This window comes from Capra hircus, chromosome 8 (genome assembly GCF_001704415.2).
Source record: "Capra hircus breed San Clemente chromosome 8, ASM170441v1, whole genome shotgun sequence".
Taxonomy (NCBI): Eukaryota; Metazoa; Chordata; class Mammalia; order Artiodactyla; family Bovidae; genus Capra; species Capra hircus.
This window is the reverse complement of record NC_030815.1, coordinates 10,357,849-10,646,206: the sequence shown is the minus strand read 5'-3', so window position 1 is coordinate 10,646,206 and position 288,358 is coordinate 10,357,849. Positions and strand designations below refer to the sequence as shown.

Below are 288,358 nucleotides of genomic sequence, written 5' to 3'. Positions count from 1 at the left end.
CCACCAAATGCCTACACCAGTGCCTGACGAACAGCGAGGGCTGCATAGACGAGCATTGTTGTTGCGGGGAGAAGTCAATTCTGACTCCGTCTTGGAACTGTCTGACTTGCTTTCCATTGCTTTTCTTGTTATAATCATACATAATGGCCTCCCTCGGAGAATCCTGCCCCTCTGCCTGACTGTTAAAGTGCCTTTGTTCAGAACCCTATCCACCTGTGGATGGCAGGAAGGAAGAAATTAGCACATCCTCCTGGCCTAGGCTTGCTGTTCTAGGAGCTTGTTGGCAAGATTGATGGCCTTTCTACTTCGTTTCCTCACTGAGCCTCCTCGGTCTCGGATCCATGAAAGAAACTGGCATCCAAACCCCGGTAGGAAGATTGTTTTGAAACATTAGCCTGCCGTCTTCTCGGACAGCAGCCTTACCTCTGTCACGGATGCCATCATGCAGCTGCAGAGTGAGCCTGGACTTGGTAACCGTGTGAAGATCTGCGGTTGAAAGTGTGTTCTAGGCACAGGAGACAGTAGATTCACAGACCCCAGAATGGGGACAAAGTGGACGCGCTGGAGGGGCAGCGAGGCCTGTGTGGCTGAGCCCAGAGAATGCAGGAGGAACAACTTGGGTGAGTCTGGGCACAGCAGTTAAACCCAGGCCGCTGCTCTTCTCATATCATCCTCTTTCTCCAGGGAGCTTAAAGGCCCCATGTCATATATTTAGGGTTTTTTTTTCCCATATATCTTCACTATAATTTACTTTTTTTTTACTGGATGTATAGTTGATTTACAGTGTTGAGCTAGTTTCAGTGTGCAGCACAGTGATCTAGTTTTATATATATATATATATATATATCTCTTAGGGAGGTGAAATAGGAAAAAGGAGTCCAAAATGGTGGTGGCTAAAGACAAAGAAGAGAAAAGCCCGCGAAAATAGAACAAAAGAAGGTCCGAGGACCAGAGTGAGGACCTCAGGTAAAACAAACAACACTCCTGGCTGGCCCAATTTACACAGGACAGGCCCAGGGAGAGAGAAACACATAAAAAGAGGCGCCAAAGCTAGCTCGCTCGCTCGCACGCGTTCTCTCTCTCCCTCTCTCCCTCTCTCCGCTCTCTCTCTCTCTCTCTCTCTCTCTCTCTCTCTCTCTCTCTCTCTCTCTCTCTCTCTCTCTCTCGTGCACTGGGGTGCTCTTCTCTTCGCGTCTTTGGATCAAAATTCCTCAAAAATGGATTTTCCTATCTTCTAAATAAAATAGAGCTGTAACATGGTTCTTTTGAGACCTGAGAGCTATAACACAGTCTATCCAAGACCCGAGAGCTGTGACACGCCGAGCGGGCTTTAATGTCCGTCACTCCAAACCTTTGTTGTGACGAGACAAAGAACCGAGGAACATACACTCACGTGCCATATCTGAAGGAGGAAACAGAACAGGCTCTATCTTGAAAGCAGGACTCCATCTTGGGCGGACTGTGGAGTTTGAGCTATGCGCCCAGTAACTATGGAAACAACGTACCTACTGGAAAACCAGCCCCCCTCCCTCCAGTGAAGAACCCCAGGGCTCTCCCTCACTTAAAAGAATACCCTAATTATCTGTGTCACTGAATAGAATCATATGTTCCATTATGCTTATTGGGGTATGAGCACAGGCCTATTGATAACTGTCCACTGTTAACTACCTAGGCTTAAGGCATATGAATCACGGGTTAACTTTGATTGTCAGGGAATTTGGGGAGGTGGGTTTGTACACATACACTTAACGGTATATAAGGTTTCCACAAAAACTGGCTGGGGTCCTTGCCTAAGAGGAGAGTCTGCCTTGGGCCTGCCAGAGTAATAAATTGCGCTCCACTATCTTCATTGTCCTTCTGAGTGAGTTTGTTTTCTGGAACATGTGGCTACAGCATATCAATATATATGTGTGTGTGTGCGTATATTCTTTTTCAGACTCTTTTCCACTGTAGGTTATTACAAGACATTGAATCTAGTTCCCTATGCTGTACAGTAGGTCCTTGTTGGCTACCTATTTTATATATAGTAGTGTGTATCTGTTAATCCCAAGCACCTAGTTTATTTTTTAGATTAAATTAATTGTGCCACAGTACCCTGGAGGAGGGCATGGCATCCCACTCCAGTATTCTTCCCTGGAGAATCCCCATGGACAGAGGAGCCTGGCAAGCTACAGTCCATGGGTCGCAAAGAGTCAGACACGGCTGAGTGGCTTGGCACAGCACACACATAACACGGGGCTTCCCTGGTGGCTCAGATGGTAAAGAATTTGCCTGCAATGCAAGAGATCTGGGTTCAGTCGCTGGGTCAGGAAGATCCCCTGGAGAAAGGAATGGCAACCCACTCCAGTATTCTTTCCTGGAGAATTCCATGGACAGAGGAGCCTGGCAGGCCCCAGTCCATGGGGTCACAAAGAGTTGGACATGACTGAGTGACTAAAACTTTCACACATAATATAAAATACACCATCTTGACTTTTTAATTATTAGTATACATAGTAGTTAGGTAAATCCACAGTATTGTGTGACCCATCTACAGGACTGTTTTATTTTGCAAAACTGAAACTCCCGTCAAAAATAACCCTTTACTCCCTTCCCCAGTCCCTGGGAGCCAGCATCTATTTATACTTTCTGTCTCCATGAATGTGACAATCTAGATATCTTATTATTTCATTTGTGGCTTGCTCTACAAAAAATATATGCTTTATAATTTTTACCTTTAGTCTTCATTTCTTTTTAACCTGGTTCGGGTGAAATATAAAAACTTTTAACCTGGTTCAGGTGAAATATAAATACAAAAAAAAAAAAAAAGCTTGTCCATGGTTCACAAACCAGTGTTTATTTTTCTCTGTCACTGTAGTCTTTGTAGGAATGTCCTGACAAAAAGTACATAATCTCTCAAAACCCAGAATTTACATTTACCCTTTTAAAAAGAAACATTGTTTAATTATACAGTGAATTGAATCAATTTAGGCCTTGTTCAGCAGAGTTTTTTTAAAAGGTAGTTATTATACACACAGGAAATGATGTAGGAATTTGGCTTGTGTGGTTTTCTACAAGTTTGTTTGATCAATAGCATAAATGCTTTCTGGCTTGTCATCTTACTGTTTATCTCAAAGTACCCATCTGATCTTAACTGAAATGCAGCAACCACCTCCAGCCACAGGCCTCACTGCCCCTGCCCATAGGAGCTAAATGTTGGGGAAGGAAGGATATACCCGAGGAAGGGGGCTTCTGATCAGCCCGGGCCTCTGGGAGAGTCTGTGTGTGATCAGCTTCACGTCACTCCTCTATTGTTGTTCAGTTGCTCAGTCATGTCCGACTCTTTGTGACCCCACGAACTGCAGCACGCCAGCATTCCCTGTCCTTCACTCTCTCCCAGAGTTTGCTCAAACTCATGTCTGTCTAGCTGGTGATGCCATCCAACCATCTTATCCTCTATTGTCCCCTTCTCCTGCCTTCAGTCTTTCCCAGAATCAGGGTCTTTTCCAGTGAGTTGGCTCATTGCATCAAAGAGGAGGCCAAAGTATTGGACCTTCAGCATCAGTCCTTCCAATGAATATTCAGGGTTGATTTCCTTTAGGATTGACTGGTTTGATCTCCTTCCTGTCCAAGGGACTCTCAAGAGTCTTCTCCAGCACCACAGTTTGAAACATCAGTTCTTCAGTGCTCAACCTTCTTTTTCGTCTACCTCTCACATCTGTACATGACTACTGGAAAAACCATAGCTTTGACTAGACAGACCTTTGTCGGCAAAGGGATCTCTCTGCTTTTTAATGTGCTAAGTTTGATGTAACTTTCCTTCCAAGGAACAAGCACCTTTAAATTTCATGGCGGCAGTCACCATTCGCAGGGATTTTTGGCACTCAAGGAGATAAGACCTGTCACTGTTCCCACTTTTCCCCTGTTTGCCATGCAGTGATAGGACCAGATGCCATGATCTTAGGTTTTTAAATGCTGAGTTTTAAACCAGCTTTTTCACTCTCCTCTGTCACTCTCATCAAGAAGCTCTTTAATTCCTCTTCACTTTCTGCCATTAGACTGGTATCATGTAGTGATTTTTATTTCTTCCTGCACAATCTTCTCTATCCACCCCCCCAAAATAAGTATGTATACTTTGTTAATCAGAAAAATCCAATAATCATCTTTAAAAGATGATTCCAATACTGCACTTGGACAAAGTTGCAGATTCATATGATCGAGTCTAGACTTTAATCGGAGAATTCCTATGTGAGTGTCCTTTGGCAAAGCACTAAGCTGTTGGTCCCAGTATGCTCACCTGACATAAAGATAATAACCCCTTTTCACAGGGCAGTTGTGAGGGCCAGATGGGATGGGACAGTGGCTGTGAGCCCACTAGTTTCATGAGATTTTCCTTGGAATCCCCTGAAATAGGGTCCTCTGGTCAAACCAGAAGTGTCCTCTTATTGCAGGACTTATCAGAGCCTTTAAGGTGGTGTTGCGCATGGTGCCTTCCCAAGTGGGTGGGGGGTGAAGTATTAAGGTTTCTCCCTTTTTAAGTGCACACAGAGAACAAAGCTAGTGCTCCACAGCTGACGCTGAAGGAAATTCTGAGCTAAGGTAGTGAAAAGAGTTTGTTTTCAATTTAAATAAAAACAAACGTCAGATAACTGTAAGGCTTATTCCTCTGAGTGTCAAAGAATAGAAGCTGGGTCATGCTACTGGGGTGTGGGGAGGAGACGGTCAGTCCTGTCTGTCCCCTTCCTGGGGTGGGGGGAGACCCTGTCCCATCTGCTCCACCTGCCATTGCGACACCAGCCTGCGGCAGAGCCCGATAAATATTTGAGAGCTGGACGCCTAAAGCATGGGTTTCACCTCCTTGTGTTTCACTCCACACGATAGTGGAGTGCAGTTTATCACACCAGCGGGCCCAAGGCAGAGTCTCCTCTTAGCCAAGGACCCCAAACAGTTTTTGTGAAAACCTTATATACCCTAAGTGTACATGCACAAACCCACCTCCCCAAATTCCCTGACAATCAAAGTTAACCCGTGATTCATATGCCTTAAGTCTAGGTAGATAACAGTGGACAATTATCAATAGGCCTGTGGTCATACCCCAATAAGCATAATAGAATGTATGATTCTATTCAGTGACACAGATAATTAGGGTATTCTTTTCAGGCAATGGACGAGCTCTGGAGCTGTTCATTGGGTGGGGGGGGGGGGGGCGGGGGACGGTGGCGGGGGGTAGGGCTGGTTTTCCAGTTGGTATGTCGTTTCCATAGATAATGGGCATATAGCTCAAATTCCACAGTCCGGCCCAAGATGGAGTCCTGCTTTCAAGATAGAGCCTGTTCTGTTTCCTCCTTCACTTGATCAAGGCCAATGACTGCCACTCTCTCCATTCTGTTTTCTTCACCTTGATCCCCACTGAGGCCAGTCCCTTCTAACCCCTCCCCACCCACACCCATCTCCCTCAGCCTGTGCCCCAGACTTCCCAGCGCAGCAGGACCAGCCCAAGCCCTGCCCCTCACCGGAAGCACCCTCCGCCTTCCTCTTCTCTCATTGGCTCTTGTGCTCGGGGTTGCCCCACCCCCTCAGGTCCCTGAACAAAGTACTGTAGGGTTTTTTGAGCTCATGGAGGTCAGAGTTCATGTGTTATACTCTTGTGTGTCACTGCTCCAGCATCTAAGCCAGCATCAGCCTCAGGGCAGGTGGTAGGTCAGCACTTACTAACTGATGACCTGACAGTCAGCTTAAAGTTGCCAAAAAAAAAAAGGACCCCGAGGCAGGACACTCGACATTGCCTCCAACTCCCAAGCGCTGTGGGTGTGGACAAATCTCCCAGCCTCTGCAAATCTTACAGTTTCCTCATCTGTCAGGCTGGGTTATTACTCCCTGGCCTTCCTGTCTGCAAGGGTTACTACAAGGGAGAAGAATGTTGAAAACTCAAAGCAGTTCGCAAGTGTTAGCCATTGTTGTCATTTTTCAGGGTTGATAGCTCCTGACAGATGGAGTATCCATCATGATGTGGTTCTCTCTCTGGTGTCCAGCTGCTGACAGCTGGCGCAGAGTCCCGAGACAGTGGGAGCAAGGGCCTCCGCCTCATGGAGCTCCCTGCTCAGCATCCAGCATGGAATCCTCCCAACCATCTGCTTCGTCCCCTTGTGTTCAGCTCATGTTCATTCATTTCCCAGAAGGTGTGGGGATGATGGATTACAGGAGACAGCTCAAGTTTTCTGACACTGGTCCAGGGTTTTAGGCACTGAAGGCCATGGGTGCCTCTCCCCATCATGTGCTTAGGCCGGAGACCCAAGAGTAGGGCTTGCCCGGACCTCCTTGTCACTAGCCCAGGGGACCCAGCATGGGTCACAAAGTGAGGGACTTGAAGAGGATCTGTCTTGGAGCTGAGATGATGTAAATTTTGTTTGGGAATTGAGTGATGAAGTAATTTTAATGTGAGCAATTTGTAATGGGGAGCCAAACATGTTCATTCAAGTGAATCATAAGGAAATTCTCAAAAGAGGGTGAAAATTGGGGCCAAAACTCAGAAGAAGAGACTTAGTGGGATAAATGTAAAACAGATAGCAGTGCTGGGGAAACTCATCTGTTTACACACAGGATATGGGGTAGCAAGCCTCTCAGGAACACATAAGGAAAACACATAAGCTTTTAAATGACTTTGAGGTTGATGTAAGCCAGCAGGGGTCGAAAGAAACAGATATTCAGCTATTTCAAAACTTAGGTTGCATCCACAGAAGTCTGGTGAGCTGAAAAAGGGAGGTGCCAGCACCTGCATTCTACATCAGTGAGCTCCCACCTGGTGAAGCATGCTCAGTTCTAAGGTGCCTCTTACTGAAAGAGTAGGTTGCAGCTTAGAGGGTGCCCACAGGGGTGACTAGGATGGAGGAGGGTCTAGAAACCAACAGGAAAGAGAAGTCTTAAGCCCAGAGCAGAAATCACTCAAGGGGATGTGTTTTCTGCTGGCAGATACATGAAGAGCTGTCATGGGGAGCAATGTTTGTTTTGTTTTAAATAATCCAGGGGGGGGAGCAGATTTCTATTCAATATACAGAAGCTCTGGGTTTCCCAGGTGGCAGTAGTGATAAAGAACCCCCCTGCCAATGGAGGAGACGAAAGAGACACAGATTCAATCCCTGGATCAGGAGGATCCACTGGAGAAGGAAATGGCAGCCCACTCCAGTATTCTTGCCGGAAGAATCCCAGGGACAGAGGAGCCTGTCCATAGGGTCACAAAAAGTCAGACACAACCGAGTGACTTAACACGCATGCACCACAGTGCTGCATAAGTTTAGGTTTTATAGATGCTCTTATTCGTAACAGCTGTTTGGATCTCGGTATTCTGGCTTGTGATGGAAACTTCACATTGTTTAATCAGAGCCTGGGTAACCTGTGCTTAATGGAAGTACCACACAGGGGGTATCCTACACCAGGCAACCTCCGACATCTCTCCCAAGTCGATGAGCACCTTTACATGAAAAAGTTCTCTGCCTTGTTAACAAGTAACTTACACTGATTTTTCTGCCTAGATTGCTTTGGCTGGGGGAAGGAAAGAACATTCCATGCATGCTTTTCATATTAAGAACTAAGAACAGGAAACATTATCTTCAATAAATATAATAAGTAATAATAATAAAGATATTTTGGCTGCATATTATGCCAGAAAGAGAAAAGGAGAAAAAAGGGGGGAAAGTTGAAGAGAAATTGAGAAAGAATGAGGGAGCTAAAAGAGAGGAAAATGAGTCACATAAATGGAAAAAAGGAAGGGGAGGGAGAGAAAAGGGCGAGGAAGGGAAAGAGTGAGGGAATCAGAACATCAAGTGACAGAATATATTTCTTTTTTGTCCCCTTTCCTGAAGCACTGGATACATATCATAGCTCATGCAAAATGGAGGTTTTCTTTAATTTAGATTTTACACTTATCAAAGGTATGCATGCATTTTATTTTTTATGCAAGCATTTTGTATAGTTTTTTTAAATAATCAAATAGTTCTGTAGCTTTATTATAAACTCAACAGATCCCTAAATGCTCAAACCCAAATCCTAATTCCCACAGGCACCCATTTCAACTTTTACAGTTGTTTGTTATACTTCTTTCCACTTCTTTTCTGAATAACACAGTTATACTACTATTTCTTGATTTTTGTTTGTTTTATGCATTATCCATTCCCACTATGGAGAGAAGAATTAGCTTTCTTTACCTCCCACATCAAATAATATTTCTTCCCCTGCTCTCCTAGTAGTGCCATCTCATGCTTTTTTAAAATGTCATTTTCAGTTTAATTTGACTACGTACATCAGTTCTGTTTACAGCCAAGTCATGCAATATATATTATTTCTTAATTTTCTTCTACAACATTTGATTTTTCCCAGAGTGAATAATTATCTTATTTTTCTGATTCTGTAGTTTTCTATTGATCTATCATGAATTCTTCTCTAATCTCCAGCCTCCCCCACATCATTTGCATTCATCTCTTCTAGAGAGAGTCAAATACACAAGATATTCTACCAATTCGTATTCCTGTAGATATCCCCCCAAACTTTTTGACTGGCTCCATGTGGACCAGTTGCTCTCTACGCTTGCTGCTGCTGTTTAGCCACTAAGTCATGTCTGACTCCATGGACTCTAGCCCGCCAGGCTCCTCTGTCCATTGGATTTCCCAGGGAAGAGTACTGGAGTGGGTTTCCACCTCTTTCCCCAGGGGATCCTCCAGACCCAGGGATCAAGCCTGCGTCTCCTGCATTGGCAGGTGGATTCTTTACCGCTGAGCCACCCGGGAAGCATCTCTACACCTAGTTCATGGATATTATCCAGAGATTTTCCTTCACTGTAATCCTGGAGCTTCTCCTTGAGTCGTTCTTAGGTTGGAACTTCTTCTTTCTTACTATCCGGCCTTTCTCTTCCTTGTTCGGTGGCACACATTTATGGCAGAATACCTCTATGGAGACTTTGCACTGCTGAAAATATCTTTACTTTTACCTTCACCCTTGACTAACAGTTTGGGCCTAAAATTCCCATTTTATATCCAAGTTGAGATATTTTCTCCTCCAAATGTTTAAGACATTCTACCATCGTTAGCTTCCAATATTATGACATTCAAAGCCACTCTTATCCCTGATCCTTACCTATGACCTTCTTTCTTTCCTCTTTAGAAATGTTTGAAACTTTCTCTGTCCCCAGTACTTTGAAATTTTACAAATATGAATGTTGATGTGGGCCAGTTTGTACTCATTGTTCCAGGCACAAAATGAGACCTTTCAGTCTGAAATCTCAGGTTCTACATTCTTCAGAAAGTTTCTTGAATTATTCCCTTCACAATTTCCTTCCCTCCCAGCCCCCCCGCCCCCCCCCCCCCCCCCGCCACCTTTCCTCCTTCAAAACTCTTCTCATTCAGTTGTTGCACTTTCTGGACAAGTTTTCTAATTTTCCTAGCTTTTAATTCCCAGGTTCCATCTTCTCATTTTTTTTTTTGCCCTACTTTTGGGGATATTTCCTTGAATTTATCTTGCAAATATCCTTTTTAACTTAAAAAAATTTCTGCTAGCAAATTTTTTATTTTTCCAGGATTTTCTTACTCTGTGATACATTTTTATCATAGAACTTTCCTTTCTTATCTATGCAATATCTTTACATGTCTCCTTAAAGATATTAATGATGGCTTCGAAGAAATATTTTCTTCTCCTTATAACTGTCTCTGTTGCCTCTGAGCTGCTTATATTCTGTCTGTTTTGTTCTTATTCTCTTATGTGAGAGATTGTTCTGTTCTCTAAAGTCTTGATTGTCTCATTTTTAGGAGTGGAAGACTGAAAAAGTTATTTGAAAGAATGGGTCAACTCAGGATTTCACTGGAGGGTGATCTGGATGGACTATTTTACAAGTGAACCCCCAATATTTGTCTTTAAGATTTTTTTTCATATTGTTTGATCATCTTCAGCCTTCTCCTTTGAGAGTCTAAGACTGGCGGTCAATTTTCTGGGAACTGAAGGGAAAAGAGGGCTGGCAACCGGGCACCAGCATCCTGCTGTGCACTTGATGTGTTTTCAGTGTGCTATCAGTATGATATATCCAGGCTTGACATTTCTCAGTCTAGAAACTTCCCAGTGACCAGCCTACAGTTCTCTACTGGGGAGAGGAGGAAACAATTACTCCGGAGTGTGGAGTCAGTGAAGCTCTATGGGCATTGAAATGCGTGTTGTTGTTGTTGTTCAGTAGCTCAGTCATGTCCAACTCTTTGTGACCCGTAGACTACAGCATGCCAGGCTTCCCTGTCCTTCACTATCTCCCAGAGTTTGCTCAAACTTATGTGCATTGAGTCGGTGATGCCATCCAACCATCTTATCCTCTATTGTCCCCTTCTCCTCCTGCCCTCAATCTTTCCCATCATCAGGGTCTTTTCCAGTGATGTGATGATATTAGGAAGGGGGGCCTTTGAGAGGGGACTTGGTGGTAAGAGTGGGGCCCATGTTCTTTTTATTAATTACTGAAGTATAGTTGATTTACACAGTTGTATTCATACTGCTGCTGCTGCTGCTAAGTCGCGTGAGTCGTGTCCGACTCTGTGCAACCCCAGAGATGGCAGCCCACCAGGCTCCCCCGTCCCTGGGATTCTCCAGGCCAGAACACTGGAGTGGGTTGCCATTTCCTTCTCCAATGCATGAAAGTGAAAAGTGAAAGGGAAGTCGCTCAGTTGTGTCCGACCCTCAGTGAACCCATTGACTGCAGCCTTCCAGGCTCCTCCATCCATGGGATTTTCCAGGCAAGAGTACTGGAGTGGGGTGCATTGCCTTCTCCGTGTATTTGTCCTAATTTCTGCTATACAGCAATGTGACTCAGTTATATATATTGTTTTTCATATTCTTTTCCATTATGGCTTATCACAGGATATTGAATATAATTCCCTGCGCTATACAATAGGACTTTGTAGTTTATCCATCCTATACATAACAGTTTGCGTCTGCTAATCCCAAACTCCCAGTCCATCCCTTTCCCTCCCCATTGGAACCACAAGTCTGTTCTCTGTATCTGTGAGATACAGATATTTGTATGATATTCATTTGTATGATATTTTAGATTCCACATATAAGTGATATCATATGGTATTATTTGTCTTTCTCTTCCTGACTTTTGTTGTTGTTATTCAGTTGCTAAGTTGTGTCTGACTCTTTGTGACCCCATGAACTGCAGCACGCCAGGCTTCCTTGTTATTCACTATCTCCCTATGTTTTCTCAAACTCATGTTCATTGAGTCAGTGATCCAGCCATTCATTGAGTTAGTCGTCCAGCCATCTCATCCTTGTCACCCCCTTCTCCTCTTGCCCTCATTCTTTCCCAGTATCTTACTTTACTTAGTACGATAGTTTCTGCGTTCATCTGTGTTGCTGCAAATAGCGTTACTTCATACACTCATGGTGTATATGTACCACGTATTTATCCATTCATCCTCTGATGGACATTTCAGTAGCTTCCATGTCTTGGCTATTGTGAATAGTGCTGCCGTGAACATAGGGGTGCTTGTATCTTTTTGAATTATAGTTTTGTCCAGGTATATGCCCAGGAATGGGATTGCTGGATCATATGGCAACTCTGTTTTCAGTTTTTTTAAGGATGCTTCATTACTGTTTTCCATGTGACTGCACCCATTTACATTTGAGGGTGGAGCCCTTGTGGATAGGATTAGTGTCCTCACAAAAGAGGCCTCAGAGAGCTCCCTTTTCCCTTCTGCCATGTGAGGGCACGGGGAGAAGGCCCCAGCTGTGAACCAGGAAGTGGGTTCTCACCAGACCCTGAGTCTGCCAGTGCCTTGATTTGGACTCTCCAGAGCTATGAGAAGTAAGCTTCTGTCGTTTATAAGCCGCCCAGCCTGTGGCATTATTATAGCGGTCCAAGTGGACGAGGACGCCAAGCACAAGCTTCTGTCCCCACTGACGTCCCATGACTCTTTGGACCTCTCTTTAGGTTTGGTTTATAGAGGTCACCCCCGCATCTTCACATGATTACAAGCTCCCTTGAGGAGGGATCGACTCTTAGGCACTGGAGCCCTTCAGACTTAGTAGGTAGGCAGCATTTGTTGATGCAGTCCAAGCTCGTGTTAGAAAAGAATTTCCAGACAAAAAGCATTTCAGAAGGGAGTGACTTTATCAAGAACAAAGAACAGAGATAATGTGGGCACTCCAACCTCCCAACAGACCAGGGAGATTCGACAGTTTTCACGGGTTAGTAGCCAAATGTGTAGCCTCAAGATGAAGAAAAATCCTGCTGGAAGGTTGGCATTAGGTGATTGGTTGGGGTGCTATAGGCTGATTACCAAGACGGGGAATTTTTGCCTAATTTGGGCTCAAGAACCTGGCTAGTGATGACACAGGGGCTCTTACTGGCAATGGTTGCAAAGAGGCTAAGTCAGCCTTGGAGGTGACCTTTGTTCTGGGCTCTGCCTGTGGCCCTGGGGCAGGACTCAGCGGTACTGTGCATTAGTGGAGAAGAGCTAGTGAAGAGCATGTGTTCGGAGCATGGAGGCAGCCAGTCTCAGATCTTGTCCTCCCTGGGTTCTGGGAAGACTGGTCCATTGTCGTGGGCTGAACTGTGTCCCCTTCAATTTCGTGTGTTGAAACTCTAACCTCCCCATACCACTATCTCAGAATGTGACTGTGTCTTTAAAGAGATAGTTGGGTTAAAATGAGGCTGATGGGCAGTCTCTAGTCCAGTCTGACCAGTGTCCATGTAAAAGAGGAAACTCAGCAATATTATATTGGCCTCTGCTACACATCAATATTGTAGAGCAATTGTTTTCCAATAATTGTATTTTGTTCTATAAACGTATATTAAAAAAAAAATCCTATGAACAACCACCTCAACACAGCCAGTGTAGAATATTAGCTTCTGAAGGTGAATGCTCAGATTATGCCAGATACAGGGAGAGCAACTGAATAGAGGGATGGGAATGGAGTCATTTCCCTTTTAATTTAAGGGAGTCCACATTCGTCATTTTAATGAAGAGGATTTCACCCAAAGTTTATTAAAAGTTCAAGTGACTGCGCTCTTCATGGCTTCTGTGGCTGCCATTTACATTTCATTTTTGAAGAAATCAATTAATTTTACAAAACTAAAAAAAAAAAAAAAGAGGAAACTCAAACACATGGGAAGATGCTAGGAGAGCGTACACAAAGGAAAAATGGTGTGAGGCTGCAGTGACAAGGCAGTCTTCTATGGAACATAGAGAGGTCTCCAAGCAACCTTGCTGACACCTTGAACTTCTAGCCTCCGGAAGTGAAGAGAGTAAATTGCTGTTGTTGCAGCCACAATGTCTGTGGTATTTTGTCACAGCAGCCCCAGCATACTAAGACGCCCATGAGTATGTAAAGTGAACCAGGTTCTAATTTACCAAGCAGACACTATTTTCATTTCTACATAGAAATTGGAGCAATTTCTAGGCTCAAATTGGCAAAATCTTCTCTTTGTTATAAACCAGTAATAGAAGAAAACAGAAGATTATGGAGAAAATGTAAATATTAATGTGGCTGAGGTCTTTATTAGCATCTTTTATAGCAAGGAGTGTATATGTTCCCTTTTCCAGGCATAATGAGATTTCTGTAAAAGCTGGAGAAAAACCACGGGGTAGGGTCTGATTTGATCTGTTGCTTATTAGTCCACCACCATGATTTCTAAAACTCTATACCCCAAGAGAACAATACTTTAAATACTTTTAAAAGGTAGTTATAGATTGCATTCAATCTTTCTCTCTGTCTTTTTCTTTTTTGGCTGGACCACACAGCATGTAGGATCTTAGTTCCTCAATCAGGGGTTGAACCTGTGCCCCTTGCATTGGAGTTTTACCCATTGGACTCCCAGGGAAGTCTCACAATCTCTTTTAATTCCAGTTTTACTGTGACTTACTATAATTGACATATAGCTCTGTATACATTTAATGTATGCATAATGATTTGACTTATATCCATCATGAAATGATTATCCCAATGTTGAGTGAACATCCATCATCTCATATCAACATAAAATTAAAGAACTAGAAAAAAAGGGTTTTCCTTGTGATGAGAACTCTTGGGATTTCCTCTTTCATATATAACAGACAGCAGTGTTAATGATGTTTATCATGTTGTTGATTACCTCCCTAGTATTAAGTTTCTTGTAACTGAAAGTTTGTACCTTTTGACTGCCTTCACCAATTCTCCCTCTACTTCCCACCTCTGGTGACCACAAACCTTATCTCTTTTTCTATGACTTTGTTTTTGAAATATAATTGATCTGCAACATTATGTTCCTTCCTGTTGTACAAAATATTTGATATTTCTGTGCACTTCAAAATGATCATCAAGATAAATCTAGCTGTAGAAGTCTGAAGATGAAGTATGTTTCCTGGCCTTTTCTCCCTTCTCCCTCCGGGACCCTTCTAATACACATGCTGGTACGATTGGCATTGTCTCAGAAGTGTCTTAAACTGTCCTCATTTCCTTTTTAAAAATTAACTTACTTTGGGGTGCGCTGGGTCTGTGTTGCTGCACATGGGCTTTCTCTAGTTGTGGAGAGTGGGGGCTCCTTGTAGCGTTTCACAGGCTCTAGAGCGCAGGAGCTCAGTAGTTGTGGCACGTGGGTTTAGCTGCTCTTGAGGGCACGTGGGATCTTCCTGTATCAGGGATCAAACCCGTGTTCCCGCATTGGCAGACGGATTCTTAACCACTGGGCCACCAGGGAACTTCATCATTACTTTTGATTCTTTTTCCTTTCTTCCGTTCAGCTTCAGTGATTTCCACTACTCTGACTTACAGTGTGTTGATCTACTCTTCTGTATCACCTAATCCACTGTTGATTGCATCTAGTGTATTTTTTTTAATTTCAGTTGTTGGATTCTTCATCTCTGTTTAGTTCTTCTTTGTTTTCTAATTCTTTGTTAAAAACTTCTAACTGGTAACTCCGTTCATCCATGCTTCTCTTAAGTTCTCTGGGCACCTTTATGCTGCTCATTCAAAAAGCATAAATAAATACCATTATCAAAATAATGAAAATTGAACAGTCTCAGTGAGATGCAAAGAAACACATGCATAAATATAATCCTTAATTGTCATCAATTACTGCTGCCTACTGTTAGCTCCATCCAATCTGGGCTTGAGTAGGAATGTTTCAATCATGCTGAACTGTTTCACCAGTAGTTCCAGAGTTTCAACAGTTCTAACACATTTTTAAAAATTTCTACAACAGGTTTTGATTTCAGAGAGGGAAAGAGCCAATCAACAGTACTCCGCTTTCTTTCTACCTCTGTGTACAGCTTTTTCTCATTTCCTAACTCAAAGCAAAATCTGCCTTTTTCTCCATGCAATGCCAAAAGACAAAGGCCACAGTCACGTGACTTGTCTCCTTTCCAGAAGCAAGAACCCACATGTTTCTGCCAGGAGCAAAAATCAATGAAAAGCCCTGTATAAAGACTAGGCAGCAAGACTTTAAAATAGAGAATTGAAGTGATTTTTATTACAGAGGGTGTCTGGAACACAGCCTCACCCAGATTTCGTGGCTCATTATCAATTTTCTCTTCATCCCTAAATCAGATTAAACCATGTGGCTGGGAGTAGGGAAGATATACTGAGTCGTGACGTGGTATTTAGATAGAAGGAAATAAACCAGCACACGTTCATATTTTTCTGGGTAGTTCAATTGGAATGGAGAGAAATGCAAAAGAAACAGAGGAACTGAAGGTCAGCTAGTAATACAAACTGTGCACGTTAAGATGTTTTCAAGAAAAAGAGAGGTCACTTCTCAGTTCTCTGCTTGACATGGAAATCCTGATGCTGTTGTATTTTAATAATAACAACTCTTCTGGGGATTTCCCTGGTGGTCCAGTTGGTAAGAATCGGCCTTCCAGTTCAGGGGTTGCAGGTTTGATCCCTGGTTGGGAAGCTAAGATCCCACATGCCTCATGGCCAGAAAACAAGGGCAATGTTGTAACAAATTCAATAAAGACTTTAAATGGTCCACGTAAAAAAAAATATTTTAAAAAGCACTTCACTTACCCCGTATTGTCAGATAATGAAGTGCTCCACAGATTACACATTCCATTATGTTATTTAGCACTGAAACATTTTTGTTTTTAAATTTTTTAAACAAAATTTGAAGTGTAGTTGATTTACAATGTGGTGTTAGTTTCAGGTATATAGTAAGGTGATTCAGTTATATATACATACTTTTTCAATTCTCTTTCATTACAGGTTATTGTTATTGTTTAGTCGCTAAGTCATGTCTGACTCTCTTGCCACCCCATGAACTGTAAGACCACCAGACTTCTCTGTCCATGGGATTTCCCAGGCAAGAATACTAGAGTAGGTTGCCATTTCCTCCTCCAGGGGATCTTCCCAACCCAGGAATCAAGCTGCATCTCTTTTATGGCAGATGGATTCTTTACCGTCTAAGCCACCTGGGAAGCCCCAAGGTATGAAAGGTATTATATATAGTTCCGTGTGCTGTAAAGTTGGTCCTTGTAGGAAGATTTTTAATTTTTACAATTTTGGTGCTGTGCATTCTCAAATGATCATTTCCCTGCTTTTTAAGCAGAGCTTCTTGGCATAATTTAACATTTTAGGTGAGTCAGAGTCCCCATTTCTTATTATTATGATGTAACTGTGGCAGGATCCACATGGCATCTCCTAAGGAAGAGAGCTGGGGATGAGAAAGAAGTGCCATGAACTCAGCCCTGCCAGGTTTAGCAGAGCCCATTTCAGTTCAAGCAGTGGCTTTAGTGACATCAGCCCAGAACAGGGTGGATTAGAGGCAACTTAGCACACTTTGGCCAAGAAACAGAGGCCAAGAGAAGCTCTCCTCATGAGACAAGATAGTATTGGTTACTACAAGAATAATACTAATAGTCGCTTTTGGACTTCCCTGGTGGCCCAGGGATGAAGAATCCGCCTGCCAGTGCAGGGAACATGGGTCTGATCCCTGGTCCTGGAAGATCCCACATGCCACCGGGCAGCTATGCCTGTGTGCCACAACTACTGAAGCCCGTGCACCTAGACCCCGGGCTCCACAACAGGAGAAGCCACCACAGTGAGAAGCCCGCACAGCTCAGCAAAGAGCAGCCCCCACTCACTGCAACCAGAGAAAGCCTGTGCGTAGCAGCAAAGACAGTGCAGCCCCCGAACTAAATCACTTTTCAAGAGTAATAGTTGCTTTGGAGAAGTGCGCTTGCTCACAGATGAGACCATAGTTCCTGCTGGTGCAGATGCTAGAGTAAAGTCTTTAGGAGCCATTCCTCCCTACTTTTGAACTGACACACTTGAGCAGAGGAGCGTCTCCATTACCCTCTGGCCAAACCTGAGCTCTGAAACTTTCACTGGAAGGTAGACAAAGGGTGGCATACCCCAAGGAGGGTGTGTGGGGCCTAAGGGAGCTGCTGAAGGAAGAATGTGAGAGGCGAGCCCACGGGAGGTCAGGAGACGGGGGGCCGCTGGCAGTCTCAGTCTGGCAGGGTCCTCTGTGCACGCTTAGCTGCTTGGTCTTGTCTGATGCTTTGTGACCCCATGGACTGTAGCCTGCCAGGCTCCTCTGTCCATGGGATTTCCAGGCAAGAATACTGGAGTGGGTTGCGAATTCCTTCTCCAGGGAATCTTCCCAACCTAGAGACTGAACCCACGTCTCCTGCATTGCAGGCAGATTCTTTACCCTCTGAGCTATTAGCGAAGCTTGGCAGGGTCCTCTGCTTCGTGGCAGAAGTCATGCCTGCTGTCCTTCTGCTGCTGTGCTCTGAGACCCACCCAGCCCTGCAGGAGGTCAGCCAGTCTGGAGAGTCCAGGAACTTGACCAACAAAGCTATTGCCTCCTGATGCCACAGGCTGAAATGGAGCTGAGTGCCCCCTGCCTTCTTCCCCATTCTGCTCCACGTTGTGAAAGAATCTTGGCAATGCCTCCTTGTCACCAGCAGCCATGGGCAGGCAGTATTCCAGGTCTAAGAGGGTTATTCTGAATCCTCCTCAACCTCCATGCTCGCCCCGCCAAGACTAGCGAGGACCGCCCTGCGGGACAGAAAGTGAGGGACCCGCTTCGACACCCAGGTTAGACTTGTGTTTGTGTTTAGTGTCTAGACTCCTCCCTCATCATTCGAGGTCAGCAGTGAGTTCCAACTCTGTTCATTAAAAAGGATGAGTCACCTAGCAATCCCACTGCTGGGCATACACACTGAGGAAACCAGAATTGAAAGAGACATGTGTACCCCAATGTTCATTGCAGCACTGTTTAAAATAGCCAGGACATGGAAACAACCTAGATGTCCATCAGCAGATGAATGGATAAGAACACTATGGTACATACACACAATGGAGTATTACTCAGCCATTAAAAAGAATACATTTGAATCAGTTCTAATGAGGTGGATGAAACTGGAGCCTATTATACAGAGTGAAGTAAGCCAGGAAGAAAAACACCAATACAGAATACACTAACACATACATATGGAGTTTAGAAAGATGGTAATGATGACCCTGTATGTGAGACAGCAAAAGAGACACAGATGTATAGAACGGACTTTTGGACTCTGAGGGAGAGGGAGAGGGTGGGGTGATATGGGAGAATGGCATTGAAACATGCATACTATCATGTAAGAAACGAATCGCCAGTCTAGGTTCAATACAGGATACAGGATGCTTGGGGCTGGTGCACGGGAATGACCCAGAGAGATGATATGGGGAGGGTGGTGGGAGGGGGGTTCAGGATTGGGAACCCATGTACACCCACGGCGGATTCATGTCAATGTATGGCAAAACCAATACAGTATTGTAAAGTAAAATAATAAATTAAAAAAAATAAAAATAAAAAGGATGAGGCAATTAAGTGGTTGTTTTAGCCAAGGGTATCCAATTCTAATCACGAAGAAACATCAGACAAGCCAACATTTTATAAACCATCTGGCCTGTATTCCTCGAAAATGTCTGAGATTAAAGGAAGCAAGTGAAATTCTTGATCCTGGGTTGGATGCTGGATGAAAAAGTATTGCTTTGCCGAGACCATAACTGGGCAGTTGAGAAAATTTGGACGTAGACTGTGGATAAGGCAATGATACTATACTAATGTTGAATTTCCTGAATTTGATCATTACACTGGGGTTAATGTAAGAGAACATACTTGCTTTTATGGAATACACTAAAATATTATAGGGTGGAGGGGCGTAGACATATACAGCTCCTTTGGAATAGTTGAGAAGGGTGTGCACAAGCATACACACATACCCACTGAAGAATGATAAAGCAAGCGTGGTAAAATGTTGGCATATTGATACAGGGTTGATGGGAGTTCTTCGTACTGTTGCAACTTTTCAGAGTTTGAAGTTCTTTCAAAGTAAAAAGGAAAATGAGAAAGAGAAAGTGACAGCCACGCCAAAACAAAAGATTATGAAAGGACAATTCAAGTGGGAGAAACTTCAATAAACACAAAAAAGGGTTTCAGTGTCAGTAACAACCCATACAGTACAAGATGGGAATATTAAAAATCTGATCCTGTGAACTTGCTGAACAAAACAATAGTATCCATTTTTTATTTTTTTAAAATGTTATTAAAAAAATGGTAACACAGTGAATCTCATTCCTGCTAGTAAGCAGACAGGTTTTCTGGAACAGTTGAGACTTTAAAGTGCTCTTTTACTCAGATCCTATAATGGAATTCTTAAAAAATTTATCCTGAAGATAAAAATCAGAGAGGAATTTTGGAATTGGGATGCCTCGATTCTATAACTTATCAGTTACACAGTAGAAAACGCATATATTTTTTATTTGAGGTTGCTTAAATTTTGGGTATCTAGATATAACTGGATACCTAGACATAATATGGATGTGAGAGTTGAACTATAAAGAAAGCTGAGCGCCGAAGAATTGATGCTTTTGAACTTTGGTGTTGGAGAAGATTCTTGAGAGTCCCTTGGACTGCAAGGAGATCCAACCAGTCCATCCTAAAGGAGATCAGTTCTGAATATTCAATTGGAAGGACTGATGCTGCTGAAGCTGAAGCTGTAATATTTTGGCTATGTGATGTGAAGAACTGACTCATAGGAAAAGACCCTGATGCTGGGAAAGACTGAGGGCAGGAGAAGAAGGCGACGACAGAGGATGAGATGGTTGGATGGCATCACCGACTCAACGGACATGAGTCTGAGCAAGCTCTGGGGGTTGGTGATGGACAAGGAAGCCTGCCATGCTGCAGTCCATGGGGTCGCAAAGAGTCAGATGCAACTAAGCAACTGAACTGAGACATAATTCAGAATTCTTACTAGTTTTTCTTTCTTATAATTACTGTTCTAAGTATCATGGTTAAAATTTGCTCCATAAATAAGCTGGAATACTTTCCTTTCATTCTGATTTTTAGAATACTGTGTATACACAGGAATTCTAAATTTTAAAATTGCATTTGAAATCACCTATAAGGTTGTCTCGGAGAAGGCAATGGCACCCCACTCCAGTACTCTTGCCTGGAAAATCGCATGGACGGAGGAGCCTGGTAGGCTGCAGTCCATGGGGTCGAGAAGAGTCAGACAAAACTGAGCGACTTCACTTTCACGTTTCACTTTAATGCAATGGAGAAGGAAATGGCAACCCACTCCAGTGTTCTTGCTGGAGAATCCAAGGGACGGGGGAATCTGGTGGGCTGCCGTCTATGGGGTCGCACAGAGCTGTACACGACTGAAGCAACTTAGCAGCAGCAGCATAAGGTTGTCTATCTCTTTAAAAAATCAGAGAGGCAGAGATATCTGTATAAGAATATTCTCTACAATATTATTTACAGTGAAGAAAAACAGCACCATCTAAATGTCCAGCAATAGAATAATGGTAAGATAAATGGTAGTATGGGCTTCCCAGGTAAAGAATCTGCCTGCCAATGCAGGAGACACAGGATGCATGCATTTAATCCCTGTGTTGGCAAGATCTCCTGGAGAAGGAAATGGAAACCCACTCCAGCACTCTTGCCTGGGAAATCCCATGGATAGAGGAGCCTGGTGGGCTACAGTCCACGGGGGTCACAAAGAGTTGGACACGACTTAGTGACTATGCAAAAATAAAATACATCTATACATCAGAACACTGTGCAGCACTTAAAGCTGTGTTTGAAGACTATTCTTTTCCCTGCCCACCTTCCAGTCTCCTGAGCAACATACCTTTTCCCCTTGTCTCCTCCAGAATCAAGGGCTACCCTGAACCCCAGCTGTGATGTTTCTGATGGTAGCATTCTGCTTAATTTTAGCCAGTGTCCCATTTCCTGAGCAGATAGGTCAGCTGTGACTTAGAACTTGTGGTGGAGTCCATGGGTCAGACCAAGGACCAAACTAAAGAGTCTTTTTAAAAAATTATTATTGAAGTATAGTTGATTCGCAGTGTTGTGATAGTTTCTGTAGTATAGCAAACTGAATCAGATATATATATGTGCATATATATATACACACACATATGTATATTGATACACATACATGTATACATAAACATATATATATGCACACGCACATATGTTATACTCTTTTCCATATTCTTTTCCATTATGGCTTGCTACAGGATGTTGAACATAGTTCCCTGTGCCATACAGTAGGGCCTTATTGTTTATCTATTTTGCATATAGTATTTTGTATCTGCTACTCTCAAACTCCTAATCTCTCCCTCTTTATGCCATTTCCTCTTTGGTAACTGTAAGTTTGTTTTTGATGAAGTTTGTTTTTGATGTCTGTGGGTCTCCTTCTGTTTTGTAAACAAGTGCATTTGTGTCGTATTTTAGATTCCACATATAAGTTTTTCACTCTTCAGGTATTTTTCTTCGGTGAGGCACAAGTTTCTCATCCCTAAAACTTTAGAACTTCCTGAGGGTTTCATTGGCAATAGAATAAAAATGAAATGATGTGTTCTGTACTCGTCTTATGCCCAAAGTAACCATGTATGGATTTTCTATTGCCTATGAAGTTCCCAAAGTGGGGAGATGTTCTTTATTAGGTTTTAACTGACACAAGTAAATCTGATTGTCTCTAGGCTGGTATTCCATCCCCTTGGGGCTAAGCCCCAAGAATTAAATCTTATGTTTTGGGGGGGCCAGCTTTGCTGGGGGACAGTCTCAGAAGGAAGTCTTGCATGCCCCTCCGCAGCACCGCATTCTCAGCAACCTCTCTCAGGCTTCTGTGCAGCTTCTCCATCTCCTTGTATTCACTTTTGACATCTACAGAAGAGCATCAGGAGTTAGTGTCCTTTTCAGAAATGTCCCCAGGAAACAGATCCCCTGAGAATCCTCTTCTGACTTGGGTCAACTGTCCCAGAATAGGAGCTCAGGAATGGAGCTTAGAGATTAGATGGTCCAATCAATGTGTTTTATAAACAACTTGATCAAACTAGGCATTGTTGCTCTTACCTTAAGGCTTATCTGATCATAGTGGGCACCTTCAAAATAAACACAAACCTGCCCATAGGTGAAGTCTGAGAAATCCCTGGGTCTTCACCAAGGCTTCACAAGTGCTCAGCGGAAGGAGATACAAAGCACACCCCATGCCAGACCTCCCCCAGTCTTTTCCAGGCATCTCTCTCCTACTGCACTCCCTCTCCTCCCAGCTGTCCACATTCTAAATTCTAGTGAATTTGCTCTGTTTTGGCATCTTGGGTTTTTAGCCTATGGTCTACAATCAGATGATATCCTTGTAATGGTGAATTTTATGTCTTCACCTGTCTGAGCTATGATACCCAGATAGTTGGTCAAACACTATTCTGGATGTTTTTGTGAGTGTATTTTTGGATGAGATTTACATTTAAATCAGTGGACTCTGAGGAAAGCAGATTGCCCTCTGCAATGTAGATGGGCCTCATCTAATCAGCTGAAGGTCTGACTAGAACAAAAGGCTGCTCTTTCCCTGAGCAAGAGGGAATTCTCCAGAAGACTGCTTTTAGACTTCATCTGTAACAATGGCTCTTCCTGGTTCTCTGGGAGACTGCTCTTGGACTTGAACTGCAAGTCTTTCCTGAGTCTCCAGCCTGCTGGCCTGCCTTATCACATGGACTCATGAACCTTTCACAGTTGCATGAGCCAGTTCCTTAAAATGAATCTCCTTATGTATGTCTGTATGTGGGAGACACACACATCCTGTTGTACTGTTTGTCTGGAGAACCCTGACACACACAGTCCCTGTGAAGGGACAGTTCAGGCTGACCTTGGGGTTGGCTCTGGCGTTGATCCGAAAGCCTCTCCAATCCCCTTTGCACCAATATGCCCCATAGCATAACTGAGACTCCCCGACCCTGAGCTGACCAGTGATGGGAGCCAAGCCTGTGACCAAGAAGGGAATCAGAATCCTGAGACCGTTTGTCTTGCTCCCGAGTACACAAAGGTTGTATGTATTTACCTGCAAGCTCCTTGTAGAGCCCATCCCCTGGGGACAAAGCCAGGGTCAGCATGGTAGCGATGCTGCCCTTCACCTTCTCCGTGATTCCATTCTACGTGACAAAGGACAGTCATTCTGTTAGGATGGTGCAGTCTAAAGGGGAAGGGATCTTATGAAAGGGACCCCACCCCAGTCCCCAACCAGAGAGTGTAGGGACCAGGGTTGCCGAAACCAAAGTCAAGTCCAAGGGTGGACCCTTTGAGGATACCCTGGGAGACTCAAGTCATCAGGACAACATTTCTGGGGGGTCCCACCTGCCTTCATAGCTCCTTTCCTGGGTGACTGTACTCTGATGCTGAAGGACCGAATCAGGAGTAGTGAGGATGCAGGGAGGCGGGGTGGGGGTGCGGGGGAAGAGAACAGATACCACACAAGCAGAGAAAGAGGCAAAGCACTGATCATCATCCTCTTGTCCCACCGTTAGTTTAGTCACTGCCTAAATGTTTGTCGACCTCCTGCTTTTCATAACACACCATTAATATATAGATAACTTTCCAACTGCCTGAGATATGTCTCCTTGCTATTCTCAGTCCTTTTATCAGCTATAACCATTTCCTTCTTCCAACCATCTGTTGCCACCCTTTGAAAAACACTCAACTCTCCACTATGCTGACAGAGCCTCGTTCTGAACCTTCACCTCCTGCCTCCAGGACATGATCTTTTCACCAATGCATTGGACTAAAGTTCTAGTCTCAGCTGCATCTGTGAACCTTGTGCTGGTAACTTCGGCCCTTAGCCTTAGCTGCATTGTCTGTGAGATCGGAGAATGGGAACCCTCTGTGGTCTTGCCCAGTGGCACCTTCTTGCATGTCTGTCATTTAAGATACATTTGTACATGATCAACATGCTAATCATTTTTCAATTGCAGTTGTTTTCTTGGGCACCTTAAGGGCCAGTTTTTATGTACTCAGTGGGGATTGGCAGCTGTAGAATTGGGCAAATTTTCTGCAGGTATTTATAGGCAGTGGTAATATGTGAGATGATGGAAACTAAACTGCTACTGGTAAATGAGATACCTCTTAGCCCGATCCAAGAGAAATAACATGCTTCGTGTCGTGGAGAAAGGGATTTTCCAAAACTGTAGTGATGGGAGGAGAGGAGATTGTGCACAAGAGGTTGGAGATGTTTCAGGAAGTAGGTTGGTCCAGAGGTGGATGGAAATAGCAAGGAGCTGGGTCCTTGGGAGGTTGGGAGAGGTCAGCTAAGCCTGGCCTGAGGCTGATGAATTTGGAAATACTATTGGCCAGGGAGGGGCTAGCAGTAGCTTGGACTAAAGCAAAGAATTTACATTACTTGCAGAGGAGGCTGACAAACTATGAGACCCAGGACTGGGACTGGATGGGTCCAAGTGTACTTGACAGAACACTTAGTTTCGAGGAAACTGTCAGGAACTTTCTTCTGAGATGGAGAGAATCTCACCAAAATATATGCCAGGTACTGTAATGAACAGATCTGTAATAGTTGGTTGGCATTTATCTATAGGTATTTTATGTAGACAAGACATTGTCCCTCATTAAAAAAAGATCTGGGGACTTCCCTGGTGGTCCAGTGGCTAAGACTCCATGCTCCCAATGCAAGGGGCCTGGGTTCGATACCTGGTCAGGGAGCTAAATCTTGCAACTAAGACTGAGTGCAGTCAAATATTTTTTTAAGTGTGTCTTGAGATAATACTATTGCTAGAGCTAGGTTACCTGGTCCCAAATTCCCACTCTTGTAACTTGCTAGCTCTGTGACCTGTTGATACACCTCTGTCTGCCTCAGTTTTCTCATCTGTAAAGTGGGAACAATCATAGCACCTTATCTCACAGACTTGCTGGGGATTCAATAAGCTCACATTTGCAAAGTGCTTAGGGTCCCCTCTAGATATCACAGTGATCTTAGTGATGATTCAGGAAAGAGAAAGGGTGCAGGAGAGAGCTGGAGGCCCTGAGTTTCTGAAGTCACAGACTGAGGCAAGCGCGAGCCAGCACGTGATGGCGGTAGAGGCGGAAGCCAGGTGGAGGCTGGCCCCTTGCCCGGCATCATGGGCGTCAGTCGAGCCCACTTTGCAGAAGGCATCCGGCTCTATCTGGGCTCAAACAACTACCACTTCCTCCATCTCTGCCCCTCCTTCCTGTGCTCCCCAAGGAGCCCTCTGGGACCGGAACGCAAACCGCGTAAGTTGAGTACCTTCAGCTGCTGAAACTGGTGCTGCATTCTTTCTTGAGCCCGTTCGAACATGCCCTCGGCCACCTGCCGGTCCACCCCTCTTCTGAGGACCTCTTTCATTCTTTCACATGCTTTCTTGCCCGTGATCTGTGCGGCCTCTGGCAAAAATGATAGCCACAGTAACACCTCAACAAGGACTTGCTTAGATATCCTTAGCATCAGAAAGAAAGGCAAGCAAACCAACTATACACACATACACATATGCATATACATGTAGACACACATACAGACACACCTGGGGCTTCCCAGGTGGCACAGTGGTTAAAAAATCTGCCTGCAATGCAGGAGAGTCAAGAGACATGGGTTCAGTCCCTGGGTGAGGAAGGTCCCCAGGAGTAGGAAACAGCAACCCACTCCAGTCTTTGGCATCCCACTCCAGCACTCTTGCCTGGAAAATCCCATGGACAGAGGAGCCTGGTGGGCTGCAGTCCATGGAGTCGCAAAGAGTCGGACATGACTGAGCGACTTCACTTTCACTGTTCACTTTCTTGCATTGGAGAAGGAAATGGCAACCCACTCCAGTGTTCTTGCCTGGAGAATCCCAGGGACGGGGGAGCCTGGTGGGCTGCTGTCTATGGGGTCGCAGAGTCGTACACAACTGAAGCAACTTAGCAGCAGCAACAGCAATACAAAAAAATCAATATTTGATCATTTTCATGTAGAAAACCTAATGAGTGAATTAAGCAGAAGTTTACAAAATTCCAAACTCCACCATCCAACCCAGAAAAAAATCAATGGGACCAACAAACCAAGAAAAAGCTGGCAAGTGAGTTTACAGGTACTTAAGAACGAGAATTCAGTAAATGGCTTTTATAGTTTAAATAGCTGCGATGCAATGCAGAGAGAAGCAAAATGTCCAGATGAAGGGTGGATGGAAAGAATTGGAAACAGATAAAAGCGGTTCGTGACTGACCTCTCCCCACCCGTTTGCAATTGTTGGGTTTTAATTTGTAGACCAAGAGTGTTATGGGGGCTTAGGACATAGAAGGACACATGCTTTAAGGGGGAGGACAGCAGACACAGATGCTAAAGAAGCTGACAGACCCCAACACTGCCCTTGGGGCCCCCACCTTCATAACAGGGCTTCAGGTCGTTCTGAACAGAGGTGGTGAGAGACTCATAAATCTTCCTCTTCTTTCTGAGGATGTGTCCCTCCAGGCCTCCCAGGATGGCACTTATCTGAGAATCCACATCAACAAAAGGCCATTTGTGACAGTCCCTTGACAAGCAAGGCAGGGGTTTCCGTGGGCTGTACCATTTCCTTTGCCCGGGTTACTGTTGGCTGTTCCATCTCCTCCACTACCAGGCTGTGAGCTCCTCCCTCACAGGCAGGAACCTTGTCTTGTCTTTTTTTTTTTTTTTTTTTGGCCATGCTTTGTAGCATATGAACTCTTAGTTCCCCAACCAGGGATGGAACCCAGGCCACCTGCATTGAACCACCAGGGAAGTTCCAAAACTTTGTCTTAAGCATCTTTACATCCCAAAATGCTTCCTGAAGTGGCTGGTGCCTCAGACAACTCAATAACTATTTGCAGAGTTGAACTCAGGTGCACGCATGGTTATGGGATGGGGCATCTTTGGGAAGGGTAAGGGGGCACAGGTGATTCTCATGTAATCTGGGCTGGGCCTGTGCGTAGTCGTGTCTTCCAAAATTGTTACACTGAAATCTTAAACTCCAATGTGATGGCTCAGATGGTAAAGAATCTGCCTGCAATGGAAGAGACCTGGGTTCAATCCCTGGGTCGGAAAGATCCCCTGGAGAAGGAAATGGCAACCCACTCCAGTATTCTTGCCTGGGGAATCCCATGGACAGAGGAGCCTAGCAGTCTAGAGTCCATGGGTTGCAAAGAGTCAGACACAACTGAGTGACTAAGCACAAATCCAGTGTGATGGCATTAGGAGGTAGGGCCTTTGGGAGGCGATTAGGACTCAAGGTGGAGCCCTCTCAGTTGGGATGATGCCCTTAATAGAAGAGACCCTAGAGGGCTTCTGTGCCCTTCTGCCATGTAAGCACACAGCAAAAAGACAGCCACCCCTAAACCAGGAAGTGGGCCCAAGCAGACACCAGATCTGCGTGCACCTTGATCCTACACTTCCAGCCTCCAGAATACTGAGAAATGTCTGTTGTTTGTAAGCCTCCCAGTATTTTGTTATAGCAGTCCAAACAGACTAAGGCAGCCCCAGACTAAGAAAATGAGTCCCACATAAGAGTCTTGAGGACTTAAAACTAAAAAGTAATCTGCCAAAAAATGACACTTCTTTAAACTTCACTGCCATGGATGGTATTTCATGATATTGGCAAAAATGAAGTCAGTGAGACTGTTAAAAGTGGATTCAAATGTTTATATAGCTAAAACTCTTTGAAGATACTTCCTGGGAACTGAGTCTGTCTGACAATCTCAGCACTAATTATCGGCTGCTGCTCAGGGGAACAAAGCTTGCTGCCTCCAGGATCACTTCTCTCTCCTCCATCCTGCTATGTTCTGGATCTCAGCATCTGTTATTAGGCCTACTCAGAGCCTAGACACTCCAAGGGAACAAGTAGGGAAAGACAGGCAACCTCCAAAATCCTGCTGGGAAGAAAACTACTACCCAACCTCATCGGCCTCTTCGCTTTATAAGGATCTTACCTCCTGGATCAGGAAACTCTTTTTATAGCTGTCATATTTCCAGCCATTTCTTATCCCAATTTCAGTCATCTTCTCCTGCAGAGAGAGCTTAAAAGCATCTATGTGGGGGATCAGAGCTGAACCATCAGTGGACTTCCCAGACCTACTGAGGAAAGCAAAGTGAAATGTTAAGAGCAGCAGCTATTGTGGGATTGAAACAAAGAATTAACCAGCTGGTGTTCTTTTGCTCATTTTTAAGAGAAGGGGGATGAGAACTAATAATTATAAAATTTCTGTAATATTCCAAGCACTGTGCTGTGCTAGGCCCTTGATATAAAAACCTATGAAGTCAGTGCAATGACACCCATTTTATGGATGAGAAAATTGAAGTTTGGAAATGGTTACTAAAATGTGTTCAAAGTCACATGGCTAATGAGTAGCAGGGTTAGGCCTTAGACACTGATCTGTTTGACCTCAAACCTCATAGTCTTTCTGCTACTCAAATGTTCCCACTTGAAAGGGTGGGATGAACTACACCTTAAAAGACGGGCAAGGTTTGTCGTTGTTGTCTAGTCACTTAGTCATGTTTGCCTCTTAGTTGCACCATGGACTGAAGCCTGCCAGGCTCCTCTGTCCATGGAATCCTCCAGGCGAAAAGAGTGGAGTGGGTTGCCATTTCCTCCACGGGATCTTCCCGACCCAAGGATTGAGCCCAATGTCTCCGGCATTGCAGGCCATCCTGCAGATTCTTTACCACTGAGCCATCAGGGAAGGCTGTGCACGGTTTAGGGATGTGAAAAGAAGGGGGCAGCATTCTCCCCGGGGACGACATAGTGAACTAAGTTTCAGGACATCCCAGGGGGTATGAGGTGAGCAGAGGAGCGGGCAGAGGCTTGAAGTCCTAGATGCATCAAGTGACCGTGGGAAAGCTGTGTGATTCCTCCCAGGGGCAGCGTGTTCACTTGCAAAAAGACCAGAGCCACTTCCGAGGGTTCTTGGGAGGATATGATAACATGATGCATGCGGAGTGCTTAGCATGGTTCCTGGCACGTCTCAGTAACTCTCTGCTGCCCTCAGATTGCGAAAAGCCGGGGGGACAGGGAGGGGTGGGAAAGGCCAATTGGAGGCAGGCGGAATGTCTTGAAGTCTATTCCAAGGAATTTGGAGTTTACCCTACAGACATGCAGACAGGGGGAGTGGGCATAGGTGGAATGGCATGATGAAAACGAATTTAAAGGAAGGTTGGGGGGCAGGGAACACTGAGCGATGAATGGTTCAAATAGGTGGTGGGCCAGGCGAAATGCCAGGGGTGAAGGATGGAGCCTGAAGACACATGAGGAATAGAAGACTGTTTCTGTGGAAGGAGGTCCCTCCTTGGAGGCCAAGGAAGAAAGGAAGGAGTGGGCTCTGTGAAGGCTTAGGCCTCAAACCCCACGCCATGTGTCAAAGAACAAGCAGAGTCATCCTGAGCCATTTTTCCTTTTTGTGCTCAGGGAAATTTACGAAGGCTGTGTGTTTCCTTAAGTCCACACTTTCCAACCAAAATACCCTATCCTGGGCCCAGGTCCATAAGAAAATGGATCCCCTGCTGCCTGTAGGAGATATTTGAAAAATAACAGGAATTATAACGTTAGTCTCAAAGTAGCATCTCCAGCTGCACTCCAGGTCACCACGGGAAAATTTTAAGTAAACCCAACCAAGAAGGCTTTTGTGTTTTGCCAAAGACTGAGTTTTCCTCCTCAAGTTGCAAGCTACTCTGGACCCTTCCAGATCCCAAGAACAAATTCTTGAAGATGAGACTCTGGTCCAGGCATTCTTAGGATGTTTGTTCACAGAGGAGCCAAATGGATTCCTTTACCTAAAAATGCGCCCAAAAACGGGATCAATCTGTTCGTAGATGGGCTGTGTGACGGCTTCATTCAGATCAATCCTCGCAAGAGTCCTGGAGGCATAGATGCCGTTTTTCAGGCAAACAGCTTTCAGAGTCTGGTGAAAGCCCTGGTTTCCTCTGCTCCTCTGGATAAACAATAAGATAACAGAGTTAGTAGGGACCTAGAATCCATGGAATCAGACCTACACTGCCTCGTGTGTGTGTGTGTGCGTGCATGCATGCATGTGTGTGCTCAGGCAGACATGTCCAACTCTTTGTGACCCCACGGACTGTAGCCCACCAGGCTCCTCTGTCCAGGGGATTCTCTAGACACAAATACTGGAGTGGGTAGCCGTTTTGTCCTCCAGGGGATCTTCACAACAGAGGGATCAAACGCACATTCCTGCATCTCCTGCATTGCGGCTGGATTCTTTACTACTGAGGCACCTGGGAAGCTCATTCAATTAGTCTAAGTTTTAGTAAAACGAAACCATCAGTAATACTTGTGTACTAGTTTAGGATCTATTTGGGATGTTTTAGTCTAGATCCCGAACACTATTAGCAAGAGTTACCGAGAAGAGTAGAGACATGATCTTCCAATTAAGCCATTCGGTATTAAGCTACACAAGAGGATGGCAGTGACACCTCTGGTCAGCAGGAGCTTCCACTCTGAGCTCCCAAAGCATCCTCTACTGTCTCTGCTCACATACAGCAGCTTCGCATTTGTCTCTCTACTCATCAGGCTGCTGCAGTGGATCATCAGTTGGTTGAGACTAAGCCCAGTGTCTCATCCATCATGACATCCTCACTGTCTGGTCCTGGCATATGTTGTGCTTAATAAACATGTGTTAAGTGAGCAGTTCTTAAATACAAATGTGCTCTGACTCCACTGCAAGCATGTTTCAGATTTTCCAAGCACAGCCCACAGTTTTATATTTCTTATTAAATATTTGGTAAAATGTGATTTGATGTGTATATCTTTGTCATATTTTTCCCCAGAAATATAAATTCACAAAGGAGAAGAAAATAATTATTATGAAGCCAGAGCTTTTAGAGTCAACAGATTTTAGCCGCATGGTGATTGATTCTCAGTAGAAGAATAAGAGAATATAACATACATTCGCACTGACCAGAATTTCAGTAGAGGGCCTTGTGATCGTCATTGTAGTTGTTTAGTTGCTCAGTCGTGTCTGACTCTTTGCAACCCCGTGCACTGTAGCCCTCTAGGCTCCTCTGTCCATGGGGATTTCCCAGGCAAGAATACTGGAGTGGGTTGCCATTTCCTCCTCCAGGGGATCTTCCCAACCCAGGGATTGAACCCGGGTCTCCTGCATTGCAGGCAGATTCTTTAGCATCTGAGCCGCCAGGGAAGCACTTGTGATCATTAATCAGTGATCTATGTTTTAGGGGAATATGTTTTAAGTTAATGGCTGTGTAGCATGGTACAACTGGCAGCATACTATACCTACCCACATCTATCATATCTGTCTAGCTATCTGTATTTTAATATTCTGCCATTTCACTTAATATTATAACGTGAGTGTTTCCTGAATTCATTGCAAATACTTCCAAAAAATATTTTAACAACTGCATAATATCATATGGATGCATCATAATTCACTGTACCATTGTCTTATCACTAGACCTTTAGGTTATTTTACTATATCATATAATGTTATGATGTTAGTATATACATGTTTGCCCAAATGTCTGAGCACAAAGGTAAGTTGCTTATCCAATAGGAACTCCCCAGGTGTGTCTGTAGTCACAGAGAAAGAAGCCACTGAAGGGCTAAGGAGAGAGGGGATAGTTCCTAGGATAGAGCCCCAGTGACGCCCTGAAGATGCCTGATGCTGCTCCTTCCTCCCCAGGTACGTCATCTCAGAGGACTGGTCCCCACCTCCTGCCTTCACTTGCTCAGCACCCACTTACCCATTCACTTTTTTGATCTGGGATCTTCTCCCATCCTATGAAAACAGTTCTCCCTAGGGTCACTTAGTCACCTATTGCTATGAAACCAATTACGCCAAACTTCATGGCTTAAACAACAACACACATTTCTTATCTCCCATCCCTTGTTGTTCAGTTGCTAAGTCGTGTCTGATTCTGCAACTCCATGGACTGCAGCACACCAGGCTCCACTATCCTCCACTTTCTCCCAGAGTTCAGTCAAATTCATGTCTGTTGAGTCGGTGATGCTATCTAACCATCTCATCCCCTTTGCCATCCCTTAGAAATGCCGCATAACTAATTAAAAGATAAAACAACAATCTGTATGCCAAGTGAGAGATTACAGGATGCTTTCTTATTGTGTATCTAATTGATACTTACATCAATGCTGTGAAATAGACTAGACAAGTAATTATCATCCCCATATTATAGAAGAAAAATCCAACAGGCTTAATGGGTGTTTGGTGGGGCTGGCGTTCAAAGCAAGACCCTCAGATCCTAAATTCCAACTCTTTCTCCCTAACCATGTACCTCTCCCTGAGTCCTTGCAATGCACAGTTGAACAGTTGCTCAATATGCTTTCCTGTGTACAATTTTCACTCTCTCCCAATCTCTTCTAGCTCTTTATTTCTCTGGAAAGCAATGGGATAGTAGAAAAGTAGGCAAGGGATCAGACCGACCTCACCAGATATCATGGTTTTTCCCTTTGGAGGGTCACTCACCACCAGGCACGCCCCAAGGATGCGTCGGTAGGAACTCCTGGCATTCCAGATCCCTTCTTGCAGGGGCTGCGCTATGTGGGCAAAACACTGGTCAATGGCCTTCTCCAGCAACTGTATCTTCTCTTCCACAAATCTCCGCAGGCCACTCATGTGCAAATGTTCATTCTAGGGACAAGGACCAGCAGGAGCATGAGGCTATGCCCTCCCTATAGGCATCGGCTTTTGCAGGTCTGCTTCCTCTAAGCCTGTCCAGATTTTTGCTGCTGCTGCTTGAGCTAATCACCCACAGTGGACTTCACCCTATCACCCAGTAAAGCATCCTCCAGTCCCCAGATCTCCTTAAGCTTTGTGGGATTGGCATGCGTGTGTCTCTAAGTTGTGTCCGACTCTTTGCAACCCCATGGACTGCCTCCTGCCAGGCTGTTCTGTCCATAGGATTTCCAAGGCAAGAATACTGGAGTGAGTTGCCATTTCCTTTTCTAGGAGCTCTTCCTAACCCAATGGTCAAACCTGAATCTCCTACACTGGCAGCAGATTCTTCACCATCTGAGCCACCGGGGAAGCCGCTGGTGGGATTGGAGAATAGAACAGATATATGCCTTCTGCAGCTTATTTTAGTGGTATAATCCATTAGGCTATTGGAAAGAGTAAATATTTTTTAAAAATCCAGCCGTTATTAAAAGAGATTTTTTTCCAGTGACATCTGATTTGACAAATATTTAATAAACTTGGTGCAGTTTGGGAGGATAGGATTTCTCAAATTTGTGTGAGAAAAATGTGCATAGAACTCACTGGGCAAGTTGATTCAAACTCGAGCACCTGGGATTCTATGCTTCTAGCAAGTTCCAGGCTAACAGTGACCTTCTGGAATAAATAACAGAGCTATAGGACCACCAAAATAAAGACTTGGTTCCTGCTTCAAAGGCGAACAGCCTAATCAGGGAAGAAATGTCAATTCAGATATACAAGGGAGTGACTACCAGAGGCTGTCTTGACCTCTAGGTTCCAAACTGGGAACTCTGTAGTGCCTGCCCCTGTATGAGAACCCTGGAGACCACGCAGTGTCCACCTGCAGTGGAAAGAAGCCACACTCCTTCGCTCAGCACTTAAGGCCCTTCTTGGCCAGAACTCAGCCAATTTCTCCAGCATTGCCAGCTCGCTGTTTGCCCAAAAGGTCCTCCAGTGTAGCTGCCCATGAACTTGCTGCCATTCCCTAAATGTGCCATCCTTCTGGCTGTGCACAGGCTCTGCCCATGTTCTCGTCCTCCCAGAAAAAGTTCAAAAGGCACTTCTCGTGTCATGCTGTCCCTGACTCCCCCAGCAGAGCTGGGCTGAGCGGAGTTTGGGTGCCCTTTCCTGGGCTCCCATTGCATCTGGTACCCCCCTGCTATGCTGTGTCTCCCTCGGGCCACGTGTCTCCCTTCTCTGGGCCAGGACCTTGCTGAAGAGACAGACTGTTATTCGTGCTTGTTTATTCCAGGCATGGCACGGAGAGTGCAGTCCATAAACGTTTGTGGAGTGAGTATGTGGCATGGAAAAATGGCTGGATAACGTAGGATTTTAAATTCTATTCCAAACTGGATGACAGAAATAGCTCTTGCATTAAGGTGTGACCTTCCATAGATGACTTATCATCCCTGAATCCTCAAGGGCATTGTCTGTGAAGTAAGTTGAATAGAGCTGAATGATCCTGAAAATAGCCTCAAACTCCTACATTCTGAGTCTCAGAATAGATGAGTTCCAGAAGTTTATGGAAACTATCCCATTTCAAGCATGCCCTGGGAAGTTTCAGAGTTTTCACTAGTTAGAGTTCTATACTGTAGCTCACCAGGCTCCTCTGTCCATGGAATTCTCCATGCAAGAATACTGGAGTGGGTTGCGATTCCCTTCTCCAGGTGATCTTCCTGACCTAGGGATCGAACTCCGGTCTCCTGTGTTACAGACAGATTCTTTACCACCTGACCCACCAGGGAAGCCCCGGAATTCTATAAGCAGGACTTTTTTCTCAGAGTGCTCGCTAGGTTCTTTGAAATGTGTGGTGTCACTGGTGAGCAAAATGAAAGAAGAGAGAAGTCATGAAAAGGAACGGCACAGGCAAGAGTCTCACAATGGCTCACTCTCAACGAATCCTTATTGAAGAAGGAAAAGAATGATAAGAAGCAGAAGGGCTGGGAATGAAGAAAGGGGAAAAGGCTGGCATCTACTATGAATAAATGCAGGACTCATTCAGCACTGAGATCGTCATAATCAACTTCCCATTAATTCTTAAAAATAAACGTGAGATCCTTGTTCATTTAAAACCACTAACTGGACTTCTCTGGGGAGTCTGGTGGTTGAGAATTGACCTGCCAATGCAGGGGACATGGGATTAATCCCTGGTCTGAGAAGATTCCACAGGCCCCAGAGCAACTAAGCCCGTGCGCCTCTACGGTAGCCTGTGCTCTGGGGCCTGGGAACCCCAAGAGAAGCCACGCAATGGAAAGCCTTCACACCCCAACTAAGAGCGTACCCCTCGCTTGCCACACCTAGACAAACGCTAGTGCACAGCTATGAAGACCCAGCACGACCAAAGATGAAATTAATTAATTTCTAAAATATAAAATAAAATCATTATCCTCTAATTTTTGAGTTTGAGTTGCAATCTTAAAAAAAATGGTCCATCACATACAATTTTAGGGTTTTTCCCCCCAAGAATACAAAGGAACTGACAAAACTCTTGCCTTCCAACTTTCGATCAAAGAAGCAAGGCTGAGACCGATATGTGAGGCCAAAGAATTTTGAGGAAGGCTGCTGGCAACCCCCTCTAAAAGGCTAGGGTAGAATTCCAGCCAGCCCCCTCCTCTGTGTCTTCTGTCGCCTAGAGTCTGGATACAAGGAGAGAACTGAGGCTGTACTTCCATATCACACTCCAGCTTGGACTGCAAAAGGCTTTGTCCCGGTGTTTATCAAACAAACCAACCACACACAGCACCGCATCTGATTCATTTTCCATCAGCACTTCCAAAAGCAATCTTTGGCTGGGCAGCAAGGCAACTTTCACCCCGAAGAATTTTTTCGGGAAGTTGGAATGTCAAAACCTTCACTAGTATTTCAGAGGACAAAAGTCAAAATAGGAAATCTGAAATTCCATAAAGGTGTTTTTTTTTTTCTTGTTTTCACAGAACTAGAACAAACACCGAGTAAGAAATATGAGGGAAAAGATGGTAAATCTTGCTCTATTTGGCACTTTTTATGTAGAATTTCTAAAATGAAAAAGACCCTAACACTGGGGAAGATGGAGGGCAGGAGGAGAGGGGGACGACAGAGGATGAGATGGTTGGATGGCATCACCCACTCAATGGACATGGGTTTGAGCAAGCTCCAGGAGACAGTGAAGGACAGGGAAGCCTGGCGTGGAGTCTCAAAGAGTCGGACACGACTCAGTGACTAAACGACAACAGCAAAGACGTTTGACCAACACCGCATGGACTATTAAAAGTTGACATTGCGGGTCTTCCCAGGGGCTCCCTGGACTGAGCTCCCAAAGCAGGGGGCCCAGGTTTGATCCCTGGCTAGAGAACTAGATTCCACATGCCATAACGAAGACCCGGTGCAGCCAAATAAACATTGTTTAAGAGTCAACATTGCCCCCTTTTCACACTGAAGTCACATCCAGACCAGCTGCCTCAGCTAGTCTCTCCACTGGACCCTCCAGGTTGACTGTCCCATGATATCGGGACCAACCAGATCGTACATTTCTCTACCCCTTCCCTTTTCTACGTAATAACAGGTCAGACAGCTTGGCTGAGCAAATATGATAGATGACAGCAAGTATGGAAATAAAGAAACGCCAACCAAATGAGAACATCCAAAGGCTGTTAATTCAGAGCTTGCTATAGTAAGGGAGTCAGTGGGCAGCGTCTGCATCTGGCAGGTACTCAAAGGCAGGCCAGGGGCTTCCCTAGGGGCTTGACAGTGAAGAATCTGCCTGCAGTGTGGGCACATTCAATCCCTGGGTCGAGAAGGTCCCCTGGAGAAGGGAATGGCTACCCACTCCATTCCAGTATTTTTGCCTGGAGAATCCCATAGACAGAGGAGCCTGGCAGGCTAGTCCATGGGGTCGCAAAGACTCAGACACGACTGAGCGCACAAAGGCAGGCAGAGGGGTGGGAAGGCTTTCAGCACCGTGAACAGAGACCCCTGGCATGGGGCAGCTGTGAGTGGGGACCTAGAAGCAGGGATCCTATGTGATTCATGAGGATGAGTGAAAAGATGGCGAATCTTGCTCTATTTGGCACTTTTTATGTAGAATTTCTAAAATAATGAATACATTCATCTTCCCTTGATTGGTCCTTGTTGGAAGCAGGGATAAAGATTAGGGAAGCCCGTGAGCTAACAGGGTTGTCTGTGATGAGAGTTTAATGGCTAGCCAGTTATAGCAAAAATGTGAGTGTCAACAGAACGGTGAGGTCTGCTGGGAGAGGGTCATTTGCAGAGTTAAAGGCAGCGCCATCATTGCTAAAGGGTTTACTCTGGACGGGAGCTATAACTTCCCAGCCATACCTCTAGTCGTCTGAATTAGATGGATTGTTTTTGTGTGTTTCAGGTTGTTAAAAATTATTTTTCTGCTCATGTTTTAAAATACCTAAGCATCATGGTAATCTCTTTGCAATAAAATATGGATGAAGGGTAAAAAATTTAAAAAAGGTTAGGGAAGCCCTTGAGCCTGGTGGGCTACAGTCCATGGGGTCGCAAAGAGCTGGATAGGACTGAGTGACTTAGCACAGCACACAGGGAAGCCCTTAGCCCTTAACCAAGGTCTGGCCATTTGGGGCTGATTGTTACAGAAGGTATTGCTTTGCTTCTTCGATTGTTATGAGATAGCAGTCTAACTTCCTACATGTCTGAGATAGAGCAGGCTGACTTCGTGAGCTGTTTATTGTAGATCAGGGGTTGGCTTCCTAGGCTGGTGGTTGTAGACTGTGGGCCAAAATTCGGTTTTTACATATGCCTGTCTGTCTGTATATTCAATCCCTCACAAGGAAGCAATGCTTTTGGTGATTTTCTGGCTGCAATTTTTCTTCCAAGCTTATAATTTAGCAGCATATCCTTTTTACATGCTTGTGAGCTAAGTCGCTTAGTCGTGTCCGACTCTTTGTAACCCCATGGACTGTAGCCCACCAGGCTCCTTTGCCCATGGGATTCTCCAGGCAAGAATGCTGGAGTGGGTTGCCATTTCTTTCTGTAGGAGATCTTCCCGACTCAGGGATCAAACCTACATTGGCAGGCTGGTTCTTTACCATTGAGCCACCAGGAAAGCTCAGCTTATTCCAGCAGAAGACACATCTCTCTTACCATTAAACACACTCTACCTGATTCAAGTCTCAGGAGAGTCTAAAGTGACTATTTTTAACTTTCCCTCTCAGCCTATCTGTCACAGGTAAAAAAAATTAAAAAAAAAAAAAAGATCAAACATTCTTTTCCTTCCTTACTCAAAGGTTACAATGTTAACCCTCAGATTATCTTTATTTTCTTTAGACTCTCTGAGTTTAGGGTGTTCCTCTGGTCAGAAAAGAAAAGTCATTCCAAGTTAATTCTCTAACTTGGTAAGAGGGAGGGTTCTGCCCAGGCTGGGAGGCAAAGGACACACAGCCCAGGGGTCTCCCCGGCATACCTGCACGTGGTCCGTGCAGCTGAAACTGTCTGTGAGGAGCAACAGGCCAAAAGCTTCAGTGACGTACTTGGTCACCATCCTCCTCTTCTTATCCAGGAGCCTTCTCCTGATATATTCTCTCAGCTTGGGGATTTCTGGAATTCACAGGCAACACAAACAGTTTGAAAGGGCCAGAGTTCATAGGAAACAGCATTCCTGAAAATGAACAGATCAAGATGGCAGTCTGAATCAACTTCAGCTGAGGTCCTCTGTGGGTGGGATGCTCATGAAACCAATCTTCCTGTCTTCCCCAGTCTAGGATCAGTGACTACAGATGGGAGGTCAGCAGTGAAGCATCAGGAACCACAACAATGCAGAAACACACACATTTGCTCATAGGTGTGGAAATTGGCAAGCTAGAAGTGCGGCACAGAAAGTTCTAGGGTGGGAAACTCAGAGTGCCAAGCTTATTCGTGAGAATTTTAGTGAGTGAGATAAAAATACATGTATTTATATAAGTTACCAGTTTCCTCCTCGGTGAGGAGCGCCTGCTGCCAGTACTCCTGGGCGCTGACCGTGTACACCAGCTCAGAGGCTTCCAGAACCCTGGAGTCAGCTGGCAGTTTTCTCTGAAGTGAGAGAGGCACACAGGGAACAGAATCACTCAGCCACCACAAAGGCAGCCATGCACCCGCTTCACCAGAGCCTTCAGCAAACTTGAGCTCATCCACTTTCAGTTCTGCCCGAGCCCCATAAGCAATGAGCAACATTCTCAAGGTCAGATGTTCCCATCTGTCCCCCTCGCCAGGTCAGAGGTCGTGAGGACATTGTTGCAGAGATTCTCTGCGGAGTTAAAAAATAGCAATTCTATTTTTGTGTATGGAAGTGTATACAGAAAATAGTTCAGAAGTGTATTTAACCTTTAAGAAAACAAGAGTTACCATGGGATCCAGCAATCCTGGATCCTGGGCATGTATCTGGAGAAACCTCTAAGATACATGCACCCAGTGTTCATAGAAGTGCTAGGAACAGACGAAGAAGATGTGCTCTATGTGTGTATATATATATATATGTGTGTGTGTGTGTGTGTGTGTGTATATTTATATACACACACACAGCAGAATATTACTCAGCCATTCATCTGCTGATGGCCACTTAGACTGTTTCCGTGTCTTGGCAACTGTAAATAATGATGCCAACATTGGGGTGCGTGTATCTTTTTGAATTAGTTGTAACCCCATTTTTTAAAAAACCTAGCTTTGTCACTTAAATCATTTTGCAGTGATAACACCGTCTACTTCTTTTACTTGTATGAGCATTTTGATATATACCCCTTGTGCCCTAACCTTTATTTTTAATATTATTCTCTACTCTTGGGCTTCCCTGGCGGCTCAGCTGATAAAGAATCCGCCTGCAATGCGGGAAGCCTGGGTTAGATCCCTGGGTTGGGAAGATCCCCTGGAGAAGGGAACGGCTACCCACTCCAGTATTTTGGCCTGGAGAATTCCATGGATCCATGGACTGTATAGTTCATGGGGTACAAAGAGTCAGACATGACTGAGCGATTTTCACTCACTCATTCACTAAAAGAAACCCAAGTTTCTTTTATAGTAATAGGTCCATGTTTTGGGACAGAGGAAAAAAAAAAATTGGTCTGAATATAAACTTGCTGCCAGGGAGCAAAGATAGTCTTATAACGTCTTGTTGTTTTTAGTTGCTAAGTAGCATCCGACTCTTTGAGACCCATGGACTGCAGGATGCCAGGCTTCCTTGTCCTTCACTATCTCCCGGAGCTGGCTCACACTCATGTCCATTCAGTCAGTGATGCCATTCAACCATCTCATCCTCTGTCGCCCCCTTCTCTGCCCAGCAAGAGATCTTTCCCGGCATCAGTGTCTTTTCAAATGAGTTGGCTCTTCGCATCAGGTGGCTAAAGTATTGAAGCTTCAGCTTCAGCATCAGTCCTTCCAATGAATATTCAGGACTGATTTCCTTTCAGATTGACTGATTTGATCTCCTTGCTGTCCAAGGAATTCTCGAGTCTTCTCCAACACCACAGTTCAGAAGCATCAATTCTTCAGCACTCAGCTTTCTCTATAGTCCAACTCTTGCATCCATACATGACTACTTTAAAAACCATAGGCTTGACTAGATGGACATTTGTCAGCAAAGTAATGTCTCTGCTTTTTTAATATGCTATCTAGGCTTGTCATAACTTTTATTCCAAGGAGCAAGCATCTTTTAATTTCATGGCTGCAGTCACCATCTTCAGTGATTGGGGAGCCCAAGAAAATAAAGTCTGTCACTGTTTCCACTGTTTCCCCATCTACTTGCCATGAAGTGATGAAACTGCAAGCCATGATCTTAGTTTTTTGAACCCTGGGTTTTAAGCCAGTTTTCATTCACTGTTCTTTTACCTTCATCAAAAGGTTCTTTAGTTCCTCCTCGCTTTCTGCCATTAGGGCGGTGTCATCTGCATATCTGAGGTTATTGATATGAGGATATTGATTTTTAATGTCTGATGCTGAAAGGATTCAGCTTAAATTAAGAGCCAATATGTGAACTTGAACATCAAACAGAACACAATAATTCTGTGAAAAGCAACGAGTTCATATGATATTTAAACTTAGTAAAACAATAAGGTATTGTGAAATAATATCTGTCTCTCTGTCTATCAGCTTCTGCCCTGAGTTCCTGACACAGGGCTCCTGAGACCCTTATACAAAGAGGTGTTGGAAGAATCTTTCATTCTAAAATTTAGTCTTTGACCCCAGTTCCCAGCACAGAACTCCCGAATCCCTTGGGATTTCTAAGCACACCGCCTTTCTCCAGAGAGGAGAGAAGAGCTGGAAATGTAGTTCATAATTGATCGTGTCTACATGAGGAAGCTCCATAAATTCCCAATAACATAGGGTTCAGAGAACTTCCAGGTTGGTGAAGACATCCACATACTTGGAGAGCAATGCACTCCAATTTCATGGGACTGAAGCTCTGGCCCTGGGGAGCCTCCCAGACCTTGCCCTACGTGTATCTTGATCTGGCTGTTCATTTATACCAAATTCTTTATTATGTAGTAAACTGGTAAATGTGAGTAATTGATCCACTGAGTTCTGTGAGCTGTTCTTGCAAATAACTGAATCCAAGGGAGAGGAAGTCATAAGAACCAGTTTGTAATGAAGTCAGCAGTCGTGCGTAACCGGGGGACCTACTTCTTGCAATCCGTATCTGAAGTGGGGGCAGTCTTGTGGGACTAAACCCTTAACCTGTGGGGTCTGATGCTATCTCCAGGTTGTTGTTGTTGGGATTTCCCAGACAAGAATACTGGACTGGGTTGCCCTTTCCTCTTCCAGGGGATTTTCCTGACCCAGGGGTCAAACCCACGTCTCCTGCATCGGCAGGCGGATTCTATACCACTGAGCCACCTGGGAAGCCCTCTCTCCAAGTAGACAGTGTCAAACTGAGTTAAACTGTAAGGCACCGCGCTGAGATCAGGGAGAATTGTTCAGTGTGGGGAAAACGCCACACATCTGTGGTCAGAAGTGTGAGCATGGTAATTGTGTGCAAGTGAAAAGAGGAACACACAGGAACAGTGGTGCCGGTTTTCTTTACAGGTTTGCTAAAGCAAAGGCAAAATGCAGTGTAATAATCAGCTCAAAAGCCATGCCTGAACATCAAAACCCAGCTCTCTCTCGCCTGCCACGTACAGTCAGCCATCCTGAGCTTTCAGTTTTCCCTGAACTTCTCAACACCACCTACCCTAACTGCCAGCGTGACTGAGGATCCTTCCTCTGAGTTCCTCTGGCTGACTCAGGTTCCCATTGCTCCTTTTTTTATTTTTGTAACACCACCTAGATTACAGAAAAAGCCTCCGCAGCTCATCTGTCTACCTCCAGTCTTCACCACCCCCTCTTCCCACTATCCGTTCTCCATACTGGGCGTCCCAGGAGGCAGTAGCGGTAAAGAACCCGCCTGCCAATGCAGGAAACGTCAGAGGCGTGGGTTCAATCCCTAGGTTGGGAAGATCTGGAGAAGGGGATGGCTACCCACTCCAGTATTCTTGGCTGAAGTATCCCATAGACAGAGGAGCCTGGCAGGCTATGGCCCATAGGGTCGCAAAGAGTCAGACACGACTGAGCGACTTAGCACACACATGTTCTCCATACTACTGAGAAAATTGCCTTTCTAAAATATCCCCAAGTTGAGATCAATGAGAGTAGTCCCAGGAGTCTGTCAGTTTCCATAAATATTTTTTTCTTAATTTTCATTTTGTAATTAAAAAAATAAGCATACACATTTCTATGTGTATATAATCAAATATAATCAAATTCTGCCTCATTTTTTCCATGGCTAAATTAAAATATGCTCCAAATGAAGGCCTGCAGGACAAGTAAAGGTTTCACAACAATTCAGACTGAAAAAAAGGTGGCTGGAGAATGAAGGTGTTATGTAGCCATCAGAGGGGTAGGAGCGCAGACTTTAAAGAACTTGTGCCCTTAAGAGTCAGAACCATAGGCATCTGCAAGCTGACATTTTTGCACAGACCCCATCTCATACACACCAGTTTGCCACATTTATTAGCAGTAAATAAAATCATGAATTGTAAATTGAGGTATTGGGTTGGCCAAAAAGTTTGTTCAGGTTTTTCCATAAGATGGCACGCAATTATTCAATTATATAATTATTCAATTATAATAGGCCAATTATTCAAACTTGAAAAATAGAGCTCAGACCTTATATCCCAACACAGCATATGCCCTTTGTTTAGCTATTCAAACCTATTTGCCTGTAGTTCACCCAGCATAGCAGATTTTTTTCAGTTACGTTCTTCCTTCTGTCTCGAATGCCCTTTCTCCTATTACTTCTCCTCACCCAAGACTACTGATTCTTTAAAATTCTGCTCAAGAGGCTGAGGAGTTTTCCCTGAACTTCTCACACCACCTACCCCAACTGCCAGCATGACTGAGGATCCTTCCTCTGAGTTCCCACCGCCCCTCTGCGTCCCTCTAGCCACGCACACTTCAACCTGCATGATAATCCCTGATTTTATCTGCTCACGGCTCTCAGTAAACCATACACTCAGTAGACATTATTACTTCCCAGCTTTACAGATGAGAAAATGGAGGCTCAGACAGGTACAGTAATTTGCCTAAGGTTACAAAGTAATCAATAGGAAACATTGTCTACTTTAAAGCTTTTGCCCAAACAGGCACTTGTGTCTAAAAGTCTGAGGCGCTGAAAAGCAGAAAAATGCATAGCAGAATCTGTTCACTCACCTTGAGTTTATCCTTGAGAATTTTATTCCTCTGTAGCTTTATCATTTCATTTCTTTCTAAAACAGCTTCTCGCTGACTTTGAATAGCTTGCTGGATTATAAGAAGAAATGACAGCATGGCCAAGAATGCAGGGTTATCAAGAGTGATAAAGGGGTAAGGGGGAAACATTCAAATAAAGGGAACATTTAGGGGCCTGCTCTTCATTTAACCCAGACAGGTGTGCAGGTGTTCCAGTCATATAACACTAGTCACAAAAAGTGAGGTCGCTCAGTCGTGTCCGACTCTTTGCGACCCCTTGGACTGTAGCCTACTAGGCTCCTCAGTCCGTGGGATTTTCAAGCAAGAATGCTGGAGTGGGTTGCCATTTCCTTCCCCAAGTCATAAAAAGTATTGTTTAAAAATAACTAATTCAAACTTTGGTCTGTCAATTATATCTCAATTGAGCTTAAAAAAAAAAATAAAACAACTAGTCCATACTTACGTTTCCCACTTTTCTTTCCCTGAAATGAAAAATGGAAGAATTACTTATCTCATGATGTGTCTCGGCAGTCTTGACTTGCCCTGAAAGCACGCCTTTGTTCTCTCCCTAAGCTCTTTCTTCAGCCTAAAGGCTCTGGCCCACCTCCAGGGTCCATTTGATGGTAGTATCTTAATTTCTTGTTATTTCGTTGTCGGTGGGATTTTCTGTGTCCCCACCCCTATCCCAGTCAAGGTGCAGACCTCTGTTGATGGACATTTTAGAGAGAATCATACAGAGTGTGAAGCAAGTCAGAAAGAGAAAAACAAATAGAAAAAATGGTACTGATGAACCTATTTGCAAAGCGGAAATAGATACAGACAGAGAGAACAAATGTCTGGACTTTAAGCAGGGAATGGGGAAGTGGGATGAACAGGGAGACTGCGATTCACATATATATACCTACATATAAAATACATAGCTCGTGAGAACCTACTATCTAACACAGGAAACTCTACTCAGTACTGTGGTGGCCTAAATAAACAGAATCTAACAATTCAAAGCTGCACCACCCAGACAGTGTTATAGGAAGTGTCTCCTAGCTGTGGGGCACCTACGCTTCCCCCATCCGTGGCGGCAGGCAGGTCCATCACACTGTGAAACACCAGGAGCTGCTGTTTGCCTCTCAGACCCATGAGTGGCGTCCCTGGAGCTATGCAGAATTCAGCCTCTTGGGCGTTAAGCAGCTGCTCTGGAAGATTCTCAGGACAACCCACCCGATGGCCCAGAAGTCACCCAGGCATCTCTTTCATCACCAATGGTCACTTGCCTGTATCCACAATGCCCATGAGTCAAAGCTCTGTCGTTACGCCTGGGACCCACAGAGGGAAGCCCGCGTCCCTGCACGCCCAGAGCGGTACCTCAGGTATTCCGGCAGGTGGAGCTTGTCGGCCTTGGTGACCACCAGGGCCAGGTCCCTGCAGAACCCTCTCTGGCAGGCTTTCATGCTCTCGTTCAGAAGGTCCTCGTGGGCTCTCCCTCCAGAAATCCTTTCAATGTCACTGATCACCCAGATCACGGAGCACTTGTCGATGGTCTGTGAAACACGACCACAGCGTGCTAAAGAGCATACATGGTGCCTCGGTTGTAGCATGTTAGCCGCTCAGTTGCCCAACTCTTTGTGACCCCATGGACTGGAGCCTGCCAGGCTTCTCTGTCCACGGGAGTCTCCAGAAAAGAATACTGGACGTGTTTCCTTCATGTGTCGTGTCCGTCCTCTGGGCTCTGCCCCAGCTCTCTGTCCAGCCCCATCTCTCACCAACCCCCGCCAGTACACTCTCTATGCAGCAGCCACGTGAGCTTCTTGCACATCCATGGGTGTAAGCTGCGCATCTATCTTGGGGTCTTTGCTCTTGCCACAACCTCTACTTGACCCCCGTTTGCCCTCTGAGATCACCAAGGGCCACCTGAGGCTAGGTTGGTCACCCCATCTCTGCATCCCATAGCACCTGTACTTACCTGCCCTGGTGCTTCTCAGGCAGAGCTACTGTACAGCTACTATACTGTACAAGGTTGGCACTCTGCACCCCTCACCCACTCCCCACCCAGACTGCAAGGTGCCAGATGGGAAGAGGCCACATCATTCAGCTTGGAATCCGTAGCACCTCAAACACAGTACCTTGCCCATACTAGAAGCCTCATAGATGTTTGTGGCATCAGTCATTGATAGAATTCAAGAAATCAGACCTTCAGTCCCAGATCCCTCACTAGCTTGATTTGCTAAGCTGTCCTCTAGGGAGAAGTCTTGTTTTTCTGGAACTAGTCCTGGTCATGCGTTTATCCCAAAGCTGTCACTGCAGAGCATTATTTTGATGTCTGGCTTGCCCTGCATATGCAGAGCATGACCACAAGGTGGCAGCAGGGAGCCAGAAACCCATATGATTGAATTGAACATGAAATTGTAACTTAATGATTTGATAGCATACGTATTGCTTTATCAGATATACAACAAGCAATTGTGACATTTCTCGGACTGCATTGTTTTACCCATCTCCTCTCTCCATATAAATGGAAAACTGGTCCAACTCCAGGATTGAATTTGTTTTATGGTTCCTCAGAATAACACTTTGCACATATAGGTGTGACAAGTTTGTGAGTTGCTCACTAAATCATTATTTGCTCTGTGCCACTGGTTCTTAACTAGTGGACCTTTGACAATGCCGGGAGACATTTCTAACTATTCAGACTGGAGGGGACGCTAGTGCGCAGAGGCCACAGATGCTGTAAGCATCCCATAATGCCTAGGTTGGGCCCCTAGAGCAAGGAATTTCTCTGCCCTCTCCACCCCCAAGTCAGAAGAGCTGGGGCTAAGAAACCATGGTGTAGAGCAGAGGGGTTCAAACTTATTTTTAGTAGTGGATCTCAAATGAAATCTTAGGAAGAACTCCAATGGTCCAACTTGATTTTTTTTAAGTAGAACAGCTTTAGTTGAATTTGAAGTGGAGGGTTTGGAGCCCCCATCTTCTCTGCACCCCCCATCCTCTGCCCATGAACCTCTTGGCTTCATGGATCATTGTTTTGAAAGCAATCATCTCAAGAGTCAAACAGATTTCATTGTTTTATAGAAAAGGTACATAGTAGACCCCACGAGGCAGAGGACTGACTTAAGGGCACACAAATCTGGGTCCTGAAGCTCCTCCCCTACATGGATGGACTCAAATTCAGGCAGGAAAATAAAACCCATCTCTCCCTCCCACTTCCCAAGTTATAACCAATTCAGGGAAGCTTCCAACAATTCTATCGCTTGTGGAAGATGAAGCCTGCCAGCTCCTCCTCCAGGGCGGGGTCTCGTCACTTGCATCCCCCTGGCCCTGGTGAATTGCTGTTATTATTGTTGTTTAGTTGCTCAGTCATGTCCAATTCTCTGCAACCCTATGGACTGCATAACTCTCCAGGCTCCTCTGTCCATGGGATTTCCCAGGCAAGAATACTGAAGTGGGTTGCCATTTCCTTCTCCAGGGGATCTTCCCAACCCAGGGATCTAACCCAGGTCTCCTGCATGGCAGGCAGATTCTTTACTCTCTGAGCCAGCAGGGAAGCCAAACAAAAGAGGACCTCGATCATAAAAGTTGCAGTGGTTGAATTTCAGGCCCTGCCAGAAAAGGCCAATCTATAAGACGAGAGCCTCTGGAACTGGGAGGGGGTGGGATGGCCCCCACTCACCTCCCTCCTTGCAGTGAGAATGGGCCTCTGAGAGGTCAGGTGACACTTAGGTGGCAGCACAGGGGAATTTGAGTTAATGGTTTTAGTTTAGGGAGGGCACTGCTGGCAGCTGGGGGGGTAGGGGAGGGGGTTGAATTCTGTCCTCCCTGGATGGAGGGGAGTCTAGTAACTTTTCCTGAGAGGATATCACAAAACCACAAGAATGTGGGGGAGCTGTTGCCAAGCAGAGCAAGCTGGGAACCATCGCTTCGCTTCAGCCCAACCTCCTCAGAGCCCGGGTTCTGAGCCAGGTCTGCTGGCTCCTCTGTTCTGAGTGGCCTTTGATAAGCTTCCCAGTGTGTCTGAACTGGCAGCGGCCACGGCTCCATCCTGTGCCAGAGGCCGGCCACCCCCCGAGGCTGTCACTCCCCACGCTCGCCTGGAACTCGAGGAGGTGGCGGATTCCACCCCGAGACCTGAAACCCTGCAGGAACAAAGGCTCTCCTGGCCAGGCCTGAGCAGGCCACCAAGGATGAAGGACACTGGGAGACTGCCTCCACCTTAAAGAACTATTAGGGAAGCTTCCCAGGTGGCTCAGTGCTGAAGAATCCGCCTGCCAGTTCAGGAGACATGGGTTCCATCCCGGATCCAGGAAGATCCCACACACCACGGCGCAGCTAAGCCCGTGCACCACCGCTACTGAAGCCTGCCCCCTCTAGGGTCCACAGCTAATGAGGCTGGGTGTTGCAGCTACTGAAGCCCGTGCATGAAGCCCTACTGAAGCCTGGGCAGCTACCGAAAGCCCGAGCTCTCCAACAAGAGAAGCCAGTGCAGTGAGAGGCCGACACGCTGCAACTATCGACTAGCCCCTGCTCACCACTGCTAGAGAAAGCCTGTACCCAACAGCAAAGACCCAGCGCAGCCAAACATAAATAAATTTAAAAAAAAAAGAGAATTGTTAGGGGGCTTTCTGGAGGTTGAGAGACAGAGCCTCAGCTGAGAAGGCAGGATTCTGCTCTCCGGTTTAAATTCTGCCACTCGGTAGCTGTGTGGTTTTGGGCAAAGGACTTCCCGTCTCTGAGCCTTCCTTTCCTTAGCTGTAAAGTCAGGGCACAGGCTGCTTATCTGTAAGCTGCCATCCCGATCTTTATGGAAAACCACAGCTGTAAAGCTCCCCTGGCCCACAGTCATTCATTTAGCACAAATCTGGGGAATTTAAAGTCTACATACACCAGGGAAGCAGCAGTCCAGCAGAGAGATTTTTGGCAGCCTCTGCGCTGCTAATGACTCATGGACCTCTGATGACCCTCCCAGCCCCTTCCAGCTCTGTCCTGTGCCCCGTGCTCCCGCCCCCCACAATCCTGCAGCCTGAGCTTCTGCCTTTCTTTCTCTGTCACTCACCCCCTTGGAGCTTCCCCAGGAGGCATGGTATTAAAGCCCACCCCACCTTGCCCAAGGGCTTCCCAGGTGGCTCAGTGGTAAAGAATCTGTCTGCCGATGCAGGAGGTGTGCGTTCAATGCCTGGGTTGGGAAGATCCCCTGGAGGAGGAAATGGCAACCGGCTCCAGTATTCTTGCCTGGGAAATCCCATAAGAGAGGAGCCTGGTGGGCTACAGTCCACAGGTCACAAAGAGTCCAACATGACTTAGCAACTTACCAACAACTCCTTACAGCCAAAGCCAGGAGCAGCCTTGTGGTTCCTTGGTGCGTGGCTATTGGCTTCTCTGCTTTGGACCCAAATGTTGCCCTCCCTGTCTCACTCTGACCTTGTCTCCCCTGCTCACTCTCGGGCCCCTCTGTTGCTGGCCCTTCTCATGTACCACAGTTTAGCTCCAGCTCCCAGGCCCATCTCGTGATTCCTCCCTCCCCGGTGTCCCTTGCCACCCATATCCTACCATTGCCCTGAGACTTAGAACGTGGGAGAATTTAACTCTCTCGAGCTCATAAAATCCATTAAGCGGAAAGTGGAACACCCTTTGCTGCTTTACAGAGAACTTGGGGATGGAGAGAGAGGGAGTGAAGCCCTGTGGAAGAGAATCACCTTTTTCCACATCTCGTCCCTCTTGCTATTGAAGTCGCCTGTGCCTGGAATGTCCACCAGCACAACCCCTTCTGGAATCAGCTCTGATTTGGGAAGGGTCACTTCCACCAGTTTGATCAAGGGCCAGATGTGTATCTCAGCAGATCCACCATCCCAGTCTCTCCTCTGGGTCCGGATGTAGGGGTCCAGCTTGACAGACAGCTCCCCTGCCTAAGGAAGAAGGACAAGGTCAGGTACACGAGACGGTCTCCAGCACCTCTGCCCTAGATGGGCTTATGACTCGGGTTCAGCAGAGGTCCACTGCGTCATGTGAGACGCGGTACTGGGTGACAGGCCCCAGGAGGCCTGAGGTCCTACCTGGAAGGGTCTAGGCTCAGAACTACAAAGAACACTGGGAGATCAGGAAATTCAAGCTCCTATGGGCTTCCCTGCTGGCTCAGATGGCAAAGAATCCGCCTGCAATGCAGAAAATCCAGGTTCTGTCCCTGGGTTGGGAAGATCTCCTGGAGAAGGAAATGACAACCCACTCCAATATTCTTGCCTGGAGAATCGCATGGACAGAGGGGCCTGGCGAGCTACAGTCCATGGGGTCGCAAAAAGTGGGGCACAACTGAGCAACTACCACTGACAGATGGAGAAAATACAGGCAGTGAGAGCAGGGCTTGAGGAAAGTCACAGCTTCACTGGGGGATGTTTTACCGTCTAAATTCCATTCCAGTTCTGAAATCAGTGGAAATCATCTGCACTAGTCTAAATCTGTGTGTGAGAGAGAGAGGATCTTTGAACTAATGTGAACATTTCTACGACCAGAAAGCCCTGACTGTGGAAAATCGATCGTGAGATGGTGACCATACTTTCTAAGTTGAAAACTGGTCTGAAGTTGATCTTCAAACGGTTTTAAAAATTTATCTTCAGAACTTGGAAGATAAATTTTTAAAACCGTTTGATGAACTGGAGTCTATTCTACAGAGTGAAGTGAGCCAGAAAGAAAAACACCAATACAGTATACTAACACATATATATGGAATTTAGAAAGATGGTAATGATGACCCTGTATGCGAGACAGCAAAAGAGACACAGATGTATAGAACAGACTTTTAGACTCTGTGGGAGAGGGAGAGGGTGGGATGATTTGGGAGAATGGCATTGAAACACGTATACTATCAGGTAAGAAATGAATCGCTAGGTTCTATACAGGATACAGGAGGCTTGGGGCTGGTGCACGGGGATGATCCAGAGAGATGATATGGGGTGGGAGGTGGGAGAGGGGTAAGGATTGGGAACTCATGTACATCCGTGGCTGATTCATGTCAATGTATGGCAAAACCAATACATTATTGTAAAGCAAAATAAAGTAAAAATTAAAAAAATTTATCTTCCAAGTTCAAAAGAATATATGGACAGACCGGCATTTCCATGCTATTTTAACGATGGTGAGTGAGATGAAGAATCATTCTCAGCCTGCTCTTTTTCCCTAAACACATTCATGCCGGCAACTCTGTGCAGCAGCGAATCTCTACTGGGATAATTCAGAGGACAGAAGGTTTGCGATGTAGTGCAGTCACCGTTAATAAGTATCTACAGAATGGCCCTGAAAGAAAGACAAATTCTTAAGAGAGTTGAGATCAAGTCAGAGAATGTGTTGCTATCTGGGTAGGAAATAAGAGATATCATCAAGGGACTTCCCTGGTCGTCCAGTGGTTAAGACTTTGTCTTCCAATACAGGGGGCATGGATTCAATTTCTGGTCAGGGAGCTATGATCCCACATGCCTCACAGTCAAAAAAACAAAAAACAGAAAATATATTGTAACATATGCAATAAAGACTTTAAAAATGGCCCACGTCCACAAAAATTTGTTTAAAAGATTGCGGTTCTAATCAAATAATGCAAAATTGTGAATGAAGAGATGATAAAAGTTCTTTAAGATATTTTGATTAAAAAAACAAGCTATGATAAGGGCAACAGAAAAGAAAAAGCAAGGGGCTTAAAAAAGTGTGGGCTTTCTGCAAGAAGAGGGCTCCCGTCAATAAACGGGGCTTCCCAGGGGGCGACAGTGGTAAAGAACCTGCCTATCAATGCAAGGGACGTAAGAGACGTGGGTCCACTCCCTGGGCTGGGAAGATCCCCTGGAGGAGGGCATGGCAACCCACTCCAGTATTCTTGCCTGGAGAATCCCAGGGATGGGGGAGCCTGGCGGGCTACAGTCCATGTCGTCGCAGAGTCAGACATGACTGAAGCAACTTAGCCTGCTGCTGCTGCTGCTGCTGCTAAGTCGCTTCAGTCGTGTCCGACTCTGTGCGACCCCATAGACAGCATCTCACCAGACTCCCCCGTCCCTGGGATTCTCCAGGCAAGAGCACTGGAGTGGGGTGCCATTGCCTTCTCCAAACTTAGCCTGCACATACCACTTAATAAACTAGTGGAGACAAACCATCCTAGGAAGTAAACTCCGATTCCCTCTCCCCTGAATAGAATCCATGCCCCAAAGTCTGAATTTGTGCCCTCACTCCTGGAGATGCTGATTCCATTCATCTTGTTTCAAATGGGTGAATTCGTCATGCTGGGAAGGAATATTTCTAAGTGCAGAATAGTGAGGAAATGAATATTACCTTGACACCTTGGTGTAGGTCGTATGTGTTCAGATAAAGTAACCAGTTTTGCCGTCATTGTGTTTCTTTGGACCTGCTCTGTCTGTATTTTGGATATTGGGAAGATAATTAAAGTTTGGGGGGGGGGCGTTGTCCTTTTTTAATTTTATTGAAGTATAGTTGGTTTACAATGCTGTGTTTGGTTTCTACTAGTGACTCAGTCATACATATATGTACTGTTTACCATGTTCTTTCCCACTGTGGCTCCTCACAGGATATTGACTATAGTGCCCTGTGCTACACAGGAGGACATGGTTGCTTACCCATTAATTAGTTTTAATTATGGGCATCTCTGGTGGCTCAGAAGGTAAAGAATGGCCTGCAATGCAGGAGACCTGGGTTTGATCCCTCCCTGGATTGGGAAGATCCCCTGGAGAAGGGAATGGCAACCCACTCCAGTATTCTTGCCTGGAGAATCCCATGGGCAGAGGAGCCTGGCAGGCTGTTGTCCATGGGGCCGCAAAGAGTTGGACATGATTGAGTGACTCTTCATTTAAACATAAGAAAGGGGCTACTAACCTTTGTTTGATTTTCTAGATATATAAAAGTTAAGTGCCTTGAAAGGTTGAAGTCATTTGACATCTAAGTATGTCTGGTCAAGTAGTTCAAATTTTTTGAGAGAAACAAATATGCTAAATTTGAACTCTAAGGCTAAGGAATGTTGATTAATTGTGTAAGTAGTATTAACTTTTAAAGGAGGCTTTTCTATATTAAACTTAGGAGATAATTGGACATTAAGTTTTAGAACTGGTGTAAGTAATTGTTCTTACTTTATATAGAAAGCACCAGATTTACAAATAGAATAACAATATTTTAAAGGTGAATTTTAAGATGCAAGAAAAACTAGGTGTTTTTAGTATGCAACGTAAGCAAATTGCATATTAGTTCCACATGTATTTTGGTTTAATTTAAAATTGAATTTTAAGTTTTTTTAAAACATGTTGATCATAAAAGTGAGGAGAGCCTGGTTCTACTAGTTGCTTATCTAATATCCACCCTGCCCTTCAGCCATGCTAGTGGCATCCTGACTGTTTGTATATTTGGCAAGGCAGTGGGTTGAGACTGGTCTCAGCCAACCACAAGTCGGCTTCTTGTTTCCCAAGACTCCCTTTCAGCTCAGAAAACCCACATGGCTCAGTACTGACCAAGAAAATCTACATGGAAATTTGCTGGGTGTGTTTCTAGGAAAGATTTTACTTCCCAATAAAAGAGGAGATGTGGTTGGTACTCCCTGTTTAGCCATCTGTCCCTTCCATGAAGCTAGCTGCGAAGGTCAGCCCTTCAGTAGCCATTGTGTGGCAATGAGGCAACTGGATGTAGACGGTCAGGGGACCAGAGGTCTGTTGATCTTGACGTCGTTGAGCCGCTGAACCAACCCACAAACCCAACTGGCCCCAGACTTCTTATGTGAGAAAATGGATAAATCCCAATTTGTTTAAGCTGTTATAAACTTGGGTGTTTTTTTTTTTAATTATTTGCTGCAAAGCACATCCTTAATTAATCCTCAAGTAACTATAAACAATCTTTCCTGTGCACAAAAGCTCCCCCCTCAGACACGAAAAATTGGCTGCAAATTAAAAATCCTGGCTACTTCTGATTTTGGTACCAACTTATTTCCAATGAAACATTGCGCCTTGGGACCTCCCTGCTAGTCCAGTGGCTAAGACCCTGCACTCCCAGTGCAGGGGGCCTGAGTTTAATCCCTGTTCAGGGAGCTAGATCCCACATGCAGCAACTAAAGATCCCACCTGCAGCGCTGAAGATCAAAGATCTTGTGTGCTGCAACTAAAACCCAGTGCAGCCAAATAAAAGAGTAAATAAAAATATTTTTTAAAAGCGGAGGTGGGGGGTGTCCTTGGTGGCTCAGTGATAAAGAGTCACCTGCCAGTGCAGGAGCTCTGGCTTCAGTCCCCGATCCGGGAAGATATGCCGCACGCCTCAGGACTAAGCCTGAGTGCCACAACTGTTGAGTCTGTGCTCCTGCAGCAGGAGAGGCTGCCACAGTGAGAAGCCTGAGCACCACGCCTGGAGAGTGGCCCCCGCCTGCCACAGCTGGAGAAAAGCCCGCACAGCAGCGAAGACCAGCACCGCCAAAACTAAGGAAACAAATAAAAATGAAAAGAGAGGGAGAGAGAGAACCTGTGCCTTGCACAAATCCCCTAAATGGATTCAGTTGTTACCCTTGAGGCTCATGATAACATCAAGAGAAACATTTTGAAGCTACCTCTTCTGCCTTGAGGGAGATGACTCTGGAGGTGGGAATCTTTCCTCTGGGCTTGGCCCTTAGTAACTCCTCATAGCTCTTTTCTTCCGCTCCATTTCCATAAAACATCTGCAGCTTCCAAACAGCTTCCTCCGCCGCGTCGCCCCTGTCCCATGCATCCTCCTCTTCGCCCAGCCCCTCCGTCCTGTGCAGGAGTGTGGTCAGGTTCTTCAGCTCCTCCTTCCACTCCTGCCAAGACAGAGTGGGGCCAAGCCCACCCCCCCACCATGACACAGATTCAGCAGACATTGACAAAGTCCACTGAGCCTGTTGGGGGGCAGGGGGACTCCAGGAAATCTAAGATCATCTAATCCAGGCAGGTATCATCCAACCCAACCCGCTTATTTGGTCAGTGAGGAAACAGGAACCCAAAGAGGAAAACGTCTTGCCCAAAGTCCCATAACCACCTGAGGCAGCACCCAAGCTAGAGCCCCCATCCCGTTCTTCTGGGCTTTCTCATTGTGTATGGCCTACGTTCTTTTCGTTTAACAAAGATGTGAGCTGTGTTGACAAGGAATATAATGTGAATCTGTAAGAGAGAAAGAAGGAAAGGAAGAAAAGGAAGAGGGAAGACAGAGCAGGAAGGGAGAAGAAAGGGTGGAGAGAGAGGAAAAGAGGGAGAATGGGAAGGAAGGAAGGCGGGGAGGGAGAGGGGGTGAAGGAAGGACGGGGCGGAGGAAGGAGGGAGAAAGGAGGAAGAGAGAGAGATAACAGGGAGGGAGAGGAGAAGGAAGGAGGGAGGCAGGCAGCTCTCACCTGGTCAGAGAGAAGGTGGATTTTGGCCTCATACTGCTCACAGCAGCCCGAGCTCACTTGAACGATACAGGACGTGCATATACTTTCTCTCGATACAGGTAGGAACATGGCTTGCCGAATGATGGCATTGATCAGGGAGCTCTTCCCGGCCCCAGTGCTTCCGAATAATCCAATGTAGATGGGGTCCAATGATGGTTTTTCAATCAAGGCAAGAAGCCTGTTTCTAGATCAGTTTTAAAACGCTCATTGTCAAGGTCATCAAAGCAAGGTTGGGAGACCATAGAGCAAACAATCCTGGTCAAGTCACCCCATCTTTCTGAGCCCTCTCTGCAGTCTCTTTGGTCAAAGGAGAATATTCAGCCCTGTTTACTATACAGAGTTGTCCGGAGGACCAAATGAGATAATGCAAAAAGGGATTTCCCTAAGTGGGTGGTTAAGAATCCACCTTCCAATGCGGGGGGTGTGGGCTGGATCCCTGGTCTGGTCGGGGAACCCAGTCCCCACGTGCTCAGAGGCAACGGAGCCCGCGTGGCGCAACTAGAGAAACATATGTGCTGCAACTAGAGAAGCCTCGTGCCACGACCAGGGGCCCTTGTGCTGCAACCAAGACTCAGCACAGAAAAAAAAACCTTTTATTCAAAAAAAGAACATGCAAAAATATTTGGCAATGATAATTCTTCCAGGTAGCACAATAGTAAAAATCCGCCTGCCAATGGGAGAGAGGCAAGAGACATGGGTTCAATCCCTGGGTCGGGAAGATCCCCTTGAGTTGAAAATGGCAACCCACTCCAGGATTCTTGCCTGGGATATCCCATGGAGAGAGGAGCCTGGCGGGCTACAGCCCAGGTGCCACAACAAAGAGGAGGACACGATTGAGCACACAAGAAGAAGAAATGATAATTCTACACAAACTCTACGATGTCTGTATAGATGTGACCTTGTTTATCTTCCATGAAAATTACACAGTCTTGATCTTAGACATGAACTTTATACAGTGGTGGGAAGTATTATTAGGAGCAACCCTGAGGGTCTTACTGGGCAGGAGATGTAGCCTTAACCCCACTTAAATCTTTCAAGGCAGCTGGACAGGACCTTTGACAGCACAGGCTCAGAGTCCCACAGCCTGGGCTAGATTCCACCCCTTTAACTCATCAGCAGTGTGACTTTGGTCGATGTCTTGGACTCTTTGAGCCTCAATTTTGGGAGAATGAGTGATAATCATAGCTTCTACTTTGTTAGGAGTTTTGGGACAGTTAAATGGAATCTGATGTATGAATGTAAAGCACTTTCACTTTCCGTTTCCAAAATCTTTAGCAGATTACCTAGCAATGGGGACAGCGCAGTGTGGCAACTACCAGTGTTAACAGAAATGGCCCATAGCAACAGAACTTTCTGGCTTTCTTTGCTTAGTTCCTAACCAGGAATTCTCTTTCATTATTGCAGAAAAGCATCTACCACCACCTAAGGAAAGACATCCAAGGAAGATCTGACGGTAGCTGATGCCAGACTCACATGAGGTACTTGACGCTGTTGGGGATGCTGTCATCCAGGAACACAGACTGAATAAGTTTCTGGTAAGTGTTGCTCAAAACTCTTCTGGTCCGAGACTCCAGTTTCTCATCTGGAATCAATACAGATGTATTAGCAGGGATGTATTAATACCTGGCAGGCTTCCCTGGTCACTCAGACAATAAAGAATCCACCTGCAATGCGGGAGACCTGGGTTCGATCCCTGGGTCAGGAAGATCCCCTGGAGGAGAGGGCATGGCAACCCACTCTTCTTGCCTGGAGAATCCCCATGGACAGAGGAGCCTGGTGCGCTGCAGTCCATGGGGTCGCAAAGAGTCGGACGCGACTAAGTGATCAAGTATATTAATACCTGGCAGAGATCAAGCAGTTGGCCCGCACAGGGCGAATCTGCTTAATACGGCAGAAAAGGTGGGGGTGGGGGATGAAATGAAAAGCCAGTTAAACGAAAGAGCAAGTTATCTGATGGGAGAGGTCACAGATCGTGGGAGAGAGCAATCAGTGATGACGAGAGCCCCCCAAGGAGCCAGGCAGCTCTGAAGCACAAGGTAACACAAGTCACCGTCCACTTCACCATGGGCTACAGCCCCTCTTCAGTCTTCTCTCCTGTGGTCATAAATAGAAGAAAACTGCAAGGACATCCTATCAGGCTCCTCCATCCATGGGATTTTCCAGGCAAGAGTGTTGGAGTGCCATTTCCTTCTCCAGGGGATCTTCCCGAGCCAGGAATCGAACCCGGGTCTCCCACATTGCAGGCAGACGCTTTACCATCTTAGCCACCAGGGAAGCCCAGGACATCCTATAAATAACCACAAAGGCACCAAACCAATCATTTTCACAGTGTTAATCAGGAAGAGATTATTTTTGTAACAAGCCTTCTATCCAGATCTTAAGAGATAAACTGTCAGATCACAGTATTTCTGAAGAGACTAGGAGACCTCCTTTTTTTAAATAAAATATTTATTTATTTGGCTCTAGCTGCAGCATGCAAACTCTTGGTTGCAGTATGTGGGATCTAGTTCCCCGACCAAGGCTCAAACCTGGGCCCTCTGCACTGGGAGCTCAGAATCTTAACCATTGGACCACCAGGGAAGTCCTGAGGCCTCCTTTCATGGGATCAAGATCATTCAAAGATGTTCCACCCTGCTTCTGCTTCTCCAAGTACCCTTCTCTCCTTTTGAGGATGTTAGCACACCTGGGAAAGAACAGAGCTGCATTAAACGCGCGATAGAGCATTTTCAGGACACTTACATTCCTTGAGGGCGCTTTGTTCCACAGAGGGAAATGCTCGAAACCTCTGGTCTCGATCGGATCGTCTTCTTTTTCTCATTGGTTCTTTAAATATATCACCATCCACTAGAGATAAACAGAAGTTACATAAGATTACATATAAAATTATAGGTCTTGAGGGCATGGTGTACCGTAGACCAAAAACACAGTCCACTTATATGCAGATTTTCGACTGTGAAGGGGGTCGTCACTCTCATCCCTGTGTTGTTCAGGGGTCACTATTTTTGCCTGACTTCTACCGATAAACAAATCCCAAGAGGCTAGAAGGATCCCTGCCAGCCCTGGTTGTTTGTGAGCTCATTTCAGAAGCAGCCCTGTTGGGTCATTCCAGTCTGATTCCCAATTCCCAGAATCCCGGGACTTTGCATCTAGTTCCAAAATGCAGCCCAACCTATCTCCCCAGAAGATAAGTCAAGATGACATGAAAAGTTCCCGTTTGTGAATCCTGGCAAGCCAAGATGGCTGGATATTCTTCACCAAGTGCCGAAAATGTAGAGGGAAGCCTGAGATGGCTCAGTGTGGGGTGGAGAAAGGCCTTAGGGAGATCTTTGCAACCCGGGAAATTGATCAGGAGCAGAAGGAGAGAACAGAATGGGCCATGTGACCAAAGCAAATTCCTTCTTCTCCCTGAGCCTCAATTTCTTCTTCTGTTCAATCAGTCAGTTGACAAAAATAGAAAGAATACAAGAGCAGTGGAGGGTGCCCTCCAAGCGGATGTCCCTCAGAGATTAAATTGGGGGATGAGGCTTTTTCCTCCTTCCTCCCTCAAAGATGTTAGTAGCTGCTTCCATACATAGGCAAGGAAAAAATTGGCCAAGAAGCAAATCTTTGTAGTCCTGCAGAGGTTGAATTACTTCAGTGGTTTCTGTTGGTTACAAAGTGAAGGACTGGGAGGCTCCTTAATCCTCAGGAAAGGGTTTAACTGAAAACCAAAACAGTGTGTTTAGATGGTTTGTTTTTTTTTTAATTGTGCTGGGTCTTGGTTACATGTTTATTCTTTAAGCTATAATAATTAAATATGAAATATAAGGAAATACTGAGCACCCTTGCAACATAGTTAAATATACATTAAAATCATATGTAGTATTTGAACTTTTTTAAAAAAAAGAATTCATTTGGCTGCATTGGGTCCTTGTTGTGGTGTGTGGGATCTTTCATTGTGGTGCTCAGGCTCAGTAGTTGCGGCACGTAGTCTTAATTGCCCCACGGCATGTTGGAACTTGGTTCCCCAAGCAGGAGTCAGATCCACATCCCGTGCCTTGGAAGGTGGATTCTTAATCACTGGCCCACCAGAGAAGTCCCTGGATGGGTTTTAGAAAACATCCCCCTGGCAGGATTCACCTGGTGAAAAAGGGACAGTAGTGGGGGGTCTTTGGGGTCAAGACTGTTGGAAATGGCCTAAGCCAGCACTCCTGGGGGTGGTATAAACCTTAGGCAAATGGCCGTGAGGTGACCTGGAAAAACAGTTGACCCCAGGAGTCATAACTCTCTAAGCTCATATAAGGGCATGAGGCCCCCACACTGAGCGTGACACTGGGAGGTCATCTTCCCTCAAGAACCACAGAAAGCGCGCCTCGCTCAGGGACCCAGGATGGTGACCTGAGCAGGAGGCCCAGCCTCCCGCACCGGGCTCCAGGCCCGAGTCTCCCAGACAGCTCAGGCAGCCTCAGTCTGGCATCTTCCTGCACAAATTCCACAGCGTTCTGGAGCCAGCTCACACCCCAGAGTACTGCAGCGCAGGGTGAGCTGTCTGCCAAGGCCTGAATCTTGGCCCCCTCCTGCTCACGCAGTGACAGGGAGTTGAAAGAGCTTGTCCGTAGACCCTTCTATCTCAGACATTCTAACCTTACAAGTATGCTCCACGCAAAGACTTTATCCTGGCTCAGTTTAAGGACTGCCTTAGAACTAAACACCAAGTGGTTGCTGGCTCGGTGGCTAGAGCTAGAGAGAAAGGGGCAGAGAAGAAGAAAAATATATGCCACTAGCTAGGGAGTTTGGGCTGGACAGGTACACACTGCTGAATTTAAAGTGGATAACAAGGATCTACTGGATAGCTCAAGGAGCTCTGCTCAATGCTCTGTGATGGCCTCAAAGGGAAGGAAATCCTAAAAGAGGGGATATATGTACACGTATGGCTGATTCTCTGCTATACAGTAGAAACTAACTCATATCGTAAAGCAGTACACTCCAATAAAATTTTTTATAATGGATAACTAATAGGAACCTACTGTATAGCACAGGGAAGTCTGATCAATACTCTGTACCAACCTAAATGGGAAAAAATTTTGGAAAAGGACATGTGTGTAGGCACAACTGAATCTCCTTGTTGTACACCTGAAACGATCACAACGTTTTTAATCAACTATACTCCATATAAAATTAAAAGCTTTTTTAAAATGGAAGCAGTTAAAGTTTTCTGAAGTCCCCAAAGTATTTGATTATAATAAGCAAATATCAATATCTAACTTCAGTAATTTAGCTTAAGTAAGGAAATCCACTGTGGGTTAAACTTTTGAACTTTGATATTGATAACAAGGAGGTGACAGAATCATGGGATTTATGAGCTGGAAAGCAATGTACAATATGTATGGCTTCAGATGGAGAGAAATCAAGAGACTTGTCGTATGGGTGCAGAGCTAGCGAATGATACAGCAGTAACTAGAAGCCAAGAATGGACACCACGAGTCCAGTGGTTTTCGAGGCACAATTACAGTCTTATTACTTTTAATTATTATCTATTATGGTTTAATATTCTGGAAGATGTTTTATAGTTTATTCTTCTATTTTATTCATCCCAGAGCTTAAAAAAGAAAAGCAGAGTTTTAAATATGTTATGATTAAAGCTATCAAGTAAAATCCTAGAAAATCTACCAAAAAGTTTTACCAAAATAAAGCAGATAATTTTTAACTACTAAAAAAATAACTACTCTAGCCGCTAGGCCAGTGGCTTGCTGAAGAACACTTTAGAACATATTATAAACAGTGTCTTGGAATTCCAGAATGTTTTCACACCTGCCTGTGGAAAGAGTAAAAGGATGGAGGGCCTTGATCTTGACCCTGGAACTCAGGAACTCTTTTGTTTAAACAATGTTTGCAGAGGATCTTAGCCACAAGCATAAAAGAGTCTTAGTACAGCCTTTATCAGTCTTATCCTTAGTACAGCCTTAGTACAGTCTTATCCTGGCCTTTATTTCAACTTTGTAAGGAGTGGCAATTAGTCTGATCAAAGTTTGGAAACTTATTTCTCAACTAAAGCAAACACTGAGAAGTCAGGTAAAACAGCACGGTTTTACACTTTGCCTTTAATATCTAAAATGAAAAAAACAGGTGGAAGGGAGAAAGTAGTTCATCTGGAATTTAAAACACTTAATCATAGTGCATGCATGGTGAGTCGCTTCAGTGGTGTCCAACTGTGACCTACAGACTGTAGCCCACCAGGCTCCTCTGTCCATGGGATTCTCCAGGCAAGAATACTGGAGTGGGTTGCCATGCCCTCCTCCAAGGGATCTTCCCAACCGGTTTCATACTAAATTGTAACCAGAATGAATGGGTGTGAACCGGCCATTCCTCTTATCTTCCCTGCAATTGTTCAGGCACTCTCTTCCCTTTTCCACTATATTACACTGATTTATTGGCAACCCACTCCAATATTCTTGCCTGGGAAAATCCCGTGGATAGAGGAGCCTAGCAGGCTACAGTCCATGGGGTCACAAAATAGTCGGACAGAACTTATGGACTAGACAACATTGGAGGAAAGGGCAGAGGGCTGGGTGGGGCGGTCCCAAGAAGTCTACCCAGCCTCTGCTGCTGTTGCTCCTTACTGCCACAAGGTGTCGCTTGTGGCAACCATCTCAGTATAGGCGCTTTGATCAGATCCTTGAGGGAACCTGCCACAGATTTTCCCAGCAGGACGCCCCACACCTTCAGGACGAACCTCTCCCAAGGGGGCCCTAAAGTTGCAATTCTCTCAGTTTGCTTGCCCAGCCATGTCTCAGATACCAGCACTACCCCCCACGGACCCTTGCTGCTAAGGGAATTCATCCCCAGGGGTAAGAAAATTTTTCCTCTTCAGTTCTCAAAACACAAAGGGTGTGATACACCCCAGGGGTTACTTCGCTGCATCTTCCCAGGGGAGGTTCCCTCCTTGTCTCTGGGGATCCTCCACCCAGCCTTCAAGGAAGGGAGGCCACCCTCAGGGACTCCAGTGTGGTTCACCCTACAGCTCACCTTCAGAAAGCACGCAAAATGATTCCAGGGGCTTACCTTCTCCATTCTGAGAGCAGGCTGCCCTCGGAAAATCCAAGATGGTTTCCTGGAACCTTCTTTTATTTCTTTATTTTTGAATTTTATTTATTTGAACTTTTAAAGGACGGTGGGGGGGCACAAGTTGAATTTCTGGTCAGATAACCCACTAGATTATTAATAGGCTCTTTTAGTTGTTATTGAAATAATTGATATTCATCCACTGTTAAAATATGTTGTGAGAAAGCAGCTTCTCAATAAAGAGCAGCGAAAAATGATGATAGTTTAATACGGTCCCAACCCCTTTGCCCTCGGTTATAATGGTAAATAGTTATTGCTCAGGGCTTCTCCAATGGCATAGTGGTAAAGAATCCGCCTGCAGTGCAGGAGATGCGATTTGGACCGATCCTTGGGTCAGGAAGATCCTCTGGAGGTGGAAATGACAACCCATTCCAGTATTCCTGCCTGGGAAATCCCATGGACAGAGGAGCCTGGTGGGTTACAGTCCATGGGGTCACAAAGAGTTGGACATGACTGAAGCGACTTGGCACACACACACATATATGTATAATGGTAAATAGTTCTTGCTCACTTCATCAGGGGATAGTGAAGGGATGTTACCTGGATGTAGCTCCTGAACCAGAAAATCTTCAGTTTCTGCCATTTCCTGTTATGTAACCACCTGCCTTTGTCCACTTAGAGCATCAGCCTGAAAAATACAAAGTACAGGGTGGGGGTAGGGGGGAGTAGACGGCAGAAAGTATAAATACAAAACAAAAACTAAAAAGAACATGTAATTTTGCTTATGCTTTTTCTCCCCAATTAGATTCCAAGCTTCTAAAGGGCAGTGGCTATTCTACCTTATCTTTGAATCCTTTATAACAGCTGTCCACTGTGTGCTGGTTAAAATATGGCAAAAGTCCATGTTTGACTATTGATTTTCAGCAATAGTTGAATCCATAGAATTTTTTTTTTGAGCAAAAGAAATGACTATTTATTGCTAATGGTGCTAAATAATACCACTGTTGGAAGACTGTTTATCAACTTGTTACAGTACTGAACATACTCAGCATTGATCTGGCAGTCACGAATACAGTATTTATACCAAAGAGTTGACAGCTGTGTCCACCCAAAAAAACTACACATGAATGTATATAGCAGATTTTTAAAAGAAATTCTTGGAATTTATTTTTTTCGTTGTTAATTTTTATTGGAGTATCATTGCTTTACAGTGTTGTTAGTTCTACTGCACAGCAAAATGGTTCAGCCAGACATACACATAGATCCCCACCGTTTTTTATCCATTGACCTTTAAACTGAAATGACCTGAGATCTTGAAGGCAGCTCAGTCTGAAAAGACAATAATCCTCTAAGGACCAGAGAGCCTTGAAGGTGAAGTTATACAGCTTTGCTGTTTTGGGAGACATCAGCGCCCCCGTGAGGTAAGCCCGGAACCCCTGGGCCACAGTGACCCTGAGCCCCAGCGGGTCTCAGCAAGTATCGGGGAGATGGGTGGAACATTTGATATTCCTGGGGTCCCCTGGAGTTGCTCTGGAGGATGCTGAATGGGGAAGAAGAGATGCAATAGCTGTTCGGTTCTCTGGGCCTTCCTCACCACCCACCCAGCACTGCAATCAGGGAGACACCCCGATTGGGGGTTATGTCAGCTCTGCCTCATGGGGCATCTGTGGGGGTGGGGGAGGCACCTCCAAAAAAAAAAGTATTGGATCCAACCTGTCTCCAGTCCTGGGAGACAGGGACTGAACACAGAGGGAGAACTGGATCCACAAAGCCTCAGAAGAGCGGGTGCTGATGCCCTGGAGGGTTTCTGCCTCCACAGATCAGGGAGGATCCGGGGCACACAAGGCGGGGCACCCCACGTGCTTCCTCTCCATTTCTGATGCTGCTGATTGGACTACTTAGCTGCATAATTCAAAAGCAGAGAGTCACCGGCCTTTCTGAAATATGCAAAAGCTCAACTGCCCTGTCAACCCCCAGTAGACACACGGCCGTTAGTCAGGGAGACTGTGGTTCGTTTATCTATCACTCCCAAACGGAAATCGCAGCGCCTCAGTCAAAAGAGCCACTTACACTTAGTTCAGCTCACGGGCATCAACAGAACTAACGGTTTCTGTTCCTGGTGGGTGTTGGTGAATGTGGTGTGAGCTCTGCTACGTACACGCTCCTGAGCCTTTGCTAGGAGGGTCCTCATCTCTCCATTCCTCACCTGGGCTCAGACCACCCCAAACTCCTTACAGTCCTCCAAGGCGGGGGAGTCAAGAAGAAACGTGCTCGCCTCTTCTTCCTGGAGAATTCCTACTCTTTCTTCAGCATCTCGTTTGCACATTTCCTCTGTGTAGCTGTGTCCTGGTTCCCATTCATTCCCCTCTTGTGCCACCGCTGGTCCGAGCACACCTGAATTGTACGCTTGTGATTCTTTCTTTATGTCTGAGCTATGCGAGGTCACGGCTGCATTTGTTTCAACGTTGTAGTTCGATCGTGAAAGGCAATGATCAATCATAGTGCTGAATTAATTAATTACAGGGGCTGGGAAGCTTTTGATGAGATTCCACTGCCAAGGGTGTTTAAACACTGAATCTGTTTTTAAATATTTGTGTATTTGGCTGCATGGGGTCTTTGTTGAAGCTGCAGGATCTTCATTTGCGTCATGTGGGAGTTTCTGTTGCAGCGCACAAATTCTCTAGTTGGGGTGCTCAGGCTTAGCTCCTCCACGGCACGAGAGATCTTGGTTCCCCAACCAAGTGTCGAACTCATGTCCCCTGCATTGCAAGGCAAATTCTTAACCACTGGACCACCAGGGAAGCCACTCAAATTCGTTTTTGTTAGGACTGCTCCGTAGGAACTGGGAATGTTTAGCTTGAGGGAAGGAAGACATGGGCTGAAGCAGAAGATGTGGAGAGGACTTCGTGTGGTCTTCAAATACTTAACCTTAGAGTTGAATATAATAGCGAGATAATGCCTGTTTCCAGTGGTGCCAAGAGGGGGCAACTAGATCCACTAGGTGGACAGTATAAGAAAGGACATTTTTGCTGAACATTTCTCTTATATTCAGAGTTGTCCAAAATGGAATGAGCTCCCTTAGTAATGAATTTTCTGCTCCTAGAAGTGTCTATCTAAATCTTCACTGTCATGATCACCTAATAACAGCATTGAACTAGACGGGCTTTAAGGCTTCTTCAGATCCCAAGACACTGTGTTCTTGCTTGAAGTGTTCATCAGTAAAGCTGGTGGTGGGAGGGCTCTACAAGGTTACTAAAATTCATGAGAGTTTCCTGGTTGGAAATGCTAAGCCTTGGCAAAACCTAGGCAAGTTAGGAGAAAAAATATGATAGTGCCTAACAATAGCTTCAGAGAAGGCAATGGCACCTCACTCCAGCACTCTTGCCTTGAAAATCCCATGGACGGAGGAGCCTGGTAGGCTACAGTCTAGGGGGTCGCGAAGAGTCGGACGCAACTGAGCGACTTCACTTTCACTTTTCACTTTCATGCATTGGAGAAGGAAATGGCAACCCACTCCAGTGTTCTTGCCTGGAGAATCCCAGGGACAGGGGAGCCTGGTGGGCTGCCGTCTATGGGGTCGCACAGAGTCGGACACGACTGAAGCGACTTAGCAGTAGCAGCAGCAGCAAACAATAGCTTTAGAAGCAAAACTAGGAATTGCCCCCTGGAAAGATATCTGTTGTTTTCTGAAGATGGCAGCTCCATGAGCTATAGTCATACACACAAAATATTAAACGTCGTATCACAGTGGGCTTTGGAGAGGACAAATGTACGGTCCTCCCGGCGTACAGATCCACTGTAGACCTTCGCCTGGTTGTGCTGGCCAGTGCCAGGAACAAATACGGAAGATGGATCAGGCTTCCCCACCTGCCAATGCAGGGGACATGGGTTCGATCCCTGGGTCGGGAAGATCCCCTGGAGAAGGAAATGGCAACCCACTCCAGTGTTCTTGGCTGGGAAATCCCATGGACAGAGGAGCCTGGCAGGCTGCAGTTCATGGGGTCGCAAGAGAGTCGGACACGACTGAGCAACTGAACAAACAATAACGACAGTCAAAAGGAACACAATTGATAATTCGGTGATTTCAGGTTCATTTTAAAGAGCAAAAGACCCAGAGTCCTTCCTCAAATTATGCTGGGCTCCACTTTCTCCCCAAAAGAGGCAGCAACCGGAGTGTGTTTTGTGAAAACTGTTTCTGCAGAGAAGCAGCTGAAAACGTCCACACGTATGGCTCACAGGGGCAAGGTTTTGATACGTGGTTTATTTCGCTTGTATTTCAGCTGTGCGGTTAGCGTTTAAGTTTTGATTTGAGTCCTTATTTACATTCATGTGCAGAGAACCTAAGAATAGCATCTTTTAAAAGGGACTCTGCATATTTAACTAGATGTGGGAAGGCTGCACAGAACCAGTTTCCTGTCAAATAATTGTGACTTTTGACAGTTTTTCTGGCTTTGCTCACTCTCCCTTTCCTCTTTTTGTATTTGCTTACTGTCTTTTTCTTAAGAGAACCTAACAGAGGTGACACCAAGGCAGTGGTCACTCCTGTCCTAGAAGAGCTTCCTAGAGTGGAATGAAATAATGTTCTTTTGGAGAAGGCAATGGCACCCCACTCCAGTACTCCTGCCTGGAAAATCCCATGGATGGAGGAGCCTGGTGGGCTGCAGTCCATGGGGTTGCTAAGAGTCGGACACGACTGAGTGACTTCCCTTTCACTTTTCACTTTCATGCATTGGAGAAGGAAATGGCAACCCACTCCACTGTTCTTGCCTGGAGAATCCCAGGGACAGGGGAGCCTGGTGGGCTGCCATCTGTGGGGTCGCCCAGAGTCAGACATGACTGAAGTGACTTAGCAGCAGTAGCAGCAGCAGAGCCCCTTCTACAGATGTGGACACTGAGGCCTTGAGAGGGGAAGGGATCTGTTCAAGGTCAGACAGTGAGTCCAAGTTCAGTGTTCTCATCATTCTACCATAAAACCTCTAACTGGTACTATTTAAACCATCTCTGGAGCTTCAGAGTAAGAGATGGAGAGAATGGTGAGCACAAATGAGGGGTTCCCTTTAATGCACGAGGAGGCATTTGGGGAGTGCAGGCTGTTGAGTAGGGGGAGAGTGGTAGCTTGATGAAATTGGGCTTAAGGACACCAACTGAAGCTAGTGCCCTCAGAATAAAACAAGCCAGGCTGCCAGGAGCGTTGTTGGGGGCGGGGGTGGTGTATGCACATGAGGATGCGTGATTATGTGTGTGTGTGGAAGCGGGTGAGTAGTTCATTTATCTGCCTTCAGTCTGTGTCCAGAGCAGAATTTAATGTGTTTATTAAGAATTACAAACGTCTAAGTCCCTTCTCCTTTAGTCTGAGTCTCGTCCCACCCTCCCTTGCTTTACATCATTAACCTCCCCTGACATGATTCTTGTTTTCATTTCATTTCCAGTCCCTGACCCCAGCCCTCCCCCTCCCTCAAGGCTGCGCTAATAGGAAAAATTAAAACACTTAAATTAGCAAAGTTCCTTGAAGGGGCATTTTGATCATTAACCTTGGTTTCTTCCCTACTTTTAATAAATGTGGGAAGTGCTCAGTACATAGTGAGCGCTGAGTAAATATGTGTTGAATGACGTGTATCTCTTAAACATGTTCTTGGATGGTAAAATTAATAATGGCAGAAATTATATTCATTCGTTCAGCAAACATTTGTTAAGTGTTTACCATGTGCCAGACATGGTTCTAGATCCTGGGGACACATGAGGAAAGAAAATGGGCAAGGTGTCTGCACACCCAGGCTTATGTTCCCGACTGTGAGGGACGCCATGGGGAAAGTACTCAGGATTTGGAGTCAGAATGCCTGGATTTGGGGATCCTGCTCTGGTACTGCAGTGTGACACTAAACAAAGCATTTAACCTCTCCGAGTCTCAGTTTATCCACATATAAGATGAGAATAGCAAAATACTTAACGTCTGGAGTTCATTGCGAGGGCTGTATGTGACACTGAGGCAAAGCTGGTCTACAGACACTTACGTGCCTGACTCTCTTTCAGTCCATGGACTGTAGCCCGCCAGGCTCCTCTATCCGTGTGATTTGCCAGGCAAGAGTACTGGAGTGTGTTGCCATTTACTTCTCCGGGGGATCTTTCTGACCCAAGGATTGAACCTGCGTCTCCTGCATCGACAGGCAGAGTCTTTACTCCTGAGCCACCTGGGAAGCCCCACAGACGCTTATGCACCTGTACAAATGTTATTGACTTTCATAATATTTGGTGAAGATAGCTTAACAAGAAACCAGTACTAATATTTACCTGGGCAAAGTCAACTTTTTTGGGTAGGGGGAACAGATGCCACCATAACTGATAAACTGACCCCCATTCTTGTTCCCACTGACGAAGCATCTTCAGGGTTCTATGCCCTTGGTAGCGTCTTGTCCCCTCCCACAGGGAGGTAATTGAAGAATGAAATAAGAGCAAGGAGCAGATTCTTAAAAATGGAATGTTGTGGATTTATTTCCTCTCTCTCTCTTTTTTTTTAATGCTTAAATACTTTTGGTGTTGGCAGAATTTCCTAACCAGTTTATTGGACATTGCACGGCTCTTCCAAACTGGGTACACTCTGAAGGGACAATTTAAACACGTTAGCTTAGAAGCAAAAGTGAAACAAGGGCCATCAAACCCCCAGAGGAAAAGAGTTATGTTTTCAGCATTAATGCATCAGCTACTGTGTGCAACATTAGGAGCACGGCTGCCAGAGGTAGGTTCAGCAGAGGAGGCGTGACTTTTTTCAGTCCTTCTCCCCCAGGTGACTAGATAAGTAAAGTAAGCAGATATTTTCATTGCATACTTTATCAGATTTTACGGAAATGAACTCGAATCCTTTCATATTGCTCACCCACGCTTGCCAAAGTTAATGAGGCATAAGATGACGTTAATACTAAACTCAGTATTAGTTTTGTACTGATGTATTTAATATTAGTGGTGCCTGGAACACAAGTTTTCTTTGGGGAAGAAGGATTGATGACTTGCCTGAGATCACACTGTTAAAAAATTCAAACTAAGCCCCAGTTCTTCAGATTTCTAGTTCATTGGCCTTTGCTGCTGCTGCTGCTGCTGCTAAGTCGCTTCAGTCGTGCCCGACTCTGTGCGACCCCATAGACGGCAGCTCACCAGGCTCCCCCGTCCCTGGGATTCTCCAGGCAAGAACTCTGGAGTGGGTTGCCATTTCCCTCTCCAGTGCATGAAAGTGAAAAGTGAAAGTGAAGTCACTCAGTTGTGTCTGACTCTTAGTGACCCCATGGACTGCAGCTCACCAGGCTCCTCCATCCATGGTATTTTCCAGGCAAGAGTACTGGAGTGGGGTGCCATTGCCTCTCTGTCATTGGCCTTTACGTAGCTGTAAAATTCACTTAAGTAAAAATCACTTTCCCTCAAGAAATAACTGACTTTAGGAAAATCACGAGAAGGAGAAAAAATGAATCTCCCACACAGAAAAATTCCAAACAATTTCTAAAGATGCTTCACCCTGAAGGAAAGGGAACTTAATCCCCCTCTCCTTGGGCATGGGCCTCACAGAGTAACTCCCTTCCAAGGGGGACAGGATGGAAAGAAGGGGGAAAAGAGTCGCTTTACAGTAGAAAGACTTTGCAAATACTCCCTGGGCCAGATGACCAAGGTCAACAACAACTGTCATAAATCATCTTGATGATATGTACCTGTGATGTGACGGGATGAGAATGACCTTTAACTCTCTGATCTTCCACCCTAAACCCGCAACTCCAGTCTCATTGTGGATCCTACAGAAGAGCTGACCAGGATTCCGCAAAACTGTCAAAGTCATCAAACACAAGATCACAGCCAAGAAGAGACATGACAACTAAATGTAATATGGTGTTCTGGATAGGATTATTTTTAAAAAAAAAACCACCAAAAACACTTTGTATTGGGGTATAGCCAACTGACAATGTTGTGATGGTTTCAGGTGAACAGCGAAGGGACTCAGCCATACATACACATGTATCCATTCTCTCCCAAATCCCCCTCCCCTAGATAGGGTTCTAAAACAGAAAAAGACATTAGATAACAGCTAAGAAAATCTGAATAAAGGATAACCTTTAGGGTTCCCTGGTGGCTCAGACAGTAAAGAACCTGCCTGCTACTGCAGGAGACCCCAGTTCGATCCCTGGAGAAGGGAATGTGTACCCAGTCCAGTATTCTTATCTGGAGAATTCCATGGACAGAGGAGCCTGGTGGGTTACAGTCCATGGGGTCACAAAGAGTCAAACACGACTGAGCGACTAACTCTTTTCTTTTCACTCTTCTTCTTGTAGTTAATACCACTACTACAAATGTCGGTTCATTAATTATAAAAAATGTACCTTTACTAATGTAAGATGAGAGAGGAAGTTGGTTGTGAATTCTGTGGAAACTACCATCATCTCCATTTTTCTCTAAAGCTATTTTTTAATCAATTATAAGTTATAGCATAAATTGCATAAGAAAAACAACTTACCAGATGTCACTTTGCATGCTACAGCTCCAAGATTCCACAAAGACAGTGGCAACGTCTTTGCCTTGGTCGAGGTATGTTGAACCAGCTGGGGGAGAGAGTCCTTTGTGGCCACTGTCATAAAGCCACATTTACACAACCAGAAGTGAAACTAATTTGCCATCAGAGAGCTATTTATGACAGTCTCCGCCCTCATAAATAGACACGTACTATTTGCACCTTTCATTTAAACTTCGGTTGTATGTGAACTGGGGCGCTCATATTTTTCTCTTCCCTATGCCTACACATTAATCATTTTTCCTTTCCAAATCAATTGCAGCCTCCACCCTGCAGTATCCTTTCCTTGAGGATGAGAGTTATTCTGATTGATCTGATTTAACATAAGCAGCAAGGAAAATCGCCCCAGTCCCAAGAGAGACGAAGTATTGGTTCCCCCTGTCTACAAATAGAAGACAACTGGGAGCAGTGGATAATATGAGATGATGAAGATAAGCTGATTCTTGATACACAATCCTGAAATTCACCAAAACCAAACGATATTGGATCATGTGACTGTAGAAATGAGTGCCATACAGTTTTAAATAACTTTCTGGAACTTAAATTTTACGTCCACATGTTTAAAAACAGAACATAAAAACAAGTATTTTTGAAATGCTGTCCAGGAGAAGAAAGCAGAACCTATTCCTCCTTGCTATCACCCAAACAGTCACATCAAGTACAGGGATAAAATCTGTTTTTTTAACCTTCAGCTCAGGTGTTGTGTGACCTTCAAAAACAGAGTCAATCATTACTAGGCTTCCCCTCAGTAACTGCAGGTATGTTTTTAGTCCAAAGTGGGAAAGCAGCAAAAGGTCAGGAAGAATGTGGTCTTAAATATGGCTTGCAACTTCTAGCAAGCTGGTGTGCCTCATCCATTAGAAAACCATAGAAATACCAATATAGAGTTCAAAACAAAAAAAATCAACGGGCATGACCTTCACTAGTGTTGGATTTCTTTGGGCTGAAATCACAACATGTATTCATGTCGTGTGTGCTTAGCTCGCCCTCCACTGGCTGTTTCTCTGCTTCAACAGTTACCTGTATTCTTAACCAGCTGCTGCTAAGTCGCTTCAGTCGTGTCCGACTCTGTGCGACCCCATAGACGGCAGCCCACCAGGCTTCCCCGTCCCTGGGGTTCTCCAGGCAAGAACACTGGAGTGGGTTGCCATTTCCCTCTCCAATGCATGAAAGTGAAAACTGAAAGTGAAGTCACTCAGTCGTATCCGACTCCCAGCGACCCCATGGACTGCAGCCCACCAGGCTCCTCCGTCCATGGGATTTTCCAGGCAAGAGTACTAGAGTGGGGTGCCATTGCCTTCTCCAATTCTTAACCAGAGGTACTAGTAAAGTGTGTGCATGCTAAGTTGCTTCAGTCGTGTCTGACTCTTTGCGGCTCCCGTGGACTGTAGCCCCACCAGGTTCCTCTGTCCATATGATTCTCCAGGCAAGAATGCTGGAGTGGGTTGTCATTTTCTTCTCCAGGGCATCTTCCCTTGCCAGAGATTGAGCTCACGTCACCTGTGCCTCCTGAATTGGCAGGCAGGTTCTTTACCATTGAGCCACCAGGGAAGCCCGTAGTAACTACAATGAACTTTGGTCATTTTTAAAACTGGGTTCTTTAAGGTGGCCTTTGATACTATTGGACACCGGAATGCTAGCTCCATTAGGAGTTTGGGCAAACTACCAAGCTGAATTTTCATTGAACTCACTAGAAGCATTGAAGCCACTGAAAGAGAACTTCCACAGAGTCCCACCGTCACACCCAACCGCCCCCACCTCCCCCGGACATGCATCATTGGCTCTGCCTTCCAGCCTGGATATAGATGAACTCGGAATCCGCCCCATCTATGGGCAAGAATGCTGGGAAAGACCGAGGGCAGGAGGAGGAGGGGGCGACAGAGAATGAGGTGCTTGAATGGCATCACTGACTCAATGGACATGAGTTTGGGCAAGCTCGGGGAGATGGTGAAGGACAGGGAAGCCTGGCGTGCTGCAGTCCATGGGGTCGCAGGGAGTCAGACACGACTAAGCGACTGAACAGTGCCTACACCCACCAAAATCTAAGCCTTTCTCTCGGGCACAGACCCCCTTCCTTTTGTCCAACCGCAGGACAAGGTAGACTGCTTCCCCTCTTCATTCATCAGACTTTCAGTATCCCCTGGATTATTCCCGTCAGCGTACAAACATGCTGTTGCTTATTCCATTTTAACAAACGCTCCCTCTGACCCTGGCTTCCCTGCCAGCTGCTGTCCCATTCCTCTGTATTTTATGGCGAACCCCCTCAAAGAGTTGTTTCTAAAGCTGCCGTCTCAAGGCTCTCTCCTTCTAATCATCAACCCACTCCAGTTAAGCCTTCACTTCTACCACTCTGTGAAACTGTTTGTGTCAGAGTCTCCGGTGACCCTAGTTAATTTTCAACCCTCCTCTTTGTTGACCCATCAATGGCATTTGATCCAGGGGATCACTCCCTCCTCAACACACTTTTTCCCACTTGGCTTCCAGGAACCACACTCGCCTAGTTTCCTTCCCACCTCCCTGGTTGCACCTCCTCAGCCTCCTTCCCTACTTACTCCTGTTTCCTGGCGATAATAGAATACCCCAAAGCTTACTCTCTGGTCTCTCTTCTTTCTGTCACACTCTTTTCTTTCTTTTTAGTCTCACATCTGTAAGTATCACCCATATGCACATCGCTCTCATTTGGTACCTCCAGCCCCAATGTCCTTCACGTCTTACAGCTCACAAGGTATCCCAAACACAACACATGCAAATTAACCCCCCATTCCCCGGAAACCCCACTCCACCTACAGTGTTCCCCAGTTCAGCTCATGTCAGCTACATCCAGCCCCTCATACAAATCCTTCCAGGTCACCCTTGATGCTGATGCCTGTCTTTCTTCCACACTCCACATCTAGCTGTCAGGAAGTCTTGCTGAAACCATTAAAGCATATTCAGAATCTGAACATGTCTCCCCCCCTCCACTGATTCCTCCCCTACTCAAATCATAATCATCTCTGGTCTTGTTCAGTGGATCCCAAATTTTGCTGCACTTTGGGATTACCCAAGAATCTTAAAAAATACTAATGCCTGGCTGCCACCCCCTTGATATGTTGATTTAATTGGCACAGGGTGTGACCTGGGCACTGGGATTTTTCACCCCTCTCTAGGTGATCCTCATGAGCATCAAAGTTTGGGAATCACTGGCATAGATGTAATAATAAGCACCTAACTGATCTCCCCACTTCTACGCTTCCTCCCTACTTCCATTCTCAACACAACAAATAGAGAGACTTAAATTTTTTTTTTTATTCATCCAGTTTTTGCTGCACTGGGTCCTTGTTGCTGCACACAGGTTTTCTCTAGTTGTGATGAGCAGGGGCTACTGTTTCGGTGTGCAGGCGTCTCATTGCGGGGGCTTCTCTTGTTGCGGAGCATGGGCTCTAGAGCACATGGGCTCAGTAGTTGTGGCGGATGGATTTAGTTGCCCCATGGCATGTGGAATCTTCCTGCACCAGGGATCGAACCTGTGTCCCCTGCATTGTCAGGATTCTTAACCACTCGACCACTAGGGAGGTCCAGAGGTAATTTTAAATTATAAATTAGATTATATCTCTGCTAAAAAGCTCTCCAATGGCACTCCACATAACTGAGAGTAAAAGGCAAAAGCTATACACTGGCCTACAAGGTCTTACATGAGCTGCAGTGTCCCCTACCCCACCTCACCCCATCACCTCTCTGACCTCTATTACACTTCACCTCACTCACTGCTCAAATGCCAGCTACCTCCTTGCTTTCTATGGAGGATCAAGGATCTTCTCACCCTCGGACCTTTATGCTAAGTGTTCCTCTATTTGAAAGACTCTTCCCCCAGATACCCGCATATCAAATATTAGCTCAAATATAGTGTTCTCAATTATAATTTAAAATTTATAAAATTTAAATTTATAAAATTTATTTTATAATTTAATATCTCCAGCTTCTGTCTTTCTCTTGTGTGAGGTTAAAAAGTGATGAGGTAGAGGATGGTGTCTTCAGATAAGGAAGACTGGGGAAAGGGCAGAGTTGGAGTAGAAGTGTAGTTCCTTTGGAGACATGTTAAGTTTCTGATATACATTACACACACAGATCTAACACAGTGTCAAGCAGGGGAGAAGTTGAGGCTGGACTACAAATATGGGAACAAACAGATGGTTTTTAAAGCTTTGGTACTCTGGGGATCACTTTGGGGGAGACAATTCTAAGAAGCGACCCCCATGGAATACCTATATTTTGAGGAGATATACGGGAAGATTGAAAAAAATTAGAAGAAAAACTAAGAGTTTTTCTTGGAGGGTCCTGGAAGACTTTCTAGGTAGCTAACTTATGTCACTTGGGACTAAGATGACAATAACAACAGATACATGTTACTGAATTTGTCCTGATGGACAGTCACAAAAGCTGACCAGGAGAGTTGCAGTGTTATGGTGAGGCCAAAGACTTGGAGTTATCTCAATTCTAGTGCAAAGTAAGGAAGTGGAAACAGCACACATTCATGTCTTCATGTGTTAATAAGAGGGTTCTTTCTTTTTTTAAATTTATGTATTTATTTGTCTGTGCCACGGCTTAGCTACAGCATGCAGGGTCTTTTAGTTGCTATCCGAGAGATCTTTAACTGGAGTGGATGAACTCTTAGTTGCAGTATGTGGGATCTAGTTCCCAGACTAGGCATGGAACCTCAGCCCCCTGCATTGGGAGTATGGAGTCTTAAGCCACTGGACCACCAGGTAAGTCCCAACAAGTGCATGCCTGCATGCTCAAGTCACCTCCAATTCTTTGCAACCCCCCTTTCCCTGTGGACTGGGCCTCTAGGCTCCTCTGTCCATGGGATTTTCCAGGCAAGAATACTGGAGCCAGTTCTTCCTCCAGGGGATCCTTCTGACCCAGGAACCCAAGCCGGGTCTCCTACATCTCCTGCATTGGTAGGCAGATTCTTTTACCAGTGTTCCACCGGGGGAGTCCTGTAGCAATAAGAGGGGTTCTTAATTTCTGGTCTATGAATAAAGGAGATCATGGATGGGTTTCAGAAAACCATGATCCCAGGTCCTGCCTCCAAACTCTACAAAGCTGTCCGTGTGTGCGTCTTTCTGGAGAAAGTTCCGAAGCTTTCATGATGGTTATTGATACGGTATTGATGGTTATTGCCTGAGACCAGAGTGATCAACTGGCGTCCAAGTCTGGACCTCACAGCGTTGCTTGGCTGCTGCATGGCCTCTTCCAGGCTCTAAACTTAGTCTCCTCCACACTGGCGGGGTTGTCATCACTCTGTTCCCCCTCACATTCCCGCGGACCTAACGCATCCTAGGCTCCTCCACCTTATTCAGACACCATCCACATCCGCCCTCTTGTTTTGGCTCCCGGGCGCAGCCTCTGTCCATAAGCTCTGTCCGGTCGCTGTACTGCTCAGATCAAGGTTTCTAAGGCCAGAGCTGCGGTGGCGTTCGGATGTTAGCATCCTACAGCCCTCTGACCCCCAGCTGAATGGCCTCAGTAGCCCTGCTCCGTCTTCCAGAGGCTCCGGGAGCCGCCGCAGGAAGGCGGGGCGGACCCTTGCACTCGTGGTCTTCTCGCGACAGCTTTACGATATGTTTCCGTCGTTTTACGACAGGACAGGGTTGCTTGGTGGCTGTCAATTTCCCCCGTGGTCCGAGTAGCTAGCTACATTTTCTGGGGTGGCGGCTGCTACGACAGCGGAGAGATGAGGCAGAAGCGCAAAGGTGCGACAGGGAGAGGGAATGGGTGGTGGAAGGGAAGGGGCGAACCCGGGCCATCAGATGCTGAAGTCGGTTTTTCCCGCGGGAATCTGCTGCCTGCCAGTCTCCCCACCACCTGTGGTCAGTTTGTGAACTCGTCTCTCCCTGCTACTGTGCTTTTTAAACCGGCCTATCCTTATTCTTCCTTTCTGGCCATCCCTTGGTGTCTTTTGCATAAACGATAAAAGCTTTATTCCAAGAAATTTACGCGATCGATGGATTTAACACAGTCTCGAACTCTTAATTTGCTAAGATTTTACTACACATTTCACGTCCTTTTTGATTTGAGATTGTTTTAAAGTTCTAAATGTTTTTTTAAAAAGGAAAGAAACGCCCGAGTTATTCTTGGAATCTGTGGGGTAATTAGGCAATTATTCCTATTTGTATTACCTCCTGAGTTAGCTTGGAGCGATTTCATCTTCAGTTGTTCACCCAGATAGAGTCAAATTTCAAGTATTTTCTCGCAGGTTGTAGTGTTATCTCTGTAAACTCATTTGAGAAGTCGGTCTAATAGTAATGTTGGTTATGATAACCGTAGCTACCGTTTATTGAGCCTCTGCTAATAATTCTTAATGTGGGTATCATCTCCAAATTACAAATGAAGAAGCTGAGATTAAAAGAATTAAGTAACTTTCCTAGCCCAAGATTATACTTAGGAAACAGAACCGAATTGGTTGGTCAGGCTGTTTCTACAAACACACAAACAAAAAAAAACTGCCCTTGATTACTATGCCTCTTGGCCTCAGGTACTATAAGTATCCAAATTACCCTCAGTTGCTTTGTGGGCTCAAAGACCGCTTACCCCTAATTAGTTAGTCATCTCCCTCTAACTTGCTCTTCTATCTGTTAGGCCAGACAGCTTTACTTATAATTTCATCTGTCAACAAGCCCTGCTAGTTCTTACAGAAATTGCCTCTTGCAATAGTTTATTCTAGCCACCATTTCTCTAACCCACTTCATTGAAGAACTAATATTCGAATAATAGACTTTCACATGTACATTATTTCACTTGGTTCTTGCACTGGTCTTGTGAAATATTATCCCAATTTTGCCAACAAGGAAAAAGGAGCTCAGAAGGCATTGATCTTCCCGTTACGACACAGCCAGTAGGATTTGGGAGCTAGGGACTGGGTCTGTCATCCAAGTGTTCTGCTTTAAATCTGTGTGTTTTTAAACAAAGTTGCCTTTCAAGAGCCTTTTACTTAGTATGCAGATTATGTGTATTCTTTCATCTTCTGAATTGTTTTTTGTATGCTCATTTTCTGTAGTGTATTTTGTATGTAGTTGACCCTTGAACAACTCTGGGGTTGGAGGCACTGCCCCCACCACCATGCAGTTGAAAATCCGAATACTGCTATCTCTGTCTCAAAAGCAAAAAAATTGACAACTGACTCACCCAGGGGCAGTAAACTCATATAGTTTGGATAGGATTAGGACTCAAATCCTAGTTCTTTTGTCTCCACATATTGTGGTCGCTAATTAAACAAAAACTTTTCCCCACACTTAGTTAATTTAAGGATCTGAAAAATACAGGTACTGTATTTATTGGGGGGAAAAAAAACGCAAAAAGTGGACACACACAGTCCAAGCCAGTGTTCAAGGATCAATCTGTACTTATTTTCTTTAAACACTACTTTGGTCTTTTTACTCCCAAACTCAAAAACATGTAATTCTTCACTGTGTATTGCATCTTTTGTCGAGTAGCCAGTGTTCCCTGTAATCTGATTTTACCCAACCCTGTCAGAAAGGCTCTATTCCAGTTTGGCAACACTTTCATATAAACATGATTGCTAATTCCTATACCTAACATTGTTCCTTCTGGATTGCCCTCTGTTTTGCTTGTCCAAACCCTGCCCTTTCTCTAAAGATACCTCTGATTTCCTCCATGTAGACTTTTCGTACTAATTTACTTCTCCAGATAATTTTCGATACACCGAAGAGCTGTCCAGACATTTTAAAATCTTTATCTCCATGTATGCCTCATTTTCCTGTGCTTAGCTTTAGTTTACTTCACAGATACTGTGTTTTCTTTATTTATTTTTGCAGATTGAAGGCTTGTAGCAACTCTGTGTTGAGCAAGTCTGTCGGTGCCATATTGCCAACAGCATTTGCTCAGTTGATGTCTCAGTCACATTTTGGTAATCCCACAGTATTTCAGACTTTTTCACTATTTCTGTGTGTGTTATGGTGCTCTGTGATCAGTGATCATTGATACTACTATTGTAATTGTTTGGGGGTCGCACAAACTGCCACGTAAGATGACGAACTTAATCCATAAATGATGTGTTCTGACTGCTCCACCTGTTGGCCATCATCCCTCTCCTCGGGCCTTCCTGTTCCTTTCGACAATAAGGACTGGTAAATGCTACTGAATTAGGCCAGTTAGTACCCCTACAACAGCCTTCAAGGGGTCAGGTATTAATAAAAGGTAGGGTCATACATCTTTCACTTTAAATTAATAGCCGAAAATGGTTAAGCTTAGTGAGGAAGGCCTGTTGAAAACTGAGATAGCCTGAGTGCTAACTACAGCCAAGTTGTGAATGCACAGGGAAGGTTCTTGAAGGAATTTGAAAATGATATTCTAGTGAACTCATGAATGATGAGGAAACAAACCAGCCTTATTGCTGATAATGGAGAAGGTTTTGGGATCTGCATGGATCAACCAGCCACGGCATTCCCTTAAGCCCAAGCCTTACCTAAGACAAGGCCCTAACTCTAATGCTGTGAGGGCTGAGAGAGGTGAGGAAGCTGCAGAAGAAGGGTTTGAAGCTAGCAGGGCTCAATCTCATGAAGTTTAAGGAAAGAAGTCATTTGTACAGCATCAAAGTGCATGGCAGAGCAGCAAGTTATCCAGAAGATCTAGCTAAGATAATTCATGAAGGTGGCTGTAATAAACAGCAGATTTTCAACGTAGACAGAACAGGCGTCTGTTGGAAGAAGATGCCACCAGGACTTTCATAGCTACGGAGGAGAGGTCAGTGCCTGGCTTGAGAGCTTCAGAGGGCAGAATGACTCTCTTGTGGCTCAGCTGGTAAAGAATCCGCCTGCAATAGGGAACACCTGGGTTTGATCCCTGGGTTGGGAAGATCCCCTGAAGAAGGGGCTACCCACTCCAGTATTCTGGCCTGGAGAATTCCATGACCTATATAGTCCATGGGGTCACAAAGAATCGGACACGACTGAGCGACTCTCACAATCACAATGCAGACAGTCTGGTGGCTCAGTGATAAGGAACCCACCTGCCAATGCAGGAGATGGGGGTTTGATCCCTGAGTCGGGAAGATCCCCTGGAGAAGGAAATGGCAACCCACTCCCCTATTCTTGCCTGGGAAATCCTATGGACAGACGAGCCTGGTGGGCTACAGTCCATGGGGTTTCTATAGAGTAGGATACGACTTGGCGACTGAACAGCAACAAAATGCTCATTTACCATTTGAATTACGCTGAATCTTCTCTGCCTGTGCTCTGCAAATGGAACAAAGTGTGGATAAACAGCACACCTGTTTACAACATGGTTCACTGACATTTTATGCCCACTGTTGAGAGCAGAGCCCTGTAAAGTATCACTGCTCATTGTCGATGTACCTAGGCATCCACGCACTCTGGCGGAGATGTATGAGATTAACGCTGTTTTCATCCCTGCTCACACAGCATCCATTGCACCGTCTCATCCAGGAGTCATTTCAACTTTCAAGTCTTATTATTTAAGAAATCCATTTAGGCTATAACTGCCATAGCTTGTGATTCCTCTGATGGACCTGGGCAAGGTCAACTGAAAACCTTCTGGAAAGGATGCACCATTCTCGGTGCCATTAAAAACATTTGTGATTCATGGGAAGAGGTAAAAAAAAAAAAAAATCTGCATTAATAGGAGTTTGGAAGAAGTTGCTTCCAGCCCTCATGATGACTTTGAGGGGTTCAGGACGTCAGTGGAGGAAGTCCCTGCAGATGTGGGGACAGCAGGAGAACTAGCTGTGGAGCCTGAAGATGTGACTGAATTGCTTCAGTGTCAGGATAAAACTTTAATGGACGAGGAGCTGCCTCTTATGGGTGAGCAAAGAAACTGGTTTGTTTAGACAGAATCTGCTCCTGGTGAAGATGCTGTGGAGATGGTTGAAATTACAATAAAAGCTTTAGAATATTAAGCTTACTTGATAAGGCAGCAGCAGGGTTTGAGGCGATCAACTCCAATTTTGAAAAACCTTCTACCCTGGGTAAAATGCCACCCAGCAGCATGGCATGCGCAGAGAAATTGTTCATGAAGGGAAGAGTCAGGGGCTGCAGCAAACTTCCAGTGTTGTCCTATTTTAAGAGATTGCCGCAGCCACCCCAGCCTTCAGCATCCGCCACCCTGAGCAGCTGGCAGCCTTCAACATCGAGGCAAAACTCAACACCAGTGAAAAGAGTATATTTGCTGAAGGCTCAGCTGGTAAAGAATCTGCCTGCAATGAGGGAGTCCTGGGTTCCATCCCTGGGTTGGGAAGATTCCCTGGAGGAGGAAATGGCAACCCATTCCAGTATTCTTACCTGGGAAATCTCATGGACAGAGGAGCCTGGCGGGGTACAGTCCGTGGGGTCGCAAAAAGTCAGATTCAGCTGAGCAACTGTGACTATTGAGTGCCCATAAGCAATAGGTTTTGGGGTTTCCCGGTGCCTCAGTGGCAAAGAATCTGCCTGTAGGTTGAAGGTTGCTATTGCGGGACGTGTCCACAAGGCGACAGCACTTTTTTATGCCTTACTCTTGTTACTAAGGTAAGCAGCGTGCCTGCTAAGTCGCTTCAGCAGTGTCTGACACTGCTACCCCACGGAAGGTAGCCTGCCAGATTTCCCTGTCCGTGGGGTTCTCCAGGCAAGTATACTGGAGTGGGTTGCCATTTCCTCCTCCAGAGGATCTTTCCCACCCAGGGATCGAACCTGGGTCTCCCGCAGCTTCTGCGTTTCAGGGGGATTCTTTATCGCCGAGCCACCGGAGAGGCTTGGGGAAATTCCTGTTCTCTCCTTGTAAATGAGAATGCTGTGTAGCGCTAGTGGTTAAGAACCTGCCTGCCAATGCTAGGAGACATAAGAGACTTGGGTTCAATTCCTGTGTTGGGGAGATCCTGTGGAGGAGGAACTGGCAACCCACTCCAGTATTTTCGCTTGTGAAATCCCATAGACGGAGGAGCTTGGCGGGCTACCGTCCATGGGGTCGCCAAGAGTCAGGTACAGCTGGGCAGCTGAGCGTACATGTAGTCTTTATGAATATTGAGTACCCATAAGCAATAGTTTTGGGGTTTCGCAAGTGGCTCAGTGGTAAAGAATCTGCCTGTAGGTTGAAGGTTGCTATGGCGGGACGTGTCCACAAGGCGGCAGCACTTTCCCATGCCTCACTCTTGTTACTAAGGTAAGCAGCTGCTAAGTCGCTTCAGTCGTGTCCGACTCTCTGCGACCCCATAGACGGCAGCCCACCAGGCTCGCCCGTCCCTGGGATTCTCCAGGCAAGAACGCTGGAGTGGGTTGCCATTTCCTTCTCCAATGAGTGAAAGTGAAAAGTGAAAGTGAAATCGCTCAGTCGTGTCTGACCCTCAGCGACCCCATGGACCGCAGCCCACCAGGCTCCTCCGTCCATGGGCTTTTCCAGGCAAGAGTACTGGAGTGGGGTGCCATTGCCTTCTCCAGAGCCTTGGGGAAATTCCTGTTCTCTCCTTGTAAATTAGAGTGCCCTGGCACTAGTGGTAAAGAACCTGCCTGCCAATGCTAGGAGACATAAGAGACGAGAGTTCGATCCCTGGGTCGGGAAGATCCCCTGGAGGAGGGCGTGGCAACCCGCTTCACTACTCTTGCCTGGGAAATCCCACGGACAGCGTAGCTTGGTGGGCTACAGTCCATGGGGTCGCAAAGAGTCAAGACGGGATTTAAGTGTCTTACACACATACCCGTGCCAGAAGAAGCCATCCAAAACTTGTGTCTCTCATTTATTTAAGGCGTATTGCTATTGCACCCTTAGCAGACTACAGTGCACTGTAAAGATAACGTGTGTGTGCACCGGGAGCCAAAATATTCGTGACATGCTTGATTGTAGTACGCCCTTTTTTGTGGTAATCTGGAACCAGACTGCATGAGGTCTGCCTGTATTTTTTTATCACCTGAAGCCCCTTTTTCCCTCCAAATAAATTCGTATGCAGAACTTCAATATATAAACAGATGGAAGTGAAGCTGCTTGGGTTGAAATGGAGAAAGAGACCTTCCCTCTGCAACTAAACGTAATCAGAAATCTGGAGATGAAGGGAAGCTGTTTTGACTCCTTTGGTTCTTTCCTGTGTAATTTGGTCCTTTTCCTTCCTGTCTGTCTCTGCTCCCCCGTGTCTATCATGCCTGTCGTGTAGATGCTTCTAGAGTGAACTCTTCCTGTATGTAGGTGAACTCAGGTTTGTTTTTATATTAAAGGTATAAGATATATGGCCAAATTGTAAACAATAGAAGTTCACTGGTAAACTTGAGCTATTATTTCAGCATGATTGGAATGATTTTGGAAGGAAAACTGCTAGCAAATACAAAAATGTTTACTGAATAATTTTACATTGTCAAATATTATCTTTCCAGGAGATCTCAGCCCTGCTCAGCTAATGATGCTGACCATAGGAGATGTTATTAAACAACTAATTGAAGCTCACGAACAGGGGAAAGACATCGATCTAAATAAGTAAGTGGAGGGTCTTCCCTGGTGATCCAGTGGCTAAGACGTGGCCTTCCAAGGCAGAGGGTGTGGGTTTGATCCCTGGTCAAGGAGCTGGAATCTCACATGCCTCAGGGCCAAGAAAACCAAAAACGTAAAATAAAAGCAATGTTGTAACAGATTCAATAAAGACTTTAAAAATTGTCCACATCCCCCCAAAAATCTAAAAAATAAGTAAGTGGATCTATTAAAAAAAGAAGGTAATCTTGCTCTTGGGAAGTATTAATAGATTTCTCTCATGCATGCAATTTCAGACGCTACTGGTTCTATCTCGGGTTTCATGTTTGAACTGAGCATTCAGCTTCCTGCCCTGCCCTGTTGATATGTATGGCAGAGATGCCTCAGAGCCTACTATCCCTGGCAGCATCTAACGTCTCTTGGGCCCTTGCTGTAGTCGGGTCACTACACGAGACGAACTAGCCCAGCTGACACTCTCAGACACTGTCTGAGGTCAGTACTCACCTCGCTGGACATGGGTCCCCCGAGACGGGGAAGGTCACGTAATTTTTCCCAGAGTGAATAACTGGTCATTGGCAGAGCTGAGGTTTGGAATCAGACCATCTGCCTCCCGAGCCCGTGGTCTGTCCTGCTGTCCGTCTCGCTTCACGTCCTTCCTCTCATTCCGGTCCCTCCTCTGAGACACAGCAGGTGGCGGCTAGCTCCCAGGAAGACCCTCTCTTTGGGCCTTTCAGTGTCATCCAGCCCTTCCCCGCTTCAGAGCCTCCTGGACACGCCCACCCACTTCCTCTCCAGAGTCAGGTTCAGCTTGGTCAAATAAGAGTGGTCTGTCCTCTGCATCTGTTTATCCACTGCGCACTCGTTACATAGACCTGCTTCCCCACCCCCAGGCCATCGGTGGTCTAGCCACTGTTCGCATGACGTTTCTCTAGACCCTGTCTAGAAAAATATGTTTTACCCTTTCTTTGGAACATTGTGCTTAATAAACATTGGCTGAAGAAATCAATACTCTTTTACTATGGAGTCACTTTTTTACATTATATTTTATTGATTTTTCTACCATGTGTTTAACTGATTTCCCCCCCCCCCCTATTTTTTTGTTGGCTGTACCCATAATTATACAAATCTTTTGTTTCTCATGAACATTTCTGTGTCTTATATATTTTTGTCATTCATCTTTAATTTAGCACATCTAAAGCAAAAGTTAGCATCTTCCTTAAAACCAGCCGGTACTCAGATGACCTCTTGGCCAAATTGTTTTCACCTTCACCCAGGCTTGAAAGGCTAGTGTCACCTCTGAATCCTTTTCCTTGGGTCCAGTTCGGGTCACAATTTTGCCTACTCAGTCTTCATTATAACTCTCTTCCATGTTCACTACCAACTTCCTCTTCCCTTCCTTTCTTATTTTTTACTTTCTTCTTCCAGTTTTACTGATACAGTTGACATGTAGCGCTGTTATAAGTTGAAGATACACAGTATAGTGATTCAGCCTGTACATTATGAGATGATTCCAGTAAGTTGAGTGAACATCCATCCTCTCATATTGATACAAAATTAAAGAAATAGAAAAAAAAATTCTTCTTCCCTTGTGATGAGAACTTCCAGGTCTCTTAACACCTTTTTTGTTGTAATGTATATACTTTTAAACTGATTGTTTTGCGATGGAGTAAAGCCAGTTAACAATGTTGTGATGGTTTCAGGTGGACGGCAAAGGTACTCAGCCATTCGGATACATGTATCCATTCTCCCCCAAACTCCCCTCCCATCTGTGAAGCCTACGCTTCTCTGTACCCATTTTCCATGAACGTCTCCCCAGAACACACTGAGCTCGTCTCGAGCACTGCAAGCATTCATGGCTGGGTGTGTGTTCCATTCCGTATGCTTTCATTATTTGCAGACTTATTTTTGTGCGTGTCTGTCTGCAGACCTGGAGCACGGAGCAGCTCTGCCTTACGCTTCCTGACGCCCCAGGCACTTAGGTAGTCTCTTGTACCTCTTAGGAACTCAGTGAACATTTGCTTAAAGGATTTGAACACCTCATAGTATTTCTAGATGGATTAAAGTGACTATGGGATTTGGCTAGCAGCCACAAAGAAAAGAAAAGTTGGTACAATTATAGGAAAAAACAAGGAACAATTTTTCTTCTACAATTATAGAAAAAAACTACTTGGGATAAAGGTTATTTTGGGGGATGCGGATAGGGTTACAGTCAGGAAGGCACACAAGGGTCTTCTGAAATGGTGAGCATGTTCTTTTTCTTGGAATGTGGTTACAAGAGTGATTATTTTATAATATTTAAAGTATATTACATGGTTCATTGTTCTGTTCTTTAGGTAATATTTTATATTAGAAAAATATTTCAAATGCTTTAAAAAATATATGTTGGAGTGGCCAATAAGTTCGTTTGGGTTTTTCCATAACATCCTACAGAAAAACCCAGATGAGCTTTTTGGCCAACCCAATACTTTATTTCCTTTTCGGGTCTACATAGCTTTGCTTTCGGTTGTTTTGCTTATTGGCCTGAGACCATGGTTTGCAACCAGTCATGACTACTCCCACCCCTCCACCCACCCCCAAGACATTTGCAACGTCTGGAAAGTTTTGGTCGTTACAACAGGGAGAGGTGCCAGTCGAGGCCAAGTGCGTGTCTGATCATCCCACAGTGTGCTGAGCAGGCCCCTGCGCGAGGTTAACCTCATCCCAGATGCGTGGTGCGGAAGCTGAGGGAGGGTCGAGTCCTTTGAGGCTGGAGCACTACCTTGAACGGGGCCTCAACCATGTCTCTGTCCTGGGTCCCGTCCCCTGGCCACCTGGCTTTCTCTGTGGTACTCCAGAGAACAAGAAGTCCTGAATTTTGCTCTCCTGTTTCCCTGACAGTTAGAGCCACTGTTGTCATCTGGTGAGGGGATACGGGATCGTGAGAGTTGGTGGCATGGTTTATAGGTTATTCTTCTGGTAGCTTGTCCCTGGAATCTTGTGACCTTGATCACGCTGGATGCTCTACTTTCAGGGTGAAGACCAGGACAGCTGCCAAATATGGGCTCTCGGCGCAGCCCCGCCTGGTGGACATCATCGCTGCGGTCCCGCCTCAGCATCGGAAGGTCTTGGTCCCCAAGCTCAAGGCAAAACCCATCAGAACTGCCAGTGGGGTGAGTGATCGAGTCATCACGTATTGATTGTGTGTCTGTTGGGCCACAGATCCCTGCCTCCACGTAGTGAGGTGGAGGTGGGCGATTTGAATTCATAAAATCCACCTGTTGTGATGTGTACTGAAGTGGAGACGTGTGCAGGATTGCTTGGAGAACGCCAGGGAAGAGAGTCACTCAGAGGAAAAGATGGTGATTTGATTTTTGGTGTCTTTAAAAGTGGGGCTTCCCAGGTGGCTCAGTGGTAAAGAATCCGCCTGCCAGTGCAGGAGACATGGGTTCGACCCCTGGGTAGGGAAGATCCCCTGGAGAAGGACATGCAACCCACTCCAGTGTTCTTGCCTGAGAATCCCATGGACTGAGGAGCCTGGCGGGCTACAGTCCATGGGGTCGCTGAGAGTTGGACGCGATTGAGCACACATTCACGGGGCATAGGGTGGTGAAGGGGAGGAGGTCTTTAAAAGTATAGACTGAAAGTTGGTAACTACCAGAAGATGGTAAATATTGTTGGCCACCTTAAGCTCGTGGCTTATAACATACTTATAAAGGGTATTTTGAAAAGTTAACTGATAGTGCAAAGTCATTATATTAATACGTATGGTAGCTGTGAACCAGTTGACACCATCCAGGAGGGTGTCCAGAAGCCAGATGTCCCTACAGTACAAGGGACTAGGAAGGACCCAAGAGGGGGAAGTGTGGCGGCTGACCGACCCGGAAGTGGTGCCCATGTCAGCGGAGAAGAGCAAGCACAGAGTCGTGGGAGCAAGGAGCAGGAATTAGGGCGCAGACGGTGTAAGAGGTGTGTGGGGGGAAACCACAAGTGTGCCAGGCTCGCCAGGGCTGCGCTTCACTTTGGAAAGCAGCAGGACTTCGGGGTGAAGCATTAGTGTGGCATCTGCTTGTCAAAGGTCTTAAGTGAAGTGAAAGTTGCTCAGTCGTGTCTGACTCTTTGCGACCCCATGGGCTATACAGTCCATGGAATTCTCCAGGTCAGAATACTGGAGTGGGTAGCTGTTCCTTTCTCCAGGAGATGTTCCCAAGCCAGGGATTGAACCCAGGTCTCCCGCATCGCAGGCGGATTTTTTTACCAGCTGAGCCACCAGGGAAACCCAGATGTCCCACAAAGAAGCCAGATACAAAGAAACTGCAAAAGATTTTTGAGAAGGGGAGTGATGGGAACCAGATAGATTTTTTCAGAAAATTAATTTGGATACAAGATGTAGGGAGGTCTTCCCTGGTAGCCCAATGGTTAGGAATCCGCCTGCCGGTACAGGGGAACACGAGTTCAGTCCCTAGTCGGGGAAGATCCCACATACCGCAGGGCAGCTAACCCCGGGCGCCACCACTGCAGGGCCCTAGAGCCTGGGAGCCGCAACTGCTGATGCTGTGTGCCTGGAGCCTATGCTCCACGAGAGGAGCCACCGCAAAGAGAAGCCTGCAGTCACTGCAGCCAGAGAAGGCCTGCGTGCAGCAGTGAAGACCCAGTGCGGCCAAAATTAGAAAGAAAGAAAATGTATCAAGATGGAGGGTCAGTCACTTGGAGACAGACAGACCAGTTGGAATGCTCTCAGTTTGAGCTAGGCATGAAGAGCCTCAGTTGAGGCCAGGCCTCCAGGATAACAAGGATGAGTGTGAAAGACACAGGGTGGGATTTGGGCTCTCCTCAAACTTGGTGCCCAGAGTGGAATCCTTTATTCCCGGTGTGAACTAAGTTCAGTCTGTTCCTTGGGTGGGGCTATTGTACTTCTCACAGCTTACACTGACCTGCCAGGTACCTACCTCTTCCTGGACCACATCACACTTGTGACTAATTACTCCCCAGAACCTTTGCACAGAGGGTACCATCTATCCCAGTCTCTTCTCTATACTTAAGTGTTTGCGGTTCGTTGGTTGGTTTGTACCAAAGTATAGAAGGCTTTCAGAAAAACGAATAGTTCGAAACCTCCGCTTTACAGCCCCCCTGCCTCCTCCCCTACCCAGGGCAATGGCTTTTAAGTCTTAGCTGATTTCTTGGCATTTGCTTCCGTATCCCTAAATAATGTGCTTTCAGGATAAATCTTGAATTGCCAGTTTTAGGCATTATGTCCGGGCTTGCCATTGTCCAGGCAAAGGTTTGTCAACCCCTGGACCTGACAAAGGCACCTGGTTTCCACGATTCCATCCTCTGTCCTCCTCCTGGCTTGAGCCACTCCTTTTCTTTCTCTGAGAGCTACTCTTGCTCTGCTTGCCTTTAGACATGGGCATCTTCTGTGGCCCCAGGCCCAGTGTTCCTAGTGCCGCACACACTTTCTTTGGTGATCTCATCCACTGATGTCTTTTTTTTTTTTAATATGGATCATTGTTAAAGTCTTTATTGAATTTGTTACAATATCGCTTCCGTTTTATGTTTTGTTTTTTTAGCCTCGAGGCATGTGGGATCTTAGCTGCCCCACCAGGGACTGAACCCGCACCCCCTGCATTGGAAGGCAGGGTCTTAGCCACTGGACTCCCAGGGAGGCCCCCACTGATGTTTTTCAATACCGCTGTATGCTGACGCCCAGCTCCAGCCTTTCCGCAAACTTCATGTCCACGTCAAATTGCCTGTTAGACGTCTCTCCTTTGACTGCCTGTAGACCCTCCAGTGTGGCGAAACCAGACTTACTTGCTTGCTCAGACTTGCTCTTTCATCCTTCTGGACCACCTTAGTTCATGGTGCCCACATCTATTTGGTTTCCAAATGATGTGAAATGCGTTGTCCCTTCCTTCCACCGTGGGTAGGAATGTTCTGACCTTTATCATTTCTCATTTTGGAGGTTATTGGAGTCATTTCCTAACCGGCCTGCTTTGTCTTAGCTGCAGCAAATCCACCAGAGTAACCTACTAAAAATGTCAAGAGCACACAGCTAATGTCATCCCCTATCTGTCATGCATCCTAAACTCCATGCCTTTATCCCTGCTGTTACTGTTGTGCTTTGTTTTTATTTTTTTATAGAGCTTTAGGCTTGCAGAACAGTTGAGCAGAAAGTACAGAGTTGCTTGTACTTCCTCGCCCCCTCCCCCAGGTTGCCCTATAATTGATGCATCAGTTGTTGTTCCGTCGCTCAGTCGCATCCACCTCTGCGACCCCGTGTACTGCAGCATGCCGGGCGTCACTGTTCTTCACTATCTCCTGGAGTTCTCTCAAACTCATGTCCATGGAGTCAGTGGCGCCATCCAGCCATCTCATGCTCTGTCGTCCTCTTCTCCTCCCGCCTTCAGTCTTTGCCAGCATCAGGCTGTTTTCAAGTGAGTCAGCTCTTTGCATCAGGTGGCCAAAGTATTAGAGCTTCAGCTTCAGCATCAGTCCTTCCAAAGAACACCCAGGATTGATTTCCTTTAGGACTGATTGGTTTGATATCCTTGCAGTCTAAGGGACTCTCAAGAGTCTTCTCCAACAGCACAGTTCAAAAGCATCAATTCTTCAGCGTTCAGTCTTTATGGTCCATCTCTCATATCCATACATGACCACTGGAAAACTGTAGCTTTGACTGTAATGCTATTTTTTTTTTTAATATGCTATCTATGTTCGTCATAGCTTTCTTCCAAGGAGCAAGCATCTTTTAGTATCAGGGCTGCAGCCACCATTCACGGTGATGATGGAGCCCAAAAAAATAAAGTCTGTCACTGTTCCATTGTTTCCCATCTATTTCCCATGAAGTGATGCAACCAGATGCCATAGTCTTTGTTTTTTAAAGGTTGAGTTTTAAGACAGCTTTTTCACTCTCCTCTTTCACCCTCATCAAGAGGCTCTTTAGTTCCTCTTCGCCTACTGCCATAAGGGTGGTGTCACCTGCGTATCTTAGGTTATTGATATTTTTTCCAGCAATCTTGATTCTAGCTTGAGCTTCATCCAGCCTGGCATTTCGCATGATGTACTCTACATAGAAGTTAAATAAGCAGGGCGACAATATACAGCCTTGATGTACTCCCTTTCTCAACTTGGAACCAGTCCATTGTTCAGTGTCCGGTTCTAACTGTCACTTCTTGACCTGCATACAGGTTTCTCAGGAGGCAAGTAAGGTAGTCTGGTATTTTCATCACTTTAAGAATTTTCCAAGTTTCTTGTGATCCACACAGTCACAGGCTTTAGTGTAGTCAGTGAAACAGATGATTTTCTGGAATTCCTTTGCTCTTTCTGTGATCCAGTGGATGTTGGCAATTTGATCTCTGGTTCTTCTGCCTTTTCTAAATTCAGCCTTTTCTACATCTGGAAAGTCTCGGTTCATGTACTGTTAAAGCCTAGCTTGAAGGATTTTGAGCATTACCTTGCTAGCAAGTGAAACAAGTGCAATTGTGCAGTAGTTTTGGAGAAGGCAATGGGAACCCACTCCAGTGCTCTTGGCTGGAAAATCCCATGGGTGGAGGAGCCTGGTGGGCTGCGGTCCATGGGGTCGCGAAGAGTCGGACACGACTGAGCGATTTCACTTTCACTTTTCACTTTCACTTTTCACTTTCACTCATTGGAGAAGGAAATGGCAACCCACTCCAGTGTTCTTGCCTGGAGAATCCCAGGGACGGGGGAGCCTGGTGGGCTGCCATCTATGGGGTCGCACAGGGTCGGACACGACTGAGGCAACTTAGCAGCAGCAGCAGTGCAGTAGTTTGAACCTTCTTTGGGATTGTCATGAAAACTGACCTTTCCCAGTTCTGTGGCCACTGCTGAGTTTTCCAAATTTGCTGGCATATTGAACAGCACTTTCACAGCATCATCTTTTAGGATTTGGAATAGCTCAGCTGGAATTCCATCACCTCCACCAGCTTTGTTTGTAGAGCTTCCTAAGGCCGACTTGACTTCACACTCCAGGATGTCTGGCTCTAGGTGAGTGATCACACCGTGGTTATCTGGGTCATTAAGACTTTTTTTGTATAGTTCTCCTGTGTATTCTTGCCACTTCTTCTTAATATCTTCTGCTTCTGTTAGGTCCATACCATTTCTGTCCTTTATCGAGCCCATCTTTGCATGAGATGTTCCCTTGGTGTCTCTGATTTTTGGGGGGAGATCTCTAGTGCTCCCCATCTGTTGTTTTCCTCTATTTGCATTGTTCACTTAAGAATGCTTTCTTATCTCTCCTTGCTATTCTTTGGAACTCTGCACTCAGATGTGTATATCTTTCCTTTTCTCCTTTGCCTTTTGCTTCTCTTTTCTCAGTTATTTGTAAGGCCTTCTCAGACAACCATTTTGCCTTTTTGCATTTGTTTTTCTTGAGGATGGTTTTGGTCACTGACTCCTGTACAGTTTTATGAACCTCTGTCTACAGTTCTTCAGGCACTCTATAAGATCTAAGCTCTTGAATCTATTTGTCACTTCCACTGTATAATCGTAAGGGATTTGATTTAGGTCATACCTGAATGGCCTGGTGGTTTTCCCTACTTTCTTTAAGTCTGAATTTTGCAATAAGGAGTTCATGATCTGAGCCACAGTCAGCTCCCAGTCTTGTTTTCACTGACTATAGAGCTTCTCCATCTTCAGCTGCAAAGAATATAGTCAATCTGATTTCGGTATTGACCATCTGGTGATGTCCTTGTGTAGGGTCATCTCTTGTGTTGTTGGAAGAGGGTGTTTGCTCTGACCAGTGTGTGTTCTCTTGGCAAAACTCTGTTAGCCTTTGCCCTGCTTCATTTTTCACTCCAAGGCCAATCTTGGCTGTTACTCCAAGTATCTCTTGACTTCCTACTTTTGCATTCCAGTCCCCTATGATGAAAAGGACATCTTTTTTGGTGTGTTCATTCTAGAAGGTCTTGTAGGTCTTCATAGAACCGTTCTATTTGGCTTCTTCAGTATTTTGGTTGGGGTATAGACTTCAGTTACTGTTATATTGAATGGTTTGCCTTGGAAATGAACAGAAACCATTCTGTCATTTTTGAGATTGCACCCAATATTGTACCAGCCTTGCTACATTACTATTAACTGAAGCCTATAGTTCCCATTAGGGTCTCTCACAGTTGTACATTCTGTGGGTTTTACCAAATGCACAATGTCTTGTATCCACCAAATCGTATCGTATGGAATAGTTTCACTGCCCTAAAACTCCCCTAATGATGCTTTCCTCTGCCTCATTCCCCTGCCCACCACTGATCTGTTTACTGTCTCTCTAGTTTTGCCTTTCCAGAATGCCATGTGGTGGGAAGCCGTGTGTTTTGTAGTTGTTTCATATTAGCTTCTGTTACTTAGCAGTGCACATTAAGCTTTTATGCTATGTCTTTTTAGTGGCTTGCTGGCTTATTCTTTTTAGCACTGAATAATACTCCATTGTCTGAGTGTACTGCAGTTTGTCTGTCCATGCACCTATTGAAGGCCACCCCAACTGTTTCCAAATTTTGGCAGTTGTGATGACCAAAGCTGTGATAAACATTTGCGTGAAGGTTTTTGTGTATGCAAAAGTTTTCAACTCATTTGAGTACCTAAATACCTAGGAGCATGATGGCTGGATTATATGCTAAGACTTAGTAGTAGTAGTAGTAGTATTTTCGATGTGCTTTTTACCGTGTTTTTTGGAAATAGCTTATTTCTCTAAACCCTCCTCCCCTTCTCACTTGTGTGATTTCAGAGGACAGAGGCCTGCATTAGTATTTCTGCAGTCTTAGGGCCCACCTGCTCTGTGTGGCTCAGAACCTGGCCTGTATCGAAGGTCCTCAATAAAAGATTGAGAAATTAGATCGTCTTCATCAGTGGTATACATATACCACTTGTATCTCCTTATAAATAAAAACATTTGTGTGAAAATCTAAGTTTTTAATTCAGATTTGCAAATTTTGGTTTTTTTGGAGTTTCTCTCGCTCACTGTTTAATGATTGAAGTTCAATTGTAATCATTTTTACTATTAAAACATAATCACAGGCTGATAGAAAAGTTGAAAAGCCGCTGGGAAGAACACTTTCTCCCTGAGCCATTTGAGAGTAAGTTGCAAAACCGACGCCTTTGAATGTTTCAACATGTGCTTCCTGCAGACAAGGACACTTTCTTACATCACCACAATAAAGGCATCAAAATCAGGAATTTAACATGGATACGTTATCAGTCTCTAGTCCTCACGTCTCATTCAAGTTTCAGCAGCTGTCTCAACAGTAAGCTGCAGGACCCGGTTCAGAATCACGTGCTGTGTTCGGTTGCCATGGGTCTTCAGGCTAGACGCTGCCCCCATCTTTCCTGGACTTCGTTGCCTTAACGCTTTTGAGGAAATCAGGCAAGTTGTTGTTGTGCCGCGTCTCCCTCAGTGTGGTTTGATCAGATGTGTCCTCACGATTAGGCTCGGGTTGGCGTCTCTGGCAGGAACGTCACGGACGTGACCCGGTGTTCTTCTTACAGCCTGTCGGGTGGTGCGTAGCTTGCTGTCCTGCCGCTCATGTCGTCCACTGTGACGAAGCGGGTGTCTGCCAGGCATCCCCTTTGTGAAGTTACTCTTTTCCACTTTGAAATTAACAAGTCTTGGGTGGTGAAGTACTTGGAAACTGTGTAAATGTCCGGATCCTCATCAGACTTCCAGTTTCCTCGTTCCTTATTTTCATGTACAAATTTTCTCAATTTTGTCCAGTAGGAGCCCTTTCAAGATGGTTTCTGTCCCTTTTCAAATGTCCTCATCATTCTTTGAGCCGTTTCTAGCTTTCTGTCATAATAAAATGTTCCAGGCTCATCTTGTACTTTGTTCACCCCAGCCATGGAATCGGCTTTGTCTCCAAGGAGCCCTGTTTCTTTGACTAGAGAAGAGTTTTCATTGCTTATTATTTTTTAAACTTTTAAATTTTGTACTGGAGTATAACCGATTAGCAATATTGTGATCGTTTCAGATGGACAGCAAAGTGACCCAGCATCCATATACTCCCCTCCCATCCAGGCTGCCACATGACATTGAGCGGAATACCCTGTCTATACAAGAGGTCCCTGTTGGCTATAGAGAAGGGCATTTAGAAACAAAGATCTGAATGCTAGCTGTGCTCAGTGCTGTTAGAGTGTTGCTGCTACCAGATGCTCTCAGTGAACAGAGGAAATAAACATGTAGGTGTATGTATGTACGTGCACATACATACACATAACACATTTGTGTCTATTTATTGTGTGTGTATGTATATGTACTGCTGCTAATGCTAAGTCACTTCAGTCGTGTCCAACTCTGTGTGACCCCATGGACTGCAGCCCACCAGGCTCCTCCGTCCCTGGGGTTCTCCAGGCAAGAACACTGGAGTGGGTTGCCATTTCCTTCTCCAGTGCGTGAAAGTGAAGTCGCTCAGTCATGTCCGACTTGTAGCGACCCCATGAACGGCAGCCCACCGGGCTCCTCCGTCCATGGGATTTTCCAGGCAAGAGTACTGGAGTGGGGTGCCATCGCCTTCTCCGATATATGTACATATGTGTGTATATCTGTTGTTCAGTCACTCGGTTGTATCCAACTCTTCTCGACCCCATGGACTGCAGGACACCAGGCTTCCCTGTCCTTCACCATCTCCCGGAGTTTGCTCAAACTCACGTCCATTGAGCCAGTGATGCTATCCAACCATCTCATCCTTAGTCAGCCCCTTCTCCTCCTGCCTTTGATCTTTCCCAGCATCAGAGTCTTTTCCAGTAGTCAGCTCTTTGTATCAAGTGGCCCAAAGTATTGGAGCTTCAGCTTCAGCATCAGTCCTTCCAATGAACATTCAGGGTTGATTTCCTTAAGGATAGACTGGTTTGATCTCATTGCTGTCCAAGGGACTCTTAAGAGTCTTCTCCAGCCCCACAGTTCGAAAGCATGAGTTCTTCAGCACTCAGCCTTCCTTATGGTCCAACTCTCACATCCATACACAACTACTGGAAAAACCATAGCTTCGACTATATGGACCTTTATTGGCAAAGTGATATCTCTGCTTTTTAATACACTGTCTAGATTTCTCATAAAATTTTTTCCAAGGAGCAAGCTTCTTTTCGTTTCATGGTTACAGTCACTGTTTGTAGTGATTTGGGAGCCCAAGAAAATAAAGTCTGTCACTGTTTCCATTGTTTACCCATCCATTTGCCATGAAGTGATGGGACCGGATTCCATGATCTTAGTTTTTTGAAGGTTGAGTTTTAAGACAGCTTTTTCACTCTCCTCTTTGACCATCATCAAGAGGCTCTTTTGTTCCTCTTCGCCTTCTGCCATTAGGGTGGTGTCAGCTGCGTATCTGAGATTATTGGTATTTCTCCCAGCAATCTTGATTCCAGCTTGAGCTTCATCCAGCCTGGCCTTCTGCATGATGTACTCTGCATATAAGATAAATAAGCAGGGTGACAATATACAGCCTTGACGTACTCCTTTTCCAGTTTTGAATCAGTCTGTTGTTCCATGTCCGGTTCTAACTGTAGCTTCTTGACCTGCATACAGATTTCTCAGGAGACAGCTAAGGTGGTCTGGTATTCCCATCTCTTGAAGAATTTTCCACAGTTTGTTTTGATCTACACAGTCAAAGGCTTTGGCGTAGTCAATAAAGCAGAAGTTTTTCTGGAATTCCTTTGCTTTTTCTATGATCTGATGGATGTTGGCAATTTGATCTCTGGGTCTTCTGCCTTTTCTAAATCCTGCTTGTACGTCTGGAAGTTCTTGATTCATGTAGTGTTGAAGCTTGACTTGAAGGATTTTGAGCATCACCATGCTAGCATGTGAAAGGAGCCCAACTGTGTGGTAGTGTGAGCATTCTTTGGCATTGCCCTTCTTTGGGATTGGAATGAAAACTGACCTTTTCCAGTCCTGTGACCACTGCTGAGTTTTTCAAATTTGCTGACATATTGAGTGCAGCAAATTTTTTTTTTTTTCATTTAAAGGATTTTATTTCTCCAGATAGGAACGCTACAAAGTTAAATCCTTAATAACCAAAATTTTATATAATACTTCATTCTTCAAAACTGCCACAGACTTTTGAGCTCTGGACACCCAAGTTACACAAAAACCCAAACCTTCATGCTTTCTCAGTAAACGTACATCTTTCTCAAGAGGCCTTGCATGCTAACTCCACAGCTGAAATTCCTGTTACACGACTGAACCAAACTGAAATCAGGCTGCAGTCAACCTGCGTAGTCCCTGATGGACACGGGGCTCTGGTCCACTTCTCTCCCAATCCTGGATCCATCATGGTCCATTCAACGTCTATTTACTGCCGACGGTGAGCTCCAAGGTCAGGAAACTGAAGGTTGTGCTTGTCTACACGTGGTTCCCTTGGAGCCCCAGCAGGGACCCTTCCTCCAAGATTCATTCTGTACTATCTGATCTGAAGATTAATAACATTGAAAAGAGATTACCCTGGTACCCACGGCTTTGTTTAAGAAACACAACATCACAAGCACTTTTGAAGGCCCTTGTGTTGCGGTCCTCTCCGATTTTCTGAGATAACCACTCTCCAGAATTTCCTATGAATTATTTCACAATTGCTTTTTTATTCATCTTTCTTTTATAGATTGCTGTTGTGGCTGTCATGTGCAAACCCCACAGATGTCCACACATCAGTTTTACAGGAAATATATGTGTGTGAGTATGATGATTTTAATAAGTCATGTACGTGTTTGCATTTTAATTGATATAGCAAGTCCTAGAGCCTTGATCAGTGTGTGCTGGTAATATTTAAAACTTTATTAAAGATTCATAACTTAGTTCTTTGAAATAAGCAGCCATTAATAGGATATTTCAGTGCTTTAAAAATGAAACATATAAAGATTTAAATTTGTTTCAGTGTACAATACATAGATTATAGAACTCAAAACAGTAGTCTGTTAACTTGATAAATGAAACTTGGAAGTATGAGAAGCCTGAATTCCAAATGTCAGAAATTTAGAATGAATTTGGATCAGCAAAGTATCCCCCAAAAGTTACCCTTATAAGTAATCTTTAAACTTCTTAAGCTTAATTAGAAAAATTAGAAGAATATGCATGATTCTAGATAGTAAGATCAATCGGGAGAAAAATTTTCTTAAGTGTAGTTACCAAGAGAGCACTGTGAGTATCGATCCAAACTAGGAAGATTTAGGCGCTGTTATTTGCCCCTAAAAGCTTAAACTTCTAAAAGGATGGTGTGTTGATATACAATATGTGTTTTTCTCTTTCTGACTCGCTTCACTCTGTATGACAGATTCTCGGTCCGTCCACATCTCTGCAAATGACCCAATTCTGCTCCTCTTTATGGCAGAGTGATGTTCCAGTGTATGGATGCACCACACCATCCTTATCCATTCATCTGTCATAGGGAATCTAGAAAAACGATACAGATGAGCCCATTTTCAGGGCAGGACTAGGGGTGCAGATTAGAGCGTGGACCTGTGGACACAGCAGGAAGGAGGGGGGCCGGGTTGAGAGAGGGGTGCTGACACACGTACACTGTGGTGTGTAAAGTAGCTCGCTAGCTGTAGCACAGGGGGCTCAGCTTGGTGCTCGGTGGGGACCTGGAGGGGTGGCGTGGGGAGGGAGGCTCCAGGAGGAGGAGCTATATGTATACATACAGCCGATTCACTTCATCAAACAGCAGAAACTAGCACAGCCTCGTACAGCGATTACACTCCAATAAAAAAAATAAAATGATAGCAGCTGCAGTACTCTGAAAACTACTGCAGTATTGTTCCTTTATGTGTTTACCTTTTTACTTGTTAGTAGGAAATGTAAATACTTGCAGGTAGCACGAAGGTACAATCTTCTGTTAGGATTTGAAAATGAAGCTGGTTCAAGCAGGATTTTATGGAGACTGCAGGTACCTGAACTGGACGGTGGAGCTGAGTTCTGAATCTGACACCCTCACCCTTTTGTTGTATTGGCAGGTACTGCCCTGGCGGACCTGATTCAGATTTCGAATATTCCACCCAGTCTTACACTGGATATGAGGTAAAGTAATGTGAGGCTGACCAGAGGAATGCTATGTCATACTTTACTTCGCATATGCTTTTACAAGTACTGGCTTTCTTAAAATTTTTCTTTCTTATTTTTTTCTTGGTTGTACAAGTTACTCATTCATGAAACATTTGCCAAGTGCCTCTATATATTGTTCCAGTCACTGCAGAAATACTTACCTAAGCGCTTATTAGTAACATATGTCAACACTGTTCTAAACGCTTTACAACTTTAAATCTGGCAGCATTTTGAAGGTAGACACTATTATTATCATAGTTTTATGGATAAGGAAACTGGAGCCTAGAAGGCTTTCACCACTGACCTGGAAGACACATCCCGAACGTAACAGGGCCAGGCCTTGAATTCTGTGCACCTCACCAGGATGTTTTCCTGCTTCTGCAACCGTGAAAAAGACAGGTCAGGTCTTGTGGAATCTGCATTCTAATAAGCGGAGGGTAGATAGTAATGATGCTGGGAAAGACTGAAGGCAAAAGAAGAAGAGGGCAGCAGAGGATGAGATGGTTAGATAGCATCACCGACTCAGTGGTCATGAGTTGGAGCAAATTCCAGGAGATGGTGAAGGACAGGGAAGTCGGGCATGGTGCAGTCCACGGGGTCACAAAAAGGTGGACATGACTTAGTGACTGGACAACAACAAGACAGTAATGAAAAAACAAAAAATATCAGGTACCAGCTGACATGGGAAGCGGGGAAGTCAAGTCAAGTAAGATATAGGAGAGGGTGACTTTAGCTTGGTGGCTGGGAGGGGTGACGTGGTAACTGAGCCCCGAATGACAAGAAGGCTTTCAGGAAGATCAAGAAGGAGCATCCCTAGCAGAGAGAATAGATAAAAGGCGGAGCCAGAGTGAGAAACGGCGGGGCGCTGGAGCAGAGTGGGTGAGGGGAGAACGAGATCTGGGAGACAGTGACACAGAGGCTTGTAAGGCAAGGCAAGAAGTTTGTAATATTGGGCTGGCCAAAAAGTTTGTCCAGATTTTTCCATAAACTGTCAAGGAAAAACCCGAGTGAACTTGTTGGCCAACCCGATCAGTGTCACGTGCAGCCGTCCAGGTTTAAAGCAGAGGAATGGTATAATCCAGGTAGGTTTTAAGAGGCCTTTGATGGCTCTTGCGGGGGCAAGAGCGAGAGCAGGAGGCCACCGAGCAGGCTTTCCAAGCAGTCAACCCCTTCAGAAGAGGCTGGCAGCCAGCAACCTAAGTGATTTATCTTCTTATGTATGGTTTTTCTTTTTTTTTTTTTTTAATAGATCAAATTGTAAAAATACAAAAGAAATCGCTCAGTGAAAATGCTCCCTCTCATCACTTTCCCTGGCCACCCCATTCGGCTCCAGCCCACTGAACAGTTAGTTAGTCTCGGCCCTTTCCTGTTCATCCAGCATAGATATTAACAGCATATAGACATAAAGGCAATTCATCTTCTTCATCCTGGCTTTGTACACCGCAGGTAGTCTGTCAAGACCTTGCCTTTCTCATTTAACGATGTGTCTTCAGGGAACATTTTCTTTTTTATTCTATTCATTTATTATTTTTGGCCGTGCTGGGTCTTTACCTCTGCACACAGTCTTTCTCTGGCTGCAGTGCACAGGGCCCCTCTTCATTGTGGCTTCCCTTGTGGAGCACAGGTTCCAGGCACGCGGCTTCAGTAGCTGCCGCGCGAGGGCTCAGTAGCTGGGAACATTTTCTACCAGGACATTGTTTGGTGGCCGTTGCTTTGTATGACAGCATGAAGACTTCGCGTTAAGCCATCACAGACTGTGTTGTAATTTAATGATCTGGTTCAAAGGTTATTTCCTCAAGGAACTCTGTCTGAGTATGCATGCACACCTCTGTCTAGGGCAGCAAAACTGTTTGGTGACCCAGGGGATTCCATCAGCGTTTACACAAAGCTGTAACTATGACCCAGGGAGCTGCCCGCTGTTGAATGGAGACCAGCCGGATAATCTTCAGGTCAATGTTTCAAACTGACCAAACTGAGGAAGGAAGAAAGGAGCCCAAGAGAATTTTAGTTTTTTATACAACCCTTTTGAAACTACACCTTATTTTTAATTCAATGTGGGCATGACAGGATATTTTTCTTTTTTTAGCCAACCTCCATGCGAGCTATCCGTGCCAGATATGACCCTTACCTGCAGACAAGACACCGGATAGAACAGGTAAGGTTTTACAAAGCATTTTTACATTAGATCTTTATACTCAGGAGGTACTGTTGCTTGATTTGAGTCGAACCAGAAATAACTGAAAGAATATTTCTCTCCTTCAGAAGTTTTTAATATCCCATGTGAGGGAGAGGACAGTTTTGCAGTTCCTAGCAGGGTCAAAAACGCCACTTGCTTTAAAGACCATATTATTTTCTGTAAGGATTTTATAGTCTCTAAAGTTCTTTGAGTTTGTAGAAAGTCATGCGTGTTATGAAACTTACAGTGTGTGGCAGTGTCAAAGGTCTTAGACAATAGGTGGGTGGATTGAATTTTAGCTTCCATAAGCCAAGTGAGAAGTATAGTGGCTGGTTTGCTGGGATGAGAATAGGGAATTGACTACAGGGCAATGAGGGACTCGTGGAAACTATGAAATTGTGCTGTATAATGGTGGTTGTGGTGGTTACACAACTCTAAACTCATTTAATTGTGCACTTAAAGTTAATGGATTTTATTGTGTGGGGTTGGCCAGAAAAGTTGCAACATCTTACGGGAAAACCCAAACGAACTTTTTGGCCAACCCAATGTGTAAATTATATCTTAATATAACTGATTAAAAAACAAGTATTATGTCAGTGGCCTTGCAGTATTCAAGAAGTCTGAACATTAATTTCATTTTAAACTTGTCTAATTTAAAACAACGCAAGCACTGTCCATAGTTTTAATAGTAACATCTAGTTGGGCAACTAGACATTCTGAAAGGGAAAGTAACACGTAACAGAAAGTCACTTCTGTGTTCATTTATTTTTTAGCCATGGTATTTAATTTATTTAAAATGTTTCAGTAGAGCTTGAAAGGTTTCTGTTTACCAGGAAGGAGTATGGGTTCTGAAAGATGTAGAAAGTACCAGAGAGCAGTGATTCTTCTCCCAGCTGTGAATGTGCTAGAATCACCTGAATGACGTTTCGCCGCTGGAGTTATGCGGTGCTGTCTGATTTAGGGTCCAGGCAAGATACTTTGAAAAAGCTACCAGGAAGATTTAATTGTGTATCCCTGGTGAACGACCGTAGATGGAGTGTTCCTTTAGTGTTGATAGCTGTATACACATACTTAGATATTTGCATGGGTTCCACATGCATGCACATACGCTTACGTATATGTAAGGATTTACATATCTATTGGGTTGGCCAAAAAGTTCATTTGGGTTTTTCCGTAAGATGTTATGGAAGAGCCAGAATGAAGTTTTTGGCCAACCTGCTATAAGGATGTATGTATTTATAAGTTGCTATTTTCCATTTTCAGAAATTAGTATTCAAAAAGATAACTTTCTGCTCATATTAAGTACGGATATTCTTTACTTAGTACATTAGAGTTCACAATTTGTAGTCCACTTGACTGAGTTTTTCTCAAGCCAACACCTGGCAAGAAATCGAAATACCTGTTTTAAAAAATTAGAATCTTGACTTATTGTTGTTGAAAAATGGAAAGATCTGTATCATTGTATCCCCACGTAGAGGAGATATTATATTTCAGACTGATTTTTTTCCCCCCAACCTCTGAAACCAGGCTAAAAATGTGCCACCTGTATCCAGAATCTTCACAATTCAAAACTGCAAAGTTTTCATTTGAAACTGCTGTCTTAATGCTGCTTTCTCATCTGGTGTTCACTTTCTTTCGTTTGCATCAAGTCCTGGTTATATTGCCTGCAGTCTTCTTTGTCATCAGTGCTGACCTCAAGGTCTGGCATAAAGTACATATTTAGGGGGCTTCCCTGATGGTCCAGGGGTTAAGACTTTGCCTTCCAGTGCAGGGGTACAGGTGCAGTCCCTAGTCAGGGAGCTAAGATTCTACGTGCCTCCTGGGCAAAAAGACAAAACATGAAACAGAAGCAGTCTGGTAACAAATTCAGTGAAGTCTCCTTAAAAAATACATAATCGAGAAAGATTTGTTCATTCTATTACAGTGTATGCAATTATATCTTGTATAATCTTGCTGCTAATTTATATTCTCTGTATTTTTGAATGTTCACTTAACTCTGTAAGTTGACATCAAACTTTTGATTATTTTAAATTCTTACTCCTCCTTCTTATTTGAGCCATAATTATTTTTCTTTCGGACTCTGGAGCCTATTTTCTTGAGTCTGTAGAATTTGCTCAACATGTTTGCTTCTCATTTTTAAACTGTAGTGATGAAAACACTGCCAAGTCAAATTAGAAATTTTCAGTAAGCCACTTAAGAGTAGTTGACTATACCTTCCTAATGCTGACGAATTTATGTCTTTCAGTTAAAACAACTTGGTCACAGTGTGGATAAAGTGGAATTTATCGTGATGGGTGGAACATTTATGGCCCTTCCAGAAGAATACAGAGATTATTTTATTCGAAATTTACACGATGCCTTATCAGGACATACCTCCAACAATATTTATGAGGCCGTCAAGTAAGAAATCCTTATTTTATCACATTCACCTGAGTGGTTGTTGGTTTATCCTCCTAGCAGCAGTCTGAGAATTCCTTCTGCTCTGTGTCTATCCTCCTAGTTCTTTGGGGGACAAGGGGAGAGGTTTTCATTCTTTTTACTTGCATGGTTTTCATGGGTGGTACCGTTAAATACATTTTTTCCAGTTTTACTGAGATATAGTTGACATTCAATACTGTCTGCAGGTGTACAGCGTAATGACTTCACTTATATCATGAAACGGTGACCACCATAAGTTTAGTTAACGAGAATCGTCTCATGCAGTCCTAGTGGTTGTTGTTACTGCTATATTGTGGGGAGATGGGTTATGTTTGGTTTTTTTTTGGGGGGGGGTTATGTTTTTTAAAAGTGACTGTGGTCCATTGGCATTAGTATTCTCACAAAGTCACTGTGCAAAAGAATAAAAAGAAAGGGGGGAAAAAAAGAAAAACAACAAAACATACAAAATCACCGTGCAGATCTCTTCGGCCTTCGGCTGGTCTAAGCTGCAGCAGTGGCCTTGATTGCAGTTGGTGAGCTCACCCAGAAAGAGCACGGCCGGTACTTTTAATCTGAGACCGTGAGCTGCTATCAAATTCACAGAACAAATGACTATTATTTAATAGTTATTGTTTTATGACTTACTATCTGATGACTGTTGAGTCATTTCTCTTTGTGAATGGGATCGTTTATTCATTTCAAATTCTAGTTGATAATTCAGAAGACAGCTATGCTTTCTTTTGCTACCTCCTGTCTCCATTTTTAGTGAGAAGAAAACTAAAGTTTGTTAAGTTTGGTGATTTTAGAAGGGAAAGTCTTAAAATAGTTTTTATTTTCAGAAACTTCAGGGACACCTGGCTAAGCTACCTAGCTAAGTACTCTGCCTTTAATTACTGAACGTTAATTGAAGGCCCACTAGGGACCGTGCTCTGCCTGGGGTACCGGGAACAACACGATGAGCAAGACAGATGCTGTCCTTGCCCTGGCGGTGCTCACATTCTGCTGGTTCCACAGATAACAGACAGTAGGTGCCGTGATGGAGACAGACTGCTGTGCTGGAGAAACATAGGCTGATCCTGAACGTGACCTGGTGATGTTTAAGCTGAGATCGGAAGTATATGGAGGAGCCAGTCAGGCCAGGCTCAGGAAACCAATAAGACAGAGACACTGAAACAAAGGAAGAAACTTGAGGTGCTCCTCAGAGAGGAGGCAGGTGTGGCTAGATTCCAGCGAACCGAGGAGCAGGTGTCACGAGGGGAGCTTGAGGAGTCAGGTCACGCTGGATGTTGAGGACTTACAAACGTTGGAATCAGCAGTAGGAAGTAGGAGAATGGTTTGAAGCCAGAGAGTGGCGTGTTCAGGTTTGTAGGTCTGAAGGCATCCCGGCTCTTTCGTGGCAAGTGGATTTGAGGGGTGCCAGAGCAGAAGTGGTAACCCAGGTGGGAGGCTGTTGTGCCCACCCCTGCTCAAATGAGGGTGGTGGCCGCAGTAACAGAAAAGGATAGATGGGTTAGAGCTATATTTTATTGCTAATGGACTTTGAATCAGGTTGGAAATAAGAAAGAGGGAGTCTAGGGTGACACCCAGTTTGGGGTTGTAGAAAGGGACCAAGGGTAGTACTGCCTACCAAGATGGAAGAACAGGGGAAAGAATGGGTTTGTGGGAGAAAAGTCAAGACTTTTCCTTTGGCTTTATTAAGTTTGAAATGCCTCAAGTGGGGACATGTGTAGGCAGTACAAGAGATGCCTGGGCTGGCAATAAATGTTCCAGAAAAAAAATGTTCTGTAACATTTCATGGAAAAATGTGAACGAACTTTTGGCCAGCCCTATAAAACTGAGGATTATCAGATTGTTACAGGTGTTTATCATCACGCAAATGGATGCGCTTACCTTATGGGAGGGTCTCATGCATCTCCGGGGCACACTACATGAAAAAGCAAGTTTTAGAGCAGCTCTTACTGTGTGATCCCGTCTTTTGTGTGGCCATGCCATGGAAGAGGTGATAGAATCATGGTCATCATTGGCATCCATTAGAACCGTGGCGGGAGGGACGTGGGAAATGGGAGTGAAGGGGGGCAGTCACATTTACACTGTCTGCAGTGTGCTGGGCGCTGCAATAAGTATTTACTTACTTAATTCTCCCAAGAGATCTTTGAGTTACATATTTAAGTCGTCCCTGTTGTACAAGTGAGGAAACTGAGGCCCAGAGAGATGAAGCCACTTGGCCCAGGTCCACAGGAGGTGAAGTGGGGCCTGTGAATCCGAGGCAGCTTTGTTTTCAGAGCCTAAACGTGGCTATAGTTATAACGGAGGACATCGTGCCAGGCGTAAAATGAACGAGAGTGCCTGTCTGTGTGTGTGTGAGCACACGTTTGTATACATCACCAGAGCTTCAAAATACTGGAAGAAATAGGGTTCTTTTTCTTTTTTTCCTTGCACCCCCTCTCCCACTGCCTTCAGGCTTTTTTCTGGATTCTTTTTACAGTGGGGGGTGGGTTGGGTGCAGGATGACAGTTAATCATAAGGTTGTTCAAACAGTGCCTCTCTAAGTTTTTTGCAGGGTGATAATAAGTAGGACTTCAGTTCAGTTCAGTTCAGTCACTCAGTCGTGTCTGACTCTTTGTGACCCCATGAATCGCAGCACGCCAGGCCTCCCTGTCCATCACCAACTCCCGGAGTTCACTCAGACTCACGTCCATCAAGTCCGTGATGCCATACAGCCATCTCATCCTCCTTCGTCCCCTTCTCCTCCTGCCCCCAATCCCTCCCAGCATCAGAGTCTTGATGTAGGACTTGAATGAACCGAAGATGCTTTCATTATCCTGTAATTAGAATGGTTCTTGGCATGTAGCAGCCACAAGTAAACTGGTGAATGAATTTTGAATGATCGTCTGTTGGTCGGATATTGACAACTAATGACCCACGTAGGGGTGCCTCTTGGAATGGGGGACAGGGTGCTGTGCTCACCCTACTTCAATCCCCTAATGTCTTAATGCTCTCCTTTGGGTTGGTAAAAATGAAAAGAGTAGAGAGACTTTTTCATAAGTTTAAATAAATCTCCAGGGTAGTTTTGAAATATGAGGGAAGTGGGCAGGACACAGCCTTTAAAAGAATGAGACGGGCATGTGTCCAACTCTCTGCGAACCCATGGACTGTAGCCCACCTGACGACTTTGCCCATGGAATTTCTCAGGCAAGAAGACTGGACTGGGTTGCCGTTTCCTTCTCTAGAGGATCCTCCTGACCCAAGGGTCAAACACAGGTCTCCTGCATCTTCTACACTGGCAGGCAAATCCTTTACCGTTGAGCCACCTGGGAAACCCATGACACAGCCATGGGACATGGCAGACTGCTTGGAACCACGATGGTGGAACAGTTAGCCTCTAGTAGACACTGAGCCTTAGCGTACACTCATTGTAATACATTAGCATGCTAAATAGCACACCCAGCAGTGCCATGACCGTTCTAAGGCTGACCAAAGAGGTCAAAAGGTGGATGGTGATTCCTGGAAATCTCTGCCCCTTCCCCAAAATAATTGGAATAATTCTCCCGCTTGTTATAGTTACTGTTCAGTCAGTCGGGTCCGACTCTGCTACCCCATGGACTGCAGCACACCAGGATTCCCTGTCCTTCACTATCTCCCAGAGTTTGCTAAAGCTCATATCGATTGAGTAGGTGACACCATCCAACCATCTCATCCTCTGTCGTCCCCTTCTCCTCCTGCCCTCAATCTTTTGCAGCATCAGGGTCTTTTCCAATGAGTTGGCTCTTTGCATCAGGTGACCAAACTATTGGAGTTTCAGCTTCAGCATCAGTCCTTCCTATGAGTATTCAGGGCTGACTTCTTTTAGAATTGACTGGTTTGATCTCTTTGCAGTCCAAGGACTCTCAAGAGTCCTCTCCAGCACCGCAGTTCAAAAGCATCAATTCTTTGGCACTCAGCCTTCTTTATGGTCCAACTCTCTCATCCATGCATGACTACTGGAAAAACCATAGCCTTGACCAGATGGACCTTTATCAGCAAAGCGGTGTCTCTGCCTTTTAATACACTGTCTGGGATTGTCATGGCTTTTCTTCCAAGGAGCAAGCGTCTTTTAATTTCATGGCTGCAGTCACCATCTGCAATGATTTTGGAGCCCCAAATATAAAGTCTGACACTTGTTTCCATTGTTTCCCCATCTGTTTGCATGAAGTGATGGGACCAGATTCACTTCTTACCTATCACTTCATTTCAGAATTCTTTGGTGACAAAGCTATAACCTCAGATTCAGCAACAGTTTGAGGTGCCCGGGTGGAGTGCTCAGCATCTGGAAGAGTGGGTGTGAGCAGCCTACTTTGTGTGATGGCCACCAGAGGAGGCGATGGGTTAAATCTGTGTCCATGAATCGACTTTGAGCAACAGCAGGTCAGCCTGATCTCCATCCTGCAGGGCCTTGAGTAGCAGGATGAAATGGGACCTTATTTTTACTGCTCATTTGGAACCTTGATCATTCATGAATATGAGTCATACTGAGTAAAACGCTGAAGTCTTTCAAACTTTTGAGGGAGTCATGATGTAATCCAACGCCTTCTTCCTAATAATACTGACAAACAGATGACAGCTTAGAATAAAACGCAATTAGAGGAAAAACAGTCTTAATTAGTTCAAAGCCCCATGACGTTAGGATGACAGCAGTACCTCAGAGGATTACTGCCTAAAAATCCACTGAACTCTGAGAATGCCCTCTTAGGATCAGATCATCTGTTCAGACCATCACGTTTTTCTCTCCCCATGCTTATGTGTTATACATTCTTTTCTCACTGCAGCTGTTCTCTTGTTGCAGACCTTATGCATTAAGTGAGTTTGAATCATAAATATCTTAGACTTATTCCACCCCTCAATCCCCCCTCCATGAAAATTTGCTGCAGAGATTTTTAGTCTGTTTGCTAGCTAGGCCAGCTGAAGATGTGTATAATGTATTTTTAGGATACAGTTAATTTGACATTTTATCAACTGAAACTTTAAAACTTTGCAATGCAAAGAGATAGAGGGAAACAATAGAATGGAAAATACTAGAGATCTCTTCAGGAAAATTAGAGATACCAAGGGAACATTTCATGCAAAGATGGGCTCAATAAAGGACAGAAATGGTATAGACCTACCAGAAGCAGACGATACTAAGAAGAGGTGCAAGAACACATAGAAAAACTATACAAAAAAGTTCTTAATGACCCAGATAACCTCAGTGGTATGTACACTCACCTAGAGCCAGAGATCCTGGAATGCATCTTGATGAACAAAGCTAGTGGAGGTGATGGAATTCCAGCTGAGCTGTATTTAAAATCCTGAAAGATGATGCTGTGAAAGTGCTGCACTCAATATGTCAGCAACTTTGGAAAACTCAGCAGTGGCCACAGGACTGGAAAAGGTCCGTTTTCATTCCAATCCCAAAGAAGGGCAATGCTAGAGAATGTTCAAACTGCCACACAATTGGCACTCATCTCACACGCTAGCAAAGTAATGCTCAAAATTCTCCAAGCCAGGCTTCAATAGTACGTGAACCAAGAACTTCCAGATGTACAAGCTGAGGAACCAGAGATCAAGTTGCCAACATCCACTGCATCAGAGAAAAAGCAAGAGCATTCTGCTTCTGCTTTATTGACTATGCCGAAACATTTGACTGTGTGGATCACAACAAACTGTGGAAAATTCTTAAAGAGATGGGACTACCAGACCACGTGAACTGCCTCCTGAGAAATCTGTATGCAGGTTAAGAAGCTACAGTTAGAACCAGATGTTGAACAATGGACTGGTACCACATTGGGAAAGGAGTACATCAAGGCTGTATATCGTCATCTTGGTTTTTTAACTTCTATGCAGAGTACATCATGCAAGATGCCAGGCTGGATGAAGCTCAGGCTGGAATCAAGATTGCTGGGGGAAATATCAGTAACCTCAGATATATAGCTGACACCACCCTAACGGCAGAAGGCGAAAAGGAAATAAAGATCCTCTTGATGAAAGTGAAAGAGGAGAGTGAAAAAAGCTGACTTAAAATTCAACATTCAGGAAACGAAGAGGAACTAAAAAGCCTCTTGATGAAAGTGAAAGTGGAGAGTGAAAAAGTTGACTTAAAACTCCACATTCAGAAAACGAAGATCATGGCATCTGGTCCCATCACTTCATGGGAAATAGATGGGGAAACAGTGGAAACAGTGTCAGACTTTATTTTGGGGGGCTCCAAAATCACTGCAGATGGTGACTGCAGCCATGAAATTAAAAGACGCTTACTCCTTGGAAGAAAAGTTATCACCAACCTAGATAGCATAATGAAAAGCAGAGACATTACTTTGCCAACAAAGGTCTGTCTAGTCAAAGCTATGGTTTTTCCAGTAGTTGTGTGTGGATGCGAGAGTTGGACCATGAAGAAGAATGGGCACCAGAGAACTGATGCTTTGGAACTGTGGTGCTGGAGAAGACTCTTGAGAGTCTCTTGGACTGCAGGGAAATCAGATCAGTCCATCCTAAAGGAAATCAGTCCTGAATATTCATTGGAAGGACTGATGCTGAAGCTGAAACTCTAATGCTTTGGCCACCTGATATGAAGAACTGACTCCTTAGAAATAGACCCTGATGCTGGGAAAGGTTGAAGCCAAGAAGAGGACGACAGAGAGCAAGATGGTTGGATGGCATCACCGACTCAATGGACATGAATTTGAACAAGCTTCGGGAGTTGGTGATGGACAGGGAGGCCTGGCATGCTGTGGTCCATGGGGTGGCAAAGAGTCGGACATGACTGAATGACTGAACTGATATTCTGTGTGTGAAGTTTTAGCTCTATTTTTACAGAAATGGTCTGATGCCTAGGGGTGTTTATAAATCGTCATTTTTTGGGGTGAAATGAAATTTTATTCTGTAACTTCAGGTCATGATATGTGTGTAGAAAAAGCCTTTTGAAGAAGAAAGCCTCTCTCTAAAGGACAGACCAGAGCTGGCGTTGTTTTGTTTCTGTTCTTTAATTTACCTCAAGGGGGCAATAAACACTTTATTTTCAGATAAAAATTTATATGTGATTTGAGTTTTCATTGCAGCAAATATGAATGGCTCTCGGGAAGTAGTCAAAGTACAGTCTGGGAACCATAAAACCAGCCATAAATGCTACACAGAGTCCTGCCAACCCACTTGACAGGTTTTGCTTTTTTTCTCCTGGCCTCTATGCTTTAATGAAATAATCTAGAAAAAGCAAATTTGCAGTCTTGTGTTTGTGGAGGTAAATTTTTACTGCCAGCTCCCTATAATAAAGTTGGTATTTGTGTTTTAGGGAAGCTTTGTGTAATTTGAAGAAATAGTTGTCTGGTTGGTACTACAGAACTAGAGACGCAGAAAACTTTTCAAATGTTGACATCCTTGCAAAATGTAGAGCAGCCCAGAGGTACTGTGTTTTGGACATAACATTTCCAGCAAAATTTTTGGATGGACGTTTGCCTTACTGTTCTCTAAATTCTCTTGCACAGATGGTATTTAAGAAAAATATTTGGGTTCCCTAGTGTGGCTCACCTCTCTCAGATGTGAGGTAGTGAATTCATGCTTATTTTCCTGTTATTTTCCTAGTTTACGTGCATGAGTCCTCAGTCATGTCTGACTCTTTGTGACACTGTGGACTGTAACCCACCAGGCTCCTCTGTCCATGGGATTCTCTGGGCAGGAATACTGGAGTGGGCTGCCTTTTCTTTCTCCAGGGGATCTTCCCAACCCAGGGATTGAATCCCGCGTCTCCTGCACTGGTAGGCGGATTCTTTACCACTGTGCCACCAGGGAATCCTTATTTTCCTAGTAGTTGATGTCAATATGACTACACAGATATAGTGCTGAGTTACACACTGGGACTTCCCTGTTGGTCTTGTGGCTAAGACTCCACACTCCCAATACAGGTGGCCCAGGTTCGATCCCTAGTCAGGGAACTGGATCCCACGTGCTGCAACTAAGACCCAGCACAGCCAAATTTTAAAAAATAAATAAATGTTCTTGAAGTTATTATTCGTATTGTCAACCTCATTGAAAGTTAGTAGCTGTCGTTCGAATTCACGTCAAGCTGTATGGTTAGCTCGACTCTATCCCTGCTTCACTATCGTGCGTCACATCTAATTCACGTTTTGCCTTTTTCTGAAAAGATGAAGAGTTAGAGTAGGGAAATCCTAACAAGGTGAGATTGGTTAGCATTTATGGCAGGATAGTAGCAAGCGGTATACTAGCTCCCTGCAGCTGGGAACGCTGGAAAGCTGAGTAAACAGAGAGTCAAGGACGAAGCAGGGATGGTTCCTGTGAAGACTCATGAAATCAAGCAAAGTGATAATCACTGCTATCACTTAGACTAAGCCCGCAGTAGTCTCTAGAGATGATCAATTACTGGTGACTCTTGTCCTTCAAAAATCGTCACCCTGGAGATGAAAAGGACTGGCAGTGGGGTCTGAGTCACCCATTCGCCAGAATGCACGTGTCGCCAAATAACTCAAAGCAGCCTTTTACCAGTTGTATCCCTTTTAATCAGTCTCGCCCAGAAGCAGTTTACATTCAGTCTTTGTTGCTGCTTGGCTGTTCTCACAAGATGCCATTTAAAAGGGGAGTGGGTGAGTCATACCTTCTCCCTGTGGAATTTTTAATTCATTTCCATTCCTTCCTTTTTTTTTTTTTTTCCATGTCCATCAGTGAGTTTAAAGCCCCCAACTGTGTCCTCCTGAGTCCTGGAAAAACTAGAGTGCTAGGTAACGCTGGGCACCAGGCCCCGGAGATAATTTTATAGACTTGCAGAGTAACCGAGGAGGCAGAGCACCTGCGAAGCCCTGAAAGTGACCGCCTCCTGCCTTTCTGGGCTTTGGCTCCAGCACCCCACCTCCCACCCACCCCTCACTTTACATATTGATCACTCTTACTCCCTCTCTTGGTGAATCAGATTTTCACAGACGCTAACCAGGACCCTTGACACTGGCAGCACAACCTAGGGTGCAGTCTTAGTCATCATAAAGAGATACTAGTTTTTCTCCCAACATTTTTTTTGAAACAAAAGTGGAAAGAATTTTCCAGGGAACATCACATACTTAGCACCTATGTTCTATGATATGTGCTTCACCACGTACTTAGCTAACTAGCCACTTCTGTGCATTCATCAATCCCTCTTATTTGTTTATTTTAACACATTTTAAAGCACGGTGCAGGCTTCGGTACACTTTCCCCAAATACATCTTCACGCACATCATTAGCTAGTCCACTGCAGTCTTTTCTTTTCCAGTAAATGTACATACAGCGCAATGCACAGATGCTATGGGTACCACTTGATGAGTTCTAACAAATGCGTGTACCCGTGTAACAAAACCCTGCTAAGACAGAGAGCATCACTGCCACCCAGAAAGCTTCCTCCTGCCTCCTCCCTGTAAATCCCCACCTGGAGTCTCAGAGGCGGCCATTGTTCTCATGTTTTCCCCTTTCATAGATGAGTTTTGCCTATTAAACTTCATGTATTGGTTGACCAAAAAGTTAGTTCGGGGTTAGTAAGTCAGTAAGAAAACCCGAACAGACATTTTGGCCAACCAAATAAATGGAACCAAATAATACGTATTCTTTTGTGTGAGACATCTTTTCATGGAGAGTTATATTTTGAGCTTCATCCATGTTGAGTTTTATAATAGCCATTATCCTTTTAGTTCTGGGTAGAATTCCTTTGTAGGTGTAGACCATAGTTTGTTTATCCATTCTGTTGATGGATAGCTGGGCTATTTCCAGTTTGTAGAGATCATGATAAAACTTCAGTGAGCATACTTATGCAGTCTTTTGGTGAGTGTATGTATTTATTTCTCTTGGGTGTAATAACCATCATACGTTTAGTTTCAAAACTGCCAGACATTTTCCCAAAGTGGTTGCATCATTCGTACTCCCACTGGTAACATAGGCGTGTTCATTTGCTCCACATCCTCACCAGAGGAAGGTAGTGCCAGTCTTTGGAAGTTTAGCCATTCTAGTGGGTGTGTAGTTGCATCTCACCGCGCTTTTAATTTGCGTTTTCCTGATGACTAATGATGCTGAGCACTTTATTATGTACTCATGCTTTCTGTGTATATTTCCTTTGTGAAGTGTGTGTGAAAATCTTTTGCCTACATTTTATTTTTTATATGCCCTGGATTTGAGTCCTTTGTTCAATCTCTTGCAAACATGAAAACCCAGTCTGTGACTTGACTGTTCATTCCGTTAAAATCTTTGAGCAGAGTGTTTTGTTTTGGTGAAGTTTAATCTAGCAGTTTTTTTCTTTCATAATTACTGCTTATTTTGTATTATCTCTTAAAAAGCCTTTGCCTACTCACAAGGCAAGAAGATATCTTCCTGTGTTTTTTTCCTGTAGATTTGACTTTTATGTTTAGTTTCATATGTCAGCTTATGATCCATCTTGATTTAATGTTTTATGTGTAGTGCATGATAGGCGTCGAGATTTCTTTTTTTCTATATACACACCTAGTGTATACAGTCTTGATTACTGTAGTTTAGGGTATATCCTGAAGGAGTGTAAATCTTCTGACTCCGTCCTAGTTTTTTAAGATTGCTTTGGATATTTTAGGTCCTCTGCCCTTCTGTATAAAGTTTATGTTTGTCAATTTCTAGCAAAAAGTGTAATAGGATTGCTATTGTGTTTAAAGTGTAGAAAAAATTTGAGAAAATTGACAATTTAACAATATTGAGCCTTCCAATTTATGAACATAGTCTGTCTTCTAGTTTTTAATTTTTCTTAGCAGTCTTTGGTTTGGAGATTTTGTAAGCTTTTGGTTAAATTTATTTCAAAACTTGGGGTTGGCCGGAAGTTCACATGGGTTAAACAGGACAGACTTTTTATAGTCAACCCAATATTTTGTTTGTTGATGTTATATTAAGTGAAATTTTTTTCAGTTGTATTTTCAAATTGTTTGCAGTTAGTATCTAGGTACATAGTTGATTTTTGTGTATTAACCTTATAGCATATGAACTTACTAAATTCACTACTCAGTTCTGTAAGTCGTTTTTGTAGATATGCTAGAATTTTCTTTAAAAATAATCATGTAATCTGCAAATACAGTGAATTTTAATTTTTTTCCTTTAGGTTGTGGATGCTTTTCTTCCTTATTGCAAAAGCTTGGACATTTTGTCCAGTGCTAAATGATAGTGATGAGGAGTCTGTCTCTTTTACTCCCAATAATATAGGGAAAACATTCAATACTGCAATATTAAGTGCAGTGTTACTTGAGAGTTTTTTTTTAAGATATCTTTAACAGATTGAAAAAATTTACAGAGTTTTATCATTAAACTCATTTGTCTAATGATTTCTCTGTGACTATTTAAATGATAACACTCTTCCTCTTTCATTCTGATAATGTATATTACTTTGATTTTTTTAACGTTAAACTAACCTTGCATTCCTAAAATAGACCCTATTTGGTTGTAATGTATTTTTCTTTCTACATATCACTGGATTCAACTTTCTAATACTTTGTAAAGGATTTTATTCATGGCGGATGGTGCTCTGTGATTTCATGTTTTCTTTTCTTTGTTACATTCTGGCTTCAGTGTTATGCCAGCCCTATAAAACAAGTTACGAAGCATTTCCTCCTTATTTTCTGAAAGACTTCATGTAAGATGAATATTATTTCTTCTGTGTGTTTGCTGAAATTTGTGAGTAAAACTGTTCAAGACTAGAGTTTTCTTTATGGGAAGGTTTTAGATGATTAGATACTGGGCTTCCCTGGTAGCTCAGTTGGTAAAGAATCTGCCTGCAGTGCAGGAGACCCGGGTTTGATCCCTGGATCAGGAAGATCCCCTGGAGAAAGAAATGGGAAACCACTCCAGCATGCTTGCCTGGAAAATCCAATAGACAGAGGAGCCTGGTGGGCTGCAGTCCACAGGGGTCCCAAAGGGTTGGGCACAACTGAGTAACTCACACTGTAGATGATTAATTCCATTCCTTTCATAGACAAAGGGGTATTCAGCTATTATGTTTCATCTGTGTCCATTTTCGTAAGTTGTATTTTTCAAGGAATTTGACTGTTTTATCCAAGTTGTCAAGCTTTTTGGTATAAAGTTGTTCATAACATTCCCTTACTTAAAATGTCTGTAAGATGTCATTGATCACCCCTCCTTCAATCCTGATAGAGATAATCTATGTTCTTTCTTTTTTCCTCTATCAGTCTAGTTATGGTTTATCAATTTTGTTGTTCTTTGCAAAGAATTAACTTTGATTTTGCTTATGCCCTCTACCTTATATATTTCTGCTTCTATTCTTACATCATCTTCTACTTTCTTTGGGTTTACTTTGCTCTTCTTTTACTTTGCTTAAATAAGGTATAGAAACCTAGCTATCCTATAGACCTTTTTTTCTTTTCTAATGTAAATATTTAAAGCTTTAAGTTTTTCCCATAAGCACTGCTTTGGCTGAATCCCACAAATTGTAATATGTTCTATTTTAATTATTATTCAGTTTACAGTGTTTCCTGAAATTGTATTTTTACCTGTGGATTGTATACAAATGGATTGTTTAATTTCTAAGTTTCCAAAAACATGGAGTTTTTCTTGATTTCTGATTTAATTCCCTTTTGATCAGAGAGGGTTTATTCTGTACTATTTCAGTTTCTTAAAAGTTTTTTTTAATTGAGGTTTATTTGTGGCTCAGCATATATGATCTCTCTTGGTGAACATACTATGTGTATTTGAAAGAAAGTATATTCTGCTGTTTTTGGATGTAATGTTCTATAAACATCAATTAAGTCAAGGTGGTAGATAGTGTTGTTCAATGGTCTTTGGGGATTTTTTTTTTTCTATGTAGTTCTATCAATTGCTGAGAGAAAAAGAGTAGAATCTCCAGCTGTGATTGAAGAATGATCTATTTACCTCTTTAGTTGTATTAGTTTCTACTTCATTTATTTTGAAGATCTGCTAAGTGTATGCACATTTGTGATTGGTATGCTTTCCTGGTGTATGAACTTTGATAAAACTTTGATTATGAACTTACTTTTTTTATCATTATGAGAAGCCCTTTCTGGTCTTGAAGTTTCCTCTTTTTTTCTTGACGTTGCTTCCCGTTACAGCCGTTACATACGTACTTTTCTATCCATTTGCTTTCCACCTGTATGTGTCCCTGTATTGAAAATGTGTTTCTTGTAGATAACAGTCTGCCGTGGTTGGGTCTTGTTTCTTTAATCCATTTTGACATTGTCTGCCCTTAATTGGAGTATTTAATCTGTTCACATTTGCTACAATTGAATTTGCAACCACTAATTAAGTTACTCCCTCACTTTGGTTTTTAGTAGCCAAGAGTTGTGGTCTTACTGAATACCATTATTGTCTAATTTCATATAATGCATTTTTTTCTGTGTCTTAATACGGAATGTCTTCTTAAGAGAAAAGATCTCATATCAAGCACAGTGCCTTGAGAAGAGAAGGTATTGGGTTGGCCAAAAAGTGCGTTCAGGTTCTGAACGCACTTTTTGGCCACCGCATTACTTAGAAAGCATTGCTGAGTGAGTGCAGTGGGAAGAACTGTGCAGTAACAGTAGGTTCCAGGCTTATTTTCTATTGTTATCCGACGTTATTAATGAGCAGGTGAGACTAGATTATCTCTAAAGTTACGGATTCCTGTGACATTCTGTGCTTTCAGGACTTCTCCTGGAAGGGCGGCTTTGATCTACAAGACGTACTGAGGGGCTACTTTCACCCAACAGTCACTTTCTGACATTGGCCGCTTTTCTGTAATGTTTTGTGTATGTGTGTTAGTCGCTCACTCGCATCCAACTCTTTGCAACCCCATGGACTGTAGCCCACCAGACTCCTCTGTCCGTGGGATTCTCCAGGCACGAATCCTGGAGTGGGTTGCCATTCTCTCCTCCAGGGGATCCTCCCGACCCAGGGATCAAACCCGGGTCTCCTGCATAGCAAGCAGATTCTTTACCACTGAGCTACCAGGGAAGCATAATGTTATGTATATAATGTGCTATTAATAGAAAGTAAAAAAGCAGTCATGAAAAAAAAAGCAATCATGGTTACCACACATTCTTTCAATAGTGTATTCGCATTCAAAATTAAGGGCTATGTAATAACATTCGAGCCCTTAAATTTGAATGTGAATACACTATTGAAAGAATATGTGGTAACCCTGATTGTTTTTTAGTTTTCTGTTAATAGTATTATTGCTGTTGGTTCTTCAGCATTCTGACTATATGTACAAAATAGTAGCACTCTTGTTGGGTGTTGGGAGAATCAAAACCCAAAATGTTATGGGTTGTTTTGCATATGTCCTAAACCTTGGAGAAGGAAATGGCACCCCACTCCAATATTCTTGCCTGGAGAATCCCATGGACGGAGGAGCCTGGTAGGCTACAGTCCATGGGGTCGCAGAGAGTCGAACATGACTGAGCGACTTCACCACCACCACCAAACCTTGTCAACCAGCATGATAAGGGAGCAGAGGTCCCTGATTATTCTCTTAGCTATGTTACCAGGTTAGTTTCTCATAGGTTCTACTCATTTAAAAATCGAAATTCTGCCTCTCTCTGGTACCTCAGTTTGTGTTGAGCAGAACCTTTTGTTATGTATTAGACCCTCCCAGCATAACTCCCAATATCCAGGAAGCAAACTTGACCACTGTCTCTAAAGGAAAAAAGTTATTTTATAAATCCGCAAACATCCAACTCAGTCATTCTTCAGTCTAGACTATCATTAGCTCAGCATTAGACAGGACGTAAAATTCTGTTGAGATGTTTTCTAGATATGATTATATTCACTCCCCCAAAAAGAATGTGTTCAGTGGTACTTCTGAGGAATTGGGGGACTTCCCCAGTAAAGAATCCGCCTGCAGTTCAGGAGACTATCGCTGGGTTGAGAAGGTCTCCTGGAGGAGGGCATGGCAACCCACTGCAGTATTCTTGCCTGGAGAATCCCATGGACAGAGGAGCCTGGCAGCTACAGTCCATGGGGTCACAGAGAGTCAGACACAGCTGAGCGACCAAGCACATGCCCTGAGGAATTACACCAATAACCCAGGACGCTATTTGGCAAGTCAGTCAAACCTTTGGCTGTCCAAAGAAGTTTATAAATTCTACTTACTCATCTTGGGACTGCAGATGCAGAAGAGAGTTTGTACCTTGTGACTAATGAAAGTTCGTATTTCATCTACACACCATAAGTATCTACTTTGTGGTTTGGTTTGAGCAAGTTGGGTTTGGGGTAGAGGGATGTCCATGTAGGAAAGGGTCCTAAACCTCTCAGGAATTTGGACCTCAACCTCTAGTGAGATTTTACACAGGAAATCGAAAGTAAGGACCATCCAACTTCATTAACGACAGAGGTTTCAGAGAGGATGGCAGGAAATTAATAGCAAACAGAAATGTTTTTTGATGCCACAGCCTTCTTGGATTGAAGCAGAAACAGTTTACAAAAGATAATAAAGAGCCTTTCATATCGCCTTCCTTCAGCATCCCGCTGGTTGGGGCCTTATTGTGAGGGGACAGTAAGTAGTGATAATAGATGTCACTTTTGTAGGTCACTTTCTTCCAAAAATAGAAGCATGCTTTCCAAGAAAGCGTTTCTATCCAGTTATATAACATCTGCCACTTCTGGCTCTTTGATCTTAAGTGGTTCTTGGTTTTAGCTGTGTGTCTTAGCCCTATAGCTAGACTGTTGAGCATCCCTGGGACAAAGGACTATTGTGTCTTTACTTTCTGTAGATTACCTGGTCTAGGGTTAAGCAATTTTTAGGGTTAACCGTTTGGGAATGATAGCCAGTTGAATTAGCTGGAGGCTGCTATAGGAGTCAAGAGAGACCTCCTTCAGCTTTGTGTCTTTAGCTTTGCTTCATTCATTTACTCATTCTTCATATTTGTTTGTTTGTTTTCTTTTTTATATTGAAGGAGAGTTTTCAGTGCTGAAGGCCTTACCTCTAAACATTTATGAGCCTACTGTCTTCCAGGAGCTTCCTGTCTAGATGGACAAACAGGCCTATCCACAAATGAGACAAATTCCATACAGAGTATGGGCAAGGTATTTCGGAACGGGAGCACAGAGTTACCAAGAGGCACTGGGAAGACGTCATGACAGGAGAAATGTATTTGAGCTTTGTTTTGAAGGCTGGTAGCATCTGGTTTTTATTTGCTTTGATGTTCCCAGGTTACTGTCCCATTCCCCTGCCACCACCACCTCCCAGTTTAAAAAAAAAAAGCCATCAGCATACGTTGTTGGCTTAAGTTAGCTTCACAGGGAGCATTAGCATCCTTTCTAGTTGATGTTGCTCCTACAGCATGCAAAGAAGTGTGCGTACATGCCAAATTGCTTCAGTCGTGTCAGACTCTTTGTGACCCTATGGACTAGCCCGCCAGGCTCCTCTGTCCATGGGATTCTGTAGGAAAGAATACTGGAGTGGGTTGCCGTGCTCACCTCCAGGGGCTCTTTCAATCCAGGGATCAAACCTGTGTCTCATACATCTCTTGCATTGGCAGGTGGGTTCTTTACCACTAGCACCACCTGGAAAGCCAGATCAGCATGGCCCCATGATGCTGGAGTTTCGGCTTATTTAGATGACCCTATAACGTCATAGAAAGAGAAGTGGATTTGGAATCAGAAAGCCAGAGTTCAGGTTCTGACTTTGTCTCTTAGAAGCTCATGGTCATGGTTGGAAAATTCGCTGTTTCCTAACTGCCCGAGAACTTAAGCCCACTGTCTCTCCCTGCTCCCCAAAGGTACGGCAGTTGACCTTGGTAGTAAGCAAGAGCTGTACTGTGGATGGCTGTTTAAACAATATGGGGGTTATATCAGCCGTAAAATACCAGCTCAGGTATTTTGCTTAGATTAGCTGACTGCCTTTATGCACATATTTGTGTATTAACACATGTATGTGGACTCAGCTCAGTGCTCTGGAAGGACCTAGAGGGGTGAGATGGGGGGGGGAGCAGGGACTCATGTTGTTGTGCAGCAGAAACTAACACAAAATATTGGCTTTTAAAAACAAGTTATTTCTTATCCCTTCATTTCTGCTGCTGCCAAAGGTGTTGTCGATTTCCCCCTAGAGGAAGGACTTGGCGGTAAGTTATTGTTTGAGGACAAGGCTTGCCTCTGTGTCCTAAGCTATACTCTGATTACTTCTGAAGAGACCTTATCATCCTCGCAGCAGCCGCCTCTGCCAGTCTTGCTTGGGCCTGCGATGCCACGCGGCAGAGAGGGTCTGTGGATTTAGTTCTCGCTCCTGTAGACACGTCCCATCAGTGCGGTGGCCTGTCCTCTCGTTGTCCCGGGAATGCAAGGCACTATTGTGCTGCCAGGCTTGCTAACTTAATGGCATCCTTCTCGGAAATATTGTGGGTTTTGTTAAAAAAAAAAAAAAAAATCAGTTAATAGAGGGGTACAATTTTGGAATGTCTGACTGTAAGATGTCCTCACTTACTTTGTGAAATATATTCAGAGTTTTCTGCTTCATGGGTTTTTTTCAGTCAACCTTCATGCAGTATGCATTCTCCATACTCCATCAGTGTTTCAGTTTTTTTAAATGATGGTTTTCTCCAATCACGATAATTGATGTTTGAGTGTGAGTTACGTGTATCCTGTAGCAGTGTATACTTCTGTTCCTGCATGCCTTAGGACTCACTTATTAGAAAGGCCTGTGACTTTGTGGTCCGATTGTCTCAGATAAGCCAGTTGATTTAGTATCCTGTCAGAAGCAAGATTTTATAAGATCTGTGTCCTTTTTTGTCTTACGAGTCGTTGTTTAGTAACTGTGGACTAGTCGTTTCCCTTTAGTTCTTGCTGCCTTTGGTGATCCTATGTAAAACCTTAGGAATACAGTCATAGTGTGAAAGACTCGAGTCAGTTCTTCAGTTCAGTGATTCTTAACCACCTTAATAATTGTTATCAAATTAGACAAGTCAGTTTTATTGATGAATGAATGAATTTAAAAGAGAACAGCAGTTACAGAACTGTGGAAATTTTATGATTTTTCTTTTTCACAGCAAAAGCTGTGAACTTCTTTGGAAAGAAGGAAATGAAGTGCCAAATAAAGGCTTCCATCACCCTCCCTGAAGAATTAAGAAAGTTGTAGAAAGGCATTTGGAAGAATTATTTCATTCTAGAAATGAAAGTCACTCAATTCCACTCGTGTCCAACTCTATGCAACTCCATGGACTATACATGGAATTCTCCAGGCGAGAATACTGGAGTGGGTAGCCTTTCCCTTCTCCAGGGGATCTTCCCAATCCAGGGTTCAAACCCAGGTCTTCCGCATTGCAGGCAGATTCTTTACCAGCTGAGCCAAAAGGGAAGCCCAGAGTGGAAGAGGAGACAGATCTGATATCCCATGCTGAATTGTCCATGCAGTGTGATAGAGTGAAATAGACCAAGGATTTTTGACCTTGTCAAAATCCTACCTTCAAGTCCTGACTTAGATTTTATGAGCTCTGTTCTCGGATAAAGTGCCAAGCGAGGTGTTAGTCGCTCCACCTCCAACCCTGTGCGACCCAATGGACTGTAGCCCGCGAGGCTCCTCTGTCCATGGGATTCTCCAGGCAAGAATACTGGAGTGAGTAGCCATGCCCTCCTCCAGGGGATCGTCCCAACCCAGATCTCCCACGTTGCAGGCAGATGCTTTACCATCTGAACCACCAGGGAAGCCCTGGACAAAGTATTGGTTTGGCCAAAAAGTCCACTCAGGCTTTTCCATAAGCTGGCATGAAAAAACACAGACAAATTTTTAGGCCAACCCAATATTTGATCACATTAGGAGCTTCAGTTTCTTAGTCTGCAAAACGGGGATAATAAAACGCACGTCATAGAGCTGATGAGAGCGTTCACTGCACGTGGCGTGGTCAGTGCAGTGCTTGACCACAGTGGCCTCTGCAGCTAAGAGTGTCCTATTCCTGCACATCAGCATTCCCCTCAGTGGGTCATTTTCATTTTCCTGGGTTTCTGGCCACCATTAAGGCTATTAACTCAAAACAGCTTGAATCTCAAGTGGTACTCACCACTCTGATACCTGGTTTCAGTGAAAGAGAAAAATGACTTCTAATTTTGTAAGTCATTGCTGAGATTCAGAGGCTTGACAAGAAGATGTGTGTGTGTGTGTGTAAGACATTTCACCTGAATTATTCCTGTGATCATTATGATCATTATGCATACCCTTCCCTCCGCCTTCTTTTGTTTTCCTTCATTTAACATGACTCTAAAACATGGAGTAGGAAGTAAATGATGCAGACGGTTTTCACTTACATGAAAAATCGTTGCTAGGAACTGAAAATTAGGGTTTTCACAGTTGAAATCCCTGCTTTTCAAGGAGATTATGGCTGCCGTACACTGCAGGAACATGATGCTGATGGTGATGATGATAACCGTACGCTGTGTGCCAGCTCAGGCACGTCTGTCCCGTGAGGCGTAGCTGCTATTAGCCTCATTTTGCCGATGATGAAACCAAAGCACAAGCAGGTTAATCATGTTCCTGGTTGCATAGTTAAGAAGTAGCAGAACCAGGATTTGAACTCAGTCTGACCCGAGAGCCAGTGCTCTCAACCACTGGGTTAGATCTGGGAGGACAAAGGGAAGACATCCTCGAAATGAGAGCCAACGTCCTAAAGCTTTGGCAGGCTATTTACTTTTCTGTTTGCTCTATAGGTATTCTGAGAGAAGCCTCACAAAGTGCATTGGAATTACTATTGAGACCAGACCAGATTACTGCATGAAGCGGCATCTCAGTGACATGTTGACCTATGGCTGCACAAGGCTGGAGATTGGGGTGCAGAGTGTCTATGAGGATGTGGCCAGAGATACCAACCGGTAAGATGGTGCAGGCGATCTTGCCGGAGACTTCCTCTTCTCCCACCAAGCAGATCAATGTTCCATCTGAGAGGGAAGGGTCTAGGTGTTCCTCCTATTCATTTTTCTGTCCATGCCCTGAACCCCATTTCCTCCTTCCTTGACTTTCAGTCTTTCTGCACTGACTCTTTTCCAGTAGCCTGTATACATCGTCGTCATCTCTCTTCCTATTCATAAATAGCCTTTCCTGTACAGAAAGCAAAGGCAGGGCTCGAAGTCAATAGTTTAAAGCAGGAGAGAAGGCCAACGAGACTAGGAACAGAGAAAAGGGTTTGAACAAGAAGGAAGCCGGGGGACTTCCGTAGTGGTCCAGTGGTTGAGAATTCGCTTGTTAATGTGGGGGACACAGGTTTGATTGCTGGGTGATGGTCATCGTTAACTAAGACCCCACATGCTGCTGGGTAACCAAGCCTGTGTGCCACAATTACTGAGCCCATGCCCCTCAATCCATGCACCCACACATGTGCCTCAACTGGAGAGCCAGCACACTGCAAACTATAGAGCCCACGTGCCCTGGAGCCTGTGTACCGCAGCGAAGATTCCCTGTGCCACAACTGAGACCCAACACAGTCCATCAGTTTATAAACAAATAAGCCCAGGTGAGATCCAACAGATTAGTTTTTATGAAGCAGATGCCAACTGGCAGGGTACTGAAAGAAAGCCTGGTGAGATGATGGGTATGAACTTTGAGAAATTTGACAGTCTAAGGAAGGAAGAAGTAAGAGCTGAGATGAGCTGAGTAGAGCCAAGATGAAGTTCTTTGCCGTCCAGAAATAAAAGAAGGTTTCGAACCCCTGCCCCCTGCAGAGGAAACTGGAAGTCTGGCATGAAAAAACACAGACAGATTTTTAGGCCAACCCAATATTTGATCACATTAGGAGCTTCAGTTTCTTAAGCTGCAAAACGGAAGTCTTAAACCACTAGACCCCAGGAAAGTCCCCATATCTGCATTTTAGAAGGTTTTAGGAGTAGGTGTGTGTTGAGTAGGACCTCAAAGGCTACTTCACTTTAATAGGAGTTAGATAGACATGATGGAGGGTTGTGATTGGAGAAGGAAGTAAAGGGAAATCAGGGAAACTCATGGGTCAGCATCTGAGAAACAGCCAAGAAGAGTTCCAGGCTGAGGAAGGCGGATGCTTCCCTTAAGGTAATTTCTTGTTGTTGTTTAGTCGATATGTCATGCCTGACTCTCTGCGACCCCATAGACTGTAGCCCCTCCAGGCTTCTCTGTCCGTGAAATTTCTCAGGCGAGAATACTGGAGTGGGTTGCTATTTCATTCTCCAGGGAATATCCCCAACCCAGGAATCGAACCCACGCCTCCTGCACTGGCAACTAGATTCTTTACCACTGAGCCACCAGGGAAGCCCCTTTAAGGTAATAGAGATCTCCAAAATATTTTTGTGCACAGGAAGAGTCTGATGGATCTCAGGAGGGGAGCAACGTGAATAGGATGCAGTCTTGTTGGGGAAGGCTTGAGCCAGAAACGCTGGTAGGGCTGCTATTGTAATAACCAAGGCTGTGCTGGAAGGGTACCTCAGGGATGGAGTCTCTCGGAGGTCAGAGAAGCTTTCTGAAGAAAATGATGTGAAAGCTGAGACTCACAGCAAGAGTCTGAGTTAGTCAGGTGGGGAAGAGGAAGACTGTTTCAGGCTGAAAGAAACGTACAGGCAAGCTCCTGAGAGCAGAAGCACATCATGGCACGTTTAGGAATTTTGGAGTGATTTTGTTCGGTGGAGTGTGGAGCGTGAGGTGGGAGCGTGGTCAGAGGTGAGGCTGAAAGGGTCAGCAGAGGGACCAAAGCCTTCAAAGTTGGCCCAGTGGGCTTAGACTTTAATCCAAGGCCAGCTAAGTTGTGATCAAGGCATATCTGCATTTTATTTATTTATTTATGGCCACACCACATGGCGTGTGGGATCTTAAGTTCCCCTACCAGGGATCGGACCCCTGCCCCTTGCAGAGGAAACTGGAAGTCTTAAACCACTGGACCCCAGGGAAGTCCCCATATCCGTGTTTTAGAAACATCGCTTTTCAGGGATTGCAGTGTGAGTGTGGACTAAGAAGATGGAAGGAAGGCCAGTTCAGAGGCTGTTGCAGTAATTCAAGCAGGAGGTGATGTCCTGAAAAGCAGTGTATGGTGACCGAATGGGAATGAGGGTGAGAAAGAATGGGAAGGAGAGAGGCTGGGAGGCAAGATGAGTTTCATTGTGGAAAACGAGGCTTTAGACCCTTACATGCTGGTGGAGCAACCAATTGAAGGTTTGCTTTAGAGCCAGACTGTCCAGCAGAACATCCACGGTGACTGAAGTGTTCGGAACCCACATTGTCCACTGTGATAGCACAGCCAAGGAACTGGATTATTGATTTGGATCAGTTTCAAGGTAAACTTGGATAACCATGTGCGCCTCATGACTACAGTATTGTACAGAGCAGCAGTAGAGTAGTGGGTATTTGGGCGTGGTGTCAGGAGAGAGGCCTGACCCACCCATGGAAATTGAGAAGTCATTAGCAAAAAGAGATCAGAGAGTGAAGCCATGGAAATGAATAGGAACCTTCAGAGAGTGGGCTGGGGTCCAGTTTCTAAGAGTTTTTGGTGGTGGATGGGAAGGTCTTTCTGATGAGAGCCCTGTGGGCTTCAGTTTTTAATAGCCCCAAACTATTAAAAGGGCTTGCGTCTTACTTGAATGTAGTGCTAGACTATTAAGCTGACTTATCCAGCTGGCCCCAAATGATTATACTTTGTCACTCAATTATTCTTTCTTCTGACTAATACTTTTTTAAGGACCTGCCAGCCCACCAGCGTGAAATGTCCTTTGCATATTGGTGAATCTCTCTGTCTGTCTCTGCCCACCTTTCCCTTCTTCCCTTTCTTTCTCCCAATGATATTGTTTGTAATAAATATTTTTAAAACAAAGGGCATAGTAAGATCCTGTTCCTGTAAGGCTCTGAACTCACTATTCTTGTTTTTAATCTAGGTATTTATATTAGCAGACTTATTTTGGCCCATAATACTAAACCAGGTAATTTTAGTGTATATTAATTCTTGTTTCCTGATGGCTCCCTGATGTCAGTCGGTGAAGAATCCGCCTGCAATGCAGAAGACCCAGGTTCGATCCCTGGATTGAAAAGATCCCCTGGAGAAGGAAATGGCAACCCACTCCAGTATTCTTACCTGGAGAATCCCCTCGGATAGAGGAGCCTAGTGGGCTATAGTCCATGGGGTCACAAGAGTAGGACACAACGAAGCGATTAAACCACCACCATATTAATTCTTGTGACCTCAGTCACTTGCTGTCAGAACTTTGAGGAGGTGCATAAACGAATTTTTGAGAAATATCTTAGAAGTAAAATTATTTTTCTCCAGGCCTTCTTAGAAGCAGAGATGTAAAGATGACTTTCTAAGGTTTCCTTTCCCGCAGTCATATTCGTCATTCCAGAGCTCCGGCTACCTGTGTCAGACTTCGTTTCTCTCTGTTGCTGCTGCCCACCTTCTTGCCCGTTTATTTGTGTAACAGGTAGTGAATTTTCTTTCCTCAGGGGCCACACTGTGAAGGCAGTGTGCGAGTCCTTCCACCTGGCCAAAGATTCTGGCTTCAAAGTGGTGGCTCACATGATGCCTGATCTGCCGAACGTGGGGCTGGAGAGAGACATTGAACAGTTCACAGTAAGTGTTGACCCAAACCAAGCTGCTTGAGAATGCCTGTGCATTCTGCTGCTACCCGCTCTGCTTTTTTTTCTTTTTTCCTTTTTTAAACTTTTTATTTTGTGTTGGCGTATAGCCGATTAACAATGTTGAGATAGTTTCAGGTGGATAGCGCAGGGACTCGGCCATACGTATACATGTATCCAGTAAGTATAATTCTTCCATCTTTTGGGAACTGTGTTTTTGTTCTCTGACTGATTCCTCCACTGGACATGAATAGTTTTAATGTTAATGATATGAACTTTCTCGGCAATTTGTTAAAAAGACTTTCCCCACACTATTCTTGGTCTTTTACTTTTGTTTCTGTTGTGAAAGCTTTCCTGTTTACTTACTTATTTAGTGATTTCTTAAGATGCTTCTCAGCTTAGAACCGCCTTTCTCTTTCAGAATTTCCCTAAACAGTGAAAGAAACTATTCTGTTTTCTTCTAGCCTTTCTGTTCTTTGAATTTTAATACCTAACTCTGGGATTTGTTTGCTTTTTAAAAAAATAATGTATTAATTTATTTTTGGTGGCGCTGGGTGTTCATTGCTGCACTCAGGCTTTCTCTGGTGCGGTGAGGGGGGCTCCTCTTTGTTGTGATGCACGGGCTCTCATTGTGACGGCCTCTTGTATTGTGGAGCTCGGCTCTATAGGCTTGAGTAGTTGCATCTCACAAGCTCTAGAGCTTGGGCTTAGTAGTTGAGGTGCCCAGTCTCTAGTTGCCTGCAGTATGCGAAATCTTCTCTGACCAGGCACCAAACCATGTCCCCTGCATTGGCAGGTGGGTTCTTATCCACTGTACCCCAGGGAAAGCCTGTTTGTTTGTTTTTACTCTATCACGTGTTAGCTTTGTCCATGTTAGCTTCGTCTTGGGAAATGAGATTGGTCAAAACTCTTTCTCCCTTCAGATTCTCAAATAGGAAAGTGACATAGGGATATCCTTTTAGAGAAGAGGGTGAAAATGTTTATCAAGTTATTTCTTCAGCAAAAAGACTTTTATGTTCTGTTATTAGAACAGTGGAATTCACCATGACGTTCTTTCTTTCCTTTCAGAAAGTTTATTGTTTCCAAGCAAATGAAATACAACTAAAGGTCTGTTTTATAAGACAGCATTAATTCACAGATGTTACGAATTCCCTCATATTGACCTGTAATAGATTTTGAGTCATATCTTCCCCTCAGTAGTATTAGCTGGGTACTCAGACTATAAGCCTAAAAGGCACCTGAAACACACATTTCTTCAGCACAGCTTCTGGGCGGGCCAGTGGTATAGCCAGAGTTCATAACTTTAGGTGCCCTTGGGGAAAAAATATGTAAAGTAATAGCAAGTAACTGAGCAAATCACAATTTATTTTCTTAGTGTCTTTAAAATAAAGAATAGTTCAGAAATAACATTGCAAAGACAGCCCTCCATGTGAACAGATTTATCTTCTTGTTTACAATCTTTTCAAAGAAACCCACAGGGAATCTGAGTAGACTGTATGCCTGTTCTAACTGCATCCCAGCAAATGAATAACACAATAGAGCTAAAATGAGAAAAATCAGATTTCTCTCTAGAAAAAAAATCCTCTGAAAAAATCAATCTATAGATTACCGTAAATATTTTTACAAATCAATTTTTTAAAAAAGGTACCCTAATAGAATGGGGGGGAAAAAAATCTTGAACAAGCACTTCACGAATAAGATGTTCAGCTACTCAATAACTGTTCAAAAGTTCTCTAAGTCATTTATCTTCAAAGAAATGAAATTTAAAACTACAATGCACAGCTACTGTATACTCATCAGAGTAGTGAACATGGAAAAAGACAATATCAAGTGTTGGTAAGAGGGTGCAGCAACTGGAGCTCCCATTCACTGTTAGTGGGAATATAGACTGGTACATCAGATTAGAAAGCTGTTTGATAGCATCTACTAAACGCAAACATATGCATACTCCACGACCCAGCAATTCTACTTCCTCACGTTTACCCAGCAGAAATGCGCACATGTATTTATCAAAACGCAGTCACACATTACTGAGGGCAGTATCATCAGATTGAAAACACCCCAGGTGTCCATTAAAGTCGAATACATAAAAAAGTTGTGGTATATAGTCAAACAATGAAATACATAAAGCAATAAGACTAAATTAATTATGGCTTCATGCAACAACGTGGCTGATTCTATTCAACATAATATTGAGCAAAGGAAACCAGATCCAAAAGACAACGTAACATAGAATTGTATTAATGTGAGGTTCAGAAGCTCTGGGTGGAATTGTAACTGGAAACGGACATGTGGTAGGCTTCTGAGGTTTTGATAATGTGCCTTTTCTTAACTTGAGCATCTGGGTGCTGGTTACATGATTTGGAAAAATCTGTCTTCAAGAGGGAAGGGACATATGTATACCTATGGCTGATTCATGTTGACATATGGCAGAAACGAACACAATATTGTAAAGCAGTTATCCTTCAATTAAATGTTTAAAAATCTATCAAGATGTACACTTATGATTTGAGTACTTTTCCATACTAAGATATGTTTCAATAAAAGGTTTACTAATTAAAAAAAAAAAAACTAGGTTTTGTCTAGGAAATCTTGTTTTCTAGAGATTTTCTGAACTAGCAGGCAGCATATTTTACACTTTAAAAACTTTCTCCTCTACTTTCATTGTCACATTAGCAGCCCACAGATAGTTCCCTTAATATGTTTTATCCATTGGAAGCGTTGCTAAGTAAGGGGTCTACTTGTAATAATTGTAGAAGTCTATAAAATGTTACCACTCTGGAGGACAAGGCAGCCTTGCCTGGTACATAAATAAAGCATCCACAGCCACTGCGGTATTGCAGCCATAGTATCTCTAGGGCTGTGTGCTGTGCACCTTAGTTATGCATTGGCTTGGCTCTCACACCTTGTTACTTAGGTTAATTCTGAGTCACTAAGAGCAGAAGTGGTCATTTGCATCTGTTCGTTGTAGATTCATACTCTTACCTAGTGATAGGTGCAGAGCTGGTCAAAGCTGTGTGTGATAAATAGCATTTACTTATATTGTCCAGTAACTCAAATTTCCTTTTGGAATGAAGTTTTCTTTTTCCTTATAAAGCTGAAAATCCATCTGTTGATGGAGAATGTTTAACATCTTTGGACTTTATCCTCCAAGCATTAACTTCACCCTTTCCACCTGTCCTCAGATAGGACTACAAAATGTTGTATCATTTATTACTCATAATAACTTTTAGCTGTTTCGGTCTTTTATTCTTTTAAAATTAGACTGCTTTTGGATATGCAAGCTCAGAATGCTGAAAATGCTAAGAAAGTGTTGGTTTCTCTTGAGAAATTTATCTCCAGAACCTTCTGTCAGTCATGGGAAGTCTTTCAAAGTCCATCCATGTTTGCCCACCTTTTTGACTCTCAGGAGTTACCCGTAGCCCCACTGAGCTGTTTTTCCCAAAAACGAACTGATCAAGTTACAGTTTGGCAGGTCCTGCACTGCCAACACAGATATACACATACACCCAGCCTTTCCTCAAACATTGTAATATACTTGCTAATCTCCAAATCCAAAGGCCACTTCTCTGCTGACATTTTATCCAGCCTTACCATTTGTTAATGTTAGAAACTATCTCCAGGGATTTCCCTGGTGGTCCAGTGGTTCGAATCCACCTCCCAGTGCAGGGAAGGATCTACCTTCCCTGGTCGGGGAAGGTGGATCCCTCGGGACTATCTCCAGTCTTAAATTCTCGCCTCCCTGGCTTTCGTGGCTCTGCCGCCTCCTGGTTCCCTTTTTACCTCTAGGACTTTCTTTTCTGCTAGGTCTTCTTTTTCTCCTCACTGCATAAATGTCGCTTCTGTCTTTTGCTCTCTTCTATATATGTGTGTCTTTCTTCTGTTGTCCTGATTTTACCACTTAACACTTCAACGAATCTCATTTTCTCTGCAGTCTTAAGCCTCAGCTCTTAAGTCCAATTGCTGAATACTCCTCACCAGGCACCAGAGGCCTTACGCGCACTTCAGACATAATGCATCCAATATGGACATACTTCTGCATTCCCCAGTGGTCTCCTCCTCTTCTCTTTCCTGTACTATTTGTGGCCCCACCATCCACATACTCTCCCAAGCTAGACATTTCGGAATCATTCAGGAGGAAGTAGAAAATATTTGGACTCCAGAGCCAGACTAGGGCGAGCTTGAATCCTGGCCCCACCACTTGGTAGCAAACTGTTTGAACTGCTTTGTTCCTCAGTTTCCCCATCTTTAAAATGGGGCGGCTGTGAAGATGGGCAGAGAGAATGCATACTTAGAAAAATGCCTGGCACAGAGCGAGTGCTCATACACCTTTGCTGCTGCTGCTCCTATTACGGTTCCCTGTACTAATCCAAGAGGTCTAATCCAACGGGAGGTCCTCTCTGTTACTCCCTCTGAAGAGCTTTTAAAGCTGTCCCCTCCTCTTCACCCGCACCTCCATAGCTTCATGCTTTCGTCAGCTCCCTGCAAAGGCAGACAGCTTCTTATCTAAACCACCAGCCATGTTCTCGTCTAATGTATCATTCACATCGCCAGCAGAATGATGTTTATTAATTTTTAAGTTTATAAAATAAGTAGAATTAATAAACTATTATTAAATAGTATCTGAGAATCCAGTACCTCCTAAGGGGGTCATATCGAAATGCAGTAGTCCTCTGCCACTCTCAACTGTTGCAGCCTAGTGGTGGGGGCGGGGGCCCTAATATTTACCTCTGTTTCCCTCTTCCGTGTTTGGATTGCTTTTTCCCGAGCATCAGTAGAAAGGATCTCTTGTCCTACTGTCGTCGTTCAGTCGCTCGGTTGTGTCTGACTCTCTGCCACCCCATGGACTATAGCACACTGTGCTTCCCTGTCCATCACCAAGTCCTGGAGTTTGCTCAGACTCATGTCCACTGAGTCGGTGATGCCATCCAACCATCTCATCCTCTGTCATCCCCTTCTCCTCCTGCCCTCAGTCTTTCCCAGCATCAGGGTCTTTTCCAGTGAATTGGCACTTCACATCAGGGCCAAAGTATTGGAGCTTCAGCTTTAGCATCAGACCTTCCAGGTAGTCCAAGTATTGAAGCTTCAGCATCAGTCCTTTAGGATTGACCAGTTTGATGCCCTGGCTATCCATGGGACTCTCAGGTGTCTTCTCTAGCGCCACAGTTTGAAAGAATCAGTTCTTTGGTGCTCAGCCTTCTTTATGGTCCAACTCTCACATCCATACATGACTACTAGAAAAACTTTAGTTTTGACTATATGGACCTTTGCCAGTAAAGTAATGTCTCTGCTTTCTTTCTTTCTTTTTTTTTTTTAATTTAAATTTATTTATTTTAATTGGAGGCTGATTACTTTACAATATTGTATTGGTTTTGCCATACATCAACATGAATCTGCCACGGGTGTACACGTGTTCCCCATCCTGAACCCCCCGCCCACCTCCCTCCCTGTACCATCCCTCTGGGTTGTCCCAGTGCACCAGCCCCGAGCATCCTGTATCCTGCATCGAACCTAGACTGGTGATTCATTTCGTATATGATATTATACATGTTTCAATGCCATTCTCCCAAATCATCCCACCCTCGCCCTCTCCCACAGAGTCCAAAAGACTGTTCTATACATCTGTGTCTCTTTTGCTGTCTCACATACAGGGTTATCGTTACCATCTTTCTAAATTCCACATATATGCGTTAGTATACTGTATTGGTGTTTTTCTGTCTGGCTTACTTCGCCCTGAATAATAGGCTCCAGTTTCATCCATCTCGTTAGAACTGATTCAAATGTATTCTTTTTAATGGCTGAGTAATACTCCATTGTGTATATGTACCACAGCTTTCTTATCCATTCATCTGCTGATGGACATCTAGGTTGCTTCCATGTCCTGGCTATTATAAACAGTGCTGCAATGAACATTGGGGTACACGTGTCTCTTTCAATTCTGGTTTCCTCGGTGTGTATGCCCTTCAGTGGGATTGCTGGGTCATAAGGCAGTTCTGTGTCCAGTTCTATTTAAGGAATCTCCACACTGTTCTCCATAGTGGCTGTACTAGTTTGCATTCCCACCAACAGTGTAAGAGGGTTCCCTTTTCTCCACACCCTCTCCAGCATTTATTGCTTGTAGACTTTTGGATCGCAGCCATTCTGACTGGTGTGAAAAGGTACCTCATCTGCTTTCTAATATGCTGTCTAGGTTGGTCATAGCTCTTCTTCCAAGAAGCAAGTATCTTTTAATTTTATGCCTGCAGTCAACATCTGCAGTGATTTTGGAGAAAATAAAGTCTGTCACTGTCTCCATTTTTTCCCCATCTATTTGCCATGAAGTGATGAAACAAGACACCATGATCTTAGTTATTTGAATGTTGAGTTTTAAGCCAGCTTTTTCTCTCTCCTCTTTCACTTTCATCAAGAGGCCCTTTAGTTCCTCTTCATTTTCTGCCATTAGGGTGGTGTCATCTGCATATCTGAAGGTTATTGATATTTCTCCTAGCAATCTTGATTCCGATTTGTGATTCATCCATCCTGGCATTTTGCATGATGTACTCTGCATAGGAGTTAATAACCAAGATGATAATATACAGCCTTGACATACTCCTTTCCTAATTTGGATCCAGTCCATTGTTCCATGTCTAGTTGTAACTGTTGCTTCTTGACCTGCCTGCAGGTTTCTCAGGAGGCAGGTAAGGTGGTCTGTCTGGTATTCCCATCTGTTTAAGAACTTTCCACAGTTTGTTGTGATCCACACAGTCAAAGGGTTTAGTGTAGTCAGTAAAGCCGAGGTAGATGTTTTTCTGGAATTCTGTCATTTTTCTATGATCCAATGGATGACGGCAATTTCATCTGTGGTTCCTCTGCCTTTTCTAAACCCAGTTTGTACATCCGGAAGTTCTTGGTTCACGTACTGTTAAAGCCTAGCTTGAAGGACTTTGAGCATTACCTTCCTAGAGTGTGAAATGAGTGCATCTATACAGTAGTTTGAACATTTTTTGGCATTGCCCTTCTTTGGGATTGGAATGAAAACTGACCTTTTCCAGTCCTGTGGCCACTGCTGAGTGTTCCAGATTTGCTGGTGTATTGAGTGAAGCACTTTAACAGCATCATCTTTTAGGATTTGAAATGACTCAGCTAGAATTCCATCACCTCCACTAGCTTTGTTCGTAGTAATGCTTCCTAAGGTGTCGGGGTCCAGCCCCAGTGGATCCAGGGTAATTTGAAGGGGAGACGGCGTCGGCGATTAGGAAAGAACTATTTATTTAGAGATATAAAGAGAGATTAAGAAAGAATAATGTAGTGGAGAAAATAATAGGGAAAAGAGGCTGTATTCCTTGGTTTACACAAGAAGCCAATAAAGTCTCAAGACAAGAGACTTGCACCATCTGTGTAGGCCACAGGTGCCCTCCCGGTCTCCCGAAGGAGTGGAGACGCAAAAGCGCCTCCCCGTTCAGGTCTTAGAAACCCAGGCAAAATTAGTAGACACGGTGAGCCTTTGTGTTCCAGGCGGGAACTCAGCCTGAAAAGGAGAATGAGAGAAAAGACAAAACAGGGAGACCAGTCTTTCCAGGAACTGATCCAACTCTTTATTTTTCAGGGCAGCTTTTATGCTTTAGGTTGTACATAGAGATGAATGGAGAATACAAAGTCATGCAGGGTCAGTAGTCCTGACCTTTGTTGAGACCAGACGCTTCTTTATACATACATACAAAGGTCTTAGGTGGTTTTACATCATCTTCTGGCCAGGGGGCCTGCTAACATTTTATGACCCTTTTTTTATGATAACGGTCAGTCAACCAGAAAACTTATTTTTTCCAGAGGTGATTTTTCTTAAACCAGGCGCCACCCTCCGAAGGCACCAGATAAAGTTGCATTCCTATAGGGCAAAGGTTCAATGGACTATAATCAAGAAAAGAGTTTACTAGCCTAAGGTCTAATGTGATTAATATCAAAGATTATTACTTACTTTTCCCATCATACACCAGTTATATCAATTAATGTATATGAGGGACAAGGGATATGGAGACTTAGCAGCAAATATTGGCTCAACAATGAAGCCCTCCACCGGTATATTTCTAAAAACCCACTAATACTACACTAATAATTTCTAACTTCTCAAAAGACTCTGTATTTAGAAAGTTCAGAACATCTGGTGCCTCTCACGGTTGGGAGGCTATGAACAATTACGTGTGGTTTTAAGAGGCTGGACAAACTTGTCAGGCAGGCTAGAGAGCCATCAGAAGAGTTTTTGGACTGAAACACTCTTGTTACGCCCAGGAAACTTATAAACTGGAGCTCCAAGTTAACTCCTTTCGGAAGAAGGTGGTGGGGGACAGCCCCCCTGTAATGTCAAAAGAGTAGGTGGAAAGCATAATGCAGTAAGGCAGACAGACTCTGGTTTTGGGGGTAGATGCTCGAAAAAGTCCAGGGGTACCCCTGAGGCCTGATCCCGCCTTTGCGTTTGTCAGGCCCCTTTCCTCATGACCTTTGCCACAGGTGGGATTCCCCATGCTGGCTCCCAGCACTAAGGCCCACTTGACCACATTCCAGGATGTCTGGCTCTTAGTGGGTGACCACACATCATGGTTATCCGGGTCATGAAGACTTGTTTTGTATAGTTCTGTGTATTCTTGCCACCTCTTACTTAATCTCTTCTGCTTCTGTTAGATCCTTACCATTGCCCTCCTTTATTGTGCCCATCTTTGCATGAAAAGTTCCCTTTCCCAATTTGGAATCAGTCCATTGTTCCATGTATTACTGTTACGAGAGTTAAAGAGTTCATGATTTTAACTCTCCTCCCGTTCTCTCAATATTGTAGCTCACTATTTTAGTTATGTTAGTAGTCAATGTTTGCATTACAGTTCTTACATAAATTATTATTATTCAGATGGATCCAAGTAATATACCCTGTACTTAGTCTCTCAGTCTTGTCCAACTCTGTGACCCCATGGAGCGTAGCCTGCCAGGCTCCCCTGTCAATGGAATTTCCCAGTCAAGAATACTAGAGTGGGTCGCCATTTCCTTCTCCAAGGGATCTTCCCTGCCAGGGATCAAACTCGCATCTCCTGTGTCTCCTGCATTGCAGATGGATTCTTTACTCACTGAGCCATCAGGGAAGCCAGTATATCATACTTTCTTTTCTTAAGTAACTTTTTGTTTTTCTTCCAGTTAACTATAAAATCATCTCTTTTTTTTTTCTTTTATCTTGCATATTAGTTCTCCAAGTTCCTGTAACCCTCAAATGTGCCTGTTCAGTGTTAAAGCCCCTCTGTCACTGGCCAACCCTGTCAGATACTCTAAGTTCCATTTTTAGACTGAAGATATAACTCTTGGACCTGTAACCTTCCAGCTCCAACCTGGACTGGCGATTCTCTGTCTAGTTCACAGGTGTCTTCCTTAGGGCTCCTCTTCCGACTCTCTACAGTCAGAACCTTTGTTTTAGAAACCAAATTAATCCTTTTTATTGGTTTATTCCTTTACTTGGGCTTCCTTGATGGCTCAGATGATAAAGAATCTCCCTGCAATGCGGGAGACCCAGGTCTGCTCCCTGGGTTGGAAGATCCCCTGGAGCAGAAAATGGCAACCCTCTCCAGTATCCTTGCCTGGAGAATCCCCATGGACAGAGGAGCCTGGAGGGCTACAGTTCATGGGGTTGCAAAGAGGCAGGCACAACTGAACAACTAACACTTCACACTTCAACACTTCCTTTACGAAAACACATTCTCCAGCAGCTTCCTAAGAAAGGATTCATCATGGAAAGTAAGCCTTTTACATGTTCAGGAATGTCTCTGTTCTGTCTTCCACCTTTGCACTTAACAGAATTCTATAAAGCCATTTTCCCTCCTGTTTTTCTTTTTTAAAACATTACGCCGTTGTCTTGTAGCTCTTCTAGTGCTGCTAAGAAGCACATTGTCATTCTTATTCCTGATACTGTATTCCTTATTCCTTAAAAACTACAATATATATAACCTGGGTTTTTTTCACTCTGGAGAAAGTGATGTATCACAGTGGTGTATCTTAAGAGAGTTTTAAAAAAATTAATCCTGCTATATTTTGATCCACTCTTACCATCTGAGAAATTTCTTTGGACTATGGGCTACTTTTTCCTGTTTCATTCTCTGTGTCCTGTTTCTAAAACTTGTATTAGAAATGTTGGATCTCCCGGGTTGATTATCTGATATTCTTAACTTTTCTGTTTTTGTCTTTTTTTTTCCCCGCTTTCTTATTATTTTCTCACTTCATCTTTCAACTTTTCTACTAGATGTTTTTGTTATAGTTTTAATTTCCAAGAGTTCTTTCTTATATTCTTATTGTTCAGTTCTCTAGCATCCTCTTGTTTTCTGTGTGTCTGCGTGTCTGTGTGTGTTTGCTCAGTCATGTCCAACTCTTTGTGGCCCCCTGGACTGTAGCACTCCAGGCTCCTCTGTTCATGGAATTTTCCAGGCAAAAATACTGGAGTAGGTTGTCATTTCCTTCTCTAGGGGATCTTCCTGACCCAGGGATCAAACAGACCCACATGTCTTGCGTCTCCTACATTGGCAAGTTCTTTGCCACCTGGGAAGCCCTTTATGGATGTACTAGATCTCTCTCTAAAGGAATTAATAGTTTGTTTTTCTAAGGTTTATTTTTCCTTCATGTGATGCCTCTGTTTCCTCCAAGCTCCTCTGTTTCTTTTTGTTTGGTCTACCGTTCCTGTTTGAGACTTCCCCCCAGGTATCTGGTAATCGTCAGCCAAATGGTAATGCTCTAAAGGTGAGGAGCTGAAAAACCAGATCACAAACTCTCCGTGGCTTGTTGATGGTATACCTCACAGTAATCAGCCTTCCTTTCTTTAGGGGATTCCCAAATGTCAGTACCCTGAACTCTTATTTAGGACCATTTATTTAATCCAGAGACAAACTCTCCAGCTTGCTCTTGGGGGCTGTGGGGGATGTGTGTGTAGGTCACAGCAAACTGGTTACTGGTGTCCAGGGAGCAGGGTGGGGCCCACCATTTACCATGCTGGCTTTCACTTAATCTCCTTGTTTTCAAGCTCTGATCCTCACTCACATCTTCTTTTGCACCTGGCTTCTCAGAGTCCTGCAGCTTTCTAGTTTCTCCAGGGAGCAAACGGGCAGGTGACTGCCTGTAGAAGGACTCAGAGATTAGGGGAATTAGAGATAAGTCTGTGAAGAGACTTTGATCCAGTGCTGTCTCCCCTCCTGCCTGGTGCCTGCTGTTTCTGATTTACGTGCCTTCCTGGGACTCTGGTGTGACTGAGCTGCCCTTTCATCCGTATCCTCCTTCGCAGATAGTTTGTCTGCAGTTTTCTGCATTTGCCAATCTTCCATCTTCTGTCTTCCAGAAACTTACTGCCATTGCTTATTGCTCCTCCTCTCTCGTCTGATGTTCCTTTTGCTCCTCTGAGTTTATGCTTTTAAAAAAATTATTTCCCGTTATTTTAGTGTGATTTTGGAAGGAAAGGAAATAAACACATATTTCAATTCTCTGTTTAACCAGAAATCCTGCACCAATTCCATCTATCATCATTCTTATGAAAGGATTATATCAGCCCTTATATCTCCTAAATTTATTAGGCAAGTAGCCAGAAGTACTTTGCTGAAATCCTATGTTCCCCATATGGATGCAGACTAGGTGGAGAGTGACTTGCATACATACTCTTTGTGGATGGCTATAGAATATTTATTAAAGACTGGATGACTCTAAAATATAAATGTTACAGGGAAAATTACACGCAGTTACAGCAGACTGTCCCTCAGAGCCAATGGTACACAAAGATTACAGCATTTAAGATGATACTAGGAATCAATGAGAGAGATCGAAAACTCAGTAGTTATATCTCTTTGGAAAGCAAGTTACACAATGGAAAGCTCTGGAGTAATAACAGCACAAGATAGAAAGCATTTACTCCATTCACAAGATACAGTACTCTGGCCATTTAGATACTAATGCCAGGTCGGGGTGAGAGGGAACTATATGAATCCACTTTAATTCCTCCATCACATGTCAAGTGGAATCTAGATAAGAGCAGATTTGCGGTGCAAAATCATAGAAAGGAGAAGGCTTGATGTCTCCTTGCTTTATCCCAAGTAAAGAAATAAGCCAGCTGGGGTGATACAATGCAGGAAATGACTGTGTCAAAAGAGATGAATTAGCTGTATCGCTCAGCTTCCAGGTGACAAATGGACTGTGTGTGTCTTCTGGGTTAGGAATGGCACCCGTTGGCCTGAGAGCAACACAGTCATACCCAGGGGTCGGCATACTTTCTCTGCAGAGGGCCACACAGGAAACATTGTAGGTCTTGCAGCCCAGATAATCATCTATGTCACTTTTAAAAGTCACTTTTAAATATATTTCATTATTAAAGGAGGATACGGTCCGGAGGTGAAGGCAGGCATCAGATAAATCGTCAGTGTGATGATGTTAAGAAAGCAATAATAACAGAATTCCCCTCCTCCAAAAAAATTTAAGTGAAGCAACTTGTATTTGAAGGTCAGTGAGACCTCGTTGAAGAACTGGCATTCAAGCTGAAACCTAAAGGTGAGCTAGATGAAGAAAACCTGATAAGATTTCCAGGCAGAGGGAATGGCCTTTGCCACGGCGGGAAGGCAAGGTGGGGAGGCTGGCAGGGACGCCACAGCAGTGGCCAGGAGCTGGGTCAGCCGGGGCTCGGGCATCCAGCACCCAAGTGTCTTGCTCCCGTGAGACTATAAAAACAGTGAGTTTCTGTTCTGTCTCCCCTCGCTTGATGGAAAGTAGTCTAGGGACCAGGCAGGTGGTGTGAGAGAAGTTGGCCCCGGATGGAAGCTTCACCACGGGTAATCTCCATGTAACTAATGGGGCTCATCTTCTCTCTCCACAGGAGTTTTTCGAGAACCCAGCTTTCCGTCCTGACGGTTTGAAACTCTACCCGACCCTGGTGATTCGTGGGACAGGGCTCTATGAGCTGTGGAAGTCAGGAAGATACAAGAGTTACTCCCCGAGCGACCTGATCGAATTGGTAGCCCGGATCCTGGCCCTCGTGCCCCCGTGGACTCGAGTGTACCGCGTGCAGAGGTAGTGTGTTACCTTACATGCCAGCCGTCATTGGTGACGACGCGTCTGTCTATCCACACTTTCTAATGAGAACAGTGTCATTGAAAATTGATGGGTTTGAATTTTTTTCATTACAAATGGGACTCCAGGAACGCGCTCCGTAGACAGAGGGCCTGGGAACAAATGGGACACCGGGAATGCTCTCTGTGTATAGAGGGGTTGAGGATGAGACGTGTCCAGGCTGCTTTGCTAGTGTCACGAGTGTCCATGTGCTCACTCCTCCACTCATTCATGAGCCAGGAGGTGGACGGAGGGTGATGGTCAGCAGTGTGGTGCTGGGTGGCAGGAGCCTGTGATCTCAGTCTGCGTTTCCTCTTCCGGATCTGCTCCAACCCAGACCCTGTACTGACTGTGAGAGGACACACTATGGCCATGTGTGTTTTACCCCTGTTCTAGAGCCTCTGAAAGAGTAGCAACAGGCATTCTTCACTGATACTGATGTAAGTATGGAGAGTGACCTATTCCTGTTGGCATGAAGGAAATCATCTGAACTGTGTTTTCTAGGAGAGAGAATCTGAGATCTCGTTTACAATCATGGTTTTTGTGTTTTCTTCTTGTCTGTGCTCTGAGGCATGCGGGATCTTAGTTCCCTGATCGGGGATCAGAACGATGCCCCCTGCAGTGGAAGTTTAGTTCAGTTCACTCACTCAGTCGTGTCCGACTCTTTGCGACCCCATGGACTGCAGCACACCAGGCCTCCCTATCCATGACTAACTTCCTAGAGCTTGTTCAAACTCATGTCCATCGAGTTGGTGATGCCATCCAACCATCTCATCCTCTGTTGTCCCCCTCTCCTCCCGCCTTCAATCTTTCCCAGGATCAGGGTCTTTTCCTATGAGTCAGTTCTTCACATCAGGTGGCCAAAGTATTGGAGTTTCAGCTTCAACATCAGTCTTTCCAATGAATATTCAGGACTGATTTTCTTTAGGATTGACTGGTTTGATCTCCTTGCAGTCCAAGGGATTCTAAAGAGTCTTCTCCAACACCACAGTTCAAAAGCATCTAATTCTTTGGCGTTCAGCTTTCTTTATAGTCCAACTCTCACATCTATACATGACCACTGGAAAAACCATAGCCTTGACTAGACTGACCTTTGTTGGCAAAGTAGTGTCTCTGCTTTTTAATATGCTGTCTAGGTGGGTCATAGCTTTTCTTCCAAGGAGCGAAAGTGTCTTTTAATTTCATGGCTGCAGTCACCATCTTCAGTGATGCTGGAGCCCCCCAAAAATAAAGTCTCTCGCTCTTTGCATTGTTTCCCCATCTATTTGCCATGAAGTGATGGGACCAGATGCCATGATCTTAGTTTTCTGAATGTTGAGTTTTAAGTCAGCTTTTTCACTCTCCTCTTTTACTTTCATCAAGAGGCTCTTTAGTTCTTCTTCAATTTTTGCCATTAGGGTGGTGTCATCTGCATATCTGAGGTTATTGATATTTTTCCTGGCAATCTTGATTCCAGCTTGTGCTTTATCAAGCATGGCATTTCGCATGATGTACTCTGCATATAAGTTAAATAAGCAGGGTGACAATATACAGCCTTCACATGCTCCTTTCCCAATTTGGAACCAGTCTGTTGTTCCATGTCCAGTTCTAACTGTTGCTTCCTGACCTGCATACAGATTTCTCAAGAGGCAGGTACGGTGGTCTGGTATTCCCATCTCTTTTAAGAATTTTCCACAGTTTGTTGTGATCCACACAGTCAAATCTTTAACATAGTCGATGAAGCATGAGTAGATGTTTTTCTGAAACTCTCTTGCTTTTTCGATGATCCAGCAGATGCTGGCAATTTGATCTCTGGTTCCTGCCTTTTCTAAATCCAGCTTGAACATCTGGAAGTTCACAGTTCATGTACTATTGAAGCCTGGCTTGGAGAATTTTGAGCATTACTTTACTAGCATGTGAGATGAGTGCAATTGTGTGGTAGTTTGAACATTCTTTGGCATTGCCCTTCTTTGGGATTGGAATGAAAACTGACCTTTTCCAGTCCTGTGGCCACTGCTGAGTTTTCCAAAGTTGCTGGCATATTGAGTGCAGCACTTTCACAGCATCATCTTTTAGGATTTGAAATAGCTCAACTGGAATTCCATCACCTCCACTAGCTTTGTTCATAGTGATGCTTCCTAAGGCCCACTTAACTTCACTTTCTAGGATGTCTGGCTCTAGGTGAGTGATCACACCATTGTGCTTATCTGGGTCGTGAAGATCTTTTTTGTATATTTCTTCTGTGTATGCTTCTTTATATCTTCTGCTTCCGTTAGGTCCATACCATTTCTGTCCTTTATTGTGCCCATCTTTGCATGAAATGTTCCCTTGGTAGCTCTCATTTTCTTAAGAGATCTCTAGTCTTTCCCATTCTATTGTTTTCTTCTATTTCTTTGCATTGATCACTGAGGAAGACTTTCTTATCTTTCCTTGCTATTCTTTGGAACTCTGCATTCAATTGGGTATATCTTTCCTTTTCTCCTTTGCCTTCTGCTTCTCTTCTTTACTCAGCTATGTGTAAGGCCTCCTCAGACAACCAGTTTGCCTTTTTGCATTTCTTTTTCTTGGGAATAGTCTTGATCACTGCCTCCAGTACAGTGTCACAAACCTCTGTCCATAGTTTTTCAGGCACTCTATCATATCTAATCCCTTAAATGTGTTTATTACTTCCACTGTATAATCATAAGGGATTTGATTTAAGGTCATACCTGAATGGTCCAGTGGTTTTCTCTATGTTCTTCAATTTAAGTCTGAATTTGGCAATAAGGAGTTCATGATCTAAGACACAGTCATCTCCTAGTCTTGTTTTTGCTGATTGTATAGAGCTTCTCCATCTTTGGCTGCAACGGATATAATCAGTCTGATTTCGGTACTGACCGTCCAGTAATGTCCATTTGTCTTCTCCAAGAGTCTTCTGTCCAAGAGTCTGCTGTTGTGTTGTTGGAAGAAAGTATTTGCTATGACCAGTGCATTCTCTTGGCAAAACTCAGTTAGTCCTTGTTCTGCTTCATTTTGTTCCAAGGCCTAATTTGCCTGTTACTCCAGGTATCTCTTGACTTCCTACTTTTGCATTCCAGTCCCCTATAATGAAAAGGACATCTTTTTTGGGTGTTAGTTCTAGAAGGTTTTGTAGGTCCTCATAGAACCGTCCAACTTTAGCTTCTTCAGCATTACTGGTTGGAGCATAGACTTGGATTACTGTCATCTTGAATGGTTTGCCTTGCCTCTGACAAACAGATCATTCTGTCATTTTTGAGACTGCATCCAAGTACTGCATTTTGGACTCTTTTGTTGACTATGAGGGCTACTCCATTTCTTCTAAGGGATTCTTGCCCACAGTAGTAGATATAATGGTCATCTGAGTTAAATCCACCCATTCAAGTCCATTTTAGTTCGCTGATTCCTAAAGTGTTGATGTTCACTCTTGCCATCTCCTGTTTGACCACTTGCAATTTACCTTGATTCATGGACCTAACCTTCCAGGTTCCTATGCAATATTGTTCTTTACAGCATTGGATTTTACTTCAATCACCAGTCACATCCACAACTGAGTGTTGTTTTTGCTTCAGTTCCATCTCTTAATTTTTTCTGGAGTTATTTCTCCTTTCTTCTCCAGTAGCATATTGGGCACCTACTGACCTAGGGAGTTTATCTTTCAGTGTCCTGTCTTTTTGCCTTTTCATACTGTTCATGGGGTTCTTAAGGCAAGAATACTGAAGTGGTTTGCCATTCCCTTCTCCAGTGGACCACGTTTTGTTAGAACTCTCCACCATGACCCGCCTGTCTTGGGTGGCCCTAGTTTCATTGAGTTAGACGAGGCTGTGGTCCATGTGATCAGTTTGGTTAGTTTTCTGTGATTGTGGTTTTCAGTCTGTCTGCCCTCTGATGGATAAGAATAAGAGGCTTATGGAAGCTTCCTGATGGGAGAGACTGACTGAGGGGAAAGCTGGATCTTGTTCTGATGGCCATGCTCAGTAAATCTTTAATCCAATTTTCTGTTGACGGGCGGGGCTGTGTTCCCTCCCTGTTGTTTGACCTGAGACCAAACTATGGTGGAGGTAATGAAGATAATGACGACCTCCTTCAAAAGGTCCCCTGGACACACTGCCACACTCAGTGCCCCCGACCCTGCAGCAGGCCACCGCTGACCCATGCCTCTGCCAGAGACTCCTGGACGCTCACAGGCAAGTCTGGGTCAGTCTCTTGTGGTCACTGCTCCTTTCTCCTGGGTCCTGGTGTGCACAAGGTTCTGCTTGTGTCCTCCAAGAGTCTGTTTCCCCAGTCCTGTGCAAGTTCTGGCGGCTCTGTGGTGGGGTTAATGGTGACCTCCTCCAAGAGGGCTTATGCCATACCCAAGTCTGCAGGCCACTGCTGACCTGTATTTCCTCAGGAGACACTTAAACACTCACAGGCAGGTCTGGCTCAGTCTCTGTGGGGCCTCCTGGTGCACACAAGGTTTTGTTTGAGCCCTTGGAGCATCTATGATGGGTATGGGGTTTGTTTCTAAATGCAATTTTGCCCCTCCTGCCATCTTGCTGGGGCTTCTCCTTTTGCCCTTGGACGTGGGGTATTATCTCTTTTTGGTGGGATCCAACATTGTCCTGTCAACGGTTGTTCAGCAGCGAGTTGTAATTTTGGAGTTTTTGAAGGAGAGGATGAGCACATGTCCTTCTCTGCCATCTTGCAGATACACTGTAGTGGGAGAGTGGAGCGCTAACCACTGGACGCTCAGGGAAGGTCCACCCCCACCTTTTTTTCCTAACTAGAAACGTAACACTGAAGATAAAATTTTAAAGCCATAAAGTTACCTACTTACTACAATCCTGACAAAGCCATTCCTGCATTTCCTGGTTGTTAAGGCACATTTCCACCACCCTGGTCAAAACCACCCAGATTCTAATATTACCAGTAAAAGGCCAAATGGGGTTAACAAATGGATGTCCTGTCAGCTATCCTGTGGCTAGTACTCTGCTGAGCACAAAGACTGTGCTACTCATAACATACAGCAGAACTGTCAACTATGGGAAAATCATCAAGGATGTAAAATAATGGATTTGCTTAAAGGTCAAAGGGTGTTTGGGCTTCCTGGGTGACTCGGTGGTAAAGGATCCACCTGCCAATGCAGGACACACAGGTTTGATCCCTGGTTTGGGAAGATCCTCTGAAGTAGGAAATGGCAGCCTACTCCAGTATCCTTGCCTGGAGAATCCCATGGGCAGAGGCGCCTGATGGGCTACAGTCCATGGGGTCGCAAAGAATCAGACATGACTGAGCAACTAAACAAGAACAACATCAAAGAATGTTTACACATTTCTGCCACAACATGTTGATTTCTTAAATTTTTATAATTGTTGGCCCACCATAAGCACCAAAATTGCTTAATGATTTTTTTAAGTACAGTTAAAAATACAAAGGAGAAGGACTTCCTCGGTGGTCCAGTGGTTAAGACTCTGTGCTCCCAATGCCAGTCTCCATGCTCCATGACCCTAAGTTCGAATCCTGGTTAGGGAACTTGGATCCTGCATGCTGTATGATGTAACCATAAATAAATAAATATACAATTTCTTTTTTAAAAAATTACTAAGGAGATAGTGATGAGAAAATTCAGTTATCACAATAATTTGCATTCTCTTCCTTCTCTTTCACCTTTCTGGAACAATTCAGCCTAAGAGACATTAGGAGGTACTGAGCCATGCAGGCGTCCGCATGGAGATCTAGGGAGCAGTGGGACCCAGAGCTCGGGGAGGAGGGTGTTCTTGTGGAGGAGTCAGTTGCGGGGTTCAGGCTGGAGCAGCCCAGATGTGAGGGGGGACATTCTTGCTGATGCCTGCCCTTGGCACTATTTGTCAGCAGGGCAAGGAGAGTGTGTCCAGGGGATCCAGAGATGAGGACAGAAAGAAAGGGTCAGTAACATGCAGGAGGTGGATCTAGTAGGTATACAATATTAAGGGTAATGGAGCTGGGTTTTTGTTATCTGAAAAGGGAGTATGTCATTGTTGTGCAGGTGCTAAGTAATGCCCGACTCTTTGTGACCCCATGGACTGTAGCCCTCCAGGCTGCTCTGTCCATGGGATTCTCCAGGCAAGCATACTGCCATTCCCTTCTGCAGGGGATCTTCCCAACCCAGGGATCAAGCCTGCTTTGGCAGGCAGGTTCTTTACCATTGAGCCATCAGGGAAGCCTGAAAATGGAACTACAAATATGAAAAAGGAAAAAATTAGAATATACCACATGGTGCTCTGGAATAGGGGATACTGGTGTGAACTTGTGGTTTTCAACCTGATGGTAGCTATAGAAATAATTGTAACAAACGATAACAAATACAGTATGTGTGTGTGGACATGTCCTGTTCACAGTCTATTTAAGGGCATGGTTTTTGTGATTCTGGGCTGCTTGTTGGTGAGGTGGCTATTTGAAATGGCCTCTAAACATAGTACTGAAGTGTTGTATAGTGTCCTGCATGCAAGCAGGCTATAACTGTGCCTGATGGAGAAAATACCTATGTCAGATTAACTTCATTCAGACATGAGCTATTTGAGGCATGAGTTCAATGTTAATGAAGCATCTCTCCATCTATTAAGAGAAAGAGAGAGTGCAAGACCGTAAATAGAAACACAGATTATTTAAAAGTCATGTTTGATCAGCTGATGGGAATGCTGGGACCAGAGGCTCACAGGAAGCTGGGATGGAGTCTAGGATTAGACAGTACTAAAGCGCCACTGTAGTCTCTGGATTTTGGTGGTTGTATTATGGTTACAGAAAAGAATATCCTTGTTGTAGTCTGAAGCGACTTAGCAGCAGCAGCAGGAGATACTTAAGAGTATTCTGGGGGGCCATTGGGACATCTTGTTCCCAATTTACTTTCAAATACTTGAGGAATATAGTTATTGGTACCACACTTGGGAATTTTTCTGTGACTTTGAGATTGTTTCCAAAAAAAATAAATATGGTAGAAAACAAAGATGCAGTAAGTAGTGTTAACAACAGCGAAAGAAAAGTTTCCATTGCATTTAACTGACTGGCGCCACCAGAGGAAAGCGGATACACTACTTCTCAGCAGTCAAGCAAGGCAACAGGTATTACAGAACAGACATTTCCCAGCCATGGCCACCTGTTTGCTTTTTCTTTTTTTTTTTTTTTAGCCAAGAGTAACAAGGCATAGCATGGGAAATCAGATGAAGAGTTGGCATCCTCCCCACTGTATTTAAATCCCTTAGTGCTGTAACCAGTGAGTCTCAAGCAATGAAGACATTGCTAAAACATTAAAAGCTTAATTTTACAGGTTTTATGAAATATCACTGAGGGACACTATCCTGGCTTATCATCAACTGAAAAAATAAGGGCTTTGAGAAAACAGGAGCAGCAAATATAATCTCTCCAGTAAAACTATAAAGGGGTCATGACAGAAAGAATTAAGAGTATGTATTTTAGACAATCAAAAGGGCATAGGAGGAGAAAGTCTTGATATTATGCATGACTAACATGAAGCTGATTAAAGAAACATCCATGTTCCCAGTTCTCCTGTCTGGACCCCATTACAGCTCTCTGGAAAATCGAACAGTAGAAGAGGCCCCTGCCCCTGTCCGCCCCCCAGCTCTAATCCTAGAGGCCAGACCGTCAGAGGTGTTTTTCTACTAGTACATCGCTCACAGGGTTTATGCGGAACACGCAGTGCACGGGGGTGTAGCATTAAGCTTTTGAAGTGACACTCTTATTACTTTACCAATGTGTGAGTGAATTAAAACCTGATAGACTGCTGTGAGACAAGAAGTAAAATGCCAACTTGGTAATGTCCTCAGTGAATCTCTGGACAGTTTCTATTTGAAGACAGTGATGATTCAGTTGCCAACAGTGAAGACCTTTGGTAGAGAGTCATCTTGAGTTTAGCTGTGTGGTCAGATTTTCATGCTTTGGGACTGATAATTTACTTAACTTTTTAATTTATTTTTGATTTGGAATAAGGTTGTTTTGCACCGTTCTGTAGGTTTCTGGCGTACAACAACACGAATCAGCCATCAGTTCAGTTCAGTTGCTCAGTCGTGTCCGACTCTTTGCAACCCCATGAATCACAGCACGCCAGGCCTCCCTGTCCATCACCAACTCCCGGAGTTCACTCAGACTCACATCCATCGAGTCCGTGATGCCATCCAGCCATCTCATCCTCTGTCATCCCCTTCTCCTGCCCCCAATCCCTCCCAGCATCAGAGTCTTTTCCAATGAGTCAATTCTTCGCATGAGGTGGCCAAAGTACTGGAGTTTCAGCTTTGGCATCATTCCTTCCAAAGAAATCCCAGGGTTGATCTCCTTCAGAATGGACTGGTTGGATCTCCTTGCAGTCCAAGGGACTCTCAAGAGTCTTCTCCAACACCACAGTTCAAAAGCCTCAATTCTTCGGTGCTCGGCTTTCTTCACAGTCCAACTCTCACATCCATACATGACCACTGGAAAAACCATAGCCTTGACTAGACAGACCTTTGTTGGCAAAGTAATGTCTCTGCTTTTCAATATGCTATCTAGGCTGGTCATAACTTTTCTTCCTATACATATATCCCCTCTCTCCCTTGCTTCTCTCCCCCACAGAGAGCCAGGCTGGGCTCCCTCTCTTATATAGCAACTTCCCTCTTAATTCTGAAGTTGATTATTTTCTAGTATTTTTAATATAAAGATAAAATCTTTGTCATTTTATTTTTACATTTTTGTGTTTTTAATATGGCTATGATGTTGTTTTTCACGTTTCCATTAGAATTCTATTTTTTTGTGTAGCTCACTGTGGACTTCCCTGTAGCTCAAACGGTAAAGAATCTGCCTGCAATGCAGGAGACCAGAGTTCGATCCCTGGCGTGGAAGATCCTCTGGAGAAGGGAACAGCAATCGTCTCCAGTATTCTTGGCTGGAGAATCCCATGGTGGGCTACAGTCCGTGGGGTTGCAAATAGTCGGACACGACTAAGTGACTAACACACATGTATTGTGGAATTCATTCAAGTTTACAATATCTTGCTACTTGTTTTTTAACCATTTTATTTACGTATTTTGTTTATATATACTGCATAATATGATTCAAGTTTATTTTACATTGACTTGCTTTTGGTTATCAATAATCACTGAAAGTCTTGACTAGGCTTTTGTGGTACTTGGCTGTAGGGTGTAATGTGGCACCACTGTTCATTGATCCCAGTACATTTCTTTTTGATCATGTGATGTTTATGCTTCTTCCCAACAAAGTTTGTAGAATAGTACTAATTATCAGAACTTAACATTTTCTTCTCAATTTTCAGCCATGTATTTAATTTTTCTTGCAATATAACTATATTTACATCAACACAATGATATTTCATTTATAAAGGTACTGTAAAATCACTTTCAATATATGTGGTATTAGCAGGCTTACATTATTTTTCTAAAACTTTCTTTGTATAATTGGGATGCAGTATATTTTGTTATTGTTGTTCAGTTGTCAAGTCATATCCACTCTTTGCGACCCCATGGAATGCAATGCACCAGGCTTTCCAGTCCTTCACTATCTCCCAGAGTTTGCTCAAAGTCATGTCCATTGAGTCCATGATGCTGTCTAACCATCTCATCCTCTGCCACCCTCTTCTTTTGCCGTCGGTCTTTCGTAGCATCAGGGTCTTTTGCAAATGTGCCACCCTTCGCATCAGGTGGCCAAAGTATTGCAGCTTCAGCATCAGTCCTTCCAATGAATGTTGGGGTTGATTTCCTTTAGGATCGACTAGTTTGATCTCTTTGCTTTCCAAGGGACTTTCAAGAGTCTTCTCCAGCACCCCAGTTCAAAGGCATCAATTCTCTGGCACTCAGCCTTCTTTATGATCCAACTCTGACATCCATACATGACTCCTGGCAAATCCATAGCTTTGACTAAACAGACTTTTGTCAGCAAAGTGATGTCTCTGCTTTTTAATGCTCTGTCTAGGTTTGCCATCCCTTTCCTTCCAAGGAGCAAGTCCTTTGATTGCATGCCTGCAGTCACCGTCCACAGTGATTTTGGAGCCCAAGAAAAGAAAATCTGTCATTGCTTCTGCTTTTTCCCCATCTGTTTGCCATGGAGTGATGGAACCAGATGCCATGATCTTAGTTTTTTGAATGTTGAGTTTTGAGCCAGCTTTTCCATTCTTCTTTTCACCCTCATCAAGAGGCTCTTTCGTTTCTCTTCACTTTCTGCCATTAGAGTGGTACCATCTGCATATCTGAGGTTACCACCAGAGTAAATCTTCATAGCAGGTGGCAGGTTTCATGTTATTGCTACCACTTCTAGTATTTCATGCTTCTCTTTATACTGTCATCATGATCACTTCACAGTGTCTTGTGTGATAGTACAATGAGTTCTCTCAATTTAACAGACAGTAGGTCTGTGCGGTACATTTTATACACTGGCAAATAATGCTTTTTGAATTCTAGTCAATGATTTGAAAAATAATCTTCATAGTTATCATTTTAATGGCAGCCTGGTAATCTAGCATTTCAATTTGTCTCATTCAGCAAATCGTTCCCTAATGTTGGACATTTAGGTTGCTTCCTAGTTTCTTCATCTCTCTTTTTTATTATTATTATTACCTTGGCCTCCACTCCATGAAAATTCATGTGCATAGAACTTTTTGCTTCTGTTGAAGTAACCTGTTAGAATAGTAGAACCCAGGAGAAAGATTACTTGTTAAAAAAAGGGATCTAAGCATTGTTGTAACTATTCCTATTAACATACTTTCTGGAACAAGGAGTGTATAAATAAATGAGTGTTCCTTTTTTACTATGTATATTGATATGGTTTTCCAAAGGAATTATGTCTGATTAGAGTAAATATGCGGTTTCTGGTTTTATCATAACCTCTACAGAATTAAATGGTTATATTTTTTATTTTATTTACCTAGGGGTTTTAATTTGCATTTCCCTAGTTATTAGGATTAACATTGCTCCCATGAAGCTGATTATTATTTGTGTCTTCTTACATCACTTGTCTGTTTATATATAATTTGCCTGTCATGGAATTTGGATCATAAAGAAGATAGATGGTGCTTTTTATTGAGATAGGTCAAAAAGAAAACTTGATAAATTTTACCTTTCAAAGGTCTTGGAATGATCTTCTCTTTCCTGGGCAGATAGACTAGGAAACCAGCAAACTTATGTTCGTGTTCACATAGTACACTTCAGTTCAGTTCAGTCTCTCAGTCGTGTCCGACTCTTTGCAACCCCATGAACAGCAGCACCTCAGGCCTCCCTGTCCATCACCAACTGTGGGAGTCTACCCAAACTCATGTCCATGGAGTCGGTGATGCCATCCAACCATCTCATCCTCTGTCGTCCCCTTCTCCTCCTGCCCTCAGTTTTTCGCAGCATCTGGGTCTTTCAAATGAGTCAGCTCTTTGCATCAAGTGGCCAAAGTATTGGAGTTTCAGCTTCAACATCAGTCCTTCCAATGAACACCCAGGACTGATTTCCTTTAGGGTGGACTGACTGGATCTCCTTGCAGTTCAAGGGACTCTCAAGAGTCTTCTCTAAAACCACAGTTCAAAGGCATCAATTCTTCAGTGCACGGCTTTCTTTATAGTCCAACTCTCACATCTGTACATGACCACTGGAAAGACCATAGCCTTGACTAGACAGACCTTTGTTGACAAAGTAATGTCTCTGCTTTTTAATATGCTGTCTAGGTTGGTCATAACTTTCCTTCCAAGGAGTAAGCGTCTTTTAATTTCAGTTGCAATTACCATCTGCAGTGATTTTGGAGCCCCCCAAAATAAAGTCTGACACTGTTTGCGCTGTTTCCCCATCTATTTGCCATGAAGGGATGGGACTGGATGCCATGATTTTAGTTTTCTGAATGTTGAGTTTTAAGCCAACTTTTTCGCTCTCCTCTTTCACTTTCATCAAGAGGCTCTTTAGTTCTTCTTCACTTTCTGCCATAAGGGTGGTGTCATCTGCATATCTGAGGTTATTGATAGTAACACTTGACAATTTGGTAGCTGTGTTTTGGTAAAACAGCGTCATATCTCTGCATGAAAATGTTATACTCCATTTACTGCTATTTCTAAAGTTATGTTCAGATACAGCTAGAATACGATATATCTCGACTTCCAGAAAGAAATTTGTATCAAGGACTCAGTGGTCAGATTTTGAAAGAGAAGTGCTAAGGGAAGTGTTAATGGGTGATTCAAGTTATGTCCAAATGTGTACAAGAGAAGGCTGAGTGCTTAGATGGTGTTAAGTGGCTGAGAAACCTTCTGATCTGGGGAAAGAATCACAGGGTTTTCACTCTGCAGTGTTTCTTCTAGCTTTGGTTTTAAACTCTTAGAATAGTTCTAAGAAAATGTAGAAAACTGATATGGTCCAGAAGTACAACTGAGCATCCTCACTCTGTTCATTTGGAAGCGGTTGGTTATATCTTACTGTAAAGAAACCATTGGCAAAGGAAAAAGCCTCCTCCCAGGGTGTTTAATCCAGGGGATTTTATTAATTATAGTTTATTTTTGTTTTAAATCATAGCAAAGGAAAATTGTGTGTCTTTGTGTTCTGTGCCTTAGAAAATCTGGCTTATTCCTATGTAGGTTCACCTCGTGTCAGCTTCTGCTAATTACTGACAATTTGCTTAGTGTTGACTCGTGAAACTAAACTCATACATGGAGAAGTTTCTAGGAATTATTTTCTGGACAGGTATCAGAAGAAATGAACAAAGGAAGGAAAGTGGGAAGGAAGATATTTCAAGTAAAAACAATGTTTTACACTTGTCTTTTAAAAAAAAATTACAATTTCCTCACGCCACCTACCCCTCCTTTTTCTTTCTTCACTATTTTACACTTTAAATTTTATGACAGTTGAGTCAGTAACATCTAACTGGGTATTTTTATGAAGTAGCACCCCAATGAATCATTCTGTATTGCAGCACGGAAGAGTGGAGGCAATGATTAAATGTAAAATTCTCTCCAGACACATGATGGAGCCACATTAAACTGCCGCTGCCCACAGGCTATTTGACAGCTGTCTGCCTTGATGTGACTTTTATATCAATGTGAAGCATTAGAATAGAATACCAATTTGCAACCAAAAGATGTTTCTGAGGTGTGAGGAACTTCAGACCAAAAATAGCTCTAGACATCACTTTGAAAGACTTTTGATGAGAAAATTGCAAATATTAGTACCTCTAAGCTTGACAGGTTACCTATTGAAATAGAAAAGTGAATATTCCTGAATGGAGTATCTCTTCAAGCCAAGAAAGTGAAACTAGACTGAAATTGAAAACCCTAAAAATAAATGAAACTCGCACCTAGATGAATGTGGCAAAGTCAGAGCGTCTATAATCTTACCTGGACTTTGAACTCCTGAGAGTCTGCGATAGTGTCAGTTTATGTATCCCAGGTTGCTTTATATACTGTGTTGCACATAGAAGATGCTCAATGTATATAGAACTCTCTCTCTTCATTTTCAGTGAAAATAAATTTTTATCTCTGAAAGTGGAGATGGCCACATTTCTATTCTGTAATGAGGAAAAACTCCCTTCTGGGACACTCCAGGCATTTCACTGCCAAAGACCCTTAAAGCCATGTTGCATGTTGTAGTGACGGACATGAATGTAAGGACATTTATGAGCTGTCAGAATCCTTGTGAAGCCCTGTGTTATCAGGTTAGCACTGACTTGTGCTTTGGGGTAGCTAGCCCCAGCTTCAAGGGATGTGCAGCCTTGTAGTCTCAAGGGTCTTTAACTTGGCTTAATGCTCTGTTCTCACTATCTTGAAATCATTAATAATATTTTAAGAAGAGACCCTCTGTTCTCATTTTGCACTACTGCTGCTACTAAGTCCCTTCAGTCATGTCTGACTCTGTGCGACCCCATAGACGGCAGCCCATCAGGCTCTGCCGTCCCTGGGATTCTCCAGGCAAGAACACTGGAGTAGGTTGCCATTTCCTTCTCCAATGCATGAAAGTGAAAAGTGAAAGTGAAGTCGCTCAGTCGTGTCCGACTCTTCACGACCCCATGGACTGCAGCCTACCAGGCTCCTCCATCCATGGGATTTTCCAGGCAAGAGGACTGGAGTGGGGTGCCATTGCCTTCTCAGGCCCCATAAATGATTAGCTAGCCCTGCTGGTAATTCTGTATTTCCTTCTATCATATAGTTCTGTTTAATAGCACTATATGATAAAACCTACTCCTCAGAGAATTTACTTGTATTGAACATTTTAGTATGTCTTTTAAAAGTACTGATACATTATTAGAAATATTTTGTAGACCCCCTCTTCCTTTGCCTACACCTTCCCTTCCCATCATCGCCAGCGGAGGCAATACCCCAGAGCTGTTGACAGCAGCATGCCTAACACCGGAAGAAATGGAGAGTGAGAACAGCGAGTGCAGAGGTGGCAGATAGAGTAGTTGGGAGGTTGGTTACATTGAGCAAATGATTGTTGTTTGATTTAGCAAACACATAAGCATACTAAAAATAAGAGAGCCAGACTTCTTCCTGAAGGGATTTACAAGCATTGAAAAGTAGAAAGCTGAAAACAACACTGAGTCGTGGATCAGAATTGTAATTATCAGCACGATCTCACAGCTTTTTAAATTGATATATAGAAATAGATAGATGTATTGTTGTTTTTAGTTGCTAAGTTGTGTCCAACTCCTTGTGACGTCATGAACCTCAGTGCACTGGGCTTCCCTGTCCTTCACTGTCTCCCGGAGCTTGCTCAAACTAATGTCTGTTGAGTTGGTGATGCCATCCAACCATCTCATCCACTGCTGCCCCCTTCTCCTGCCCTTAGTCTTTCCCAGAATCAGGGTTTTTTCCAATGAGTCAGCTGTTCACATCAGGTGGCCAAAGCACTGGAGCTTCAGCATCAGTCCTTCCAGTGAACTCAATTCCATTGAATTCCAATCAACTTAATTCAGACTTGATTTCCTTTAGCATTGACTGTTTGATCTCCTTGCAGTCCAAGGGACTCTCAAGAGTCTTCTCCAGCACCACAATTTGAAAGCATCAATTCTTTGGCTCTCAGCCTTCTTTATGGTCCAACTCTCACATCCATACGTGACTACTGGAAAAACCATAGCTTTGACTACATAGACCTTTGTCGGCAAAGTGATGTCTAATATGCTGTCTAGGTTTGTCATACCTTTCCTTCCAAGGAGCAAGTGTCTTTTAATTTTATGGCTGCAGTCACCATCCGCAGTGATTTTGGAGCCCAAGAAAAGAAAATCTGTCGCTGTTTCTTTTTCCCATTCTATTTGTCATGAAGTGATAGGACTGGATGCCATGATCTTAGTTTTCTCAATGTTGAGCTTTAAGCCAGTTTTTTCACTCTTCTCTCTCACCTTCATAAAGAGGCTCGTTAGTTCCTGTTTGCCTTCTGCCATTAGGGTCTTGTCATATGCATATTTGAGGTTATTGATATTTCTCCTGGCAATCCTGATTCCAGCTTGTGATTCATCCCGCCTGGCATTTTGCATGATGTACTCTGCCTAGATGTTAAATAAGCAGGGTGACAGGATATAGCCTTCATATACTCCTTTCCCAGTTTGGAACCAGTCTGTTGTTCCATGTCCAGTTTTAACTGTTGCTTCTTGACTTACGTACAGGATTTTCAGGAGGCAGGTAAGGTGGTCTGGTATTCCCATCGCTTTAAGAATTTTCCACAGTCTGTTGTGACCCACATAGTCAAAGGCTTTGGCATAGTCAATAAAGCAGAAGTAGATGTTTTTCTGGACCTCTCTTGCTTTTTTGATGATCCAGCAGATGTTGGCAATTTGATCTGTGATTCCTCTGCCTTTTCTAAACCCAGCTTGTACATCTGGAAGTTCTCGGTTCATGTACTGTTGAAGCCTGGCTTGAAGAATTTGAGCATTACTTTGCTAGCACGTGAGATGAGTGCAATTGTGCAGTGGTCTGAACACTCTTTGGCATTGCCTTTCTTTGGGATTGAAAGGAAAACTGACCTTTTCTGGTCCTATGGCCACTGCTGAGTTTTCCAAAGTTGCTGGCATATTGAGTGCAGCACTTTCACAGCATCACCTTTTAGGATTTGAAATAGCTCAGCTGGAATTCCATCACCTTCAGTATCTTTGCTCAAAGTGATGCTTCCTAAGGCCCAGTTGACTTCACACTCCAGGATGTCTGGCTCTAGGTGAGTGATCACACCTTTGTGGCTATCTGGGTCATGAAGATTTTTTTGGTATAGTTCTCCTGTGTATTCTTTTCACCTCTTCTTAATCTCTTCTGCTTCTGTTAGGTCCATACTGTTTCTGTCCTGTATTGTGCCCATCTTTGCATGAGATGTTGCCTTGATAGCTCCAATTTTCTTGAAGTCTTTCTCTAGCCTTTCCCATTCTGTTGTTTTCCTCTATTTCTTTGTATTGTTCCCTTAAGAAGGCTTTCTTATCTCTGCTAGCTATTCTCTGGAGCTCTGCATTCAGGTGGATATGTATCTGTCTGTTTCTCGCTTGCCTTTCACTTCTCAGCTATTTGAAAGGCCTCCTCAGACAACCACTTTGCCTTCTTGCATTCCTTTTTCTTTGGGGTGGTTTTGGTCACTGCCTCTGTACAGTGTTACAAACCTCTGTCCATAGTTCTTCAGGCGCTCTGCCTATCAGATCTAATCGCTTGAATATATTTGTCACCTTCACTGTAAAATCATAAGGTATTTGATTTAGGTCTGACCTGAATGGCTTAGTGGTTTTCCCTATTTATTCAGTTTAAACCTGAAGTTTGTAATAAGGAGCTCATGATCTGAGCCACAGTCAGCTCCAGGTCTTGTTTTTGTTGACTGTATAGAGTTTCTCCATCTTCATCTGCAAATAATATTGTCAGTCTAATTTCGGTATTGACCATCTGGTGATGTCCATGTGTTAAGTCATTTCTAAAAGCAATGATACCTCAGTAGTAATGAGCACAGTGAGTGCCCAGATCTTGGTTTTACATACCATGCTCCACTGAAAGGAAGCAGGACTGCTTGGGTAAATGGCCAGTTCTAGGGTTGGGGCAGCAAACATGTAAGATAAGCCTAGAACATCTTGTTGCAGAAAGTAAGGAAATACGCAAAGAATGTTGCAGATATGTCAGAAGGACCCAGAAGCCAGCCTAAATGCATGCCTACTGGCCACATCTAATTTAAGCAACAAAATAATGTTGATATCAGACTACTACAACTGGTTGAATAAAATAGGAGTCTGTGAGTTTATAAATTAGAGAAGGGAACATTCTTCCTTGGAATACAAGCTCAGCTAACACAGAAGAGATGGTAGAAATAATCACCAGTGATGCCTGTTGCAGGGCAGGTGGTGTAGGATTCGTCAGCAGATGCTAGACTGGTGGGCGGAGGGTCGGTGAGGAACAGGCACTGGCGTGGTATCTGTGCTTGCGTCAGCTCTCATGCTGTAACAGGTATTCTGAAACAATCCGCTTATTAACACATTCTTCACATTTTTGTGCTTTTTGTTGATTTTACTGTTTAAAATGTCCCGGACTTCCCTGGAGGCTCAGACGATAAAGCGTCTGCCTACAATGCGGGAGACCCGGCTTCAGTCCCTAGGTCGGGAAGATCTCCTCGAGAAGGAAATGGCAATCCCCTTCAGTATTCTTGCTTGGAAAATCCCATGGATGGAGGAGCCTGGTAGGGTACAGTCCATGGGGTCACAACGAGTTGGACACGACTGAATGACTTCACTTTCTTTCTTTCTTTTTTTCATGCATAGTGTTCCTGAGCACAAGAAGATTGTGATGTCTCTTACAAAGAAAATAAGCATGTTAGATAAGCTTCATTGCAGCATGAATCATAGTGCTGTTGGCCATATACAGTGTTACTGAATGAATTCTGTGTTAAATAAAGTGTCTTTGAACAGAAACACAGAACAAAGTGATGTGTTGATCAGCGGAATAAAATGAACCGAAAGCAGACAGGAACCTAACCCTCCGTTTTTCATAGGAGCAGTGCTTCCATATTTGCTCATTCAGTGTTCATGGCACATTATCAGACTTCACTGCACTGAATAACAAGAGTCAAATGAATCTCACGTAATGGGTACTAAGTGGTTGCCATTGAGAGTATCAGATTAATTTCATATCACGTATAACAGTGTTATACTTTGTTGTGAAACTACATATATTTGTGAGTAATTTAATAGAATGTTGTTCAGTCGCTAGGTTGTGTCCAACTCTTTGCCATCTCATGGACTTCAGCACGCCAGGTTTCCCTGTCCTTCACTATCTCCCAGAGTTGACACAAACTTATGTCCATTGAGTTGGTGATGCCATCCAACCGTCTCATCCTCTGCCTCGCTCTTCTCTTCTTGCCTTCAATCTTTCCTAGAATCAGGGTCTTTTCTAGTGAGTCAGTTCTTCCCATCAGGTGGCCAAAGTATTGGAGTTTCCGCTTCAGCCTCAGTCCTTGCAATGAATATTCAGGACTGATTTACTTTAGGATTGACTAGTTCAGGGTTAAAAGAGGCATTTGGGAGATTTTAACTTTGGTTTACGTAATATGAAATAGTAAAAAACTTAAAACAGTTTTTTATACATTCCTTCCTAAAATAAACTGTTTTTTCCTCCATCACCTAAAAGAATACCCTAATTATCTGTGTAACCAAATAGAATCATAAATTCTATTATGCTTATTGGGGGTATGAGCACAAAAAAAGAAAGAAAAAAACCTGCTTTTTCCTTCACTAGCCTTCTTTCAGTTTCTTCTGATTACTAATTTAAGGTGTACCTGGGGACTTCCCAGGTGGTCTGGCTGCTGGGACTCCACACTTCCAATGTAGGGGTCCTGGGTTCTGTCTCTGGTCAGGGAGTTAGATCCCACATGCCACAGCTCAAGATCCCTCGTGCTGCAGCTAAGACCCAGTGCAGCCAAATAAATATGTAAACAAAAATAAATATTTAAGATATATCTGGTGTTCAGTTCAGTCACTCAGTCATATCTGACTCTTTGTGACCCCATGGACTGCAGCACGCCAGGCCTCCCTGTCCATCACCAACTCTCGGAGTTTACTCAAACTCATGTCCATTGACTCGGTGATGCCATCCAACTATCTCATCCTCTGTCGTCCCCTTCTACTCCTGCCTTCAATCTTTCCCAGCATCAGGATCTTTTCAAATGAGTCAGCTCTTCACATCAGGTGGCCAAAGTATTGGAGTTTCAGCTTCAGCATCAGTCCTTCCAATGAATATTCAGGACTGATTTCCTTTAGGATGGACTGGTTGGAAGGAATTACAGTTCCAAAGAAAGAAAGTTTATTTTACTAAAAAGTATAAGTAAACCACAGATATTAACTAATCACTCTAAATTATATTTTTTTATGTCACTTTCAACTCCCTGGTATGTCATTCCCTTAAAGAATTTTGGCTTATTGCTTTATAGTTGCTTCCAGAGTCTATTTTATTATGTGTAGTTTTTAATATAATTGATTAGCTTTTGATACTTTTGAATGAGTGGGGAATATCTTATTAGAATCAAATGGTGAATTAGCTAATTGTATTTACTTAACATTTGGAGGGATAAGTGAAAAGAGAAGGAAAACACTCAAATTGATTCAAAAGCAAAAATGAGGAAACAAGATAATTGGTGTATCCTTCAAGTCTTCTAACCCACCAAATATTAGACAAAACAAATTGGGGACTTGTCTTTAAATAGGAGATGTGCTAAGCATATTCTTACTTCAGATTTTTTTTTTTTTTTAGCTATTTTGTGTTAAGATATTGATTTTTCTCTAGAAGGGATGTTGAGGGCTACTAAAATGAAGCTCATAATTTCAACTTTTGATCAAAGTTTCCTTGGTGCCTGGCACTTAACACTATCTTAATGCCAGGAAATAAATTTTATCTGCTTCATCTTTAAGCAAGTTCTTGTTCCCTTCTAGTGAAGTTGTGCTCAATCATGCAGTCGTGTCCAACTCTGCAACCCCATGGACCATAGCCATTCAGGCTCTTATGTCCGCAGAATTTTCCAGGCAAGAATACTGGAGTGGGTTGCCATTTGCTCCTCCAGGGGATCTTCCTGACCAAAGGATTGAACCCACGTCTCCTGAGTCTCTTGCATTGGCAGGCGGGTTCTTTACCACTAGCACCACCAGGGAAGAGTCACTTCTAATTTAGATTTTTAGGAAACGGGGGGTGGGGGGCAATATATTCTTTGAGACCAGTTGTCATCTAGGCCAGGCTTTTAAGCTTCCTGGTTACTTGTCATTCAGCAACTCTGTGGGAACGTGTTTATAAGCTATAAATACGTGCATTAATAATTTTTATTTCTTCTCTTTTAAACAAATTGGATTTTGTAAAAACAACAACAAGAATTGTATTTCCTGTTTAGTACAGGTATCTCTTCAGCCAAAAATCATTATAATGGTTATTGGATATTTGTTTTGTATTTAGTAATCTTATAAAGTGATTTCATCAGGTATTTCTTAAGAAAACCTCGCATGATTGGTGAAAATCATAATTTCATAGATGGAAAAACTGGGAGGTAGAAAAGCTGTGAACTTGCTTTCCAGTTAGAATATTCAGCCTCTGTTTTCTTGGTCTGTTTTGTAGGAGTTTTTTGAGGGGGGAAGGGTGGTTCTCCTTTTGTAAAAAATATCCCTGCCTTCCTGTTTTAGAGAGTGACTTACATTTTGCAATATCTGATGTTTTCCTTCTGCAGAGATATTCCAATGCCATTAGTCAGCTCAGGAGTGGAGCACGGAAACTTGAGAGAGCTGGCGTTTGCAAGAATGAAAGACCTTGGAATACAGGTAAGAGCCTGACTGTGACTGCAGAGATCAGAGTACTCTCAGACATGTGATCACCTGATAAACTTACAGGCTGGTCAAAGAGCTTTCATGCATTGAAGCCCTTCTTTCTGTACAGCATGTTGAAGCTGAAGTAGTGGTTCCACCATCTGCATCCCATCCCTGCACCCCTCTGCTTTCTCCTAAAAGTGTGGGTTTGTCAATGTAATGGTTGTTTTCTCTTGCCTACTGAAATTGCCAACTATGTATTCAGCTCCTTTTTTAGAAAACCTCTTTTCTTTTGAAATACTAGGTGTGTGATTCTTGACCAGTGGTTATAGACAAATACGACCTTTGAAGAAACAAGGATGATATGCTGAAATAATTACTGATGTTATTGTCCAGATATACCACTCTCCCTTGCCCCACCTTGCCCCTGTGTCTCATCATTTGCTTTTTTATTTCATGAATATTTACTAAGCACCTCCTTTCTGCTTTCCCTGGAAGTATAAAGAGCCCAGGAATCTGCAGATGATTTTGAAATCATGATATGGTTTAAAACTCCGTGCCCTAGGAGCTATTTCTCAGAGCTGCTAGGAGGAAAGGCCAGGGGGTGTCAAGGCCTGAGCCTGCATGCTGGCCTCTGCCTTGAGCTCCTGCTTCACTTGGTCTGGTGCGGAGCTGAGGGAGGTCCTCACACACAGTGCAGACATGGACCACTCTTTGAAAGGCATTGTTTTAAGGTCTACGCATCATGTTTGTGGACATATCTGAAACATTGTGTTCTCTTAGTTGATTTGTTATAAAGAAGTTTTTCTTTTCTTTTTTTCAGAAAATGGTCTAGAGTTTGTGAACATTATTGGCTTATTCTAACAAAATAATAATAATAATAATAATTTAAGTTCTAGAAAAATAGCAACTGTATGTACAGTAATTGTTATTTAGTCACTCGGTCCGGAGAAGGCAATGGCACCCCACTCCAGTACTCTTGCCTGGAAAATCCCATGGATGGAGGAGCCTGGTGGGCTGCAGTCCATGGGGTCGCTAAGAGTCAGACACGACTGAACGACTTCACTTTCACTTTTCACTTTCATGCACTGGAGAAGGAAATGGCAACCCACTCCAGTGTTCTTGCCTGGAGAATCCCAGGGACAGGGGAGCCTGGTGGGCTTCCATCTATGGGGTGGCACAGAGTCGGACACGACTGAAGCGACTTAGCAGCAGCAGCAGTTGCTCAGTCATGTCCAACTCTTTGTGACCCCATGGACCATAGCCAGCCAGGCTTCTCTGTCCATGGGATTTCCCGGGCGAGAATACTGAAGTGGGCTGCCATTTCCTTCTCCAGGGGATCTTCCCGACCCAGGGATTGAGCCCAAGTCTCCTGCATTGGCAGGCAGTTTCTTTACCACGGAACCACCGAGGAACCCCATGTACAGCAATGAATAGCCCCAGCCAGTATGCGACTGCTCTGCTCCCTGGTCCCCAGCTGTCCCAGTTCCTCAGCTCCTCCTCCTCCTCCTCCTGGCCTGGTTAGTCTGATAACCTCATCATCCAGCCATCATCTTTTTTTTTTTGATTTATTTAAATTTTTTTTTTTTTTACATTACAATACTGTATTGGTTTTGCCATACACTGACATGAATCCACCACAGGTGTACGTGAGTTCCCGATCCTGAACCCCCCTCCCACCACCCTCCCCGTATCATCTCTCTAGGCCATCCCAGTGCACCAGCCCCAGGCATCCTGTATCCTATATCGAACCTAGACTAGCAATTTGTTTCTTACACGATAGTATACATGTTTCAATGCCATTCTCCCAAATCATCCCACCCTCTCCCTCTCCCACAGAGTCCAAAAGTCTGTTCTTTACATCTGTGTCTCTTTTGCTGTCTCGCATACAGGATCATCATTACCATCTTTCTAAATTCCATATATATGTGTTAGTATACTGTATTGGTATTTTTCTTGCTGGCTTACTTCACTCTGTATAATAGGCTCCAGTTTCATCCACCTCATTAGAACTGATTCAAATGTATTCTTTTTAATGGCTGAGTAATACTCCATAGGGTATATGTACCACAGCTTTCTTATCCATTCGTCTGCTGATGGACATCTAGGTTGCTTCCATGTCCTGGCTATTACAAACAGTGCTGGGATGAACAGCACTCTTACCCTCTTAAACCTTGATAGGCTCTCATAAAGTAATCTAGGATTGAGTCTCAAGACTGGAATTCAGTCGTAGCCAAAAGTTATCTAGTTTACCTAGGCAGTGTCTTTACTAGAAAATAAGGATAGCCCAATCTCTTTCGTAAAAACCATTCCCCACCCCTCCAAGAAAGGACAAAAGCAGGCAAGTGTTCTTTAGGAGCATGGGATATGGGTTCCCGGGGCATGGAAATAGCTTAGTTTTTCTAGAACTGAATAACAAACACTTATTTTTCTCATAAAATTCTCTCCATATATACACCAAATACACTATTAGTAGTATACTGCAAGACGTCATCAGCTTTCCTAAGGTGATCTTTTCTCACCGATGGAAAGCGTTAGAGTCTTGGAAATAAGCTCCACAGTTTGTTCTATAGGGGAAAGTATACCACGGGACAGATAATAGTCCCTGTGAGGATTTTGTAGTTATAAGTGTCAGGCTTCACAGCCTGCACACTGGGTCGTGGAGTAGAAGCGAGAGTCACATCATGTAGCCAGGCCGTGCACACATCCACAGGCAACTTTGTGCTTCCTGGGACATTCAGAGAGCCAGTCTGCCGCCATGACACCACGATTTGGACTGTATAATAATAAAAGCTCTTTCCTCTCCTTCCTTGCATTCCTTCCTCCCTCCCATCCTTTATTCCACAGAGCCCTTCTCTGCAAAAGATAGCAGTCTTAGTTTCCCTCTTTCTGACATTTCTAAAATTTGATACGAATATGGTGATGCTAGAAACATTAACTGCTATAAAATGGTGAAGGTTTTCGAACATTAGGAATTCAGTTGTTACTCTTCTATAGATACAGTTTGGGATTGCACTTTCAGATACAGTTGTATCCTCTGGGTAAAACTATGTTAAAATTTTAAGAGCTATGTTCTTTCAATATTATGTATTGATCTCCTTTGGATTCTAAACTCCTTTTAAAAGCAATACACTGTTAACTTCATATATTTCCATTTTGTTTTTCCCTATCTTCACATTCATTAAAAATGGCTTCGTTTTTAAATTCGGTTTTTTAATCTCAATGTAAATTATGTCCAGATGTAATTTTGAGCCCAGAATTTGATGGAGAAGTTTCAGTAAAAATTGTATCCGTGACCGGTTTTATATCTGCCTCCCCTTCCCTCTTTCTTTTCTTTCTCTTTATTTTTTCCCCATTCCTACATCCCTCCTTCCTCCCCTTTCTTCACTTCTTTTGCTTTGTTTTTTTCACAGTGTCGTGATGTGAGAACCAGAGAGGTTGGAATCCAAGAAATTCATCACAAAGTCCGGCCATACCAGGCGAGTGTCTTCATTTTGTAGAGATTAGGTCCTCCTCATTACTCTTTGTCAGGCCTGGGCCTATACCTGCTTATGTATTGTGCTGTGTTTAGTTGCTCTGTCATGCCCGACTCTTTGCGACCTCATGGACTGTAGTCCGCCAGGCTCCTCTGTCCATGGGGATTCTCCAGGCAAGAATACTGGAGTGGGTTGCCATGCCCTCCTCCAGGGGCTCTTCCCAACCCAAGGATCAAACCCAGGTCTCCCGCATTGTAGGTGGATTCTTTACCGTCTGAGCCACCAGGGAAGCCCGAGAAGACTGGAGTGGGGTGCCTATCCCTTCTCCAGGATAACTTCCCGACCCAGGAATCAATCTGGGTTCTCCTGCATTGCAGGCAGATTCTTTACCAGCTGAGCCACCAGGGAAGCCCAAGAAGACTGGAGTGGGTTGCCTATCCCTTCTCCAGGAGAACTTCCCGACCCAGTAATCGATCTGGGTTCTCCTGCGTTGCAGGCAGATTCTTTACCAGCTGAGCTACCAGGGAAGCCCTATAGTTAGAACCAAAACCAAGCTCTCAAAGTTAATGAATAAACTAAGAGCAAAGAGTCATTGAGAATCGGGTCAAGTCAGCAAAGCCAGACATGAAGGTCACTCAACACTAGAAGGGCCAGGTTAGGAAGATAGGTTGGAACTTCATTATAGATCAGTACTATTCAGCAGAACTTTCTGCAGTGTTGGAAATGTTCTGTCATCTGTGCTACCTAATATGGAGTCAGCTACCAGTCACATGTGACAGTTAAGCACTAGAAAGGTGGCTAGTGCAAGAAGAACTTATTTTTTAATTTTATTTAATGTCACAGTGTCAAAGAATTCAAATATAAATAGCCAAATGTGACTAGTGGCTACCTTCAGGTAAAGCTGAGTGTCACATGCTTATCTCTGTGTGCAACTGTTCAGTTATTGCCCGTTTGTGGTAATCAGGTGAAGAGATCACCCTCATCAACAGGGTTTCTAGAAAACATATTTTTAATGAATTAATTTCTCTCCTGTTATGTCATCGTGTTAGCTATTTGCCAGATTTTTCTGTGGGGGTTCTCTTTCCCGTGGGAGCCTGTTTGAGAAAGACTAAAAGAGACGAGATCTGCAGCTGATATTTCTCTTCTCAAAATGAATTGACAGTTTTCACATCTTGGACCTTTCAAGGAAAAAGTAGACCCTGGCACAGTTAGTTCGTCTGCCAAATTTCTTGTGCAGTCCAGTTACACAGCAAACAAGAAGCTGAGGAGGAATGTCAGTGTCAACCTGATTGATCACCCCACTGTGGGTCCAATCTGCCTATTTTTGGAGTGCATCTGAGTGTGACCATGCCCACATACATAGCTTTCTCTGCGTGTCAATTGCTTAATATTTGTGCAGAGTACAAGGGCCACTTGAGCAGGATGCAAAAATCAAAACACCATGTGGAGTGCTAACATAAAAGCTTCCCCTAAAACCCCTCTCTGGTGACGGTATTTTCTTTAACCTGTTAATCTCACAATTAAGCATACTGTTGGGTTGGCCAAGAAGTTTTTTGGGTTTCTCCATAACATCTTATGAAAAAAACCCAAATGTACTTTTTGGTCAACCCAATATTTTAAAGGTCCTGTGGGATACTTTTTCTGAAAATCCCGTCAAGGAATGAGACCAACACATTTTCCCCCAAAAAAAGCAGGTTTTAGTGGAAGAGGTGAGAACTAAAAACCATTGAGCACCTCACAGTTCTGGGGCCCCGGGGTGTTCCCAAGAACTATGTACATGACATAATGTATAATTTTACCTTAGAGACTTTTCATAGAGGTTGAGAGATTTAAATCCATGGAAGTATTAACTGAGCCAAACCCTGTAAGAATCTTAAGGTTAATGAGGTTCAAGTATTTATAAAATGGTAACAGTTTTCTCGTACACCATCTGTAGACAAGGCACAAATTCTCAGTTATAGTCAGTGCTATTGAGAGACAAGTAAAAAGAAACGTAATTTGTGATTATTTATTGTCTATCCTTAACTATAGATATTAGTTTAAATAAATATATATAATTATAGAAATGTACTTTGTTCTCTCTTTTTTTTTTAAAAAAGTTTTGTGTGGCTTTTTATTAAAACAGGTTGAATTGGTGAGAAGAGATTATGTTGCAAATGGAGGCTGGGAAACCTTCCTATCGTACGAAGACCCAGATCAGGACATCTTGATTGGCCTCTTGAGATTACGGAAGTGTTCAGAGGAGACATTCCGTTTCGAATTGGTTGGGGGTGTGTCCATAGTCCGAGAGCTGCACGTGTACGGAAGTGTGGTCCCCGTAAGCAGTCGGGATCCCACTAAATTTCAGCATCAGGTATCCTGGACTGTATTTCTGTTTGACTGTGGTTAAGAAGTTGCTCAAAGGAGGAAAAGAGAAAAGGGATTGCAGGGGGGAGAGGGAGGGCAGAGAAGGAAAGGAAGAGGAGAGGAGAAAGGAAAGTGCAGAAATAGAGGAACCAACATTACGGTTGTTCAGAGAGGTTTTCTCTTTAAATTGTACCCCTTGGGCATGAGGGAGGGGGAGGGAGAGATGAATTGAGACTCAATCAACTGGAATATAATAATAGACTGAACCATAGGAAATTGCTATTTTTGAAAGTCAGAAATGATCTAATACCGGCAATTTTGTGTGATTCAACTATTTTGGAATCGAAGGGGATGATAATGTGAAAGAAAGCACTTACGAAATTTTAAAGCACTTTGTCAATGCAAGCTAAGAGATAGTGGCATGCTATTCTACTCCCCCAAACAACCTAAATAAATAACCACTTTTTTTCACTTTCAGGAGAGCAAGTTAAAACTGCTAATGGTGGACCTAGCATTAAACCCCCAAATAGATGATTTAAGAATATTGCCTGGTTTCCAAAAGCCTTTTAGAAACTGAAAGGGTGACTAATAATACAAGATTAGATGCTCCAGACTTTCATCACCTGCCTAGAACTTGTTTAAAAAGCAACAGAAATTGACAGGCAACTCCTCCCTTGCTGTGACTAGATTACATCATCCACAAAATACCTTGGGATGGCTTTTGTTGCAGAGTTATTCCTAGTCTGCCCCTGAGTACTTTTGGTATAATTGAATCATTTCTTTCCTTATGCCTATAAATGGGTTTTTGTCACTCTTTTACGAGTTTAGCAGCTACTAAGTATCAGCCTTCTTGTTTTATGGACCCCTCATAATGACCTCTCTCCTTCACAGTTCCCTAACCCCCCTTATTGCTTCTTGGTAGGGCTTTGGCATGCTGCTGATGGAGGAAGCAGAACGAATAGCCAGAGAAGAACATGGATCTGGGAAAATAGCCGTTATATCAGGTAACTGGGGGTAGGCCTAGGGGGAGGGCAAAGTTCATGATTCATTCACATTGTTAACTTGGTACCACAATTAAAAGTATCTCAGGCTGTTGCAGGGAGGGGGACCCCTTCCAGGGCCCAAGAGTGGGCTTTTGTCTGACACTGGGAAATCAATTGTCCAAGGAGACACACGTGCTGACAAAGCAAGAGACTTTATTGGGAACGGGCGCCCGGGTGGAGAGCAGAAGAGTATGGAACCCACGAGGGCTGCTCTGCCACGTGGCCCACAATCTCGGCTCTTTTGGTGATGGGATTAGTTTCCGGCTTGTCTCTGGCCAGTCGTTCTGACTCAGGGTCCTTCCTGGTGGTGTACGCATCACTCACCATAGATGGATTCCAGCGAGAAAGATTCTGGGAGTTTGGCAGGACATATAAACTGGCGTCTCCACTCTCCTTTTGACCTTGCCCAAGTTCTTCCAGTTTATGGTAGTTTGTTATGGCCGGGTTCCTTATCAGGACCTCCTATGCAAGTGGTTACTCCTGTGCAAGGACCACTCCTGCCAGTGGTTACTATTCGGGCCTGGCCAGGGTGGGCGGTTTTAGTCAGTGGTTCTCCTAACAAGGCCTCTCTTGCCTCTGTTTATGATTATTATATTCACACTTGGGCAGAGCCAAATAGGGAAAGACTGGTGGTGCTCTGGCACAAAGAAAATTGCTGTAAGCAGTCTGGCAGAATAGAGCTTGCAGACACTCTTTGCTGGCAAGATGAGTAATCTGAACCCCATCTCCTCATGGTCTCCCCTGTCTCATGTCCCCTATCTTCATGGTGCCCTCCTGACCCCCACCTCCTCATGGTCTCCCCTGTCTCATGTCCCCCATCTTCATGGTGCCCTCCTGACCCCCACCTCCTCATGGTCTCCCCTGTCTCATGTCCCCTATCTTCATGGTGCCCTCCTGTACCCCGTCTCCTCATGGTCTCATGCTTCGTTGCCCAGTTACTCTGTCTGGGAAAATGAAATCAGATGAATGAATCTAAGAAAATCGTAAGTTAATGTGGTAATTGCCAGTATTGTTCAGAAAATTAAAATAGAACCTCGTTGCTAGTACAAGATGTTTCAAGACAGAGTTCTTTACTCCTTAAAAATTGTTTTCAATGACTTTGTTCCGGGGAACAGATTTCTTTCCCTTTTTGGAAGCATTCCCCTTAGCCTCACCTAGGACATCAGGTGATTGGGGGAGGTGGGCGTGAAGGGATAAGTCTGGTATAAGTGGAATAGAAAATAGCATGACTACACCCGTTCACTCGTACTCTTCAGTGTCATACCCTTACAAAATTTGCTCTTCTCAATAAGCAGCTAACAGAGTGAAAGCCCTGATCAAGATTCAGGTTACTTTTCCCTCCAGCATTATTAAATGAAACTTAAAAAAAAAAAATCAGTGGTATGTTGCCAATCAATAAATCAATACCTTGGCCCAGATTTTAATGATTACAGTTATGAAAATGTAATGACCCACGCTCCCTTAATCGATTATGTAATCTGGCTGTGGTTTTTGGCATTTTCCACACAGATTAATAAAGCATTTTTTAACACTGCTAGCTCCCTATATTTTTCTATGTTATCTTGAATATTTTTTATTGAAGTATAGGTGATTTACAATGTTGTGCTAGTTTCTGCTGTACAGCAAGATGACTCAGTTATTTACATACATAATTCTTTTTTACATTCGTTTCCATTATGGTTTATCCCAGGGTATTGAACGTAGTTCCCTGTGCTACGCAGTAGGACCATCCTAACCGCAACAGTTTACATCTGCCAGCCCCACACTCCCAGTCCATCCCTCTGCCTCCCGCCTTGGCAACCATGTCTGTTCTTTGGGTTTTTTCTGCTACGTTAAACCCTCTAAAGAGGTGGGAATTAAATGAAGCTCACCTGATTGGTTGCCAGTATTTGTAATTTAAAAAGGTTTACTTCTCAATTGTTCAGCTTGTGGTTGAAAGAGGTCCACCTTCCCTGGTACCAGGAAAGGGCCAAACTGACTCAGAGCTCATTATACATGTGCATCTGTGAATCACCTGAAATTTCAGCTGGCCTCTTTTGCCAGCGAACTATCAGTGTTTCCAGTAGTACAGTGCTTTCCAAGCCTTAATGTGTTTGTGAATCATCTGGAGATCTTGTTAAAGTGCAGATTGTGACTCGTTGGGTCTGGGTTGGAGCCTGAAGGCCTGTGTGTCTAACCGGCTTGTAGTAAGACCATTCTGATTGTCTTCGATCACACTTTGAGGAGCAAGATTTTAGTGTTCTCTTCCAAACGTAGTATTCTGTTTCAGATCAGTAAGGTAAAGGTATTCTCTGTGACCCTGGCAGCGCCTGCATTCCCAAAGTCTGATATGCAGCCGTGTGATTTTCTGGTATCTGTGGGAACCTGATGAATTTTAAAGCTGAAGGGCATCTGTATTCTGTCACTTCTCTGCATTAGCTGATTTGCCTTCGTGCTATCTATCTCTTTTTTGAAATGTTATATGCAGAGAGGAGTGTCTGATTTGCCTGGGGACACATTCAGTTACCTGTAAGAACCTCACTGTTTTTTGAACAGTGTCTTACTAAGTGGAAATCAGCATCTGTGCTCTTTGTAGGTTATTATTCTAATCTAAATAATAGCTCAATTTCAGATCATCTGCTTGTTGAACTTTTAAAATAGCAAGAAGAGACTTGCTAAAAATAGCAGGGAAAAACCTTTCCCATTACTAGCTGTCACAGGTAGACTACTGGTACAGGGCTTTCTCTTGGCCAGCAGGTTTTTACAGGAGCAGCCCTGGAAATGCGCTCTTGGTACTCAGGTGAGTGCTGTGGGAGGAAGTGGTACTTCCTGTCTCTGACCTATGAGCCCTCCCCAGTGCCCTGTACTGAAGAATCCAACTAGGGCCTTGGCTTTCTGTTTGACCCAAGATCTGATCCCCCTTCAGATGAAAACATTAAGAACACTTACTCTGTGTGTGATGCATTGTATTTCTCTAATTAGTAACATACTAGTGTTCTATTTGAGTTCCTGAATTAGACACCTGAGGTGTCCATTATTCAGAACTTCAAGGAGGACAGATTCAAAGTGTCCTTGTTGGGTTTTAATCATAATGTGTTTCTTGGTTGGTTGTTTTCCTTCCCTCATTTGTTCAGTTGACTTTGGTCTTCCTGATTTAAGTACAATGCTGTGTGTCTGTGTGTTTTAATTGGTTTTTGTAAAGAGTCAGTTATTCTCCATAAGTTGATCCTTAGAATGAAAATCTTAGGATAGTGCTGGTGCTTCTGGGCTGCACTTATTCACAGTACTTCATTAGACGTGATGTATAAGAAGAGACACTTGGGCAGGGGCGTTAAGATTCTGTTCCTGCACTGACAGCAGCTCTCCTTGTGATGATCTTGGATAATGTTGCTCGAATCTCCACGGACCTTTATTTCTTTACTGAAAATAAGTGTGTTAGGTTAACATTTGCCATTCCAACAGTCTAGAAATGTGCCCCTTAAATAGCTTCATCTCTTTTAGTTCTCAACAAGATCAATTGTGTTTTTACTGATTTCATATTAAGTACATTCTTTTAGGAAACCATACCAGGAGACCCTTTAATTTCATTAGTAATTAGTCTCATTCAGTCTGGGTATTTGATGACAGAAATGATGATAAAGTTTCCCGTAGGTGGCTAGCCCTATCTGTGAGATGAAGTGGATGCCTGTCCACCTCAGTGCCATCTGCTGATGCTTTGTGATCTGTGTCCTACCTTGCTTGTTTTTCTTTTCCTGACCTTGTCCTTGATTTGTAAATCTATCCTTCCCCTGGTCTGTAGGCTTTTGTATAACTCATACACAGTGGTAGCCTAGATATTCTGTCCTGGCATAACTAGTAGCTTGAAGAAGGGAGAGACAGATCACTTATCATGCTGGTTACACTGACGCTAAGAGGCATGCGTTTATGTAGAATTCTTTTAATTAAATTCTGATTCACTATGATTCCCCTTTATCTTGCCAGCAGATTGTTTCTGTTACTTGGATTTATAACCCTCAATCCTGCCTCTGGACAATATGACTAACTACCCAGTAGATCTGATTTCAAGCACTAGTCAGAAAGACTCCATATATTCTGTTTTTCCATATTAAAACACAAATTGTTTTTTATTTGTTGTCTCAACATATTTTGTTTATAAAAGGTCCATGTTGTGTATTTCACAGCTGATTTATAAAAGATTAACTTGATAGCTACATGAGAAAATTGAAAACCCGTTTATCAACATCAAATGAAACACTGTCTCAGAGTGTCTTTTCTTTTTATATATTTATTTGGCTGTGCTGAGTCTTAATTGCAGCACACGGGATCTTTGATCTTCCTTGTGGAATGTGGGATCTTTTTTTTTTTTTCCTAAGTTGGGGTATGTAGCTGTGGAATGTGGGATCTAGTTCCCTGACCAGGTATCAAACATGAGCTCCCTACATTGGGAATGTGGCGTTTTAGCCCCACCAGGGAAGTCCATCAGAGTGACTTTTAAGTTTACTCATTCTGCCTGAGTAAATTGTCTTGGTAAACTGTGTGTTTTCAAATTAACCATCAACTCTAACTGTTAGAGCAATAATGAATTTCTTAACACCAGAATCGCTACATGTCTGGAGTGTCTCCTGTGTGCAGGGGCCCAGGGCTGGGAAGGCAGATAGAGGAAGGAGGAGATGATGTCCTGCCTTTGAGGATGTTCATGTGGACCAGAGCAGCTCATGCAGTCTTCACCCTGCAGCTTGTCTGTAACTGCAGAGGAAGACAGGCTTTTCCCTACTTAGACTATTTCTCAACTTAGGATTAGCTGCTTCAGCATGAGAGAACAATCTTTTTCTACATATAAAAATGGGTAAATCACTAGTATGAGAACAATCAGCTTATGAAATAATATGCAGGCAGGAAATAATAGTTAATTGCTGCTAAATACCCAAGCAATTAATTAGTCCCTATTAAGTCCAAGCACTGTAGTATCTTTCATCAACTTGCTCTTGTTGCTTCTATCAACATCCAATTGTTTAAGATGAACAAATTGTATTTACTTAAAAGCCATGATGTTTATCTACCTAGATGATCAGCTTTCTCTCCTTTAAAAATGTTATGATGGAGCAGTTTTTTTCTCTTCCCCCTTATAGTGTCAAGTGCAGAGATTTATACTGTAGAACCTAACCATAACATTTGTAATGCCATCACTAATAATCACCATGGAAACTGGAGATCTCTGATGTCACACTGCCCGTACCATTTTTGAAAGGGCAAATATAACTGTCAATAGACACTATTTAAAAAGCCACTTAATACCCCCAACAAAATGACCTTTTTTCCTTTAGGCAGTTTTGGCTAGGTTTCAGATCCAGTCGTGTTCCTGTTTCATTTTGCCAGGCTAATTGCTATGCATCATGACGGACAGCTATTCCCCAAGCTCCCCCCACTACCTTCGTCATAAGCAGTATCCTATTTGTGTTCTTTCAAGTAGAAAATTAACATGGCCATTGGCCAAGAATTGCACCAGGCTGACGGATCAAACAATGATGATGAGGAATGAGGAAAATATCAGATTGTTTGATGACAGAAATCACTGAAGTCAGAGATCAATAGCCATTTTGTTTCAGCCTATTAAAAAGGCAAAGAAGAGGGCAGGGGAGGCGAGTTTAAATATAGGATGAGCAAACTGAGTTTCTGTGGGGATACGATTATTCTAGATCATGGAGCTCAGAGACACATGACTCTAAAGGCATGTCTACAATCCCAACTAGTGAAAAACATCATTGTGCCTGAGACTTACAGCGTCTGATATGGCTTCCTGGAACTGAAATGAATGGTCTTGTACCCCAGAAACACTCATTAACAAAATAATATTTGGGCAAAAGGAACAATTATTTTGTTTCATTGGCCAGTGTTCCAGGCTGCACATATCTCCCTCAGTTGGAGGCAAAGGTAGTTTTGTGCTTTGCATTTTCATCTAGTTGAAAAAAAGGGCACATTTGTAACTAGATCTGTCTGGTAATGGACTCATAATCATTACTAAAATGCCTGAAAAAGCTTTTCCTCATTTTGGCTCACCTATTTGCTAATGGACACAGGAAGCTTGCCAAAGGCAAACCGGTTTGGGCCATGTGTGTTAATATAGGACTTCTCAGGAAGGAAGGGAAAAGATAGTTTCATCTTTTCTAACTTCATAATAATTTACCCCTTTACAGTTTTTTCATAAATTATTCGCTGTAAGTTGCTCAGTTGTGTCCAGCATTTTGCAACCCCGTGGACTGTGGTCCACCAGGCCTCTCTGCCCATGGGATTCTCCAAGCAAGAATACTGGAGTGGATAGCCATTTCCTTCTCCAGGGGATCTTTCCAACCCAGGGATCGAACCAGGTCTTCTACAATGCAGGCAGACCCTTTATCATTTGAGCCACCAGGGAAGTCCAAATGATTTCCTAATATTCCCGTAATGAAATGCACACCATTCAGTTCAGTTCAGTTGTGTCCGACTCTTTGCGACCCCATGAATCGCAGCACGCCAGGCCTCCCTGTCCATCACCAACTCCCGGAGTTCACTCAAACTCATGTCCATGGAGTCGGTGATGCCATCCAGCCATCTCATCCTCTGTTGTCCACTTCTCCTCCTGCTCTGGTAGAGGAACAGAGTTAGAGTGTATGGTTCCTAAGAATATTCCTGAGCAGTCTGGGAGCTTTGATATAAAGGCTTGCTTTTTTGTTACATGCTTCACAGGCTTTTTTCTGCAGAAGGACGCCTTCCTCAGAAGTCTAGCCTGCAGTGGTCACCGTCTGCTATCTGTCACAAAGGCCCTTTTATAGTTCGTTGCAGTGTTAACTCCTTATCACTGTAACATTTGTGTGCTTGGTACTGTTCTTTTCTCCGAGTGTTTGACATTGCTCTAACCCATTCAGTTTGATAAGGCTCTTCTCTTTGAGATCAATTAGAGGGAAGGATTTGGCAAATTCTTGCCGGTTGGGTGAGCAGATAACTAAATAATGCTGGAAAAGACTGATGCTACCTTTTTTAGCGGCAGCCAAGATACTGATATTATGGAGCCTTTTAGCTGGGACGCTTCTGATTCCAACAGGACATTGTTGTTGTTTTCCAGTCAGTAAGTCATGTCCAACTCCATGTGACCGCACAGCCTGCAGCACACCAGGCTCCTCTGTCCTCCAGGAGATGTGCTCAAATTCTTGTCCGCTGAGTCTGTGGTACTATCTAACCACCTCACCCTCTTCTTTTTTGTTGTTCAGTCGCTAAGTCATGTCCAACTCTTTGCAACCCTGTGGACTGCAGCACAGCAGGCTTCCCTGACCTTTACCATCTCCCAGAGCTTGCTCAAACTCATGTCCATTGAGTCGGTGATGCCATCCAACCATCTTGCCTTCTGTTGTCCCCTTCTCCTCCTGCCCTCAGTCTTTCCCAACATCAGGTCTTCTCCAGTGAGTTGGCTCTTCACATCCCGTAGCCAAAGTATTGGAGCTTCAGCTTTAGCACCAGGCCTTCCAATGAATATTCAGCATTGATTTCCTTTAGGATTGACTGGTTTGATCTTCTTGCAGTCCAGTGGACTCTTAAGAGTCTTCTCCAGCCCCACAGTTCGAAAGCATCAATTCTTTGGCACTCAGCCTTCTTTATGGTCCATCCATATATGACCACTGGAAAAACCATGGCTTTGACTATACAGACCTTTGTTGGTAAAGTGATATCTCTGCTTCTTAATATACTATCTAGGTTTGTCATAGCTTTTCTTCCAAGGAGGAAGCGTCTTCTAATTTGGTGAGTGACCATACCATCATGGTTATCTGGGTCATTAAGACCTGTTTTGTACAGTTTTTCTGTATATTCTTGCCATCTCTTCTTAATATCTTCTGCTTTTGTTAGGCTCATATTGTTTCTTTCCTTTATTGTGCCCATCTTTGCATGCAATGTTCCCTTGGTATCTCTAATTTTCTTGAAGAGGTCTCTAGTCTTTCCCATTCTGTTGTTTTCCTCTACTTCTTTGCATTGTTCACTTTAGAAAGCTCTCTTATCCCTCCTTGCTATTCTCTGGAACTCTGCATTCAACTCAGTATTTCTTTCCCTTTCTCCTTTGCCTTTCACTTCTCTTCTTTTCTCAGCTATTTGTAAAGCCTCCTCAGGTGACCACTTTGCCTTCTTGCGTTTCTTTCTTGGAATGGTTTTAGTTACCGCCCCCTATACAACATTATGAACCTCTGTCCCTAGTTCTTCAGGTACTCTATCATATCTAATCTCTTGAATCTATTTGTCACTTCCACTGTATAATCATAAGGGATTTAATTTAGGTCATACCTGAATGGCCTAGTGGTTTTCCCTGCTTCAATTTAAGTCTATATTTTGCAATAAGGAGTTCATGATCTGAGCCACAGTTCCTGGTCTTGACTCTGCTGACTGTATAGAGCTTCCCCATCTTTGGCTGCAAAAAATATTATCAATCTGATTTCAGTGTTAACCATCTGGTGATGTCCACATATAGTCATTTCTTGTGTTGTTGGAAGAAGGTGTTTGCTATGACCAGTGCGTTCTCTTGGCAAAACTCTATTAGCCTTTGCCCTGCTTCATTCTGTACTCTAAGACCAAACTTGCCTGTTACTCCAGGTATCTCTTGACTTCCTACTTCTGCATCCAGCCCCTTATGATGAAAAGGACATCTTTCTTTGGTGTTAGCTCTAGAAGGTCTTGCAGATCTTCATAGCATCTTTCATCTTCTTCAGCGTTAGTGGTTGGGGCGTAGACTTGGATTATTGTGATACTGAATGATTTGCCTTGGAAACGAACCATTTTGGACTGTTTTATTGCTTATGAGGGCTACTCCATTTCTTCTAAGTGAAGTAGATATAATGGTCATCTGAATTAAATTCTCCCATTCCCATCCATTTTAGTTCACTGATTCCTAAAGTGTCAACGTAAACTCCAATTTACCTTGATTCATATACCTAACATCCCAGATTCCTATGCAGTATTGTTCTTTACAGCATCGGACTTTACTTCCATCAGCAGACACATCCAGAACTGGGCATCATTTCCACTTTGCCTCAGCCTCTTCACTCTTTCTCGAGCTACCTCCCTGCTCTTCCCCAGTAACATATTGGACACCTACCAACCTACGGGGCGCTTATCTGTCAGTGTCATAGTTCTTTGCCTTTTCATACTGTTCATGGGGTTCTCAAGGCAAGAGTATTGAAGTGGTTTGCCATTCCCTTCTCCAGTGGACCACGTTTTGTCAGGGACAGACGTGCAGGGACATGCCCTTTGGCCACTCCACGTAGTTGGAGGATATGCCTGGTGCCCTAGTTGTCCCACTGCTGGTCTTCGTTGAGCGTGTAAACCTTCACTGGCCTTCGGGTGTCAGTCAGCGTGTGGCCCAAAGTCAAGGCACATGAGCCTGGCTTAAACTGTTGTCTTGAACCAACGGCTCACGTTTTTAAGACATTAGGTGATGGACTTAGATTTTAGCTTGTGGCCACAGGATAATGCTTGCTTATGCACCTCACTACCTCCCGAAGCATCCACTTGCTCAGTTTGTCCCTTTGGTAAAGGAATCACTGATGTTTGGTACACCAGTCAGAAGCCCCAGATTTATATCCCATGTGGTCTGTTAGCTCTTACTGCAAATCCTAATAATTAGTAGTTGTCATTTATTACAGAGGAACATATCATCCCAACATTTAGTGGCTTAGAACAGCCGTTTTATTTGTTCAGTGATCCTGTGGGTCAGAAACTCAGCAGGGCATAGGAAAGATGGCTTGTCTCTGATCCACGATGTCAGGGCCTCAGCTGCAGTGCCTTAAACGGTTGGCAGCTGCCGGGGTGACGCATCTGGAGTCTCTTCTAGGCGGCAGCGAGTGTGCTCGGCTGAGACTGTCAGCGTGAGCACCTTGGTTCTTCTCCACACGCTTGAGCTTCTCCTGGCATGAAGGCTGGCCTCTCAGAGGCTTATAAGTTGTAGAACATCTTATGTGCGTTATTTATGGCTGTGTAATTTTTTTAAAACCCACAGATGTTAGTCACTGAAAACAGCAGTTATTTCACAGTCTTCATAGGTCAGGAATCTAGAAGGAATCTAGCTGGGTGCCTCTGGCCCAGAGCATCTCATAAAGCTGCAGTTAGGGTGTCAGCCAGGGCTGTAATTTCAGAGATTCAGCCGGGGTAGAAGGGTCCACTTCCAAGTTCACTGTGTGGTCTTTGGCAGACTTCAGTTCCTCACCGGCTGCTGGTCTCAGGGCCAGTGTTCCTCCCTAGGGCCACCATCTCTCTAAGGCTGCTCATCACGTGACCACCTGCTTCCCCCAGCAGAGTGATCACAGAGACAGAACCCCTTTGAGATGGAAGCCCTAGTCTTAACAACCTGGTCACAGAAGAGAGCCAGTGAGTCTGCCCCACCTTCAGGGAGAAGAGGGTCATTTTATTTTTTCATTACCTATTTATGTACTGGCTGCGCTGGGTCTCCGTTGCCGCACCGGCTTCTCTCCACTTGCGGTGAGTTGGGGGCCACTCTGTAGTGGTTGTGTTCAGGCCTCTCATCGCGGTTGCTCCTCTTATTGTGGAGCATGAGCTCTCAGTGTGCAGGCTTCAGAAGTTGCAGCATGTGGCATCTCCCCGGATCAGGGATCAAACCTGTGTCTCCTGCATTGGCAGGCAGATTCTTTACCACTGAGCCACCAGGGAAGTCCTGAGGGTCACTTTACCTGCCACGATGTGGCTTCTGCCCCATTCTGTTGGTTAAGGAAGTCATTGGGCCAGCCCAGATTTAAAGGCAAAAGGAAAAACAATTCCACTTCTCAAAAAGACAGGATCTGGTAGTGGCTATCTTTGGATACTAAGTGATCAAACACATTTTTATTAACTTGTGATTAATAGGCATCCAGTCCCTTTCCACAGGAAACTTCATTTAGCCTTCTCCCAGGATGGACTCTCTTTGGGCATACCTGGACTCAAAGGTTCTAGTCCTAATCCTGATATCCAGATTTTCACACAGCCATCGAGGCGGCACAGTTACACCTAACTTGGTCCTAAGCAGAATCTGCCAGGCAGGTCCCGCAGGCCACACCTGCAGCTGACCTTCGTCTGCCATCTCTTCCGTGAGGATGTTCCTGTTTCCCCCTACAGGCCTGTCTAAAGATCTATGATGTTGACCTTTTATGTCTTCCTCCTAGGTTAGGGAATATAAAAGACCAGTTTTAGACCAAGGGTGCCTGCTTTGAGATTGGATCCTAATCCACATTCCTTCTTCCCCATAAAAAACTGAAGATAGTTAACGTACCTTAAAGTCTCCTCTCCCCCCGCTTTACTTGGGGAAATTGTATATATACTAACATAAAATTTGCTGTTATAACCATTTTAAAGTGTAGGGTTCAGTGGCGTTAGTTACATTCATGGTGTTGGGCAACCATCACCCCTATTTTCAAAACGTTTTCATCACTCCAGGCAGAAACGCCATACTTATTAAGCAGCAATTTCCAATTCCCCCATCTCCCAAGCCCCTGGTAAGTTCCAATCTACTTTCTGTCTCTATGAAATGGAATCATACAACATATGTCCTTTCGTGTCTGGCTTATTTCACTTAGCATAATGTCTTCGAGGTTCAGCTGTGCTATACACACACGCACACACGCACACACACGCACTTTGGGGCTGTCGCCATCTTTTGGCTGTTGTCAGTGATGTTGCTGTCACCTTGATGTATGAATATCTGTTGAGTCTCTGCTTTCAGTTCCTTTGCGTCTGTATCCAGAAGTGAGGTTGCTGGGCTACTGGTGCTTCTGTTTAACTTTCTGAGCAATCACCCCGTTGCTTCCTCCTGCTGCTGCATATCATTTGATTTTCCCATCCACAGTGCACAAGGGTTGTATTTTCTCCACATCCTTGTCTGTACTTATCTTCGTTTCTATAACCACCCTAACGAGTGTGAAGTGGCGTTGTGCTCTGGCTTTGACTTATGTTTCCTTAATGACTAAACTGACATTGAACGTCTTTTCATGTGCTTTCTTTGTGTGGATCTTTTTTTAAAAAGAGTCTGTTCAAGTCCTTTGCTCATTTTGTATTAGGGTCATTGTCTTTTTGTCGATGAGCTGTAAGAATTTTTAATATTTGCTGGCTACTAGACTCTAAAATGATCTGTGATTTCCAAATATTTTCTCCTATAGATATTCATAAAGATAGTGGTCTGTAGTTTTCTTTGTCGGGTCTGCCTGGCTTTGATATCATGGTTTTGTTAGCCTCACAGAATGAGTTAGGAAGTGTCCCTCTTCATTTTTGGGGTTTGTTTGGGAAGGATTGGTGTTAACTGTTGGTGTTAACACACTAGGCTATCCAGTGTGTTGGTGTACATACATATTCTTATTCTTACCATACTCTCATAATTCTTTTTCTTGCTGTCAAGTCAGTAGTAGTGTTTCCTCGTTCATTTCTAATTTTAGCGATCTGAGTCTTTCTTTTTCCTTTGTACTTTCTTCCCCATACTTTGTATGATTTCAGTCTTTTGAAATTTATTAGCACTTGTTTTATGGTCTGATAACATGATCTGACTTGAAAAACGTTCCACAGCCTCCGTGGAAAATGCCTGTTCTGCTGTTGCTGGGTGATGTGTTCTGTTAGGTTTCATTGCTTTAAAGTGGTGCTCCAGTCCTCCATTACTGAAAATGTGTGCTGAAGACTCCCACTCTTACTGCAGAACTAAGTTTCCTCTCAGGTCTGTCCATTTTTGCTTCAGATACTTCGGGGCTCTGTTGTTAGGGGTGTATATATAATTTTTAAACCTTGATGAGCTGAACTTTTTTTTATCAATTTGTGACTATAGCCTGGCGGACCATAGTCTATGGTGTTGCAAAGAGTCGGACACGACTTAAGCAACTTAGCATGACTTAGGTCCCTTGGCATAATGTCCTCTAGGTTCATCTGTGCGGTTGAAAATGGTGTATAGGTAGCTCTCCTCCTTTCTTAGGACTGAAATATATTTCAGTGTGTGATTTTTTTTTTTAACCCATTACCCACTGACAGACACTTAAGTCATTTCCATATCTTGGCTATTTGAATAATGCTACCAATAAATATGGGTGTGCCTATGTCTCCCTGTTTTTATTTCTTTGGGGTATATACCCAAGTATGGAGTTTGCTGGATAATATGGTAATTCTAAATTTGGGAGGAACCTCCTTGTGGTTTTCCATAGTGGCTGTACCAACTTCCACTTCAATAGTGGTATATATACAACACTCCTCTTTTCTTGGTATTCTCACCAGCACATATTATCTTTCGTTGTCTTGATGGTGGTCATGCGGCTTTGACTTGCATTTCCATGATGGTTGGTGGTGTTGAACACCTTTTCGTTTACTTATTGACCTTTTGGATGTCATCCTTGGAAAAAAAAGGATGTTTCTTTAGTAGTTCTGCCCATTTCTAAAATCAGAATGTTCAGCTTATGTGAGTTTTGATATATTTTGGATAAGAACCCTTTATCCAATATATGGTTTGCAGATACTTCCGTTCTGTAGGTTGCCTTTTCATTTTGCCAGTTATTTCTTCTGCAGCACAGAGGGTTTTTGGTTTGATGCAGTCCCACATGTTGGCGTTTGCTTCAGTTGTCTGTGAACCTTTAGTTCTTTGCCCGTGGTTCCCTTATCTCCTTGAAGGTAATTAATAGTTGACTTTGCCTAGTAATTCCAGTGTCTAAGATACCTCACGCATAGTTTCTGTCAGCTTCTCTTTTTCTTGTGAATAGGCCTTCCTTTCCTGTCTTTGGTAGTGAAAAAGTGCAAGTTGCTCAGTCGTGTCCAACTCTTTGGGACCCCATGGACTATACAGTCCATGGAATTCTCCAGGCCACAATACTGGAGTGGGTAGCCTTTCCCTTCTCCAGCGGATCTTTCCAACCCAGGGACCAAACCCAGGTCTCCTGCATTGCAGAGGGATTCTTTACCAGCTAAGCCACCAGGGAAGTCTTTGGTATGCTTTGCAATTTTCTGTTTCGAACCACACACACTCAAGAATAATAAAAGTCAGATTCTCTCCTTCCTCAGGGATTGCCCTTGAGGGCTGAGTCATCCATTTGTATTTTTTTCAAACTGTTTTTGCAAATTCGGTATTCTTTGTTGCATGTGGTCACTGAAATTTCTGTTTCATTATCTCTGCAGTGGGCCTGTCACCTGATAGGGATTTCCTTAAAATGTCTGGACCTTAAAAAGATGGGTAGTGGATTTGTACCAGTACCTACTGTAAGATCTTCAAATCTTAAATAGATACTGTTACTGTCCACTCACCCCAGCTGGCCACTGGAGACTGGTAGGTGGTTCTCTCTGCTGCCCTCCTACCAAATTCAGCAGCTTCTCGCTTCATCAAGCACTCCCCTGGTTGCTGTAAGTACCTTATCAGGTTCTGGTGTCCCCAAATAGTTGGCTTTAAGTGTTTTTCCAGCTACTGGTTATTTCAGTAGAGGGACTAAATTATAGAATTTTCTACTCCATCGTTTTCCTTCTTAAAATCTACCTTTTAAAAAAAAAGACTATAAATAGAAAGGATCCTTCTTCCTATCTGGTCTTTAACTTCCCACCTGGTCTTTAACATGGCAGTCTTTAACTTCTGCAGAAACACACTGATGATCTGGGGCATAAACAAAGTAGTGGGAAGGATCTGTGACCTAGCAGACTTTCTGTGCTGGTGGGAACAGAGCCACTGACTTTTGAATTGGATGATTGTAGGCCCTCCTGTGAAGTCATCAGACTCCTTGTGAAGGATAAACCCAAGAGCTATGGGATAACCCTTCAGCATCACCCTATTTTAAGTTACCACAGTAGCTTCTATTTAGTCTCTACACCTGCTTTATAAGTTCCCTGGTTTTATTCTTTCTTCATTTTCACTTTGTGGTCTTGGTATAGTCATTTCAAAACAGACAGGGGAACATTTAGGTTGCTGGGTAACTGATTGAATCTCCTCTCCTAGGATACTCTCTGATGGAGAATAAATGTGCTGTGTTAATGACTTGTGATAACCAACTGCTTTGAAGAGCTAAGATTATATATGGGTAACCTACTAAGAGTTTCTTTTTAACAGAACAGAAAAAAAAAATTATCTTTGAAAGATGCAGGGTCATTGAGTTAATTGGCTCCTTTTCAGCCAAAAGAAAAACGTTTTCAAGCAAAAAAGAAAAGGTTCAAAAGAAAAAGCTTTCCCCAACTATGATATCAGTGTGTATTGTTGAAGAGCGAAATATCACCATCCTGCTAAGAGATCAATGAGATGTAATAAAATCTCATTTCAGTAGCAAATAAATGAAACTAATGAATGCATTTTCCTTGCATTAATGGTGCTAGTCATATATCAAGCACTTGATAAATGGTTGATTAATTGAACCCAAAAGCAATTAAAAGTTTTTTGAGTTTGTTTTTATTTCACTGATTTTTTTTCAAATTAAGTGATCATGAATCATTATCTCAATCTTTTGTATATAATCAGGAAAATCAGAGATTTGAGTATCAAAGGATAGATTTAGCATATTTTCTCACTTTTTTCAACTTTGGCTCTAGGAATATGATGTGGGCTCAATTTTTATTCAGTAAAACACAAAACTAGTTGTGAAACACAGCCCCATGTAGTAAAAAGACAAGGTAGTTAAAAAACAAAAGTAGTGTCAAAGAGCAGGAAAGAACTTCCAGGTTTCTAATTAATTTTCCTATTCAAACATGAAAATATCTACATTATTCAGTTCAGTCGCTCAGTCATTTCCAATTCTTTGTGACCCCGTGGACTGTAGCACACCAGGCTTTCCTGTCCATCACCAACTCCCAGAGCTTACTCAAGCTCATGTCCATCGACTCGGTGATGTCATCCAACCACCTCATTCTCTGTTGTTCCCTTCTCCTGCCTTCAGTCTTTCCCAGCATCAGGGTTTTCTCCAATGAGTCAGTTCTTCACATCAGGTAGCCAAAATATTGGAGTTTCAGCTTTAGCATCAGTCCTTCCAATGAATATTAAGGACTGATTTCCTTTAGAATTGACTGGTTTGATCGCCTTGCAGTCCAAGGGACTCTCAAGAGTCTTCTCCAACACCACAGTTCAAAAGCATCAATTCTTCGGTGCTCAGCTTTCTTTATGGTCCAACTCTCACATCCATACATGACCATTGGAAAAACCATAGCTTTGACTAGACAGATATTTGTTGGCCAAGTAATGTCTCTGCTTTTTAATATGCTGTCTAGGTTGGTCATAGCCTTTCTTCCAAGGAGCAAGCGTCTTTTAATTTCATGGCTGCAGTCACCATCTGCAGTGATTTTGGAGGCCCAAAAAATAAAGTCTGTCACTGTTTCCATTGTTTCCCCATCTATTTGCCATGAAGTGATGGAACCAGATGCCATGATCTTAGTTTTCTTAATGTTGAGCTTTAACCCAACTTTTTCACTCTTCTCTTTCACTTTCATCAAGAGGCTCTTTAGTCCTTCTTAGCTTTCTGCCATAAGAGTGGTGTCATCTGCATATCTGAAGTTATTGATATTTCTCCTGGCAGTCTTGATTCCAGCTTGAGCTTCATCCAGCCCAGCATTTCGCATGATGTACTCTGCATATAAGTTAAATAAGCAGGATGACAATATATAGCCTTTACGTACTCCTTTCCCGATTTGGAACCAGTCTGTTGTTCCATGTACAGCTTATAACTGTTGCTTGTTGACCTGCATACAGATTTCTCAGGAGGCAGGTCAGGTGGTCTGGTACTACCATTGCTTTAAGAATTTTTCACAGTTTGTTGTGATCTACACAGTCGAAGGCTTTGGCATAGTCAATGAAGCAGATGTTTTTCTGGAGCTCTCTTGCTTTTTTGATGATCCAGCAGATGTTTGCAATTTGATCTCTGGTTTCTCTGCCCTTTCTAAATCCAACTTGAACATCTGGAAGTTCATGGTTCATGTATTGCTAAAGCCTGGCTTGGAGAATTTTGAGCATTACTTTACTAGCATGTGAGATGAGTACAATTGTGCGGTAGTTTGAGCATTCTTTGATATTGCCTTTCTTTGGGATTGGAATGAAAACTGACCTTTTCCAGTCCTGTGGCCATTGCTGAGTTTTCCAAAGTTGCTGGCATGTTGAGTGCAGCATTTTCACAGCATCATCTTTTAGGATTTGGAATAGCTCAGCTGGAATTCCATCACCTCCACTAGTTTACTCATACTCATATTCTACAAAGAATATAATCAGTCTGATTTCAGTATTGACGATCTGGTGATGTCCATGTGTAGGGTCTTCTCTTGTGTTATTGGAAGAAGGTGTTTGCTAGGACCAATGTATTCTCTTGGCAAAACTCAGCCTTTGTCATACTTCATTTTGTACTCCAAGGCCTAATTTGCCTATTACATAGTGCCTTACATACTCATAGTGATGCTTCTTAAGGCCCACTTGACTTCACATTCTAGGATGTCTGGCTCTAGTTGAGTGATCACACCATTGTGGTTATCTGGGTCATAAAGATCTTTTTTGTACAGTTCTTCTGTGTATTCTTGCCACCTCTTCTTAATATCTTCTGCTTCTGTTAGGTCCATACCATTTCTGTCCTTTATTGAGCCCATCTTTGCATGAAATGTTCCCTTGGTATCTCTAATTTTCTTGAAGAGCTCTCTAGTCTTTCCCATTCTATTGTTTTCCTCTATTTCCTTGCATTGATCACTGAGGAAGGCTTTCTTAGCTCTCCTTGTTATTCTTTAGAACTCTGCATTCAAATGGGTATATCCTTCCTTGTCTCCTTTGCCTTTCGCTTCTCTTTTCTCAGCCATTTGTAAGGCCTCCTCGGACGACCATTTTGCCTTTTTGCATTTATTTTTCTTGGGGATGGTCTTGTTGTGAACCTCTGTCCATAGTTCTTCAGGCACTCTGTCTACTAGAGCTAATTCTTTGAATCTACTTGTCACTTCCACTGTATAATCATAAGGGATTTGATTTAGGTCATACTTGAATGGTCTAGTGGTTTTCCTTACTTTCTTCAATTTAAGTCTGAATTTGGCACTAAGGAGTTCATGATCTGAGCCACAGTCAGCTCAAGGACTTGTTTTTGCTGACTGTATAGAGCTTCTCCATCTTTGGCTGCAAAGAATATAATCAGTCTGATTTCAGTATTGACGATCTGGTGATGTCCATGTGTAGAGTCTTCTCTTGTGTTATTGGAAGAAGGTGTTTGCTATGACCAGTGTATTCTCTTGGCAAAACTCTGCTAGCCTTTGTCATACGTCATTTTGTACTCCAAGGCCTAATTTGCCTATTACTGCAGGTATCTCTTGACTTCCTACTGTTGCATTCCAGTCCCCTATAATGAAAAGGACATCTTTTGGGGTGTTAGTTCTAGAAGGTCTTGTAGGTCTTCATAAGCTGTTCAACTTCAGCTTCTTCAGCATTACTGGTTGGGGCATAGACTTGGATTACTGTGGTATTGAATGGTTTGCCTTGGAAACAGATCATTCTGTCATTTTTGAGATTGTACCCAAGGACTGCATTTTGGACTCCTTTTGCTATAAAGTCTCCTCCATTTCTTCTAAGGGATTCTTGCCCACAGTAGTAGATATAATGGTCATCTGAGTTAAATTCACCCATTCCAGTCCATTTTAGTTCACTGATTCCAAAAATATCGATGTTCACTCTTGGCACCTCCTGTTTGACCACTTCCAATTTACCTTGATTCATGGCATTAGACTGTCCTTCCAGCACCAGTACATCCACAACTGGGTGTTATTTTTGCTTTGGCTCCATCTCTTTATTCTTTCTGGAGTTATTTGTCCACTGTTCTTCAGTAGCATATTGGGCACCTACCATTATTATTAGGCCAGAGTTTTTCTTGCCTTGAAGAAGTCCAGGAGATAAAACCCAGTATATACTCAAAAGAGGAAGAAATTGTTTAATTGGTCAGACATTTATTAAGTCACATTACAAATTTCATGTTCTTTCTGTGTCCAGTTGGAATCTCTAACCCAAGTTTCCCCATTTCCATATGCATGAAAGATTGATTTATTTCCCCATTTAAATAAGCATTCGTGTAGGTCAAATAGCTTAATCTTACCTCTCTTTTTCATTTTTAAAAGTTGACAGTAAGCTGTAATAAGTAGACAGCAAAGTTCATTAGGTGCTAAAAAATGAATTGTTTAACCAGTCCTCATCTAGGTCAAGAACAGAACCAACATCCAATACCCTTGTTAACCCCGCCCAGCCTTAGTCCCTCTCTCTCCCCTTGCTTTCCTCCTTCCCTCAGGAGCCTCTTTTTTCCTATTTTCTTGGATGTTTCTTTATATTCCGCTCCCTAATTATGAATCATTCATATATATAGTTTTGTGTTTAATTTTAGATAAGTGAGATCATTTTGGTGCATTTTTGTTCTGGTTATTTTGGTGTAACATTGTGAGATTGGGTCACATGGTATGTGGCAATGTTCATTCATTTTCACTGATAGGCAGGATTCCATTATACAAATATCTCACAATTTACCTGTCTTACTCTTGCTGGATATGTGGTCAGCTTCCAGTTGGGGTGGCCCATAAACACACATCTATTTGGAATATATACCCAGGAATGGCATTGTTGGATTTCAGGGAATACATATGTTCAACTGTAAGAGTCTCCAAAGTAGTTTTCCAAAGTGCGAACAGTTTTCACTCGTATTAGAATGTCAGTTGTTCAATATGATGTGTTTATAGTGGTGTTTCTTCATAGTTTTAATTTACATTCCCTGATGACTAATGAAGTTGACTACCTTTTCATAAGCTTATTGGCTATTCAGATGTTCTTTTTTCTGAAGTGTCTGTGTATGAGATATATTTTTTTCAAAAATCTACAGGATATTGTTATTACTACTGTTATAATTACTGTTAGGTACAGTCACTATTCATTTAGATTTACTAGTGTATTTACCACTTTCTTTGTTCTTTAGTCCTTGCTGCATCTATCTAAGGGCAGTTTATTCACCTTCACTGATATATAGGATTCCATGATGTAGATATGTCACAATTTACTTGTTTAACTGCTGATGAGTATTTATTTGGGTAATTTGCCAATATTGTTTTCTTTGTACCTGGAGAATTTATTCCAGTAAAGTTCTGTTGGTAGCAAATTCTTTTAATTGTATGAAATATTGAATTCTGGTTATTCTCGAAGTAAGTTTCAGTGAGTCTAGCATGGGGCTTGGATTTTCTTTCAGCTCCTTGAAGCTGCCTTTCCACTGTTTTCTGCAGTCAGATGTCTGTCTTTGAGGATCTTCTCTGGCTGCTTTTATGATTATTTTTTTTAAGTATCTTTGTTTTTAGATTGTCTTTATTTTCTCTAGTTTTGCTATGATTCTAGATGTGCATTTCATCTTCTTGGGATGGCTTAGGTTTCATTCAGTTTCTTTAATTGGTAGTTGACTTTTTAAGTTCCAAGTAATTTTCGTTCTCTGATTCTATCCCATTGTCCCTCCCTCCCCCACATCCTGGGACTCCAGCTAAACATGTTAGACCTACTCATTGTACCCACTGTGTCTCACGTCCTGTGCCCCCACCCATTTCTCTATTTCTCCATGCTTTGTTGTTGAAGTTTCTTCTGACTTAGTGACTACGCAACAACAGTCCAAAGTCAAGTCTTGTCGGACTCTTGCAGCCTCGTGGACTGTAGCCCACCAGGCTCTTCTGTCCAGAGGGTGTTCTAGGCAAGAATCCTGGAGCGGGGTGCCATTTCATTCTCCAGGGGATCTTCCACTTTACTGATTAAGTCTAACCTGCCATTAAACTCGTCCATTGATGCCTTAGTTCTTAATTCTCGCATTTCTGGTATCTTTTTCAACTCTGCTACAGCATGTTTTATAGTTTCTCGTATTGTTTAAACATTAACTCCAGCATCCGTCTCCATGTATGTAGTAAGCAGAACCTTTCTACAGTCTGTCAGGTAATTTCAAATGCAGAGTCTCTGCGGTCTCTTTTCTTTTGTTGTCTTGTCTTGGTGTGTACCTACCTCACTGTTTTATTATTTGCTGAGCATCTTATGAGAGAATTTGCTTTCAGGAATACTTCAAGACCTCGATGTTGGGTGCTCCTCACCTTCCTTGTACCATAGAGACAGCTCTTCATAGAGGAAAGAGAGATAACAGGGTATTGCAGCTGATGCCTCTGGTAGCCATGTGCCTCATCCCATTCTTCTTGCCTCCAGCCAGCCTCTGTGGATCCAGCTGCCCTTTCTGGGTTGGCATCACCACTGAGGCAGAAAAGGCTCTACTCCCTTCTCAGAGCTCACATATTCTCCCTATTTCCTGCCTGATCATCAGTAGCTGTTGGGTATTTTTCTAGTGGAAGCATTTTTAGTTTTGTGGACATTTTTTTAATTGTCTGCAGCTAAAAAGTTGGTCCTAGCCATTTAGTCTGCCACAAGCCTGACGTCACCTTTTCTATAAGCTTAAATACTCCTAGGGCTTCCCAGGCAGTGTCAGTGGTAAAAAAACCCACCTGCCAATGCAAGAAAATGTTAGAGATGCGGGTTCATTCCCTAGGTCGGGAAGATTCCCCGGAGAAGGGAATGGCAACCCACTCCGGTATTCTTGCCTGGAGAATCCTGTGGACAGAGGAGCCTGGCGGGCTATAGTCCGTGGGGTCTCAAAGAGTTGGACACGACTGAAGCGACTCAGCACACACTCCTGCCTGGTCTCCTCATCCTGTAGCGTCTAGTTTCCATCAGTGTTCCATCTTTGTTGCTTTTCTCCCCCAAATCTCTATATCATGTGTCTCTTCATTTTAAAAAGGGTGACGACATTTATCAAAATGATTTAAACGGTACACCCTTCCCAGTAGCTCTCACGTGTGTAAGAGCCACGTCTGGTAACACAGGCAGGCAGTACAAAACTGTGTTAGCAGAATCATGTATGTAATTATTCTGTTTTTCACTGAGCCCTTGTTAGTGAAATGGAAATAAACCACTATATAAAACAAACATGGTGACCTTATCAGGCAGAGGACAGCAAGAAACTGGACACAGAGAAGCTAAGGTGATTGCGACAAGTCAGCTGTCCTTTCTCTGCTGGAATAAAAACGGATGTGCCATTGTTATCAGGGCTGACGAGACATTCACAGCCGAGAGCAGGGGACGCGGGCTCGGCATCACCCACAACACAGGCGCCGGGGCTCCTTGGGAGCACGCTGCTCGCCATGGAGTCAAGCTGGCTCTGAGTTATGGCTCCTGTACTTCCCAGGTGTGTGACCTGGAGGTAGGGCGCTTTCTGCACCTCTCGTGCCTCCCGGGATAGCAACCTCAGTCTCGCTGGTGTGTGCCGAGCATCTAGCGTGCGTGCCTGGCGTGGATGTAAGGGCTCCAGAGTGGCCTCCTCTAGCTTTATACTCTATAGTCACTCAGCTCTACAGTTGTTGCTGCTTTTATTTTGCGATGGAGTTAGTCAGAATTGTGATTGTGTAACTGATTGTGATTCTGACAAGCGGGGTTGAGGCTCATTTCCTGCTTCTGACTTATTTTCTCTTTTAAAGGAAAAATGTGTTTATTTTCATCTTCTATACTTTGGTATTGGATTTACCCCTTAGAGAGAAAGGGCTGTAGTAACATGGAGAAGCAGAGTGTTGAAGCCTAATCAGGTATCACCTTGACTAGTTGACTTCTTTTGCCTGCTGTCTCTATTTATGTAAAAATAGAATGCATTTTTTTTTTTCTAGTACATATCAGTAGAATTTAAGGGCTTACCTGGTGGCACTAGTGGTAAAGAGTCTGCCTGCCGATACAGGAAACTCGGGTTCAGTCCCTGGGTCGGGAAGATCCCCTGGAGAAGGGAATGGCAACCTACTCCAGTATTCTGGCCTGGAGAATCCCATGGACCGAGGCCCGAGAAGCCTGGCAGGCTATAGCCTCTGGGGTCATAGAGAGTCAGACACGACTAAGCACACACAGCACAGAATTTGAGTAAACAGTGAGGTTTGTTCCACTTTCATCTCTGATTTCACCTTTTTAAGGTTGTGTGATTCCCTCCCTCCCCCTTTATTAGACCGCACTGAGCAGCTCACAGTTACGCTGCTCTGTGGCCGGTGGCCGAGGCAGTTGGCCTGTACATCTGGGGTAATTTCCTTTCTTTCATCAACACTTAGAGTAGCTGAAACTGTGTTAAGCTAAAATGGTACACGTTTCAAAGAAAGGGAGAGGTGATGTGGAAGCAGAGGCGTTTTTGTCCACCTTGAGGGGCTGGAGGCTCTGGTGTCATTTCCTTCTCCATGAGATCCTCCCAGCTCAGGGGTCAAGCCTCTGTCTCCTGCATTGGCAAGCGGATTATTTACCACTGCACCACCTGGGAAGCCCACACAGCCCCAGGCTGAGGGTTTAATCAAAGCAAAGCACGCTGCTGGCTCTGGGTGGGATGAGAGGAGCGGAGGGCGGTCAGGTCAGTACTTGGTGGGAAGCTGTTTCTGCATTGTGGCCTCTGGGCTTATTGCTCCAAGGCCGACTGCCAAGAGCACCCAGCTCCCAGTAAACCTGGGGGAAATGCCTCCAGTTTGTGGGCTGCCCCCTCCTCCCTGTCCTGGAGGCTCTGCTGCCAGCCGTGGGTTCTGTCAACCAGGCTCCCTGAGGTCAGCTGCACAGAGGTCACCCCTGCTCACCCGCCAGCCCAGGGACTGGCAGAGCCGCACACAGGCCACCGGGTAGAGAACTCGCTTGCTTTGGAGACAGCCCGTTGCCTGTCTGTCCTCAAGGGCAGAAGCCTGTGAGACAGCTGCTCACGTCAGTCCAGGAGCTCGGCTGACGTCAGCTGTGAGATGTAATTGCTTTTTCTTGGCCATCTCACAAGAGGAAAGTTACTGTGACGAGGAGCCTTACTAACCAAGGAGAGCAGAAGGGGCAGAGCATGGCCTCCACCCACCGCAGTGATGGTGCGTTTTCCCTTCTAAGCTGGCTGAGAATGCTAATACTTTTGCCAGCCTGTTCTGCAGAGGGTAGAAACAGAGGAAAATCTCTCTTTCAAGAAACAGGAGGCACAGAGAGATACAAATGGGGAATATTTTTGTTTAAGTAAGAGGTGAGAGTCCAGGCTGGCTAAAGATGAAACTTCTCTCCCCAAAATACTGACAGCTTCCCTGGTGGGCCGGAAGTAGACTTCCCATCTCAGTGCTACTGATGTTACTGAAAACAAGGATCGGAGATTGAAAATGTGCTGCTGCTGCTAAGTCGCTGCATGTCCGACTCGGCGACTCTATAGACAGCAGCCTACCAGGCTCCTCCATCCATGGGATTTTCCAGGCAAGAACACTGGCGTGGGTTGCCACTGCCTCCTCTGTGAAAATGTGCCTTTCCTTCAAAAAGATACATAGCAAGCAAAGCCTGAATGTCTCTCCTCCCTCAAGTTGGTAGTAGTTTCCAGGCGTCTTCTGTATGAGGGCAGAAGTTGGGAACAGGGGAGTCTGTACTCAGTGGGACTTCTGTTGTTGTTGTTACACTGGGTCTCAGTTACAGCAAAGGCTTCTCTCTAGCTGTGGCATGCAGGCTTAGTTGCACCATGGCATGTGGGATCTTAGTTCCCTGACCAGGGATCCAGCCCACATCCCCTGCACTGGAAGATGGATTCTCAACCACTAGACCCCAGGGAAGTCCCCCGTGGGACTCTTAACTGAGGAGTGCTGAGTTGTACCCCAGTAAAGCTGTTCATTAACCAGCACACTTGGAGTGTGCCAGATCATGGAACTTTGTGGTTGTCCAAGGGTTGTTGAATCCTTGCTGCATGTAAGGAGCAGCTTCTCTCTCACCTCTGCAGCTATTTGTGGTGGACAGATGTAGGCGGGGGCATTCCTGGGGAAGTAAAGCTCTCTGACAAGCTGCACATCCTCAGCCTGGACTGTAGCCCACCAGGCTCCTCTGTCCCGGGGATTCTTCAGGCATGAATACAGGAGTGGATTGCCATGCCCTCCTCCAGGGGATCTTCCCGACTCAGGGCTTGAACCTGCACCTCTTACGTCTCCTGCATTGGCAGGCACATTCTTTACCACCCGTGCCACGTGGGAAGCCCTCAATCTGGTTATAACTGGTAAAGAGGATGGTAAAGATCACCATCATCTTTGTTTGAAAGAGGAGATTTAAACTTGATTCCATCTGCTGTGGTAGGTTGCTTCCATGTCCTGGCTATTATAAACAGTGCTGCGATGAACACTGGGGTACACGTGTCCCTTTCAGTTCTCTGTGTGTATGCCCAGCAGTGGGATTGCTGGGTCATAAGGCAGTTCTCTTTCCAGTTTTTTAAGGAATCTCCACACTGTTCTCCATAGTGGCTGTACTAGTTTGCATTTCCACCAACAGTGTAAGAGGGTTCCCTTTTCTCCACACCCTCTCCAGCATTTATTGCTTGTAGACTTTTGGATTGCAGCCATTTGACTGGTGTGAAATGGTACCTCATTGTGGTTTTGATTTGCATTTCTCTGATAATCAGTGATGCTGAGGATCTTTTCATGTGTTTGTTACCAATACAGTATTGTAAAGTAAAATAAAGTAAAATTAAAAAATAAATAAATAAACTTGATTCCAGTGACTGAGCTGAGCAGAATCAAAAGGAAACATTAAACCTATCTTGTGACTTCATGTAGGTAGGAAGCTAGAAGCACAGAAGTCTGATGGATGAGTTGATCATTGTTGAAGCTGGGTGCTGGGCATTTGGAGGTTCAGTCTAATATCACTTCTACTTTTGTTGTTTGAAATTCTCCATAATAGATTGCTTTAAGCCCATGGGAAATGACATCTGTTTTGTAAAATTAGAAGTATAAAAAGCCAACCTCACACCAGTCAGAACAGCTATCATTAAAAAGTCTGCAAATAATGAATGCTGGAGAGGATGTGGAGAAAAGGGAACCCTCCTACACTGCTGGTGCAGCCACTCTGGAGAACAGTATGGCAGTTCCTTAAAAAACTAAAAATAGAGTTACCATATGATCCTTCAGGCCCACTCCTGGGTGTATATCTAGAGAAAACTAATTTGAAAGATACATGAGGTCCAATATTCACTGTAGCACTATACCCAAGACATAGAAGCAACCTAAATGTCTGTTGACAGATGAATGTACGGGGAGTGTGTGTGACTGTATACAAATACACATTCACTCACATACATACAATAGAATATTAGCCATAAAAAAGAGTGAAATTTTGCCTTTTGCAGCAACATGGATGGACCTATATAGATGATCATACTAAGTGAAATCAGAAAGATACCACTTATATGTGAAATTTTTAAAAAATGATACAAATGAACTTATTTACAAAACAGAAATAGACTCGCAGAGAAAACAAATGTGTGGTTACTAAGGGGGGAAGGGATAAAGTAGGAATATGGGATTAACAGATACACACTACTATATTTAAAAGAGATATCCAACAAGGACCTACTGTACCGCACAGGGAACTATACTCAACATCTTGTATGTGTGTATTTATAACTGAATCACTTCACTGGATACTTGAGACTAACACAGTACTACAAATCAACTGTACTTCAGTTTTCTAAAAAGTCCAGTGATATATCTGAAAATTTTAGGGGATGCTTTTATTAGCTAGCAATACCTGTATAAATCCGGGGGCTGCTGTTTAACAGATGCAGACTTTCAGTTTTGCTGCTGTAGACTGGATGGTGGTGAGGGTTGAACAACAGTATGAAGCTCCTTAATGCCAGTAGACTGTGCAGTGAAAAATGGTTAAAATGATAAGTTTGTCTTATGTGTTATTACAGTGCCCCAAAGTACCAAACAAAATGGCTTACCCCAAACAGAAAACATTTTTCACAACAGCTTCCTAGGTAAGCAGCTTTAAGATTGGCTACTTCATGATTCAACAGCGTCAAAAAGGACCCAGGTGGTCTTCAGCTGCCCACTCTGCCAGCCTCCACCCACCTGCTTCGTCCTTAGCCACCTCCCTCGTAAGCTACCTGCCCCAGCCAGAAATTTCTTTCTAACAGACTCGCAGATACAGAGAACACACTGGTGGTCACCACTGGGGAGAGGCAAAGTAGGGGTAGGGAACTAGGAGGCACAAAGCACCACGTATAGAATAAATAAGCTACAGGAGTATATTGTATACCGCAGGGTGTATGGCCAACGTTTTGCCATAGCTTTAAATGGAGTATGGTTTAAGAATTTTGAGTCACTGTGTTGTATGTGTGCAACTAGTATTATGAATCAACTATACTTCAATTAAGAAAAAAGGAAAATGAATTTCTTTCCAAAAGAACATACATGAAAAGAGACCATCTAAGAGCAAGAAAGGCTTCCAGAACCATCACATATCACTCAGCATCTCCACTCGAATGTCTTAACAGCCATTTCACCTGCAGCACAGCCAAAGCCAAGCTCCTGGTGTCCTCCCCACTGCTCCTCCCAGCATCTTCCAATCTCGCTAACTGGCAATCCATTCTTTCTCCAGATCTATCCTTGTTCAGCCAAAAACCTTAGAGTCATCTTAGGCCCCTCTCTTCACATCCTTCAGCAGATTCTTCTAGCTCTCCCTTTTAAGTATTTCAAGATTCTGCCACTCTTCACCACTGTGATTCTTCTTTGAGCCACCTCCATCTCTCACCTGGATTGTTGCAATAGCTTCTTAACTGGTCTCCCTGTTTCTGCCCTTGGTTGTGTGTATATGTGCTTAGTTGCTCAGTTCAGTCGCTCAGTCTTGTCCAACTCTCTGCGACCCCATGGGCTGTAGCCCACCAGGCTCCCCTGTCCATGGGATTTCCCAGGGAAGAATACTGGGGTGGGTTGCCATTTCCTCCTCCAGGGGATCTTTCCGACCCAGGGATTGAACCCTGGTCTCCTGCATTGCAGGAGATTCTTTTACTATCTGAGCCACCAGGGAAGCCGCCCCCTGCACTTGGTTACTGAGCAAATACATGCAGGCATTGCTCTGCGTACTAGCAATTCTGCAGGTAAAAACCCTGTCCTCCTGGAACTTTCCTTCTGTTCTCAAAATAGCATTCAGAGCCACCTCTTTCAAAGGTAAGTCAGTCATGTCACTTTTCTGATCAGAATCCTTAATTTATGCCACAGTCTGTGCATTGTAACTGAAGTGAGGAAAAGCTCGTTTTAATCTTAGGGTGCCTCTGCCAAACGCTGTCATGTCACAGAGCAAAGTTCAGTTTGAATGCAAACTTTAAAGTGGAAGAAAGGATGACAGAAGTCATTTCTAGCATGTTTGTGTGTTTCTAGGATTCTAGAAACAGAAAGCTCTGCGTTGAATGACTTCAGAGACATCAGTGTGATACACTGATCCCTCTGGTAATGGTTTCTTAGCCACCTACCTCTCATCCTTTTTCCTTATGTTGGTGAATTCTTTATATAAATAGAGCTGTCAAAACTCATGGAACATCTATTAAATGGATGTATACCCTCATGGGATTTTTTTAATCGAACTATAACGTACATGAATAAAGTACAGTGTTTTCAGTATACCATGTAATTTGTGTGTATGCGTAAGTTCCCATGTATTAGATAACTTCTAACCCAGATCAAGATACACCATTCTCAGCATTCCAGAACACTCCCTTGTTCCGTCTGTCAATCCTTATTGTCTTCCAAATATAACCAGTATTCTGACCTTTATCACCATACAATTCGTTTTGTCTGTTTCTGAACTTTTTGTTGATGGACTCATATATCTAGTTTCTTTTGTGCAAAATTTGATCTGTGCGATTCATGCCTGGTGTTGGAGGTAGCTCTAGTTCCTGCTTCCCTGTCGCCGTGTCAGCATTCCATTGTGTGAGCATCCTGTACTTTATCCATTCTACTAGTGATCGATATTTGGATTATTTCCTGTTTTGGATGTTATGAGTATCCTATCTTTTGTTGGCTATAAGTATTTGTTTCTCTTTTCACTCTGGGAATGTGATTGCTGGGACATAGGACCTGCTTACAGATACAGAACTTTAGGAGATAATGCAAACGCTAAAGTGGATGGAGGAGCCTGGTGGGCTATAGTCCATGGGGTCGTTAAGAGTCGGACATGACTGAGCGACTTCACTTTTACTTTTCATTCTCATGCATTGGAGAAGGAAATGGCAGCCCACTCCAGTGTTCTTGCCTGGAGAATCCCAGGGACAGGGGAGCCTGATGGGCTGCTGTCTATGGGGTCGCACACAGTCGGACACGACTGAAGTGACTTAGCAGCAAAGTGTTTGTACCCTCTGAGGGGGACTTCCCAGGTGGCGCCAGTGGTAAAGAACCCTACTGCCAATGTAGGAGACATGAGAGACCTGAGTTCGATCCCTGGGTCAGGAAGGTCCCCTGAAGGAGAGCATGGCGACCCACTCCAGTATGCTCACCTGAGGAATCCCATGGACAGGGGAGCCTGGTGGGCCACAGCCCATGGGACTGCAGAGAGCTGGACAGGACAAGCGACAGCACGCACGCACCTACCCTCTGAGAGGCATGAGATGTCTTCCTGGACCCAGTGGCTCTGAGTAGCCTGACCCATTATTTGTTCATGCTTCTGTCTTCCCCCAGCTCTACCCCAAACCACAGTGTTGAACAGAAATGATGATTAGAACACAAAGACAAGGTGAAATTGTACAAGACAAAATATCAGTAATCCTGGGAAATTCTCCAGTGACCTCTTACTACATGACAATTCTGTTGTTAACCTCCATCACATCAACTTCAGTTCTGTTTTCATAATACTTGAAAGATTTTGAAAAGGGATGGGAAACAAAACACGATGGGAAGGCTGTTCCTAAATAGCAAATGTTTGGGCTAAAGAATGAGGTTAGACTGCAGAGGGCTAGCAATGGCCTGATTTCACACACAGTATTGATCACTAGGAATACAACAGAGAAGGCAGTGGCACCCCACTCCAGTACTCCTGCCTGGAGAATCCCATGGATGGAGGAGCCTGGTGGGCTGCAGTCCATGGGGTCGCTAAGAGTCGGACACAACTGAGCGACTTCACTCTCACTTTTCACTTTCCTGCATCGGAGAAGGAAATGGCAGCCCACTCCAGTGCTCTTGCCTGGAGAATCCCAGGAGCCTGTTGGGCTGCCATCTATGGGGTCGCACAGAGTTGGACATGACTGACATGATTTAGCATCAGCAGCAGGAATACAAAGTGATGAACAAGATACACAGAGCTTCCACCACAGGGGTAGGTCAACCAGCGTCACGGTGCCCCATGGTGAGAGCTGTGGGGCAAAGCACTGAAAAGAAAAATGCCAGTGTCTTCCTTTACGTTACACACCGAGTAAGACTGCAACGCTACTGACACCAGAAGTGTTTTCCACACATCACGTGATTCTGTGGCCCCAGCTGGGTGGCCTACAGTTAACTCAGTTCTCACACTAGCTCCCTGGAGATGGCGTCAGACCCCACAATTCAGTCCCCAAGACCGCCCCCACTTTGGATGTGAATCGCAAGTCTAGGTTGTCAGTGTGCCTCTGACCAACCAGTTCCAGATCAGAGGATCCCACGCCCCTCCCCAGGGTTTAATTCATTTGCTAGAGGGCACAGCATGGGCCAAGCCTGGAAGCTAGGTAAAGAGCCAGACATACAGGGAACTTAAAACTTCACCAAGGCTGAAGCATAGTGTTTCCAGGGAGAATAGTAGCAAGAGATGAAACTAGAAAAACCATCAGATACCAGATCATTCAAAGTTTTAAAATAATAATAGCAGCCGGTGTTTCAGAAGAAATGACTTTTTCCAGACTCTTGGATTTAAACACATCTCAAGGACCATTTCATTTACTATTCACCGTCCTTAAGATACAGGTACATTATTACAGATGGTAAAATGTAGGTTCAGGGAAATTAAATAATTGGCCAAAGCCACAGCCCTTAAAACGACAGGTCTAGGCCTTAAACCCATGTCTAACTGATCAAAAGCCCATACTCTTAACCACTCATATAGATAATTAGAGAAGGAAGTGGCAACCCACACCAGTATTCTTGCCCAGAGGATCCCATGGACAGAGGAGCCTGGTGGGCTGCCGTCTATGGGGTCGCACAGAGTTGGACACGACTGAAGCGACTTAGTAGCATATAGATAATACCGCATAAACCACGCTTTATCCTCCTGGGAGTTCAGCTTCTTATATGTGTTCATGTTTTATTAGAGAGACACCATTTACAATAATTTTCTCAAATGGAAGTAATATGTAGATTCCTTTTCAAGAAGAAAAGGTTTACAGACCTTTAGTAGTTGACTTAAATCAGCTAATGTTCCTTAAAACGTAGGCAAATAAAAAGTCAGCGTAACTTCCTGGTGCTTAAACTGCTCGTATATCAAAATAAATACACCAGATTAATACCCCCCCCAAAACCTATAAAACAGGTGTAAGTTACGTACCACTGATTTAACGGCACTGACATTGCTTTGTGGAAATGGTCGCTCTGGAGGAGTGGGTGGCGCTGACACTTCTCTGGGTCAGGGCATCGAGGCTGCGGAGACCCCACGTCCCAGACCTGTCCTCTTGTTCAGCCTCCCAGGAAACCATGACGCTGTCTGGCTTCACTCGGAGTGTAGACATCGCACACTTTAGGTCCACCACTCGCCGTTCACCTGTAACGTCTAAGGCCGTGCTGCGTGGTGCCCACAGGGTTGTAAACCCATCAGCTCTGAAACACAGTTTCTATGCTTTAATGCAACTTGAGTTCAGAATTCATAACTGTTCCAGACTTAATAAAATGAGATTCGATCTGGAATGGGCTTCGGTCTGTGAGTGAGTGGGAGGCTGAAGGAGGACAACTCGGAGGGATGCATGTGCTGGCTGTTGTAGGCTGCTAAGGTTGCACTTGGGCTTCCCAGGCGGCAGCAGTTGTAAAGAACCCACCTAACAGTGCCGGAGACATAGGAGTTGTGGGTTCGATCCCTGGGTCGGGAAGATCCCCTGGAGGAGGAAATGGCAGCCCCCTCCAGTATTCTTGCCTGGAGAAACCCATGGACAGAAACCCCATGGACCCTGGTGGGCTACCATCCATGGGGTCACAGAGACTCAGACATGACTGAGCGACTTAGCACTCACACACAGTTAAGCTTAATAGACTCTGACTTCAGTGTTTTCTGCTTCTTCACAGGGGTCGGCACCAGGAACTATTACAGAAAGATTGGCTACAGATTGCAAGGTCCATACATGGTAAAGACGCTAGAGTAACACCACACCAGTCCACCTTGAGGCATCTTCTCCCTGGCAGGAAATGGATCCAGGATGTCTTGAAAACTCAGCCCAGAAGCCGAGCAAAGCAAATGGCCCTCCCTGAGCCCCTGGCGGGAAGCTCCCCGTCACCCTGGAGCCTGGAAACCTTGCTTAGGGCTGGGACAGGCTTCTGCTGACCAAGCCCATGGAACCTGGACACTCAGAGCCCCCCACACCACCCGCTCCTGCATGTTCTCAAGACGTCACCTGTTTTCGAGGCTTAACTCCTGTATCTAGTTTCTCGGTTTTGCATGAGACTTGCAAGTGACCTAACCGTGACTCGGGCAGAGACAAAAAGCAAGTTAATCAGCTCATCTGGACACCACGATTCATGAACTAAAACTGGCTATGTCACTTAGGAGTAAACTTAGGGGTAGGTTATTTATATAGAGTATAGACAAAGAGTCGTGTTGGGATCATGTAAAAACTGTCAGACGTTGATCTCTGTTCTATTACTATAATACGTACTCATTCCAGCACTAGTTTAAAAAATGAGCTTTCGTTTTAATGGCAGTCATTGTGGTTCCTGCAACTGCTGTTTGAAATAACTGTGATGGGGAGAGAACAGGTGAGGGTTCCAGCTTGAAACCAGCCTTTCTCAGTTCACAGGCTACCATCGACAAAGGGCCATTACAGACATCCATTTATTTCAGGATTTTTATTGCCTGTACTTCCCACACACTTGACAACTGCAAAACACCGTGGGCGGCCCTTCCACGCAGAGAAGCGTTTGGCGTCCCTGTTGGTCTGTCCTGAGCAGGCAAGTCTGCCGCACACATGTCTGAGCTTGTGTGTCCCTAAGTCAAGACACACAGACACAGCCATTCTTCCCTGCATTTTAATTCTTCCAGTTTAAATGGAGAAAGGTCAGAGTTAAACTCATATATGAAAGTTAAAAAAAAAATACTGGAAACAGGCCCAAATCTAAAAATGGGAGAAAGATTGGCTTTTTCAAAGCATCATCTTCTGGGACTGCCTCTCTGACTTCCAGGTAAGCTATTATTAAGGAGACTCAGCCTGGAGAGGGTCTGTTCTTAACAGCATGGCTTAACCTGCATCCCTGGGATTCGGTGGCATTTTACAAAAAGTTTTAGTAAAGGGAGTTGATTCCTCTAAAGGTTTGAAAAATAAAATCTTCAACACACAAGGAAGGATCATATAAGGCTTTTTCTCTCCTCTCCCTGTAAACACAGTGACACCTGCCGTGAGTTTACAGGTTCGGGTTTCTTGTCTCCGGCACTGTCCATTTCCTCCTGGGTGCTGTTTGCCATCTTGTTAAAATGCCAGCAGGCAAATGGCATCGGCTCCCTTGTCGACTCGCTGCAGAACTGCAGAGGCTTTTCATGAGCGCCGTTTAGGGAATTCAGCTACTTCTCAGTTTTGAGCCAAACTGAGGACACTAGGCCCAGAGACAGCCTCTCAGATAACTGAGAAACTACCTAGGGAAGGATGGCTTCAGTGCAGTCTTTAGAACTAACAGATCCGCACATGCGCAGCCAGTCACGATGGCCTGGACACCCGGGAAAGGAGTCTTACCATTGGAGGAGGACCTGCATGGGCATCACGGAAGGGGGGCACTTAGTCATTATTTTTGATGTGGACACTCTACTTCCAGTCAGTGTGTCCTTTTCTTTACTAATTAAAGCAGACCTATAATGGATGTCAGATAGGTCACAAATAAGCCGCTCTAGTTAGCATGAAATTCAAGTTAACTCACGTTTAAGCAGAATAACTTCCTCTGACTTCCAAAGACTGTCCTTGGCATCTCTGGTGCCTGGCCGTTCTAGAGATGTGTAGTCTTGGTCGAATGGACTGCCTCATAAGAAACATCAGCTAGGCATGATCCCTTCAGCCTCAGCATGAAGCCTCTAAGGCTGCAGTTTGTGTGTCTGATCGGTATTGAGCAACTCCTTAGCAACCACCTCAGGCCCAGTCAGCTAGCTCTGCTTTTGGTTTGAGTTTTTGTTAAATCACTTGGGGAGTTTTTTATTTTTTTAAATCAAGCCCTTATCAAAAACAGACTGAAATCTATTTGCATTAAAAATGAGATTTTAAAAATTCATTATTGCAAAGTAAAAGAGCCTGGTAGAACTCACTGTTTCTCAGAGTCGGAAATGAATGTGGAGTCATTTTAAAGGAATAAACTCCTACTGACCCAGAAGAATCCTGAGAAGTACAACTTAAAAGCCAAAACTTGTTCTATGAAGACATCTTTCAAATTGCAACTTTTCATTTCCAGAGGTTTTCATGGTATTTTTAAAGGTTATCATCTAATTAAAAATGAAATTTGGGGAATTCCCTGTTGGCCCAGTATTTAGGAGTCAGCACTTTCACTTGCCATGGGCCTGGGTTCAATCCTTGCTTAGGGAACTAAAATTCTGCAACCTGCAAGGCTCAACCCACCCCCACCCACCCCCACCAAAAAAAAAAAAAAAAAAAAAACAAACAGAAAACACAGCCATTTTGTTCATAAAGAACTTAGACCCCTAACCTGATAAAACAGCTCAAGATCTAGGTTCTGAAAACATGGGCTCCTCTATTAGCTCTAAAGCTGTGAGCAAGTCCCCTCCCATGTTTGAGCTGCCCACCGTCAGAATGAATGCAATGTTCTGATGTGATCACCTGTGATAAGATGCTGCATAAACCACAACATTCTCTATATAAACCATCCTCACTCCAGTGAAGTGGCTTCTCAATGGGTGTGTGACTTGGAGCAAGAAAACTCTGCCCCTCAGCAAGTTTCCTGTCTGTAAAATGGATCTGTAACAGTTTCTCCCTCATGCAGTAGCTGTCGAGATTAAATGAGCTCACACATGTCTATTTGATCAAGGCCTGTGGGACATAAAACACATTACAAGTACTGGCTATTATAGCCAATATCTAACAAGTACAGTATCCTGCCTTTTTTTTTTTTTTCTTGTATTTACCTACTTATTTACTCATTTGGCTGTACCAGGTCTTATTTGCAGCATGCAAAATCTTTAGTTGCAGTGTGTGAACTCTTACTTGCAACATGTGGAATGTAGTTCTCTGATCAGTCAAACCCGGATCCCCTGCATTGGGTGTGCAGAATCTTAGCCACTGGACCACCAGGGAAGTCTGTCTGGCCCATTCTAATGTGAGAGTTTCTTACCTGCTGGCAGCAGAACCTGTTTTTTGTTTTTTGTTTTGTTTTGTTTTGTTTTGTTTTGCTAGAATCTCTCAATTTTGTTAGAGGCCAGTGTCAGAAGAATAGCATCACTGGGCTCTGAGACCTCTCTGAGGATGTTCTGACTGGTTCTCTCTCGTTCACATAAGTCCAGGGTTACAAATTGTCAGCTCCATGCTTTGAGGGACAAGAAGCTAGCTGAGACACTGCAACAGCAAAAAGCATTTTCACAGATCACTGTGATTCTGGGGGCTTCCTGGAAAGCTGTCCAGTGTCAGCGTGGACTGCAGCCTCTCCTGTGCGTGCACAGGTAGCCGTGTCCACCTAGGGAGACCCTGAGGGAGTCTGGCCACCTTTGGGACCAGATAGGAGGAGCAGGGCCACCTGTGTGCGTCAGTCATGTGTACCAGCTGTACCTCTGTGTCTCCTCCTGGGATGGCTGTCCCCAAAAGTAAGCTTATGGACCTTTGAAAGAAACTGATTTTAACATTAACATGTGTAACAGGGAGCTTCCTTGTGACGCAGTGGTAAAGAATCCATCTACCAATATAGGAGATGAAGGTTCAATCCCTTGGGTTGGGAAGATCCCCTGGAGAAGGAAATGGCAACCCATTCCAGGATTCCTGCCTGGAGAATCCCATGGACGGAAGAGCCTGGCAGGATCCCAAAGAGTTGGACACGACTTAGAGAGCAAATAACAATAAGCCTGTAACAAAGGGGAAAAAACTACTTTTTTATGTCCAAATGTACAGCTTTATCTTCTCCCTGTCTCTCGACAAGCCTAGAATACCCTTCTGTCCACCTGGAAAACTCCTCCAAGTGGGGTAACCACCATCTGAGCCCCGCCATGTGCTGCTTTGCTATCTAGGTCACCTTCAAGGTCAATGTTCATCTCCCTCCTTTAATAAATGAGGACATGGGCTGGTGTCTGCCTCACTGGGCCTGAAGTTCCAGAACTACCACCTTGCCCAGTGCCATCAGCACCAGCCCTGAATGTCCACAGATCGTGTATACGGCCACATGCACGGTGCCCATGGAGCAGCCCAGCACCGCAACCCGGAGCTCAGTTACTAAGGATTTAGGATCCAAACCCGAGTCACCGACTCGGCCTTTCTCACTCCACCCCATGTTTCCCTTTTTAGGGGGGAAAATGTTTGCAGTCAGCCTATGTTTAAAGAGAACACTAGCAAGTATCGAGCAACCAGTCTGTTTTCATATTATCTCAGCCTCACAACAGACAGCCTGTAACCAGTTTCTTTCACCAAGTGCAAGTGGAAAGTCATGATGTCATCAAGGGAGAATGCAGACCAGCAGAAGTCTGCTCTTTCCATTTAAATGAAAATCGCTGTTTGTGGGTCTCCAAAATTATATGTGCTCATTGTAACAGAGCATTGAAATGAAACAGAAAGGCACAAAATAACCTGACATCTCACCAAGAGACAGTGGTAAGCCCTGTGATGAATGCTGTTTCGGGCAGTCGCACATGAACGCACACAACCAATCAGCTTTACATGAAATGGTCACACAGTGCGTGTCACCTTGTAACTGTCTTTACTCCACAAAATGTAACTACCACCACCATCTTCCCGTGTCAGTACCCACGGATCTCGGCGAAGTCCTAACCACTGGACCATCAGGGAAGTCTCCATCTCATTCTTTTTAATGACTACCTCAATTCCCGTTGTCTGCAGACACCACACTTTATTTCATTGTGTCTTTCGTGTTCTTTTCTGTTCTCACCGTCACGATAGCTAGAATCATCGATGAAGAGTAGGGGCTGCAAGCATACCTTGACTCAGTCCTAAGATATGCTTTCTTTTTTTATATAAGCATTAACCATCCACTGCAGGCTTCTGGGTCCCTCCCCGTGGTCTGTCACCCCCAAGCCTTTCCATGCTTCATCTGTAGCCCAACTTCCAGGAGTGGGAAAGGAGCAACCTGCCTGGGGCCAGGCCTTGCTCCAGCAGAGGCAGCACACGTGGTTGGGAACAAGTCCCATTATGAACAATTGGTAAAGAATCTAGGGTCTTAGACCACTGCATGCTTGGGGCGCTGGGACAGCAGCCAGGATTATTTACATCTACCTGATGACCGGAAAAAGAAAAGCGAATTGGTAAAGAATCTAGGGTCTTAGACCACTGCATGCTTGGGGTGCTGGGACAGCAGCCAGGATTATTTACATCTACCTGATGACTGGAAAAAGAAAAGCAGAGACATTACTTTGCCAACAAAAGTCCATCTAGTCAAGGCTGTGGTATTTCCAGTGGTCATGTATGGATGTGAGAGTTGGACTATAAAGAAAGCTGAGCGCTGAAGAATTGATGCTTTTGAACTGTGGCATTGGAAAAGACTCCTGAGAGTCCCTTGGACTGCAAGGAGATCCAACCAGTCCATTCTAAAGGAGATCAGTCCTGAATGTTCATTGGAAGGACTGATGCTGAAGCTGAAACCCCAATACTTTGGCCACCTGATGTGAAGAACTGACCCATTGGAAAAGACCCTGATGCTGGGAAAGATTGAAGGCGGGAGGAGAAGGGGATGACAGAGGATGAGATGGTTGGATGGCATCACCGATGCGATGGACATGAGTTTGAGTAGGCTCTGGGGGTTGGTGATGGACAGGGAAGCCTGGCATGCTGCAGTCCATGGGGTCGCAGAGTCTGACGTGACCTAGTGACTGAACTGAACTGACTGATGAAAGGAACTCATGCATGCGAAATAGCACTGAGACTGCCCCCATCTTCCCCAGCTCAGTTTCAGAATGCTGGCAAGATCTTTCCCCAACAGGCCAGAAGTTGAAAGGCAATTTCAGGGATTTCACTGGTGGTCCAGTGGCTAAGACCCCAGGCTCCCAATGCAGGGGGTCCAGGTTCGATCCCTGATCAGGAAACTGGATATTATATGCTGCAACTAAGAGTTTGCATGCTACAACTAAAGATCCTGTGTGCTGCAACTGAGACCTGGCGCAGACAAATAAATAAAACATTTTTTATAAAAGTAAAGCTGGGAAGGATTGGGGGCAGGAGGAGAAGAGGACGACAGAGGATGAGATGGCTGGATGGCGTCGCGGACTCGATGGACATGAGTCTGAGTGAACTCGGAGATGCTGATGGACAGGGAGGCCTGGCATGCTGCGATTCATGGGGTCACAAAGAGTCGGACACGACTGAGCAACTGAACTGAACTGAAGAAAAGAAAGGCCCTTGTAGAGAATAACCAGCCTGAGAGGAAGGACTTAAAAATACAATCAGAGAGAGTTCCTCAAGAAGCAACCCAGATGGCCACTCCATGCAAGGTCAGTAAGTCCTGCTCCAATGGGCTGAATGTCCGTGTTCCCCCAAAATTTATATATTAACGTCCCAGCCTCCAATGTGGCTGAATTTGGAGATCTGGCCTTTGCAGGGCAGAGGGGTTGCGGTGGGGGGGGTGGGGGGGTGGGGGGGGTGGGGGGGTGGGGGGGTGGGGGGGTGGGGGGGTGGGGGGGTGGGGGGAGGGGCGGTAATTAAAGATGAGTGAGGTCATAAGGTGGAACCTGGATTCAACAATATTAGTGTCCTTAGGGACTTCCTCGATGGTCCAGTGGTTAAGACTGCATGCTTCCAGCGCACGGGGCACAGGTTCGATCCCTGGTCAGAGAACTAAGATCCCACATGCTGTGCCACATGGCCAAAACATTTTAAGAATTAAATAAATTTTTTTAAATCCTCAGAACTGGAAAACATATATTTAGATAGATATGTTTAATACATTATATAATCACTGTTTTAAAATATTGTGTGTGTGTGTGTGTGTGTAAAAGTGAAGAAAGTGAAAGTATTGCTCAGTCGTGTCTGACTCTTTGTGACCCCATGGCCCATAGCCCGCCAGGTTTCTCTGTCCATGGAGATTCTCCAGACAAGAACACTGGAGTGGGTTGCCATTCCCTTCTCCCAGGGGTCTTCCTAACCCAAGGATTGAACTTGGTTCTCCTGCATTGCAGGTAGGTTCTTTACCATCTGAGCCACCAAGGAAGCCCATATATCTGTGTGTGTTATAAGAAGAGACAACAGAGGACAGTGGCATAACCAAGCTGGTGACATAGGCCATTCCTATAGGCCTTCACTCTCCCTCAAGAACAACTAACAAGTCTTCGTGTGCAGGTCACCACTGAGAGAACCCTAGGACACAGGAGTGAGACTGAAGCAATCCCTGTACCAGACACCAAGACAGGCCACATCAGAAGTGCTAAGAGGAGCCGCTGCATGCTGATGACACCACCCCGTCCCCAGGCTCATACAGCATCAGGTGGAGAGGCTGAACCTGGACCTATAGCTCCCCAGCAGAGAAGAGAGCCTAGGGTGCACACCCAGCTCCCACTGTGGGTCCCTTCATGGGAGCCCCCACGCTGGTTGTGCCCCACAGAGACTGCAGGGGAACCAGCAGGACTTGACCCCTGGGCATCTGGACATCTGATTGTGATGAGAAGTGGGGAGGGGCTGGCAGCAACGAGCAGAGTGAGTCCTCCCTGCAGTGTCCAAGGAGTAGTCCCAACCTCTGCAGCTGCTTTGTTCATCTGCAGAGCCTAGATGGTCACAGTCTAATCAGGGAACTTGGCAGGACACAGGCTGGCCTGTTTTGGGTTCTCAAACGAAGAGCTTGGCCAGCCCTGGAGGCCGGTCTGCTCTGGCCCAGGCAGGGGAGCTGAATCATGGCCCAGCCTACTGCTGAATGGAGCTCCCAGCCCCTCAGAAAGCCTGATCAGAAACACCTAGGCAGCCAGAGAGTCCAGCAACACTTAAGCAGAGCGGAGGGTATGGCTGGCAGAGCTAATCACCTGCAGAGCAAAGCCAGTGGCACCAAGTGACCAGGGAACTCTGGGAGTGGGTCAGCTTGAGGCAAGACCATGACCAGAATGGCTTGCTGGGCTTAGAGGATTCCCCTCTTTGCCCAAGCAGGAGAACTAATCCATAGCCCTACTCAATGCCGAGTACAGTTCCTGGCCCTTCTGACCAGAAAGCCTGAAGGTTAACACCCAGAAGCTGTGTAATCCAGCAACCCTCAAGCAGAAAATACACTAAGCTGGCAGAGCTGATGGTCTGCAGAGCAGAGCTTTGTTGGCCTTGGAACTGGGTCTCCCACTCTACCTGGGAAATGAAGCTAATTTGTAGCCCCACCCACGGTTAGATACAGTCCTCAGCCCACGCTGTGTGCATGCATGTTAAGTGGCTTCAGTCGTGTCTGACCCATTGTGACCTTATGGACTGTAGACTGCCAGGCTCCTCTGTTCATGGGTTCTCCAGGCAAGAATACTAGAGTGGGTTTCCATGCCCTCCTCCAGGGGATCTTCCTGACCGAGGGATCAAACCCACATCTCTTACATCTCCTGCAATGGCAGCTGGGTTCTTTACCACTAGCTCCCAGGAAGCCCTCAGCCCACCCTACCAGGGAACCCAGCCAGAGCATGTGGGAAGCTGCACAGTTCACCCAACAACCTGACTTATAGAGGCACTTGAGCAGAAAACACACCAGCTTTTTTCCCTGTCTACAGAGCAAAACCAGGTCCCGTCTGGCCAGGGAATTCAGAGCAGTCTTACCTGATTCAAGTCTCTCAAAGAATAAGCCATGCAGGTCTCAGGGCCCATCCTGCTGCCCCACCAGAGGAGGGATGCTAACTCATAGCCCCACCTGCTGCTGAGTAGAGCAGAGTAGTGTACCCAGTCCTGACCATCTAGTAAACCCGACCAGAGAACTGAAGCAACCCAGAGCTCATCCTGCAACCTTGCTTAGGCAGAACATCAAACTTGCTTGGGCAAGGAACCAAGCCAGCAATTCCATCCAATTCTCAGGCAATGGCACAACTCCATTCTGCCATCTCAGAGCTCAGGCAGTGGTCTCACCCAAAAACAGACCCTGTTAGCAGATCTCACCCACCCAAGAACATTACCAGCACACATATCCAGAAACCCAAACTGAGCTGACTAGTGAAGAACTGTCTCTGCAAACTTGTAAAGTCTGGAAGAGGAGACCACTTACTCAGATGAACAAATACCAACATAAGGAATCAAGGATCATGAAAAAAGCAAGCAAGCATGATACCACCATAGGAAACCAATACAGGTATAATAACTGACCCTAGAGAAATGGAGATCTATGAACTGTCAGACAAAGAATTCAGAATAATCCTCAAAGAAGTTTAGTGAACTATCAGATCACACTGATAACTAAATGAAATTAGAACAATGCATGAACAAAATGGAAAGTTCAACAGAGAACTAGAAACCATCAAAAGAAAACAAACAGAGACCCTGGAACTGACATATACAATGACTGGAGAAAACAGGACTGAAAAACTCAATGGAGAACTTCAAAAGAAGACTTCATTGTGCAGAGGAAAGAATCTATGACCTAAAAGACAGAGGACTAAAAGAAAAAAAAGAATGAAAAATGGTGAAGAAACCCTATGCATTATGAGAACTCCAGAGGAAAAAGAGAAAGGGACAAAAAGTGTATTTAAAACAATAATGTCTAAAAACTTCCCTAACTTGGGGAGAGAAGAGGACATCCAAATGCATGCTGCCCAGAAGACCCCATATGCGTTGAACATGGATAAGGCAATACCAAGACATAATTTAATTGTCAAAAGTCAAAGACAAAAATTTTGAAAGGAGGAGGAGAAAAGAAGTTTCATATAAGGAAAACCCCATAAGGTTTTTCAGGCCAGGAGAGAATGGGATGACATATTCAAATTATTGAAAGGGGAAAAAAAAAAAATAAAAGAACTGTCAACAAAGTATTCTATGTCTGGCAAAGCTGTCCTTCAGGAAAGGAGGAGATACAGGCTTTCCTAACAAAAACTGAGGGAGTTCATCAACTACCTGACAAGAAATTGACCCACCTGACAAGAAATGTTAACAGGAGTTCTCTGAATGAAAGTAAAAGAATGCTATTTAACATACTAAAAACACAAGAAGATAAAATGAAACTTGCTAGTAACGATAAATACACAGTTAAGATTTTGTAATATGATAGTGGTGGTGCATAATTCACTTCAGGTCTTGTCTAAAGTGAAAGTGAAGTCACTCAGTCGTGTCCGACTCTTTGTGACCCCATGGACTGTAGCCTACCAAGCTCCTCTGTCCGTGAGATTCTCCAGGCAAGAATACTGGAGTGGGTTGCCATTTCCTTCTCCAGGAGATCTTCCCGACCCAGGGATCGAACCCGGGTTTCCTGCATTGGAGGCAGACGCTTTAACCTCTGAGCCACCAGGGAAGCCTAAAGAAACAAATGTAGTTTTAAAACACATAACTACAATAATCTGTTATTGTTTACACAATATTTTAAAAATATATAAACTGTGATATCAATAATCTAAATTGTGAGAAGGAAGAGAAATGAAAGTGTAACATTAGGAATGCTATAGAAGTTTTTATCAGCTTAAAATACGGTGTTATAATTTTAAGATATTTTATGTAAGCACTATGGTAATCACAAGAGAAAATCCTGTAGTAATTAGGCAAAAGAACATGATAATGAAGTCAAAACATACTGATACCAAAATACCTCAAAACACAAAGGCAAAAGGATGAGAAATGAGGAACAATGGATCTACACACAGCCAGAAAACAGTTAACAAAATGGAAATCGTAAAATCTTTACTATTAATAATTATTTTAAACATAAAGGAATTAAATTCCAATCAAAAGACAGAATGCTTGAATGGAATTTTTTAAAAATGTAAAAGGTCCAACAATATTCTACCTGCAACAGATTCACTTTAACCGGCAAAACTGAGCGTCTGTGTAAAAGATATTTCAAGCAAATGCTAACCAAAAAAAGCAGACGTAGATATATCAGACAAAATAGACTTTAAACTAAAGTGGTAAAAAGAGACAAAGATAACAGTTGTAAAAATTCACGCAACCAACATTGGAGCACCTAAACATACAAAGCTAAACCGAGCGGAGGTAAAAAGGAGAAACAAACAGCAATGTGATGCTAACTGCAGAATTTAATACCCCACTCTCAGCGTTGGATAGTTCATCCAGAGTCAATAAGCAAACAGCAGATTTGAATAATGCTATGGATCCAAGAGCACTAAAATGGACCCGCTGGAATGGGTGAATTTAACTCAGATGACCATTATATCTATTACTACGGGCAAGAATTCCTTAGAAGAAATGGAGTAGCCCTCATAGTCAACAAAAGTCCAATGCAGTACTTGGATGCAGTCTCAAAAACGACAGAATTTAAAAAAAAAAAAGAAGGAATATAAAAAAAAAAAAGCGACAGAATAATCTCTGTTCGTTTCCAAGGCAAACCATTCAATATCACAGTAATCCAAGGCTGTGCCCCAACCAATAATGCTGAAGAAGCTGAATAGTTCTATGAAGACTTACAAGGCCTTTTAGAACTAATACCCCAAAAAGATGTCCTTTTCATTATATGGGACTGGAATGCAAAAGTAGGAAGTCAAGAAACACCCAGATTAACAGGCAAATTTGGCCTTGGAGTACAGAATGAAGCAGGGCAAAGGCTAATAGAGTTTTGTCAAGAGAACGCACTGGTCATAGTAAATACCATCTTCCAATAACACAAGAGATGACTCTATACGTGGACATCACCCTTTGCCACCATCAAAATCAGACTGATTATATTCTTTGCAGCCAAAGATGGAGAAGCTCTATACAGTCAGCAAAAACAAGACTGGGAGCTGACTGTGGCTCAGATCATGAACTCCTTATTGCCAAATTCAGACTTAAATTGAAGAAAGTAGGGAAAACCACTAGACCATTCAGGTATGACCTAAATCAAATCCCTTACAAATATACAGTGGAAGTGAGAAATAGATTTAAGGGACTAGATCTGATAGACAGAGTGCCTGAAGAACTATGGACGGAGGCTTGTGACACTTTACAGGAGACAGGGATCAAGACCATCCCCAGGAAAAAGAAATGCAAAAAAGCAAAATGGTTGTCTGAGGAGGCCTTACAAAAAGCTGAGAAAAAAAGAGAAGCAAAAAGCAAAGGAGAAAAAGATATACCCATTTGAATGCAGAGTTCCAAAGAATAGCAAGGAGAGATAAGAAAGGCTTCCTCAGTGATCAGTGCAAAGAAATAGAGGAAAGCAATAAAATGGGATAGACTAGATATCTCTTCAAGAAAATTAGAGATACAAAGGGAACATTTCATGCAAAGATGGGCTCAATAAAGGACAGAAATGGTATGACCCTAACAGAAGCAGAGGATAAAAAGAAGAGGTGGCAAGAATACACAAAAGAACTGTACAACTTCACCACCCAGATAACCACGATGGTGTGATCACTCACCTAGAGCCAGACATCTAGGAATTCGAAGTCAAGTGGGCCTCAGGAAGAATCACTATGAACAAAGCTAGTGGAGGTACTGGAATTCCAGTTGAGCTATTTCAAATTCTAAAAGATGATGCTGTGAAAGTGCTGCACTCAATATGTCAGCAACTTTGGAAAACTCAGCAGTGGCCACAGGACTGGAAAAGGTCAGTTTTCATTCTAATCCCAAAGAAAGGCAACGTCAAAGAATGCTCAAACTACCGCACAATTACACTCATCTCACACACTAGTAAAGTAATGCTCAAAATTCTCCAAGCAAGGCTTCAGCAATACAGGAACCATGAACTTCCAGATGTTCAAGTTGGTTTTTAAGAAAAGGCAGAGGAACCAGAGATCAAATTGCCAACATCTGCTGGATCATCAAAAAAGCAAGAGCGTTCCAGAAAAACATCTATTTCTGCTTGATTGACTATGCCAAAGCCTTTGACTGTGTGGATCACAATAAACTGTGGACAATTCTGAAAGAGATGGGAATACCAGACCACCTAACCTGCCTCTTGAGAAATCTGTATGCAGGTCAGGAAGCAACCGTTAGAACTGGACATGGAACAACAGACTGGTTCCAAATAGGAAAAGGAGTACGTCAAGGTTGTATATTGTCACCCTGCCTATTTAACTTATGTGCAGAGTACATCATGAGAAATGCTGGGCTGGAAGAAGCGCAGCTGGAATCAAGATTGCCGGGAGAAATGTAATAACCTAAGACATGCAGATGACACCACCCTTATGGCAGAAAGTGAAGAACTAAAGAGCCTCTTGATGAAAGTGAAAGAGGAGAGTGAAAAAGCTAGCTGAAGGCTCAACATTTAAAAAAATAAGATCATGGCATCTGGTCCCATCACTTCATGGCAAATAGATGGGGAAACAGTGGAAACAGTGGCTGACTTTATTTTGGGGGGCTCCAAAGTCACTGCAGATGGTGACTGCAGCCATGAAATTAAAAGACACTTACTCCTTAGAAAGAAATTTATGACCAACCTAGATAGCATATTAAAAATCAGAGACATTACTTTACCAACAAAGGTCTGTCTCATCAAGGCTGCGGTTTTTCCATCATGTATGGATGTTAGAGTTGGACTATAAAGAAAGCTGAGCCCCAAAAGAATTGATGCTTTTGAACTGTGGTGTTGGAGAAGACTCTTGAGAGTCTCTTGGACTGCAAGGAGATCCAACCAGTCCATCTTAAAGGAAATCAGTCCTGAGTGTTCATTGGAAGGACCGATGCTGAAGCTAGAACTCCAGTACTTTGGCCACCTGATGCGAAGAGCTGACTCACTGGAAAAGACCCTGATGCTGGGAAAGATTGAAGGCAGGAGGAGAAGGGGATGACAGAGGATGAGATGGTTGGATGGCATCACTGACTAAATGGAGGTGAGTTTGAGTAGACTCCAGGGGTTGGTGATGGACAGGGAGGCCTGGTGTGCTGTGGTCCATGGGGTCGCGAAGAGTCGGACACGACTGAGCAACTGAACGGAACTGATCTGATACACCCAATAAGTAAATCACTTCAGTCGTGTCTGAGCCCACCAGGCTCCTCTGTCCTTAGGGTTTTCCAGGCAAGAATACTGGAGTGGGTTGCCATGCCCTCTACAAGGGATCTTCCCAAGCCAGGGATAGAACCCAGGTCTCCTGCATTGGCAGGTAGATTCTTTACCATCTGAGCCACCAGAGAATCCAGCCAAAGCTTCTAACAGTATAGATATACCCAATGGACATAACATATACAGAACACGTTATCTGACAACAGCAGAATATACGTTCATACCCAGTGCACGTGGAACATTTTTTAAAATAGACCAAATGTTAGTTCACAAAATAAGTCCTAGCAAGTGCAAGAAGACTGAAGTCATACCCACGTGGCTTCTTTGACAACAATGGTAGGAAACTAGACACTAATAAGAAGAGGAAGATTGGAAAATGTTTCAGGAATACTGGAACTTAAACACTCTTCCAAACCTACGAATCAAAGAAGAAATTAGAGTGGAAATTAAAGTGTCTTGACACAAGCAAAAATGAGACATGACATACCAAAACTTACAGGATGCAGCAAAAGCAGTTCTAAGAGGGCCATAGCGATAAACACCTACATTAAGAAATAAGCAAGATCTCAAATTAGCAACCTAACTCTATGGCTCAAAGACCTAGAGGGAAAAAAAAAAAGGAATAACCAAAACCCAGAGTCAGCAGAAGGAAGGAAAGTAAAAATCAGAACAGAAATAAAATAAGAGAGCAGGAAAACAAAAGAAAAGATCAATAAAATGAAGACTTGGTTCTTTGAAAAGATGAAATTAACAAACCTGAAAAAGGAGACATTACAGCTGATATCTTATGAAAGAGCATAAGATGCAACTATGAACAGCTACATGTCAACAAGCTGGACAGCCTAAAAAAAAATCTTACAAACTTCCAAGATTGAATCAGGATAAAACTGAAAATGTGAACAGACCAATTGCTAGTAAGGAGATTAAGTCAGAAACCAAAAACCACTCAAAGATGAAAAGCCCGAGGCCAAATAGCCTCACTGCTAAATTTTACCAAACATTAAAAAATTAATTCCAGCCTTTCTCAAAGTCTTCCAAAAATCATAGCGGAGAGGACATTCTCAAACTCATTTTACAAGCCCAGCATTACCCTGATACCAAAGCCAGAAAAGGACACCACCAGAAAACTACAGATCAATATCCCTGATGAATATAGATGTTAAAATGTCTCAATAAGATACTAGTAAACTGAACTCACATTAAAAGGAACATTCACCACAATCAAGTAGCATTTATCCCTGGGATTCAAGAATGGTTCAACACATGTAAATCAGTCAATGTGATACATCACAATAAGACAATAAAGGAAACAAATCGTATGATCATCTCTATAAGTGCAGAAAAAGCATTTGACAAAATCCATCATGCATTCATGATTTAAAAAATGCTTAATTAGGTATAGAAGGAACATAACATAATAAAGGTCATATATAACAAGCCCACAGCTAACGTTATTTTCAATGGTGAAAGGTTGAAAGCTTTCTAGCTGAGATCAGGCACAAGAAAAGGATGCCCACTCTTACCACTTCTATTCAACATAGCACTGGAAGTCCCCACCAGAGCAATTAGTCAAGAAAAAGAAGAATTATTGGAATTTGAAGGAAAGAAGTAAAATTGTCTTTATTTTCAGATGACGTGATTACATATATAGAAAATCCTAAAGATTTCAAAAAAAAGTTAGATTTAAGCAATGAATTCAGTAAAATTGCAGGATATAAAAATCAGTAACATTTCTATACACTAACAATGAATTATCTGAAAAAGACATACCCATCTCATTTATAATAGCATCAAAAACAATAAAATAGGAATAAATTTAACCAAGGAAGCGATAGATCTCTGTAATGAAAACTATGAGGCCCTGATGAAGGAAATCAGATATAAATAAATGGAAAGATATCCTGTGTTCATGGATCAGAATTATTGCTAAAATATCCATACTACCCAAAACCATTTACAGAGTCAATGCAACTCTTATGAATTTTCCAATGGCAGTTTTTACACAAGTAGAAAAAAATCCTAAAATTTATGTGGACCACACACACACACACACACACACACACACACACGAATAACCAAAGCAATCCTGAGAAAGAACAAAGTAGATGATATCACATTTCCTGATTTCAGGCTATATTGTAAAGCTACAATAATCAAAACAAAAACAGACTGAAAACAAAAAACAGACACAGACAAATGGAACAGAATCAAGAATCCAGAAATACGCTCATACTTATTCAGTCATCTAGTATTTGGCAAGGGTGCCAAGAATACTTAATGGAGAAAAGACAGTCTTTTCAATAAATGGTGTTAGGAAAACTGGGTATTCACATAAGAGTGTTCTGGTGTGCTGCAGTCCATGGGTTCACAAAGAGTTGGACATGACTGGGTGGCTGAACAACAACAACGTAAGAATGAAACTAGACCCTAAACTTACACCTCAACAAATTAATTTGAGTCAGATTGATGACTTAAATGAAGACCAGAAACCATAAAACACCTAAAAGAAAATATAGGAAAAATCTCTTTGACAGGGGTCCTGGTAAATTTTCTGGAAATCACACCTAAAGAACCAGCATCAAAATAAAAATGAACAAGTGAGACCATTCAAAACAAAAGCCTCTGCACAACAAAAGAAGTGATTATCAAAGTGAAAAGACAATGTATAGAAAGGGAAAAATCTTTGCAAACAATGTGTCTGATAAGATGTAATATCCAAAATATATAAAGAATTCATACAACTCAAAAACAAAACAAAACAAAAAAACCTGCAAATAATCCAATTGGAAAATAGGTAAAGGACCTAGACGCTTTTCTAAAGAATATAAACAGCCAACATGTACATGAAAATGTACTCGAGAACAAAAAAACAATGATATATCACCTCACACCTGTTAGAGCAGCAATCATCAGAAAGGCAAGAGAAAACAAAGGCTCCTAAATATGTGGAGAAAAGGGAAGCCTCGTGCGCTGTTAGGGGAAATGTGAGTTGGTGCAGCCACTGTGGAGAACAACATGGAGTTTCCTCAAAAAGCTAAACTCTACCATATGATCCGGCAACTCCACTTCTGGGTATATATTCAGAAACAATGGAAAACACTAATTGGAAAAGATATCTGCACCCCAATGTTCATGGCAGAGCTGTTTACAAAACTAAGATATGGAAACAGCCCAAGTGTCCATCAGCTGATGAATGGATACAGATGTGATGCGTTTATACAGTGGAATACTGCGCAGTCACAGAGAAGAGGGAAATCCTGCCACTACAACAATGTGTGTGGACTGGGATGCAGAAGTAGCAGGTCAAGAGATACCTCAGGTAACGGGCACGTTTGGCCTTGGAGTGAAGAATGAAGCAGGGGAAAGGCTAACAGAGTGTTGCCAAGAGAACACACTGGTCATAGCAAACACCCTCTTCCAACAAGAGACGTGGATGTCTCCAGATGGTCAAAACTGAAATCAGATTGATTACATTCTTTGCAGCCGAAGATGAAGAAGCTCTATACAGTCAGCAAAAACAAGTCTGGAAACTGACTGTGGCTCAAATCATGAACTCTGGGTTGCCAAATTCAGACTTGAATTGAAGAAAGTAGGGAAAACCACTAGGCCATTCAAGTATGACCTAAATCAAATCCCTTATGATTATACAGTGGAAGTGACAAATAGATTCAAGGGGTTAGATCTGATAGACAGAGTGCCTGAAGAACTATGGACAGAGGTTCATGACACTGTATAGGAGGCGGTAATCAAAACCATACCCAAGAAATGCAAAAAGGCAAAATGTTTGTCTGAGGAGGTCTTACAAATAGCTGAGAAAAGAGACACTAAAGGCAAAGGAGAAAAGATAAGATATACCCATCTGAATGCAGAGTTCCAAAGAATAACAAGGAGAGAGAAGAAAGCCTTCTTAAATGAATAATGCAAAGAATAGATATGGGATAGAATATCTTATCTTACAAATAGCTATTTGTAAGACCTCCTCAGACAAACATTTTGCCTTTTTGCTTTTCTTAGGTATGGTTTTGATTACCACCTCCTATACAGTGTCATGAATCTCTGTCCATAGTTCTTCAGGATAGAATATCTATCTGGAGAAGGCAATGGCCCCCCACTCCAGTACTCCTGCCTGGAAAATCCCATGGACGGAGGAGCCTGGTGGGCTGCAGTCCATGGGGTCGCAAAGAGTCGGACACAATTGAGCGACTTCACTTTCACTTTCATGCATTGGAGAAGGAAATGGCAACCCACTCCAGTGTTCTTGCCTGGAGAATCCCAGGGACTGGGGAGCCTGGTGGGCTGCCGTCTCTGGGGTCTCACAGAGTCGGACACGACTGAAGCGACTTAGCAGCAGCAGCAGCAGAATATCTATCTAAAACAACAGAATGGGAACCAGGTGGCACTAGTGGCAAAGAACTTGCCTGCCAATGCAGGAAACTTTAAGAGACACAGTCCCATCCCCGGGTGGGGAAGATCCCCTGGAAAAGGAAATGGCAACCCACTCCAGTATTCTTGCCTAGAAAGTCCCATGGACAGAGGAGCCTGCTGGGCTACAGTCCATGGGGTCATGAGGAGTTGGACACGACTGAAGTAACTTGGTACACAGAGATCTCAGCAAGAAAATTAGAGATACCAAGGGAACATTTTGTGCAAAGATGGGCACAATAAAGGACAGAAATGGTATGGACCTAACAGAAGCAGAAGATGTTAAGAAGCGTTGTCAAGAATACACAAAAGAACTATACAAAAAAGATCTTAATGACCCAGATAACTACAATGGTGTAATCATTCACCTAGAGCCAGACATCCTGGAGTGTGAAGTCAAGTAGGCCTTAGGAAGCATCACTTCGAACAAAGATAGTGGAGGTAATGGAATTCTAGCTGAGCTATTTCAAATCCTAAAATATGATGCTGTGAAAGTGCTGCACTCAATATGCCAGCAACTTTGGAAAACTCAGCAGTGGCCACAGGACTAGAAAAGTTCCAATTTCAAAGAAAGGCAATGCCAAAAATGCTTCAAACTACTGCACAGTTGCACTCATTTCACACACTAGCAAAGGAATGCTCAAAATCCTTCAAGCTAGGCTTCAACAGTATATAAACCAAGAACTTCCAGATGTACAAGCTAGATTTAGAAACAGCAGAAGAGCCAGGGATTAAATGGCCAACATCCATAGGGTCATGGAAAAAGCAAGGGGATTTCAGAAAACCGTCTACTTCTGCTTCATTAAGTATGCTAAAGCCTTTGACTGTGTGGCTTAAAACAAACTGTGGAAAATTCTGAAAGAGATGGGAGTATTGGACCACATTACATGCCTCCTGAGAAACCTGTGTGCAGGTCAAGAAGCAACAGTTAGAACCAGACATGAAACAATGGACTGGTTCAAAACTGGAAAGGAGTACATCAAGGCTGTATATTGTCACCCTGCTTATTTAACTTATATGCAGAGTACATCATGTGAAATGCCAGGATGGATTAAACTCAAGCTGGAATCAAGATTTGGGGGAGAAATATCAATAACTGCAGATATGCAGATGACACTACCCTAATGGCAGAAACTGAAGAAGAACTAAAGAGCCTCTTGATGAAGATGAAAGAGGAGGGTGAAAAAGCTGGCTTAAAACTCAACATTCAAAAAACTAACATCATGGCATCTGGTCCCATCACGTCATGGCAAATAGATGGGTAACAATGGAAACAGTGAAAGACTTTATTTTCTTGGGCTCCAAAATCACTACAGACAGTGACTGCAGCCATGGAAATAAAAGACACTTGCTCCTTGAAAAAAAGCTATGACAAACCTAGACAATGTATTAAAAAGCAGAGATGTTACCTACTGACAAAGATCTGTCTAGTCAAAGCTGCAGTTTCCCAGTAGTCATGTATGGATGTGAGTGTTGGACCATAAAGAAGGCTGAGTGCCAAAGAATTAATGCTTTTGAACTATGGTGCTGAAGGAGACTCTTGAGAGTCCCTTGAATAGCAAGGAGATTGAACCAGTCAATCCTAAAGGAAATCAGTCCTGAATATTCACTGGAAGGACTGATGCCAGAGCTCCAATACTTTGGTCACCTGATGCAAAGAGCTAACTCTTTGGAAAATACCCTGATACTGGGAAAGATTGAGGGCAGGAGGAGAAGGGGGCAACAGAAGATGAGATGGTTGTATGGCATTATCAACTCAATGGACATGAGTTTGAGCAAACTTTGGGAGATATTGAAGGACAGGGAAGCCTGGCGTGCTGTGGTCCATGGGGTCGCAAAGAGTCAGACACAACTGAATGGCTGAACAACAACAGAAATATGAATGGATTTGGAGGGCATTACGTTAAGTGAAGTAAGTCAAAGACAAAGACTGTATGGTATCGCTTATATATGGAATGAAAAAAATAAAGGGAACTAGTGAAGATAGCAAAAGAGAAACAGACACAGATATAGAGAACAAGCCAGTGGTTACCACTGCGGAGAGGCAAAATATGGGCAGGGATTGAGAAGGACAAACTACTATACCATTTATAAAATAAGTAAGCTGAAAAGATGTACAACACAGGGAATACAGCCAAGATTTTACAATAACTCTAAATGGAATATGTTAAAAAAGAACACATGTCAAAATTTTTAACTAATTAATGAGGTAAACAGGAAGATGTGAAAACCTATCAGAGACCAACTGAGAAGCCAGATATATACATATAGTTAATTTAATTATGGGTTAAATACAAAACTGGTAAATATCCAACAGAGCCATTAACTTTTCAGGTTATCTAGTCTTCTGGACAGAAATGATCTCCATCTCTACCTGACAGCCATCTGCAAGTTAACTTAACCTCTGCCCTAAGGGCTTGTAAGATATCTAGTCAGCAGAATCAGGCCTAGCATCCCTTTGATGCCATGCCTTCCTCCAGGGGATCTTCCTGACCTGACCCAGGGATCAAACATCTCTGACATCTCCTTCATTGTTAGGGGGTTCTTTACCGCTTGTGCCACCTGGGATGCCCAAAGAATACCTAGTCATCTCTTCTTCCTATCTCCAAGTTTCAGATAACTTTTCTTACAAAACACCAAACATGCAGAAAAATTGATAAAACACAAAGCAATGGGAAACTAAGTCACTTATCTCAGAGTAAGAACGATCTTTTTTATCTTTTATGATAGCTGTAAATGGAGTATAATCTTTACAATTGTGAAGCACTATATTGTACACCTGTAACTTCCATAATATTATATAGCAACTATACTCCAATTAAAACATTAAAATTTATTTATTTGCTGTGTTGGGTTTTAGTTGTGCCACGTGGGGTTGCTGCTGGCTGTGCAGGCTTAGTTACCCCTCAGCACCTGGGATGTTAGCTCCCTGACTAGGGATTGAACCTGCATCCCCTGCAAGGTAGATTCTTTAACCACAGGACCACCAGGAAAGCCCCAAGATCAACCTTTAAAAAAATAAGTTTAAAAAAAAGCTGGGGTTTTGACCTTAAAGCTTATAGGGGATTAATATAAATAAATATAAAAAGAAATATAAATAAATGAATATAAATATAAATAAATATAAATGAATGAAGTAGCTTTAAGAAAAAGATCAACAGGGACTTCCTGGTGGTCCAGTAGTTAACAGTCCACCTTCCAATGTAGGGGACATGGGTTTGATCCCTGGCCAGGGAACTTAGATCCCATGCGCTGCATGACTGCTAAGCCCACGTGCCACAACTAGAGAAGCCTGTGCACCACAACAAAGACCCAGTGCAACCAAAAATTAAAAAACAAAGGACCAAGAAACAAAACTATAGTAACTTATGTGTCAGTACATCCTTCGCACAGAACATGATGATATTCTTCCTGCCCGCAGAGTTTGAGCTGAAGTCCCCAACCTGAGGATGTTAATGGAGGCTGCTGCTGCTGCTGCTAAGTTGCTTCAGTCATGTCCGACTCTGTGCGACCCCATAGACGGCAGCCCACCAGGCTCCCCCGTCCCTAGGATTCTCCAGGCAAGAACACTGGAGTGGGTTGCCATTTCCTTCTCCAATGCATGAAAGTGAAAATTGAAAGTGAAGTCGCTCAGTCATGTGCGACTCTTTGCGACCCCATGGACTGCAGCCTACCAGGCTCCTCCGTCCATGGGATTTTCCAGGCAAGAGTACTGGAGTGGGGTGCCATTGCCTTCTCCGATGTTAATGGCAAAGACTACTATTTATACAGAGAGCTGGGATTTGGATTTAACAGACTGTAAGGCTTTACTCACTAATCTACAGCCAGACATCTTGGAATGTGAAGTCAAGTGGGCCTTAGAAAGCATCACTACAAACAAAGCTAGTGGAGGTGATGGAATTCCAGTTGAGCTATTTCAAATCCTTAAAGATGATGCTATGAAAGTGCTGCACTCAATATGTCAGCAACTTTGGAAAACTCAGCAGTGGCCACAGGACTGGAAAATGTCAGTTTTCATTCCAATTCCAAAGAAAGGCAATGCAAAAGAATGCTCAAACTACCGCATAAGTACACTCATCTTACATGCTAGTAGAGTAATGCTCAAAATTCTCCAAGCCAGACTTCAGCAATACGTGAACCATAAATTCCCTGATGTTCAAGCTGGTTTTAGAAAAGGCAGAGGAACCAGAGATCAAATTGCCAACATCTGCGGGATCATCGAAAAAGCAAGAGAGTTCCAGAAAAACATCTATTTCTGCTCGATTGACTATGCTGAAGCCTTTGACTGTGTGGATCACAATAAACTGTGGAAAATTCTGAAAGAGATGGGAATACCAGACCACCTGACCTGCCTCTTGAGAAATCTGTATGCAGGTCAGGAAGCAACAGTTAGAACTGGACATGGAACAACAGACTGGTTCCAAATAGGAAAAGGAGTACATCAAGGCTGTATATTGTCACCCTGCTTATTTAACTTCTATGCAGAGTACATCATGAGAAAGGCTGGGCTGGAAGAAACACAAGCTGGAATCAAGATTGCCGGGAGAAATATCAATAAGCTCAGATATGCAGATGACACCACCCTTATGGCAGAAAGTGAAGAGGAACTAAAAAGCCTCTTGATGAAAGTCAAAGAGGAGAGTGAAAAAGTTGGCTTAAAGCTCAACATTCAGAAAACTAAAATCATGGCATCCGGTCCCATCACTTCATGGGAAATAGATGGGGAAACACTAGAAACAGTGTCAGACTTTATTTTTTGGGGCTCCAAAATCACTGCAGATGGTGACTGCAGCCATGAAATTAAAAGACGCTTCCTCCTTGGAAGGAAAGTTATGACCAACCTAGATAGCATATTCAAAAGCAGAGACATTACTTTGCCGACTAAGGTCCGTGTAGTCAAGGCTATGGTTTTCCAGTGGTCATGTATGGATGTGAGAGTTGGACTGTGAAGAAAGCTGAGCACCGAAGAATTGATGCATCTGAACTGTGGTGTTGGAGAAGACTCTTGAGAGTCCCTTGGACTGCAAGGAGATCAGCCCTGGGATTTCTTTGGAAGGAATGATGCTAAAGCTGAAGCTCCAGTACTTTGGACACCTCATGTGAAGAGTTGACTCATTGGAAAAGACTCTGATGCTGGGAGGGATTGGGGGCAGGAAGAGAAGGGAACAACTCAGGATGAGATGGCTGGATGGCATCACGGACTCGATGGACGTGAGTCTGAGTGAAGTCCGGGAGATGGTGATGGACAGGGAGGCCTGGCATGCTGCGGTTTTTGGGGTCGCAAAGAGTCGGACATGACTGAGCAACTGAACTGAACTGAACTGAAGGCTTTAATATGCAAGAACCAGTAAACTATAGCCAGTAAACAAATAACCCAATAAACTAGAGCAGAACCAGTCTAGCTGGACACCCCCAGCCTAGAAAGAGCATACTGAAAGGGGAAAGGAGAATTACTGGAAGGGAATTCTCAGGACCAGAGAAGGCAATGGCACCCCACTCCAGTACTCTTGCCTAGAAAATCCCATGGATGGAGGAGCCTGGTAGGCTGCAGTCCATGGGGTCGCGAAGAGTCGGACACAACTGAGCTACTTCCTTTCACTTTTCACTTTCATGCATTGGAGAAGGAAATGGCAACCCACTCCAGTGTTCTTGCCTGGAGAATCCTAGGGATGGGGGAGCCTGGTGGGTTGCCATCTATGGGGTCGCACAGAATCGGACACGACTGAACCAACTTAGCAGCAATTCGCAGGATGAGAGGAGGGAGGCAGGGGCCTCCCATGACCCAGCTGAGAAGTCTCCAGGAAAAGTAATGAGCAGGATGGCGACCCTTTGGGAAGGGGCCCCTGAGGTGTCCCTTCAGCTGTAGGGACTCACTGGGACCACCTTGAGAGACGGAGTCAGGGTAGGCACAGAGATACTTGCAAGGGTCTTTCCAGAACCCAGAAACACACTTCATGCATTTAGAGTCAAGAGGCGCCCAGGGCCCTCATACAGCACCTCCTGTCACACAAGGCTTTTACCCTTTTCCTCTGTGCCCTTCGCCCTCCGTTAAGGAGCCCATAGCAGGACAAAGACAGTGTGACAGAGAAAAATGGAGCCACGCCAGACACTCCATGCCCTTTCCTCACACCTGGGGGCGGGGACCCATCGGGAACTCAGCATGATATCACAGCGCTGACTTTTTTTTTTTTTGCCGCGCACGGGCTTAGTTTCTTCACAGCATGAGGGATCTTAGTTCCCCAGCCAGGGATGGAACCAGCATCTCCTGCATTGCAAGGCCAATTCTTAACTACTTGGCCACCAAGGAAGTTCTAGACTAACTTTTAAATGTCTGCGAAGGAGAGTGTTCTTACAGCTAAAACAGAAATACCACGGGTGTGTCTGAGATGTCATGGGGTGTGGGGGGCTGAGAGGGAGACTGATGGTATCATATGAAGGTGCTGGTGGCAAGAAATAATGATATGAAACTGCTCCTTGACAGTGCCCGCTGAGCTGGTCCCTATGATGAAAGACGAAAATGGAAGCTCCAGCAGGGTTCCTGAGAAGGCAGTGATCCAAGCGCGGTGCCAGTGCTCAGAGCGCTAGACACAGATCTGAAATCTCTTCCCCACATCAGGAGTGTGAGTCAGATGGGAGATGAGGAGAAGATTCTGGAAAAGGATTGTGTAGAGAGACACCCCCACCCGCTCCTCTTTCCTCGAAGAGGGAGGCACCTGAATTTGATTTCAGCAGTCCTCTCTGTGAGCTTGCTCTGCCTGGATGTGCACAGTTTGGCCCTCCAGGGAAATCTAGAAGCTTCTGACAGCCTCTCTCTGAAAGTGAGAGGACCAGGGGGAGGGAGGAGGGACATGCTCCCAGGATGGGTCTGTATGCAGGTGCACAGTGTTCCCAGGGCCCAGAGGTGAGCTCTGTGGAGAGGAAGCCTGCATGAGTTTCCATGGCTGTGATCCAGAAAGGCTTCCTAGAGGGGCAACTAGGTCTCTGCTGGGAGAAGCTGCAAGCACCCACATCTCCCTAGGGCTGCAGAAGGAGCAAGCGGCCCATCAGAAAAGACATGCTCTCTGCGAGCCCAGAGCACAAAGCCAGGCTGGGACAAGCCTCCCCACCTGGACTTGTCTCCAGTCCCAGCCCTTCGTCCTGCACCGGGTAGGGAGGAGACCCAACACCCCACTGTAGCAGCACGGCTTCCTCCCACACCGGGGAGAGAGCAGAGCTCGCACCCTTGAAGTGAGGCTTTTATACAGGACAGGACATTCTCGTGGTTGAAATGAGACTGTGTTCAGGACTCAAAGAAAAGGAAGGGCATCTCACAACCTAAGAGAGGTCATAAAAGTCCCTAAGAACCTCCCATCAACTGGGCTCGTTCAAGATAGTAGTGAAAACCTACAGACTGTTACAAGTGAAGTCAGACAGAGAAAGACAAATATCATATGACATCGCTTCTAAGTGAAATCAAAATAATGGTACAAATGAGCTTATTTACAAAACAGAAATAGAGTCAGATGTAGAAAAGAAACTTTTGGTTACCAGGGGATAAGTGCAGGACAGATAAATCGGAAGACTGGAATTGACATATACACACTGTTGTATATCAAATAGATAACTAACAAGACCTACTGTATCACAGGAACTCTATTCAATACTCTGAAATGACCTATAAGGGAAAAGAATCTTAAAAAGAGTGTGTGTGTGTCTATATATATATATATATATATAAGTGATTCACTTTGCTATGCAGCAGAAACTGACTCATGGTAAATCAACTATATTCCAACCAAAAAAAATTGTTTAAAGAATTCATAATAAAAATATATATTATAGATATGGATATATAGCAATAACATTCTTCTTATCCTGCTCTATCCCTCAGGGCATTCAATTAGCATGAGCAACACTCAACTTCTATTTTAAGTCGAAAATTGAAAAAACTGAGTAATGCATATTTAACTACCATTTTTGTTTTAATCATTTGTTGCCCCCTTAGAAAAGAGACATTATTTTTCTTCAGCACCAAGTGTGGAATTTGACAGTGCTCTGTAACTGGAGAATGCCAGGCTTCAATCTGTGGGCAAAAAATGTTGCCTGCCTTGCTGGTAAACAATAAATTATGCCAGCCGATAGCCAGCAGCCATTGCAGCCACCTCGCCAGTGTGCCCTGAGGGGAATTAAGAATGGAGAAAAACAGGATACTGGCCCTAGAGAGCTCAAGTACGAAAGTGAAAGCGTTAGTCACTCGTGTCTTGACTCTTTGTAAACCCATGAACTATGTAGCCTGCCAGGTTCCTCTGTCCATGGAATTCTCCAGGTAAGAATCCAGGGATTGAACCCAGGTCTCCTGCATTGCAGGCAGATTCTTTACTGTCTGAGCCACCAGGGGAGCCCAAGATAGTTAAAGTGCATATCAAAGAAATGATTTCAACCAGCCCAGACTCTTGCTAAAAAAGCCCTAAAATCATTAACTTGAGACACCTGGTTTTTGTGATTAGCAGTAATCGTTTGATGTCCCACTCCATTTTTTATTTTAATCAAAACTCCTCTACACCCTGACTCCTCCCTTATCTCTTCAAAGCAGTCCCTCAGAGCTATGTGAGAGTATGCCTTCCTGGGCTATGGTCCTCAGTAATTCATGCATGCTCAGTTGTTCAGTCATGTCTGACTCTTTGCAACTCCACGGACTATAGCCTGCCAGGCTTCTCTGTCCATGGGATTTCCCAGGCAAGGATACTGTTGTTCACTCACTCAGTCGTGTCTAACTGTTTGCGACCCCATGGACTGCAGTGTGCCAGGCTTCTCTGTCCTTCACTATCTCCTAGAGTTCGCTCAAACTCATGTCCATTGAGTTGATGACGCCATGCGACCATCTCATCCTCTGTTGTCCGCTTCTCCTCCTGCCCTCAGTCTTTTCCAGCATCAGGGTCTTTTCCAGTGAGTTGGCTCTTCACATCAGTTGGCTAAAGTATTGGAGCTTCCCTGGTAGCTCAGATGGTAAAGAATCTCCTTGCAATGCAGGAGACTATCTGCAATGCTAGGAGACTCAGGTTTGACCCCTGGGTCAGGAAGATCCCCTGGAGAAGGGAATGGCAACCACTCCAGTATTCTTGCCTAGAGAATCTTATAGACAGAGAAGGCTGGTGGGCTACAGTTGATGGGGTCACAAAAAATACTGTAGTGTGTTGCCATTTCCTTCTCCAGGGGATCTTCTCAACCCAAGGATCGAACCCATATCTCCTGCGGCTACTGCATTGGCAGGCAGAGTCTTTACCACTAGCGCCACCTGGGAAGCCCTCAGTAATGTATGATTCTCAATTTTTAGGTGGGACATCTCTTTTTCAGTTGACAAATATTTGGCTCAGACGGTAAAGCATCTGTCTACAATGTGGGAGACCTGGGTTCGAGCCCTGGGTTGGGAAGATCCCCTGGAGAAGGAAATGGCAATCCACTCCAGTACTATTGCCTGGAAAAAAATCCCATGGACAGAGGAGCCTGGTAGGCTACAGTCTACGGGGTCGCAAAGAGTCGGACACGACTGAGCAACTTCACTTTCATTTAAGAAAACCTTCAGAAGCCTAGGAGAAGGCATGCAATGAAAGGAAAACCTTCTGCAGAGAGGGCCATGAGGATGAGCAAAAGTGGCCGGGGCACAGGAACACAGAGAGAACTCTAGGCCAAAGGAAGCTCACAAACCTGCAGAAAGGTCATAGAGCAGAGTGCACCCTAGAGGCTGGACGAGATGGTGGGGGTGGGTGCAGCCTGTGATGTTTTATCACTACATGGTGTCAACTGAAAAAAATGCACAACCTAAAAACTGAGAACTTTGCTTTATTCAGCAGACTTGCTGAGGACTTAAGCCAGGGAAATAGCCTCTCAGATAGCTCAGAGGGACTGTTCTGTCCTTTTTTTTTTTTTTTTTTGGCTTACTATTTTCTTTTTTACTTGTACTTTTTTTTATTTGGCCATGCCACATAACATGTGGGATCTTAGTTCCCCTGCCAGGGATCAAGCCCACCTGCTGTGCATTGCAAGTGCAGTCTTAGCCACTGGACCACCAGGGAAGTGAAAGAGGGGGCTGTTCTGAAGAGGTAGGAGAAGAGCCAGGATAAAAGGAGCTTTTGCACAACAACAACAACAAAACACGTTGTTGAACATCAAAAGATTACCGCTAACTAAAGAAAAGCCAGACATCTCAAGTTAATGAATTTAACGCTTTTCTATGTATAGGAAGATGCACGGGTCTGGGCTCACTGCAATGATTGCTATGATACGCACCCTATCCGGGGCAGGTATCCTGTTTTCTCCATCCTGAATCCCCTCAGAGTGCTGGCTTGTGGCCGCAGCATCCTTTGTGGACGGATGAGGCAGGTGGCAATCTTCCGCCACAGTGAAAAGACCAGAGTTAGAAGTGGGTTGAACAAGGTGAAAGAAGGCATCTGAGAACTCCGAATGCAGCAGCAAATAGACAAAGGAGGGGGCGGCGGGTCCACAGAGATGCAAATGCAGTGACAAGTCCTTGACTCCCCTACCTACTGAGATGCAACGGCACGAGTTCTTTACAATCGCATCTGAGTACAGAAGGCAAGTAACAGAACCTGGGGGCTCACCCTCGCCCCTCCAGGCTGTAAGTGGCTCCAGTCCCAGCACAGCCCCTTCACCTCCGTGTCCCCAGAGCCCTGCACACGGGTAGCCTCAGGAAATGTTTGCTGGAGAAAAGGCCAGATAGGCAGTCACTCTCCTGCTGTGGAACTGTCTGATATTATTAGAGAGAAACTGAGCCGTCTCAGCTCAGGGTGCAGTCATCAATGTGTTGTTTCTCTCGTAATCTTTTTGCATCTGTCTCGCCAGACACAAAAATAACCGAAGCCGTTTTCTATTTCATAGTCTGCATTTACCCATGGACTGTAGCCCACCAGGCTCCTCTGTCCATGGGGATTCTCCAGGCCAGAACACTTGAGTGGGTAGCCGTTCCCTTCTCCAGGGGATTTTCCCAACCCAGGGCTCAAACCCAGGTCTCTTGTATTGCAGGCATATTCTTTACCATCTGAGGCACCAGGAGAGTCCTATTTAATATTGTAAGTCAGGGAGCTTTTACTTTAAATGTTTTAACAAAAAAGTTTCCTGTGCTACAAAATGTCAACACAGGATCTCCTACTTAATAAATTCTGGGGAACTTTTTCCCAGTATTTTTTCTCTGTCTCCAGGATCACGAAGATTCTTCCTGCCTTCCTTGGAATCAGACAATGTTTTATGTCAGATAAGTGAGCATCCCCACCACCCTCCTGTCACCTCTCTAGAAGAACAACAGCCTCTGCTCTGAGCTAAGACGTGTTGTGAATCCATTAGTGACCATCAAGTCCCCTCTTTGTGGGCTCCAGTCACCCTTTTCCAATTGCACACTTGACATTTCCACTGTAATGGCCCGCTGTCACCTTAAGTCATCGAAAATTAAGCCTAAGTCCCTCCATTCCCACAAAACAGCTGCCCTGCCTGACTTCTACTTCTGCTAATGGTTCCAATAGCCTCCCAGCTCCAAATTCTAAGTTCATGGTCATTTGGGACTCTGCCCCACCCCCCACAGCAGATGGAGCCGACTGTTCTTTCCTCAACTTTTCTCCAGCATGCATCTGAACCGTCATCACCTTGATCATTTTTTAGGTTCACACTACCTATCTACTTGCCTTCATTTTCTCTCCTTTAGTCTGACTGATCAGATTAATCTTCCTGTAATAGCTCAGATATGCAGATGACACCACCCTTATGGCAGAAAGTGAAGAGGAGCTAAAAAGCCTCTTGATAAAAGTGAAAGAGGAGAGTGAAAAAGTTGGCTTAAAGCTCAACATTCAGAAAATGAAGATCATGGCATCCGGTCCCATCACTTCATGGGAAATAGATGGGGAAACAGTGGAAACAGTGTCAGACTTTAATTTTTTGGGCTCCAAAATCACTGCAGATGGTGACTGCAGCCATGAAATTAAAAGACGCTTCCTCCTTGGAAGAAAAGTTATGACCAACCTAGATAGCATATTCAAAAGCAGGGATATTACTTTGCCAACTAAGGTCCATCTAGTCAAGGCTATGGTTTTTCCTGTGGTCATGCATGGATGTGAGAGTTGGACTGTGAAGAAGGCTGAGTGCCAAAGAATTGATGCATCTGAACTGTGGTGTTGGAGAAGACTCTTGAGAGTCCCTTGGACTCCAAGGATATCCAACCAGTCCATTCTGAAGGAGATCAACCCTGGGATTTCTTTGGAAAGAATGATGCTGAAGCTGAAACTCCAGTACTTTGGCCACCTCATGTGAAGAGTTGACTCATTGGAAAAGACTCTGATGCTGGGAGGAATTGGGGGCAGGAGGAGAAGGGGATGACAGAGGATGAGATGGCTGGATGGCATCACGGACTCGATGGACATGAGTCTGAGTGAACTCCATGAGATGGTGATGGACAGGGAGGCCTGGCGTGCTTCGATTCATGGGGTCGCAAAGAGTCGGACACGACTGAGCGACTGAACTGAACTGAACTGAACTGACTGAATAGCCCTAAAAATAACAAGAGCCAACACATACTAAACACTTATTACGTGGCAGATTCTAAGATCTCTTGGCATCTATCTGTTCCTTTAATACTCAGAATCACAGAATCATTCTGTTATTCTAACTTTACAGATGAGAAAACTTGAGGCACACAGAGGTTAAGCAGCCAGCCCAGGAACACACAGCTAGGTGTGTAGAGCATTAGGATGACATAGGGCCTGTCCCTGCCAAATAAGTCTCCCTTACAACCTGTCCCCAGTCACCCCATCCTCTCCCAAAGGCAACTACTCGGCTTTTCAGAGTGTTGACCAAAACTTACCCCCCTCCAGAGTGGCTCCCAGGTCACTCTCTGCCATACTCATGTCAGCGAGGCTCCTGCCTTTCCCTTGGCCAAATGCCTCTGGTACTTTTCCTCTCCTGTCCTCCTAGGTCCACCTCCATCCTCTCTACCCCCTGGACCCATCCTTCCAGGCACAGTGGCCTGAGCCCTCCTTCCATCCCATCTTTGAGGCCATTGTAGCTGTCTCTCACCTCTGCTGCTCCCGTCGATGCTGCTGCTGCAAAGCAGTGCGGACAGCACCTTCCCTTCTGGAGTGTATGTGCCAAGCACAATGTTCTGGCCTCCTGTGTGAGGAACCCATTCTGGCTCGGAAGACGTTTTGAGGTGGCAGGATCCAAACAGTCATATCGCAGTACTGGGTTGGCCATAACGTTTGTTCGGGTTTTCATACCATCTTACAGAAAACCTGAACGATCTATTTGGTCAACCCAATATAAATACACTGCTGTTTTCACTTTTTTTTTTTTAACCTTCTTATATTTCATTTTGGGGGCTTCCCTGGTGACTCAGCAGTAAAAGAATCCACCTGTCAATTCAAGAGACGCAAGAGACATGGGTTTGATCCCTGGGTCAGGAAGATCCCCTGGAGAAGCGAATGGCAATCCACCCCAGTATTCTTGCCTGGAGAATCCCATGGGCAGAGGAACCTGACGGGCTATAGTACATGGGATCACAAAGAGTTGGATACAACTTAGAGACTAAAACAACAATTTCATTTTTAATAACCAAGAGATATTAATAGACATCCTTAACCCTCACCCTTTCCCTGTCTCTCCATCCCTCCTCAATCCTGGCTTTTGCTCAGGGATGGAGTGCAGGGGGGGGGGGGTGGTCTGTGGTACACATGACATGACTTTTGTGTGTGTGTGTGCTTTCTTAGCTACTTTTTATGCTAGGATATACACACACAGCACAAAATTCCAAAGGTATAAAGGATATATCATGAAAAATAAGTCTCCCCTACTACCTGTCCCCAGTCACCCCATCCTCTCCCAAAGGCAACTACTTAGCTTTTCAGAGATATTCAGGACATGCTCAAACATAAAAATATATGTGCTTCATGTTTTTAAAGATTAAAGTTTAATAATTTGTTTTCTGACACTGACATAGATATTAAGCAGTATTCTGTATAGACTACAGGGATTTCCAGGTTGCTTAGTGGTAAAGAATCTACCTGCCAAGGAGGAGAAGTGGATTCAGTCCCTGAGCTGGGAAGATACCCTGGAGAAGAAAATGGCAACCCACTCTTGCCTGGGAAATCCCATGGACAGAGGAGCCTGGCGGGCTATAGTCCATGGGGTCACAAAGAGTCAGGCATAATCGAGGGACTAAAACAACAAAAACACACGCTATGTATAAAATAGATGACCAACAAGGACCTTCTGTGGAACACAGGGAACGCTACTCAATATTCCATACTGACTCATATGGGGAAAAGAAATCCAAAAAAAGAATGAATATATGTATATGTGTAAGCGATTCACTTTGCTGTACAGCAGAAAGTAATACAACATTGCAATCAACTATACTCCAATAAAAATTAGTAAAAAAAAAAACATTCTGATGGGGCAATTAATATCTAATTAGTGTAATACTGCAGTGTTGCAAGTTTTAGAGATCTGTTGCACAAAATGTGAATATACTTAACACACTGAACTGTAATTAAACTTGATGAAGACAGTAAATCAAATGTTATGTGTTTTTTACCATACTCTAAGGAATGATCCTGATGTCAAGATGGCAGCGCTGACACAGTCATGCACTTCCCTCCCCAGCTCTCTGTAAAGCAACTGTCTTTTACCGTCTTGTTTCTGGATCTCTGCTCCTGTCTTCCCCAAGGCCCAGTGCTGGCCCAGTGTCCGGGCTCAGAGCAGACACTCAATAATCTTGTTAGGTGGAGGGTGGAGGTACCAGTGAAAAGCACAGGCCAGAGCAAGGAAGGGCTCCAAGGGAGATGGAGTGGGAGGAGGGGTTAAAGAGAGGGGCAAGACAGGGAAATAAACCAGGAGAGAAACCCAGCCATGGAAAAGTACAAGGTTGAGCTGGATTGCTTCCTGTGCTCACCACCTCATCCATCCAGTGGTAGGACGAGCCAAGGTAGAGGCCCAATGTTCCTTTCTGTTGGGGTCTCACTCACCCCAGCCTGACTTCCTCAGATAATGGGCCCCGGCTTTGTCCACCTTCACTGTGGTTTGTTCATTTTGCAGAACTTGGCTCTGCTTAGCTTTCCCAGTGCCATGCCCCCAGACAATCACCATCCCTTTGAGAAATTGCTTCTGGGATGACTCAGAAGGAGCCATAAAGCCCTGAATCACCACTGCCCCCTCCTGCCCTGCTCTGTAGCTTCTGCTTCGTGTTTTCCCTTCCAGAGACAATTTAGGATCTGTTTCTATGCTCTTAGCCCCAAACAATGGTGGCCACTGCCACCGACTGAATTGAAATCAGCAGTAACCCTCTCCCTAACTCATTGTTTACCCGAAACTGGCTGTCACTGATAAATGCCCTGCCTGGCCTGGCTACTAACCAAGTTGAAAAAGGAAAGCAAATCAGATCAACAAGAGAACAGATCTGTACTTGGCTGAGGCCCACGTTGCTTCTAAATGATAAGCAACACATTCATGCCCCTGACTGAGACTGAAAATGATTTCTCTGTATTTAAAAACTGTTTAAGAAAGATTTTAAATGATGTAACTTTGAAAAGGCCCACATGGAAGGGAAACAAAATACTCCTTTAAAACATGTGAATTTTTATAAACGCCCATTAATTCACATGCAAGAAATCTAGACACAGGCCTTACACCTTTCCCCCCAAATTATCTTAAAATGGATCAGAGACCTAAATGTGAAATACAGAATTACCAACTCCTAGAAGATAACACGGAGAAGGAAATGGCAACCCACTCCAGTGTTCTTGCCTGGAGAATCCCAGGGACGGGGGAGCCTGGTGGGCTGCCGTCTCTGGGGTTGCACAGAGTCGAACACGACTGAAGCGACTTAGCAGCAGCAGCAGAAGATAACACAGAAGAAATCCTAAAGACTTGCACAGGTATTGATTTTTAGATATGACATCAAAGGCATGATGTGTACGGGAAAGAAGTGATAAGCTAGAATTCATTAAAATTAAAACCTTCTGCTCTGGGAAAAACTCTAACAGAAGAATGAGAAAATGAGCCACATACTGGGAGAAAATATTTGCAACAGACACATCTGATGAAGGTCTGTTCTCCAAAATATACCAAGAACTCCTAAAACTAAACAATAAAAAAAAATTTTTTTGGAGTAGTACAAAAGAAATAAACAGACACTTCAAATAAGATATACAAATAAGGACATGAGAAGACACTCAATATCACACGTCATTGGGGAACTGAAATTAAAATAACAATGAGATGCTGCTATACACCTACTAGAATGGCCAAGAACTGGAACACTGACAACATCAAATGCTGGTGAGGGTGTAGAGCAACAGGAAGCCCCATTCACTGCTGGTGGGAATGCACGCTGCAACAGCCACTTGAGAAGACAGTTCCAAAGCTTACAAAACCAAGCATTCTCTTAACATACAAGCCAGTAATCATGCTCCTTTAGCATCTACCCAAAGAAGCTGAAAACTTATGTCCACCCAAAAACCTAGACATGAATGTTTATGGCAGCTTTACTCCTAATTGCCAAGACTTGGAAGCAAATCAAGATGCCCTGCAATTGTTGAATAGATAAACTCTGGCTTATTCAGAAAACAGAATATTACTCAGCACTGCGAAGCAATGAAACGATGTGGAAGAAACCTAAATGTATATTCCTAAGGGAAAGAAGGCGATCTGAGGAAGTTACATACTGAAGGATTCCAAATACAGGACAATTCGGAGGCAGCGGGGTGGTGGGTGGGGCAGTCATAGACAATAAAATGATCACTACCGGTGAGGAATTAGAAGGGAAGATGGATGAACAGGTGGAGCATGGGGGATTTTTAGGATTGAAACCATTCTGTATAATACCGTAATGGTGGATACATGTCCTATAATTATACATTTGTCCAAATTCTTAGAATAGATAACAACAAGAATGAACATTAATGTAAACTACAGACTTGGTTGATGATGATGTTCACCATAAGATGCATCAACTGTATATTGGTAGTTGGGGAGAGGGCATATGGGGACTCTCTGTCCTTTCTCGGAGAAGGCAATGGCACCCCACTCCAGTACTCTTGCCTGGAAAATCCCGTGGATGGAGGAGCCTGGTAGGCTGCAGTCCATGGGGTCGCTAAGAGTCGGACATGACTGAGCAACTTCACTTTCACTTTTCACTTTCATGCATTGGAGAAGGAAATGGCAACCCACTCCAGTGTTCTTGCCTGGAGAATCCCATGGATGGGGGAGCCTGGTGGGCTGCTGTCTATGGGGTCGCACAGAGTCAGACACAATTGAAGCGACTTAGCAGCAGCAGCAGTAGCTGTCCTTTCTGCTCAATTTTGTTATGAATCTAAAACTGCTCTAAAATCTTAAGTCTATTTAAAAATCATAAGAGGAGGACTTCCCTGGTGGTACAGTAGATGAGAGTCCACTTGCCAATGCAGGGAACATAGGTTTGATCCCTGGTCCAGAAGAATTCCATATGCTGCAGAGCAACTATGCCCTGCGCCACAACTACTGAGCTCACACGCCCGAGAGCCTGTGCCCTGCAACAGGAGAAGCCACTGTGATGAGAAGCCCGCACACCACGACTAGAGAGAGCCCACACGCAGCAACGAAGACCCAGCACAGCCAGAAAATAAACAAAATTTTAAAACTGTAAGAGGGAAGATTTTAAGAATAAGTTAATACTCAAGGTCATATGGTTGAAAACAATAAATATCCTTACTATAAACAACCCCATGAATGACCACACAAGCCCCTCAGGCCAGGAGGCACAGGTTCTCAACACATAGTCTCAATCTCAGTACATATTCTCTCTTGGATCTGTTGGGATGTGGGCATTGTACTCTGACTTTTTTTAATTTGGGTTACAGTTGCTTTACAAAGTTATGCTGGTTTCTGCTGTACAACAGAGTCAGCTATATGTATACATATATTCCCTCCTTCTTGGACCTCCCACCCTACCCCTCTAGGTCATCAGAGAGTACCAAGCTGAGCTCCCTGCACTATACGGTAAGTAGCTTCCCACTAGCTATCTATTTCACACATGGTACTGTACGGGCGTCAGTGCCGATCCCAATTTATCCCCTTCACCCCCCACCCCCCATCCAAATGTCCATCCTCTACATCTGCGTCTCCATTCCTGCCTTGCAAATAGGTTCATTTGTACCATTTTTCTAGATTCCACACATTTGCATTAATATATGATATTTCAAACTGTAATTAAAAATCACCCAACAAACAAAAGTCCAGGACCAGATGGCTTCACAGGCAAATCTTACCCAATATCTAGAGAAGAACTAACATGGTTCTCAAACTCTCCCAAAAAATATCAGAGGAAGGAATACTTCCAAGTTTATTCCTTGAGGCCACTGTCACCCGGATACCAAAACCAGACAAAGATATCACACACAAAAAAGAAAATTACAGGCCAATATCACTGATGAATATGAATACAGAAATCCTCAACAGAATACTAGCAAACAGAATCCAACAGCACTTTAAAAGGATCAGACAGCATGATCAAGTGGAATTCATCCCAGGGATGTAAGGATTCTTCAATATTTGCAGGTCAGTCAGTGTGATACCGGAGAAGGCAATGGCACCCCACTCCAGTCCTCTTGCCTGGAAAATCCCATGGACGGAGACGCCTGGTAGGCTTCAGTCCATGGGGTTGCTAAGTTAGACACAACTGGGTGACTTCATTTTCACTTTTGGCTTTCATGCATTGGAGAAGGAAATGGCAACCCACCCCAGTGTTCTTGCCTGAAGGATCCCAGGGACGGGAAGCCTGGTGGGCTGCTGTCTATGGGGTCACGCAGAGTCTGACACGACTGAAGTGACTTAGCAATTAGCAATGTGATACACTATTTTAACAAATGGACTTGCCAGCGGTAAAGAATCTGCCTACCAAACAGGAGACACAGGTTTGATCCCTAGGAAGATCCCCCTGGAGAAGGAAATGGCAACCTGCTCCAGTATTCTTGCCTGGAAAATCCCAAGGACAGAGGAGCCTGGCGGGCTACAGTCCATGGGGTAGCAAAAGTGTCAGGTGCGACTTAGAGACTAAGTCATATTAACAACATATTAACAAACCGCTTGGACTTTTTAAACCAAGCCATCATGGTGTGGTACAGTGATGTCTTTTTTAAATTGATTTCCTCCTCATGTTTTCCCCTTGCTCTTTCTTCCCCATTCTGAGAGACTCCATTCTTAGTTTCAGGATGTAAATTTTTATCACCATTTCCTTGGTTGAATTAACAAGTGGATTGGCTAGATTGTGAAAGACATTAGGGAAACAGAAGCTGGAACCAGGGGGAGTTAGATGCTATGTATTAGAAGACTCCGTGCAAAGCCCATTGGTTAATCATGTCTTCATGGATCCCAGTGGTCAGAGCATTCGACTAGGTCAGAGACGGATAATTCACATAGCCAAGGGCGTTATTTATACAATGCAAGTGGAGAGAACAAGTGCGGGCCATTAAGGAATAAAAAGGATCTGACCAGCAATCTGTGCAGATGTATGCCTTCAGATAACTGAAACATACAAGTCAAACTAATCTGCATGTGTGTGTGCATGTTGGGTTATACATAAATTATACACACAAGAAAGTATGCACTCATGGGCACATAGGTATATTGAAAAGATCAGAAAACCTTCTCCTGAGTATGTGTCTTTAACCAAAATGCAAAAGAAAATATTTTCAATTTTTGTCATTGTCATCATATTAACAAGCAAATTACAATGTAACGCCAGCTGGTATGTTTCTCAGATAACAAGTTGTGCACTAATACATAGCTTTTTATGTTTTCTTAAAGTATTCTGTTGTTACTGCTTCTAAAATTATAAACAGAGTTCCACATCAATAATTATTGGGAATTTTTTTTGTCCTTTTGAATCTGGAATATAAGTTGAACAGCTGTGCTGAGATACAATTCACACACCATACAATTCACCCATTTCAAGTGCTCAAGTCAATGGTTTTTAGTAGATTCACAGAATTGAGCAAACATCACCACAGTCGATTCTGGAATGTTTCATCTCCACAAACAGAAACCTTGTACCCTTAACTATCACCCTCCTAGGCCCACAGACCCATCAGTCCTAAGCAATCACTAACCTGCTTTCTGTCTCTATAGATCTGATTATTCTGGACATTTCATATAAATGAAATAGTATAATATGTGATCTTTCACTCCTGGCTTCCTTCACTTAGCATTATACTTTGGAGGTACATCACATAGTACCATGTCTCAGTACTTCGGTCCTTTCTATGACTGAAAAATATTAATTTAGATGTATAGCTCATGTTTTGTTTACCCATTCGTCTGCTTGTGGACGCTTGGGACTATTCCTTCTTTTGACTATTGTAAAGCTGCTATGAACATTGATGAACAAATACCTGCATGAGTTTCTGTTTTCAGTTCTTTGGAGGTATATACTTACATTAGAATTACTGGATTATGTGGTAATTCTATATCGAGTCTTTTGAGGATCTGCCAAACTATTTTTCATAGTGGTTATACCAGCTAAAATCCCCACCAGCAGCGGGTTCCAATGTCTCCACCTCCTCACCGATACCTGTCAGTTTCCTTGGTGATGGGGATGATGGTGATGATCATGGAGGCCTTTTAAGTGGGTATGAAATAGTATTGTCCTGCGGCTTTGATCTCCTTTACGCTGATGACTAATGATGGTGAGCATCTTTCCATGTTCTTACTGGCAATTTGCATATCTTCATTGAAAAATATTTACTCAAGTCCTCTTCCTATTATTAAATGAGATTGTCTCTATTGTGAGTCCATTTTTCTGACTGGTCCTTGTTTTCAGCCCAGGTTGTCATGTATGTTAGTAAGAAAGGCCGAGAGGTTAAATTTCACATCCCTCACTGCCAAGGCTCCAGTAAGACGGACAAATTTATCCTGAACTATGCTGCTGCCCTGCGCTGCTCTGCTGCCCTCAACTGCAATTCTGTCACTGTTACATCATCTGGGGACTGAGTGACCTGACATTCACTTGATGCACCGCTGTAAGAGAAATCTAGTCAAAGCATGATCGCTACTTAAGGAGAGTTTGATGGAAGGAAGATTATGGTTAATTTCATGAAATAAAGCATCTAATCCTCCCCTATTACTAAACTACAATTACATAAAAGAATTTTAAATTCATACCTGCCCCAGAGGAAATAGTCGGTAATTTTTGCCTTGTTTGCAACTTAATTGTGATTATATGAGGAAAAAATCTGACTGATTCATTGCTAATTGCTAAGATGTTAGAGAAACAATGACGAATGGCATTGAAATATGGGGCCCACCCCCCACCCACCTGATAGAAGCTACTCCATTAACAGGGATCACAGTGTTTTTCAGAGCAGGTTGATGTGCAACCTGGATCAGAAGGACTGGGAATGCTGGGTAAGAATGCATATTCCCAGGTCCTGCTCCAGTCTGGAAACACTTTCTGCAGGTGGGCCCAGGAATCTGAATTGTAACATGTTTCCTCGGCAGCTCCTCTACATAGCACAGTATGACAAAATGGAACTAGAAGGCTTTTATCAGCTTCTAAGGGAACTGGCAAACTGAATGTGCAGAAAGAATAACAACTCTAAAAGTCTTTAGATTAAGTATAAATAGGTATGTTAAGAATTTCTCCTTCAAACAGGTTCTCAAGGCTTTTTTAAGTTTTATCAGGTTAGAACTATACTGATGACCTTATTTCTAGTTGTGTGTGTGCCAAGTGTGTGTACGTGTGCGCCAAGTCACTTGAGTCATGTCCGACTCTGCACGACCCTATGGACTATAGCCCGCCAGACCCCTCTGTCCATGGGATTATCCAGGCAAGAATACTGGAATGGGTTGCCATACCCTCCTCCAGGGTATTTTCCTGACCCAGGGATCAAACCCACACCTCTAATGTTTTCTGCACTGGTAGGCAGGTTCTTTACCACTAGTGTGACCTACTGAATTAAAGAGCAGCGTAAGTCTACACCAATATGCATTAACCTTGAAATCTGAAACCAAATATTCGACTTAAATACTTACAACAACTAAAACCAAATAGGACCCTGTGGGGTTTCTAGGCAAGAAAGCCTTTCAAACAGCTGCTGAGCAAGGGAGGGAGGGGATGCAGAGACTAGGGAGGAGCAACCAAGAAACGTATGTAACTTATATGCAGAGAAATGCCAGGCTGAATGAAGCTCAAATTGGAATCAAGATTGCTGGTAGGAATATCAATAACTTCAGATATGCAGATGATACCGCCCTAAAGGCAAAAAGCAAAAAGGAATTAAAGAGCCTCTTGATGAAGGTGAAAGAGAAGAGTGAAAAAGCTAGCTTAAAACTCAACATTCAAAAACCTAAGATCGTGGCGTCTGATCTCATCACTGCATGGCAAATAGATGGGGAAAAAAATGGAAACAGTGGCAATCTTCATTTTCTTGGGCTCCAAAATTACTGTGGACGGTGATTGCAGTTATGAAATTAAAAGATGCTTACTCCTTGGAAGAAAAGCTATGACAAACCTAGACAACATATTTAGTAGAGGCATCACTTGCCAACATAGGTCCATGTAGTCAAAGCTATAGTTTTTTCAATAGTTATGTATGCACATGAGAGTTGGACCAAAAAGAAGGCTGAGAGCCAAATAATGCTTGCTTATTGATGAACCAAATTAATACTTTTGAACTGTGGTGCTAGAGAAGACTCTTGAGAAGTCCCTTGGACAGCAAAGAGATCCAACCAGTCAATCCTAAAGGAAATCAGTCCTGAATATTCATTGGAAGGACTGATGCTGATGCTGAAGCTCCAACACTTTGGCCTCCTGATTCGAAGAGCCAGCTCATTGGAAAAGACCATGATGCTAGGAAAGACTGAGGGCAAGAGGAAAAGGGGATGACAAAGGATGAGACGGTTGTGTTAGGGGAAGCACAGTGACTGAAACCGCCCACCCTGGCCAGGCACCATAGTAACCATTTGCATGAGCTGTTTTATGACAGGAGATCCTGATAAGGAATACGGAACTAATAAGCCACCACCAACTGGAAGAGTTCGGGAAAGGTCTAAAGGAGACACTACGTGTCCATCCACTTCCCAGAAGCCCTTTCACTAGCATCCATCTTGGCTGAGCGATGCGTGTGCCACCAGGAAAGACTCCAAATTAGAATGATTGGCCAAAGACCACCCGGAAACTAATCCCATCACCATAAAACCCGAGACTGCGAGCCACGCGGCAGAGCGGTTCTCCTGGGTTCCCTTCCCCTACTGCTCTCCACCCGGGCGCCCTTTCCCAATAAAGTCTCTTGCTTTGTCAGCACATGTGTCTCCTTGGACAATTCATTTCCTCGTGTTAGACAAGAGCCCAGTTTCGGGCCCTGGAAGGGGTCTGCCTTCCTGCAACAGTTGGATAGCTGACTCAATGGACATGAGTTTGAGCAAACTCTGGGAGGTGGTAAAGGACAGGGTGGCCCAGCGTGCTGCAGTCCATGGGGCTGAAGAGAGCCAAACGTGACTTAGCGACTGAAGAACAAACCAAGAAACAATAGTGCAGCCTTAGGACAGAGTCCTGGTTCCACCTCAGAGGATACACACATCAGTATCCTTGAGCTCTTCCACAGAACTAATGAAGAAGGAATTCATAGGGCCTGGACTCCACCTTAGGCCTGTTCATGCTGATCATGCTCGGCCACCTTTCCAATGGACTCTGAACTCTGTATTTAGTGCCTGTGAAAACAACAACATAAGGATAAGACCCCCTCCAGACAGGGGAACCTTGAAGATCATATCTAGGTTGCTCATTGCCAAAGAGAAAACACACACTATCACCCCTTCCTCCAGACAGGCCATAATTTTTCTGTATCTATCGGAGTGTAACCTCGGGTTTATTGATTATTGGCTAATTGTTTGACTGTTGAGCACATGAGCACATAGCATGTGAATGATGGGGTTATTGGGATTGTATTTTCCTTGGTTTATGTAAGTCTCAAGGAATTTGGAGTGGTGGGTTCAGACACGTACACAAGGGGTATAAAAGATTTTCACAAACGCTGGTTGGGGTCCTTGGCTAAGAGGAGACTCTGCTTTGGGCCCGCTGGTGTAATAAACTGCACTCCCCTATCTGCACTGTCCTTATGAGTGAGTTTGTTTCCCGGAACGCGTGGCTACAACACTAAAACCCCCACTAAATGGAAGATGTTCCAGAGAGACGATCCCAACTTGATCATCTCAAAGTCCACCAGGGAACCACCTGCAGCCAGGTTAGAGAACTCCAGCCCTTGCACACGTTCTGATCTTTATCAGTTCCATTGAACCGTTGCTGTAAAGCTTCTCACCAAATCCTCCTGGATGGGGACATACAGCTTTTCAGGGCATGAGCCCAGTGTCCCCTTTTTGCCTGGTGAAGCAACAAAGCTATTCTTTTCTACTTCACCCAAAAGCAGACTTCTTCTCTGTCTCTAAGGTCTAATTCAGCACTGGTGCCAGAGGTCAAGTTTCTGGGATCAATACCATTTCCAGTATTTCCAGCATATACCTACTTTAGAGGACATTTTTCTCTCCCTGTCTCTCATGCAATGAAAAGAGTAGAAATAAACACATGTTCAATAACAGGGGGATGCCAAGCTGGCCCACTAAAACAATGGAATATATGCACTTATTAAAACTATAATTATAAAGACTACTTACAATGTGATGTTGAGAGAAAACAGTCTACATAGACTCTGATGATTATAATTCTGTATTATAGAAAATACAGATACAAAACAGTCAGAAGTGAGTTTCCAAAAATGTTAACAGTGGCACTCTCTAAGTGTTAAGACTATGACTACTTTGTTTTCTTCCTACTGTTCAAACTGTCCAGTTTTAAAGATCATATCTTCTTTTTTAAATGCAAAAACTTTTTTTTAAATAAAGGAGGAATTTATTGCCATGAATAGTTATCACTACTCAGTTCAATTTTGTTTCAATGAAAAGGAAAAAAAGGATATGTTTTTTCCTTTCCCTTCCCTGAGAACAAAGAAGATAAAGAGAACAGTGAGCAGGCCTGAACATTCCTAGATTTTTTTTTTTTTTACTTTAACTGCTCCTAACTCTGCATGTCTGTAACTAAGTTGCTTTTCTGCCTCCTAACTGCAGAAGCTACACTTGGAACCTATTTTCCTTTGACTCTATGCTAAATACATCCTGTATCTGGTATGTACCATTACAACACCCTTCCCCTTGTAGTTACACATCAGAAAGAAGGCCGCAGAGCCACGGAACTACCAGACTCAATTACTGGGTTACTGATGCCAGTTTATGACTGTCTCTGAAACAACGCAAGAGGAAAGAATCAAGATCCTATCACCTTTGTTCCTCATCACCGACACCTGCCTGGGAGCCCTCATGTTATATAAGCTCCTAGAGCTCTTGAGGCATGAGTCCACTGTGTTCTCTCTGCCGGCTGAGAATTAAAGCCACCTTTCTATTTCCTCCAAACTCTGTCTCCATATTTTTTTGTATTTGGCTTCAGTGGGCAGAGGCCAAGATTTTGGCCAGTGGCACAACCATCTTGCCCGCAGCACAGTTCATCTAACCAGAAATGCAAGGAAGTCAAGCCCTCCAGAAATTCAGTACTTGAGATTTTCTCTTTCAGTCTCCACAGGGCTGATTTCCCTGGGGCAAAATGCCAAGGACTTTCACCAAACTGAAGGATATCATCTTGACAGGGTGTACTGCTTCCTGAGATAAAATTCAACAATTGAACAGGGTGGAATCAATTCATTAGAAAGCACAGTTGTGAAACTTGAGTTCTGAGCTCCGCTTTGCTCTCAGCTGCCTGGCTGATGTTAGGAAAATTACTCCCGCTTCCCTGCCCTTCATTTATTTGAAAATGAAAAGGTTTTGAAACCAAACAGGATCCTGTGGGACTTCTGGGCATGGTAACCTTACTGTGCTCTGCTTCCCTCCCCCGATTTCTTGTTCACAGGGATTCGCCTCCAGCCTCCAGGACCTTCCCCGAGTTCCATCCCTATGTGTAACAAAAGGTATATAAGCAAACCCAAAAATAAAGAAATCGGATCAGTTTCCGGAAAGACAAAAAAAAAAAAAAAAAAAAAAACAAAGGGCAGCTTCAAACAGTTGCTAATCAGGGAAGGGAGGAGATGTAAAGCGAAGGGAGGAGTAATAACAATACATTTGAACTCTTTTGCAGAACTAAAACTCCCAACTAATGGAAGATATCTGACTGTTCGGATCACAACAAATTGTGGAAAATTCTTAAAGAGACGGGAATACCAGACCACCTTACCTGCCTCCTGGGAAATCTGTATGCAGGTCAGGAAGCAACAGTTAGAACTGGACATGGAACAACAGACTGGTTCCAAATCAGGAAAAGAGTATATCAAGATTGTTTATTGTCACCCTGCTTATTTAAATTATATGCAGAGTACATCATGCAAAATGCCGGGCTGGATGAAGCACAAGCTGGAATCAAGATTGCCAGAAGAAATATCAATAACCTCGGATATGCAGATGACACCACCCTTATAGCAGAAAGTGAAGAGGAACTAAAGAGCCTGTTGATGAAAGTGAAAGAGGAGAGTGAAAAAGCTGGCTTAAAACTCAACATTCAGAAAACTAAGATCGTGGCATCCAGTCCTATCGCTTCATGGCAAATAGATGGGGAAACAATGGAAACACTGAGAGACTATTTTGCTAGGCTCCAATATCACTGCAGATGGTGACTGCAGCCAGGAAATTAAAAGACGCTTGCTCCTTGAAAGAAAAGCTATGACCAATCTAGATAGCATATTAAAAAGTAGAGACATTACTTTCCCAACAAAGGTCTGTCTAGTCAAAGCTATGGTTTTTCCAGTACTCATGTATGGATGTGAGAGTTGGACCATAAAGAAAGCTGAGTGCCAAAGAATTGATGCTTTTGAACTGTGGTGCTGGAGAAGACTCTTAAGAGTCCCTTGGACTGCAAGGAGATCAAACCAGTCCATCCTAAAGGAAATCAATCTTGAATATTCATTGGAAGGACTGATGCTGAAGCTGAAACCCCAATACTTTTGCCACCTGATGCAAAGAACTGACTCATTGGAAAAGACGCTGATGCTGGGAAAGATTGAAGGCAGGAGAAGGGGATGACAGAGAATGAGATAATTAGATGGCATCACCGACTCCATGGGCATGAGTTTGAGTAAGCTCTGGGAGTTGGTGATAGACAAGGAAGCCTGGTGTGCTACAGTCCATGGGGTCACAAAGAATTGGACACAACTGAGTGACTGAACTGAACCGAATGGAAGATGTTAACTAATTGAGAAAGCATTCTTCACTCCAGAGAGAAAGTCACAGTTTGATAACCTTGAGAACCACAGAAGCTCATCGGGGGCCACCTGAGATCAAATTAAAGGAATGAAAACCCAGCACACAACTTGATCCTTATCAGCACCCCCAGCCTTGAACTCCTCACCAAATCTTCCTGGATGAGGACACAGTTTTTCAGGGGACAAGCTCAGTGTGTCCCCCTTTGTCTGGCAAAGCAATAAAGCTATTCTTTCCTATTTCACCCCAGACTCTGAGATTAGATTCAGCACCAGGGCATGGAGGCCAAGCTTCATCATCATTGTGACTAGATCCATAAGGCCTCTCCAGGTTTAATAGTCTGCAAATCCCACTTACAGAGGTCAGCAGCTCGAGGAGATCTCTGTTTTGTAAAAAATACCTCTTAAGTGTATGGGTGTATAGGGGGCCATCCTTGGAAGAAAAGTTATGAGCAACCTAGATAGCATATTCAAAAGCAGAGACATTACTTTGCCAACTAAGTTCCGTCTAGTCAAGGCTATGGTTTATCCTGTGTTCATGTATGGATGTGAGAGTTAGACTGTGAAGAAGGCTGAGCGCCGAGGAATTGATGCTTTTGAACTGTGGTGTTGGAGAAGACTCTTGAGAGTCCCTTGGACTGCAAGGAGGTACAACCAGTCCATTCTGAAGGAGATCAGCCCTGGGTGTTCTTTGGAAGGAATGATGCTAAAGCTGAAGCTCCTGTACTTTGGCCACCTCATGTGAAGAGTTGACTCATTGGCAAAGAGTCTGATGCTGGGAGGGATTGGGGGCAGGAGAAGAAGGGGACAACAGAGGATGAGATGGCTGGATGGCATCACGGACTCGATGGGTGTGAGTCTGAGTGAACTCCAGGAGATGGTGATGGACAGGGAGGCCTGGCGTGCTGCGATTCATGGGGTCGCAAAGAGTCGGACACGACTGAGCAACTGAACTGAAGCGAGAAGCCAGAAGGACTCATCCTCAAAAAATTATAGCCAAAGAGCACAAAGGTATATGAGCAGTGATGTTCCTTAAGTGTTGTTTCAACAGTGAAAACAATGTAATTTTCCAGCAGTACAGAAAGAATTGAATAAATTATGGTATAACCAAAAGTGTAATATTTGGTAGTCATTTAGAATTGTGTAGATCGCTACTGACAGAGAAAGCTATGCATTAACTATTAAATGGAAAAAGCTACTTATAAAAATCTATAAAATATATCTTCTGGGAATATGTAGATCAACATAGCTCTTGAAAAGTGAATAGTGGTTATTTTGTGGTGGTGGTGGTGAAACTGCTGATAAGATTTTTCTTTCGGTTTATCTGTAATTTCTAATTTCCTACACTAAACATGCCTTACATGTGTAATTCAAATACACAGGGTAGACCAGTCTGGGTTCTTCAGAGCAGCAGAACCAATAGATCAGATAGCGCTCTCTGTCTCTAGAGAGAGAGACATTCATAGACACAGACAAAACAAAGAGAGACAGACAGAGAAATATACAAAAATATACACATAGAGAGAATCAATAAGACAGAAATACATATTCATAGGATATAGATGTTTATGTATATATCATGAAATATATTTTAAGGGATTGACTCATATGACTGTGGGGGCTGGCAAGTCCAAAATCTGTAGGGAAGGCTGGCAGGCTGGAAAATTGGGCAGGAGTGAATGTTGCAGTTTTGAGGCAAAATTTCCTAGGAAAATCTTAGGTTTTGCTCTGAAGGCCTCTAACCAGTTGGATGAGACCCATCCACATTGAAGGTCATCTCTTTATGTCAACTGATGATAGATGTTAACCATATCCACAAAATGTCTTCACAGCAGCACTTAGATTCATGCTTGATGAAATAACTGAGTAAGGCTGCCCAGCTAAGCTAATACAAAAAACTAACCATCACATTAAAAAAAAAAAACAGTTGCTCTACTGTGTCCAACTCTTTGTGACCCCATGGACTGTAGACCACCAGGCTCCTCTATCCATAGTATTCTCCAGGTGTTAACAGGAGGGAAAGGGGCAGGGCACAACTTTTGAAAGAATGACATAGCCCAAGGACACAACATAAACCAATTAGAATCAAATGGGACCAAGATGGCAGATAAGACTAGACCTTGATCCTCAATCAGCAAGTGAAATGACACACCCAGAGGTGCCATGACCATTCCAGTTCAGTTCAGTTCAGTTGCTCAATTTTGTCCGACTCTTTGCAACCCCATGAATCGCAGCATGCCAGGCCTCCCTGTCCATCATCAACTCCCGGAGTCCACTCAGACTCACGTTCATCAAGTCTGTCGTGCCATCCAGCCATCTCATCCTCTGGCATCCCCTTCTCCTCCTGCCCCCAATCCCTCCCAGCATCAGAGTCTTTTCCAATGAGTCAACTCTTCGCATGAGGTGGCCAAAGTACTGGAGTTTCAGCTTTAGCATCATTCCTTCCAAAGAAATCCCAGGGTTGATCTCCTTCAGAATGGACTGATTGGATCTCCTTGCAGTCCAAGGGACTCTCAAGAGTCTTCTTCAACACCACAGTTCAAAAGCATCAATTCTTCGGAGCTCAGGTTTCTTCACAGTCCAACTCTCACATCCACACATGACCACTGGAAAAACCATAGCCTTGACTAGATGGACCTTAGTCGGCAAAGTAATGTCTCTGCTTTTGAATATGCTATCTAGGTTGGTCATAACTTTTCTTCCAAGGAGTAAGCGTCTTTTAATTTCATGTCTGCAGTCACCATCTGCAGTGATTTTGGAGCCCCCAAAAATAAAGTCTGGCACTGTTTCCACTGTTTCCCCATCTATTTCCCATGAAGTGATGGGACCAGATGCCATGATCTTCATTTTCTGAATGTTGAGCTTTAAGCCAACTTTTTCACTCTCCTCTTTCACTTTCATCAAGAGGCTTTTTAGTTCCTCTTCACTTTCTGCCATAAGGGTGGTGTCATCTGCATATCTGAGCTTATTGATATTTCTCCCAGCAATCTTGATTCCAGCTTGTGTTTCTTCCAGTCCAGCCTTTCTTATGATGTACTCTGCATAGAAGTTAAATAAGCAGGGTGACAATATACAGCCTTGATGTACTCCTTTTCCTATTTGGAACCAGTCTGTTGTTCCATGTCCAGTTCTAACTGTTGCTTCCTGACCTGCATACAGATTTCTCAAGAGGCAGGTCAGGTTGTCTGGTATTCCCATGTCTTTCAGAATTTTCCACAGTTTATTGTGATCCACAAAGTCAAAGGCTTTGGCATAGTCAATAAAGCAGAAGTAGATGTATTTCTGGAACTATCTTGTTTTTCCCATGATCCAGCGGATGTTGGCAATTTGATCTCTGGTTCCTCTGCCTTTTCTAAAACCAGCTTGAACATCAGAAAGTTCACAGTTCACGTTCATGACAGTTTCAAGGCACTGTTAAAAGACCAAGGAGTGGGCGGTGGCCCATATCCTGGAAATCTCCACCCCTTCCCCAAAATAGTTGGAATAATCCTTCCACTCATTAACATACGAAATTGCCTAGTTTATAAAAACTAACCACAACACATTTGGTGACCACGTTCGCCTTCTGCGATGGCCCACACTCTGTGTGTGGAGTGTGCTGCTCTCTGTATCGGAATAAATCCACTTCTTACCCATCACTTTGTTTCTCACTGAATTCTTTCTGTGATGAGACATCAAGAACCTGAGCTTCATTAGGTCCTGAAACCAGGTACTGTGGGTTTTGGTTGGGTTTGAGTACCAGCCACATGGCTTTAAGTCCCAAGCAAGGTTTCGGCTGGGTTCAAGTCCCAGGCATGTGGGTTTAAGTCCCAAACTGTGTTTTGGTTGGGTTCAAGTCCCAGCACATGGGTTTGAGTCCCAATCTGTGGTAAATGGTTTCTCAGGCAAGAATACGGAGTGGGTAGTTCTCCAGGAGATCTTCCCAACCCAGAGACTGAACCCAGGTCTCCTGCATTGCAGGCAGATTGTTTACCATGAACTACCAGGGAAGCCCAACCATTATATAGCATAATTCTTTTCAAGTGATGAAGTAAAACAACAAGATGGAGACATTTTAAATCAGTGGGGCCCCAGTGGGTTCAGACCCTCCAGTCTGGAGTGATGAGGGGCTGTTCCTCTGAAGAGAGCCTGCAGGGGTGGCTCTTTCCAAGGTGTGTGGTGGATGGATGGGAAAGTGTGGGAGGAGGGAGGGGCCTCGGGGAGGAGACAGGAGATCCAGCAGAAGGTGCACGGAAATGATCCCTCCCTGAGAATCCTCAGTTACCATGGTTGTGAGATATCTGTGAGCCTGTTACAAGGAAAAGTCCATTTTGACTCCATGTTTAGTCTGTTTCTTTTACTTTAACCTTTGCTTCCCATTGCTTTTGTTCACTATAAGGATACTGTCTATACATAATGGCCTGTCTCAGGGAACCCTGCCCCTCCACCTGAATGTTAAATCAAAGTGCCTTTTTTCAGGACCCTGACAACCTGTGGATGCCTGGTGGTGGTTTAGTAGCTAGGTTGTGTCGGACTCTTTGTGACCCCATGGACTGTAGCCCACTTGGCTCCTTTGTCCATGGGATTTTCCAGGCAAGAATACTGGAGGGGATTGCCATTTCCTTCTCCAGGGGAACTTCCAGACCCAGGGACTGAATCCAGGTCTCCTGTGGTGTAGGCGATCTTCTGCATTGCAGGTGGATTCTTTACCAACTTAGCCACCAGGGAACTGGCCCCTGTGGATGCCTACAGGAAGAAAATTAACACATCCTCATCCTGAAACTGGCCTTTCCAGGAGATATTTGCAAGATTAATGACCTTTTTACTTCCTTACCTTTTCCCCCTCTCTGTTCTATAAGACTGTGGCTTCCAGCCCTCGTAAAATGATTATTTTGAGACATTAGTCTGCCTTCTTCTCAGTCTGCCAGCTTTCCAAATTCTCTCCTATTCACTGGTCTGTCATGAGGCAAGCAGAGCGAGCTTGGACTTGGTAACAAACCGAAGCTGCCCATGTGGGAACAGGATGGCAAGAGAAAGCAATAATAACCACCACCAAAAACACCCAAGAGGACAAAGAGTGGAAGGAAGCTTAACGCCCCAGGCTGTGGAAAGGAGTTTTGGCTGTCAGCTACAAATCGGTGCTTGCCAAGGGCATTTGCGACCTGCCCCTGCAGAGACTGAACCCTGTTCTGCTGCAGCTGTTGACCTTCAAGACACCCTGAAGGGAATTCAGAGTGGAGAAGGAGGCACTTTGTGCTCCAGGGAAATGGATGGATCAGGTCTTTAGATGGATATTTTCAGGAACTGACTTCATGATCCTAATCCTTGCATCTCCTTATATCTAGAAAAGCACTAAATCCCTTCATGATGACATCAGTTCCTCACACTGGCAGAAAATCTTGAAAGTAAGCGCTTGATTGCACTGAACTCCCCCTTCACTGAAAGTTGACTTCCCCCCACACTACTACTTTGGAGCAGTTTCTCAGAACTATCTGAGGTGCTCTCTCCTGGGCTGCAGTCCTCATTTTGCCCCAAATAAAATGTAACTCACACTCTCACACTGCGCATCTTTTTTAGTCCACGGGGTCAAGTTCCCACAGGGGTGCAGGAGCAACCAGTGATATCAGTTTTTACAAATCAAACCCAGATTAGTTGGCCTTGCCAAGTTCCTTTTCTCTCCCCATGTTGGTGGCACCCAAGTTGTGGTGACCCAAAGATGAAAGAGGAGATAAAACCGTGGAGAGTCTTGCAATGCAGGCAAGGGAAAACCTTACTCTCCTTCCCTCCACCATGTTGCAACTAGTAACGGTTTTCGGGTCCTCCTGAGCATTATAACCCGTCTCCCCTCCTACCCCAGTGGGAGAAGGTATTTGCTTTGCTCTTCTTCCACTCAGTATGCATGCCTCATCCAATCAGCAAATGACCCTCAGGACCCCTTTCCCACTCTTGTACCCTGGGTATAAAAGTGGACTAAGGACCCTTGTGCAACTTCAGTTCTCCCTTGAGCTGGCCCACTCTTCTATCAGCGTCTCCCACTCTAATGAACTTTATCTCCCTCTCATTCTGTCTCCTGCCTGGAAATTCTTTTCCAACCCGTGCACGGACCACGACACAAATGGCACAGGCTGACATAAGCTACGTTCTATATAGATTTTTCAGTCATTAGCAGTTCTAAATTAACCAGTGGAATGATCTTGCTGAGTGAAGGAACAGGAGGATCAGTGGGGATCTAGGGTATTGACTGACGTTTCAGCAGCACAAAAGAGGCCAAAGAAAGACATTAGGCAAAGTGCAATTATAGGAGCACCTGCAATCATTCAAAAATACCAAATAAAACCTTGCTGCTTCATTGGGAAAATTATGAGGCAAAACTGAACAATCTTTTTGTCTCTCAATAATTTTGGCAAGTAGGAGGGAAAAAGAGACCGTTTCTTTCCCGTTTCTCGGTCCTGGCAGATGAGAAATCTCCATTCACAGAACAGACAACCCTGGCCAATTTTCTTGTATCTCTGTGCCTTTGCAAACTCTCAGAGGCACTGAGTGTTTCCTCTTCACTTCACTGTTTCTCCAATGAGCATGCATTAGTTTGTAATCGGGAAGGAAAAAAACAATTTACATCTAAAAAATCTGGCAGGGGACTCCTGCTTTCAATATGGTAATTTGAGGACACATACTTCACCTCCCCTCTAATGTACAAATCCTTTGAAATAATCCAATAAATAGTGATATGGGGAAAACATGTATAACAGGGCTGGAAAATAGACCACTCTAATGGCAGAAAGTGAAAAGAAACTTAAAAATCTCTTAATGAGGGTGAAAGAGGAGAGCGAAAAAACTGGCTTAAAACTCAACATTCAAAAAACTAAGATCATGGCATCCAGTCCCATCACTTCATGGCAAACAAAAGGGGAAAAAATGGAAACAATGACAGATTTTATTTTCCTGGGCTCCAAAATCACTGTGGACAGTGATTGCAGCTGTGAAATTAAAAGACGCTTACTTCTTGGAAGAAAAGCTATGACAATCCTAGACAGCGTATTAAAAAGCAGAGACATCACTTTGCTGACAAAGGTCTGTATAGTCAAAGCTATGATTTTTCCAGTAGTCATGTATGGATGTGAGAGTTTTACGATGAAGAAGATAGAGCACCAAAGAACTGACAGTTTCAAACTGTGGTGCTGGAGAAGACTCTCGAGAGTCCCTTGAACTGCAAGATCAAACCAGTCAATCTTAAAGGAAATCATTCTTGAATATTCATTAGAAGGACTGATGCTGAAGCTCCAATACTTTGGCCACCTAACTCATTGGAAAAGATCCTGATGCTGAGAAAGATAGAGGGCAGGAGGAGAGGGGGATGAAATGGTTGGATAGCATCACTGACTGAATGGACATGAAGTTGAGCAAACTCCGGGAGATAGTGAAGGACAGAGAAGCCTGGCGTGCTGTAGTCCATGGGGTCACAACCATCAATGGACCAGAACTGTAACCAAGCAGGACCCTATAGGACTTTCCCCATATTCTCTGCTTTAGCTTCTCTCTGAAGTACCTAGATAACAGTGTTTGATGCCTATTTCCTGCATTGTTTCTCAGATGTGAAATCCCCCAGCAAAATGGAAGATGTCAACTACGTGATGACTGTGAGCACCTAGGCCCAGGCCTCCTGGAGCCTAATGACTGACCCTGTGACATCACCCTCATGTTTCCTCATCATCAGCCTGTCACAAAGTTATCCTGCAACAAAAGTATCCTGCAACGTGCCCTGCCTCACCTGGCTCTTCAAAGTATTTGGGAGAGAACTTCCCTGGTGCTCTAGTGGTTGGGAATTCAGCTGCCAATGCAAGACATGCCGGTACACCCCCTGGTCTGAGAAGATCCCACATGCAGGGGAGGGGGGCCCAACTAAGTCTGTGGCTACAGCTACTGAAGCCCCCATGCCCTAGAGCCCAGTGCCACAACAAAAGAAGCCGCTGCAATGAAAAACTGAGCGCTGCACCTGGGGAACAGCTCCCACTCACTGCAAATAGAGAACGCCCCGCATGCAGCAATGAGAACCCAGCATAGCCAAAAATAAATAAATTTTTTTCTTCTAGATAAAGTATTGTTTTAAATGCTTGGCAGAAATTCTGGGGAGCTGGGGGTTTTAGGGCATAAGCCACCCATCTCCTTGCATGGCCCTGCAACAAATCCTTCTCTGCTCCAAACTCCATTTCAGTTTGGCCTCACTGTGTGTTGGGCACACCAACTTGCATTAACAGAATTTTGAGAACTTTCTAGAAATGCTGAAGTAGGTGGGAGGAGGGAGACATATTGGGCAAGAATAAATTAGTACCCTTTTCTGGAGGGTGATTTAGCAGTATATTAATTATAAATGTACACATCATATTTGCAGCTACCCAGGCCCTGAGAATTTATCCTAAAGAAATGATGGGACAGATGTACAAAGATGTGTGTTATGATGATAGCTGTAGTTTCACTTTTATATATATATGTCTTCAAGGCTTATTAAACTTCACTTCTGTCTTTCAAAGCATTCCCCATTCATACGCTCACTCTAGAAGTGGAAACCAATAAAAGAAAGCATTTCATCATCATTATTATGCAAATATTTTCCCATGCTGGGCTGCATAGTGTGTTGGAATCACATTAATTTCTCTATGGATTTAATTTTACATCATCAGGCCACTTGAAAGAGAGTATTTCTAACATCAGGGAAAAGTAACACACTCTATTTCCACACCCCATTAACTCCTTATAATTATGTCACATTTTATGTTGCCTCATATATTTCTTGTGCAATTTTATCCCTTTTAACTTTCTTTCCTTTCTTTAATTATTTGTGGCTATATTCTCAATATTTTTTCAACCTGTTAGGCATGCTCTAGGTTAGGTAACCTAGACAGTATATTAAAAAGCAGAGACATTACTTTCCCAACAAAGGTCCGTCTAGTCAAAGCTATGGTTTTCCAGTAGTCATATATGGATGTGAGAGTTGGACTATAAAGAAAGCTGAGCTCCGGAGAACTGATGGTTTTGAACTGTGGTGTTGGAGAAGATGCTTCAGAATCCCTTGGACTATGAGGAGATCAAACCAGTCAATCCTAAAGGAAATCAATCTTGAATATTCATTGGAAGGACTGATGCTGAAGCTGAAACTCTAATACTTTGACCACCTGATGCAAAGAACTGACTCACTTGGAAAGACCCTGATGCTAGGCAACACTGAAGGCAGGAAGAGAAGAGGATGACAGAGGATGACATGGTTGGATGGCATCACTGACTCGATGGACATGAGTTTGTGTAGGCTCTGGGAGTTGGTGATGGAGAAGGAAGCCTGACCTCATTCCATGGGGGTCACAAAGAGTCAGACACAACTGAGCGACGGAACTGAACTGAAGCAAGCTCTGCATTCTGTGCCCCTGGCCCTGGTCCTTTTCTCCCTTATGGGCTGGAACTTCCGAAGTCCACAGCATAGCCATCTCCCAGGACTTCTCTTCTTAACCTCCCAGAACATTAATTTCATGTTTTCCCCCTTCCTGGTTTCACATCCTTGTTTTTCTGGCGAACACTCTCAAGTAATTTCCTAAGAAAGGTAGATAAATAATACTAGAAATGAAAGAAGGAGCACAACTCCCAATGCTGCAGAAATAAAAGACGCGGATCATCAATGAAATGAAAAGACAAATCCACGCTATGAGAGAAAATATTTGCAAACAACGCAACAGACAAAGGCTCAATTTCTGAAATACGTGAACGGCTCATGTGCTGGAGCCAGAAAAAAACACACCTGATTATGCTTCTTCGTAATTAGCGATTCAGCTTTTAACTGGTTTTAGGATGATTTGGTTTTCAATTTTCTTATCAATTTTGATAGACTCTACTTTTTAAAGGAATGGATCCATTTCAACTAATTATTCACATGTAATACATTTGAATATATTCTCTATATCTTTTAAAATTGAAATATAGTTGATTTACAATACTGTGTCACTGCAGACGCTAAACCAGGAACCTAAACCCTAGAAGCTTTGCTGGTATATCCGGGCTTCTTAATGACTGAGTCCTAAGCAAAAATCAGCTTAGGAGAACCTCCGTCCACTCAGCACTGTTGCTGACTCAGCCTCTAGGTAGCTCTCAGTAATCTGAAGCAGAGAGAGGCTGGAGGGGGAGGAAGCAAACAAATAAGGCAGGCTTGAGAACCGTGTTGAGAACTATGCTGTCCAAAACAAGTTATGAGCACCAGGAACGTGGCTAGTCAGAATTTAGATGCACTATCACTGTAAGAGAGCAGATTTCAAAGACTTGATTTTTTTTTTAAGGTAAAATATCTCATTCGCAATTTTTTCATAGGGGTGACACATCAAATTAATATTTTAGAATTGTACTATCACCAAAAAACTCAACAATTTTCAGGCCCAAAAAAATCTTCAGGCCTAAGCTTAAGAGGCTGCAACTGTAAGACTTCAGACGTTTAAACCTGAACTAGCCAGAAATTTCCTCCCACGCATGTTTCTGTTTCAGGGCTCTCAAAACTTTAAGGTAAAATCCCCAAATGATATACTACAGTATCTGTGATGAATCCCTCCGATTCAAACTTAGAGAATATATATAAAACACCTGAAGGAATTGAGAACACGATAGAGGAAAGTGGGCTACCCAGAACACATTTTGTTTTTACTAATCAAATTCAAAACAATAGACAATAAAAATACATTAAGAAGACGATTTCTTATAGTTTGAGACTTAGAGACGCTCAGAGTTTTTAAATAAAAGCTCTGTAAATATGCTTGCTGGACCCCAGCAGGTAAAGATGAAGGCCTTTCAGATTCACACAAGCTATGACCCCTTGGTACCCAGTTACCTCTAGAAAACAAGCTAGTGAAAATATTAAACTATTTGCTGCTATGCACCAGCCTCTCAGTTGGTACAGCCGGTTATGAGAACTCATATCTCATTTTCTTTAAGAAATACCTTGGTTCTGGAGCAGAGCTTCCCGAGAGCCCTCGTTGTACAGAAGCAACATTTCAACAGGCAGGCAGTCAGCGCGTGGCCCCGTGCAGGATGGAAGCCCTGCCGTGGCCCAGACATCAGAAACCATAGTGGTGGGCTCTCATCCAGGCTCCTGCTGAAAGAGTGAAGAGCTTCACAAAGAAGGCCTGGGATTCCTGGTTTTAAAGAGCCCAAGCTCCCTTAAAAAAAAAAAAATAAAAGCACAAGGAATTGTAGCAAAATGTACTGAATGGAAAAAGCTATCGTGCCTTTTGGAAGTTTCCATTAAATAAATTTGTTCAGTGGGTTGCTTTATTTTCCCAGCTCATGGTGCCTGGCCTCCAGCGGGCTGGCATTCAGACGCTCACTCTGTTCCGAGGCCCAGGTGTGGGCCCTTTGGAGCGTCCTCGGGGCTGGGCAAGATGGAGGAAGGGCAGGCAAGCTCTGGTTCTGAGTTAATCAGAAAACCCTTCGAACTTTCACTCTAAAGTCTGTGACTATAACTTGCTTCCTCCCTCCCTTCCTTTTTCTTCCCTCCTTCCTTCTTTTCCCCTTTTCTCCCCACACATCTCTCCTCTCCTCCCTCCCTCCTCTCTCTCTTTCCTTCCTCTCTCCCTCCCTCCCTTCTTAGGTCTCCTTTTCTTCCTTCCTTATTTAGTGAGAACCTCCTTACATCCTTGTCTCAAGGTGTTCCAAGCACACTTTGTATTTCTCTACCCGGTTCTACTGGCGGTCATTGTGATGTTAAATTCTTTAAATGCACAGAGAGCAGAATACAAGGCAGCCAGAGTTCACAGTATAGGTGCTAATTAATAATCAGTGCTGTGTTGTTGCTTAGGCACTCAGTCATGTCCGACTCCCGTGGACTGGAGCCTGCCAGGCTCCTCTGTCCATGGGGTTTTCCAAGCAAGAATACTGGAGTGGGTAGCCATTCCTTTCTCCAGGGGATCTTCCTAACTCAGGGATCGAACCTGTGTCTCCTGCATTGGCAGGAGAATTCTTTATCGCTCAGCCACAAGGGAAGCTCAATAATCAGGATAGGATCTGTATAATAAAGGATTTTTGCTTTTTTTAAAAAAAAATGTTTCTTCTGCCTTTATTGGAAAGTATGAGTTAAAGTATGAGCTCTCTGAAAGATGAGCTCACATATGAGAGAAGAGGCTGCAGTGTTGAGCCCCAGAATTCAGCTGATCTCTGGAATTCTGTATCTTCTTTATCTTATTGGGCATTCATTTCATCTTAGTACTCATTTTCAAATTCACATAATTTTTCCAGGACAGACATCCAAGTAGAATAAACCTTTTATCAAGATCACCCTAGAAGACCTTTTCTATGTAAATTTCAGAAAGGAAAGGGGTACGATGCATGTGCCAGCTCCTTGGATGAATATGAAGATGGGACCAACTCAGCATCCTTTCCAGTTTCCTCATTTATCACTGCAAACATGTACTTGCAGACTCTTGATTAAATATATCTCCAAACTACCTGTCCCATCTGTAAACAAAAAAGAGCATTCCACCTCAAAAAAAGTCAGACTCTGACACAGAGTGCTCATGAAGTTTCCTGGCACAGCCCAGAGACCTTTAGCTTGGGCAGAACCTTTAGCTTGTGAATCATGTCCTCTCAAAATCCATATATTGAAGCTCTAACTCCCTTACGTCAGAATGTGACTGTATTTGGAGAAAGAGCCTTTAAAGAGGGAATGAAGGTAAAATGAGGTCACTGGTGGAACTTTCCTGGTGGTCTGGTGGTTAAGACTCTGCGCTTCCAATGCAAGGGGCGTGGGTTCCAACCCTAGTTGGGGAATTATGATCCCTATGCCACATGGCCAAATTAACAAAATATAGTAAAACATTAAAAAAAATTGAGTTCACTGGAAAGTTGAAGTGTTAGTTGCTGAGTCATATCCGACTCTCTGTGATCCCGTGGACTTCCGCTGGGCTCCTCTGTCCATGGAATTCTCCAGGCCAGAATACTAGAGTGGGTAGCCGTTCCCTTCTCCAGGGGATCTTCCAGACCCTGGGACTGAACCAGGTCTCCTGCATTGCAGGCAGATTCTGTACTGTCTGAACCACTGGGGTGGGCTCTAATCCAATGACTGGTGCCTTCATAAAAAGAGATCAGGACACAGACCCATAGAGGGTAGATCAGGCGAAGACACAGGGAGACGACAGCCAGCCGACAAGTTGAGGAGAGAGACTTCAGTCCTCTCGGCATCATCATTTTGGACTCCAGCCTCCAGAACTTGGAGACAATTAATGTCTGCTGTTGAAGTCCCTGGTGTATTGCACTTTGTTATGGCAGCCTAGCAAATGAATACACTAGTCATCTGGGGCTCCATGGAAATCCTACTCTTATCAGAACACAACAGGATCCTCAGGCTTCAAGGAAAACAATATGGAGAAGTCCAAAAGTCCTGACACAAAGTGATGTCAACACAGGGTCACGGTCCAGCCGTAGCCGGATGAGGGACAGGATGACAGGGTAGCAAGTGCTGTTTGACCTTCAGAGGCTGGTCGACTTATTTCCTTTCAAAATGCTCATTTAGGAATGCCACTTGATTTATGCCTCCTTCAAGTATTTTGTAAAATAACTTATATCAGCATTCTATAATCAGATTATTAAAGAAGGGTTTTGATCGGGTGTAGGACTGACCTTCGTTTCCGTATTTAATATTAAATGTAATTTTTTCAGTTAGGATAGCGTCTAGAGTAGTTTTAGTTTCATAATAAACCTGAGTAGGTGGACTTCCCTGGGGGTCCAGTGGTTAAGAACCTGCTTTTCAGTGCAGGGTACACGGGTTAGATGCCTGGTCTAGGAAGATGCCGCATGCCGTGGGGCAACCAAGCCCGTGTGCCACAACTACTGAGCCCCCACGCCACAACTAGAAAGTAGCCCCACTTGCAGCAGCTAGAGAAAGCCTTTGTGCAGCAATGAAGATACAGTGCAGCGGGAAAAAACCCGAGTGAAAGGCACAGAAACTTCCCATATATCCTCATCCCCCCACAACCATCACGGTCTCCATCACAACGAGAAACATATACTCAACAGCTGTCTTTCTCCTTTTTGTTCCCAAAACAAGAACACGCTGTGTTGGGACAGATTTTGAAAGAGTGGTAATTTAAAGATTTTCCGATACTATTGTGTTATGTATAAATTTGATTCTTCAGCTGAATGAATACACTGGCTTTTACCTCCTAAACCTCAGTATCCTTAGGGTTTTGTAGGTGTCCCCTAGGGAAGGAAATGGCAACCCACTTCAGCATTCTTGCCTGGAGAATTTCATTGACAGAGCAGTCTGGAGGTCTACAGTCTCTGGGGTCACAAAGAGTAGGCCATGACAGAGTGCATCAAGAGAAAGAAATACCACCTGGAAATCCAGAGGTTCAGCAACTGCTCTGCTAATGCTAAGAGGAGCTCATCTTAGGACCATCAGCTCAACTGTGTACAGGCAAACTGCACCTAGAGTATCGGAATTGAAAATGAGTGCTTACGGCTTTCTGCCTGTGGACGCCGCCGAGAAAGCATCGTTGAAGTCTTCCCCACCTCCACTGCCGTCATGTCTAAATCAGAGTCTCCCAAAGAGCCCGAACAGCTGCGGAAGCTCTTCATCGGAGGATCGAGCTTTGAAACAACCGATGAGAGTCTGAGGAGCCATTTTGAGCAATGGGGAACGCTCACAGACTGTGTGGTAATGAGGGATCCAAACACCAAGCGCTCCAGAGGCTTTGGGTTTGTCACATACGCCACGGTGGAGGAGGTGGATGCGGCCATGAACGCAAGGCCACACAAGGTGGATGGAAGAGTTGTGGAACCAAAGAGGGCCGTCTCAAGAGAAGATTCTCAAAGACCTGGTGCCCACTTAACTGTGAAAAAGATTTTTGTTGGTGGCATTAAAGAAGACACTGAAGAACATCACCTGAGAGATTATTTTGAACAGTATGGGAAAATTGAAGTAATTGAAATCATGACTGACCGAGGCAGTGGCAAAAAGAGAGGTTTTGCTTTTGTAACCTTTGATGACCATGACTCCGTAGACAAGATTGTCATTCAGAAATACCACACTGTGAATGGCCACAACTGTGAAGTGAGAAAAGCCCTGTCTAAGCAAGAGATGGCTAGTGCTTCATCCAGCCAGAGAGGTCGAAGTGGTTCTGGAAACTTTGGTGGCGGTCGTGGAGGTGGTTTTGGTGGGAATGACAACTTTGGTCGTGGAGGAAACTTCAGTGGTCAAGGTGGCTTTGGTGGCAGCCGCGGTGGTGGCGGATATGGTGGCAGTGGGGATGGATATAATGGATTTGGTAATGACGGAAGCAATTTTGGAGGTGGCGGAAGCTACAATGATTTTGGTAATTACAACAATCAATCTTCAAATTTTGGACCCATGAAGGGAGGAAACTTTGGAGGAAGAAGTTCTGGCCCCTATGGTGGTGGAGGCCAATACTTTGCCAAACCACGAAACCAAGGTGGCTACGGTGGCTCCAGCAGCAGCAGTAGCTATGGCAGTGGCAGAAGGTTTTAATTACTGCCAGGAAACAAAGCTTAGCAGGAGAGGAGAGCCAGAGAAGTGACAGGGAAGCTACAGGTTACAACAGATTTGTGAACTCAGCCAAGCACAGTGGTGGCAGGGCCTAGCTGCTACAAAGAAGACATGTTTTAGACAATACTCATGTCTATGGGCAAAAAACTCGAGGACTGTACTTGTGACTAATTGTATAACAAGTTATTTTAGTTTCTGTTCTGTGGAAAGTATAAAGCATTCCAACAAAGGGTTTTAATGTAGATTTTTTTTTTTGCACCCATGCTGTTGATTGCTAAATGTAATAGTCTGATCATGACGCTGAATAAATGTCTTTTTTTTTTTTTTTAATGTGCTGTGTAAAGTTAGTCTACTCTGAAGCCATTTTGGTAAACTACCCCAACAGTGTGAAGTTAGAATTCCTTCAGGGTGATGCCAGGTTCATTTGAAATTTATTTACAAACCTGCTTGGTGGAGAAGCTGTTGTCTTCAGAACCTTGGTGTAGTTGAACTGACAGTACTGTGTTGTGACCTGGAGTTCACCATTAAAAGGGTCACCCATGCAAAGTCATGGAGTTTTTTAAATTTTTTTTTGGTTATTAATGATTGTTGGCACATCCTATGCAATATATCTAAATTGAATTATGGTACCAGATAAAGTTATAGATGGGAATGAAGCTTGTGTATCATCCATTATCATGTGTAATCAATAAAAGATTTAATACCTTCTTGAAAAAAAAAAAAAAAAGAGTGCTTACGTTTATCAGAACTTGTGATGTGTATATCCAAACAATATAGTGTGTGTGCTTAGTCGCTTAGTTGACCCCCTGGACTGTAGTCCACCAGGCTCTTCTGTCCATGGGATCCTCCAGGCAAGAATACTGGAGTGGGTAGCCATTCCCTACCCCAGGGGATATTCCCAACCCAGGGATTGAACCCGGGTCTCCTACTGATAGATTCTTTAACATCTGAGCCACAGGGAAGCCCAAACAATATTGTATCAGAAGATAAATCACGTCATGTGCAATTGTAACTCTGCAGGACACATATGCATATTTCACCAAATGCCAAGAACTTCTATGCGGCTGTGTTTGAAGTTATGTACAACAAACACATTTTTTTCTTAAGTAACAGTAGAACAATATTTTTAATAAAATGTCAGATTCCTTCTTGTATCTCATGACATTCTTTCTATGATAGTGATAACTGGCTTCTGCTGAATATCACATTCTTGTCCTTAGCCATTTGGAGGTGAACCAAAATGAATATGCAGCATATCGCAATGAAATCCACTTTTTCCAAGCACCCATTCTCCTACAATGTTAAAGAAGCTGGGACTTTTATTTCTAGGTCAGCTCAATACCACTGAGATGCTGAAAGGGCTCACATGCTCAGAGTTCTAGCTCTGCTTCCGCCGTGGTGCCCAGAGAGTGAGATTGAGGGGAATGGGTTTTTTCTCTCCCCTCAGTGAGGGCATTGTCAAAGTGCCTGCCGTGCTACAGAGACTGAGTCTGGGCTTCAGAGACTCAGCTGTTGTTCAGTTGTGTCCGACTCTTTGTGACGCCATGGACTGTAACCCGCCAGGCTCTTTCCATGGGATTTCCCAGGCAAGAATACTGCAGTGGTTTGCCATGCCCTTCTCCGGGGGATCTTCCCCACCGAGGGATCAAACCTGTGCCTCCCGCATTGCAGGCAGATTCTTTACCCCTGGGCCACCTGGGAAGCCTGTCAGAGACTCAGACGTGTAAACACAAACTAAACTCTCTCCACATTAAAGCAAGAAAAAACGAATCTCACACACCGAGGGGAGGAAGCTGCCAGGGGTACAGTGAGCTCTCCTTAGGCTGCTCTGAAAGATCCTGAAATTGGACAATTTTGTTTCTCAAAGGACTCCTGTGTCTAGTTAAGCAATTTCCCTTACAAAATAAAGCCGAGAATAAATAGGGTTTAGACCCCAAGAGAATCTTTCTGTATTTCTTCCTTGATTAGGACAATAAAACCTGATTACAGTGAAAGAAACTGCATGAGAAAAAAAAAAGAAATTGCATGAGTCATCATTTTGGCAGAATCAGAGGTGATATTGTTAAATAATTTCTTTGCTTTTGTTATTTTCCTGCCATTACTTTAACCTGTGAGCCTTTGCTCTGTAGGCCAGAAAAATTCTTGACTGAGGCTGCCCCAAAAGGAAAAGAATCATGAAGAAACAATAGGGAAAATTCTTTCTGAATTACATGGGTCTGCATGACCTGATAAAATATGATTTATAACTTTGACTTTGGAATATACTAGCTTGAACTTGCTTTCCAGTAAACCCTTTTCTCTTATGCTGAGACCTACAGCAAGTTGATAAAGTATACCTTTGTAAACAAAGATTTAAAAAAAGTTTGCCTTTAGGTTTAGAAAACCTCAAATTCTGCTTCTACCTCAATTTTCTTCCCCAATGAAACAACCAAAACCTGGACAAAATACATGAAAAATGGTTTTCGAGACAGTGGACATCAGACAGAGAAGGACTGTGATTCCTGAGATAGGAAATAGACAAAGCAAGCCCAACGGTGGCCTCGGATGAAGCCTTGAGAGTTTCCAAGACACCGTACAGGGAGGGGGACCCAGGGGTAACTGGCAGGCTCTCTAGGTTGGAAAGGCAGTTCTGCAAATCTAAAGAGCCTGAGGAGGCTGGCGTTTGCAGAACACACTGCTGCCCAGGGAGAGAAGCCGGAGACCTGCAGGGGGTCGTCCTCAAGTATTCAGCAGAGCGTTGAGAGGGCACCCATGTGAGGACACTCCGTGATTGGGAGAGACCCACGTGAAAGGATTAGAGGGAAGAATGCCCTGTGATTACTCTGGGCCAGGAATGGGGCTCAGGATTTGTGGCAAATTAGATACCAAAGCTTGAGAGCACGGATTTCCTTGGTGGTCCAGTGGGTTAAGAATCAGCCTTGCAATGCAGGGGACATGGCTTCCATCTCTGGCCCAGGAAGGCTGCACATGCCGCAGGGCAACTAAACCGATGTGCCGCGACTACTAAGCCCGCGCTCTGGAGTCAGTGAGCCACAACTAGAGAGCCCACGTGCTGCAATAAAGATCTGATGCCACCAAGTAAATCATTTTAAAAAAAAAAGCTTGATAGCGATAATTTCAGATAATAGGATGCCCCCAGTACAACACCCTTCTTTCTCAATCTTTCCCAATAAACAGTATTCAGTTTCACTAACAGTTTGCATTTTGCGTGTTTATTTCCTTTCTCATTGATAAGCATATGTTTGCTCAATTCTTTCATCTATATACCTTTGACTTTAGTTTTCTTTTTCTAGCTTCTTAAGGTGGAAGTTTAGGTCACTGATTTTAAGCCCCTCTTTGGGTCTAATAATAAAAGCACTTGAGTTTTATATAGCTCTTTAGTGCCATCCCTCAAATTTTAATGGGCTCTGTTTACATTCTCATTCAGTTCAAAATATATTCTAATTTTCTTTGTGACTTCTCTTTTTTCCCATGGATTATTTAGGTTTCATTTCTAGCTATTCAGTGACATGCTGCATATGTTTTTGTTACTGCATGCTAATTATTTTATATCAGAGAACATATCTGTATATTTTAATTCTCCTGCATATAGTCTATACAAAATAGTCTATCTTGTTGAATATCCCCTGTATATTTGAAAAGCAGTACTCATTTTTAATCAAAATTTTGTTCAGAGCTGTTCCCCCAAAGGAAGAATACAGGGTCCAGGAACCAAGCAGCAGCGTCATTTACCATCACACTCGGTGACCCACATGGGGAACTTGTGCTTCTGTCCCTCCAGCTCTGGGCTCTGCAACTCATGGCTCCCAAAAGGAGGACACCTCTTCTAGTGGACAGAGCAGGACTCCACTGAAGGTGAGGCGGTGACTGCTACCTGCGTACCTTTGCTCCTGGTACCCAGGCGCCACCAGGAAAGAGGGGAGGCGCCATTCTGCAGGGATGATTGACACAGACTAATATAATGCAGGTGGGGAGGATCCACTTGAACGCCTCTCGGCACTCCCTTGTCCAGTTCAGACACAACATGAACCGAGGCAGGAATTCCAGCCTACGACGGGCTTAGTGACCAGGGCTCAGAGCCCCTGAGAGGGAGAGTCTGTGTTATGCCAGCACAATACAGCGAAGGTGTCAGCCAAGGTTGCTTATAGCGAGTAGTAGCTGCTGTTCAGTCGCTCAGTCACGTCTGACTCTCTGCGACCCTGTGGACAGCAGCACGCCAGGCTTCCCTGTCCTTCACCATCTCCCTGAGTAGAGGAAGGGGATAACGAATGTCAGCATGGTCCAGGGGCCAGTTCAGAGATGGATGCTGTCGTTCATCCCATAAACCTTCTGCTTGTAAATTTCCCCCAGGAGAAAAACTGTGCGGGCACCCTGACATAGCTCTTCCTGGAACACAGATGGAGAAGTAGAGCCAAGCAGTGTGATACACTGTAGTGGATACTATAGTGCATTACCAGATCTGCAGCTATAGAGTGGGGATGGGAGGGGTACCTACTGGCAGATAGCATTCACCTATCAGTCCCTGAAGAAGTTGTCTCAGCTGCAAAGAGTTGCCTTGCCTGAGATTATATCACTTCCCAGAGCAGCCCACAACCAGTGACTGATCAGTGAGGGAGTATAAAGACCTGGCCATTTCAGCCCAACTTGGGACAGCTCAGAAGGCTTATCCTAGCTTCAGAGCAGGATATGGGGTTGGCCACAGCTGTCTTTGGGCCTGCGTCACAATTGGATATCTTCTTCTGTCCACTCCCAGTCAAAAGTATTGATCCCAAGGGCACTCCTTAACCAACCTCCTGCATCGCATAGTTTGCTCCCCAGGAACCCAATCTACAGCACCAAGATTGCGCAAGATTCTAAGTAGAGATGCTGGCTTTCAATGAAGGCAGTGTGGAACTTCCCTGGTGGCTCAGACATTAAAGAATCCGCCTGCAATGCAGGAGACTTGGGTTCGATCCCTGGGTCACGAAGATACCCTGGAAAAGGGAATGGCAATCCACTCCAGTATTCTTGCCTGGAAAATTCCACGGACAGAGGAGCCTGGCAGGCTACAGTCCACGGGGTCACAAAGAATTGGACACAACTGAGTGACTAACACTTTCACTTTACTTTCAGTGTGGGTTCATAGGCTTACTCATAATGACTACAGTCTATAGCTGGCCTAAGCCTGAACTTCAGAATTAATCCTATGGAGAAGAAAGGGAGTAGGCGAAATCCTTAGCTAACTTTAAATCTGAAAGGACTGAGAAGTCACTGAAGGGGTTTGAGTTTTTTAGAAGTGGCTTGACTAAGTTTTGATCAGGTAAATGAAGCTTGAGATAGAAATTATAGAGAAACAATTAAGGGTTCTTTGCATATCTGAGTCTTAGAAGCCATGCCATTGCAAAAGATTTACCATCAGTGAGCTTTCACTATTGCAATTAGAGCAATAATCAGAATTACAGTGCTTATATAGTAACATAACCATTTCTGTATTTTCCCAGGAACTGTCAAGTATGTCAGCTCACAGAAACGTTTCTGTGCCTGAAACATCAATGCATGAAGCTAAAGAGAAATTATCTCTAAGTCTTCCAGTTTGAAGTCATTCTTAGTCCTCTGTGGTAGACTAAAGCAAAGATCCCAAAACGATACGCATGTCTGATCTGGAACCTGTGAATGTGAACTTATTTGGAAAAATGATTTTTGCAGATGTCGTTAAGGATCTGGAGCTGTGGATTATCCAGGTAAATCCTTAATTCAATGACAAATGGATTTATGAGAAAGGCAGGGGGAGGACTGAGACAGACCAAAGAGGGGGAGGAGACACAAAGAAGAGAAGGTGATGTGAAGGCGGCAGAGACTGGAGTCTCAGCCCAGGACAGTGGGGGCTGCCACCAGAAGCTGGGAGCTTCCAGACCTCTGGCCTCCAGAACTGTGAGAGAATACATTTCTGTTGTTTTACGCCACCAGGCTTGCAGTGGTTTGTTACAGTAGCCACGAGACACCCACACATCCTCCTGCCTTCTGTATCTGAACACATCCTTGACTGTTGGTGAAATATACAGATTTATGTTCCTCAAATGGCCAAAGAAATAGTTGAAATAGCTCAGCATCCCCCAGGTGTAAGCGCTATGCGTACAATCGCTGTGTAAAAATTGCCCACCCCTGAGAGCACAGCAGCATTGATCTACCCGTGAAGATGAATTACAGCTCCTTTCCTGAGAGAGTGCACAGTGGGGCGGGTGTGCATAGATTTTTTTTACATCCTGAGTCTATTTCAGTCACATCCATGCTGAAGGTCAAACAATCTAAAAAGCCATAAATAGTCAGTCTTGGATCCAAAGAATGGATCTTGCTGGCATTCTGATAACAAAATAAAAAGTAAACCATTGATTATTCCATGACGTGTAAATAATTAAGGCCAAGCAGGGAGTTAGACCTTGTTCTTTTCCCACCTTAGAAAGAGTGCTGAAAAACTGGTGAGGATATCTGAATAAGCAAGAGAACACTTCTAAACAAAGTCAAGGAGAGATATGGTCCTCTCCTTTAGCATGGTAAGAGAATCATTTCACGGTGCACCATCCAACAGTCACATTGTCTGCAGAGCTATTGTTCTTCCTCCTCAGGGAGCATACAGAAGGATCCACGCTATCTGCGGAGGTTCAGAAACCTCTCAGGAGAGACTCAGGAGCCTCAAAGCTCGGCACCTTTTCTCTGGGGAGGGTGGGGGCAGATGGAGGTAGGAACAAATTAATGAATAAAGAATGAGTTTCTAAAGGCTTTAAAGAGAATTCCCAAGTGATGGCCAGTTCTTCAGTGCAAAGGCTTAAGAGTGAACAGGCAGAAAGGAGTATTTTACTTAACTCTGCACAATTCTGAAAGGCAGATGCTCTTGTCCCCACACTATAGAGGAGAAAACAGAGGTTCAAGAAATTGAGAGACTTGAAGTCACAGCAAGAGATGAAGCCAGGATTATAGCTCAAACTTGTCTGACTTCAAAAGCTTGGCTCCTTGAACTCTACCTGAATTCCCCAAGGTCAGATATAAACACACAATAGAAAGGGGGTATGAGGACACCCTGGGGAGAGAAAACAGTAATATCTGTCTGCCTCACAACACATGAGGTAGGGGATCAGATCAGATGATTTATTCATATGTTAATCTATTCACCATCATATACTGAGTTATATCAGTAAGAACATCAGACGTGGAAAAAGGGATTAACAACAAAGTCCTACTGAATAGCACAGGGAGCTATATTCAGTATCCTGTGATAAGTGAAACTGAAAGTCGCTCAGTCGAGTCCAGCGCTTTGTGACCCCACGTACTGTAGCCCACCAGGCTCCTCTGTCCATGGAATTCTCCAGGTAAGAATATTGGAGTGGGTAGCCATTCTCTTCTCCAGGGGATCTTTCTGACCCAGGGATCAAACGCAGGCCTCCTGCATTGCAGGTGGATTCTTTACCATGAGCCGCAAGGGCCTATTATGAAAAGAATAAGAAAAAGAACGTATATATGTAGAAGTGACTTTGCTGTACAGCAGAAATTAACACAACATTGTATATCAACTATACTTCGAAAAAAAATTTAAAAGGGAGGTCCTTGGTGGTCAGCGATTAGCACGCGGCACTTTCACTGCCATGACCCAGGTTTAATCCCTGGTTAGGGAGCTAAGATTCCTGCAGCCTGTGCGAGAGGCCTGAATAAATAAATGAACCGGGCAGGGGGAAATAAAGATGGAAAACGTAGAGCTGTCTCTACCTTTAGGAAGTGTGTAGGTTAGAAGGGGAAATTTGAAATACAGAAATAATAAAGTGAGGATGGTCTGAGCCAGTGAACTCAGGAGAAGTCCATCACAGAAGCTCAGGAGGAAGAGGCTGCGTTGAGATGGAAGGTGGCATTTTTATACCAAAGGGGAGGAATTCGGTCATGTGAGGAAAGGAAATTTCACGCTAAACAAAACACACACAAAGTTAGCACAGCAAGATGAGCTATGAAAAGGCTTTGAGAGTGTATGAAATGCAAAGAATTATCTGGAGAAAAGCCCATGTAAAAATATATATTGGACAGATTCCAGCTGTTGTAACATCCAGGGACAGACCTCATACACAGGAGAGAATTAATTGGCCTCAGCACCAGATCATTATGGATCTGAAGTTGAAACAGATTCTTTAGAACCCCAGCTATACTGTGCGTGCGTACTAAGTTGCTTCAATTGTGGCCGACTCTGTGAAACCCTATGGAACTATACTGTAACTAAATTTTAATCAGTATTTTATATAATATATTGGTTTGGTACATTTATCAAAACAACTACAGGAAAATAAGCATAATAATAAAGTAAAAATTATAGTACAGAAAAATTTGGGTTATGAAGACTGTAAAACATATATTATTGTGAGGTAGAATATGTAGTGGACACTTCTGATTGTAGGAAGATGGAGCAGACATACTTTTCCTTATCCCTTCTGCTAAGTGCAATGAAGACTCTGGATACTGCATGTAAACAAACACAAGCAGATGCTGAAAGGTGGAGAGAAGATGCCCCGCTATGTAGGGACTTTGGTTCCCAAGGACCCTGGTAGTGAGCCCCCTGGGTTTTCTCTTTGCCTCACATATGACAGACTTGGAGCTAAGAAGCTGCCAGCTCAGAAACACAAATGGGTGCAGATAAAAAAAGTCCCACTCTGCTCTTGCTCCAGAAAGCTTGCTCTTTCTAGCTACAGGACCAGAAAAAGGTCATCCTAGCAAAATGGGAAACATTTTAGATAACAGCTGCTCTACTCCAAACAAATATTATGGGGAAAAACTTGTGGTCCCACCCACACACACCTACGCCAACAAAGGTCACATACTGGAAGATTCCTTTTATATGATATTCTCGAAATGAGAAAATTATAGAATTGGGGGAGGGAGGGAGTTATAAAAGGCAACATGCGGGACCTGTGTGGTGACGAAATGAAACTGTTCTGTGCCTTGACAGGATCAGCGTCAGCATCCTGGTTGCTATGTTGTAGTAGGATTTTTAAGATATGACCATTGGGGGCAAGTGAATAAAAGGAACATTTGGGTCTCTCTAATCTTTACAACTGCAGGTGAATCAATTATCTCAAAATAAGAACTAAAACAAAAAATTCAGTGGAAACCAAATATGTGATGATGCTCACAATAATTGCAATTGTATTAAAATAGCCAAAGACTGGGAAGAATAGACAAAACTGGAAATAGCTATATTTGATATAGAACTATAGTGAATTTTCCTCTAAAAATTTAAAACTGTTATTACTCCACTGTGTCATTAAATTTTTGTCTAACATATTTTGGAGGCATTCTGGTGACTGATTCAGTATTGCAAATATCAGGTTTTACTTTTTCTTGCAAGAGTAAAATAAAATTGCCCCCAACTTAATCTGTGCATGAATGAATCCTGGAAAATCTCTAAGTCTCCAGTTTCTTTTTTTAAGGGTTATTTTAATATTTTAAGGCCTTCTACAAAATAACTTTTTATTTTAAAATATTTATTTATTTGGCTGTGTGGGGTCTCAGTTGCAGCATGTGGGGTTTTCATTGTGGCACGTGGGGATCTTTCACTGCGGCCCATGCACTTTCAGTTGCGGCGTGCAGCCTTAGTCACTCCACAGCACAGGGAATCTTAGTTCCCAGACCAGGAACTGAACCTGCCTCCCCTGCCCTGCAAGGTGGATTCCTAACCATTGGACCACCAGGGAAGTCCCCTAAGTCTCATTTTCTTTGAAATATTGATAACATCTCTCCTAGATGCTTCACAGCATCAATAAATGAGGCTCCAACCGGTAAAGCGTTTTCAATCTGTAAATCCATTGTAAAGTTGATGTAGCATACAGTTTATAAGGTAGTCCCCACTTTAGATAAATCCAATGTACATAACTTCGTTGACTGGAGTAGACTGAAGCTAGGAGTTAATTCTGTTTACATAATTATGGGCTGAACTGTATCCCTTCAAAATTCACATGGTGAAGTCATAACTCCTGCTGTTGTTCAGTTGCTCAGTCACGTCCTACTCTCTGCGACCCCATGGACTGTAGCACGCCAGGCTTCCCTCCTGGAAGCACGCCTGTCCTTCACCATCTCCTGGAGTCTGCACAAACTCATGTCCATTGAGTCAATGATGCTATTCCTTCTCTGTCACCCCCTTCTCCTCCTGCAGTACCTCAGGATGTGACTATATTTGGAGATAATGGCTTTAAAGGGGTAATTCAGTAAAAATTAAGTCACTGGGGACTCCAGTGGCTTAGACTCCTCACTCCCAATGGGAACTAGATCCCACGTGCCACAACTAAGACCCAGTCAGGTCCGACTCTTCAGGACACAAGGGACTGTAGCCCACCAGGCTCCTCTGTCCATGGGATTCTCCAGGCAAGAATAGTGGAGTGGGTAGCCATTCCCTTCTCCAGGGGATCTTCCCAACCCAGGGATTGAACCCAGGGCTCCCACACTGCAGGCGGACTCTTCACCATCTGAGCCACCAAAGAAGCCCCAGCTAAGACCCAGCGCAGCCAAATTAACAAAAAAAATTTTTTAATGAGGTCATTGAGGTGGGCCCTAATTCAGTTTCACTGGTGTCCTCATAAAAAGAGGAGATTAAGACACAGACACACAGGGACGACTGTGTGAAGACACAGGGGAAAGATAGCCATCTACACGCCAAGGAGAGAGGCCTCAGGAGGAATCAGCCTTGCCACTGTCTTGATCTTGAACTTCCAACCTCTAAGATCTATGAGACAACACATTTCCATTGTTTAAGCCACACCATCTATGGAGTTTGTTATGGCAGCCCTAGCAAATTAATACATCTACCATTTCAGGTCTGCCTGTTAACTAGTCCTATACAATGAAAGGTCCCAGTGGATCCTAACCCAGATGTAGCCTGAACGCGGACCCCAGTCAACCTGGGTGAGTTTCATGGCTGCTAATTCCTAGCTGTGTGACTGGGGGAAACACTGTCTCTGACCTTAGTTTTTTCATACATGAAAAGCGGGTTTTTACCTCACAGGGTTAAATAAGGATCCAGTGAGACTGAATGACATGAAGTCAAGTTTAAGAAGTACCTGATACCTGCAAGGCAGTAAGTACGTATTTGTTTCCCTGCCCTCCTACCTGGTGGGCTGCAGTCCAGGGGGTCACTGAGGGTCGGACATGACTGAGTGACTTCACTTTCAGTTTTCACTTTCATGCATTGGAGAAGGAAATGGCAACCCACTCCAGTGTTCTTGCCTGGAGAATCCCAGGGACGGGGGAGCCTGGCGGGCTGCTGTCTATGGGGTCATACATGGGGGGACATGACTGAAGCGACTCAGCAGCAGCAGAGCCCTTGTCTTGGGCTTCCCAGGTGGCTCAGTGGTAAAGAATCTGCCTGCAATTCAGGAGACTCAGGTTTGATCCCAGGTCGGGAAGATCCCCTGAAGTAGGAAATGGCAACCCACTCCAGTATGCTTGTCTGGGAAATCCCACGGACAGAGCTCTGCAGACTACAGTCTGTGGGGTCGCAAAGAGTCAGACATGACTGAGTGACTGAGCACGCACACATGTTCTTATCTCAAAGATTTGCTGCTATTGTTCAGTTGCTAAGTCGTGTCTGATTTTTTGTGACTCTATGGACTGTAGCATGCCAGGATTTCCTCTCCTTCACTATCTCCTGGAGTTTGCTCAAATTCACGTCCACTGAGTCAGTGGCACTGTCTAACCATCTCATCCTCTGCTGCCCTCTTCTCCTTTTGCCATCGATCTCTCCCAGGATCAGGGTCTTTTCCAATGAGTTGGCTCTTCGCATCAGGTGGCCAAAGTACTGGAGCTTCAGCATCAGTCCTTCCAAAGAATATTCAGGGTTGATTCCTTTAGAATTGACTGGTTGGCTCTCCTTGCTGCCCAAGGGACTCTCAAGAGTCTTTACCAGCCCCACAGTTTGAAAGCATCAATTATTTGGTGCTCAACCTTCTTTATAGTCCAACTCTCACACCCGTACATGACTACTGGAAAAATCATAGCTTTGACTATATGGACCTTTATTGGCAAAGTGATGTCTCTGCTTTTTAATACGCTGTCTAGGCTTGTCATAGGTTTGTCTTAAAGATTGCATATTCCCAGGTAGATATGCAGTTTCACTTGTAGACTGCTTGGTACTTTCACATAGCTTCACATTTTCATCCAAATTTTACTTGACTTTCAATTATAATAAAAAGGGTAAACATAACCCTATTTTATAGAGAGGAAAATTGACATGATTTGGACAAAATACAAAGCTAAATATTATAAGAGACTAGAATCCAAACTTCCCGCTTTTCTGTCACTATAGAAGGATGCAAGTTCCAAGTGTGGAAAGTTCCAAAGTTCCTATCCTATATTCCAAATAGGGTAAGAATATCTATCTTTAGAGGGATGGGGAAGGGGGGTGGTGACTGTGTTTGTAAAATACTGCCAAACTAACAAAAACATTTGACCTAGTAATTCCACTTTGGGAAACAGCCTCCAAGAAAACCCAAAGGCAAAACACAAATTTATACAAAGGGGTTCACAATGGTCTCACAGAGAGAAAAGAAACTTTGGCCATTCCTCTAATGCCACTCACCTCCCCCCACCAGCCCCCCACTTTGGCAAGTCCCACCACTCCCCACCAAAATTAAGGAACTGGTAAAGGAAATTACAAATCACTATGCTGGACCATACTGAAGCTATAAATAATGTGAAATAGATAAATGATTTTAACACATAGAAACGTGTTTGAAAAAATTAACAAGTGATAAAAGCCTTATACACGATTGCACCTGCAGAGGTTGCATCTGTGCAAACATTAATCACCAGCACTGACAGATTCACAGTGAAACTGACGTGGTAGGAAGAACATGTTTCATTCATCAGGTTCTTTAATCTATAAAGTCACTTAAAATTTTAAAATGTAATGCCAAAGAAGTTCTTCCAACGAACACAGGGGGACAGTCACTATTTTAACTACCTCTCTGCCAGGTAGAGGCGTGTAAAAAGTCCATCTAAGGACTTCCCTGGTGGGCCAGTAGTTAAGACCACACTTCCAATGTAGGAGTTGAGGGTTCTAGCTTTGGTTGGGGAACTAAGATCCCACGTGTCTTGCAGCCAAAAAATAAGTGTACAAAACAAAAACAAAAACCAACAAATTCCTCTAGTAGTAAATTTACCAATTATCAAATAAGCAGAGCAAGCAAGAGATGTATATCTAAAAGCTCCATTGAGGACTGTCCAAGGAGCCCTGAGCAAACACAGCCTTGTCCTCCAAAGCCCAGGATTCCGTGACTGAGTCCCCCCCTTATTTCTCTTCCACAAAGACTTCTCCTCCTCACAAAACACATCTGAGAAAAAGAAACTGGGATAGGATGCCTCACTATAAGTGTAGGAGTTTTCTCAAAAAAATTTTTTTTCTCCTTGTATGGAGGCAAGGAGACCTTGAGAAACAGAATTCTGAGTCTGAATTTTGACCTGGCTTGGCCCCAGGCTAAGATTTTCAAACTAGCTCTGGACCAAGTTATTTAATCCTCAGTTTCTTCCCCTGCAAAATGAGAATCCCACCATCAAACTGCTGGGGTGGTATGAGTATAAACCTGTGAAAGACTTGATACCAAAAGGAAAATCGCTCCATCCTGCCCGCCTCCCCTGCCCTCTTGTCATGCCCACAGCTCCTAGCCCAGCTTCCAGGACTCGGCTCCTCAGCTCTGCTGCTCCCAATAGATATTCTCAGTGAGGGGAGTATGGCCGTGAGAATGCATCTCCCAGAAATGTCCCTCATTCTATAAAAGCCTCACATGAAGGAAACTACCCTCCAACAAGGAACAAATGAGTTTTCTCCAGAAAAAGAAAATAAATGAGCACACTTTTCCTCTCACACAGGCCTTGCCCAGAGTTAGGTGCCCACCAAGAACAAGGTGACTGGTTTCTCTACCAACCACCTCGCCTGGAGTGAATGGACCAGGTGGACATCCAGGCACTTGAGTTCCACTTCCGGTCCTGGTGTGGGCAGAGCCTCCGAGTTGATTGCCAGTGAGGCTGAGCCTTCACAATCCCAACAGCCTAAGGGGTAGCCCTGTCCCCCCAGATTCATCCAGACTCATTCCTCCGAATAAATATACTGTCTATTCTGCTTCTCCTCAGAACCTTCTCCAACTCTTCTCCCCTGATTTAAGAAATCTTGCCCAGCTCTTCCATTTGAGCTTCACAAGCCTCCATGACTGGCCTCACCCTCCGTGTCCAGCCTTGTCCTTTACACCCTGTGTTCCGTGGGGCCCATTTCTCAGTCATCTCCCTCCGGCCATACTCACTTCCACCTCAAGCCTTGGCTCTTGCTTTTCTTCGCTTCTCCTTCTTTCCATGCAAAACCCACATGCCTATTCAAGGCCAACTTTATTCTCCTCTGAAGGCTTCCCAGATCACTGCAATCCCCCTTCTTTCCCAGATTTGTACACCTCAACCCACCCCCCAACCCAGGACTCCCATTTCACTGAATTCCCTTGGCTCAGAGATCAGACTTCACTGCCTCACCACCCCCAGGCCTCAGAAGGTTCACAACACATCTTCTGCTGGTGAGAAAAGCTTCTTTCAAAATAAATTAGTAAACAAGGACCCAAGGGTTTTTGGGTCCCTGAAAGGAGAATTAAAGGATTTGTTTGAAGATTCCTTTTCATTTAAAAATGTACAGGAATCTTAACTTAGGGCTTCCTCTGAAAGCAAGAAAAATACAATTTCTTTTTAAAAAGCAAACATTCCATTTTTATGGATTAAATCTGGTCCTGAGGGTAGATACTTAGTAAAAGAAATTTGTAGTACTTTCTCTTAGGTTAACACCAGAGATAACTGGTTAAGATAACGCAGAGATCACACTGGAGTGCGTTTCAGCTTCAAGAGGAGTGAGGAAAGGAGGTCAAAGGGGAGGAGAACCAGACACCCACACACTGACTAAAATGAGTCCTGGAAAACTATTTTGTGAAGGTCATCATAGAGGACTTCCCCGGTAGTCCAGGGGTTAAGACTCTGTGCTTCCAGTGAAGGGGGCACGAGTTTGATCCCTGGTGAGGGGACTAGGATCCCACACGCCACATGGCAGGACCAAAAAAAAAAAAATCATCGCAGAGAAGATTATATGCTTCATGGAAGCGGCATCATAACTGGAAGTTAATTGAACACCATTAATATACCATGTCTCCAGTACTCTTGCCTGGAACATCCCATGGATGGAGGAGCCTGGTAGGCTGCAGTCCATGGGGTCGCTAAGAGTTGGACACAACTGAGCGACTTCACTTTCACTTTTCACTTTCATGCATTGGAGAAGGAAATGGCAAACCACTCCAGTGTTCTTGCCTGGAGAATCCCAGGGACAGGGGAGCCTGGTGGGCTGCCATCTACGGGGTCGCACAGAGTTGGACACGACTGAAGCGACTTAGCAGCAATATACCATGTATGGATGTGAGAGCTGAACTGTGAAGAAAGCTGAGTGCCGAAGAATTGATGCTTTTGAACTGCGGTGCTGGAAAAGACTCCTGAGAGTCCCTTGGACTGCAAGGAGATACAACCAGTCCATCCTAAAGGAGACACCAGTCCTGGGTGTTCACTGGAAGGACTGATGCTGAGGCTGAAACTCCAGTACTCTGGCCACTTCATGCGAAGAGCTGACTCATTGGAAAAGACCTTGATGCCGGGAGGGATTAGGGGCAGGAGACGAAGGGGACAACAGAGGATGAGATGGCTGGATGGTATCATCGACTCGATGCACATGAGTTTGGGTGAACTCCAGGAGTTGGTGACGGACAGGGCTGGAGTGCTGATTCGTGGGGTCTCAAAGAGTCGGACACGACTGAGCGACTGAACTGAACTGAACTGAATATACCATGAAAATGGAGATTTAAAATATTTCTCTAATTATTTACAAGAAATATTTATGTAAGAATTGGCATAAGTGTATCATAAATAATCATGGTATATGCTAATGAAAAGAGGGGTTCATGGTATGCCCATAAACACGTAGACAGACAATTCTACTTGTATCACAAATTTTTATCTACAACTAACATACTTGTTATAGTAACTATAACCACTGAATGAATAATAACTTTCTTTCTTGGTATTTGGACAAGTTTTGAGAGGATGGTTTATGGCCCAGGTATCATAAAGAGTTCATGGGGAAAGTTTGAAAAGATTAGGAAATGGAAGAATTGATGCTTTCAAACTGTGGGGCTGGAGAAGACTCTTGAGAATCTCTTGGACTGTAAGGAGATCAAACCAGTCAGTCCTAGAGAAAATTAACCCTGAATATTATTGGAAAGACTTCTGCTGAAGCTGAAGCTGAAGCTCCAGTACTTTGGCCACCTGATGCAAAGAGTCGACTCATTAGCAAAGACCCTGATGCTGGGAAAGATCAAAGGCAAAAGGAAAAGAGAGCTGTAGAGGATGAGCTGGTTAGATAGCATCATTGACTCAGTGGACATGAACTTGAGCAAACTCTGGGAGATAGTGGAAGACAGAGGAGCCTTGCATGCTTCAGTCCATGGGACTGCAAAGAGTCAGATATGACTTACAAATTAACAACAACAGCAGGTAGAAATATCGAAATGATCTGATTGATCTCAGAGTGTGTAGGTGGTAAGCAGAGCATGTAGGGGTGGCAGGAAAAATGTGAAAGCCAAAGAGAGCGGCCCGAATTATTTTGGAAGGAGAAAAGAAAGCAAATAGTTATCCAAACTTCAGTAAAAATGTTGGCGGTAGGAGGAGGAGAGAAGAACCAATATGGGTACTGGGGTGACAGCAGTCCACATTCCCTTTGAGAGGTGGTGAACTTTATGCGTCTATTTGATCGGACTCTGGTGCCTGGTTATTTGGTCATATGCTATTCTAAATGTTTCTGTGAAGTTATTTCTAAGATATGATTACATTTAAATCAGTAGGCTGTGAGTAAAGCAGATTACCCTCCAGCATGTGGTGAGTCCCATCCAATCAGTCGAAGACCTTAAAAGCAAAGACCAGTTTCCCAGAGAAAAAAGAATTCTCCTCTAGAGTGCAGGATAGAAACCCTACCTCGGGTTCCAGTCTACCACCCTGTCAAATCCAGATTCAAGATGGTCCTCCTCCCCAGCATCACAAAGGGCCTGCTCTCTGCTGGGACAGTATTAAGTGCCAGGGTACGATGATAAATGAAACAGGCCCTAAATCTCCAGCATAGTGGCCTGTTCTACAGATTTCAGACTTGCCAATGCCCACAGTCACATGAGCCAGTTCCTTACAATAAATCTAGGTAGACAGATGGATAAATAGGTGGGTAGGTACATAGAAAGAGAGAGAGAGAGAGAAAGAAAGAAAGAATGATCCTGCCATTTCTGCTTCCCTGGAGAACTCTGACTAATACAGTTTTCTAGCACCAGTGGCCCAAAATGAGCAACTTACACAAAGAGGGGCCTGTATAGCAGAGAAGGTCCAAAAATGAGGAAAACCGCAGCCATGGGCTCTAATACATTCCATCAATAGCTCCCTCTTCCAAAGACAAGAAGGACCTTCTGAGGTTATTGGACAGCCTTGGACACCACACTTTTTAGAAACAGGAGCCATCACTCAGAATCATCGCCCCAGGAGATTATCAGCAAATCATGCGGGGCATCAAAAATCCCATGGTAGAATGATACCATGGACATTTTGTATGAATCAGTCAGATGACTCAGAAATGAGGCCAGCTCACCTTGCTGTCTTGTCCCTACAAGGCCCTCTCAGATAGATGTCCTTAGTCTCTCCTGGGATCAAGTCCCAGGGATCGTCAGGTAAATACCTCATTGTCAACCATAGGTTTAAGGCAAGAGCAGGAGGTCAAGCCAGAGAACCTGATTCCACCGCTTTCTGGCCTTGGGAAGGGACAAGGCAAAATCTGAGTTCTCATCTGTAAAATGCAGATAATTACCAGGCTCACAGGATGACTGAAGCACCATATGAGTAGAAACTGAAACCAGCTGCTCACTCCAGTTCAGTGCTGTTTGCAAGACAACGCCTAAGACACCTCACTCAGAGAGGTTGTGACTATTCGGGGCCTAATGTAGGGGTCCCCAGAGTCACAAGGAGAAGCTTATTTTTACATCCCTGAGAGTACAGCTCTTAGGGAAACAATTGGCCAAAACACAGTAACTAACAATGAATTCCCCAAGGAAGAGCAAAGTGGATTTTGGCAGGAGAAGCATCTCAGCAGGACTGGGACAGGAATATTGACAGTGGACCCTCCAAACTAGGAAACCTGCAATCCTTAGTAGGGTAGAGCAAGGAATTTGTCAGGCTCCAAGATGATAATGACAATGAGCCACTCCACAAGTGTTACCAGGTCTGATTGTCGGTGATCCCTTTCAGAGTAATTAGACTCTATTTTTTTCTTTTACAGATAAAGAAGCTAAGGCTCCGAGACGCTGAGACTCGGCCAAGCTGAGGCCGTAGGAGAGGAGCTGGGCCCATACACAGGCACGTGTCACTCCACGCCTGTCCTCTTCCTCAGCCTCTGTCCTCCTCCCCAGTGTCATGAAGGGCCTGCTCTCTGCTGGGACAGTACTAAGTGCTGGGGTACAATGATAAATGAGACAGGCCCTAAGACTCACAAAGACAAGACACAGGGAAACTTATTCTTTTTATAAAAGGATTGTTGCAGAGAATGATCGAAAGTGAACAAAACAGGCTTGCTTCCCCGCTGGTCCAGTGGTTAAGACTCCACGCTCCTACGGTAGGGGGCACAGGTTTAATCCCTGGTCAGGGAAGTTCTGCATGCCGCAGCGGCGCAGCCAAAATAAAATAAAAATAGAATATAACAAAAAATACAGCAGGGACTTTCCTGGTGGTCCTGGGGGTGAAAAATCCGCCTTGCAATGCAGAGAATGCAGGCTCAATCCTTGGCTGTGGAACTAAGATCCCACAGGCCTTGGAACAACTAAGCCCATGAGCCCCAACTAAAGCCCACGTGCCGCAGCAACTGAGGTCCAGGCACCGCAACTAGAGGGTCTGCGCGCCACAGCAAAATATCCCCCATAACACAACGAGGCTCCCATGTGTCGCAACTAAGACCTGACACAGCCAGATAAATAAATAAACACAAAACTAATATTAAAAGGGTTTCCCTGGTGGCTTAGAAGGTAAAGAATCTGCCTGCAATGCAGGAGACCCAGGTTCCATCCCTGGCTCAGGAAGATTCCCTGGATAAGGGAATGGCAACCCACTCCAGTATCCTTGCCTAGAGAATTCCACCGACAGAGGAGCCTGGTAGGCTCTAGTCAATGGGGTTGTATAGAGTCAGACACAACTGAGAGACTTTTAGTTTCCCATATATATGAAATACTTTCAGTTTCACATATATTTTTTTAAAAAGTAAACCAAACAGCCCATCCCCAAGGACCTTTCACCTAATCAGGAAACAAGCACAAAGGTGTGAAGTCTTACAAAGGAGAAAGGCAGGATGCTTGGGAACATGGAATAGACAGGAGGGGGTTGGGATGAAGCAAGGGCTTCCAGGAAGAAGCGAGGTGAAGCTGAGAACTGGGAGAGAAATAGGGATACGTAGACAAGGTTAGGGTGGGCAAAGGCAGGTTCAGACTCCAGACTCAAGGAGGGACACAGAGGCTGTCCTGAGGTAAGAAAGGGGCTGACACCTCCAGATTGAGACCCCAACACCTCACAGCTTCCATGCGGCCAGCCAGACGCACACGGACAAAGGCTGTCAGGGCCAGTCTCACTCTAGAGCCCCAGCTTAAAGCAAGCTATGTTAAAAGGAAACAAGGAGGGACTTCCCTTGTGGTCCAGTGGCTAAGACTCCACACTGCCAATGCACGGAACTGGTCAGGGAACTAGATACCACACGCCACAATGAAGACCTGGTGCAGCCAAATAAATCATTTTTTTAAATATATTAACAAAAAGAAAAGAAAACAAGGACACACCCTTGACATGCGCAGAGTGTGAAAATCTGTACATATTTTGAAATCAGCATGAGCCTTGGGAGAGTCCCCAGCTTGGAACTGGCCCCATGACTCCCTGTTTACCCTCAGCCCCACCACTGGAGACACACATCCTACGAAACCAACTCAAGCCAAGCCCTCACAGCAAATATATATGGTTCAACATATTGACTTCAAAATGCTTGATTTCAAAGAACTAAATTATTGGCCATTTCCCCCACGGGTACCTGCAGATACAGCTGTCAGACTGAATGTCACTCAGAACTCCTTGGGGTCAAAGGCCTGCATATCATGGGAAGTCTGAATTGCTCAGTCTGACAGGTTCCTTCTCTTCCTTCCTGCCTAAAGAAGTCTACAGCCCACACTGGGATTCTTGAGCCTTGCTGAACCAAAAGAAGAGCAATCAGTAAAAGTGGCGTGCTTATATTGGAAGCGGCAGAAACCCTCAGTGATTAAATTTACAAGTCAGTTTCAATTCTGAGAATATGAACATCAAAGCCCATTCAATATCAGATGGAGCCACCAGCTTAAAAATTCAATCAGAAAGAGTAGGGACTTGATAATGATAGAAGAAGCTCCTCCCATCCCTTTCGTGACAGGAACCCAGTGAGCCAAGTAAAAGCGCAGATCAGATCCATGAACTCCTCTGCTGAAACCCTTACGTGCACAATAGAACCATGCCTTCAAGGCCTGATGCTTCTTTTTCCCCAGCTCACCATTCCTAGAACACCAGTTTCTCAGCTCTTATATCACAGCGGCTCCTTCCGCCTCTGAGCACCTGTGTAGTCTGTTCCTCTACCTGCAACACGCTTCCCCACCTAGCATCCCTCCCTCTCAGCCTAGGCGCATCCTCCTGAGACAGGCCCCACCTAAGCATCCCACCTAGGCAGCATCCCCAGCTGTTAGTCTCCATCCCCACACCATGAATTACCTTCAAAGCACTGACAACAATTTTTCACCTGTTTCCTTGCGACTAAAATGTCAGCTTCCCAAGCACAGAGGTCTTTGTCTGCCTTGTCTCCTGTCCTCGCAAGAAAGAGGCGGTTGTTATGAGTTTTGTGTTTGTTATAATCTGGCTTTTTGAAAAAAAGAGCTTACTACCTATGACTGCAGCCATGAAATTAAAAGATGCTCGCTCTTTGGAAGAAAAGTTATGATAAACATAAATAGCATGTTAAAAAGCAGAGACACCACATTACCAAGAAAGGACTGAACAGTCGAAGCTATGGTTTTTCCAGTAGTCATGTATGGATGTGAGAGTTGGACCATAACGAAGGCTAAGAGCCAAAGAATTGATGCTTTCAAACTGTGGTGCTGGAGAAGACTCTTGAGAGTCCCTTGGACTGCAAGGAGATCCAACCAGTCAATCCTAAAAGAAATAAACCCTGAATATTCATTGGAAGGACTGATGCTGGAGCCACCAGGCCCTGCCTCACAAGACACGCAGAAGCTGCTTTCCCATCAGAAAGTCACCGCAGATGTTAGTTAAGATGAAGCCCTGATCGGATACTGCAGTAGGCTGGATCTCTAATCCAATACCATTAGATGTACGTCCTCTTGTAGTCGAGGAAGTCTGAACACAGACCCTAACAGAGGGACGCACGGAGAGAAGGACGCCATGTGGTGAGTGTCACAGAGACTGGATGATGTGTCTGTAAGCCAAGGATCGCCAGCAAGCTCGAGAGGCTGGAGGAAGCGAGATCTCCTGAAAGTCTCAGAAGGAGCATGGCTTTGCTGACACCTTGGTTTTGGACTGCTAGCCTCCAGAACTGTGGGGAAATAAATTTGTGCTGTTTCAAGTCACTCAATTTATAGTACTTTGGAGGCAGCCCTAGGAAACTAACGGCTCTGGTTTGGGCTTTTCTGGTGGCTCAGACAGTAAAGAATCTGCCTATAATGCTGGAGACCTGAGTTCAGTCCCTGGGTTGGGAAGATCCCCTGGAGAAGGGAATGGCAACCCACTCCAGTATTCTTGCCTATAGGACCCCATGGACAGAGGAACCTGGCAGGTTCCATGGGGTTGCAAAGAGTTTTACATGATTAGACAACTAATACTTCTACAGAATATATGTAATATATATATGTATGGTATATATATCTTACATATATGATATATGTGTATGGTATATACATATATCATTTGTACACATAAGACTATTAAATACATAAACACACACATATATTGTCATTTTATATATATATATATATATATATATATAATATAAACACTTGGGAAAAGTTCAAACATGGCAGAAATGCATAAAATGAAAAGTAAAATTCTACACTTCCTTCTCAATCCCCAGCCCCAGAAGTAACTACTGTTAATAGTACCCTTCTCATATATTTTCAAAAAGGTTTTATGCATATATCCATATGTGTATTATACATGTGGTAAGCAGAATAACTCTAACCTTAGGGTTACCCCCCAGAGATGCCCATGTCCTAATCTTCAGAACACTGGACCTTACATGGCAAGAGAGACTTTGCAGGTATGATTAAATTAAGGATCTTGAGATGGGAAGTCTGTCTTGGACTATTCAAATGGGCTCAAGGAATCACAGGATTCCTTATAGGTAAGCAGGAGGGTCAGGGTCTAAGAGAGACTTGAAGATGATACACTTTTAAAAACAGAGGAGCTGGGACTTCCCTGGTGGTCCAATGGCTAAGACTCCACACTTCCACTGCAGGAGGGCGTGGGTTCAATCCCTAGGTGAGGCTCTCTGCTCCCACCCCAAAAAAAGCTAGAGGAGCCAAGGAATGAAGGGATGCAGGCAAGAAAATGGTCTCCTCCTAGAGCAGAAAGAATACAGCCCTTCTGGGGGCATTAAACCCCAGAGAGGGTTTAATCCATTTTGGACTTCTGACTCCCAGAACTACAGAATAAATTTATGTTCTTTTAAGCCTTTAAGTCTGTGGCAATATGTTACCACAGCACTGTTGTGTTTAGTTGCTAAGTGAAAGGGAAATCGCTTAGTCGTGTCCAACTCTTTGCAACCCCATGGACTGCAGCCTACCAGGCTCCTCCGTCCATGGGATTTTCCAGGCAAGAGTACTGGAGTGGGGTGCCATCACCTTCTCCGATAAATGCGTCTACCTATTTGTAAAAATGTGACTGATGAAAACAGTGCAATCACTACGTTATCACACTGTGCGGTCATGGCCAACTCTTTTGTGACCCAATGAACTCCCTCCGGGCTCCTCTGTCCAGAATATTTCCCAGCAAGAATGCTGGAGTGGGTAGCCCTTCCCTTCTCCAGGGGATCTTCCCAACCCAGGGACTGAACCCGTGTCTGCTGCGCTGCAGGCAGATTCTTCACTCTGAGCCACCGGGGACACCCAGAAGCAACAGGAAGCTAATCCCATGCATGTGAGGATGACATGGCTGGGGGGGAGTGAAAGTGAAAGTCGCTCAGTGGCGTCTGACTCTCTGTGACCCCATGGACTATACAGGCCATGGAATTCTCCAGGCCAGAATACTGGAGTGGGTACCCTTTCCCTTCCCCAGGATCTTCCCAACCCGGGGATCGAACCCAGGTCTCATGGCGGCAAGGGGGTGGGGGGTGGTAGAGTGGGGCCGGGTTTGATGGGAATCCTTATTTCAGACCGGAAAAAAAAATGTTTCATATACAGTCCCTCACCAGCTTGAGCAGGATGCAGCCTGGAGAAACAGAAGTGTTTTGCTTAAGAAAAGAAGAACCAGAGAGAGAATACCCAGGGGAGCCCCTGGCTCAGAAGGAGCTGGCAGGAAGGAGCTTGGGTGGGAAGCGGAGGAGCTGGAGGTGATGAGCTGAGTGATTTAAGAAGACTCAGCGGCTGAGGTGAGGGAGAGACCATGAAGTGAGTAAATGGGATTTTTAAAAAATGTTCGTTCATTCATCCGGCTACACTGGGTCCTAGTTGCAGCTTTAATCTTCCTTGCGGCATGCACAGTCTTTAGTTGTGTGGCGTGCAAACTCTCAGGTGTGGCATATGGGATCTAGCTCCCTGAGCAGGGATCGAACCTGGGCCCCCTGCGTTGGGAGCTTGGAGTCTTAGCCAGTGGACCACCAGAGAAGTTCCCTAAATGAGACTTTTTAAATTAAATTTCAGCATGTAGCAACTGTTATTGCCCTCTGTTCTATCTCTCCAGGCAATTTGGGTAAAGTTTACATTATTTACTAATGTTCTGTGGAATTAGAGTTGATTTAGGAAAAGCAACAAAGAGCTAATCCAGTTTCAGTGAGTTCAGGATTTCAAAGTGTGCCTGCGGGGCTCAGCCACAGGGTGAATTAAATATTGATTCTAGAACCAAGCCTGGAATGTCCCTCAGCCCAGGTCCAACATGGCAGAGACCCTCCTGGCAGGAGCCTGGGGTCGGCGGTGCCGGCGGGGGGCGGAGAGTGGGTCTCAAGGGAGAAGCTGGAGGAACAGGTCTGAGGTCAGTGTGACGGGAAATCCCCTGCACGTGATAAGAGGTTTTGGCCAGACAGGCAGACAGAAGCAGTGTTGTGGAAACTCGGCAGAGGAGCCTAAGAAACTCCTTTCTGAACCCCCAGAAGCTGGCGTTTCATTAACCACATGCCCCGGGTGTCTTCATTCTCTGAGAAATCAATTTCCTCACTAGAAGCAGGAAGATGTGTCTGCTTTGCGCCTGTCCTATCCATGGGGCCTCAGTTTGGCTGAGGACCAAATGTGGCCATCAAGACTGAAGCTAGTTTAGAGCCTGGGGACTCTGCAGGGACGGCAGGGTTGGGAATGGTCAAAAAAGTCCTGAGAGTTTGGGACGGACGTGTACACCCTGCCATAATTAAAATGGACAACCAACAGGGACCTACTGTCTAGCATTGGGCACTCTGCTCAATGTCGTGTGGCAGCCTGGATGGAGGCGAGTTTGGGGAAGAATGGACACCTGTATATGGTTGGCTGCGTCCCTTTGCTGCCCACCTGAAACTATCACAACATGTTAATTGGCTATGCCTATGCGTGTGCTAAGTCACTCAATCCTCTCCGACTCTGTGCAACCCCATTGACTGTAGCCTGCCAGGCTCCTCTGTCCATGGGATTCTCCAGGCAAGAATCTTGGGGTGGGTTGCCATTCCATTCTCCAGGGGATCTTCCTGACCCAGGGATCAAACCTCCATCTCTTTTGTTTCCTGCATCTTCAGGCAGGTTCTTTACCACTGGCACCACCAGGAAGCCCAATACAAAATAAAAGCTGGTTTTTTTTAAGTCCCTGAGAATGCGTTTCTAGTCTCATTTCTATTCTAACAGTGGATTAGAAATTTTGACCACATCATTCTCAGCCTCTCCCACCCAGAGGAGGTGTCTGCTTCCTCCCACTGAATCCAGGCTGGCCTTGATTCTTGCTTTGGGCAGAGGAATGTGTAGAAGTGGCCTTGAGTGGGTTCTGGAACTGAAGAGGCCTGCAGCTCCCTCTCTCTCTTTTTTCACAACTCCTGTGTAGATAAGTCCATGTTCTCCTACAGGAGAGAGGCCGTGTGGAGGGCGAGACCCTGAAGGACGAGAAGCCGTGGGCAGAGAGCAGTCACTTCCCAGCCGACTGTCCCACGCAGCTCCATCCACACAAGGAGCTCAGGTTGGATCCCCGCCCACACCACATGGAGCAGAGACGAGCTGGAGCCACTGAGCACCGCCCACATCCCTGACCCACAGGGTCGTAAGTCACAAGAGAGTCGTGTTTTGCCCACAGAGTTCTGAGGTGCTTTGCTACATGGCGGTAGATAACTGATCCAGGGTGACAGAACAAGGAGGTAAAAATACCGCTCACTTAACTGAGAGTTTTCAGGGTCCCATCTTAGAAAGGAAACAGGAAGTCGGACTCTAACTGGGCCATCTGACTCTGCATGTCAACTCAGTCAGAAAAGTCAAATCTGACACCAAACGGTTTCAACTGAAGTAGAATGGATTTATATTGTGTTAGTTTCAGGTGTACAGCAAAGTGATTTGGTTTATAAATATATATATTCCGTGATTCAGAATATATATATTCTTTCTCAGATTCTTTTCCATTACAGGTTATCTCAAGATCCTGAATATAGTTCCCTGTGCTGTGCAGTAGGACCTTGTTGTTTATCTGTTTTATATACAGCACTGTGTATCTGCCACAAGATTTTTAAGGGACAAGGTACAGCATACAGAAAGCTTCCTAGTATCCTCTTTAGAATCTCTTTATGAAATGCTTTTGCATTATGAAATGCAGTTGCCAAAAATCATTCTTTCTCCCTCTCTCTCATGACATACATATATAGGTGCGTGCACACACACACAGCTCCCTACCTCCCTGCCACATCACTCCCTGCACTTCATCCTCCATCCTTGGCTGTCACCGCTGTGGCCAGGGACCCTCACTGCCTCCCAAAGCCTCCTAGGAAGCATACCCTCGTCTCCGTCTCTGACTCCTCTTCTTCAGAGAAGCAGCCACCTGGAATTTGGAAGGACCTGTCCATTCTTCACTTCACTGTGTACTAAGCTGTGATGGCCTCCATTCCCAACACTTGTACCATGTAGTGTTCTTTTCTTCAGATTCTACAGTTGAATGCCAAGGAATCCTTTTAATTCCAGCTCAAATGCCACCTCTCCAAAACCTCTTTCCATGCACTTCACTCCACCCCCCAACATAAGGCACTCACTGGAATTTGCATCTCTTTGTTGACCCTATCTCGTTCTTCTATCTTGTTCTACATAGGTCTGGCTACCTCACGAGTTTATTACCTGCTTAAGACAAATGCTGGGTCTTATTCATCTTTTTTTATTTTCAACTGAAGGATAGTTGCTTTACAATATTGCGTTGGTTTCTGCCACACATCAACATGAATCAGCCATAGGTATACATATGCCCCCTTCCCTCTTAAACCTCCTTCCCATGTCCCACCTCATCCCAACCCTCTAGGCTGTCACAGAGCCCTGGTTTCAGTTCCCTAAGTATTACAGCAAATTCCCACTGCCTATCTATTTTACATATGGTAGTATATGTTTCCATGCTACTCTCTCAGAGTGTCTTATTAATCTTTGTAACCACTACAGGATCTAGCTCAATATCAGGCCCATGGCAGGCATTCAATAGATATTAACCAAATCGAATGTAATTTGAACTAAGTCATCAATTCAGGTCCATTCCAAAAAATAATTAATATTTGCTGAGCTAAACCAGGGACATTTGCATACTGAGCCTGTCCAAATTGGAAGCAACATCAAATACTAAATTATTTAAAATATAAAAATTATTTTAGAGTTCATACAAAAAATAATGGATTTTCTTTAGTAAGTGATAACATTTTTCAGTGTTTTTCTAATTTTCTTAAATAAATATGTGCTTCTTCATAATAAAATTAACGTTTAAATGAGCAAATCAGAAAACAGAAATTATAGTATCACTATGTTTAGTCCAAAGGATGCATTTTTTCAAAATGGTATAAAGGCAGATGTATTGTTTCTTCAGCCTGAATCATTCCCCAGTTTCCTGGCCATCAGCTAAATACTCTACTGAAGAGAGAAAATGACGTGTGGTCCACCTCTCTGACAGACACGAGTAAAGCATCTGAAAGTCGGTCAACCCACTCATCCAGCTGGCCAGCTTCTCTGTTTTCAGCTGATCCTTGGAATTCATCTCAGTCCCAGGTTTATCGGTGAAATTCTCCCATCACTTGTCACTCCCATCCATATGAATGATCAAAATGGCTCTAGCTTCATTATTGGAAATCTTTCCAACGTTAAAGTTCAAGAAGCACCTCTGTTCTTTTTTTGAAAGTGTTCATCTTGATATCTTTCCTTGAAAGTGAAAGTTGCTCAGTCAGGTATGACTCTTTGCTACCCCATACAGTCCATGGAATTCTCCCGGCCAGAATACTGGAGTGGGTACCCATTCCCTTTTCCAGGGGATCTTCCCAATCCAGGGATCAAACCCAGGTCTCCTGCATTACAAGTGGATTCTTTTACTGTCTGAGCCACCAGGGAAGCCCAAGAACACTGGAGCCGGTAGCCTATCCCTTCTCCAGGGGATCTTCCAGACCCAGGAAGCAAACCAGGGTCTCCTGCACTGAAGGCAGATTCTTTACCAGCTGAGCTACCAGGGAAGTTGTCTTGTTAATAAATTAAAGTAAAATCTTCACTCCTTGATCTTCCATAAAAACCCTTCACCACCCAGTCCAGTCTGCCCTTTCGGGCTCATCTCTAGGTTCTCCCTGGAACCCTGTTTCTCAGTGTAACTGGTAGAGCATCCATCTGTTTCAGAATCACCTAGATCTGGTTAAAATGC

The 288,358-nt window shown here is 44.0% G+C and overlaps 3 protein-coding genes across 6 annotated transcripts; 2 read left to right on the top strand and 1 right to left on the bottom strand.

Moving 5' to 3' along the window:
* Window positions 21,645–70,725, bottom strand: NUGGC (nuclear GTPase, germinal center associated). Of its 4 annotated transcripts, none has more exons than XM_018051869.1 (20): window positions 70,564–70,720; window positions 69,767–69,878; window positions 62,676–62,763; window positions 57,774–57,878; window positions 56,508–56,616; window positions 54,996–55,218; window positions 54,201–54,428; window positions 49,327–49,536; window positions 45,005–45,180; window positions 44,109–44,127; window positions 43,628–43,717; window positions 38,878–38,983; window positions 38,376–38,509; window positions 32,723–32,887; window positions 30,039–30,196; window positions 28,202–28,346; window positions 26,642–26,750; window positions 25,533–25,669; window positions 23,325–23,415; window positions 21,645–22,153 (listed from the first exon to the last, which is right to left on the bottom strand). In XM_018051869.1, exons 3-20 carry the CDS (start codon window positions 62,716–62,718, stop codon window positions 22,014–22,016), a joined length of 2,388 nt encoding a protein of 795 aa, XP_017907358.1. In that variant the 5' UTR covers window positions 62,719–62,763; window positions 69,767–69,878; window positions 70,564–70,720; the 3' UTR covers window positions 21,645–22,013. The 4 variants fall into 4 exon arrangements, with proteins under 4 accessions (XP_017907358.1, XP_017907360.1, XP_017907361.1 ...); XM_018051871.1 differs by having other exon boundaries at window positions 28,202–28,343; window positions 70,564–70,717; XM_018051872.1 differs by lacking the exon at window positions 32,723–32,887 and having other exon boundaries at window positions 70,564–70,725.
* On the top strand, window positions 76,190–201,313 carry ELP3 (elongator acetyltransferase complex subunit 3). Its single transcript, XM_005683552.3, has 15 exons — window positions 76,190–76,349; window positions 82,968–83,067; window positions 86,069–86,207; window positions 96,624–96,694; window positions 97,972–98,035; window positions 100,146–100,214; window positions 102,481–102,635; window positions 122,286–122,447; window positions 126,022–126,148; window positions 139,004–139,197; window positions 159,846–159,936; window positions 163,335–163,400; window positions 165,523–165,750; window positions 166,666–166,747; window positions 198,785–201,313. The coding sequence occupies exons 1-15, from the start codon at window positions 76,331–76,333 to the stop codon at window positions 198,859–198,861; spliced, it is 1,644 nt and encodes a 547-aa protein (XP_005683609.1). The 5' UTR covers window positions 76,190–76,330; the 3' UTR covers window positions 198,862–201,313.
* LOC102189034 (heterogeneous nuclear ribonucleoprotein A1-like) lies at window positions 259,122–260,710 on the top strand. The gene has a single exon (XM_018051868.1). It carries the CDS (start codon window positions 259,184–259,186, stop codon window positions 260,144–260,146), a length of 963 nt encoding a protein of 320 aa, XP_017907357.1. The 5' UTR covers window positions 259,122–259,183; the 3' UTR covers window positions 260,147–260,710.

Bases quoted from the DNA above. Each gene is read 5' to 3' on its own strand.
- NUGGC (XM_018051869.1), bottom strand. From the start codon at position 62,718: ATGGCAGAAACTGAAGATTTTCTGGTTCAGGAGCTACATCCAG. The intron at 49,537-54,200 runs GTAGCTTCAAAA...CTTCTTCCTTAG, and splicing joins TCTCCCTCAAGGCAGAAGAG to GCAGGGGAGCTGTCTGTCAA. The intron at 26,751-28,201 runs GTAAGATCCTTA...GTGGATTCTCAG, and splicing joins AGAGTTTCCTGATCCAGGAG to ATAAGTGCCATCCTGGGAGG.
- ELP3 (XM_005683552.3), top strand. The intron at 96,695-97,971 runs GTGAGTATGATG...TTGTATTGGCAG, and splicing joins TTTACAGGAAATATATGTGT to GTACTGCCCTGGCGGACCTG. The intron at 100,215-102,480 runs GTAAGGTTTTAC...TATGTCTTTCAG, and splicing joins CAAGACACCGGATAGAACAG to TTAAAACAACTTGGTCACAG.
- LOC102189034 (XM_018051868.1), top strand. From the start codon at position 259,184: ATGTCTAAATCAGAGTCTCCCAAAGAGCCCGAACAGCTGCGGAAGCTC.